This window comes from Eschrichtius robustus, chromosome 1 (genome assembly GCF_028021215.1).
Source record: "Eschrichtius robustus isolate mEscRob2 chromosome 1, mEscRob2.pri, whole genome shotgun sequence".
In the NCBI taxonomy this organism is placed as follows: Eukaryota; Metazoa; Chordata; class Mammalia; order Artiodactyla; family Eschrichtiidae; genus Eschrichtius; species Eschrichtius robustus.
The window spans coordinates 4,757,360-5,041,358 of NC_090824.1; the positions used below are offsets into that span (position 1 = coordinate 4,757,360).

The window sequence follows — 283,999 nt, forward strand, 5'->3', positions numbered from 1 at the left end:
GCAGGTGCAAAGGCCCTGAGGCAAGGCCGTGCTGAATGCGGCTGGAAGGTGAGGTCCAGGGGGCAATGGGAAGGCCACCTGCCATCAGGTGATCAGCGTGAACCCGTTGGGCTTGACCCTAGCGATGTAGGAGCTGTGGAGGTGAGGGGGGGGGGTGGATTGGACTTAGCCTTCAACAGGACCCCTCTGGCTGAGAGCAGGTGAGGGCAGGAGCCGGTTAGGAGGCTGTGCAGCAATCCCGCGCAAGAGAAGTCGGACTCAGGGTGGCGGGCGGCGCTGGAAAGAGAGAAAGAGTCAAGGGTGCCTCCAGGCTCAGGGAGGAGCGCTGGTCCTGCTGGGTCGGGGCAGGGATTGGGGAGCGCTGGCCTTGCTGGGGTGGGGCGGGGCAGGGATTGGGGAGCGCTGGCCTTGCTGGGGCGGGGCGGGGTGGGGCGGGGCAGGGATTGGGGAGCGCTGGTCCTGCTGGGGCGGGGCAGGGATTGGGGAGCGCCGGCCTTGCTGGGGCGGGGCGGGGCGGGGCAGGGATTGGGGAGGGAAGGCTGTGGATTTGGGGAGGGCGAGCGGAGTGGAATACAGTGGGCCCTGCAGGTCAGTGCCCGCCTGCGAGATATCCAAGCAGAGACGGAGGCAGCAGAGGGTATGCACGCCTGGAGTCGGGGAGACACAAACTGGGGGGCCCTCAGTGGAGCGATGGTATTTGTGGCTGGGGTCACCATGGGGTGAGTGTACCCAGGGAAGGAGAGAGATTGGAGGCACTGTTCCTGGGTCCTGCTGGTTAGGAGGTCAGGGAGAGGAGGACCACCCGCAGAGGAGGCCGAGAAGGACGGCCAAGTGAGGATGGTGTTTGCAGGAGGAGGGAGGGGTCGACCGTGCCGTTGGCCGCTGAGGGCTCAGGTCACGTGAGCACTGAGATCAGGGACCGGCAAGAGCTGGTTCGGCAGCGTGGAGGGGACGCGAGCCAGGTTGGGTATCGGTCCTGGCAGGACGGGTGCAAGGACAGGCAACGTTTCTTGGAGCAGAGATTGAGGACAGGTCCTGGAGGGTCAGCAGAGGGTTGTTCTCAATATGGCAAGCGTACTTGCATGTTCTTGTGCCGGAGACAATGATCCAGAAAAGAGGGAAAAATTGGTGGTCTGGGAGTGAGGGGAGAGTAGCCGGAGCCGCGCCTGGAGTGGGCGGAGGGGCTGCCTGGCGGGTTGTCTATAGTAACAGGCGGGCAGATGCTGGTGGGTGGGGAGACCTGGCGGTGGCATCTGCGGAAGTTCCCTTGGGGTGGCTTCTTTTTTCCCATGGAAGAGGAAGCGAGGTCATCAGCTGTGAGTGGCGGTGCGGGAGGAGGCGTTGGGAGGTTGAACAGAGAGGAGAACGTGAAGGAACGGAACAGGGGATGTGGTAAGGTTCCTGGGCCAGTCTGCCGGATGAGCAGAAAGGGAGGCCTGTCAGCTCGGCCGTGTGACTTCCTGCCATCTGTACACGTGCAGGCGCCGAGTCTATGGAGAGCTGGCCCTAACCAGAGTGGGCTTTGGGAGGTCAGGGAGGGCTTCTTGGAGGAGGTAAATAGAGTGAACTAAAGAACAGGGGAGGGGATGTTCTGAGCAGGAGGGGCAGCACGTGCAAAGGCCCAGCGGTGACTCTGCAGCTGCTCCGCCCACTTGCCCAGGTTGCCCTGCTTTGTCCTGGCCCCGAGCACCCCTGGGTCCACCCACCCACTGAGGGCTCACAGGCTGCAGTGCTGCCAGCTCCCAGCACGTGGTTCTGCCTTGATGGGGGTTGGGGGAGGGGGGCGGTGGGAGCAGGGCTGCAGCCGCCTGATAAGATGAGGCGGAGGCGAGATGAAATGTTCCCTGCGGCGTCTCCCGTCTCCTGTCCCTGGGCAGGAGAGCAGCAGAGCGGCCATGTCACCGGGCCACGAGGAGGGAAGAGGGACTGGTTCCACTGGATGACCTCGGCCAGCAAACCAGGAGAGAGCAGGGCCTGAGCAGGCGTAGAGTTTGAGATCACCCCCTGTCTGGCTTGAGCGGGTGACCCCTCCTGGCTGTGGGCCCCCAGGCCAGCCCTGATGACAGTCCCCTGCCCCAGTACACACGCACACCCATGCACGCACCTGCACGCTGTTGCACAATGGCCTGGCGTGTCCAGAGTCCCCTTCTCCATGCACGCGGTGTTGCTGGTGAAACTGCTGCAGAGTCAGCCGAGGGGCTGCCCAGGGGCTGGGCAGGCGTGTCTGAGCCACAGACCAGTGCCAGCCAGATGCCCAGAACCGTTTTCCTCCAAGGAGAAGCTCACGGCCCACCAGGAAGCAGGATGATGTGTGGGAGACAGTTCAAGGGAGAGTCTAAAGGGCTGCAATTTGCACTAAAATCTGGCATCTCAACGTGAGGGGAGGAACAGCTGGCCCAGTGTCGAACCCCAGGAGGGCTGTGTGACGTCATCGCCATGAACCTCAGTTTACTCATCTGTCATATGGGTGTGGTGCACGCCTCCCTCACAGGGTGGCCTGAGACTAGATGAGTAGGTATGTGTGGGCACCTGGGGCAGGGCAGGCCCTCGGCAGGTGCTGGGGGTGTTGGTTAACCATTCATGCCCACCTGCCCCTCGAGAAAGGTCCTGAGTAGGTTCCCAGTGGGGACACAGGATGGAATCAGTGCGGCAGTGATCAAGTTCAAGGGGAATAGAGAAAGACTGTTTTGTTCTGAGACACAGAAAAGTGGTGGCCACCAAGCATGGGGGCACAGCCCAGGGCACGGGGGGCCTCGGCAGGGACGAGGGGGCTCTGAGACCCTGCAGGGGTTGTCTCTGGCTCCTTTTGTGGAAGGATGGTGGCACCAGACCTTCTACAGGGAGACTCAGAGATGATGCCAGCATGGGGCAGGGACAGAGGCTCTTCTGCAGGGACCCGCCCCCGGGCCCACGCAGGGCATCCCAAGAGTCTGATGCGGTGGTCCCAAGGTGCCCACTGGAGGCCCAGCTGGGAGAGGACCAGCTGGGTCTGAGCAGCTCTGGGGGCAAAGACCTTCTCCCAGGGCTGGGGTCACCTTGGCCAAGGTGGCCCGTCAGCGGTAGCTCTGAGGGTGGTTCCATGGTGTCTGCCTCTGCCGGGCATTGCCCTTGACACTGGGAGCTGGCACGAGTCCCTGTGCCATGAGTTCCAAGGTGTCGGCCCCTGCGGGAGGGTGAGAGGCCAGTGAGGGAGGGGCCGGGTGCTCTGCTCCACACCAGCGCCTCAGGGGAGCAAGGAGGACTTGGGGGGGCTCACCCCCACCCATTTATCCAACCCCAGAGTAGGCCCCGGGGATATAAAAATGCACCGGACCTTGCAGCCCCGGAGAGAAGATCGGCTTCTCTCCTGCAGATGTTTCTGCAGCCGTTCACGCAACACGTGTTGCTGGTCACTGGCTCCACGTGGGCACAGCACGGGGCACTGGGACGAGTAGGTGAAGGAGGGAGGTGGTCCCAGGGGAGGGCAGGCAGGTCCCCAGGTGGTTGTCCCTGCAGGAATGAGAGAGAGTGGAGGAGGGAAGGCTGTCCCTGGCGGCAGGGGCCTGAGAGGGAAGGTACCTGGCTGAGAGGACGGCGAGGACAAAGGCCCTGAGGTGGAAAGGAAGGGGCTCAGGGTAACTCAGGCACAGCCTGGAGCCAGCGTGCGGGAAGGGAGCCAGCGCAGGGCGAGGTGGGGGATGTGGGGGGGTCTGAGGGGACGGGGACTTGTGGGAGGAATCTTGGGGAATTTTGCCCAGAGGCGGGAGTGGTCTGGCTGGGTTTCATGACCTGCCGTCTGGCGGATGGCGGAGACCGGACTGGGGGCCAGCATGGAGCAGGAGACCGGGCCCCGGTCGCTCAGAGATGAACAGGACAGGGACTCAGCCCCATTGATGCTCCCTGGCGGGCAGGCCGGGGCGGGATGGGTGTCAGGGTCCCACCAGCAAGCCCTGGGTGGGGAGGAGTTAACCTGAGCGGGAAGGAGTGAGTGCCATCCTGGCAGAGGGGACACAGGGACAAAGTCACCAAGATGAGAAGCTGCCTGCAGCACGTGAAGAATGACAAGCAATTTGGTGTCACTGGAGCATGACTGGGGGCCGGAGCCTGAGCGCGGAGAGTGGGTGCGGAGACAGGCAGTGCCATGGGGGTACCGCAGGGACCGGCTCCTGGTACCCGGGAGCCGGAGGGCGGACACTCCTTCAGCCCCACCCCGCCCCATCACCACAGCCCACCAGGGAGCACCTCTGCCCCCAGGAACCTTGTTCACACCGCGGAGCAGGGAAGGGTGGCCCCCGGACCCCACAGCTCACATGTCCTTCCTCCCCGTGCCCAGCACAGCATCACAGGCATCGGGGGATTTCGGCCGCATCCCAGGCTTGCTGTGTGATCTTGCTTAACCTCTCTGGGCCCTAGTTTTCTCATCTCTAGGAAGAGTCGCTCCCCATGCCACAGGCTGGAAATGAGAATTTGCGTCAGAACAAGAGTGGTTGTCAGGGATAAATGCCTTGTGTTGTGACCAGCGGCGGAGTCTGGGTCAAGTCACAGTCATGCCCCGCCCCCCTCCGTTCTCTGTGCTTCCAGGCAAGCCCCACCCCTTCCCTGGGCCTCAGTTTCCCAGGGGCCCAGCCTCCCTTCTACTCTTCTGAGAACTCACCTGCCAGGAGTCCCCCGAGGAAGGGCCTTCTGGGATGGGGCCGCCCCCAGGGATTGCTGGCCTCAGCCGAGCCACCGAGGGGAGACTGGGTCTCTGGCTGCTCCCACGGGAACCGGCCAGTCCTGCCCCTCCTCTCCGTTCACTCAGCAGCATTGGGGTCATGGGCCAAGAGTGAACCCTGGGCCTGGAATTCCAAAGTCCAGTTCAAATGGAGATCAAACCGCTGCCTCTCCCCCCACCCCTCCCCCAGCCCGGCCTGCAGAAGATCAGCCCAGGAGACCAGGGCCGAGGGCAGCCCATTTCACAGATGAGCAGATGGGGGCTTACGGAAGTGGTGATAGATGTGCAGCTCACGGCCCAGGTTGAGAGCTTCCCTACCCGCCCCACCCCCCAGCCTATCAAATCAACACTTTCAACCTTTTCTGGGGGGAGGGGCAAAATTTCATCCTTAGTAAATTTTTTTTTCGATCTTAGTTCCCTGACCAGGGATCAAACCCGCGACCCCTGCAGTGGAATCGCGGAGTCTTAACCACTGGACCGCCAGTGAGGATTCTTCATCCTCACTGTAGGAAGTATGACAAATCCAGAAAAATATAAACGAAAATTTTTTAATGGCCCAGAATCCCACCACCCACCCAAAACAACATTAACATTCCTCCCCCTCCGTTATCTTGTGTGGCCGTCTGTACGCAGTTACTCTGTAAATGGGATTGTGCTGCCCTCTCTCTTAACACGCACACTTGCCCGTGACTCTAAGCCTTGTCTGGACGCCTGATGTCTGGGGCAGCGTTCTCCCGTCAGATTTCTGCTCTGGCTCCGGGGCCAGCCAGGCCACCGGGAGCCCTCCCTGGAGAGACTACAGGAAGGGGGCGACCAAGCCGACTCGCGCCTAAAGCTCTGACGTACATCCCGTTGCCCCCAAGCAGGGTGGCACCATGGGGCTGGGGTGGGTCATCCACCCCGCTCTGTCCCACCCCCCACCCAGCCCAGACAGGCCACAGGCAGGGTGAGTGAGAAGGGGTCCCAGGAGGGGTGAAGTGGGTCCTGTCCTGGACCCCTAACATCCACTAGGTCCCACAGCCTCCAGAATACCCCACTGGTGTCCGTCAGCAGAGGTCGGGGGTCACGCTCCCTCCATCCTCCTTGCCTCCCAGGCTCTCTGACCCACGGGTCCTGCAAGGAAGGAGCAGTAGCCGGACAGAAACCCGGAGCTGGGGGGAGCCTGCCCGCCGTGACTCCCCTCTGAGGCTGAGATGGGGATGCAGGCCTGGGGTGGGGACCCTGCCGCCGGTGGGACTCGGTGCCAGCAATGCACTCAGGCAGCCAGGGCTGGCAAGCGCCCACCCCCCGGCTCCTACGCTCCTACCCTGCCATCGTGCTGATGACAAGGAGCTCTCCTGCCGGTGGGGGACGATCCCCCATCTCTCTGTGACTGCGTGCCCATGGCGGGCCCGGCGTGGCCCCCCGGTCCCCGTTCTGAGCAGCTCTGTCCTCTTCACCCACAGGCTGCGCAGCCCCTGGGTGCCCTCGTGCCTCGGGCAACCCCGCGTCCTGCAGGGCCGACTGGCCAGGTCCTCGCCCTCGCTCTGGGACAGGTAACACACCTGTTGTCTCCCCGGCTCCTCGGTGTCTCTGCGTCCGTCCCCAGACGTCCGTCCCGCCTCTGCATCAACTCCCCCGAGAAGGCCCAGAGGGGCAGGGTGTCGGCTGCCAGCACACCCTCGCCATTGCTTCCCGGCCGTCCGGTCTTGGAGGCGAGGCCCCGGTGTCCCCACAGACCAGCCCCGGGCTCGGTCCTCGGGCTCAGGCCTCCGCTGAGCGGCCAGAGGGGCTCCTGGTGGGAGGCAGGCGGGGTCCCACTCTGCGCCGAGGGAGCTCATCTTTCTTCCCTGTGAGGTGGGAAAGCCTTGCTTCCCGCGGGCAAGGAGGGAACCACGAAGCACGCAGCCACCTGCACACACCCTGCCGGGTTAGGCCAGATACTGATCAATTCACCAGGACCCAGGTCAAAGCGAGGTGACCCCCCACCCCCCGGGCAGCTGTCTGAGCAGGGCTTCCCGAGCCCCCTGGCCGGGAGGGTGGCCCTGATCTGGAGGGTGGGGCATGAGGGATTTCCAGGCCCTCCCTGTGCATCTGTTGAGGGGCCCCCTGAGCCAACTCCACACCAGGGGGGAGGCAGAGGCACTGAGCATTCCCCCCATGGTGCCTGCCCCCGGCATCATCTCTTGGCGGTTCCGATGACCCGGGGAGTGCAGGGACCACAGTGACAGCCCTGCTCCCTGAGGGTGGGTGCTCCAGTGTGTGGGTGCACACATCCCCGTTTTACAGATGTGGAGACTGAGGCTGAGGTCAGGCAGGGCTCGGGCAAATGCCCTGGGAGGGAAAGGCAGGAGAGAATGGTGGTACCACACAGGTGACCGAAGACCTCAGGGTGCCCAGCCCAGGGCCCTCCCTGGACCAGGCAGGGGAGGGAACATGTCCAGAGGCCTGGAGTAGTTGATTGCCAGGACTTGGTGACGGGCTGTGAAGGGTGGCCACAGGCAGGAGGGGTCACCGCGGCCTCTCAGGGTCTGACTGGGGACGGATGGCAGCTGTGACCTTCCCGGGGGTGGGGAGCACAGGGGGCAGAGAAGAGTCAGCACTGGCACACTGGGTGTGAGGTGCCTGTAGGCCTTCTGGGAGGAGAGGCCAGTGGGCGGCTGGACATGGAGGGCAGTAGAGCCCTAGAGAGAGGTTGGGGCTGCAGATGGAGGCCCAGGAGGGGTTCGTGTGTGGCTGGGCACAGAGGACCTTCGGCCTGAGATGTGTGGGGAGGCCCTGCAGATGTCAACCAGGGCCCTGAGGATCAGCCTGGGCGACGGAGCTGGAGTGGCAGAGGTGGGGAAGGCGTGGTGGGGCACCGGGGTTGGCGCTGCCGTGACCGAGGGACCAGGGAGGCGCGTCCAGGGCCGGGGCCCAGGTGCCTCCAGCAAGCGGGCAGGGGGACGAGGAGGAGGCGGCGCGGGCTGGGGGCTGTGCCAGCCCAGGGCTGGACGGGCTGCGGCTGAGGGGTGGGTGTGAGGGGCTCAGGAGGTGAGAGCAGTACTTGAAGGGTGGTGGGACGGAGCCGCCCAGTATGTCTGGAAGGCCGTCCGGAGGCCAAGGGTAAACCGAGGCTCGAGTGGGCCGGCTCAGTGAAGCTGGCTGCCGCGTGAGCGGGAGGTCACAGCTCAGATGCCCGTCTGGCGGGTCCCGGCTCTGCTCGGAGCCCACCCCACGGCCCTGTCATGTTTCCTCCTACACTTGCCTTGTTGGTGAACCTGCTTCCTTGTTCACTGTCTGTCTCCCCTCGAGACTATAAGCTCCGCGGGGCGGGGACCACTTTTTCCTCGTTCGTGCTGTGAGGCGCAGGGAACAGGGCGGGACAGGGCAGGAAAGGAAGGAAGGAGGGTGACGGGTGGATGCATCGTAGGGGGATACGGCTGGGTCACGTCAGGGCTGGACAGTCTTGACGGCAGGGTCCGAGCTGTGGCTGCAGGCGGGTGACCAAGGTGGGGGAGGGCGGGGGCTCAAGTGGCCCCACGGGTGCTCTCACCTCTTCCCGAGGGTGCGGACCCCGCCTGTACCCTGTGACCGAGGGCTGTGGGTGACCGGCAGCCCCTGCAGGATGACTGACCTCAGGGGCCGCCGCCCCACTCCCACGCCTGATCCCGTGTGTGCAGGGGGCCCTGGGTGACATGGGAGAGCCCCCAGGAAGCTCACCAGCCCCCTGGGGAGAAAGGCCTGGGCCGGCGGCAGTCTGGGACCCGTAGCTGCAGGGGGCTTGGGGTGAGTCAGTCAGGCGTGCTGCCTGGAGGAAGCGGCAGGGCCTGCTTGGCAGCCATGGGCGGGCACTCTGCCACTGGTCTCCCTCCTTGCTTGTCACTCTGCATCTTCCTTGGGGACCAAGTCTTGGGAGGACCCACCCCGCCCTTCTCTGAGGTTCTCAAAACATAGGCAACTCTTTATTTTTATTTATTGTTAAGAATGTAGACCTGGGCAGGAATCCAGGAAGGCTTAATCGGGTGTGCGCCTATGGTAACACGTGTGGTTCACAGACAGGGCCCGAGACTGAAGCTCACTCTACCCCGGGCTCTGGAGGAAGCCTCCTGCTCGCCCACAGCAAACCCACCAGAAGTTACCACCCAAAGGGTCTTACTTAGCTCCAAATGGTCCCGAGGAGGGTTGGGCTTCCTCCGGCAAACAGTTGGCCCAGTCGGGCCCATACTCTGACCTGGACACCTCTCTGAAGCCAGGGCTTTGTGTCCCCAGGGCAAGATGGGGACAGTCGCAGGTGGATGGGCGGGGTGCATGGCGGGGACCAGCAGCCAGGTCTGTGTGATGGCAGGGCCCCTGCCCACCCCGTGACACCATGGAGTTCACCCTCAGGCTGCACCATTCTGGGCTTTGTTGTGACTGTAGTGTAGGGGGTGACGGGGGCAAAGTGCAGGGGGTGACAGGGGAAAAGTGCAGGGAGTGACAGAGCAAAGCGCACACCCAGGGCACTGAACGGCAGCTTGAACCTTAGCCTCACTCGTGGCTAACGGCCAGCAGAACTCCCCTGGTGCCCCTCACCCACCGGGCCGCTGTCCCTTCCCTGCAGAAATCAGCCCTCCCGGCTGTTAAAGGTGAGTCCTTCCCCCTTGGCCCCTTCTGCGTGCTCAGCCAGTCAAGGGAAAGGTGCCTCAGGTCAGCCCATGGTTAGGTGCTCTCTGGGAGCTGGGTGGCTGCCGACAGGAGGGTGTGGCCCCTGCCCTGGTGGAGTTCACGGCCAGTCCCCTGGGTGTGGCCACACCTGTCCCTCCTGCCTTGTGCCCAGCGGTAGCTGATGTGAATTGATGGCATATGGCTCAGAGGGTGAATCATCCCGTTTCTGTTTCCTGAGCATGGGAACTCAGCGGCCCGGGGTCCCAGAGGAGCCCTCAGTCTGTGGGGAAAATGGAGCCTCAAGAGCCAAGCCTGGCTCTGGAAGGCTTCCTGGAGGAAGGCAGACATGTGCAGGCCAGTGGTTTTCTGAGTGTCTGATGCTCTGCGCAGCCAGCTGGCCACTGTGGCGGACGCTGCCTGGGCGTGCGGCATCCAGGCTCATCCTCTCCCTGGCCCAGAGGTCACACAGCCTGCTGGGACCACACAGTCGATTTGGGGAAGAGAGTCCTGGTCTAGGGTGTGGCACTACTGCCTCTGGGCCTCAGCGTCCCCAGCCAGCGCTGTGGAGGAGCAAAAGTCGGGGACCCTGTAAGCGGTGCCATCTGGAGGTCGGCTCCCAGACCGAGAGACTGGGTGCCGATGGGCGCTCTTTAAACCAGGGTCCTTTAAGCCGCCCCAAGCACTTGCCCCCCACCCAGTGCCAGACTGGCTCAGGGTCAGAGACCCTGAGCCCCGGGGCGGGGGCGGGGCGGTGTGCGTGCGTGTGGTGCGTGTGCGCGTGCACTGGTGCGGCCGGGCGCACCCGTGCGCACCCACCGGCGCCTGGAGCTCAGCGCCGCGGCCCGGCCCGCCGCCGCGTGTCGTTGCAGCGCGCTGCAGGAGCAGAAGGGCGAGCTGCGCAAGCGGCTGTCCTACACCACGCACAAGCTCGAGAAGCTCGAGACCGAGTTCGACTCTACCCGCCACTACCTGGAGATCGAGCTGCGCCGGGCGCAGGAGGAGCTGGAGAAGGTCACCGAGAAGCTGCGCAGGTAAGGGGGCGGGGCCAGGGAGGGGCGGGGCCTGCGGGGCGCGGGGCCGGCGACCTGCCGCTAGGAGAGCCCTGCCTCCCACCCGAGCTGGTGACCCCATTCGTACACGGGGAGTCCCAGGCTCAGCGAGGGCAAGCGGCTCTGACAGAGTCGCGCTCTGTGCCAAGAGCTGCCAAACCAGGATCTGAACTGGCGCTGGCTACTGCGGGGTACAGGCTCTTCCCAGGCACCTCTGCGTCCCCTGCTCATTCCTTCTCGTATTTATGTGGTGGGGCAGCAGCATGACACAGAAGCAGCCATCTCCAGACCCAGACCCCAGCCACTGTCGCCTGGGTCTCTGACCGGAAAACGATGTCCAGCCTTGGAAGTGAACCGGCATTTAGAGACGGTTCCCTTGAGCAGCACAGCAGCCAGTGACAGCAGGCTAGGTGTGCGGGACCCTGAGCAATGGCTCCCTTAAAAACAAAACTTCTGTAAACATCGTTCTGCACGTGTAAGATGGATATTCTTCTAAAAAATATTAACACACTTTCCAGGCTTCTTGCAGGAAGAATGTAAAGAAAACGCAGACTTTGCTGTTGGCTTGATTTATTTTAAATGTTTGTAGAGCATTAGATTTGCAGTGAGGCTGTTTGTCCCTTACTACTTAAGCACCTCCAGCCTCAGTTCCCCCACTCGCAAGACAGGGGCAATAACACTACACATAGGTTGTCAAGAGGATGGACACTGCCCCTTCCACCGTCACACCGCATGGCGGCAATGGCTTCCCACCCGACACTTGCCTCCATCTCAGCCTCTTCCAGGGGGAACCGTATCCTATTCACTGTGTGTCCCCAGCACTCACCCCAGGGCACATCACACAGTCTTAAGGTTAGACCCCTGCTAACCTGCTATTGAACTGTAAACCCTTTCGCCAGCCTTGTCAGGACTGTGTGTAAACTGTGAGTTAACCGACTCTGAGTGAGGACCCGACAGAGTCCCTTGTGAATAACAGGCCTTCCCTTCTCATCTACAGGGGTCCTCGGCCCTGGCCCAGGAAATGTTGCAACAAGTTAGCTTCAATCAGATGCTTTCTAGCACAGGAGCAGTTGGAGCAGGGTGGGGCCTGTGTTCAGCCCTCAGCGGGCTGTATGGCTACAGGGGCCGTGGGAGGGTCGGGCCTGGCACAGCAGTGACCTCAAGGCCTCCATTCCAGGATTCAGAGCAACTACCTGGCGCTGCAAAGGATCAACCAGGAGCTGGAGGACAAGCTGTACCGCATGGTGAGGGCACGCCACATCCCCCCTCACCCCAGCACTCCCAGCCCTGGGCCCCCAGCTCTGGAACCATGGTGAGGACCTCGGGCCTGGCGGTCATGCCCTTGCCCGTGAGGAGCTGGGCCAAAGGCCTCGTTTCCACCCCGCCCGCTCCCTGCTCCCCGGGGTTGGGCTGGTCCCACGTGTCTCTGCTCCGATTGGGTGCTCTCCAGCACTCACCTGTCACTGTGCCCACGGTGCAGAGCAGAGACTGAGGCTCAGAGGGGCAGTGACTTGCCCAAGGCCGTCTGGCTCCTCCCTGGCAGAGCGGGACTGGAACACGGGCCGCTCTGTGCTCTGACCCTCGCGTGCCTTGGCCTCCAAGCTCCTCCTCATTATCGGCTGCGAGGGGGGACCCAGGAGGCCCCAGGCCTTGGCCGACTGCTGAGCACCTCCCTCTTCTGCCGTCCCCCACCTCCAGGGCCAGCACTATGAGGAAGAGAAGCGAGCGCTTAGCCACGAGATCGTCGCCCTCAACAGCCACCTGCTGGAGGCCAAGGTGACCATCGACAAGCTATCGGAGGACAATGTGAGTGTCGGGCCCTTCTGACCCTGAGGGGCTGGCACAGGGCCGGGTGGACAGACGGGATGGTCAGGACCTCACGGAGTACCTGGGCAGTCGAGGAAGGACGGGGGCTGCCTCACAAACTGCATCCCGCGAGACCCTCCCCTGAAAGGAGATGGGACTTGAGATAGGGAGCATGGGGCCACGGTGTCCCGGTCAAGGCAGGGCTTCCTGACCCCAAGGTTGGGGCGTGGCCACTCAGGACTCCTGCCTTCGGCCCCTCGCAGTGGACATCAGAGTCCCGTGGCTACCCGTGGGTCCCGATTTCCAGGGTCCCGCGAGAAGGGCCCCGCTGCCCTCCACAGACCCGTCAGCTGAGCACACGCTCACTGATTAGCATCTGCTCCTCGCCGGGCCAGACCCTACGAGGCTCTGAGAATACGTGTGAACAACACAGGCAAGCAAGTGCCCTGCCCACGTGGAGTTTACATCTGAGCAGGGGAGTGCGGAGGGCGGACAGTAAACAGGATAGATATGTCAACTGTGTAGTGACTTGGAAGTGCTAAATGCTGCAGAGAAAAATAAAGCAGGGGATGGTGCTGGGAGCTGCCAGTTGCAGGGTTAGGGAACCTCAGTCGGGTGCTTCTGGAAGAGGCTGCTGGAGCTGAGACCTGAAAGCGATGAGGGAGCTGGCCATGGGACAGCGGGGGAGGGCGCTTCTTCCAGGCAGAAAGAGCCACAGCGGCAAAGGTGGGTCTGAGTAACTTGAAGACCAGCAAAGAGACCAGAGGGGGCTCTTGTGGGGAGGAGAGGCCGAGGGTCTGAGATCAGAAGGATAACAGGAGACTGCATCGTACAGGCTCCTGTAGGAATCTGGGGGGTTTTTCTGAGTGAAGTAGGGAGCCATTGAAGGTTCTTGAACAGAGGGGTAGCCTGACTGAACTTACTCTTACTGGGCTCCGGTGGCTTCTCTGCTGAGGACAGACCGTAGAGGACAAAGCCATGAGTGGGAAGGTCAAGGAGACAGCAATCTGGGAGAAAGACCATGGTGGCTTGGCCAGGATGGCAGCCAGGGAGGTGGGAAGCGGGGGGGCTTGGATTCTGGTTATATTTTGAAGCTGGAACCAAAGTGATTGACCGATTTGGGATGTGGGTTATGAGAAGAAAAAATGGGTCCAGCCCGACTGCAGGGGTCAGAGTCTGCAGGAAGGGAGCCACCTGCCGTCTCCTGGGCTGGGACCTTCTGGGGGAGACGTGGGAGGGGGCGGCAGGCGTGGGGCTGGAGCCGGGCCCTGGACAGCCAGGTGGAGATGCCACAGGTAGGAGATGGCGGAAGAGTGCACAGAGGTGAGGGGCGGCGCTCAGAATACGGTTAACAACTTGGTGGCAGGTCTGGGCTGGCCAGACAGTGCCTGCAGCCCTCTGATGCCAGCGGCGGCCAGCCTGGGGCCTCACAGGAGCCCAGTTCTCAGCTCTCAATCATCTATACCCTTTCAGGGATGCATTGAAGGAGCGGGGGACCCGAGTTCCCTCCACTGTGCAGGCCAAGCCGGGGCACCAGCCTCAGTACAGAAGGTGGAGGGGCGGGAGCCTCCAGGACCAGGGTCGGGGGAAGGCAGGGGTGCCCACGCCTTCAGCAGCTCACCTGAGCTGCAGGACGCCTGGGCCTGGTTGACTTGAGACTATGGGAGCAGGTGGACCTCAGGGCCCATCGGTGGACCCCAGACCCCCCGCCCCCGTCAGAGCCCTGGCTGCAGAGGGTCCCTGGGCGGCAGTGGGAACCAAGGCCCAGCGGCAGGCACATATGCAACAGAGATTTTCCAAAGATGAAACCAAATCCCCTCGATTCCTACTGTTTGCATCTGTTTTCAGCTCAGGAGGCTGAGCTGGTCCCCGCCCGGACCTGGGGTCACACAGGCCCTCTGCCCCCGACTCGCCCTGACCCTTGCCTGTCCCCGCAGCCACGCCCGTGTCCAGGCCTCACTCCGAGACGTGGGAGCGGCAGGCCCGTTCGTAGCCCCTCACCGCTGCCGGCGCTCTCCACTGCGTTCCCTTGGGAGGGACTCAGAGGCCGAGGGCAGGGAGACCGGGCCTGGTGTCCATGCCTGGGGCCTCCGGGACTTTAGGGCACATTGCGGGCCCTTCTTCTCCCACTGCCCCCCACCCTGTGGGAGCTTCCCACCCGGGTCAGTGGTGGGACCGCCTGGGAGGGCGCCCTCCACGCACTAGCGGCTCCAGGTCAGAGCAGGGGCCCCCGTTCTGCAGGCAAGAGTGTGAGGCCCAGAGAGGGTCCTCGTGCTGCCCACTGCACAGCCGGCTCTGCCCGCCGGTTTCCGCGTTGGCCACTGGGCACCGGTCAGGGTGGCAGCGACCTTGGCGAGGGGCGAGCCTCTGCAAAACAGCTTCTCTTGTCTTTTAGGAGCTCTATAGGAAGGACTGCAATCTAGCGGCCCAGCTGCTGCAGTGCAGCCAGACCTACGGCAGGGGCCATAAGGTGTCCGAGGTAACGTGAGCTCCGCCCCGGCCAGGCCCACCGCGGCCCCCCGCCACCACTCGGGGCTCCTTCCTCGCAGGTCCCACCCTTGAGGGCGAAGGGGCTGGCTGCGCCCGAGTGCCCCGGCCCTGCTCGATCCTGCCGTGCCCTGGCCTCTCTGAGTACGTGGTGGAGGGACCGCCCCATACACACCCCCCCACCAGCCCGGACGGCCGGCACACTCCCCTCGTTTCCTCCGGGGACTGCTCCCGGCCCCCACCCGCTGTGTGAGCCTCCCCGAAACCCTGTGGTTTGGTTTGGGTACAATTCCTGACGGTGCTCATTTCAGAGATAAGAAACTGGCTTCACCCGGGAGTCACTGGGCCGAGGCCACAGGGCCCAGCCTCGGACCCGGGGCTCCCACCCCAGCCAGGCCGCCCCTCCCCTCACCCAGGCCTTTCCACCTTCCGTCTCCCCGAGCCTGGGCCACGCCTAAGACACTCACAAAATAGATCAAACAGTAGCGGGACGTCCCCCGCAGGGCACCAGGCGCTCCTGCGGGAACCGCTGGGCACCTGGCCCTCAGTCTTTGTCGCATCTGTTTCTGAGTCTGTCTGGTTTGGGAGCACCCAGGCCACATGAGCGGGCCGGGGGTGCCCTCCCAGAGACCCTGGGGCTGGGAGAGCAAGTCAGCCCCTCAGGGGAAGGCCCGAGAGAGGCCCAAGTCAGACCCGGGTTCCAGCCTCCAGGCTCTGCGGTGCCCCACTGGAGTGGGCCGGGGTGGGTGGCGGTGACCAGGGGTTCTCAGGCACATCCCAGGAGCTTGTGAAATAGAGCCTCCCGGGCGCCGGCTCCAGCTGGTGGGATTCGAGAGGCCCTGGGCAGGTCCCCGGTCGGTCAGTCTCGGCTGCCACTCCTGGGCTGACCGTGACCCCCGTCCCCTCCTCCTCCTCGCGGCGTCCCATTCTAGCTGCCCTCAGAGTTCCAGGAGCACGTGAGTCTGCACATGGAGAAGCAAGGCTGCAGCCTGCCCTCCCCGCTCTGCCGCCCGGCCTACGCTGACAGTGTCCCCCCCTGCGTCCTCGCCAAGGTGCTGGAGAAGCCAGACCCCGGCAGCCTGTCCTCCCACCTGTCGGATGCCTCAGCCCGTGACCTGGCCTTCCGCGACAGGCTGGAGAAGCCGGGCCCCCGGCCCCCCTACAAGGGGGACATCTACTGCAGCGACACAGCGCTCTACTGCCCCGAGGAGCGGCGCCGGGACCGGCGGCCCAGTGTGGACGGGCCCGTGACCGACGTGGGCTTCCTGCGGGCCCAGAATTCCACTGACAGCGCGGCCGAGGAGGAGGAGGAGGCCGCGGCGGCGGCCTACCCCGCGGGCTACCGGCACGAGGCCTTCGCGGGCTACGCGGCCTCGCTGCCCACGTCCAGCTCCTACTCGAGCTTCAGCGCCACGTCGGAGGAGAAGGAGCACGCCCAGGCCAGCACGCTCACCGCCTCGCAGCAGGCCATCTACCTGAACAGCCGCGACGAGCTCTTCGGCCGCAAGCCGCCTGCGGCCTACGGGAGCAGCCCACGCTACGCCTCGGCCGCGGCCGCAGTGGCCGCCCCGCTCGAGGCCGAGGCGGCCCCGGGCTTCGCGAGGACTGTGTCGCCGTACCCCACCGAGCCCTACCGCTTCCCGGTCTCCCCCGGCCCCCAGCCCGCCCTGATGCCCCCCAACCTGTGGAACCTGCGGGCCAAGCCGGGGTCGGCCCGGCTGGCTGCAGAGGACGTGCGCGGCCAGTGGCGGCCGCTGAGCGTGGAGGACATCGGCGCCTACCCCTTCCCGGCCGCCGCTGCCGCCGCCGCCGCCCCCCCTCCCGGCCGCGCCTCGCCCAGCGGCTTCAGCGACCGCTACTTTGGGGCCGGAGGCGGCCCGGGCGAGAAGGCCGAGGGCCGCGCCAGCCCCCTCTATGCCAGCTACAAGGCTGACAGCTTCTCGGAGGGCGATGACCTCTCCCAGGGCCACCTGGCCGAGCCCCGCTACCTCCGGGCGGCCGGTGACCTGAGCCTCAGCCCCGGCCGCTCGGCTGAGCCCCTGTCCAGCTACGCGGCCAGCGAGGGGGAGCGGGAGAGGCTCGGGGTGCAGCTGTGTGGCGCGGGCGGCAGCCCCGAGCCCGAGCACAGCCCCCGGAGCTCCAGGGAGTCCCTGGAGCCCAGCTCCATGGAGGCCTCCCCGGAGATGCACCCCGGCGCCCGCCTCAGCCCCCAGCCCGCCTTCCCTCGGACTGGCGGCTCGGGGCTCAGCCGCAAGGACAGTCTCACGAAAGCCCAGCTCTACGGGACCCTGCTCAACTGAGCGCCCACGTGCAGGCCTCGGCCGTGGCCACCCCGCACACCGGGTCCCGAGGGGCGCTGCCTCGCCTCCCCGATACCCATCCTCCCGGCCCCGCAGACGAGGACCCCGTCGAGCCTGGGGGGGGGGGACCCCACCCACGTGTCTCGTCCGCCCCCGCACCGCCACGGTGGACCGTTTCTCACACAGCAACCTCCTTCCCCACCGGAGATGAGCAGCCCCCCTTTTATAAAGTGCAACTATTTTTATAGAGCAAAAGGGTCTTTCTTAACGCACTCAGCCTCCAGCTCCCTGGATGGCAGCCTAGGCGTTTTCGACGCAACGCTCCTTGATTTTCGGGTGAGGGCGAGTGGGGCCTGCCCCTCAGAGGGAAGGACGGTGTCCTGCGGAGACCCCCCCCCCGCCAGCCAGTGACAAGGGAACCCTGACGCTCTGTCCACAAAGAGGGGAACTGGAACGGGTGGAGGGATGTGTAACGTTTTCAGCTGTTCTCGCCGTGTGGCCGACGACCACCCCCCAGCTCCCCCGTGGTCCGTAGTCCCGAGTGGGGCCGGTGCTCGTCCCCCAGTGTCCCGCTCCCCGGCACCACCTCGCTCTACCTCAGATGTAATGAGGCCCTCCGACCCCGGGTTCTGTAGCTTGCTTTCCTGTCGTCTGTGATGCATGCCCTGTCTCAGTACTGTATTTTGCATTCATTAATAAAAGACGTCGGTGGAAAGAATTTGGGTTTGGGTAGTTTCTTCTCCCCCCTGCCTTTTGATCTCAGGACCTGTGGCCCTGGGTGTCTCCCCCTGTCCTCCCCTCTCTGAGGCCAGGGCAGCCTGATAATAACACTCCTCCCCGGCCCTGGCACCGTGTTGTCCAGTGTTTGAATTCTTCCATTGTCTCAACCCGCTAAACGTTATTATTGCCATTTCATACAATGTTCCTTACAGACTTTGCTTCTGCCTCAAGATTCCTTAGGATTTCCTTTAGTTCGGCTCTGCTGGTGACAAACTCTCCTGGGGTTTTTTTTCCTCTGAAGATGTCTTTGCTCCATTTCTGAAGGATATTCTCACTGGGGAGAATGTCAGCGGGGGTCTCTTTCCCTCAGTGCACAGAGATGTCCCCTGGCTTCCTGCTGGGGTGGGACTCGCCATCAGTCCCCCCCCTCCCCAGGAGCTGTTCCTTTGGCGCTAATCTGTCTTTTTCTCTCCAGCTGCGTAAGATCTTCCCTTTGACTTTGGTTTTCTGCAGTTTCCCTGAGGTGTGTCTCGCTGTGGATTTCTCCTTGTTGGGAATTCACAGGGAGTCTTGTATCTGTGGATTGGTGTATTTCATTGGTGTGTCTGTGGATTGGTGTATTTCAGTAGTTGAGGAAAATCCTCAGCTACTTAAACTATTTCTCCACCCTTCCCTCCTCCTGGGACTGCCATCAGAACCTCTGTGTCCTCTACCTCTGTGTCCCTGCCTCCTTAAGACCCACACCTCGGTGTCACCGTGCTCAACCTGCATTCTTCCAGGTCACTAATTCTCCTCTGCTGCGTCCATTCAGCTGCCAAACACAGCCACCAAGTTTTTAGTTTTAGTTATTAATGTTTTCCATTTCTAGAAGTTCTGTCTGGTTATTCTACAAACCCACTATGCCACTTTCTAATAGTTTCCTATTCCCTGGAGATATTTCCAAGCTTGTCTTTTGTTTCCTTAGAGCGGGCACAGCTGGCTCACTGTCTGGGTCTGACACGTCCATCAGGTGGGGTCTGTGTAGACCTGTTTATCTTGGTTCCTGCCCATGTCGCCTTGTTTCTTTGTGTGCCTGGTTTGAGCATGCTCGTTGATGCCCTTGAGAAAGTACTTGTGAACGTTCTGCAAGGCCTAGGATGGAGGGCCCCTCCTCCAGGGGGCTTTACGTCTGCTTCTTCCAGGGGCTGGGCACTTCCCACTGGGAGGGGACCACCTTGGCCCAGGTGCATGCCTGAAGTTCTCCGGCCCACCCAGCTTCGTGTAGCTCCAGGGTGCCTGCACCTGACCTGCCCCTGCAGGCCCCACTGCCCACCCCCAGGAGCAGATGCGCCCCAGGAAGCAGCCTCCGGGCGGGGGAGGGGCTGTGGAGAGGCTCGGCAGTCAGCTCCCCTGTCTGGGGCCCAGTTTCCCTGTGGGCAGGTGGGGAAGCAACCCTCACCGAACTGGGGGGCAAATGGGAGGGTGGAGGGGAAAACACATGGGCCCTGGCACCCAGCAGGCTCTCGCTCAGAGACGCTCCCAGAGGGGCCCTGGCCTCGTCAGCACCACGTGGGTTGTGAGACTGGACCACAGGGCTGGGAACCCCAAGGACTTTGCAGTCTGGGCCCAGAAGGCCAGGCCCCGACATGGTCACTTCAGAGTCTGAGTGCTCTTCCCCGCAGACGGCCAACAGGCCTCACAGAGCTGCCCTGCCATGGCCTCTGAAGCCAGCCACAGCCGGGGTGGGCTTCCCTCCTTCACCAAGCACCCCCCTCGCTCCACTCCGGTCCTGCCTCACTCCCAACAGGACCCTGGCTGTGCACCCACCGTCCACCGACCCTTCTGTCCATGTTTCTTCTCAACCCACAGCGGGCAGTGCAGGGCTGCGTGACCTTGGGCAAGTCCTGGGCCCTCTGGGCCAGGTTCCCCTTCTGGAGCCTGAGGACGCTGACTCGTGAGCTCCCCAGGGGCCCTCGAGACCGGTGGCTGTCCCACTGCATGGAGAGCCCCGGGCTGGGCCAGAGGTGGGTCCCCAGGGAGGGGAGGAGCACAGACTTCCCGGGCCTGTCCCTCTGCCCTCCGAGCATCGGTCTCCTCGGCGGGACGGTGGGGCTCACGGCCACCTCGCGGGGGCTGCAAGCGTCAGCCTCACTCAGCAAAGTCACGGCCGCGCTCAGCAGGAGACACAGCCACGCTGGCATCTCCACATGAAACCGTTCTTCTCCCACGACGGCTTCAGATCTGTATTTCAGATTTATGGGTGAGGCGAAGGTAGGCACTCAGCCCCGGGAAGGTGGGTGGAGGGGAGAGCCCACACTCCTTTTTCATTCCTGCTCCATACTTTCTAAATTTAGCTCTCTTATTTTAAAATTGCAAATGGTGAACTCCTAGACACCTTGCAGAGGATCAGGAGTCTTGAATGCTCTTTGGAAGACAGCACTTGGAAAAAAAAACAGATAAAGGGTACGGAGAGCACCTGCCATTCTTCCCAGTAAAATAACCTAAGAAGGGGGTAGGGCTTGCAGGGCGCGTAGTTAAGAAATCAAATCCACAGGGGAGGGGTGCTAAGAAACAGCCGCAGTGGTGTCTGGGGATACCTGGATATCCCTGTCCCAGGAGGGTCAGAGCTTTGGCTGGTTCAAGGTGACCAGTGTGGTAAAGAAACGGCCTCCAAGGACAGAGATTTGGCTGGTGTTTGCCCCAAGAGAAGTCGAAAGCGTACCAGCCCACAAAGGCCCCGTGCAAGCAGGTGATGGGTCTGGGACCCGTGTTGTCCTGGCCCCAAATCCCACAGGGCTGCAGGTAGCCAGGGTGTGGACTCAGCACAGGGGAGGGGCCGGGCAGCTCGGTGGGCAGGGAGGTCGTCCCCTGGCCACACCCCAGCGCCCACGCCAAAGCCACTTGAGTACAGTCTGTAACTGATGCTCATTAAACAAATGAGTGGTCATATTAACACATTACAGTGGAGAGAGCAGTCAGCAAACCACGTGATGAAATTCTCACTCAGAAGACATTCCACATCAAGGAAGGCAGAAAAACGCCCGCTTCGGGCTGGGCTAGAGAGCAGGATGTCTGGACCCCAGGATCTGGGGCTGGATGCAAGGTGGGGGCAGGAGAGGCGGGCGAGAGGCACCTGGGAAGGCCAGGCCCCCCTAGCCCCAGACGAGCACAGCCTCCCCTCCTGGCCTGTGTCTGGGTTCATTCACACGTCGTCAATCCATCCGACAAATGCCTGCCAAGGGACTGTTCAGGCTGGCCCTGGGGGGACACACCCTCATGACAATACTGTGGGGGTCCCATCACTCTCCCCTCCAGCTGCATAGTGGCAGCTATGCCTGGCCAGGGGCCCCTGGTCTGGGGCGGGCATGTGACACAAGCCAGCCAATCAGAGGCCTTCCCTGAGACTTGTCAACTGGGAGTAGCTCACTGGGGGCTTCTGCCGTGAGAGTGAGCCAGAGCTGGCCGGAGAGGGTCTCGCCAGACCAGGTCTGAGGATGAACCCAACTGCGCCCTCTGGCCTGAACTGGCTCAATTCCTGCACCAGTGGCTGGGCTGACACTGACGCTGATATTATCACTAATACTGATACTCCCACTGCTGGCTCCTGAGCGCCTGCTGCATACACGTCCTGCCGAGAGCTATCGCACCCAATCTCGTGAATCCCCACAAGCTGGGTACTATGAGTTCTCATTTACAGCAGGGGACGCTGAGGCACAGGGCAGCTCAGCACTGGCTGTGACCGCACAATAGCGAAAGGGGGTGACGGGGTTGAAGTCCACGGCCGTCTGATCCCAAAGCCCACATCCTGTAGGCAGGTCTTACCTGCAGTTATTCACAGAATGCCTCCCGCACGCAGTGGCCAGGGATGCAGCCGGGAGCAGGGCCCTGCGAGCCCGGGAAGTTTGCACTGCACTGAGCACGCACGCTGGGAGGCAGCATCAGGAGGGGACGGGGCTCAGGGCGCCTGTTACACTCGGAGCCCTGAAGGAGCAGGGCGGGGGGTGCTGGGGGAAGAGGGGCCCAGCACAGGGGGCAGCGGGAGGCAGCTGTAACCTGGGAAGGCTTCACAGAGGAAGTGACCCCAGGGCGGGCTTCACAGGTCACAGAGCTCCCCACTCAGAGCAGGCGAAGACACTTGGGGGCGTGAGGGGTGAGGCAGGAGTGTCCACTGCCTGCCCAGGCTCTGAGTGGATGCACACTGAGCCTCCCCTCTGCTCAGGCTGGGGCAGCCCCCCGTGCGGGCCTCCACTTCCGCCAGGGCTGAGCGTGCGGTGCGGTTATCTTTCCCTCCACCAAAGAAGCCATTCTTGAGCCTTCTTGAGCCTTGAGCCTTGAGCCATTCTTGAGCCTTCCACCCTGAAGTGATTCCACCCTGAGCTTCCAGCACACCCAGCCCAGGGGACACAGGGTCACTGGGACCCTGCATCCTGCCCAGGCCTGGGGAGTTCCCTTCCTTCACCCTCCGAGGGGCATGGTGTGAGGGACACCCAGGATCCTGTGCTCGCCACCCACCCACACGCTTGGCTCTGGTCTCTCCAGCCCAGCTCGGGGACACAGCATGCCAACACCCACTGCAGGCCAGGCTTCGTGCTGACTGCAGGGGACGAGGACGAAGGACAGACAAGGAGTCGGCCCTCAGGATGAGTCCCACCTCAGGGCCTTTGCACTGCCCTTCCCTCTGCTTGGGATGCCCTGCCTGTGGACCCCAAGATTCCCAAGGGCCCGGGGGTGAGTTAGACACACTGAAATAAATGTTTACCACCAGCCCCAGCAAGCCCCAGAGCCCCTCCCAATCTGCCCAGTCCCCCTCCCCAGACTGGAGCTCCCAGGGTGCTGACACCCACCACACACTTGACCTTCTTGGACCCTCACAGCAAGCCTGCAGGCTGGGGATTCTGACACCACTTTACAGAGGGGGGAACTGAGGCTCCGAGAGGAAATATGACTTGGTCTCAGCTACTCTGACAGCAGAGCCGGGCCTGGAGCCCAGGTTCTGGAGAGGCCAGGCTGGGCACCACCTGCTCCTGTGGCCTCTCCTCACGTCCCCTGTGTTTTCTCACTGACCCCCTGCCGGGGACACCCTCCTCACAGGCTCATGGTCTGCCCCCTCCAGGGAGACTTCCAAGGCTTCAGGGATGCCCCTGTCCTGAGACGTGCACCTTTGGTCCCCACCCTCACCCGTCGGTGGATCTTTGGGCTCCTGGGGCTTAGGGCTCCTCAAGGGCCCTTTGCTTCTCCACATTGCTCCCTCCCCCGGGGCAGACGCACTCCCGTGGGCAGCGCACACACCTGACAGGCAGTGGGCAAGGAGGAGCGCAGATGGCCCAGGGCTCGGGCAAACCCGGGGACCCCGCTGGCCACGCTTCGGGGGAGAGAGAGGGCGGCCCGCACCTGAGCAGGCCCTGTGAGACTGGGGGGCGGGCAGACCTGGACCCAGAGCCCCCGGGGGCTGCCCCCCTCCAGCTCCCACCCCAGTTTTTGTCTCCAAGCTCCAGCAGGCCTGCGAGTGGGGAGCCGATACATATTTGTCGCTGAAATAACCTAAGAAATAGCAAAACACTCACGTTTATTGAGCATCACCAGCAGCATGCCAGGTGCTTTTGCTAATGTAGCCCTCGGAACCCCGAGACACAGGGATTTTGTCCCCATTTTACAGATGAGGACGCTGAGGCTCAGAGGGCGGAGAAGGCGGCATCCACCCGAGCCCGACCCCGAAGCCAACCTCAGGTCCTCGTCATCACACACACCGACCACCCACCCCGGCCGGTGTCTGGAAGGTTCCACGCTGGGAGGCTCAGTGCCAGATCTTAACGTCGCCCTCCCAGGAGCAGGTGGCGAGGACGGAGGGCAGCACGGGGTGGAAGGTGGTGCCCACACAGGCCTGCGTGTGCCCGTGCAGCGTGCGGGCGCGGCTGGCGGTGCGGAAGCTGTACACCAGGACCCGGCCGTCGGCACTGCCCGTCAGCAGCAGGTCACCGTCTGGAGAGCACTCGCAGCCCACCGAGTAGCCTTCCACCTGCAGAGGGTGATCCGGGGTGAGCAGGCCACGCGGCACAGGGCGCACGGCCTCCCTGCCCCTCCCGCAGGGGAGCGCGCTGGGGCCCAGAGCCGGCCAGGAGCAGGGCTGGGCCTCACACCCAGCGGCCGAGCTCCTGCCGTGAGCCCGGGGCCCCGGCACGGGCCTGTGTCACAAGGCTGGTTCAGTGTAATCCAGGGAGCCCAGCTCTAGCCCAGCTGATGGCGTCTGGCCTCAGCGCCAGGCGCTGGGGCCCCACTGGCTCTGCCCCGTGAGGCAGCCCTCAGCAGGGAAAGGGGGCAGATGGAGAAACAGCCCCACCCCCGTTCCGTCCTGCGCCCCTCCCCAAGCCCCGTGACCTGTCCCCGTGAGCCGACAGACAGATCAAGGAAACCGTCCCTGCCCAGCAGCTGGGGCCCGGGGCCTAGAGTGGACACCAGGCCACGTGGCATGGGGTCACCTGGGAAACAGGAAACACACATTGCCTGGACAGAGGGTCCATGCCCTCAGGGGCCGCAAGCCCCTTGCTGGCGTTGTCAGTGGGACAACCTTCCACCTGGGGGACGGGGCCGAGGTACCTTGTGCCCCTCGTAGCGCCGTCGTCTGCTCATCCGGTAGGGCCACACGGCGGAGAAGAGGGCCAGGTAGTTGCCGTTGGTCTGCGCCAGGAACACAGGCTCCCTCGGGTGCAAGGTGAGGCTGGGGCAGGTGTACCTCTCCTGAGAAAGAGCAGGGCCACAGAGAGGGTGGAGGGGGCTCCCACCTGGGCTTCTGCCTCTGATGGACTCACCCCCCAAACTCTGCCCGTGGGGCCTCGGGCCCTCTGCCCAGACCTTGGCTTAGGGGTCTGTGTGAATTTCCTGCTGCTGCTGTAACAAAATGCCTCCAATTTCATGGCTTAAAGCAACACACATTTATTATCTTACAGTTCTGGAGGTCAGAAGTCCGAAACGGTCTCTCTGGGCTAACTAAACTCAAGATGCCAGCAGGGCTTTGTTCCCTCCGGAGTCTTTAGGGGGGAATCTGCTACCTTGTCCTTTCCGGCTTCTAGGGGCCCCCTGCACTCCTTGGCTCATGGCCTTTGGAGTAGACTGAAAAATGTCCCACCAAATACTTCCATGTCCTAATTCCTGGGACCTGTGAATGTCACCTTATATGTCCAAAAAAAAAAAAAAAAAAGGCGGTGGGAACTTGCAGATATAATTAACTTAAGGATCTTGAGATGAGGAGATTATCGTGTATTACTGCCCTAAATGCAATCACATGAACCCTTATAAAAGGGAAGCAGAGGAGATCAGACACACAGAGGAGGCGATGTGAAGACGGAGCAGAGAGAGACCTGAAGATGCTGGCATGGAGACCGGAGTGATGCAGCCACGAGCCGAGTATCACCAGCGGCCACCAGAAGCTGGAAGAAGCAAGGGACAGATGCTCCCCCGAGCCTCCAAGGGGAGCGGGCCCTGACAACATCTTGATTTCAGCCCCGTGATAGTTTTTACAAACTTCTGGCCTCCGTCACTGAAAGAATACACTTCTATTGATTTAAGCCACCAGGTTTATGGTAATTTGTAATTTATTACACAGCGATAGAAAATGAATTCACACGCCCATCTCCCCACCTCCACAGTGAGCCGTCGAGGGTCCCCAACCCAGCCCAGGGTCCCTCGCAGCCAGAACGCATAGTAAGTGAGAAGGTGACTGGCCAAGCGGGGAGGTAAACGCCTGCACAAGGGGTTCCAAACAGGAGGGGAAATCTCACTGTTTAACAGGCTCGGTCACACAGAAACACCCCTAAAAGCTCCCTTCTCCATTGTACCTGTTCCGTGTTCTAAGTGATGTCCTGAAGCCACAGCCTCTAAATGAGGCTAAATTCAGAGGGTGACGTCAGGAGCAGTTGGAACCATGGCTGCAGACTAATGTGCTGTCAGAGGCACATGGTAACCTGATAACGAGCTCCCGATGTGACGCTACCAGGCAGAGTGCCTGCTCGCCTGCACAGAAGGTGAGGAGGTGTGACCCTAGGAGGGCTGGTGCCTCAGGCACACAGCACTTTCTCTACCTCACTTGCTTCCCTGGTCTCTGCAGGGCCGTCAGAGGCAGGACGCCCTGCTGGCTAGACATGCCCCGCCGGGCCCTCCCAGGGCTCATCTTTCTCAGGGGGTTGCACTAGAACCCTGAAGTGACGGTCTAGAGGCAGGTTGGCTCAGGGTCACTTAGAATCCTCTAAGAACAAGGGAAAAAGCAGGGAGAGGAAGATGGTGTATATATACACCTGACATATATTTTTAAATTCAGGGTGGCAGCACCAAAGAGATTAGCCATAGCTAATTTGAAATCTTAAAAGACGATGGTGGGTGGTGATAGTGATGTTGGTGATGGCGCTGATGATAATGATGGTGGTGATGGTGATGGTGATGATTGAGGATGGTGGTGATGATGGTGATGGTAGTGATGATGATGATAGTGGTGATGGTAATAGAGGTGATGGTGATGATGATGGCGGTGATGGTGGTGATATAGTGGTGATGGTGATGGATATGGTAATAGAGGTGCTGGTGATGATAGGTAGTGCATTTTATGGAGAACTCCCTGTGCCTGGCACTGTGCTAGATTCTTTATAAGTATTTATGTCTTTTAATTCTCAAAGCCATTCTATGAGGCAAGAAACATTCTCACCCTCAGTTTACGAGGAGAAAAATGAGAATCAAAGAGGGTAAATAATGGGCCCAGGCCCTCTGCTTGTAAGTGGTGAATGCAGGATTTTAATGCAGGTGGTCTACCTTCGGGGTCCCTGCTTGAACCCTTGAGTCACAGCCCCTGCCAAAACCACTGAGCAAGGGCAAGGTGGAACCCTGCAGGCTGGCTGGGGTGGCAGAGGGAGGGTAGGGGTGTCTCAGGTGTGCATCCACGTTCCCGTGGATCTGGACCGGGCCGCCCCTCCACACCCTTACCCCGGGGCCAGGCTGTGCTGGGCGGAGGACGAGTGAGAGGACCGTTAGGGAGTCACTCCAATCTGGGAGCCAGTGGAAGGTTCTCTGGGCAGGCCTGGACCTGCATTTTGCCTTCCCCGACCCTACAGATTTCAGGCAGCCCATCTGTCTCCAAAGGTCCTGTCTGCTGAACCATCTCCTTAAAAGTGACCTGGGACCCCAGACAGCCCGGGACTACACAGATGCACCCTGAAACTGAAAGCAATGCCAAACAGGGTTTCTCACGTGGAAAATCTGGTTGGAGATTTTGGCGGAGCTCCGGAAATCCCAGGCAATAATGGTGCGGTCGGCAGAGTCCCGGCTCGAAGCATCTGTGCTGCTCAGAAACTCAGAGCCTTCCCGGAGGAAGAGGATGTCCAAGGTCTGCTGGATGGTGGCCTTGTAGCTTCTCACCACCTGCAAGAGCGGGCACCCGTCATGCCGGTGGGCCCCAGGGGTACAGGGCGGGTGCCCACACACAGGGACAAGGAGGGCCACTGAGTGCCCTGAGGGCTGGAGAGTTTTGAGAGGCTGGTGCTGGAAAACGCGCCCCCAGGCTGAGGAGACCAAGCGTGGAGGTGGGGCTGCTGCGGGGTGACCTCAGGACCTGCCCCGTGATACCTCCACAGCCTTGCCTCCCCCCACGGACAGTCCTCCGCGTCCCACGCCCTCCCCACACCCACTGGCGCGTGGGCCCAGGGAGGCATGAAGATCTCCCCAGTCAGACTGGTCCCCTGGAGAGCAGCGGGGGCCCAACGAAGGAGAGCTTAGGGAAGGGCCCACGCCTAGCCAAGGGCACCTAAGGGCACCAATGACGCCCATCAATACCAGGGCCATACTCTGTGCGAGGGCCTTGCTTCTGAAGAGGTCGCGTAATTCACAGCTTTCAAAGCCTCAGCCTAACGTCCCTGGAGTGGTAAGTGCATCGTGGGAGGCAGTGTCCTCGAGCCCACGGAGCCAGAACCACAGCATGTAAGTTAGCTTTAAAGACACTCTTTCTTTCTTATGTCATCACCAACATTCCACAGCCTCCTGTCTCTAAACTAACGTAATTAAGCGTCAAGCTGTTGTTCTGCTTTCTTCAGGGCGTTTTCTCACATGAACCTTCCAGCCTACAGCAACTGGGCTGGGCAGGGGCAGGGTGGGGGTCCCAGCACCCGGACTAACACGTACCTCCATGCAGTAAACTCCTGGGCGACACAACTTTAAATTGCAATAGTGAGCACCCGGCCGCGGGCACAGTGCCTCGGGCCCGCCTGCCGGGCCTGGCGGCCTGTTTACCAGCTCCCAGGGCGCCACCATGTGGCCACAGCATAAACACAGCTCTCCGGCACCTCGGCAGCCGGCCGTGAAACGAGCTGTCTTCATACTTATTTAAAAACTGGAGTTTAGGGGCTTCCCTGGTGGTGCAGTGGTTAAGAATCCGCCTGCCAAGGCAGCGGACACGGGTTCGAGCCCTGGTCCCGGAAGATCGCATGTGCCGCAGAGCAACTAAGCCTGTGCGCCACAACTACTGAAGCCTGTGCGCCTAGAGCCCGTGCTCTGCAGCAAGAGAAGCCACCGCAGTGAGAAGCCCGCGCACCACAAGGAAGAGTAGCCCCCGCTCACCGCAACTAGAGAAAGCCCGCACGCAGCAACGAAGACCCAACGCAGCCAAAAATAAATAAATAAATATAATTTAAAATAGTAAATAAATACAAAATAAATAAAAAACTGGAGTTTACAAACTTTCAAATGTTTCAGACCTAGATTTTCTATCATCCTCTTTCTAATATACATAAGTCAAATTCACATTAAATGCAGCACTCCATAAATCCAATTTAGACAGAGGGGTATTTTGAGACCCATTCTCCAGATGCGGAACACTGAGGCTCAGAGAGATGCAAGGGTTTGCTCCAGGGTGCAGGGCCAGGGTGTGGTGCTTCTCTGGGGCCCACATCCCCGTCTCCTGCTGGCCAAGTCCTGCCTCAGTAAACGCTGGGACAAATTCCTGGGGGAGGGTGGGGAACAAACCATTACCTTCTCTGAGCCTCTTCAGAAGCAGCCCTCAGCTAGGGCGATTTCAGGGTGGGCCCCCTGGAGCCTGAGGAATAGTCCAGGGGTAGAAAAGTGAGGGCAGCCCTGCAGGCCTCTGAACACTGGCCAGCCTGTGTAGCTGCTCCCCAGGCAGCGTGGAACTGCCCACCTCCCTCCCTCCCTTCCTCTCCCACTCTGTGCACCAGGATCCCACATGCCCGCTTTGCCCTCCCAGGTAGCCATGAGTCTCCTGGAGTGTGGACTGTAAGGAAAGCTCCAGACCCCTGGCCAGGAGGGGCATAGGAGCTGTGCTGCTGGCAGATGCTCTGGCCTGCCCAGTCTGGAGCTGGGGCAGCGGTCTAGGGCCTGGGAGGGGACGTGGACCACCAGAGTCCCCAACATGTGCTCTGATAAGTGCACAACATCCCGACTCAAAGAACAGCGCTGTCCCAAGGCAGGGTTTGGAATCTTCTCTGGTGGGAAGAGAAGGGAGGGGATGGAGCAAGGCCCGCCCGTCATCATGGCTCCAGATCCATTCCCTCCTCCCATCCCCAGCGCCACAGTCACCTCTGACTTAAACCACTCTCCCCACCAGCCATCCCAGGCCTCCATCTGCCAAGGCCACATGGGGCCTGAAGGCCTTCCTGCCGCCTTTCCTGAAGCCCTCCCCATCACCACAGGCCAGGCGAGGAGCAGGGAATCAAGGATGGCAGGGGCAGCAAGTGCCAGGAGAGGAATAAGTCCGGCCCAACTCACGTCCGTAGATGTGGCCTGTGCACTGAGGAGCGTCTCCTCCCGGGCGGTGGGGACACAGCCCCAAGAGCCCATAGGGAATGGCTGCCGATGGGCAGGACTGTGACATCCATGGGCACCTGAGCCCCTCTCCAGTGGTGGCACCTGGATCCCCACACGCACTCGGGAAACACACTGACCCAGGAAAGCCTGGAGGAAGAGGAGGGCCTGTTGACTTCCAGCCACTGGCCGGGGGTTTCACAGAAATCATCTCCTGATGGCAGCAGGAGGAAGCTGCCCCCAGAGGGCGGTGTGAAGGCCCAGAGAAGCAATGTGCCAGGGGTCCTCGGCCTGTCCCCGGCAGAACTACCCACGTGCCCACCAACACACCACCTGCCTTTTCCAGGAGAACGAAAACCCTTGTTGTGTACACTTCCTGAGAATGGATGGAAATGGCCCAATTCATTAGGGCGTCGTAAAATCGAATGGCCGGGAAACAAGCCGTGTTACGGGCGATCCCTGCCAATAACGCTGCTGTAAGTAGAAGGCTGACCTTTGAAGTGATTGCCGCTGAACATGATTTACTTGCCTTCACAACTGCTGCTGCCCCGGGAAAGAGCAGAGGAGCCATTTGTGTGTCTAGCTGGTGGGTTTTATGGCAACCTTAATTACACCGACAGCTGGTACGTCCCATCCCAGGGGCGTGGGACAGCGCTACACGGGCTTAACTAGCTGGATCCAGAGGGAACTTCACTCAGACTCTTCTGGCAACCAGGGCCTCTGTCGGCAGACAGTTGTAGACACTTGGCCAAAAGTCTACAGCTATGGGAAAAATGGAAGACGTGATCAAGACACATTCAGGTGTGACGAAAATCACTGAATATCCTTAAAATCTTGTCTGCTTGGCCCACCAAACAGACCTGGGTAACTCTGGGCTGCTCTGGATTCATCCGAAGGCTCACCTATCCCTCCCCGGGGCCGTGCCACTTCCGAGGTGCGTGGGGTTGGGGGGCAGGCTCTGGTCCTGGCCAGCTGCCGACTCACCGTGTGCCCGGGGCATCCCTGCCCGCTCCGCGGCTGGTTTTGAGTCATCACCACCAGGGGCCTGGACCGGACAACAAGCCAGCCTCTCGCGTCTATGCGCTGCTGGACCCCAGAAAGAGGGAGGGCTGGGGGCCCCAGCGCCCCCTCCCCTCCACCCCGGCCAGTCCTCTGCACCCAAGCCTGGAGGGAAAGTGAGGGAGACACTGCTCTGGGCCCCCCCGGATGGCCGAGGCCACCTGCCCGCCCCACAGGACTGTGAGTTCCTGGGGACAGACGCCTGTCACATTTCTGGGGCACCCTTGGCCAGGACTGGGTCTGCACACTGCAGGCATCAGTAAGTTGTGCTGAATTAAGGGCTGGATCAGTGAATGAGCAGATAAACAAATGGACGGACGAACGAAAGGACAACTTGAAAGGTCTCTGGCTGCCAGTAACAGGCGGGCCCTTGGGGCTGAGGCAATGCACGTGGACCTGCTGCCACCGGCTCCAGCAGGCGCCCTGGGAGACGATGTTCATTCACAGTCCCTCCGTGGCCCTCGGCGTGGAGACAAGGACCTCCAAGACCGTGGAGGGGGGAGGGGAGGGAAGGGCGCAGTGCATGCATACCACCGCCAGACATCCGGAGGCGGGAGGGCCAAGCTCTCAGGCGGACACCCGGGTATCTGAGCCTGATGGCCTATCACTGGCTGCGCGCCGCTGGGCAGGCAGCTCACCTCTCAGCGCTTCAGTCTCCACACCTATAAGGTGGGGCTGATAGCAGGACCTACAGCTTGGGCGTGAAGGACGGTGACAGGCCTGGCCAAGCGGCCAACACACAGCAGATGCTCATAAACCTCTTCCCAGGCCGGCCAGAGCTAGTCCCTGGGATGGGGCTGGGAGTCCTTGGGCAAGTCCCTTCTCCCCAAATTTCAATTCCTTCCCCTTGAATATATTGGTCTCTTCAAATTCTAAGATGCGAGGAGTCTCTGCACAATGGCAAACTGGAGAGGTGAGTAAAGAGCCCCTTTCTACGGTTTAAAATCACACGAGTAAAAGTAGCCAATCACATGGGATAGTGTACACCAAAAGTGCTCTGTGGATAATTTTTTAAAAAAAAAACAGAGGGGCTTCCCTGGTGGTGCAGTGGTTGAGAGTCTACCTGCCAATGCAGGGGACACGGGTTCGAGCCCTGGTCTGGGAAGATCCCACATGCCACGGAGCAACTGGGCCCGTGAGCCACAATTACTGAGCCTGCACGTCTGGAGCCTGTGCTCCGCAACAAGAGAGGCCGCGATGGTGAGAGGCCCGCGCACCGCGATGAAGAGTGGTCCCCACTTGCCGCAATTGGAGAAAGCCCTCGCACAGAAACGAAGACTCAACACAGTCATAAATAAATAAATAAATAAATAAATAAATAAAAGACCGTGAATTTCTTAAAAAAAAAAAAAACAAAACAGAAATTTATATTAAAAAAAACGAAACTATACAAATATGAAAAGAGAGTATGATTGAATTTTTCTACAATCTGAGAGTAGGGGAAACTTCCCTGGTTATCACTCCAAGGCCAGAGCAATAAGAGAAAAGATGCATAAATCTGGCTACATGAAAATAATAGTAGTAGTAGTAATAATAATAAACATTATTGCACGGCATAAAAAACAGGTAAATAATTAAGAAAAATAAAAAAGACAAATGGGAGAGAGATTTGCAACTTATATTAGAGGCAAAGGTCACTGTCCCTAATACACAGACAGTGTCTAAAAATTGATGAAAAAGACCAAGAGCTCTACAGAAAAATGGGCAAGAGAAGTGAACAGAGAGTTCATATGAGAGGGCATGTAACTGGTCCTTCAGTCTTGCTCATAAGAAACGAAATTTTAAATTACATGGAGATATCATTTCTTACTTATCAGATTAGAAAAGCCAGAAGTTTGACAACACACTCCGTTAGGTGGCTGTTGGGCATTACTTACTTTGCACACTGCTGACAGAAATGCAAAATGGTACAGAGCCTATGGAGAGAATTCGGGCGACACCAAGCAAAACAGCATGTGCCTTGTTACTCGGCAATATACATAACCCAGCAACCCGACTTGTAGGAACTGATCCCAAAGTTACAGCAGCAAACACCAGAAAACATAAGCACAAGGCCGCTGAAAGCAGCACTACTTGTAAAATTAAAAAAGCAGAAATAACCCAAATGTACAAGAAGGGACCAGTTAAACAGACATCAGTCCAGACACACTCTGGAATACCATGTGTGCTGCTGTAAAGAGGGAGGCCCATCTCCCCGCCTGCTGTGGGCTGGCTTCCAGGAGGCACTGCTCAGTGCAAAAGCAAGGTGGAGAGAAAAAGGGCGTACAGTAAATACGAGAGGTTTGTGTTTGCTTCCATAAAAACAGTAGAAAGATGAACCAGAAACTAAATAAATAAATCAGTCAGACTGCCTCTAGAGGGGAGAGGACAGAATGAGGGAGACAGGGCTAGAGGCAGAAAGTAGAGGATTTCTATAGAGGGGCAGACAGTAAATATTTTAGGGTTTGGAAGCTACATTTAGTCACTGTTGCATACTCTTCTGTGTGTGTGTGTGCGCGCGTGCGCATGTGTGTGTGTGTGTGTGTGTGTGTGTGTTACAGCCATTTAAAAATGTAAAAACCATTCTTAACTCAAGGACCATACAAAAACAGGTCGTGCCAGATTGGGCCCATGGGTTGTAGTTTTCCAATCCCTTCTCCAGAACCATGTACGTATTTTATAAAATTATACAACAAAATTAACTTAAAAAGCAGGCTCTAAAATGTGAAAGCAAAATTAAGCAAATGAAACTAAACATGTATTGAGTTGGTAGCTTAATCACACAAATGGGATTTATTTTAAGAGACAGTAAAGCATAGTAGTTTAAGGCAGATCCTCAGTTGAATATACATTATGAACAGAAAACCAGTAATCTGATGGTAAACCCTAATTGGATATACCTTGTGGACAAAAATAACTGTGAGAAATCTGCAGTTGTTTTCAGTCATTACATTGCTAGTGTCCACATATACCCAAAAAATTGTGGTAAGGAAGACAGAAATAAAATTTTTTCAGTTTAAAAGAGATCAAAAACATATAAAAACAAAGAAGCTAAAGAAAAATTCTGTAATGCTAAATTTGAATTGGACAAGTCAGCATAAACAATGATATGTTTTTTTCTTAACAAGAAAAACATTTCTTAGCTCTGTCCACAGAAGAAGTCTAGAAACAATGACCAACATGCAACACTCAGATTCTGGTCTCTAAACCCAACTAAACCCACAAGTGACACAGATGACAGAGCAAGGCATTACAATGGTCATTACAACTATACATAACATATGTTTAAGAAGGTAGAGGGAAGACTGACCAAGGTTAGTAGAGACATGGAGGATGTATGAGCTCCTCATAGAACTTCTAGAGGTGAAATGCACAATGTTTGAGGAAAAGATATATTAGATGGGATTAACATCAGATGAGACACTGCAAAAGAGAACATTACTGAACTAGAAGACATAGCAATTGAAAATTTCAAAACATACTGGAGAGAAAAAAGAATGAATTTTTAAAATGAACAAAATCTAGTTTTAAACCAAAATGGAGCAAACCCACTATGGTCTCTCACTCTCTTTCATAAATTACAACTAAAAACTCTGGATGAAATTCAAGAAGCAACTACCTGAAGATTTTGAAAAGTAAATAACAGCTGATAGGTTGAAGAGGGAAGTCAAAATTTGAAGAAAGACCCATATGACAGGTAAGGTTCTAGTTTTTTGTTTGTTTGTTTTAGTTTTTACTTTTGGGGTTTGGGGGAGTTTTTCTGTCTTTTAACTCCTGACGTTGACCCACAGACAGACTGAATCAAGGAATTACATAGTAGACATGGACAGCAAAAATTCTGAAATAAATCCATCATCCTGGCCAGAGGAACAAGAAAATGGGTCCTTGTAAGCCAGAGAGTATCGGGTGAAATCTTTTAAATATCTCCTTGCTCTCCTAGCCCTGCCCTGACGCCAATCCCAACAGCTCTGGCAGTGCAGCACAAATACCTAAAAACCAGAAGGGAAAAAAACCTGAATAGAAGAACTGGGAAAAGGGAGGGAAATTCATGTTATTTTTTCCTCTATTTTCTCTGGCCAATTTGCTTTGAAAGGGATCCCGGTTATGCACATTGTGTGACAAGCGAGAAGGCTAACATTCTGAAAGAACTCCATTGCTCTGGGCAGAAGAACCAGGAAAGGAGGCCCAGGGAGCCAGGCAGCGTGGGAGAAATTCCAAAGAGGAGATAGCTGAGAGGGGAATCCTCTACTTCTGTATATGAACTGACACACATCCCAGGACAATCCCTAAGCTACACGTGCATGGAACATGGCCAAAGGGGCACAGCTAAAGCTTTGAGAAGTGGAGTACCATATAACCGCTGCCCCCGTCTGAAACCAACCCTTTAGTGGCTCCGCATAACAAAGGTTTTGAATACAGAACTGAAAATGGAGCCACTGCCCACAGGAGAGAAGGAACTTGCAATACGAATCTAACAGGCTTGGTTGCCTGTTAAGACAAACAAATCACTATTCTCTACAGGATTTTAATAGGACCTAGGATCTTACAACATAATGTTCAAAATATGCAGGATATATTCTGAAATTACTTGACACACAAAAACCAAGAAAATGTAAACAGTACCCATGAGAAAAGAGAAACCATATATGCCAACCCTGAAGTGACACAGATGTTTGACCCATATTATCAGACACATTTAAACAGCTATTAAATAATAATCCTCAATGAGATAAACACCCTTGAAATAAATAGAGAGATGATTTCAACAGAGAAACAGAAATTATTTATATACTTTTAAGTAGAAATTTTAGAACTGAAAAGAAAATTTTTTAATCATGGGATAAGCACAATAACAAAATGGAAGTGACAAAAGAAAGACTTAGTGAACTTGAAAAAGGATCAATAGAAATAATTCAATCTAAAGAAAAAATAAGCAAAGACTTAGGAACCTGTGAGATAATATCAGAAGCTTAAATATTTTTGTCAATGGAGTTCCTGAAGGAGAGGGAAAAGAGAGCAGTGCAGAAAAGAAATACTGACTGAACATGCCCAAATTTGGTGAAAGGCATAAATTTAGAGTCAAGAGATTCAGCAAGCCACAAAGAGGGTAAAAATCAAAGAAATCCAAGCCCTGACACACCACAATCCAACTGCTGAAAACCTCAAAGAAAAAAATCTTGAAAGCACCCAGGGGAAAAAATGAAACATTATATGAACAACAATTTAAATGCTGTGGATTTCTCATCAGAAATCATGGAGGTTAAAAGGCAGTGGGACATACTGAAAATGGTGAAAGAAAAGAGTGTCAACCCAGAATTTTATAGACAGTAAAAATATCCTTCAGGAATGAAGGTGAAATAAAGACCTTGACAGATGAAGAAAAACTAAGAGAATTTGTCATCAGCAGACCTGCTCTATTTAAAACAAGCACTAAAGGAAGTTCTTCAAGTTGAAGAGAAATAATAGCAGAGGAAAACTTGGAACTCCGGGAATGAAGGAAGAACAACAGAAATGGCATACGATTGGGCAAATATAAAATGTCATTTTTCTCCAGTTAAATTCTTTAAAATATGCATGACTGTTGAAAACAAAAATTATAGGACATCAAACAAATTTCAATAAATTTAAAAGGATTCAAACATACAATGTATGTTTTGTGACCACAATGGATTTAAATTAGAAATCACTAACAGATATGTGGAAATTTCCCAAGTATTTGTAATCTAAACACTCCTAAATAATCCATGGATCAAGAAGAAATACAAAACGTAATTAGAAAGTATTTTTAACTGAATGAAAACAAAAAACAATATATCAACAGTCGTGTAATGCAGCTGCAAAACCTAGAGGAAAATTAAAAGCACTGAATATCTATAATAGAAAAGAATAAAAATCCCAAAATAATGACCTCAACTTCCACTTTATGGTGGAAAAAAAAAAGATAAACCTAAGTTTTAAGCAGAAAAAAAAATGTTTAAAAGCAAAATTGATCATTTTTTAAAATAAAAGATATAGAGAAAAATCAGGGCATCCTTGGTGGTCCAGTGGTTAAGAATCCGCCTGCTAATGCAGGAGACACAGGTTCAATCCCTGGTCCGGGAAGATCCCACATGCCGCAGAGCAACAAAGCCCATGCGTCACAACTACTGAGCCTGTGCTCTAGAGCCTGCGAGCCACAACTACTGAAGCCCATGCTCCTAGAGCCCGTGCTCCGCAACAAGAGAAGCCACCCAATGACAAGCCCACGCACCACAACGAAGAGTAGCCCCCTCTCCCCTCAACTAGAGAAAGCCCACGTGTAGCAACAAAGACCCAACACAGCCAAAAATAAATAAATAAATTTATTTTTTAAAAAAAGAAATAGAGAAAAATCAATGATACAAAAATGTATATTTAAAAAAGATCAACAAAATTGATAAATCTCTATCCAGACTGATCAGAGGAAAAAGAGAAAAGACTCAAATTACCAATATCAGGAATGAGAGAAATGAGGTGACATCACTACAGATTATACAGATATTTTTTAAATAATTAAAATAGTATGAAAAACTTTATGCCAAAAAGATAACTTTGATGAAATGGATAAATTTCTTGATGGATACTAACTACTAAAGGTCACTCAAAGAGAAACAGAAAATTGGAATAACCTTATATTTACTAAATAAATTTTATTTGAGGTTTCAAATCTTCCCACAAGGAAAATTTCAGGCCAAGCCAGTCTCATCACTAGTCAATTCTAGCAAATATTTATGGAATAAATAATATCAATTATACACAAATTCTTCCAGAAAACTGAAGAGAAAGGAACACTTCCCGAATTACTTATGAGGCCAGAATTACTCTGATACCAAAACCAGACAAAGATATTATAAGAAAAATATAGATCAATACCCCTCATGAACATACATTAAAAATTCTTAACACATTTTACCTAACGGAATCCCATAAAGATACAAAGAAGATAATGTATCATAATAAAGTGAGATTTATCCCAGTAATATAACGTTGTTTTAATACTTGAAAATCTATCAAGAAGATCCACCATATTAACAAAATAAAAGAGAAAAACCACACTATCCCTTCAACAGATGTGAGAAAGGCATTTGACAAAATCTAACGTTTATTCATGATAAAAACTCTCAACAAACTAGGAATAAAAGGGGATGTCCTCAAACTGGTAGAGGCATCTACCAAAAAAACCTACAGTTAACATCATATGTAACTATGAAAAAGAATGAACTTTTTTTTTTCTAAGATTGGAAAGGCAAGTATGTCCATTCTCACCACTTCTAAGTCAACATTCTTCTAGAGGTTTGAGCCAGTGCAATAAGGTAACAGGAGGAAGGAGGAAAGAAGAAATTACATCCAAATTAGAAAAGAATTAAAGCTGCCTTCATTCACAGATGACATAATCATCTTTGCAAAAATAGAACCTACAAAGAAGCAACTAGAACTAATAAATGAGCTTAGCACAGTTGCAGAATTCAAGGTAAATATACAAATATCCACTATATTTCTATATTCTAACAATGTATAACCAGAAATTGAAATTGAAAACTATTATTTACAATAGCATAAAAATATATAAATACTTAGGGGTAAATCTAACCCAAAAAAATGTGATGGAGTTGTACAATAAAAACTATAAAACACTGGTGAGAAAAAATAAAGGTTTAAATATATGGAGAAATATACTATGATTATGGATTGGAAGACTTGAAGTTGTTAAGAATTCAGTGCTGACATTCACAGAAAGATAGACAAGATGAAAAGGCAGAGGGCTATGTACCAGATGAAGGAACAAGATAAAACCCCAGAAAAACAACTAAATGAAGTGGAGATAGGCAAACTTCCAGAAAAAGAATTCAGAATAATGATAGTGAAGATGATCCAGGACCTCGGAAAAAGAATGGAGGCAAAGATCGAGAAGATGCAAGAAATGTTTGACCTAGAAGAATTAAAGAACAAACAAACAGAGATGAACAATACAGTAATTGAAATGAAAAACTACACTAGAACGGATCAATAGCAGAATAACTGAGGCAGAAGAACGGATAAGTGACCTGGAAAACAGAATGGTGGAATTCACTGCTGCAGAACAGAATAAAGAAAAAAGAATGAAAAGAAATGAAGACAGCCTAAAAGACCTCTGGGACAACATTAAATGCAACAACATTCGCATTACAGGGGTCCCAGAAGGAAAAGAGAGAGAGAAAGGACCAGAGAAAATATTTGAAGAGATTACAGTCAAAAACTTCCCTAACATGGGAAAGGAAATAGCCATCCAAGTCCAGAAAGCGCAGCGAGTCCGATACAGGATAAACCCAAGGAGAAACACACCGATACACATAGAAATCAAACTGGCAAAAACTAAAGACAAAGAAAAATTACTGAAAGTAGCAAGGGAAAAACGACAAATAACATACAAGGGAACTCCCATAAGGTTAACAGCTGATTTCTCAGCAGAAACTCTACAAGTCAGAAGGGAGTGGCATGATATACTTAAAGTGATGAAAGGGAAGAACCTACAACCAAGATTACTTTACCCGGCAAGGATCTCATTCAGATTCGATGGAAAAATCAAAAGCTTTACAGACAAGCAAAAGCTAAGAGAATTCAGCACCACCAAACCAGCTATACAACAAATGCTAAAGGAACTTCTCTAAGTGGGAAACACAGGAGAAGAAAAGGACCTACAAAAACAAACCCAAACCAATTAAGAAAATGGTCATAGGAACATACATATCAATAATTACCTTAAACGTGAATGGATTAAATGCTCCAACCAAAAGACACAGGCTTACTGAATGGATACAAAAACAAGACCCATATATATGCTGCCTACAAGAGACCCACTTTAGACCTAGGGACACATACAGACTGAAAGTGAGGGGATGGAAAAAGATATTCCATGCAAATGGAAATCAAAAGAAAGCTGGAGTAGCTATACTCATATCAGAGAAAATAGACTTTAAAATAAAGAATGTTACAAGAGACAAGGAAGGACACTACATAATGATCCAGGGATCAATCCAAGAAGAAGATATAACAATTATAAATATATATGCACCCAACATAGGAGCACCTCAATACATAAGGCAACTGCTAACAGCTATAAAAGAGGAAATCGACAGTAACACAATCATAGTGGGGGACTTTAACACCTCACTTACACCAATGGACAGGTCATCCAAAATGAAAATAAATAAGGAAACAGAAGCTTTAAATGACACAATAGACCAGATAGATTTAATTGATATTTATAGGACATTCCATCCAAAAACAGTAGATTACACTTTCTTCTCAAGTGCACACGGAACATTCTCCAGGATAGATCACATCTTGGGTCACAAATCAAGCCTCAGTAAATTTAAGAAAATTGAAATCATATCAAGCATCTTTTCTGACGACAACGCTATGAGATTAGAAATGAATTACAGGGAAAAAAACCTAAAAAACACAAACACATGGAGGCTAAACAATACGTTACTAAATAACCAAGAGATCACTGAAGAAATCAAAGAGGAAATCAAAAAATACCTAGAGACAAATGACAATGAAAACACGATGATCCAAAACCTATGGGATGCAGCAAAAGCAGTTCTAAGAGGGAAGTTTATAGCTATACAAGCCTACCTCAAGAAACAAGAAAAATCTCAAATAAACAATCTAACCTCACACCTAAAGGAACTAGAGAAAAAAGAACAATCAAAATCCAAAGTTAGCAGAAGGAAAGAAATCATAAAGATCAGGGCAGAAATAAATGAAATAGAAACAAAGAAAACAATAGCAAAGATCAATAAAACTAAAAGCTGGTTCTTTGAGAAGATAAACAAAACTGATAAACCATTAGCCAGACTCATCAAGAAAAAGAGGGAGAGGACTCAAATCAATAAAATTAGCAATGAAAAAGGACAAGTTACAACAGACACCGCAGAAATACAAAGCATCCTAAGAGACTACTACAAGCAACTCTATGCCAATAAAATGGACAACCTGGAAGAAATGGACAAATTCTTAGAAAGGTATAACCTTCCAAGACTGAACCAGGAAGAAATAGAAAATATGAACAGACCAATCACAAGTAATGAAATTGAAACTGTGATTAAAAATCTTCCAACAAACAAAAGTCCAGGACCAGATGGCTTCACAGGTGAATTCTATCAAACACTTAGAGAAGAGCTAACACCCATCCTTCTCAAACTCTTCCAAAAAATTGCAGAGGAAGGAACACTCCCAAACTCATTCTATGAGGCCACCATCACCCTGATACCAAAACCAGACAAAGATATTACAAAAAAAGAAAATTACAGACCAATATCACTGATGAATATAGATGCAAAAATCCTCAACAAAATACTAGCAAACAGAATCCAACAACACATTAAAAGGATCATACACCACGATCAAGTGGGATTTATCCCAGCTATGCAAGGATCCTTCAATATATGCAAATCAATCAATGTGATACACCATATTAACAAATTGAAGAATAAAAACCATATGATCATCTCAATAGATGCAGAAAAAGCTTTTGACAAAATTCAGCACCCATTTATGATAAAAACTCTCCAGAAAGTGGGCATAGAGGGAACCTACCTCAACATAATAAAGGCCATATAAAACAAACCCACAGCAGACATCATTCTCAATGGTGAAAAACTGAAAGCATTTCCTCTAAGATCAGGAATGAGACAAGGATGTCCACTCTCACTACTATTATTCAACATAGTTTTGGAAGTCCTCGCCACGGCAATCAGAGAAGAAAAAGAAATAAAAGGAATACAAATTGGAAAGAAGAAGTAAAACTGTCACTGTTTGCAGATAACATGATACTATACATAGAGAATCCTAAAAATGCCACCAGAAAACTACTAGAGCTAATCAATGAATTTGGTAAAGTTGCAGGATACAAAATTAATGCACAGAAATCTTCTTGCATTCCTATACACTAATGATGAAAAATCTGAAAGAGAAATTAAGGAAACACTCAGCTTTACCATTGCAACAAAAAGAATAAAATACCTAGGAATAAACCTACCTAGGGAGACAAAAGACCTGTATGCAGAAAACTATAAGACACTGATGAAAGAAATTAAAGATGACACCAACAGATGGAGAGATATACCATGTTCTTGGATTGGAAGAATCAATATTGTGAAAATGACTATACTACCCAAAGCAATCTACAGATTCAGTGCAATCCCTATCAAATTACCAATGGCATTTTTTACAGAACTAGAACAAAAAGTCTTAAAATTTGTATGGAGACACAAAAGACCCCGAATAGCCAAAGCAGTCTTGAGGGAAAAAAACGGAGCTGGAGGAATCAGACTCCCTGACTTCAGACTATACGACAAAGCTACAGTAATGAAGACAATATGGTACTGGCACAAAAACAGAAACATAGATCAATGGAACAAGATAGAAAGCCCAGAGATTAACCCACGCACCTATGGTCAAGTAATCTATGACAAAGGAGGAAAGGATATACAATGGAGAAAAGACAGTCTCTTCAATAAGTGGTGCTGGGAAAACTGGACAGCTACATGTAAAAGAATGAAATTAGAACACTCCCTAACACCATACACAAAAATAACCTAAAAATGGATTCGAGACCTAAATGTAAGACCGGACACTATAAAACTCTTAGAGGAAAACATAGGAAGAACACTCTTTGACATAAATCACAGCAAGATCTTTTTTGATCCACCTCCTAGAGTAATGGAAATAAAAACAAAAATAAACAAATGGGACCTAATGAAACTTCAAAGCTTTTGCACAGCAAAGGAAACCATAAACAAGACGAAAAGACAACCCTCCGAATGGGAGAAAATATTTGCAAATGAATCAACAGACAAAGGATTAATCTCCAAAATATATAAACAGCTCATGCAGCTCAATATCAAAGAAACAAACAACCCAATCCAAAAATGGGCAGAAGACCTAAATAGACATTTCTCCAAAGAAGACATACAGATGGCCAAGATGCACATGAAAAGCTGCTCAACATCACTAATTATTAGAGAAATGCAAATCAAAACTACAATGAGGTATCACCTCACACCAGTTAGAATGGGCATCATCAGAAAATCTACAAACAACAATTGCTGGAGAGGGTGTGGAGAGAAGGGAACCCTCTTGCGCTGTTGGTGGGAATGTAAATTGATACAGCCACTATGGAGAACAGTATGGAGGTTCCTTAAAAAACTAAAAATAGAATTACCATATGATCCAGCAATCCCACTACTGGGCATATACCCAGAGAAAACCATAATTCAAAAAGACACATGTATCCCAATGTTCATTGCAGCACTATTTACAATAGCCAGGTCATGGAAGCAACCTAAATGCCCATCGACAGACAAATGGATAAAGAAGATGTGGTACATATATACAATGGAATATTACTCAGCCATAGAGAAGAAAGAAATTGGGTCATTTGTTGAGATGTGGATGGATCTAGAGAGTGTCATACAGAGTGAAGTAAGTCAGAAAGAGAAAAACAAATATCGTATATTAACACATGTATGGGGAACCTAGAAAAATGGTACAAATGAACTGGTTTGCAGGGCAGAAGTTGAGACACAGATGTAGAGAACAAACGTATGCACACCAAGGGGGGAAAGTTGCGGGGGGGTGGGGATGGTGGTGTGCTGAATTGGGCGATTGGGATTGACATGTATACACTGATGTGTATAAAATTGATGACTAATAAGAACCTGCTATATAAAAAAATAAATAAAATTAAATTAAAAATTTAAAAAATATATATGTATATTATGTCCCTTTAGATAGCAATAAGAAGTGCTGGTTGGGTGGTTTGTTGGTTAGTTGGTTGGTTAGTTTTTGGAGGAATGGTAATTAAGTTATAAATAAAACTAGGGTAGAGTCCTCCCTCATAAAGCTCACATAAGCTCACATAAGAACACTGAAACGAAACTGTAAGTCAATATAAAAAAATAAAAAAAAAAGAATTCAGTCCTCCTCCAAATTGATCTGTAGATTAAATGCAATATCATTCAAAGTTCAAGCAGGCTTTTCTTGTAGAAACTGACAAAGTGATTGTAAAATTGAAATGTAAGTGCAAAGAACCTAGAATAGTCAAAACAATTTTGAGAAAGAAAAAAATTGGAAGACTTACACTACCTGATTACAAGACCCATTATAAGATTACAATAATGGAAACAATGGGGTATTGGTGTAAAGATAGACAAAGAAAACAATGGAATTGAAGAGAGAGTACAAAAAAGACCTACACCTATTTAGTCATCTGATTTTCCACAGAGGCATAAAGGCATAGATATTGTTTTCAACAAATGTTACAGGAATATTGAATATCTATATGCAAAACCATTAACTTCCATCCATACCTTGCACCAAAAACAAAAATTAATACAAAACCGACCACAGACTAATATAAAGCCCAAAACTATACAACTTCTGGAAGTAAACAGGAGCAAATCTTTGTGGCCTTAGGCTAGGCAAAGTTCACTCAGATTGTACACCAATAAGAAATGCTGATAAATCGGACTTTACCAAAAAATTTTTAATTTGCTCTTTAAAAAAAAAACTGTTATGAGAATGAAAATACAACCTATAGACTGTGAGGAAGTATCTGCATATCACATATGTGATAAACGTCTTATATTCTAAATATAAAGAACTCTCAAAACTCAGTATTACAAAAACAAACAATCCGATTTTTAAAATGAGCAAAAAATCTGAACAAACACTTCATCAAAAAAATCAACAGATGGCAAATAAGTTCATGAAAACATCCTCAACATTGTTAGTCATTAGGGAAATGCAAATCAAAACCACAGTGAGATACCACACTATATATCAATACATTTTAGAATGTCTAAAGTTAGAAAGATTGACCATACCAAATGTCCAAATGTTGGCTAAGACAGAGAGCAATGGAATCCTCACAAAATGTTGGTGGGAATGTAAAATAGTGCAATCATTTGGAAAACTGGCAGTTTCTCTAAAAGTTACACGTACACCAGCATATGACCCAGACATTCCAATCTTAGGTATTTATCCAATGTCTCAGTCAGCTCAGGCTGCCATAACAAAGTTCCATAGACTTGGTGGCTTAACACAACAGACATTTATTTTCCCACAGTTCTGGAGGCTGGAAGTCTGAAGATCAAGGTGCCAACAGGGTTGGTCTCTGGTGAGGCCTCTCTCCTTGGCTTGAAGATGGTGCCTTCTTGCTGTGTTCCAACGTGGCCTTTTCTCTACGCAGTGCACAGAGAAAGCTCTGGTGATTCTTCCGCTTCTTATAAGGACACCAGTCCTATTGGTTTAGGGCCTCACTCTTATGACCTCCTTTAATCTTCATTATGTCTTTAAAGTCCTGCTTTCAAAATATAGTTACATTAGGGGTTAGGTCTTCAACATACCAGTTTAGTTTGGGGGAAGGGGGCCGGAGGCCGGGGACACAATTCAGTCCATAACACCTAAAGAAATGAAAACATGTGTCCACACAAAGGCATGTACATGAATGGTCATTGTAACTTTGTTTGTAATAACTAAACACTGGAAACAACCCAATGTCCATCAATGTGTAAAAAGATACACTGTGGTATATCCTTACAATGGAATACTATTGAATACTCAGCAATATGAAGGAATGAACTATTACTGATACACAACAACATGGATCAATCTCAAAATAATTATGTTGAATGGGAAAAAAAAATCACGCAAAATCAAAAATCACCTGCCATATGACCATATTTACACAAAAATTCTAGAAAATGGACACCAACTTACAATGACAGGGAACAAACCAGTGGAGGGGTAGGAGGAAAGCGTTATGAAGGGGCACAGAAACAGCTGAAGGTTATGGATGTATCAATACTTACCTTGGTTGTGGCTATGGTTTCATGGACATATGTGCATGTCGACACTTATCAAACTGTATACTTCAAATATGTGCTGTTTATTATATGTCATTTATACTTCTATAAAGGTATTTTTTAAAGGGCTGACATGGAAAAAATGAAGGCAAAATAAAGACTTTTTTGATAAACAAAAACTGAGAGAATTCATAACCCACAAACCTGTACTACAAGAAACGTTAAAGGAAGTTCTTCAGGCTGAAGGGTAATGACAGCAGATTGGTACTCAGATCAACAGGAAGAAATGAAGACATTACAGCCAATTAAAAAATAAATTGTAAGAAATAATGATAAGAGCAATTTTAGGCCAACAAATCTGACAACTTAGATGAAATGGACAAATTCCTTGAAAGAAATAAATTACAAAAATGAGGAAGAAATAGTATACCTGAATAGCCCTATATATACTTTTTATTAAATTTACTTTTTATATTATGTTGGGGTATAGTTGATTTACAATGTTGTGTTAGTTTCAGGTGTACAGCAAAGTGATTCAGTTATCCATATACACATATCCATTCTTTTTCAGATTCTTTTTATTTTTTTAAGAAAAAAATTTTAATTAATTTATTTATTCATTTATTTTCGGCTGCGTTGGGTCTTTGCTGTTGTGCATGATCTTTCTCTAGCTGCAGTGAGAGGGGGCTACTCTTCGTTGCGGTGCGCAGGCTTCTCATTGTGGTGGCTTCTCTTGCTGCGGAGCATGGGCTCTAGGCACCTGGGCTTCAGTAGTTGTGGCACACGGGCTCAGTAGTTGTGGTTCATGGGCTTAGTTGCTCCGTGGCATGTGGGATCTTCCTGGACCAGGGCTCGAACCCGTGTCCCCTGCGTTGGCAGGCGGGTTCCTAACTACTGCGCCACTATGGAAGCCCCCCACCCCCACCTTTCCCCTTTGGTAACCATAAGTTTGTTTTTGAAGTCTGTGAGTCTGTTTTGTAAATAAGTTCATTTGTATCATTTTTTAAAAATTCCACATATAAGTGATATCATATGATATTTGTCTTTCTCTGTCTGACTTACTTCACTCAGTATGATAATCTCTAGTCCATCCATATTGCTGCAAATGGCACTGTTTCGTTCTTTTTTACAGCTGAGTAATATTCCATTGTATATAGGTACCACATCTTCTTTATCCATTCATCTGTTGATGGACATTTAGGTTGCTTCCACGTCTTGGCTATTGTAAATAGTGTTGCAATGAACACTGGGGCGCATGTATCTTTTTGAATTATGGTTTTCTCTGGATATATGGCCAAGAGTGGGATTGCTGGATTATATGGTACTTTTACTTTTAGTTTTTTAAGGAACCTCCATACTGTTTGTTCCCCACAGTAGTTGTACCAATTTACATTCCCACCAACGGTGTAGGAGGGTTCCCTTTACTTTACACCCTCTCTGCATTTATTTTTTGTAGACTTTTTGATGATGGCCATTCTGACCGGTGTGGGGTAATACCTCACTGTAGTTTAGATTTGCATTTCTCTAATAATTAGCAATGTTGAGCATCTTTTCATGTGCCTATTCCATCTGTATGTCTTCTTTGGAGAAACGTCTATTTAGATCTTCAGCCCATTTTTTGATTGGGTGTTTGTTTTTTTGATATTGAGCTACATGAGCTGTTTGTATATTTTGGAGATAATCCCTCATCAGTGGCTTCATTTGCAAATATTTTCTCCCATTCTGTGGGCTGTCTTTTCATTTTGTTTATGGTTTCCTTATTTATACTTTAAAAAAAATTCTTTTGTAAGTAAAAGCCTTCCAACAAAGAAAACCCTGGGTTCAGGTATCCTCATTGGTGAATTCTATCAAACATTAAGAAAGAAATAACACCAATCCTACACAAACATTCAGAAAGTATACGAGGAGAGAACCTTTCTCAATTCATTTTTGTGAGGAAAATATTAACCTCACATCAAAACCAGACAAAGACAACATAAGAAAAAAGTATAAGCCAATAATCATCATGAATATAGATATAAAATCCTTAACAAATTATTAGCAACTAGAATTAAACTGTATATAAAAAGGATAATATATCACAACCAAGTAGGGTTTATCCCAGAAATGCATAAATATTGATTTAACATTTTTTTTAAAAGTCAATGTAATCCACCATATTAACTGAATCTAGGAAAAAATGATTTGACAAAATTCAACGCCAATATATGATAAAAACTTTCAGAAAACTAAGACTAGAAGGTAACTCCCTTAAACCAGTTTAAGATATCTAGAAAACCCCACATTTAACATCATTCTTAATGGTAAAACCCCATAAGATCAGGAACAAGACAAGGATGTTCACTCTCACCACTTTTATCCAACACTGTACTGGAGGTGCTAGCCATTGCAACATAGCAAGAAAAAGATAGAAATGCATATACATTGGAAAGGAAGCTATGAAACTGTATTATTTGCAGACAACATGATCATGTACATGAAAGTTCCTAAGTAATCTATGAAAAAACTACTAGGACTAAGAAGTTAATTTAGTAAGGTCACAGGATACAAGGTCAAATGAGGAAGTAAATAGTATTTCTATATACAAGCAACAAACATTGGAAAATGAAATTTAAAAAAAAATTCATTCACAATAGTATCCAAAACCATGAAATATAGTTTATACCAAGGAATAAATGTCATACAATATGTGAAACATCTGAACACTGGAAACTACAAAACACTGCTAAGAGAAATTAAAGATCTAAATAAACAGAAAGATATAACGCTCATGAGTCAGAAGACTCAACATTGTTAAGATGTCAGTTCTCCTGAAATCAATCTATAAACTAAACATAATCCTAATCAAAATATCAGGAGGTACTTTTTTGTAGAAATTGACAAGGTGATTATAAAACTGAAATGGGATGATAAAGAACCTAAAATAGCCAGAAAAATGTTGAAAAAGAAAAACAAAATTGGAGGGCTTGTACTATCCAATTTCAAGAACTACTGTAAAGCTACAGTAACCAAGAGAGTATGGTATTGGTAAAAGGATAGCTATATCAATCAATGAACAGAACTGAGAACCCAGAAAGAGATCATGCTTACATGGCCAATTGATTTTCAAACAGAGGTCCTAAAACAATCTAATGGGGAAAGGAATGTCTTTTCAACAAATGGTGCTAAAACAACTGAGTATCCTACATGACAAAAATAAAAAACCTTACCTCATACCATACACAAAAATTAACTCAAAATGGATCATAGACTTAAAAATACAAGGAACAACTACTGAGCCTGCGCTCGAGAGCTCGCAAGCCACAACTACTGAGCCCATCGCAACTACTGAGCCCACGCGCCGCAACTACTGAAGCCTGCACGCTGCAACTACTGAAGCCCGTGAGCCTAGAGCCCGTGTTCTGCAACAAGAGAAGCCACCGCAGTGAGAAGCCCGTGCACCGCAACAAAGAGTAGCCCCCACTCGCCGCAACTAGAGAAGCCTCGCATGCAGCAACGAAGACCCAAAGCAGCCAAAAAAAACCAAGGAAAAACTATAAAACTTCTATAAGAAAACATAGGAGAAAATCTTTGCAACCTTACAGTGGGCAAAGATTTCTTAGCTAGGACACAAAAAGCCATGGAATGGGAGAAGAAAATATACAAAGAATTCCTAGAACTTTATCATCATCTTAAATAGGCAAAAGATTTGAACAGACCTTCACAGAAGAAGATATTCAAATGGTTGGTTTACAAACCCATGAAAAGATGAGCAGCATCATTAGTCATCAGGAAAATGAAATGAAAGCCACAATCAGATACCACTACACACCCACTACAGCAGCTAAAATGGAAAAGATTGACAACGCCAAGTGTTGGTCAGAGTGGGGGGGGAACCGAAACTCTCCTGCACTGTTGATGGGAATGCAAAATGGTGCAACCACTTAGCAAACAGCTTAGCAGTTTATTATAAATTTAAACTTACACATACTATACCACTTAACACCTACACTCCCAGTTACATACCCCAGAGAAATGAAAATATCAATACATATCCACACAAAGACCTGTTCACGAACAGTCACAGCAGCTTCATTTATAATAGCCAAAAACTGGAGACAACCCAAAATGTCCATCAGCAGGTAAATGGATAAACAATGTGCGATATATTCATACAATGGAATACTACTCCGCAATAAAAAGGAATACTGCTACAAACAACAATATGGATGAACCCAAAAAAAATTATGCTAAAAGAAGCCAGATACAAAAGATTACCTACCGTATGATTCCATTTATATAAAAGTCCAGAAAAATGCAAACTGCTCTTTAGTGACAGAAAGTAGATCAGTAGTTGCCAAGGGGCTGAAGTGGAGGAATGGATTTATTGCAAAGGGGCAAGAGGGAATTTTGGGGTGATGGAAATGTTCTGTATCTTGATTGTAGTGGTGGCTCCACAAATGTATACATCTGTCAAAACTCATTGATTTGTGTACTCTAATGGGTGGCAGTTAACTGTACTAAGTTATACTTCAGTAAAGCTGAGTTTAAAAAAAAGATTCAGAAGTCTATTTAAAGAGGCTCACTCACCAAATACAGGGCAATTTGACAACTGGAGTAATAAGGGCCACAACTGATTGAGACATATCAAATATTTTATAAAGCCAAAAGTTCATAATGATACTAAAAAAAAACAACACCCATGAAAACCCAATTAGGTACCTTTGGAGATGCTAGGGAAGCAACCCATTATTCTGAAAACTTGTAAATAAAGGAAAAGACTCAAGCCTTTCTCCTGCCTTTCCCGTCCTCAGGGTAGCTAAGTTTGAAAGCAAAGCTTTCTCTATAGAGGTAGTCCAGTACTTTGCAACTTCTAATGAATTCATAGACCTAGACAATGATCATTAGTAACTACTGAGACCATTAGGTGCAAAGCTGATGAGGATTTTATAAATGAGGTACCAGGCAGACAACCCCTGAACTCCTTGATCAATCACATCATCATCAAAAATGGTTCAACCAGACATTAGTTGCCTCCTGATGGAAGTATGTACCACTACCTATGACCTCTTCTTCAAAAAACTGAGCCTGAATCTGATCAAATGTTCTTGAAAAAAAGAAAAGAGGGCTTCCCTGGTGGCGCAGTGGTTAAGAATCCGCATGCCAATGCAGGGGACACGGGTTCGAGCCCTGGTCCAAGAAGATCTCACATGCCGCAGAGCAACTAAGCCCGTGCGCCACAACTACTGAGCCTGTGCTCTAGAGCCCATGAGCCACAGCTACTGAGCCCGCACACCACAACTACTGAAGCCCACACGCCTAGAGCCTGTGCTCCGCAACAAGAGAAGCCACCACAATGAGAAGCCCCGCGCACCACAAAGAGTAGCCCCCACTCGCCACCACTAGAGAAAGCCCGCGCGCAGCAACGAAGACCCAACGTAGCCAAAGATAAAATAAATAAATAAATAAATTTATAATAAAAAAATTTTTTAAAAAAGGAAAGAGAAAAAAAATCCCTGAATCTTATCAAGCCTCTATCATAGGTATTACCTGGGAGCTTATTAGAAATGTATCTTCTCTGGACCCACTCCAGACCCACAGAGTCAATTAGAATTGGAGTAACAAGCTTCCCAGGTGATCTGCGTGCACACCACAGCATGAGAAGCCCTGTCAAGCCTTAACTGCCGGTTTATAAGACATACAGGGAACAGAGGAATGTGCTAAATCACACCACAGGGGATGCAGTGAGGAAAATGAAGGACAAACAACCAATTTATTCCCCAGTAAATAAGTTACAAGGAAAACAAAGAAGGAGAGAAACCCAGAGATTAAACCAGGCTTAAGAGATTTATCAACCAAATGTTCAGATTCCCATTTGAACAAGGCAACTGTTTCAAAATGCTTAAAATTATGAGGCAATCAGGGAAACTTAAATATGTATTGAATATCTGATGATATTAAGGAATTATTGCTAAATTGTTAGAAGGGACAACAGTATTATAATCATCTTTTTCAGTCCTTATCTTTTAAAGAAACAGGAGTGTGTACAAATGAAATACTAGCATGTTTCTGGGATTTGCTTCAAAATAATTCAGCAGCGGGGGCAAGGAGGGAGAGACTGTTGGGAAAATGGGTAGGATTATAGCTAAAAGAAGCTTGGCCATATGTTTATAATTGTTTAAACAGGGTGCTGGAGGTTCATCAAACAGTTTCTCTACTTTGGTATATATTTAAATGCTTCAATAATAAAAAGTTTCTTTAAAGTGCTCTGTGGGGAGGAACGAGCTCCACAAATGTTAATTCTTCTTATCGTCAGTGGGGCCTGAAATAATAAGCAGAGTGGGGACCAGCCGAAATCAAGCAGCAGGTATAGAACAGACATAATTAAAGCAAAATTACAGCTGCGGCAACACACATCTGTCCCGTTTTGTCCAGAACCCAGTCCCAACCTGCCAACAGGACTCCGGTGGTCTTCAGAGGCTGGGGCCGAGGTGCTGAGGCTGCAGGCAACGCTGTGTTGCGTAAATGAGACTCTGGAGCCCGGCAATTCTCCTACCTAGGTGCCAGTGGTTTCTATAGAAACCACCAGAGGATGATATTTCAGAGAGCGCAGAGCATCTCCACTGGCCTCCACCGGCTTTGTTCACACTCACCCATCAGCATCTGAGATCCAGCCTATCAAAGCGGGCCTCGTGGATCACTTTTAAAATAGGTACAGCTCATTATAAAGCACCTGCTCTCAAATGTTTCCTAGGAAACAGAGGCCCCCAAGACGCCCTTCTCTAAATTCATTAGCATTTAACACTCCTTAATAAGGTTTAAAGATGGCGCGCTTTAATAACCATATGCTGGGGGAGGACCCCTTTCCCTTTTACATTTAGGTATACCTGAGGGGCTGGCTCGGGCTCCCAGAGGACCAGCCTCTGCTCTGAGCCTTCCTTAAAGGCAATGTCGTGAGCACTGGGGGTGTCTGAGGGCTCCCTGTCTCTAAAGCCTCCCTCGAGGTGTTCGGCCCTGGGCCACAACCTAAACATGGCTGGGGTGGAGGCCCTGCCCTGACAGCCACCTTGATTCCTAACCCTCCTGTACACACACACACAAACATACCCACACCGACTTACACACACACCCTGTGTGCACTCCAGCCACACAGACCCCTCACCATTCCCCCACTTGTCAAGCCCTTTCACGCCTCTGTACCTTTGTGCATTCCTTATGCCTAGAATTCCTTACCCAGACTTGCTGCCTAGAACACTCCTATGCATCCTTCAAAACCCTCTGCCAACCAAGCCTCCCAAAGTGCCAGGCAGACTCATCAGTTCCTTCCTCTGTGGGCCTCTCGTCATCCCCTCCACGGCAGCTACCATCACACCACACTCTGCCTGATTCCGTCTCTTCCCCTTGACTGTGAGCTCAGGGCTCGGGGCAGGGATGAGCCCCATTTCCCTCCATCCCGTGGCCACGTGCCACCCGGCAGGTATTCGGTGAGTGTCTGAAGGAGCCCCTGATGAATGGATCAAGCACTCCAGGACCCTGAGGAGTCAGCAGGTGGGGAGCAGCCCCGTCTGGGCCGCCAGCTCCCCTGACCGCGGGAGAGGGGGCTGACTCCTCGCAGCATGAAGCCTCGGCTGAGCCCTTCGCAGCTACACACTGTGCGGAGGGGGCTCTGCTCGGTGCGGACCCCATCACAGAGTCCAGCCCCTTCCTGACACAAGGGAGGACTACGGCCAGGAGGACAGGCACCAAATGTGGGCCTCACAAGGGCCCCTCGGGCCTTTTCCCCAAGAGGGTGGAGGAGCGGAGGGGAAGATTGTCCCTGAGACCACGTGGAGAAGGAAGCCACCACCCGTCTGGAGCTGGTTGGGAGGCCAAGGGCACCGCACCTCTCCCCACACCGCACCTCCCGAAACTGCCTCAGCCTCCTCCACCGGGTCCAAGCAGAAACAGGATATGCCCCCCAAGGACCGCCTTCCTAGGTGTGACCCTCCACAATGTAGCCCGAGGAGCTGGCCAGGGAGTAGCAGGGCAGGTCATGGGCCTCGGGCCTGGAGGAGGGGGACATGAGGGGACACCTGGAGAGAAGCAGCCAACTGCATCTCACTCTCCAGGAGCCCCAGGGAATCCAGGACACCCACACCCACACCGTCACCCCTGGATAGGGCCTGAGTTGCCACCTTCCTCTGTCTCTGAGCGTGTTCACTGGCCAGTTTTCTGGGACTTCACAGGACCTGGGACAACTCCTGGGCGCCTGGGGCTGGGTTCCTGACGAGGCGTCTCCTAAGGGCCCGCTGTCTGCTCTTCCCCTATATTCTGAGCGTCCATCCTCACTAGGCAATAATTAATTCATTTCTCTCTTTTAAAAATTAATCAAAGACACAGGGGAATGTATATCTGAGCCTCTGATCAGCTTGAGAGGACCCATGTTATCACACCGGGTCAGAACATCTTCAGCCGAAAGCAGGCACTTGACATTTCGGTCAGGCGCACTGCCTGGCTGGGGGAAAAGTATGATCTCCACTCAGCTTTTAGCAAAACCGAAGGCAGCTCCTGACTGCCAATTATCACAAGCTCGTGGAAAGCACAACCCTGTGGTGATCATCGGAGATGGCAGGGTGCATTAACTGAACACCTACTGTGTGCCACGCACCTTGCTAGGGGCTTCACGTGTGACCTCACTTAATCCTCATGACCACCTTGCGGGGTGGAGATTACCAGCCCCACGGTGCAGATGAGGACGCCCAGGCTCAGAAACGGGAAGGGCCTGCCGGTCATCACACAGCTGAGTAGAGGCAGAGCCGGCGTGACATGCGATCTGCGGCCGACACCGGAGCCCGTCCCCACCCCCCACTGCACCCCACAGGCTGCCCAGCCAGAGGCAGAGAGTAGCTGCTCAATTAGTGCCTGCTGAATCTGAGGTGGATCTGAACATGCCCACAGAGAAGCCGTCACGTTGGAGACCGTGAAATTTTAAATTACGGCTACAGAACACAAGAGAAAGGAAGAAAAGCAGAAATAGACAATTACACATGTAGCCACGTTGCTGATCCTCTCAAGTGAAAAATTGGTTTTCCTCACTTTACAATGGAGGCATGAATTAAAATAGGGTTCTAACAATGCAGCCACCCCCAAGGGCAGCGCAGCTCGGCGGAGTCTGGGCCCCTGCGCCGTGCACGGTATGCACCCATCTCTTCCAGGCGTCTCGGACCCTCAAGAAGCAACAGGGGGCAACGCACAGAGGCTCAGGCCTACTCTGGACAGGACAGATGGAGAGTGTGGGGCTGTCCTGCCTGGGCCGGAGAGAAGGAAACCAGAGCACAAGGGACTCTGCACCCTGAGACTTAGTCCATGGCCAAGACAGGGGCCCTGGAAGGAAGCAGGCCCCCCTGGCCTGGCTGCCCTGGCCCCCCCGCCCCACTTCCTTCCACCTCCGGTCGCCCCACCCACCCCAACCTTCAGCCCCTCCCCCTGACCAGCTCTTCCCCGGATGGTGGTGAGCCCCTGCATACGCCTTGCCTATGCCCAAAACAAGCAAGCTAACCCACCAACCCCGTTCTCAGGGTGAACAGGTAATCCCTTCTGGAAGGAAGTGGCCAGTGGGATCCAGAACCTAAAACCACACATACCCTTTGATCAAGTCTGCATCTGGGAATTTACACACAGAGATGTTCGCCTTAGTGTTGTAATAAAGGAAACACTGGGAATATGATAAATACCCAATCAGAGAGGGCTGGTTAAATACATTATAGTATATTGGGTAACTATTAAAAATTACATCATCCAAAAACTTTTTAACGATACAGAAACACTAAGGATACATTCAGTTGGGGGGAAATTACTTAAAAATGTAAATATATGCATTGAAAAACTGGAAGGAAGGACCCCAGCTGTCAATGGTGGTTCTGGCTGTGTTGAAATTGAATGCGTTATCTTCCTCATTACAGTTTTCCATTTTCCAAGTAGCCTGCAAAAAGCACAGATTACTTCTGTAATCTGAATGTCTGGAGAACAGCCTCCCTTTCTGCTCTCATGTCACGGGCACATCACGTCTCCAGGTCCCTGACATCCTTTTACACCTCTACCTCTGCACGCTGCCGGCACCCTGAGTCCACAGCCCCGCCCCCAATCCCCCAGCAGCTCGCAGCCCTGGACCCAGCTCTCCTCCCAGGTCTCTGGCTGCTCCTTTGCAAGCTCCCCTTCCTCTATCTTCTCTGGAAAATAATTTATCTACTCTTTTATTCTGAAGAGTAAATCCCACTCGTGGCAGACAAGTCAAACAGTCTGGAAAGGTGTGGAGTCCCCCAGTCCTGTGAGGTAGTGGCTTGGGGCAGGCTGGGCACTCAGAGCCAAGCCTGGTGAGGGAGGCTGGGCTGGGCGGTGTGGAGCTGTCCTCACCAGGAAGGAAGGCCTGGACCTGCTCTCATGGGCACTGCAGGGTGCAGGGCCGGGAAGAGCTCTGAGCCCAAGGGCGATGTGTTCGGATTTGCGTTTCCAAATGATGATACTTGCCGTGGTGTGGAAGACGTAAGGGGGTGGGCAGTGAGCAGCGCTGGCGTCCCGGGGGGAGAGGGTGAGGAGCAGACCTGGTGAGGCTGCGGGGATGGAGAGGGAGTGGCCGTAGCAGACAGAAGGGGAAGGGATGGGGCCACGGCTGGCCCACCTGGCCCCTTGGTGCATATCGGGAAAACACCCTCCTTCAGGTGGAGATCACCCCATGCTAGGGGCGTCGCTTGGCCAGCGGAGCATAGGCTGGATTCCAGCACCCAGCCGCCCCCCTGGCCAGGTGCCTGTGTGCAGTGGACAACCTGCACGACCCCAGAAGAGGGAAGCACAGGGTATGGGGGTGGTGAGGGGAGGGCAATCCTAAAGCCGCCAGGGAGGTTTCCCACATGGTCTAGCAACTTGGTGGATAACGGTGCCAACAGCAGGCGTGAGGCGTTTCCTGTAGCTTCTTTGAGTCTTGCAAACTAGGAAGATGTCCTACACATGGCAGGTGCTCGGCAAATGTTCAATGAATAAATGAATGAGGCAAACCAGGTAACCAGATCTTTTTAAAAAAAATTTTAAGTGAAATACTAGAATTAAAAACTGAGAAATTCACTTGATATAAAAAGGGCATGCAGGGGGTGAGGAGAGATATCCACCCTTCATCTCCTCTCCGAATCCAGCATGATGAGTGGACCGCTCGGCACAGCCTAATTACAGGATGCGCCACGAGGTTTCCTCTCACACATCCCGTCATCCTTCTCAGCTTGAGCACTACATCTGTGAAAGGCACCAGGCAGTCTTCCCTCGGGGTAGGTAGGGAAGGCTGTGGCCACCGGGAGAGTCTGCCCACTGGTGGGGTACACAGAACATCCATGTGCTGAAAACAGCACAGCTGTCAACACCGCCCTATAACTGGGGAGCTCTTGGTTGGGGCACGAATTTGGATTGCACAAACTTTCCTAAAGTCATAGAATCTTTGCAGAGTTAGGCTGCAGATTCACGGAGGTTGCTGTGACCATTTATTCGAGAAACACTGATTGAGCTGCTGACCCCATGCCAGCAATACAGAGTCTGGGGACACAATGCCAGGTTGGACAAGACCGTCGTGTCCCCCAGCCCTCATGCGGCTCACATTCCAGTGCGGGGGTGACACTTGCCAAGCAGTTACAACCCAGACTGAGAGAAGGAGGGGGGCACCCGACCCAGGGGGGCTTGGGAAAAGCCCCTGGAGAGGAGACAGCAGTGGAGGCCCACTGACAGGTGGCATCCAGCCAACAGAAGAGGGGAAACTCAAGGCCAGGAAAAAAATACATTCAAAGTCCACCTGGGGCCACGTGGGATCCAGTAAGCCCACCAGAGCCTCTCTCCCCACTGATTACAACAGGCTCTGGACAAAATGCAAAAAGCAGTTCCCCGAGAACGCTGCAAGTAAACAAAAGCAGACAGACCCCGGAGAGAGGGCAAAACCTGGAGAAGTGAGCAGCATGAAGACGAGCTGCTATTTTCTTTTCTTGTTCTTTTTTTTTTTTTTTTCTTCTTCTTATTTTGTCTAACAGCTTTGACCAGCGAGCAGGCCCCCAGTGGAGCTGTGGTGGCAGCTTCAAAATACATAAGGGAGAAAAGACAGAACTGAATAGAGAAATACACAAATCCACAATTATAGTTGGCGACCTCAACACTCCTCTCTCAATAATTGAAAGAACAAGTAGACAAAAAATCAGCAAGGATCTAGAAGAACTAACTGAACAATACCATCATCTAACTTGACCAACCTGTCATTTATAGAACACTCCACCGAACAACAGTGAAATACACATTCTTGCCAAGAGCGCATGGAACATTCAACAAAACAGACCATATTCTGGGCCATAAAAGTACTTAAATCATATAAAGTATGTTTTCTGAGCATAACAGAATTAATAACAAGGAAATTAACAACAGAAAGATATCAGGAAAATCCCTACAAATTTTGGAGCTGAGTAATAAGTTCTAAATATCCCATAGGTCAAAGAGGAGGTAAAAATAAAATTAGAAAATATGTTTTAATTGAATGAAAATGTAAATACTGCACAAGATTTGTGGGATGCATTCTTAGAGGAAAATGCATAGCATTAAAATGCTTATATTAAAAAGGATTTCGAATCAATGATGTAAATTGCTGCCTTAAGAAATGAGAAAAAGAAGAGCTAACTAAACCCAAAGCAAGTAGAAGAAAATAAATCTCTAGCCACACTGACTAAGGAAAAAAAAGAAGGCATAAATATCAATATCAGGAATGAAACAGAAGATAGAACCTAAAGACATCAAAAAGGATAATAAAGGAATATTATGAACAAGTTTATGTATATAAATTTGATAACTTAGATGAACAAATTCTTTGAGAGACACAAACTATCAAAGCTCATTCATGAAGAAATATACAGTCTGCACAGTCCTATATCAAACCTTAAGGAGACCACAATGAGACACCACCTCACACCCACTGGGATGGGGATAAGCAAAAAGACCCATAACAAGTGAGGTGAGGACAGGGGAAAATCGGACCCTTCCTACGTTGCAAAATGGTGCAACCACTCTGGAAGACAGTCTGGCAGTTTCTCAAAAGGTTACCCAGAGAGCGACCATGACTCAGTATTCTCACTCCTAGGTGGAGCCCAAGAGGAATGAAAACACAAGTCCACACAAAAACTTGTAAATGAATATTTATAATAGTATTATTATAAGAGCCAAAAAATGGAAAGAACACAAATGCCTATCAACTGATGAATAAACAAAATGCAGTCTATCTATACAATGGATTATTTGTCCATAAAAAGGAATGGAGTACTGACACACGCTACAACATGGGTGAACCTTGAAAACATTATGTTAAGTGATATACTGTATGATTCTGTTTATATAAAATGTACAGAATAGGCGAATCTACAGAGACAGAAGGTAGATCAGTGGTTGCCAGGGGCTGGGGGTAGGGGACAGAAGTAGGGGAGTTGGGGTGACTGCTAAAGGGTAAAAGGTTTCTTTCTGAGGTGATGAAAATGTTCTAAACTGACAGTGATGATGGTTGTATAACTCTGTAAATATACTAAAAACGAATGAATTGTGTACTTTATATGAGTGCATTGTATGGTATATGAATTACATCTCAACAAAGCTGCTATTGGGACTTCCCTGGTGGTCCAGTGGTTAAAACTCCACACTCCCAGTGCAGGGAGGCCGGGTTCGATCCCTGGTCAGGGAACTTGATCCCACATGCTGCAACTAAGAGCCCGCATGCTGCAACTAAAAGAGCCTGCATGCTGCAACTAAAGATCCCACACACCGCAACCAAGATCCCGCATGCCGCAACTAAGACATGAAGCAGCCAAATAAATAAATTAATTAATTAAAAGAAAAAAAAAGCTGCTACCAAAAAAATTTAATAAGTATTTAAAGTATATTAAGACAAAAAATAACTAGGGCATCAAACCCATGATTTTTTTTGGATACTATTAGTTATGGCAAACTAAAATAAGTTTTTAGGTAAAACAAAAACTTGTGAATCTATTTCATAAAAATGTTAAATTTTTAAAAATCTCAAGGAGGAAAAAAAAACTCAACGACAGATGTTCAGTGTATGTAACACAGCTTATTTTAGTGGCAAAACGAATTACAAAGGTCACATACATTAGCATTACATGAATATTTTATTTATATAATCATTACGGGTCCAGAGTCTGCTTTGTATTTTCTGATACACCCTACTGCATCTTTAAGAGCCCAAGTGATCACACGGGGACGTGGCCCTCCTGAGTGCCACGCTCTCCCATTGTCACACACTGAGCTCCAGGTGGCAGCTCACATTTCAGGTTTTTAACTGGAGTCCGCTTGACGCCCCAAGAAAAGTGCTGCCGAGTCAAGGTGAAGAGAAGGACTGGGCTGGGGGCAGGAATCTGAGGTTCTGGATTCCAGGGACCCCTTCCCCAGCTTTGCCCAAGATTTTGGATGACCCAGGAGACACATGGGGACCCCCTGGCCACTTGTGAAGGCAGCCGGTGAGGCCGACAGATGCACCAAACATCAAAGAAATGCGCGTTCCCCGTCCCTTCTTCCAGATCGTGAGCTCCTAGAGGGCCCTGGGACAGTGCCTGGTGTCTGGCGGGCGCTCAGTAAATGAGGTGTGTCCTCTTCCTACCACAGGGAGAGGGAGACCTGGGGTCAGATCCAAGCCCCACAGAGGCTGTCCACCCCTGCGCTGAAAGCTGAGCCTTTCAGGACTGGTTTCCATGTCTACCTGTGGAGGCAGAAGGGCCGCCCTCACAGAGGTGCCGGGGTTATGACTTCAGGCCTGAGGCCGCAGGGCCCACCACTGTCACGTTCACAGTGGGGTCCCTGACACCGGGCATCGAGCTGCAAGCGGCGGGACCGAGCAGGCACCTGCACTCAAGGGCTGCCCCATGCAGGCTTCTCCAAGAAGAAAGCACGCGGCTCTCACTGCCAAAGCTTTATTCACACCCAAGACCAACGCTTCCTTCGCCCTGTGAACGGGAGGGCCTGCAAGGGCGCGGGAGTCAAGGCACCGGGTCAAGGTCTTACCCCACTACCAACCAGCCGTGTGCTGGCTGCTGGAACCTTTCTGAACCTCGGGCACCCCGCCAGGGGGATGGGGTGACAGCAGCGCCTGGTACACCTCCCAGGACCGCTGTGTCGCGGTAGGTGACACACAGGGAGGGTCCAGTACAGAGCCCGGCAGGTGATGGCTGCCCAGGCCACGCACCCGAGAGCACCCCACCGCCACCTGACAGATGCGGCACCGGGCGCCCGGAAGGGACAAGGACCCACGGCGCGTCACACGGAGCGGCGACCACGCTGCCCTCGGCACCAGGCTGCCCGCGCCCTTCCCCGTCTCCACCTCCCTTAGGCTCCTGCTCTCATCTCATAAAGAGTCTGGCTGAAGGCAAAACTTAGCCAGAACTGCAGAAGTACGAAGAGGCCAAACAAAAGGCTTTTTAATATAAAGTTGACGAAAGAGACAAATGGAGAGTAATCAGAACCTCATTAGGGCAAACAAGCAACCTGCCTACGACGCCACGAAGACTGATGGCGCCCGGGAACCAGGAGGTGAAGGTGCTGAGCCTTCCAGACAGCTGCCACTGCAGGAACGGACATTTCAGGACACCCTCACCCACACCAGCAGAGACCCTGCAAAACACCATTTGGGACTCTCACTGACGCTCCCAAACCCTGGCCCCCAGGGCTGTGGTTCGCCACTCGGGCTCTTCATCAGAATCACCTGGAGAGTTTTCACAACGCTGGAGGCCGAGACCGCCTGCAGGCGCGGGTGGGTATCCTCTAAGGCTCCGGGGGCTCTGACAACTGCACCAGGGCGGCCAGTCCAGACCAGCAACCACTGGCTGCATGGCCAGCTGGCTCATTCCCCCTCGGGGCAGGACGCCCACGGTAGGTGCCGGAGAAGAGCGTGTTGACAGATGCTGACTCAGCTTCCACTTCACCTGGGTGGGCTTATCACTTGGGATTTCTTTTTACTTGGCCTGGATTAGGGCCGTTAGTTATTCCTGCAACAGTCCCATCCCATCCACCCAGCACTTCGCTAGGCTCAGGGAAAACAGCAGGAAAGGAGCAAATCCCTGCCCTCAGGGAGCTTACATTCTGTGGGGAAACTGCAGCAGAGTGAGGGGCTGTGACAACAGGCAGAGATGAGAACCCAAGCAGGTGGGAAGGACGAGCCAGAGGCCTCGCCCACTGTCACCTGCATGATAGGACACACACCTGCAGCGGCTTTGGGACAAAGCTCCAAAAGGAGGTCAAGGAATGGACTCAAGATCTGGAAGTCAAGACGGCACTTTACAAACTTAAAAAGAAAGAAAGCTGTAGAACAAGCATGGACTATTGATGATTCAGGTCAAACCAACACTAGAGCAAAAAAAAGTGAGCTGGTCTGTCAGAGTAGATCTCATCCTGAGAACTACCTGAGCGGGTGGGGGTCGGTGTTTCAAGGCCCAGTGGGGACCTGAGGGCACCTGAGACTCCCTTCTCGGGAGCAGAGTAGAGCTATGCATCGGAAGTCGCGCTCGGCCCCAGCCTGCCCAGTGTCGGCCCTGCCCACGGAAGGGAAGAGAACTGGAGCAGAGGCCAGGCTCCCAGTGTCGGGAGCCCCATGTCCCAGATTTTCCAGGGCTGCTCCAATTTGCGGTGTTCGGTCCTGCTTGGCTGAGAGGGAATTTGCTGAGGTTGGGGTTCCAGAATTTAGTCTCGCGAAAAGGGTGATTCACTAAATATGCAATATGATTTTTAAGCCTCTGTAGGAGTTTTTCTACAACTTTAATTCATGATACAAGGGAGAAATTTTATTACCTATCCTAACTTTTGGCTCAAACTACATAGTCATCTTAAAGCAAACCTAAAAGTAACTACCTTGGAGCCTTTCCCACAGTGCTGGTGGGCCCTGCAGATCTGGAACTCTCCAGGTCCCATTCCCTGCCAGGCAAAGAGCCAGGGCCCTGCAAGGCTGGAAACTCCGTCATCTACGAGACACTGGGGCACACGAGAGCTCAGACTTGGCTGAGAGCTGCAGTGTTAGAACCACTGCACCAGCCTTCATCTGGCCCAGGATCTCCCAAGTCCTTGGCCTCTGTCTACACTTCTGGAATGACCAGTTACAGCTGAATTGCAGCTAGCCTTTATTTCCCATTTGTTGGAGGGCCCACTGCCTCTGCAGAAATCCCAGGGAGGCCACTGCCCCCCGAAATGTGGGCAGGTGGGTGCTCCTGCAGGGCTCCATCATGATTGGAGGGGCGGCTGACCCCAGCAGCTCACTCCAAGTTACCCCCTGAGCACCTGCTCTGGTCCAGGTCCTGTGGGAGATGCCGGGGCACAGACATGACTGGACTGAGCCCCCCTCACAGGCAGTTGTAAATGAACAGCTGTCAGGTGAAGGTGCCCACAGCCTATTTATCACTGAGATAGGCCACAGGTGGTGCAGGTCAATCGAGGACGAAGACAAAGGGTGCTCACGTGAGAGAAGCATGGGACCTCTATGTTCAGAGGCCCTTTGAGACCTGGCTTCTCAAAGTGTGGTCCATGGCCCGTCTGCCTCTGCATCTCCTGGGAGCTTGCTGAAATGCAGGATCTCACCTGCAAAGGACTGAATGGTTGTGTTCCCCCTCAAAATCTATATTTTGAAGCCCTAATCCCCAATGTGACGATATCTGGAGATGGGGCCTTTGTGAGGTAATTAGGTTTGGATGAGGTCATGAGGGTGGAGGTCCCATGATGGGAGTGGTCGCCTTAAAAAGGGATGAAGAGCCCAGAGCTTGCTCGCTCTCCATCATGTGAGGACACAGCAAGAGGCAGCTATCTGCAAACCAGGGGGAGCCCCCTCACCGGAACCTGACCACCCTGGCACCCTGATCTCGGACTTCCAGCCTCCAGAACAATGAGAAATAAATGTCTGTTGTTTAAGCCTCCCAGGCTGTGGTATTTCATTACAGCAGCCTAAGCTGACTAAGACATCATCTTGCTGAAACAGAGTCTGCATCCTAACAAGAGTCCCAGGTGCTCTCCTACGCACAGGAGAGTTAAGAGGCCCCGCTTTAAAGATGACCTCATCCTGCCCCTTTACTATACCACAGGGGAAACCCTTGACTGAGAGAGGCTTCAGTTTAGAGATTTGCCTAAAATCAGCCAGCTAAGCAAGTAGGAGAGGGAGGATGGGAACCCAGGTCTGCTGGATCTCAGGCCAATAAGCACTGGCGGCCCAGAGGGGCTTGGACCCCCATGGTAACATGAAGGTCAGACCACAGACATCTTGGGTTCCAGACCATACCCACGTTCGAGCAGACTGTCCGGAGACAGAAGAGTCAGAAAATCCTGTACTGGCAGCACGGAGCCAGCACGAGTAAGCAGGCTCGGAGGGCTCGTGCGGAACACATCCTGCTGACCTGCTGGAAATGAAGCCAGGCACTGTGCAGTGACGAGGGATGTGATCCAATCATCAGACCAGAGCAGAGAGAGATGGGCCAAGAAAAGACAGGGGAGCCAAACAGCCCATTTGCAGTAACGCACTGGGTTGGACCAGAGCAGTCCAGAATCCCAACATTCATCATGTGGCGAAGCTTAAGGAATAAAAGTCTATGACTGGAAAGTAGCTTTAAAGTTATCTCTTCCAACTACTCCTCAGACCCGGCGAGAGGCTGTCTGGCCACACCGTCCTGCTCCAGTGGTGGGCTCAGCTCCATCGTCGGAAACCTACCCCTTACCTTCAAAATGCTGACTCACTTTAACCCAGCAATTTGAGTTCTGGGGCACAAGCTGCAGGAAATAAACTGCAAATGTGGAAAACACTAGATGCACAAATGTGTCTCACAGTGGAATGTACAACAAAGTAGACTGGGATGGCTTGTCTGGAGATTATAACAAGGGAGGGAAGCAACCCACATACCCCCGACTGAAGCACGGTTCTCTGGAAAAGACATTCTCTGAGCGCACGGTTTCCACAGGGTGCCCATAATAGGGTGAGGTGCAGGGGCACCCACCTTGTCAGCCAGATCAGGAGGATCAGTCCCGACAAGCCATAGCGTGACACACACCACAGCCAGATACGTCTTAGCAGGGATCGGCCAGATCATAAATATTTTTGGCTTTGCGGGCCATGTGGTCTCCGGTGCAATTACTCAACTCTACCACTGTGGTGTGAAAGCAGCTGCAGCCGATACACACATGAATGACAGGAACTGCATGCCGATAAAACTTTATTTACAAAAACAGGCAGCAAGTCAGACTGAGCCCCAAGCTGCAGCTTGCCGATCCCTGATCTCTACCTTCACGTCTATTAACTTTAAATGGCAAACCAAACCAAACAAAAGGAAATGTCCTAAAATCCAACCTCAGGAAATGGTTTAATAAGCTAAACCATTTGAAATTGACTCATTCCATCCATATTTATCGAGTGCCTGCTGTGTCAGACACGGCTCTGAGTACTGAGGATAAGGCATGGAGCAAATTAGCCAAGCATACTGCATCAGAGGAATGTACTAAAAATCTACAAGAATTCATTTCACTGTAAGGAAAACCCTTACAATGCTGTGTGAAAAGCAAAATACAAAACTGTATAAACATAAGACCAAGCAATGTTTTAAAAAACACACAGTGGAAAAGAACAATGAAATAAAAATATTTAAATGTTACTAATGTTTACCTTTGGCTGGCTCGACTACCCCTTCTCTCTGTTTCTATTTTCTAGTTTTTTCATATAATCACATATTACTTTTATAATAATAACAGTCCTTCCGTTGTTTTTAAAAGAGGAAACCTGTCTTGATTTTAAGCTAAGGTCTGTGTCCCTCCTGCAGTTTCCACGGCTGCCCCTGAAGGCAGTCAGAAGAAGACAAGCCGTTCTGCCCTAGGTGTTCCTACACTCACCAGGGAGGGCTGGAGAGTTCAGCACCTGGGACAGAGCCCCAGGCCCCACGGGAGCCCAGCAGGAGGGCAGAGAGCCACCCCAGGTGGCCGTCCACGCCTTTCCTCTCTGGCCCTCCTGCTGGGTCCATACAAGGCACTTGGGCCACACCTATCAGAGGAAAGAGAACTGAAGCAGGAAAGAGACTGGTCCCCTGAGTCTGGCTGATACAAATGGAAACAGTCCTTGTGACCCAGCAAGGGAGGACAGGCAGTCAGATTGTTGGTAAAAAGGAAGTAAAAACAAATATTGCACAGATCCCTTTACCCACATTACTAGCTGGGGAGAGACTGGCAAACATGCCAATACCAGTCACAGCAACATCTGCTCCTAATTGCTTCTCCCCCAGCAGTCTCAGAACGCGTCAGCTGGCGTCTGCCCTAGGAGAAAATCCGATATTTTTAACAAAGTCTTAAATCCGATGGCGTCCTTGATGAGTAATTTCTTACGTGTTTGGTCTTTGAGGCTAAAAACAGCATACCTCTAAGGGACGTGGCCGTCACCAGGGGCTGGTTGATCAGGTGGCCCCGCTTCAAACAGCATGACTAAGAGTTTCCAACTCCAGCAGCACTTTCCAATGTCTTCTTTCATTTATCATGTATTTATATCCCATATACTAGTGTTCTAGTGCTTTTAAAAGTCCACACATCCACTTCTTTATGGGTAATTTTTCTCTCTTTTCCAAATATCCTTGTTTTAAAAAACAGTCTCTTGTAAAAGAAAAATGTGTGTTTTTTAAAAAAAGAGTACATCTCTCTATGCTGTAATTCTCCCACTTGTGAAGTACTTTAGGCAAAATACCTATGGATAAAACATCCTGTTCTCTTTAAGGAAACTGTCTCTGGTTTTAGGTTCTCCTGCAAACACCAGCGGCCCCTTCCCACAGCCGGGGGGGGGGGGGGGGGGGGGGGGGGGGGGAGAAGTGCCTTCCTGCCGCGGCCGGTCTGACGCACCAACTCGCCTTTCAAATCCGGCACTGGAGGTCTCCTCCCACCTCCTTCCATCCTGGCCATGCAGAACGGCCTCTGCTCAGTGAAGACCTGCTGGGGGGCTGCACCTGCCCAGGATGGGGCAGGAGGCGGCCCTGGAGGGGGATGCCTTTAGGTAGAGGCTTTGGCGCTGCAGATGCAGCAGGCTAGAGCCGTTCGGCGTGGGACCACTGACTCCCCTGAATCCCTAATGGAGGAGGACACTCTCTGACGTCCCACACCCTCTTCTTTCAAGGTCAAGATCAAAGCAGGCATCATCATGAACTACCCTGTAGCATTCTGGTGGCTGTCTGCCTCCTTCAGACCAGGGCGGTGCTTCTCAGAGCTTGAAACAGCCATCCTGAAATCACTGAGCCCCCCAGAGGCAGGAGGCAGTCAGGCTCTTCCCCACTGCCCCTCCCTGAGCCCCTCTGCACCCCTCAACCCAGCCCCCCTGCTCACAAACCTCCCATGGCTCCCCGCTGCTGATCCAAACCCAGACTCACGGCATTGAAAGCCTCTCTGCCCGGCCTGTCCCACTGCCTGGGGCCCACGCCTGGCCAAGTTGAGCAGGCCACTGGCCATGTACACACCTTGTATCCCCCAAGTCGAGCAGGCCACTGGCCCTGTACACATCTTGTGTCCCCCAAGTCGAGCAGGTCACTGGCCCTGCACACACCTTGTATCCCCCATCCCGTGTGACTGCCCTCTGCCTCCAACCACTCATTCAGTCACCCACGGTCTGCTGAGTGCCTACTATGTGCCAGGCACTGTTCTAGGAGCTAGAAGTCAGCAGCAAACAAAACAGACAAAAATCCCTGCCCTGGAAGAGCTTACATTCGAGGGGATGGAGACAAGGCAAATAGACAAGTAAAATCCATAGCGTGCCGGGTGATGATAAATGCTATGGAGAGAAAAGAGGTGGCAGGGGGACTAGTGAATGCCAGGGGTGGCTGGCACGGCGGTCCGGGAAGGTGGCATTTGAGCAGAACCCTGTAGGAGGGAGGGAGCCTCTCCAGAGAAAACTGGGAGGAGAGCATTCCAGGCAGAAAGAGCAAAGTGCAAAGGCCCTGAGGCAGGACTGTGCTGGTGTGTTCTAGGAAAGGCAAGGAGGCGGGTGGGGCTGAGGCTGAGCGGAGATCATGAGGCCTGGTGGGCCGCCGTAGGGACACAGCTTTTCCTGTGAGTGAGACCTGAGCCTGGAGGGTTCTGACCAGAAGAGCGGCACATCTGACTTCCACTGTCACAGGCCACTCCGGCTACTGTGTTGAGAACAAACCGTAAGGGGTCGGTGGGGTGGGGAAGACAGATACTGGAGAGGAAACTACTGCAATTATCCGAGCAAGAGACAAGGGCAGCTTAAACCCGAGTTACCACTGGATTTGCTGATGGTTTGGGTGTTGGGGGGATGACAGGAAGAGCGGAGAAAGGGATGATTCTGATGGTTTGGGCCAGAACAACCAGAAGGATGGAGTTGCCACTTCTTTTTTTTTTTTTGGCCACGCTGTGTGGCATGCGGGATCTTAGTTCCCTGACCAGGGATCGAACCCATGCCCCCTGCATTGGGAACGTGGAGTCTTAACCGCTGGACCGCCAGGGAAGTCCTGGAGTTGCCGTTTCTTAAGTTAGGGAAGCAACAGGAGCGGCAGGCTGTGGTGAAGGATGGGAGTGGACATCGCTTCTCTATGGGACTGACGGTGACCAGCCTTTAAGCCCCAGCGGGAACACGGTCTCCTCCGAGAAGCCTTCCTTACACTGAGCTGAGCTGAAAGCTCACCCACTCTGAATGCCGGCCCCTCCCTCCCCACCACCCCTCCTCTCACTCACACATACACACACACACACACACAGAGCACTTCTCCACCCCACTTATTTGTAGCCACATATTATTCTCTTGAGTAATCTGAGGCTGATTCATTTTATAACATCTGGAAGCATTTGCACACAGTAGGTACTCAACAAATATTTTTAGTAATACGCTGTATAGAATTGCACCTATGATGCTTTAATAATCTAACAACTCAAGGATGTTCTTTCAAAACATCTAAAAATTATGCTTCCCACTGATTAAATATTAAGTGGTAATTATTCCACCTCAAGGGTCCTATATATAGATCCTGACCCACCCCCAATCATTCAAAATGTCCAGGCAAGCTCTCCTGGAAAGGCCATGTGAGGAAGAGGGGTGTTACCTTGCTGGTCCTTATGTCCCAAGCTTTCATTTCAGAGCTGAAGCCGCCGCATACGAAAACGTTGTGGTCTCTTGGATGAAATTTCAAGGTAGTGATTCTAAAGTCACTTTGACCACTGAATAGCTGGGTTCCTACAACACGAAAAGAGAAGAGAGGGTTAGAAAATACCCAGATCACAAACTAAATACCTTAACACTAAGATGCCATCTGATATGGAGCCATGGGAAAGCGCAGCCCACCTGGGCCTGAGGCGGCCAATGGAGACTTTCTGGAAACACAACAGCAGCGGCATTTGCCCTCACTCTCTGGCCACCCGGTCCTCAATTAGCTGAATCCCCCCACCCCCAGGGATAAACAAGATGCCTAAATCCACCTTTTAGGTGCTCTGTAAACATTATGCACATCAACTCATTTCAAGCACATAATCGCCCTAAATCCAGTTTGCAGTTGAAAAAACCAAGGCTCAAGGAGACTGAATAACATTTCCAGAGCTACACAATTAATTTTGTTAGATTATTTACTGGGAGTCTAAAAACCAAAAGCAGGTTACTCCAAAATGATTCTTTTTAGGATCAGCGCCTTACAATCACACCCTCATGATAACCCATCACCGGTTTGCCATAGAGCGTGGCGCGTGGGGTGGCATCAGACTCTGGGCGATAAATGAGAGTGTGACGTCACAGTGGCTCAGGCCACAGGTTGGAGGGGGTGCGTGGACCACCTTTTCTATCTGCCATGAAACTGCTGTCAAGTGCTCCTGGATGTTGTGCAAACGTCTGCGTGCACACACATACCTCTGCTGTGGAAACTGTCTTCCTATCACTGAGCTCTCTTAGAGGTAAGCCATAAAAACGCCAGAAATGTCGATCATTTAGAACAGGTCAGACTTGGGGAACAGATCTTTTGTGCTGAGCCCAGGTCTCGAAAGCCAGCAGGCCTTCCTCTACATGGTGCCACAGCCCAGGAGGGACAACCTAGAAACCCTTCCCCTGGACTGAGGCAGTGGGCAGTTAGGGACATAAGAAGCTGGATACCAATGCAACGCCAAGATCTCAAGCATCATCTCCTCTTACGGGAACCCAGGAAGTACACTTGGTCCTTCAATTCAGAGAGCGCTTCCGGAAGGCTGCCCTGCTCTGTGTTTAGGACCACACTTTAGTTAAGTGCTCCAGCAGCTCACCAGGTAAGGAAATGAAAGTCATCAATTGGTCCTCTTGAGAGTTAGAGCAGAAGCCTTGATAAGTCCAATTTGCCTAGATCCTTGGTCTCCAAACTTGTCTGACAGTACATCCCAGCCATGAGAAACCCTTAGGCACATACCGCCAACACATGTATATTTATTTATAAGTTACACAGTGTGCTACTGTACCAATATATTATGAACATGAAAGCAATTACCAAAAAAAGAACATTTTGAAGGATGAGACAAGGATAAAGTAAACAATATTTTTAAAATATATCTTAATATGCCATTTACTAAGAGTATCAACAAACCTCTTGGAAATTATTAAATCAAATGAGTTATAATAATTTTAGTAAGAGCAACAGGACTGAATATGCTTCCATTTTTTTTAAATGTAGGGACCTTTTTGTGACTCAGTGATTTGACAGTAGCCCGGTTACAGCTTGAGTTTACACACTGAAGTCTGTCAGAGCCCCAAAGCCTCCTTCCAGAGATGTGAGGACCCAGAATGGAAGACATTTACCACTAGCAACAGGGAAGACATCTTCCACTTCCATCTACCACTGATGCAAAGGATTTTGTGAACAATTTGCTAATAAAGCTCCATTTCCCCTAATGTCAAATAATGGCTCCTGCAACTAATCAGTGGTTATTACTGTATTCTCATATTTTTAACAATCTAATTCAAAATCCACTGAAATTTTCATTTACAGGATTTTAAAGCAGGATTAGAAAAACACTGTTCCCAGGTTAAGAGTGCTGACACTGAAGTTTTTAATAGGTGACACATTCACATCGTTTTTGGCAACAAAAATTACAGAATGATATAAACAATTAAAAACATCTGTTTTCAAAGTGTTCTCTCCATAGTACAGATTTCTTGGAAAGAGGCTACTCTCTTGTTCTTTGTTCAAGCATCACCTTTACCTTGATGGATGATTAAGTGTGTTGATTTTTTTCTAATATCTTCTAAGGGCCTACAATTGGCAGTCAGTTGCCATCAGAGAAAACTCTGGAAACACTTGGCTTTTTGTAAATGAAGACTCTATACCCCTTTAAGCTCAACAAACCCCTTAACTATTTTGCTGCAAAATGCAATGCACAAAGATTTCAATGGTCATGCTATGTCATTGCAATGCTGTCACGAGCTGGCCAATTTGGGTCGTTCCACTGATTACGGTGAAGGGACCCTAACGAGCAGCCTAGCTGTCCCAGCTGAGAGAGCAGTTAAGGCAGATGTGGTTCTCTGCCTGGTGGAAGGTTGAAAAGCCATTTACAACTGGAATTATAAATAGCACTCTGTGGCAAGAGGGACAAAGCTTGATACCTGTTCTTGAATTACAGGAGTATTAAAGAAGGACTAACGTGAACAAAAGATAGGGAAGACGTGATTCACCAACAGGAAATGAGTTGTTCTAGGGGTAGTAAGATAACTTCTTAAATTATACTAATATTGCTGTCATAATACTGTTCTTCTAATAAGTAAAGAACTCTTCTATAAAAGCACGAGGAAGATGAGCAGACTTGTAGTATTCTGTGTGCTGTGTCCCTCTCATTAGGTCAAGAGACAAGCAACACTCTCGAGTAGACCAAAAAATTCACTTCCCGAGGAATTAGTCTAATTGGAAACCTGGTATTGCTTGTTCTTATTCTTCTTTTCCTTTCCTGAAACTTGTCTGGGACCCAAACTCTTCCTCCCCTTTTCTGCTACACTTTGGGGTCAGGAAGCAAGCGTGACATGCCCGGTTAGCAAGCCCCCCTCTTGGGGAGGATGGAGCAGGGGGCCGCCCGCCCGTGCGGTACTGTGTGCCCTGGGGATGGGCTTCGCGCCTGCAGCGCTGGCTTCAGGAGCTTTGCTCCAGCCAAGGGGCTGGGGGAGCCACGTGGGGGCCAAGGGTGAGGGACTATCATCACATCCCCGCGATGGAAAAGGAGCACAGATGTCGCTGCGACCCTCACACCGGCGCGAGAAGGCCCCTGTAGGCCAGAAGTCTTCTCTCCAGACAGATACAGCTGCGCCTAATGCCGACCTCTTGCTCATTTGGAACTCACTGCCAACCCTCAAGTCCAAAAGGAAAAACAAACTCTATATGCTTGGAAAAAAAATTCTCCCTGTTTCTTGGATCATAGCATATACCATATGCTTATTTCAGGAAAAGCAGTGAATTAGCCATGTTTTTTTTCAAAAAGTGCCGTGACAGTCTTGCCAATAATGGGGGAAAAAGATGAGAGGAAAAGTGAAAGTTGAGTTGCTAAAAGATAATGACTGAACTTTTTTGCTGAAAAAATGTATTCCTGACTACATTATTCATCCTCAATCCCCTAAAGAGATTGAGAGAGAATCTATGTCTTTTAAGTACTAAAATTTTCCAGTTCGAAGACAAGCTGTAATTTGTATTTTTTCCTACTTTTACTTGTAATAACTAGGCCTTTACTGTATTTCTTTGTTAAAAGGGACCAAAACGAAATTTTTCCATTTTTGAATAATAATTACAGATACCTATTGGGAAACACGAGGTAAGCAGGTCTGGGGCAAGACTGTAGCTCAGAAATCAGGACCCCAGCCATTGGCACCCAGCAACCTGTTCAAAGTGGGAGGTGATACGGCAGAGGGGTGGAGAGTCACACACACCCGGGTCCCACCCCAGCTCTGTCACCTCCAGTGGAGCGACCTTGGGCAGGGCCCTTCACTGCTGTATCACACGCCCTCATAAACACACGTCTGTCGGGAGGGCTGTAAGGAAAGCATTCTAGAGGGCCTGGCAGACAGCGAACAACGAAGGGGAGAACTCTTACAGTTTGAAAAAAACTAAACCTCAAATTATTGAATTAGTTAAACTGAAAGCTAAAACCAAGGGATATGAGTTTTTAACAGCAGGGAACTTGAGAGATTATTGACGTTGAGTTTTTGTTCTGAGGCTATGAGAATACAATGCCCTGGGCTGGCCTTTACGTTTAGTTAAAGAGATACAGACAAAGGCTGGTAAATATTTACCAGAAACTGTCTTGAAGGTGATAGCCATACTGGAGGTGAAGGTCCTTTGCTGTCAGATGTGTTCCTACTCTGCAACTTCTCATCAATGGAGTAGCTTTTTTTGGTTTTTTTAAAATTTTCTTTATTTATTTTCTTTCTTTTTTTTTTAGAAATTCACGTTCTTTTATTTATTTATTTATTTATTTATTTATGACTGTGTTGAGTCTTCGTTTCTGTGCGAGGGCTTTCTCTAGTTGCGGCAAGTGGGGACCACTCTTCATCGCGGTGCGCTGGCCTCTCACCATCGCGGCCTCTCTTGTTGCGGAGCACAGGCTCCAGACGTGCAGGCTCAGTAATTGTGGCTCACGGGCCCAGTTGCTCCATGGCACGTGGGATCTTCCCAGACCAGGGCTCAAACCCGTGTCCCCTGCATTGGCAGGCAGATTCTCAACCACTGCGCCACCGGGGAAGCCCTATTTTCTTTATTTATTTTTATTTTTATTTTTGGCTGCGTTGGGTGTTCGTTCCTGCACGTGGGCTTTCTCTAGTTGCGGCGAGTGGGGGCTACTCTTCCTTGCCATGCGCGGGCTTCTCATTGCGGTGGCTTCTCTTGTTGCGGAGCACGGGCTCTAGGCGTGCGGGCTTCAGTAGTTGTGGGTCGCAGGCTCTAGAGCGCAGGCTCAGTAGCTGTGGCACACAGGCTTAGCTGCTCCGCGGCATGTGGGATCTTCCCGGACCAGGGCTCGAACCCGTGTCCCCTGCATTGGCAGGAGGATTCTTAACCACTGCGCCACCAGGGAAGCCGGCAGTAGCTTGTTTATCGCATCCCCTCCTGGGCAATGCTACTTTGAGCACAATGGTTAGTTGTATATAACCTTTAACCGTGAGACTTATCTGGCTTGTTTACATGTTTGTTATGGAAAATTCCATTTATTCAATGCATGCTGCTTATGAGAAACCGAGTTTGAAAATATTTAGTCCACTAACACTGACTTTACTGATCTTGTTCTAATGAACTCAACCAGTATAAAAGAACTGTTCAGACTCTCTTGGAGTTAGGAAAAATCACTTCTTTTCCTCCTTGAATCCATAATGATAGAAATAAACTATAAATCGCCATTAAAGCAGAAACATGTTTAGGACAGAATGCAGAAACTCAGCTGGTTCTCTTGACACTACTAGTGCTGCCAATGCACCGTCACCAGTTTTGCTATGACAAGGCAGCTGGTAAGGCTGGCCGGGCTCCTCCTCGGGGGGGGGGGGGGGCCCTCTTTCTCAGGTGGAGACACCGAGCTTCCCAAGGTGGCCACCTGCGTGGCCAGGCAACACTGCCTGTCAACCCTAACGCCTGCCCTGTGGGACCCTATCGTCACGAGGGCTCCAGGGCCCTGAGGGGCCTCCTCTGCCCCTCAGCACGTCTGGCCCCCGGCCCAGTTCCTGGCCCGTAAGAAGCACTTGACACAGGTCAGGTGAAACCCAAGTACGGGGCCCCAAGAAAGAGCAGGGAAGCTCATGCCCTCCCCTCCAGAGAGATGGCGCCTATCGCCCCCAGGCCTGCCTGGGGCTTGCACGTGTCATGCCACAACCCTGCGTGGGAGGCGTAATTACCCCATTTCTCAGCGTTGGGGGGATGGGGGATGGAAGCCCAGAGAGGTGAGGCCTCGTCCAGGGCCGTGCGAGTCGGCCACCCTGGGACAGAGGCTGGACCCGTGTGACCCCGGAGCCCGCCCGCGAGCGATCCGTGACCTTTCCTTCTGCTCAGCTCTGCGTGCACACCACAGGCTCGGGAGCCGGTAGGGGAGATGCTGACGGGGGACTGGCTGCCGCTGTCGGCTGGTGGTGATTGAGCTCGTGTTCCCAGGCAGGCGGCGTATGACTCATTCCGCGAAAATCAATATCGTTACACTCATCCTCTGGGAAGTATTCAGCCAGCTGTAAATTTAACCCTCCTGACTCAAAGTTAACGAAAAAAGGAGCTTACTAAGTTTCAAATCAAACTCTGTGAATCAGGAACAAGGGCCATCTTGGCACGCCGGGCAGAGTCCCGGGGAGGGTCCAGGCCGGAGTCAGATGGGCCCGTGTCTGCACGCTCCCTGTAGATAAGCTAGCAGCCCCAGGATCAGCCGGCAAGCCTCTCAGATCCGTGGGCTCCTAATACGTGAAATCAGGATAATAAATCTTACCTTCAGGGCTTGTTGTGAGAATTAGAAATAATGCATGTAAGACAGCAAGCCCCAGACAAATGACAGGCCCGACAGACATTAGCTGCAGCAGCAGTAGTGGTCACAGAAGAAACAGCAGTAGCTGTTGTAGAAATTTCTTTCATATCAAGTTTGGCCACTGCACTTAATTAACTGGACAAGACTGAATTTTCCAAAATTAAAAAAAAAAAAAAAAAGTTCTCCACTTGCAAACAGGTCCCAAAGGTACAACTTAAGTTGGTTTTCTGGGACTCGGAGGTCACCACCAGGACAAGGAACAAGCCGTGACTGTGCTTAGGCTCCGGGGTCAGTCAACAGAGGTCGTCCTACCTACAAAGGGAGCCAAACCGCAGTGCAATCGCAATTAAACACACACAGAGATAAAAGCATCACCGCTGTGCAATAATGGTAATGAATGAAATAGTGCCGTTGATTAAAAACCACCTTTGATTTATCCAGAGGGCTGGCACGAGCTTAACTAGAGGCAGATGACAAGTCAGACGTTTGGGGAGGCATGGAAGGACCTCGAAGGCAGGTTCTAAAGTGTGAGATACGGGGCTGGCAGGGGCTTGACTCAAGCTTGGTAACATCTGATTTAATATCCACAACTAGGTCAGCTTCTTACCCCAAAGCTGTATGCAAAGAGGGGGAGAAATCGAGGTTGGGACTGGAGGGAAATACTCCTCGGAGCGGAGGAGAAGAGCGTGGGTGGGAATGGGGACCGGTGCCCGGGATCAAGAGGGCACAGCCCTGAGAACAGACTCGTTTAAAGGAGGGCTGGGAAAGGGATGCCAGTGAAGGAGCGAGCTTAGGAGAAAGTGGGACTCCTTCGTGTAGAGGAGTCTGGAGGGTCCCGCCTGTACCTGTGGGACGGAGGACAGGAGAGCAGGCAGCTGCCCCCGGGGCAAGAGGGCACCGGCGGCAGCTCAGGCCTCACTGGGCACAGAGCTCTGCACAGCCTCCGTGTCTGGATCTAGTAGTAAAACCCCGAGGACCAAAGGAGCAGTGACACGAGACGTGCCCACACCCTCGGGAGCGCCAAATCCATGCCCGCTGGCAGGAGACCATCCTGCTGTCCGCGGGCGCATGAAGGACACCTGACCGGGTTCCTCTGAGATGTTCCAGCAAACACTCATGGTGCTCGAAAGCCTAAAGGCTGGAGAAGCCCAGGCCCCTCTCACCAGCGCCTTCCAGGAGACCCGGGGTCGGGGGGCGGCACTGCTCTGCAGGCTTTAGCCCAACAAGGAGTCCCCCTGCAGCCACTTCTCCAACGCCGAGTGAGCCCCTGACACTCTTCTCCGGGCTTTTAATATGGACGCTTCTCACCCTTCCTCTGACAAGTGTTTTTAAATCGTCAGGGCAAACGTTTCTCCTGCTGGAACGGCGGCTGTCGATAGCCAGAGAAGCACCCTTCAGCCGGTCACTTCATCAGAGGGATCAGTCAAGATCAGTCTGGGCGCTTTCTTCCCAGAGGCCCCGAGTTATCCTCAGCAGGTGGTGAGCCGGCTGCCTGGGTGAGAGCCAAGCGGGCTCCCCCGGAGTCGGCTTAAGCAAACTGTTTGGTCACAGCCCAGAAACACACGTGGTTGAGGGCACCCACTCTTGTCCTTCAACAGCCAAAGCCTCTGCCAGTCACATGGGCCGGAGCTGAACCCCAGCTCTGTCACTGCAAGTCATCAAATGCTCCAAGCCTCAGTTTCTGAGCCCATGAAATGGGGATAAAAACACTTCCCTCATAGGTTAGCATGAGGACTAAATAAGCAGAGGACCTAACATCCACTTATTCATTTTGGCTTGATACAGGCCAGGCAGGGTGCCAGGAACCAGGGCTACACGGCCCACAGTGAGCACCCAGCCAATGTGTCATTCCCCTTTCCCTTGGAGCATTCCTGTGATGGAGGCCCCAGTCGTGATGCAAAAACAAGGGAGACACCAGAAGACACTTCTTGGAAAAGAAAAGTAATGATCATTTATGGGTCCAGTCCCCGTCGGCCACTCATGCCCATGCACCATGACCCCCACGGAAAGACACAGGGACCCCAGAGCAGGAGGAGCCAGGCAGGGGCTGGGGGCAGCAAGGACGCGGGAAGCGGGGTCTGAGTGAAGAGGACACCCACTCAAATAAAAGGCACGTGCGACCCATCACGAGGAGGAAGCTGCTACCCCACTCAGGCCATTTTGTCACGGAGCAGCGAAAGATGGAGGAGAGGCTGGGAGACCCTGCAAGGCGGGCTTCCTGCCCGTCTGCCCCCAGACCCACACGTGCGGTCAAGAGCCACCTAGTAAGCTGGCTCGGGGGGGATCTTCGGGGGCTTTTGGAACTGAGCCACCAAAGCTGCCCCCTTTGGGGAAATGGTCCAGCCGCTGGGGCTCTCTGGATGCTCAGAGGAACAAGGCCATGATTTCCTACCTTCTGAAGGGCCTTGTGGGGCAGGGACGGGGAAGAGAAGGGCAGCCTTTGCTGAGTGCTCGCCGTGCGGCAGGCACTCTGGATACGTTATCTCAGCTGTTCCCCTCCACGACCCCAGCCGCTGGCCATTGCTACCCGTCTCACAGATGCGGAAACGGAAGTAAAGGAAGCTTCCCCAAGGACGCCCGGCTTGGGTAGGTGGAAGAGCCGTGTCTGCACCCCATCCCAGCTCCTCCTACCACGCTGGGCTGCCTCCAGCATCCGGTAGCTGGGACCAGGTGGCACGGCTTGGGTGCCCCGGATGGGCTGGACACACGTCAGGAGAGCTGACTGGGCAGAGGAAGGAGGACAGGGTGCCCTGCCCATCCAGGGCCCTGGGGGCTCCAGGGAAAGGACCATCTCCTGTGCAGCCAACAAATGCAAAGTTCGAGGCCCCACATGCCTCTGAGGCCTTAACAGCCAGGCTGGGGGCAATGGTCTAAGGGGTGGAATCTGCAAGAACCAGTACCACTTAGAACTGAACGAACCATTGTAAAGCAATTATACTCCAATAAAGATGTTAAAAAAAAAAAAAAAGAACTGAACGAGCTCAAGCTCTTCGGGGGCTTTTGAGGAGACTGGCTGATTTGGTTTGCCGGACAGCTGACTCATAAAGCAGGCGACACTCGGGCCCTGGTGGAGTCGAAGACCAGCGCTCCCCGAGGCCGCCTCAGCCTAATGCACCCGACACGTTTTGTTAGGAAGATTACAGACTGAAATGATAGCACCAAAAATAATTAATCTGTGAGCAGATTTTATTTAAGTGTTGATTCATGGTTGTTCTATAAGCCAACAGCCCGTCAGAACTATAAATTAACGAGATAAAATGTTACTGGCCCTCCATATTTCAGGCCGGGTATTGACGTTTTAGAATCCACAGATTTTTAACTGTATTGACTGAGGACACCAGGATAAATGGCCTTGGCGCCAAATACCCATTAACGACAATGGGCACGGAGTGACTAATTCCCAGAGCGCTGCGGTGAGAACGCCCTGCATTGCTTTCTCCTGGCAGGGAGTTCTAATTAGATTGAAATGAAAAAGCCAAATCACCAAGGGCGGAAGGAGGCAGAGCAAGTGAAAAGGAAGATCAGACTCAGGGACGAGAAAGGACAGGAGAAGTCAAACGAGGCCAAGAGCCACGGAGGCTGTACACAGAGAGAGCCCCCCTCACACCCTGGGCCAGGCGGGGTGCCGGAATGAGGCATGGGCGTGCATGCAGACCCCACTCCGGCGGCCCCTGATGAACCCACCCCCGCCTGGCAAGGGCCTCCTCAACTCTGCCTCATCCGCACGCACGCTGAGCAGCTGCTCCGAGCCAGGCCTGGCCAGGTGACAGAGACATGAAGACCACCTGGATGGGCCCCATCCTCAAGGAGCTCCCACACTAGCCATGGGGATGGACACAGAAACCAACAACCCCTCAGTGGGAGAGGCCCCACCCAGGGGCTGGAGGGCTTCCCCAAGGGCAAGGCCAGACCCCTGGACCCTACCCACCAAGCAACAAAGGACATCCAGCACGCTGACCACGGTAGCCCCAGCCCAGACCCTGTACAAGTAGCTGCTGAATGAAAGTGGGCCTTCAATGGGCAAACCAGGTGGTGAGCCCATTCCCAGCGGAGGGGTGGAGGGGAAAAGTGCCCCCTCACCTCCCCGGGGGGACGGCAAAGCCCTGAGGGCAGGGCCATGCTTTCCCCGTCCCACCCAACACACCACAGCTGGAGGAGCAGCTGGGCCCGGGCCAGACAATGTTCCCTCCAGCGAGTTCTACCACCAGCTGGGCAGGGCTGCCACATCCCCTCCTGCAGCTCCCCACCCAGCCTCAGGTCACACCCAACCCGCTAGAGCCACCAGGGAGACCTGCCCAGGGTGCACTGGAGCCATGATTCTCTCCTGCTTCAAACTCAGCAATGGCCCCCTACTGCCACCTGCTGTGGCAGTGCCTAACTGGCCAGGTGAGAGGACTCTCTGTGAACGTCTGAAAATGTCAGAGCCTCCCCCCCCACTCACTCACTCACACACACACACACACACACACACACACACAATGGCAATGTCTGCTTAACATCTGTTGATTGAGAAGATAGATCATGACAAAGGGCCGCTAGGAATCCATTAATGTTATCAAATGAACTTGTATTTGATTAACACGGCAGCATCACCAGCATGTGAGAAGCATCCCTTCTCCACTCTTGGGCAGGCAGCGCAGGTACCCATGGGTGCTCAGTGACACTGGACTGGGGAGCGGCATCTGGGGAATGCGCACCCCACAGGCCAGGAAGCGCATGGAGCCCGAGCTCCCACTCCTGCACCCCCAGACTCACCTCCCCCAGCTCCCTGCACCCCACACTTCCACACACACCACGTGGTTCATGTTCCTGAACTCCGTCCTCATTCCATCTGCTGAGAACCCACTTCCCTCCCCCTCCCCAGCGCCCCCCATCCTGATTCTCTGTCCCCCAGTTCCTGCCTCAGCTTGGGTCCCACTTCCTCCAGGAAGCCTTCCTTGATCTCCCAGGCTAGATGTCCCTGTGGTTCCTATATCTCTCTCCATCACTGTACCCTGGGACTCTCTGCAATTCTGTCTCCCCCAGCGGATGTGAGCTTCTCCAGGGTGGATCCTGGGACTTATTCACCTCTGTGTCTCCAGTACCGAGCACGGCTCATTGGACACACAGGTAACAAAGTATAACAGTCAGGCAGCCGGCTTCGGAGCCTGGCAGACCTGTGTGCATCCTGCCTCAGCCGCTCCCTGGTTGTGCCCCGGGCCTGTGTGTGACGCGGGGATGCCGGTGGTGCCAGTCTCAAGGGGTGAATGGGGCCTCACCCCATATGTTAAGCTGCAGAGGAAGGCCTTGCACACAGTAGGTGCTCAGTGACAGCACCTGCTGCTGTCATCAACGACCCAACTGTCACCGTCACCCAGTGGCACCAAACCCCCGAGCCTCGGCTCCCTCTCAGAGGGGCTCACAGGAAGATCACGGTCTTTGTTGCGAAAAAGAACACCGTACACTCAGCACTGTGGAAGGGGCACGGGGTTTGCAGCTGCACGGACGTGGCTCCAAATCCCCGCCTGCCTTGCACCACTGGGAGGCCCTGAGCCAGTCACTCGCCCCTTGGAGCCTCAGTCTCGTCACCTGTGAAATGGGGAAAACAATGGCTGGCAGGATTGAAATGTGCACAAAGCCTGTGGCACAGTACCAGCCGCCGACACAGCCAACAGCCTGGCCAACACCCCTACTGACAGCACACGGGGCCCAGTCAAAGGAGCTGCACGGCCTCAACAGGGCCGTCCCCCGGTGACCCAGCAAGAGAGGAGGACACTCCAGGTGAGGAACAAACCCGCTGCATCCAAGCTGCGGGGCGGAGCTGGGCGGCTGGACCCCGGAGTGATCATCCCCTGTTTGTCAGGCTCTGGGAGAGGCGCAGACCCCAGCGCCACCACAGCTGGGCCAGGCAGGCAGGGGCTGCCTGAGGGCTCAAGGGACGCCCCGGGCAGTGGTGCGAACCCAGGCCTCCCCTCCTGGTGCTGGCAGTGACGCCCAGCAGAAAAGTGACCCAGGAGGAACCCAGGGAGGAAAAGGCAACGTGGGCGCTGAGGGCAGCCAGCCTGGGGGTCAGGGGCAAGGTTGGAACCCAGGTCTGCGCTCGCTGGCTCTGTCCTCGCCCGAAGCACAGACAGGCCCCCGCTCCGGGGCTGTGGCCGGATTCATGCTCAACGTGCCGGCTGCATCGGAACGCTGGGGAATGGAAAGTTCCTTCCGCTGACTCCTCTCTCCTTCTCGCCCTGCTTGTCAAGAGCCCCCTTAGGATTTAGCCAGCACGAATCCATCTCACCCAAATGCCTTTTCAGTGTGGGCATGAAAGCAGAACTCGTTTGCAGGCTTTCCTTATGAGCTGGAATCATCCCTGACAGCCTTTCAGCGATAATGAATTGACAGGAATTCTAAACTGATTCCAACCAAAGGACACTGTGATAAAGCTAAATCTATTTCAGTACAAATTGCATGTCAGAAGTTGATTAAAAAGCCACCTCTTTATCCAGCTCCACAGCTTGGGGCTGGGACAACCTTGGGGCTCTGTCCTCTGGGCAGGTTGGCAGAGGTCCACTGTGAACCCTACGGGACAGTCTCGGTTTCAGGCAAACAGCCTGGAAACACACTTGCCGAGCGTGAGTCTACCCTCATCCCGTCTGCCCCTGCCCTGAAACCGTTTGCAGCTTGTGGCTGCAGAATCCCCCTCCCAGAAGCCTCCCCAGTGAGAAAGCTGACTCGGCTGCCAGCTCAGAGGAGGGGGCGCCTCGGGGTAATGAAACAGAGAAACACACCTGTTTCGAGGTCTGTTAGGTGCAGGGCGAAGTCGAAGCCACCACTGAGGATGCGCTGGCCACAGGGGGACCACCGGGCGGCCCGCACCGCCTCACTGTGCAGGCAGTAGGTCTGCAAGCAGCTTCCCGAGTCCACGGCGTTCCACACCTACGAGGCAAACACAGCACCAGATGTCATGAGCGGGGGGCCTGATCTTGGGGGCTCAGCTCAGCCCCTGTGCACGGGGAAAAGGCTCTCACAGCGGAACTAGACTCCCAATATTTTACCATCAAAACAATATCTAAATGTTAAACTTCTCTTTGTGGAAACGTAATAAGGCCTTGGGACTCGCAAGTCAAGGGGGAGACTTTCACAAAATTTTTTTCTGGGGGTTAAGGGAGCTCACAAGGAAACAGCATGTCCTGTGTTCTGCCTCTCACCTGCCCAGCCGTTCACACCTGCTTCACACCTGCTCACCACCAGAAAGTTCCAGCCCAGCCTCGCCTGCACCTCTGACATGTGTCCTCCGAGACAGGACTTTCTGAGACCCGTAGTGGATGAGGCACCAGGCCAGGCTACCTGCACGGGTCCTGCTTTAAGACTAAGATCCAAAATAAGAGTCTGCCACACCTGTGTTTGCAGCCAGGCAAAGAGCAGATCTCTGCCCGAGGGGCAAGTTGTCCTTTTTTTCTGGGAGAGACAGTACTGCCTCTCACTCCCCCCTGCTTTCCCTGGGGAGCGAGGCTTGCGGCGGAAAGCCCTATGTACACTTAATGACCTCTGAAATGTGTTTTTAAGCCCTCAAGTATAGAACTGTACATTCCAAGGGCCAGGGCCACTGGTGCATGAAAGAGCTGCGTTCGGCTTCCCACCAGCTCTCCCAGGAAACTCCGCCGACCACCACACGCCCCAGGGCAAGGCCGGCAAGCGAGGAGCCCAACCAGGCTGGCCCAGGGCCTGGCACGCGGAGGTGTTCAGCAGTGCTAGTGTCCTCCCCTGGTGTCCCTGCAGGAAGAAAGGGACGCTCTCACCTACCATCCAAGGTGGGTCAGAGGACTGAACACAAGAAGCAGGAAGGCAGCTACAGGGCCTCCTGTGTGATGCTGCTGCTTGCCAGCCTTGGCCTCTTCAGGCCTCAGTCTCCTCCTCCATATAATGGGGATAAGAAGAGCCCCGTCCCAAGCGCAGCGGTGAGGAATGAGTGAGGGCTGGGCACACCGCACCGTGGCCGGCGCACAGCAGGAGCCGCGGCGCCGGAGGCTGTGCTTCTTGAGGCATGCAGTGCACGCGGTTCTTAACAGCAGGATTCCCTGACCCTCTCTTATTTCCTTAATAAGAGTAAACCCAAAGCGTGCCCACGCAGATCCACAAACTGGATGTGAGAGATAACCTCCCCTTTCAAAATGAGAACATTCACCCTGCCACATCCTGAAGGTTCTCAAGATGCATAGGACCAGAGTCCTGAAAGCGTATTTCCCAGGCAGCATATGGAAATGTCTAAGATTAAGAAAACAAGAGTTCAAGAGTAGCCTTGAAAGAATGGTAAGAGAGCTCAGTTCCTTTCTTCCTTATTAGGGGTCAACAGCTGGGGTTTCAGACTGAAAAGCAAAAAATAGCAACGTTTACATTTAGAAATATGAACAGAAATAACAGAGGAAACAGCCAGAAGACTTCAAAGCGAAGTGGGAATTCATGGCAGAAAGGCAGAGCACAGGGAACTGCTGTTTTTTCAAAACTATGTACAAGTATGACTTTAAAGGAAAAAATAAAGTAAAATTAATGAACTAGATCTACAGGGTTAACTTGGCTAAACAGTGAAAAGATAACACTGAATACATAAGACAAGCTGCATATATGCAGCATGATGCCATCTAAGTTTTAAAAACTCATGGAACACCACCCCACACCCAGTAGAATGGCTTCTATCAAAAAAAAAAAAAAAAGAAGAAGACATGTGTTGGCGAGGAGGTGGAGAAATCAGAACATTTGTACATTGTTAGTGGGAAGGCAGAATGGTCCAGCCACTAGAGAAAACAGCACAGCAGAACCTTAAAACATTAAACATAGACTTACAGTATGATCCAGCAATTCCACTTGTGTGTATATGCTCAAAAAATTAAAACCAGGATCTCAAAGAGATATTTGTATCCCAATGTTCACAGCTGCATTAGTCACAACAGCGAAAATGTGGAAGCAACCCAAGTGTCCACTGATGGATAGATGGATAAACAAAATGTGATACATATATACATATATATACAATGGAATATTACTGTCTTAAGAAGAAATGAAATTCTGACACAACCCACCACATGGATAAACCTTGAAGACAACACGCTAAGTGAAATAAGCCAGTCACAAAAAGACAGAAAGTATAATTCCACATATGTGGTTTCCCTAGAGTAGTCAAAATCATAGACGTAGAAAGTAGAACGGTGGTTACCAGGGGCTGCGGGGAGGGGGAAATGGAGACTTTTTAACGGGGACAGAGTTTCAGTTTTGCAAGATGAAGAGTTCTGCAGATGGATGGTGATGACGGCTGCACAACAATGTGAATGTACTTAATGCCGCTGAACCTACACTTAAAAATGGCTACGCTGGTAAATCTTACGTGTATTTCACCGCAATTTTAAAAACACACATGAAGCAAAACTCTATCATGTTTCTTTGTGTACTTGTAGTCAGACTATAAAAAACATGCTTGGAGAGGGTAGAGGGAGAGGGGCAGCGTTGGGGGATGGGAGCTGTGAACACTACACTGTATTTCCCCTAAAGAGAGGCAAAGAGAGCGTGAGAAAATGAATGTGCTCTAAAGCAAATATGCCCAAGTGTCCCCATCTATTAAACTCATTCATTTAATCATTCATTCAACAAACATTTCCTGGGTACCTGCTATCAGCCAGGTGTTGGGGAAGGGGGAGAAGGAGGTGGTGGAGGAGGAGGAGGGGGTAGATCATAACCCCAATCAAAGACAGAAGAAAAAAGAGACCTTAAGCCCTGTGGCACCAAGGCCAAAAGCAGCAACCAGAGAGGTCTGAATTCTTGGCCACGGCCTCCTAAATCAGCCGTGGAAACGTGTTTAAGGAAATCCATCAATCCGTAAATTATCCAATAAATCCCCTCTGAAATGAAAAATGCGTACTTGGCTCTCCCGGTTGATATATACACAACGATAGCATCAGAATCAATGCACCCCAGTCAGCCACTTCTCAAAGTACCCAGGGTGAGGGAGAGAAGAATCTTTGCTAATCGCTCTCCCTAATTGAATTTAATGTTTGCTGTCAGGTTTTAAAGATTAATTCCCAAACACCGCGCAGCCTGGAGTGTGTACCTTTTTTCAATTAAGTAATTAGAGAGCCCAATCTGCCTTCATGGAATTAAGGAGTTAAGTCTTCTGTCACATGTGCTAAGATGACTTGATGTATTAACTGGAGACATTCTACATGTCGAACAAAAGTCAGATTTAGAAAGAACATGACAAGTGAAATGTGGTGCAGGTGCACGTTCACTGCAGTTTCCGTGTTCTGGTTACTGAGACATGGCCCCGCCAGGAGTTCCTAACAGTCTCTCAAGACCTATAGCTTTAGCCACTGGTCACCTTCTCTCTGCCTACCTGCCTGACTTTTGTTTTTTATTGGGTTGGCCAAAAGGTTTGTTCAGTTTTTTCCATAAGATGGCTGTAGTAGCATTTAGTTGTTTTTAACTTCATTCAAAACGATTTTGTTAGATTGTATGCGACAGCTGTCATATCAGCATGCATTTAAAAAAAAGACTTATCGACACATGCACCCCAACGTTCACTGCAGCACTATTTACAATAGCCAGGTCATGGAAGCAACCTAAATGCCCACTGACAGACGAATGGATAAAGAAGATGTGGTACAATGAAATATTATTCAGCCACAAAAAGGAATGAAATTGGGTCATTTGTAGAGACGTGGATGGACCTAGAGACTGTCGTACAGAGTGAAGTAAGTCAGAAAGAGAAAAAGAAATATTGTATATTAACACATATATGTGGAATCTAGAAAAACGGTACAGATGAACCGGTTTGCCAGACAGAAACAGAGACACAGACATAGAGAACAAACGTATGGACACCAAGGGGGGAAAGGGGGATGAACTGGGAGAATGGGATTGACATATATACACTAATATGTATAAAATAAATAACTGATGAGAACCTGCTGTATAGCGCAGGGAACTCGACTTCACTTCGCTGTACAGTAGAAACTAACACAACATTGTAAAACAGCTATACCCCAATAAAAATAAATAAACAAATAAAGACATCAAAATTGGTGAATTTTTGTGTTGCCATTTTAATGTTGAAGAGGGAAGAAAGAAAGCAACATTTTCGGCATACTATGCTTTATTATTTTAAGAAAGGTACAAACGCAACTGAAACGCAAAGAAAGGTTTGTGTAGCGTATGGAGAAGGTGCTACGACAGATCGAACGTGTCAAAAGCGGTTTGCGAAGTTTCGTGCTGGAGATTTCCCGCTGGACGATGCTCCTCGGTCAGGTAGACCAGTTGACGTTGACGGCGATCAAATCGCGACATTAATTGAGAAGCACTCAGGAGACAGCTGACAGACTCAAAATATCCAACTCATGCGTTGAAAATCATTTGCAACAGCTTGGTTATGTTCATCGCTTTGACGTTTGGGTTCCACGTAAGTTAAGTGAAAAAAACCTTCTTGACCGTATTTCCGCATGTGATTCTCTACTGAAACATAACGAAAATGTTCCGTTTTAAAACAAACTGTGATGGGCGATGAAAAGTGGATACTGTGCAACGATGTGGAACAGAAGAGATCGTGGGGCAAGTGAAATGAACCACCACCAACCACACCAAAGGCCAGTCTTCATCCAAAGAAGGTGATGTTGTGTACATGGTGGGGTCAGAAGGGAGCCCTCTCTTATGAGCTGCTTCCAGAAAACCAAACGATTAATTCCAACAAGTACTGCTCCCAGTTAGACCACCTGAAAGCAGCACCTGACGAAAAGCGTCCAGGATCAGTCAACAGAAAACGCATAATCTTCCATCCGGATAACGCAAGACCACATGTTTTTTGATGACCAGGCAAAAACTGTTACAGCTTGGTTGGGAAGTTCTGATTCATCCGCCATACTCACCAGATATTGCACCTTCGGATTTCCATTTATTTCAGTCTTTACAAAATTCTCTTAAGGGAAAAAATTTCAATTCCCTAGAAAACTGTAAAAGGCACCTGGAACAGTTCTTTGCTCAAAAAGATAAAAAGTTTTGGGAAGATGGAATCATGAAGTTGCCTGAAAAATGGCAGAAGGTAGTGGAACAAAAGGGTGAATATGTTGCTCAATAAAGTTCTTGGTGAAAATGAAAAATGTGTCTTTTATTTTTCCTTAAAAACCGAAGGCACTTTTTGGCCAACCCAATATTATAAAACAAATACAATCTCTGTAAAAAATACTCAAATTATACAAAAGTGCAAAAAGTAAAACCCCATAGGAATCAACAACAGGATTGCTGTTTCTCTGATTACATTGTAAATAAGTGTTCTGCAAAAAATTTTTCAAAACAAAACAAAAGAACCAGAGAAACACAAAGAAGAAAATAAGAGGCGGCTATCATCTCACTACCTGGAGATAATAGCTGTCAGACTTCTGGGTGAACCTTTGCCTCCCGTTTGGCCCTGTCCTGCCAGCTCCTGCCTCACGGACCCTCCTAGTTCAGTCCCAGCTCCTGGACTCCTGTTTATCCTCGACAGTCTCTGCTGTCCCAGGATATCATTCTAGAGACCGCTGTCAGGCTCGCACAGCTTAGCACAAGCCTGTGCAGCCAGTGCCCAAGCCTTCACCAGGCCATTTACCTGCAAAAGCTTTGGGAATCCTTCAGGGTGTGTGTGTATTCAAGGGCTGGAATTGCGTTGAATCCACAGACCAATTTGGGGAGATGTCCTAACAATACTGAGTCTTCTGATGCATGAACAGGACATATCTCTCTTTTTATCAATATTTAGGTCTTTAATTTCTCTAAGCAATGGCTTATAGTTTTTTGATGAAAAAATCTTGCACACCTTTTGTCAAATGTATCCCTAATTTTTTCATGTTGTGATGATATTGTAAATAGTATTTAAAATTTTTAAATTTCAGGTTCTTTTCTAATGTAGAAATACAATTAATTTTCTATATTGACCTTGAATTCTGCAAACTTGCTGAACTATTAGTTCTAGAAGGGTTTTTTTTTTTGTAGATTCAGAAGAGTTTTCTACATAGACAATCACATATGTGAACAAAAACAATTTCACTTCCTCCTTTCCAATCCAGATACCTTTTATTTCTTTTTCTTGCCTTATTGCACAGGCTATAATCCCCAGAACAATGCTGAATAGACACGGTGTGAGTGAACACCCCTGCCTTGCTCCGGACCTCATGGGGAAAGCAGTCAGTCTTTTACACAGTTAAGTAAGATGCTAGAGGTTATGTTTTCATAAATGCTCCTTAACAGTTTGAGAAAATTATCTTCTATTTCCAGTTTGCTGAAAGTTTTTATCAGGAATGAAAGCTGGATATTGTCAAAAGCTCTTTCTATATCTCTTGAGATGATCATCATATGGTTCTTCTTTTATAGTTCATCAATAGGCTGTATTATATTAATTGATTTTCAAATATTAAGCTAAACTTGAATTCCTGGGACAGATCCTACTTAGTCATGACGTATAAATAAATAAATAAATAGATAGATAGATAAGTAAATAAATAAATAAATGTTGGCTTGATTTGCTAAATCTTATTTCTTCTCTTGGTTTGGTACCACAGTAATGGTGGCCTCACAGAACAAGTTGGGAAGTGCTTCCTCCTCTGTGATTTTTCTGGAAGAGTTTGAAAAGAATTGTGTATTAATTTTCTAGGGCTGCCATAACAAAATACCACAAACTGGCTGGTTTAAACAATAGATATGTATTGTCTCGTGGTTCTGGAAGTCAAAAGTCAGACATCAAGGCAGGATTGGTTCCTTCTGAGGGCTGTGAGGAAAGGATCTGTTCCAGACCTCTCTTCTTGACTTGTAGATGGCTGTCTTCATGTTCACATGGTGTTCTCCTTCTATGCCTGTCTGTCTCCATATCCCCTTTTTATGAAAACATAGGGACTTCCCTGGTGGTGCAGTGGTTAAGAATCTGCCTGTCAATGCAGGGGACACGGGTTCAAGCCCTGGTCCGGGAAGATCCCACATGCCACAGAGCAGCTAAGCCCATGCGCCACAACTGCTGAGCCTGCATTATAGAGCCCGAGAGCCACAACTACTGAAGCCCACGCACCTGGAGCTTGTGCTCTGCAAGAGGAGAGGCCACTGAAATGAGAACCCTGCTCACCACAACGAAGAGTGGTGAGCAGTCTTCTGCTCACCTGGTTGCTGCAACTACAGAAAACCCACACACAGCAACGAAGACCCAAGGCAGCCAAAAATAAATTTTTTAAAAACATTATTAAAAAAAAAAAAAAAGAAAAGAAAACGAAAGTCATACTGGATTAGGGTCCATGCTAAAGACTTCATTTTAACTTGATTATCTCTGTAAAGATCCCATCTCCAAATAAAGACATATTCTGAGGCACTGGGGGTTAGGACTTAGAAATACTAATTTTGAGAGAGACACGATTCAACCCATAACAAATTGGTACTATTTCTTACTTAAATGTTCGGTAAAATTCACTACTGAAGTTTTGGGGCATGCAGTTTTCTTTATGGGAAGGCTTTTAACTATGAATTCAATTTCTTTAATAGAGACAAGGCTTTGGAGTTATCTAATTTTGTCAGTGAGCTTTTATTGCTTGAGTCTCTCAAGGGATTTATCCAGGTAATCTAAGTTGTAGAATTCATTGACAGAATGTTGATCATAACATTACCTTAGCACTCTCTTAATATCTTTAGAATTTGTAATTAAGTCACTTCTCTTATTCCTAATATTGGTAATTTGTATCTTTTCTCTTTACTCCTGATGAGTGGCTAAAGGTTTATCACTTTCACTGGTCTCAAAGAACCAGCGTTTGGCGTCACTGACTTTACTGTTTATCTGTTTTCTATTTCAATTATTTCTGCTCTTATCTTTATCTCCTTTCTTTTGCTTACTTTGGGTTGAATTTGCTTTTCTTTCTTTTGTATGTCTTAAAGTGGAAGCTAAGATCATTGATTTGAAATTTTCTTCTTTAATATAGGCATTAATGCTATAAATTACCATCTGAGAACTGCTCTAGCTACATTCCACAAAATTTTATATGTTGTGTTTTCATTTGCATTTGGTTCAAAATATTTTCTAATATCCCTATCAGTTTCTCCCTAGACCCAGAGGTTAATTACAAGTGTGCTGTTTAGTTTCCAAATATTTGGGATATCTGTTATTGATTTTTAATTTAATCTTATCATCATTAGAGAATATACTTCGAATAATTTCAATCCTTTTAAATTTACTGAGCCTTGTTTTATGGCCTAGAATATGGTCTATCTTGGTAAACATTCCATGTACACTTGAAAAGAATGTGTGTTCTGCTGTTGTTACATGGAGTGTTCTATCAATGCCAATTAGGCCAAGTTGGTGATAGTGCTGTTCAAGTCTTCTATACCTTTACTGATTTTCTGTCTACTTGATCTATTGATTATTGAAAAAATGGTGTTGAAAGCTCCAACTATAATTGTATATATGATTATTTCTCCATGCAGTTCTATCAGCTTTGCTTCATGTATTTTAAAGCTCTCTTATTAGGTGTATACATATTTATGCCCTTAATGTTTATGTTCCCAATGTTAAGTATCTAGTGTTGTGTCCTTTGATGAATTGACCCCTTTATCATTATAAGATGTCTCTCTTTATCCCTGCTAATATTCTTTGCTCTGAAATCTACTTTGTCTAATATTAATATGGCCACTCTTTTTTTTAATTACTATTAGTACGGTATATCTTCTTCCATCCTTTTACATTTAACCTTTGGTGTCTTTTCATTTAAAGTTTCTTGCAGGTATTGTATAATTGGGTCTTGCCTTTTTATCCAGCCTAACAAACTTTGTCTTTTTTTTTTTAATTTATTTATTTATGGCTGCATTGGGTCTTCGTTGCTGTGCAAGGGCTTTCTCTAGTTGAGGCGAGCAGGGGCTACTCTTCATTGCAGTGCACGGGCTTCTCATTGCGATGGCTTCTCTTGTTGTGGAGCATGGGCTCTAGGCACGCGGGCTTCAGCAGTTGCAGCATGTGGGTTCAGGAGTTGCAGCTCGCAGGCTCCAGAGCACAGGCTCAGTAGTTGTGGCACACAGGCTTAGTTGCTCCGCAGCATGTGGGATCTTCCCGGACCAGGGATCGAACCCATGTCCCCTGCACTGGCAGATGGACTCTTAACCACTGAGCCACCAGGGAAGTCCCTTTCTGGCTACTTTTAAGATTGTTCTCTTTAGCTTTGGTTTCCAGAAGTTTGACTATGATATGCCACAGTGTGGTTTCCTTTATATTTGTCCTGTTTGGGGTCTGCACGGTTTTTTTTTTCCTTTTGAATCTGTAAATGTACATATTTCACCAAATTTGGGGAGTTTTTAGGCATTATTTCTTTGAAAAGTTTTTTCTTCTCCATTGTCTCTCATCTTCTCTGAGACTCCAATTATACATATACTATTATATATTAGACAAATATCTCTGAATTGTCCAGAGGTCCCTGAGTATCTCTTTCTTTTTCCCTCTATTCTTTTTCTCTGCTTTCAAGTTGAATAATTTCTATTGCTCTACCTCCAAGTTCACTGCCTCTTTCTGCTCTCATCTCCATTCTGCAATGGAGTCCAAAGCACAAACTCTTTATTTCAGACACTACATTTTTCAGTTCTAGGCTTTCCTCTTTTTTTTTCTTTACAGTTTCTATTTCTGTACAGAGATTTCCTATCTTTTTATTCATTGTGTGTATATTTTCCTTTGTGTCCCTGAGCATTTTTATAACTGTTTTAAAATACTTGTCTGCTAATCTCAACATCTGGATAATCTTGGAGAGAAACTCTTTCTCTTGAATATGGGTTTCTTTCTTTCTTTCCTGTTGCTTTCTATATTGAGTAATTTTGGGTGAAATATTAGCTATTACAAAATTTACATTGTATAAACTCTGGATTCTGTTATGTTTCTCTGAAGAACATCAACTTTTTTTAAAACAGGAAGCTAACTTGACTCTATTCACATTTCAAACTTTGTCTCCTCTGTTGTGTGCAGCAGCAGAAATTCTATTCAGTTGTATTAGTCTGAGCTGACCTGCTTAGAATCTGCCCCATGCATGGGTTCAGGAGTCATCAGAGATTTGGGCAGAGTCTATACACAGAATTTGTGGCTCCCCCCCTCTGACTCTTTCCTGTCTGAGATTTCCCTCGTCACTCTCCAGCTGCTGTAGTTGCCCCAAATTATGGTTCTTCAAGCCAGTAACACTGCAGGTTTTCTATCTGACTTTTAGCTGCTCTGCCTGGCACAGACTGGAGCTTACCCTCAGGCAGAAAAACACAGAAGTAGGAAATTCATCCAGTGCTATTTCCTTCTTCTAAGGGAAGACTCTCTTCTATGTCTGCCTGCTTTTTCTTGTGCTCCAATACCTTCGGGCAGTTTGTTGTTGCTTTTGTTCAGAGTTTATAATTGTCAGCTGTGGGAAGCTTAGTCTGATGGGAACCGCTCCTTCATTACTGGAAATTAAATCTAATATCTAATTTTAAGCATCTGGTTTGCAGTAATGGAGAGTAATACGCCACCCTATCTCCTCACCTCCACCCCAGTGCTTCGGTAAAAAGTACTGAATATCTCTTTACCCCAGCACTTCAGTAAAAATCTCCCCACATCCTGAATCGTGGTAGGAATATTTAGAAAAGTGAGGGGAGTGGAGCATTCATTGTGTGGGTGGGTCACTGTGTCACAGAGATGACAAGAAGGCCAGTGTGATCTACAAACTGATGCCATTTACTGCAGGCATGAATGAGGAGCCAGGAATGATTTAAGGAAATAATCCCACGCACAACACCCTCCCCACACCCGTCAGCTTCAGGAAAACTTGTAGAGAGCCTGGGAAGCCTGCAGCATTCCTAGCATACACGGTATAGGAGTTTGAACCAATTTCACTTCAATCTCTAAGAGCAGGGTACCTCAGCTGGTATCTGCAAAAATAGTGAGAGCTAAGGCAGCATTTTCATCTTACACCATCCTCCTAAGTGCTTCCTAAAATGTTTTCTATACCAAATGATGCAAGTTCCCTCAAAGTAAAGGTTGAGGAGAAACTTGATCAGAATCTGTAAGTACATGAGCATTCATTATACAGAGAATTCCAAGAAATTATTCTCTCTGTTCAATAAGGTCAGAACAAAGGGAAGGAGTTTTAAATGCCAGCAGAAGACGTAAAGGAGCAAAAAAGAGTTTTCTTTGCGTAAAAAGGATTAAGAGCAAGATGTCTCACAGAGGTTGCTGAAGAATGCATGGAGAGTGGAGGCGGGGGCTCTAGAGGTCATCACTCCACTCTCCTTGTGGAGTGGGGAGCAGCCCTCGGCGGCCTGCAGGGTCCCCAGCAGGTGGTACAGCCTGTCCAGCGGTGGGGAGTGCAGGACTCCAGGAGGAGCTGGAGCCCCTTCTGAGAGCACTGCAATCTTGGACATTATTCTGAGACAAAATACCACCTCACCTCATACCTCCAGGTAACAGTAATCATGCATTCAGCCATACTACACATAAGGCGTGCTTTTAAGCACTTCACAAGAATTAACTCAACCCTTACCGCACAGTATGAGGTGGGTATTATTATAAACATCATTTGACAGTTGAGATAACTGAAGCACAGAGAGGTTATCTGCCCCAGGTCACACGGTGAGAGGTGGAGCAGAGAATCAGACGCAGGCAGACTGGTTGGAGAGCCTTCAGGCTTAACCATCAACGCTCACCCACCTCCCACCTGCAATGTGCTCTGCGGTCCCATACACGGCTCCTAATCCAGTTCTCTGGACTAATACAACACAAAGTCAGACTGAGCCCTCTTCCCACTGACAGCCCTTTAGGGACGGATGAATAGACAAATGGACAGATGAACAGATGTATGGACAAATGTACAGAGGAACCAAAGGACGGCTATCCTAGTTTTGAGTTCTCTATAGCTTGGACAAGCAGACCTCCCTTCTGAAATGCTACCCAATTTGTTTACTATTAAGCTGTGGGACAGAAGAATGCTGAGTATCATGCCCTTTGGTCATGAGAAACCTCCACCACTCTAGAAGTAAATCATTAATTCTTTAGGTTGGGTGCTATTTTTTCAACAAGCCACGGTCATCTAGTTGGACTATATCGCATGGTAGACACCACCACCGCCACCCCGCCATGTTCACAAGAACAGCCTGAGATTCTCTGGCACCAGGAGGACCTGGGGTTCCAGCTCTTCTGCAAAATAAGGATGAGATGGAATCATCAAGATTCTAAAGACCTGGGCCCCATGAGTGTCAGGTGCCTTTCCAGATCAAGATACACTTGGTCTCTGGCCTCAGTATACACAGATCCTATGAGTCTAAGATCTCAAGAAAGAATCAATGATTTTGGTGAATGAATGCTGGCTCCCAGCAAGCACATCTATCTTTTAGTCCTGCAGTGCCATGGATTCTACTGCTTGCCCAGTGTCCATTCGCCCACCTTCCTTGGAGAACCACCCATGTCCCACTCGGTTAGTGTGTTACACGAGGCACTGGCTCAAAGTTTCTACAAAGGACACGTAACCCAGGCCTGGACAATCCGAGGCAGTGGGGTACAAGCCCAGGGCTGCAGCAGGCAGTAGAGGGGAAGAGGCATTTCCTCTCCATTGGGGTTGCAAAGCAGTAGCCCTGAAACTGAAAGGGAGCCACCACAGGGGTGGCGTGTCCCTGGGACCAGGGCACACCTAGAGACCGAGAAGGTGAGACAAAGACATGAGAACATCTGACCCCTGAGTGTAGCCACGCCTGCAGCTAAACAGCCCTCGGCATTGTCACCCTTGAACCAACAGATGCACTTTTTTGCTTTAAGCTACTAGGAATTGAGTGTTCTATCACTTGGAACCAAGAGTTCTAACACAAATCCATTGCAGAATTTTTCCAGAAGTCAATGTTAGTTTTATTGATAGTTAGCTTCTAACACCACCTTTTTTCTCTCTTGGAAAGCCCATCCAGTCTCCTCAAATTTCCCCCCTTCTCCACAACTCCTGAGCACTACCGCAGCCCACCAGCATAGGTGGGATGCTCTAGGTCTCAGTGCCGGAGCTCACTTAAACGCTGCCAGGTGCTCTTCCAGACCAGCCCACCTGAGGGGGACCAGGAAGGGCAGTTAGGGACTCTTCCAGGCTGAGTGCCACATCTGCCCTCGAGCCGCATGCCTCTCTCCTCCGTGGTGCGCCTACGCTGAACCCAGATCATCAAAAGGGGCTTCGTACTGCTCCCTACTCTTTTATACTAAGAAGTACTCTTTCTCAAAAAATGCAGGGGGAAAGAGGAGGGTGTGACCTGGTTAGAAGGAGTCATAATATTATACTTTAACTTCTGTGCATCACTTTCCACAGTACTTTTCCAAATTACGGAATCATGTGATCCTCACAGAGACCCATGAGGTCAGCAGGGAAGTTATCTCCATTTTACAGATGTGCAAACAGAGGCTTTGAAAATTGGGCAACTCTCATTCATTCACTGGGTTTATTACACAGATATTTATTTATTCAGGGTCCACTATGTGCCAAGAACACTGCTCACTGCTACAATCTCCAGGGAACAAAACAGCTCACAAGAGTCTAATGAAAGAGAAGGATATTAAGCAAATGTACAAACAGGTATTACAAGTGGGGACAGTGCTAAGAGAAAAGAGCTGGCCTCCAAGAGATAATAATAGCAGGTGAAGCTTAATTTTGACTGGGGAGGTGGGCGGGCTGCTGAGGAAGGTGGGAGGTGGGAGGGCGGGGAGAGCCAGCCTGCAGAGGGGCCAGGGGCCCCATGTGGATGGGAGCCCGGCAGGGGCGGGCAAAACAGATCGGAGAACTTTGGAAGTGTCTCCCTCCACGAAAGATGGGGAGCTGTTGAAGGGTTAAACATAGGAGAGGAAAGCAATAGTCAGCTTTTCCTTTTGAAAGAACAGTCCGGCTGCTGCACAGGAGGCCAGAATCCTGCGGGGAGACCAGTGAAGAGGACGACCAGAGGGGAGCGAGCAGGCCGGGGCTAAGGACACCCTGGACGTCGTTTTGGAGAAGTGTCACCAGGACCTGGGGGTGGATCTGAGTGGCAGTGAGGCGGAAGGAGAGAAGCTGAGAAGGTGGGGTGCTGCAGGCAGAGGGGGCACCACTGGAGGAGTGGCAGGCAGGACAGACCCGGGACAAGGGACAGCAGTGGCAGGGAGGGGGGACATCTGCCACCTGAGCCGGGGGAGGAGCCAGCTCACGATCAGGGTGTCTGCTTCACCCACGGGCAGGGACGGGCTGCCTGCTTCACCCACGGGCAGGGACGGGCTGCCTGCTTCACCCACGTGCAGGGATGGGCTGCCCGCAGCAGTCACTGAGTGCGGGCCCCTGAGAGCACGGCCTGACTTATTTCCAGTGGCCTCCAACTGAATCCTTGTGCAGGCCCAGGCTGGGGGACCCCGGTGTCCTGGCTGTCACACACAGCCTCGTCCCCGGGGAGCACCTCCTGACAGCTTTTCCAGAGACCCAGCTAAGTCCCCCACCCCACCTGACGCCAGCCAGGGCAGGGCCCCCCAGCAGGGGTGACCACTCTCAGAAAGTGCGGCCACTCAGGTCCTGCTGCCACGGCAACCGCCACGGGCCTGCGCCAGGCTGTCTCTGCTCCCCAAAGAGGCCTTCCAGGGCAGCCCTGAGGGCAGTCTCCGTCAGGCCCACACTGCCCGCCAAAGCCACGGTTCTCACCAGCCCTCCATGAGGGGGTTTGGATGGGGGTGGTCATTTTCATTATGAATTCTCAATATGCATTAAAAAACAAAACAGACAAACAAACAAAAAAATGCGGGCCCCTCACCCTAAAACGCATGCAGACACCCAGCAAGGAGGTACGCTCAGAGCCTTCTGGCCTCAAGGTCTTATCTGGCTGTGGGCTTCTGCTGGACATGCTCAGGGACTCCATGGGGGTTGTAAATGGACCCAGTCTAGCGGGAAAGCCTCCAGTTGACCTGAGAGCCACGCACTCACCTGCCCAGCCTCACCTCTGACCACCACCTCACCTGCGCATCGCCCTCTAGCTAGGCTTCCCAAACTCACCTTGCTCTTTGCGACCTGTGGCTTTACACATGCCCTTCCCTGTACTGGAAGCAAATTCCTCCCTCTCCACCACATTGGCCCCTACTCTTCCCTCCAGTCTCAGCCAAGATGTTCCTTCCTCCAGGAAGCCCTCCTGACTCCCTGGGGTATAATCCCAGTGGATGTTCCCATCGCGCTCCGTGCTTTCCCTCTGGGAGGGCAGGATGCACCATGTGGCACCGGTTGCCATCTGACCTCCTCTTTCCTGAAGACAAGTAAAGCGTGGTCGTTGTGGTCGGGACAGAGTGGTCGGTGGCACTGTGCAGCTAGATGGGCTGCTTTGTTCTTCCATTTTCAGTCATTACTCCTTTCTCCCATTATTTATTTATAATGTTTTTAAGATTATGAAAGAAACACACGCACTTTTATAATAACCCCCACAAGGGCTATCATTTCTTTTTTTTTTTAATTTATTTTACTTTATTTATTTTTTTATTTTTGGCTGCGTTGGGTCTTTGATGTTGAGTGCAGGCTTTCCTCTAGTTGCGGCAAGCGGGGGCTACTCTTCGTTATGGTGCGCGGGCTTCTCATTGCAGTGGCTTCTCTTGTTGCGGAGCACATGCTCTAGCCATGCGGGCTTCAGTAGTTGTGGCATGTGGGCTCAGTAGTTGTGGCTTGCGGGCTCTAGAGCGCAGGTTCAGTAGTTGTGGTGCACGGGCTTAGTTGCTCCGCGGCGTGTGGGATCTTCCCGGACCAGGGATCGAACCCGTGTCCCCTGCACTGGCAGGCGGATTCTTAACCACTGCGCCACCAGGGAAGCCCGGGGCTATCATTTCTTTAGACTCCCACCTGCCCCACACTGCCAGGTGCTGAGCCGAGTGATGGAATCTTCACAGCACCCCCCTGAGGTAGATGTAACTGGGCCATTTGATAGATGAAGAGAGTTGCCCAAGGTTATACAATGTGCAAGTAACAGGCCCAGGATTCACAGCCAGTGTCCAAATCTGTGTGCTTCTCCCTGGGGTGCTCCTCGCCGGTGTGCCAGGTGTTGCCCCTCTAGGCAGTGGGAAGTGGGTAAGGGACTGAAAAAGTGCGGAAGGGGACACTGAATCTAATCCTTGCGCTCAGACGAAGGAGCTACTGTGACCCTGCCGGCAGCATCCGCCCAGTATTTTTCTCTGCATGCTTGGTTTTTCCTGAGATCTTACTGAATACACAATTTGGCATCCTGCTTTCCTCACTTAACATTTTCCAGTGTTCTTAAAAACTTCATTTTCAAAAGTGCAGTTACTCATCAATTCCAGAAGAGCCAAGCATGGCTATGGCAGGGGCCGTGAACTTGACCATTTTCCCCTGGTGCCGACAGCTATATGCACAAAGCAAGAGGATTTAACAGCCTGATTCAGCACGGTGGGAAGGAGTAAATTGCTTGAGTCTGGGAAATACATTACCTCAATCTCACAAATGGTTTTTGAAAATCATTAGGCCACAGAAATGTCATTCTGCAGGCCCGGCATCTGCCACCTCCCCGACCCGCCCAGTGGTGCCCCACGGCGCTGCATTAGGCGTGGACAAACTCAGAGCACTCGTACCTGGGGTGGTAGCAGGCTGAGCCCCTCGGCCCAGATCACCCCCAAATCCCTCCTGAAAGACAAGGAGATGGTTCTGATCTGCTCAATTCACAGACAGTAAAAGAGCTGCTGACACTTGACAAGGAACAAGTCCCATCTCCCCCCGGAAAGCTCGCATGCCCACCATGCCCACCGGCAGCAGAAGTTCCTGCTCTGCTGCCGGCACTGCTGTTAACGCCCCAGAAATTATCTTTGTGATATCTCCAGGCTGGTGCCCAAAAATAAAATCATAGTACATTTATGCGTCTCAAGTCCATTTCTCAGAAACAACCCCTAAGTCTAATGGCTTCTAAAAGGGCCAGCTAAGGACTAACTAACCAGTTTCCAGTAGCTTTCAGTTAACTCAGACCTCCTCAGCGCCCAAGCTCATGCCCAGGCCTGGGGTTCTTGGGGGTTGAATATTCATTATTCCCTAACAAACTGTACTTGGAATGCATTCGGTGGTATTATAAATGGTGTCCCCAAAATTTCTAATAGTCTTGAATTAGTCTGTATAATTACATTACTTCAACGAGTACAAAATTATGTTACCTATAAAAGTCTAACAAGTGATTCTAAAGGATTAAGAAGAGTTATATAATAGGATAAAAATAAGTCTATAGCACTTAAGTCAATGATTTTTGTGGTCACACAGCCTGTAATTTACAGAAGCTGCTTGGCTGTGAGTTTAGCAGCCGGAAATCCCTTTACCTGTACCTGTGCTGACAGCAACAAGGATTCACACATCAGAGAACAGCAGTTCCCCCAAGAGCCAGGTGTGATCAGCAATACCTGTAGTGATTACAGAAGGCCCATCTGGCCATTAGTCAATCTGTCTGTCCTACACTCTTGCTCACAAGCTTTCAGATATGGCACGTGGCTTCCAACTTTTTTTTGAAAGAGGAAAGCAGAACAACTGCTGCTCAGCTTTCAAGCTGTTCTTTTTTAAGTGAGTTATTACCAGTACTGCATTGTGTGTACCATGTGTTGTAATTTATATATTTTTACTGATGCCGACCATCAACATCGGCAGTGTACCTGTTGTGGCTCCACATCATTTGTGAAGACCCCTGGGGACCCCAGGAGCAGGTGCGCAACGCCAGCCCGCTTCTGCTCTGGACTCTGGGCCTCGGTCGATCCTTCCCACCCTGCCAGCCGGAAGGTGGGCCCAGGGCTGAAACACCAGGGGGGTCACAGTGCTGGGGAAGTGCCAGACGTAGCAGTTAACTGAAGGCTTGGGGTCATCGTGGACTGAGCCTCCTTTTCCTTGGCCGACCTAAAGTCCTTCCCCCTAAGGCTGGCATCACCCAGGCAGCCCCGTCGCCAAGTCAGAAGCGCAGGGTTCTAAACTCCAAGGCGTGGTAACGGCTCCCCAGCACCACCTCCGACACCCGGGTTAGGATGGAACGGAGTGTCTTTCTTTTTTTTTTTTTAATTTTTTTTTTCTTTAATTTATTTATGGCTGTGTTGGGCCTTCGTTTCTGTGCGAGGGCTTTCTCTAGTTGCGGCAAGTGGGGGCCACTCTGCATCGTGGTGCGCGGGCCTCTCACTGTCGCGGCCTCTCTTGTTGCGGAGCACAGGCTCCAGACGCACAGGCTCAGTAATTGTGGCTCACGGGCCTAGTTGCTCCGCGGCATGTGGGATCTTCCCAGACCAGGGCTCGAACCTGTGTCCCCTGCATTGGCAGGCAGATTCTCAACCACTGCGCCACTAGGGAAGCCCAGAGTGTCTTTCTACACCAGCCCTTCTCCGCCCAGACGCTCCCAAACAGGCTCCGTGCCCACTTCTTCCCAGAGAGAAGTCAGAAGCTCAACAAGGCAACCCAAGGGCTTGAGAACGAAGGTGGAGGAAAGCTTCCTGTTAATCCAAAAATGAGAAGCCTGCCACCCAGCAGGTCTCCTTTCAGCTCTGGCGACCAGGAAGCTTCCGGCAATTTCGGGGCCCAGGTCAGCCAGCTACAGCATGTGCTGCCGCCTCCACCCCCTCCCCCGAGCTACATGGCTTCCAGGCTTTCTTTTCATCTCTACAACAGTAAGCCTTAAAATCCTCTTGTTGTGCTGCAAGTTTTTATGATAAACTAGTCTAAAACCTCTTTTGGAAGTTGTCGTGGCATAAATTATAAATAAAGACCAACAAAGCGAAAGCTCTGAGGCACAATCTTATTACCACCTTGAAGGCGCTTGGTGTCATTTTTCTTGCAGTAAACATGTAAATCTGGTGTCCAAAACAATACAAGTTGCTTTATTCTGTGTCTTATTTGCATGATTTTTAATGGCAAGCAATAATAAAGTGTAACTGAATCCTCTAATCCTAAATTCATCTAGACGTTGCTGCAGAGAACGCATTAATAATAAAATCCCAAGTTCACAGGGGAACTGTAGTGCGGGGCTCTGAGAGCCCCGGGGGTCGGGAACCGTGAGAGCAAGCAGGCAGCCTGGGGGACACCGGGTGAAAGCAACAAGGACATCAAGGTCCGATTCCACAGGGCATTTCAGACACAGCGAATCCTAACCCCGCTGTGCCCCTTCTATTGACATGGCCTGAGCAGACGACCACGTCTCTGAGCTGCCATGTCCACAGCTAGAAAATGGGGCCAGGCCTACCGCTTCCCAGAGCTGCAGGGAGGCTCAAAGGGAATTACGGTAAAGTAGAAGGCGCAAAGGAAGGCGCCACTAGCCGTCTGCTCTCTTCCCTGTCTTTTACCACCTGCTGCCGAAATGACCCTCTGTTGGAGCAAACGGGACTCGAGACCCTACAAAGTAAGGCCCTGCTTGAGTGCCTCCCTTCGGGATGCTGGCTGGGCCAGATGGCTCAGCTGCACAAGTGAAGGTACCAAGTGTCCACCCTCAGTTCGGTCCCAGAAGCCCAGTACCAAAGCCCCAGCCCAGGGCCAATGCAGACATGACGGGGACATCCGAAGCCTGCGCAGAAGGGTCCAAAGGTCTGGCGGGCCCTGAGGCCAGTGTGAGGAGGAGGATGCCTGGGCCACGTGTGTCCGTGGAGAGGCAGCTGCCCCGATGATTGCCATCTTGGCTTCAGCAGCTGCCCTGGCCTTGGCCTCAGCTGGAGATGAGACCCGTCCTAAGCCGGAGCAGAGCTGCACCGGGCCCTGGACAGAGTAGAGCCCAGGAGCCCAGGCCTGACAGAGCCCCCACACCTGGGTGCCACCTTGAACCACAGGCTTCAGAGAGACATAGGTCCTGCGGTTCTCTGGGGCAGCTTTCCTGACCCACAACTAAATGGAATGGGCCGTGCTTGCAAGCACGCCTCTCTGCATCCCCATGGCTACTTTCAAAGTAGAAAAACCACCAGCAGCCTCGGTGAAGCATCAGCCCCCTCCTGCCCAGCTTTCCTTTCATTTCCATGGGTTCAACCTCAGCATTCAGCCAGGCACGGGTGCGTGTTTCTCAGGCACACCCCAGGAGGCTGTGCCTGTCTTCCTGTGGGCAGCTCCTTGTAGAACTGAGACCACTGCTGGGGCCTGAGGACCGAGTGGTGCTGCGGACAGGACAGGGGCTCGGCGGCCCGACCTGGTGTGCGGGCACCCGGGCGGACTTCGCCCTGTCATTCCTCTCTTGGCCTCCAGATCTAATCTGCAGGACAGAGAAGCATGACCCCCTCCTCAAGGTGGCTAGGAGGATAAACTGAGAATATGCATTAAGAGCACCTTGCCCAGTGCCAGGCGTTAAACGACAGCGATTATTATTACCATGCTCCAATCACTCAACGCACATTCCTCATGCTTTCCAAATGCATTCATTTCACATCAGCCCGGAGCGGTCCCAATTAATGAAAGAACAAATTAAACTGTCATTACTTTGGTTTAATTCTGTAATTAAAGAACTTCAGGAAGCGACAGGCTCTAAATAATGCATGCTTTTGTCAAAAAAAATGTTGAGCTCTGGGCAAAGAGAAAAAAATTAAGGGGGGAAAACCTTTGGGGAAAAGGAGAGAGAAGAGATACGAGGTAGGAGCAATGATATTTATCCCCAAAGATCGGAGGGAACAATCAAGTGACAGCTGAAGGACTTAATTTGTTTTTGAATTAAGGCTTCAGCTATCACCGAAAACAGGAAAATATACGGCCCCCACCCCGAGCTCCGGCTCCGCATCTGCCATAAACAGAAAAATGGTGTCGGGAGTAATTCAGTCGGTGGCTTTTCCAGTTGATGAGGCAAAGCACGGCAGTCATTTTGACATCTGCTTGTGTGTGACTCTCCTTTTTATGTCAGTTCAGGGGAAAGCGAAATAAAGAAAGGAAAAGCACGTGGCACGTAAATTTTTTTAAATGTGTGTCTCTTAACCAGCAGATCATGCAGCTGCCACATGTTACAAACCTAACGAGGTTGCCCGTGCAGGGGTGGGGAGCGAGGGGTGGGCTCGGAATCAGATGGATGGGATTCAAACCCAGCTCCGCCTTGCCCTGCCCCACCCCTGCTCCTGGGCGAGCCAGAGGGCAGTGAGCGCCTGTGGGCTGGCAGCAGAGCGCGAGGTCTGAATTAGGAACCAGCAGCCAGGCCTGCAACTTCAAATTAAATAACTTACCGAGATGTTTTCTTCTCGTTAGACATTAATGTTTTCATAAATCTCATACACGGGGTAATTGCAGCGTCCTAATTCTCTGAATCACAAAAAAAAAAAATGGCTTTCAGACATGGCTCCCATTTACGCTTCTATTAGCTGCAGAACCCAAAGGATGAAATGTTATTAAATATAACTTTTTTTTTCCTGCAATATCGCCAAGTTCCTAGAACAGCTTGGAGGTTTCCCTGAAAAGGTTGGCAAATGTGCTTACTACAAAGAATAGCAGCTGCTTTACAAACTGCATACTTTTATTAAATTACTGCCCCTGCAACATCCTGCCAGCCGCAGGATTAAAAGGGAGAAGAGATTAAACTGATGGGAAAGGCTCCCAAGCAACAGGCCTAAGTCACAAGTGATAAATCTCCTTCTAAGTCTGTACTGTGGGGGGAAGGGGGGGAGGGCAACAGAGGGGGCTTTATCTGGGGCTGTAAGGGGGCTAGTATATAAAATTTTAATGACACGTACCCACTATTTCAAGGCTGAAATGGCAATTATCCACGTTGCTGGACATGTCATAATTTTCTTTTCTTTCCTTCTTTCCCCACCAGGTACCCATTAGGGTACTCTGGATCTGGTAGAACACCTGGAATGCAGTCGGTGCCTACTAAATACTGCTTAGTGACTGAGTGAATGTGTGTACCCCCAGCTGAGAGCTGGCCGCAAAGCAGGTGCTCAGGAAACGTCCGAGTTAACCCCCTTGCTACACAAGCCCGCTCCTCTTACAGGAGCCCCCGTGCACCCTCCCAGCCCCTGCACTGCCGTGTACGACCTTGGGCAGCTGCTTGACCCTCTTATGAGGAGGTTTCTCCGCTATAAAATGGGAATAAAAATACCTAACAGAGAGTCGGAGTGAGGACTCGGCATCGCCGCAAACCTCCCTCCTCCTCCGTCACCGTGCCTGCAGGATGCCCGGCCCTCTGCCAGGCTCTGGCTGGTCGGGAGCTTTACCCCCAGGGTCATTCCATCCTCACAGCAGCCCTGACAGACGTGAGACTGTGACTGCTTCTGCTTCACAGATGAGGAAACTGAGCACAGAGCGCTTCAGTAACTTCGGCGGCAGGAGAGGAAGCAGCAAGCCCACGCTGCTCTCCACCGAGCCCCCAGTCCATCTGCAGCGACGCTCTTGCCAGCGGCCCTATGTGCCCTCCCCCCTCCCCCCTCACGCCCCTCCACGTGCCCGCTCACCCCCGGCACGGCTGCTTCCACCTCTGCCTGGAAAGCCCCTGAGGTGAGTCCTGCCCGGTGAGGAGACCCTCTCCCTTTGAGACCCAAATCACCCCTGTGCCACCTTCCCCACTCCCCTGGCAATGAGGGCAACCCTGGTCGCGGTCCCAACAGCTCAGGTCACGCAATTAGTGAGGGACATTTATCCATCCCCGCTCTGTAGTGACAGCTCCCTCGAGAGGAGGGCCCCCAACCCACACCTCTGTACACCTCGGCACCCAGCACACAGTAGGAGCTCAGCTAACGCTTGATGCCTAAGTGGGTCAATGAACAGAGTGCCTTCTAAGTGTCCATCATGACGCTCGTACCAGAATGTTCTGAGAACCTAAGCCAGGAAGCAGAGCCTTGGCTCCCTGGCTTGGTTTCAAGACCAAATCAGGCAGAGCTCTGTGTGCCTTGTTTGATTAAAGCGATGAGCGGGAAGTAAACACAAGGCTGTTTACTGGCTCCAACATAGAGCCCTTGTTCAAAATGCCAGGGACCGGGCACTTTGACACAAATTCAGCAGTGGCATCTTTAATCATTTCAGGGTTAATAAAAAATGTCAATTACATTTGTCATCATGGCTCTCCTGGGGGAACAACCCCAGCGCTGACAATCTCTGGCCAAATGACAGCTTGGTCTGTTTGTCACACATCCTTCCAGCTGCCTCGCTGACAAATTAATCGAGTTGGTTACCTCCCCCTGGCCTGTCCCTTCGTAAATAATCAGTGGTAATATGGGTCTTCCAAATAATCTGACCTGAGAATTGCTGCTCCGACTCTCCGTACATAAGAAAAGGGAACAAAAACAAGGAACGAGCCTCTGAATACCCCAGGAGGTAGAGGTCGCCGGGAAAGGTGGGTGTTGCGCAGCCCTGGACACACGAGCTTCTGCCACCTCAGCGGGCCGGGGCCTGTCTTTCCGCCCCACTGTCCCTCAGCGCCCAGCGCGGCCCCCGCAGAGCTAACACACCGCATCACACTAGCCGGCCTCCGTGTCCCCCAGAACCTTCCGAGGGGTCCCATCCTAGCCCCATTTTACAAGCGAGCAACTGGCAGCTGAGAACAGCTAAGCAGCGTGCCCCAACAGGGCTCAAACCCAGGTGTCTGGCACCAGCCCGCTGCCCGTGGCCAAGGGGCTCCTGAGTACGGCTGCCTGTCTGCATTTTGAGAGCAGCTATTTTGCAATCAAGGAATTCCTGCACAGATTGCCAGGTGCAAATGCAGCCAAGAGGAAAATGCTCCCCTGGTATAACTGACACTCAACACACAAAGAGGAATGAAGTCAGGTTGAAACGGAATAAGGAAAACATTGCTTTCTACCCCGGGACTACTCCAAATGCCCTGAAACCATTAAATTTGCCTAAATTAAGCATTCTATCTTTATCAGAGAATGACTTGAAAATGACTATTCAGGGACTGTTACTCACATTTGTTTCTATAAAGAATGAATCCTCTCCTTGACATAGATCTGGACATGGACCAAAAGTCGGGGTCCTTGTTTCCCCCCCGAACAGAAGTGGGGCTTGGACGAATCTCTCAGCCTCCCCTACAGCACAGAACACGCTGCGCTGGTTTTGTTCCCAACCACTGCAACATGCTTTACGAAGGAGAGGGACCTTTGTCACCAAAACCTCAAACGTTCAAAATCGCTTTCATTTTCAGAGAAAACATGGCGGGGTATGAAGAATATACAACTATTTCCAGGATCCATTTTAAAGCTTTTGCCATTCAAAGGGTTAAGCTGAGCACGGCTCCTCAGAGACCACTGTTAATTTCTCCAACTCACTGTCACAGAAAAAGCACCGCCCCCGCGCAGCAATCAGGGGCTGCCCGACTGCCCTTCCAGAGAGTTCCATCTCCAGTGAGAAACCCAGATGACACTTTTTCGACAGCCCAACAGTCATTAGGTTTGCAAGTTAACTTTCACAAGACAGGCAAGGGCTCTCATTTTGATGGCTTCCCTCCATCTCAGCAATTTTAACACCTTCATAAACACTAATGGCTCTTGAATACCTGCTGTGGGTGTGGCGTGCTGTGCCAGGCTGAACTGCACAATGCCACACAAAATGCCATCGAATGAATCACCCGTCTCCACTGGCAATCAGCTCCATGATGCACAGGAGTCCGGGGGCTGAAGCAATGGCAGCTTCTCAGCCGTGGCAGCAAGCAGGTCTCCAAAGGGCAGGGCTCCTCACTGCAGGGCCCGCCACATGCCAGACACACCGCCAGGTGCCTAACACATACTATTTGTAATCCTACCAACAACCCAGGATGTGTCATGATGGCCATTCATTCACCGGTGGGAAAAGTGAGGGTCAGAGAGGACAGATGGCCCTGGCTGGGGCACAGACTTAGAAAGTGCCCAGGAAACTGAAGGCCAGCCCCGCCTCCATACCTCCCCTTGCCTCGGTTTACAGGAAGGTGCCCCAGTCACTAGTGCTAGGCCACTTTCACAGCAGGCGGTCAGTCACATGCTGGAGGAAACGCAGACACTCCTCCCCCCTCCTCCCTCCCCCCAGGAGTTCTAGAAGGAATGTTGGCTTTGGAGCCAGAGGGTTCTGAGTTCAAATCCCAGTTCCATCTCTCACCAGCTCTGTGACCTGGCATATCACCACACCATTCCGAGCCTTAGTGTCCTCAGATGTAAAGTAAAGGAAATGTAACAAACTTGAACTTCACAGGGTGGTTGAGATTAAACAAGATTAAACGAGGTAACATATGCAAAGCCACTCAACCTGTCTCTTCTCCCTAATCAGCTCTGCCTGTAATCAGCTGGGGATGAAAGAGCACAAGCCTCATCCCTAATTTCAAATCCCACCTCCCAGATTCGCCAGCTGGATGTGCGTGAGCACGGGGCAGAACCTCGCTGGGCCTCCGCTAGCTCGCTCCCCGTTGCCACCGTACAGGCGGTGCACGGGTTAAGGAGACTGTGTCTAGCAGGCAGTGGGCGCTCAGTAAAAGCTCATTCGATTCAATTTAACTTAATGAAAAAACCCTACTCATAGCCTCGAGAATGGCAGGAGCACAGAGGGCTAAAACTACAAACTCAAATCCATTTGAAGCCCATAAATTTTATATCCTGCTGATGAATGCATTTTCTTATTAAGCAACAAAATTATAAACCTCTTCTGAATTCCTGGCAATGTTTAAGAGTCATATCTTCATCAGGCTAAAAGCGGTTGTCAAATCACGAAGAACTTGAAGGGGTTCTACAACAACTGATGAAAAGGAATAGCTGAAACCAAGTTTACTGAACAAATCAAATTATTTCACTGCTGTGCCTGTCTTTGCAAAGCTTCTCCAAATTACACTTCATTATGAGACTCAGAAATTAGACACCAGTAACAAAATGAGAAAGCCAGAACACATAAATATTTACATAATCGTCAGAATAATATTCCTCTGTGCAAATCCACCTACTACTTTGTTTATTCTTATTAACTCAAGTTTAGAAATGGGACAATTGTGTGAAACAGGGCCCTGGGGATTTCTCTCCCTGACTCAAACCATTTCTTTTTTTCTTTTGAGAAAAGTGTGGTGCGTCAGGAGAGAAGAGAGAGAGAAGGCGAGGAAGAAGGGAGGGCGGCCGCCCCCTTCAAGCCCCTCCCATCCTCGACCCTCAGTCATCGGCTGGGGCCTCTGAGCCGCTTAGCAGACATACACACTGACGCCAGCGTCTCTCGTCTCACTGAGGGAGAGTTAACACGCCAGGGCTGCGGGTGAACACGCAGCAGGGGGGTGTGCTAGTGGGGGACAGCAGATAATCGCATTGGGGTGGCACAGTAATAGTAATGACAATAATGACAGTAGCAACTAATGTCCGCGTGTCTGGGTGCTGGGCAGGACACACAGCATCCCAAGTCCCCACAGCCACTCTCTGCAAACGGGGACATACTGTCCCCACTTCGAGACAAGGGAACTGAGGTGCCAGAGCCCGGCCACCACCACCCCGTCCAAGGCCACACAGCTAGTGCGCACCAGAGCGGGAGGACGCGCCCAGCTTTGGGTGGCTTTTCCCAGCGCTCGAGCACCACGTACTGGGTGCCAACACCACCACGACAGCAAGGTTCGGCCCTCGACAAGCACCGGCTGGTACCTCGGAGGTGGGTCTTGCTGAAGCCAAGAAGAAGGTAGGGCTGAGGCTGGATGGCGGTAGAGATGGAGGGACCTGCTCTCCGTAGCTGGACACTGTCCCAGGAGCAAGGCCAACGAGTGGGCTCATCCTGAACAGAAGTCCCCGGGACTGGGTTTCACCTCCTCCTTTCTTATCATCGTCTTCAGCATTCGGTCATAGGAATCAGCCTTCATTCATTCATTCATTCATTCATTCAATGAGCAAGCACTGAGCCCCTGCTCCACGCCAAGCACTGGGGGGACCCAAAAGGCTGAGGCCCGGCCGCAGCCCTAACGGGCCTTCTGTGCTCCACCAGGCAAGACGCTAACTGTTGTGTCACGTTTTCCAAAACAGAAAGGCAGAACAGATGGTTCAGCATATGGTGTGGCACACGGACAACCGCAAGCAGGGCACCCTAGCAAACCGAGGCCCTGTGGGGTCAGCGTCCTGGCTTCCAGGGTGGGTGCACGCCCTCCACATCCCCAGGGACTTGGGGGCAGAGACTCGGACTTTCTCTTCTACGTAGATGATGCCCGGTCAGGTGCTGTTAGGTGGAAAACAACCCCAGGAGCGACCCAATGACGTGGCAAAGTGAAACCCAGGCGCACGGGGGACCGACGTCCCCTTCTCCTCTCCCCAGTGCACAGAGGCCTCTTCGCCCTGAGACACGCAGAGAGCTGTCCAACAGGCCTGGAGGGGCGCTCAGGCCGCGAGGAAGTTAGGATAACAAAAGTATCTGACTGCAAATCCATGGAGACACCATTAAGAGGCCATTAAAACACCATTAAAACATGTAAGCTCAATGTAAAACTATTTTATTGCAAATTATACTGCTGTAAAATAAACAAAGGAAATGGATTCCAAAAAGCATTAAAGTAACGTTAAAGCAAACAGAAGCCCTTTCTCCAGTGCAAGAGAATTCTAAGTAAAAAGCACGCAGTCTGTGGTGAAAAGCTGAGCCCAGACTTGGCAATCAGCCCTGCGTTCCCGCCTGGCCTCAATCCCCAACTAGCTGTGTGACCCTCCACAAGCATTTCACCTCCCTGAGCCTCAAGATCCCGTATGCAAAAAATGCTATGTTGATGGGAGGGTTAAATGAGATGAGTGGAGCGGGAGAAAGTTACATGCTCAGACACTACACATCTCAAGCTCACGTGGCTGGTCAGCAGAAGAGTCTGGAAGGGAGACGCCTGAGTCTGGGCTCGGAGCATCTCCACTCATCTGAGAATACTCGCCCTTGGGCTGGTGGTGCACAGCAGTCAACTGAAGCCCCGGGGAGATTAAAGATCTGTGCACGGTGAACTCCACCCGCAGCTGCGCTCTCCCTCCTCCAGGCCCCTCTTCAGCTGAAGGCTCGCAGGTGTCTCCTGCGCCGTCACTCGTTTCTCCCTGGAAGACGTGTCCAACCACCAAATCTCGCTTAGGCGCCTCTCCTAGGTGAGCCGCAGCACCGTGTTCTTCCCTGAGAGGCCTGGGAGTTCCCATCCGGACTGGAGCCACTAGATGAGGTCTGGGCAATGCACTCCTGCTCACCGCATTAACCTCGCCACCCAGCAGGACTGAGTAAATGAATCAATGAATGCCCAGCTCCTCACCCCGCCTGGCAGGGGCAGGTCGGGTCACAAGAGTCACCTCTGGACCAAAGGCCCAGCCAGGCTCTTTCCACTCCAGGACAGCTTAGAGAACAACTCTTTCAGTAGCCTCCAAACCTTTTTGATCACTTATCACTAGCATTAAAAAAAAATTTTTTTTTGACCACACAACTTTGAGTACATAAATACTATTCTACCGATACATTAGATACATTATAAATTACCGATACATTAGATACATTATAAAACACGTACACACACAAACAGAAATTTTAGAATGATGACATGAAAAGTAGCTCTAAATGGAATGCACAACAATTTCTCCTGGGTTACCCTCCCTCCCCCAGGATCATGGCACCCAGGGATGTGAGCCTTGCTTTTAGGAGCACCCTCTGGATGATCCCCGTCTCCTGACAGAGGATGGGCAACTAGGGCATGTAATGAAGCCGTCGTGCACGAGCCCGACCTCCAGCACCACACAGACTGACCTCAAACCCCAGGACCCAGCCCAGTGTGCATAACATGGGGTCAATGCTACTACTCTTAGCCTCAGTTTCCTCCTCCAAGCACACTGCCACTCTTCCACCATCAGGTGGAAATGAAGTGACATCCAGGAAGGACTGTACTATTACCAGCACCTAGATACACGCGGTATAGTTCGTTCTCATGTACCCAAATAATAGCCAAAAGGAAGGAGAATGCAATGGAATACTCTGCAGCTGTGACAAAGCTACCAGGGGAGCTCTAGGGACTGGTGTGGCCTGATTGGACACATTGTTAAGTGGGAGAAAAAAAAAAAAAAAACAAAATGTGAAAGAGGATCTATAATCTGCTAACATGTTTTCATGAAGAAAGAAGGAGAGGGACTTCCCTGGCAGTTCAGTGGTTGGGACTCCACGCTCTCACTGCCGAGGGCTCGGGTTTAATGCCTGGCCGGGGAGCTAAGATCCCACAAGCCTCATGGCACAGTCACAAAAAAAAAAAGAAGGAGAAAAAAGAAACTTCCCTGGTGGTCCAGTGGTTAAGACTTTGCCTTCTAGCGCAGGGGGTGCAGGTTCAATCCCTGGTTGGGGAGCTAAGATCCCACATGCCTCGGGGCCAAAAAACCAAAACATAAAACAGAAACAATACTGCAACAAATTCAATAAAGACTTTAAAAATGGTCCACATCAAAAAGAAAAAAGAAAGAAACTACCCATTTGAGCAAAAAGAAACAGAGAAGGAAAAGCCAAAGACTAATGAGATTGGTTACCTACAGGGCAGGGCTGGGAAGTGAGCAGATGGGATAGAGGAAATGGTGTGGGGATGGGGGATACCTCTCTAAATAGAACTTTTTTTATAGATTCGACTTGCATATATATGTGAGTGGTTCACATGGAAGATGGAAGGAAGGAAGGAAAGGGGGAAGGGAGGGAGGAAGGAAGGGAGGGAAAAGGGAAAAATAGAACACAAAGAAAAACAAATGCACCAAATGGTATTTCAAACAAACAACAAAATCACACCGAAAGGGAAAGAGAAAAAGAACTTAGCCCAAGGAATATCTGAACACACTTGGACTATATACCCTCAGGCTAAAGGCAAAAAAGAACTCAAATAATGAATTCTAATTAGTAGGCTTTTTTACAGAGGTTAACAATTCTGAAATGGCTTTTTGACATTCTAGAATTGAGCAAGTATATAAATATGCTGTGAAAATGGGAGCTAAGTTTCACATTACTAGAGAAGGAAGTCACAAATATGGAAATGGAAAAGGGCAAAATGAACCCCACAATACCAGGTAGGATTCAGAGAAACCCACATGAACTCGTGGGTTTAACAGAAAGAACTAGATAGAGGTATATATGGGTATGTGCACGTGTACATCTACTGATCTGTCTTCTGAGATGCACTGACACCGCAGCAGTGGTAAGCACACTTAAAACCCAAATCTTGGTTTCTAAATGCCTCTCTCCACTAAAAGAAGGCAGAGCTCCTTAGAGCTCCTTGGAGATAGCTCCTTGGAGATGGGACAGGGATAGAACAAGATGAGCCCGGATTATTTTGCCATGCCAAATAGTAAGTGGGTGTTCACGGAATGATGGAGACAAATGGACACAGGAGCCAGCTTGAAGGAGCTTCCACTGGTCCAATGATAAAAACAGATTAGAGGGCTTCCCTGGTGGCGCAGTGGTTAAGAATCCACCTGCCAATGCAGGGGACACGGGTTCGAGCCCTGGTCTGGGAAGATCCCACATGCCGCGGAGCAACTAAGCCCATGCGCCACAACTACTGAGCCCACGTGCCACAAATACTGAAGCCCGCACACCTAGAGCCCGTGCTCTGCAACAAGAGAAGCCACCGCAATGAGAAGCCCTCGCACCACAACGAAGAGTAGCCCCAGCTCACCGCCACTAGAGAAAGCCCGCGTGCAGCAATGAAGACCCAACACAGCCAAAAATAAATAAATTTAAAAAAAAAAACATAGGAAAAAGAATCCCAGCAATTCTATTTAAAAAAAAAAGATTAGAATTTATTAGACGGAGAGTCCATGAACCCACACTGTTATAAAATAAACAAACTTATGGGGAGTGGGGGGGTCTCTTTATAGTAGGAAGAAATGATAGAGTCAGAAATCACCATTTTCCAACCATCATCATAGGAAGTGATACAGCAAGAATCATCAGTGGATGCTAAAATTAGTGGATAAAGTTTGAGGGATAACGGGCTATTTATGTAGTCTCAAAGTTTCTCTCTACATGATACTTTTGAGTTACAAAAGGCAAAACAGTAACGGTACTGGAAAGACATCACCTGGCAGACATCACCCTAACCAAATAAAGTCAATAACTCCAACAATAGGACTAACTGACAGCATGTGCCTCCTGATACAAGGCACCGAGAAGGACACAACATCACCCCAAGGACATCCCTGCCAAAAAGTCCACAATCGGAATCTAACCATGAGGAAGCACCAGACAAACCCAAAATGGAGGATAGTCTACAAAATAACTGGCTTGTACCCTTCAAATATGTGAATGTCATGAAATACAGGAATTGTTGTAAACTAAAGGAGACTAAAGAGACATGACAATGAAGGTAACACATGATCTTGAATTTTCTTTTACTATAAAGGACATTATTAGGACATTGTTGAAAAAAATCTCAATAAGGTTTACACAGGAGATTAGATAATAATGTTGTTTCAATGTTATTTTCCTGATTTTGATAAATGCACTGTGGTTATGAAAGAGAATTTGTTGTTTTTAAGAAATACACATTGAAGTATTTAGGGGTAAAGGACATCAGTCTGCAACTTACTCTTAAATGGTTCAGAAAAAAAAATGTACCTAAGTATGTATGTATGAATGTATATACATATACATCTATATATCAAGAGAGAGATAAAGAGAGAGGATAAAATGGTATTAACATTTGTGGAATCTGGGTAAAGGGTGTCTGGAAATTCTTTGTACTACTCTCACAACTTTTCTGTAAGGCTGAAATTATGTCAAAACCTTAAAAAAGAAGAAGAAAGGAGAAAAGATTTTTTTTGAAGGCTGGTAAATTTGGTGGAATTATTTGCAAGGTCTTTTGGCAGGCTACGCTTTTGGGAGATTTTGGCGTTGTGACAGTAAGCTTTCTGAAAATAACTAATGAGAGGAGTTGACTCTTAAAAGTGGGGTAATATCCATTGACTTATTATATCCTCTTACAGTTAGTGTTTCTGAAGATACTTTCCTTTTCATTTCCTCTCTTTCTTTCTTTCTTTTCAAATTGCAGGCTTCCTAACGTGAGTGAGATGAGAATAAAACACCTGAATTCTCCTCGGCTCTCCCATTTCAAGCATTGTCTTAATTCACAACTTGCTGATGCTGAAATTGAGATGCACATGGGCTAACACATCTACTGCACAGAAGAAACTCAAAGAAGAAATGCAGTCATCCCGGAGGAAGAATCGAAAAGGGAGTTCTAAACAGAAATGCGCTTTTGCCAGGCCAAACAGCTCTCCAACTGTCAGCTTCTCCTCACATCATCCTCAAAGTTAATTCAGCTCTGATGGATTTTTCCCCCAATACATAAAGAGGGAGACTTTAATAAATAATCCTTTAACTGCTTTTATCAAATGTATATGACTTTTAATTTGTATTAAGCAAAACCAAACGAAAAACCAATTTCTTTCAGTTAACTAGGGAATTGAAGTACCTTGCCAGGCAGTCATATGAGTCTAGAAAAATCCTTTAGAAAATATAATTAAGTCTAAACGTTCTAAAACCACTAGTCTTATCAAAAGTTGTTTTATTAACTGAAGCTCCAAGGATTCAGATACCCAAATCAATCCACGTCAATATTTTAATGTCATGCACTAATTAGCCACACCAGTAAAAGAAGAATGCACCTCGGAATGAATGTCAGGGGCCAAAGAGAGTGACAGGTTAACTAGCTGAGCAGAAATGGCCTCAATTTAAAACTGCGAGGGTGGTTAACGTGTCCTTGCATTGACTCACTCACTCACTCAGGAAACCCCTGCCCCGGGCCGGCCATGGAGACCCGAGGCAGGCCAGAAGGCAGGCTTTCTCCAGCGGTTTGTCCCTGCGGGCTGAGGCCTGGAGCACCTCAGAGTGGGCTCCTCCCGGGCCCCTCCCCACCTGCCAGAAAGGCACAGGCCGCCAGGTGGGGGACCCGAGGAGCAAGCCCCTTCTGTGCAGGCCCACCCAGCCTGGTCCTCCTGGGACCTGCCCCACGTCCCCCCCTTGCATCCAGCAGGCCCAGGCTCCCTTACTGGATCACCTACACAGTCCCCGGTCCCCTCTGCGCCTCTGTGTCCTCACCTACCAGCGGGGACAGCAGCCCTGCCAGCCTCGGCCGAAGTTGCCAGCACAGGAAGCATTAAGTGGGCCATAAGGACCCTGCAACTCTTTCGATTAAGTCAACACCCATTCAACATCCATTCAGGGAGCACCTACTCTTTGCGGGGCACTGTTTAACATGTTGGTCATGAAACAGTCAAACTCCTGGCTTTCCTGGAGCTAATTACTCAGAAATAAGGTATTATGATTAACAAACAGACTAAGAATTTGGGCTTCACAGTATATGGCCCCATTAGTATCATCCCCTCACCTTGGTCAAACCTTGCAACTCTTCCATTTCCCCAGGAGGGTCAGGAAGTCAGAGACCAGGGGGTCTGGAGATGGCTCAGATTAAAGGGCACAGGTTCAGGATGTGCCTTCCTAAGAACACACACCACTCCCCAGGGCCTCTTGGTCTTCAGGATTTGGCTAGAGCCTTTGGGGCAAATTCCATCTTACCTAAGACCTTTCAGATTCAAGTGCAACAAATGTTCACTAAGCGGCACCCACCATGTGTCAGGCAATGTGCTAAACATGTTACAGACTGAATTGCGTCGTTCCCTCCCCCCCAAATTCATATGTTGAAGCCTAAAACCCCCAAGGTGGCTGTATTTGGAGACAGGGCCTCTAAGGAAGTAAATAAGATTAAATGGGGTCATAAGAGTGGGGCTCTGATCTGACAGCATTAGTGTCCTCATAAGAGACACCAGAGAACTTGCTCACTCTCTCTCCATGCAGGAGAAAAGGCCACGTGAGGATACAGCAAGAAGGTGGCCGTCTGCATGCTAAGAGGAGAGCCCTCCCCAGATACCAACCCTTTGCACCTTGATCTTGGATTTCTAGTCTCCACAACTGTGAGAAAATAAATTTCTGTTGTGTAAGCCACCCGGTCTGTGGTATTTTGTCATGGCAGCCCGGGCAGACTAAGACATGGCATTTCACATACATCACTGGGTTGAATACTTGATTTTCTGAGGCTCTTAGAAGCTGTATGTGTAGGACTGCCTAGGCCTCCCCCAAGCCACTGGGACCTTGTTTATAAAAGGCATCTTGCAGATAAACAGTGGATTCTCCTCTAAGAGGACAGGCTTGTATCCTGTACCACTCGAGCCCCTGAACCCTGAGGGGATGACTCCATCTCTTTCCTTTCACTCTGGGCCCTGCTCACCTGCTAGTAGGTAGGTCACCTGTGAGCCCCAAGCGGTGGGAGTATGCAAGGCCCCCTTTCCCTCTGCTGTGCTACCCTGCCCCCATACCTCCCTGGTCCCCAAGGAGAGGGGGAGCTGGTGACAAGCTGAAGGTCAGAGTTCTAGCAGGTGGGTGGACCACGTCCGATAGAGAAGAGGGTTGCGAGCAGAGGATGGGGACAGCCCCGCTTTGCAGCTCCAGATCAAAGCCCGAGGGAAAAAACACAAAGTGCCAAATAGAAAAACAAAATGTCCAAAAGTTTTACACATGAGCACCTGCGGCGCGGTAAAAAGCTTCCAGTGACGGCATCGTTCACTGATTCAATAAGCGCAGGGTCTGAAATGACTGAGGTGGAAGTGAAGCTGACACGCTCTGGAAAACTCTATTAGATGTCTCAGAGTGGCCTGGGGGATCATGATGACTCGGGTGCCAGAGACGCAAGAGAACGCTCAATAATACTGCTTCGTGAAAGGTGAGAAGAAAAGCAAACCAGTATCATGAAATTAATACATATGAGGTTTTAAATATAAACGTGCAACTAAATTAAACTTACATTCAAAGTAGAATAAAAACTAAGGTGCGGTACTTTTGAAAAGACGTATTACAGATTAAAAAAAACAAAATACACGTACACCCACTTGATTAAGGAGGAAGTGAGAGGGCTCCGCTCGGGGGCAGCTGCAGGAGGGCACGGCACCGGGAGGGGCCACACGCAGGGGTCTGCTCACCTCCACAGGCGCAGAGCTCAGGCGCCACCCCTCCGCAGATGAGGGGACGGAGCCCAGAGGGGCCGGGACGGGGGCTCCGCACACCCACCAGCGAGCACTCCACGCTGACCAGCCCACCCACACCGGAGCCCAGTCGTCCCGGCCCTCTGCCCGTGGGCCCCAGGCCACCCTCACCGTCCAGGGGCAGAGGGGACGCCGCCTGCCTCTAGCCGGTGTCTGGGAACCCACAGCACAGCCTCAAATCTCGCGGTGGGAGCACACAACAGGTGTTTCCCCGGGAGGGAAAAGTGGCCTTGGTGGCGCTCCCCAGGGGAACCAGGCTGGCAACGGAAAGGGAGGAGCCTCCCACCCCAGGTGGGGCATCAGCAGAGTCCCCACAAGCACCCACCTGGCCGTCGGGGCAAAGACGCCCACTCCAGCGCACAGGCCTGCCTTCTTGCCTGCTCGGCCCTTCCGCTGCCTGGAAAAACAGCAGGAAGGAGCCCTGCACCAGGAGTCAGGCGGCCAGAGCCCCAGCCCCTCCCCCTGCCCTCTGGCCCCAGTGTCCTTGTGGGTACAGCGGAGCGGGCGGCAGAAAGGAAGCCGGTCAATGCAGCCTAACGGCAGCCCCGCCCAACCCAGCACTCTTGCCAGGAGTCATTTTTCTCCCAGCGGCAGCAGCCCAGACACCCCTGAACTTGTACTTTGAAACAGGCTATTTTTCCCTCAGTGGTGAAGGATGTCAAGTGATAGGACCAGTTTAATAAAGAAAGTGATGACTGGGACCCCAGCACACATCCTTCACCTACACGCCACCTCCAGCTCCTTCCTTGAGACCTCCGCTAACACGCTGACAGCTGCTGGGCCGTCACGCTCAGCCCACGGAGCCGGCGCCACCCCCCAGGGCACCGTGTGTCACTCCACAAACACCGACAAAGCACCTACTACGCATCGCCCACCATGATCATGCTGGGGACACAGCCACGAGGAAGACCCCGCGGCCCTGCCCCCATGTTAACCAAAGGGATACGTTCCAAGAGGTGACAGACAAGTGTGGTGAGGGAAGAGATTAGGGGCAGTGGGGACACTCTGGGAGGGGCACCCGACCCAGTGGGGGGGGGGGTGGACCCTGGGAAAAGGTCCAGCGGGAATTACTCGGATGAAACCGCAGAAGGGAAGAGGAAGGCCCCAGAAGGCCTCAGAGGCACACAGGGGAATCGGGACTCTCTTCTGGAGATGGAGGGGCACCTCTGGATGGTTTGAAGCAAGACTCGGAGAGATCAAGGACGCCTGAGCCCCTCTGCCTGCAACTCTAGTAGCTGCCACTAGAGAAACGAGCAGGAAACAGGCACAGGGCCCACCTGGCAGGAGAGCTGCTCTCCGGGGCCGGGCACACCTGCGTTCTGTGTGCTCTACTGCCCAGCCCCACGCCTGGCACCCAGCAGGGTCTAGCAACCGGAAAGATGCTGTGAGCGTGGCCGACAGATGGCGTGGATCGGGCACAACCCCCAGAGGGCTGGGGCTGGAGCGGATCATGCTCTAGGATGGGCTTTGGGGCACAGGGAAGTTGCAGGGCAAGAAACGCTGGAGAACTCGCTGTAATCCGCCTTCTAATCCCGCGCAAAGTCCACACAGAATGCTTGACAAATGCTGCCTGGGTACACGCTGGCGCCTGAGGACTTTATTGACTTCTGACAGCTCTACGCGCCCGCCTGAAATATCGCGCCACAGCGCCATTGTCTAAGATTCATGCTTTCTTCAGAGAACTTGGAGCACAAATTTATAACTTGTTGTCAAATAGATGCCCACTGTTCTCTGGAAGGGCAATCCCATTTGGGAAAAATAACCAATAACTCTTCCGAGTTGGAAGATCATTCTCGGGTTGATTTCCCAAAGCACGAAAGAAGAAAAACAAAGAAAAGTGTAATTGCAGAAAACAATAACCCTATAGACATAACCCAATACAGGGCCCATTATCTTCTCCACACTGACCTTTCAATAATTTTGTGATAGATTCTCCCAGAAAGCTTAATTTGTACTTTTAACCACAGGAGTTAGTGGGCCAGAAAAAATTAATTCTAAGCATTGGCTCACAGAGAGAGAAATAAAGGCTTGTCTATTAATTTTTTAAACTACGCCATGCGAAGCCGTGGAACGCATATGTGTAGGGACACCGTGCGAGAGCAACCGGGCACTGCTTTGTGCTGATGCAAATCCACTTTGGGGTGAAAATGTTAGCACGGGGCCTTCGGCAGCCTCAAGGTCTAACCGTGGCACCACCCAGATAGCCCTGGGCTCGTGCTGAGGGCTCCTTCCCCCAGATGGCTTCTCCGGCTGCACACCGGGCCTGAAACAAGCCAAAATTGTTTTAATTCTGCCCCAAGCTCATTACGTGCAAGAGCTTTGGTAAACAGTCCACACATTTCAGCCAGGGAACACTGTTAGACTAACAAAGACCCCCGAAATGAAGCCTGTCATTTTCGAGAACTCTTTTAAAACAAAAACTTGACAAGGCCTTCATAACAGCCTGCCGAGTGTGCGTCAACACGGGACGGATCCCACCGTCGTCAGCATGGGGCAGCACTGCCTAATGGGTTTCACACAGAGGCGAGTCAGGCTGCCAGGGACGTTTCCTTCGAAACACACAAGGCAGGCTTTGGCCTGGGTATCATTCCCCATCAAACCTCGAAGTTTTGGAATCTAACAGATGTGGGTCCAAATCCTGGTCTCCCTAATTATTAGCTGTGCACCCCACGGCACCATCTGTATATTCACCCAACAACCAAGCAGGCGGTGGGATCATTCGCTGTGAGGGGCAGGCAGGAGGAGCGGGTGTGCCGGGCAAGGTATCACCTTGTTGGACCTAAGTATCCCTAACAGGGCGATGAATGGTTAAACACTTGCCCTGCATGACTGCAAGGTACCTGGCAGAGGCTGGTCCATCGCAGGTGCCCTCTAGGTGGTGACAGCATCAGCTGCTGTTGGGTGGAGCCCAAAATCAGCCCAACCCACGAATCTCACAGACTAGGAAACCAAGACCCGAGCTGGGAAGGGCTGTCCCAGAACGCAGGCCCCAGACCCCTGGGCCCAGGATGCTCCGGCCCAAATGCCAAACAACGGGGAGGGTCCTCGCCTTCAAGACCCACAGGAGGTTGGGGCCCCTTGGCAAAGCATAGTCAGGTCACACCTGGGTCATCAGATAAGGAAGCCCTGGGGTCAGTGGGTAGGTCCCCAACAGCAAAGGATATGTCCTGCTAACTCTCCTTATGCAAATGAGGTCTGAGTTTAATTAAGACAGCAGGTACTTGTATTTGCTTACGCGGGAGACAAACTGTTAGGCCGTGAACAAACTTGTCACAAAAATGGAGCTAATGCCCTGCCCTTGTTAGACTTTTGCTGGCACCTGGAACGTGGTGTGAAAACTCCACAGTCTCTGAAACTCGGCTCCCCGGGAGTGGGGTGGTCTTGGGAGTGCCTGAGCTGTGGGCACCCACCCCACCAGCCTAGGAGGCCTTGCCCAAGTAGAACCCAAATAGGACCCAGCGGCTCCACGTAGGAGCGAATGAACCACCACAAAGCCTTCCTCCCCTGAAAAAAACAGATAATGAATTCTTCATTTATACCCGCTCTGGTTGGTACAGGGCAAGCCCCGTGAGACCAGCATTGACAGTCCTGGCTGGCCGCCCTGTTCTGCGAAGCAACACCCATCACCAGCCTCCCCAGGACCAGCCTGGAGCCTGGCCAGGACAGTAGCTCCCCTGAGCTTCCTGCAGTGACCTGTGCCCCCGCTGCAAGATCTGGACAGCAAGGCAGCAGCGATGGCGTGAGGACACGCCGCAGGCACCCAACCTAGAAGCTTCAGGCAGTGGCGTGCACGGTTCACCGGGGGCCCTGGTTTGGATGCAGAGGCTGCTTCCAGAGCGTCTGCAGAGGATCTGAGCCAGCTCTCAGCACACAGACGAGGCCTCATTTCCGGCGCAGAGGCTCCGGTTCTAAGCACAGATAAGAAGCCGAGCGCCCCTTAGGAGGGAGGCGGAGAAGATAATGTTCTCCAGCAAGCCACGGAGAGAGTGTTCAGACGGAACCTGATTAAATTTAAAAGTAGCCCAAAGTTCGCTTTTCAAAGAAGGCCTAGACTCGTGATCAGATGTGGCTATTTTCCAGATGTTTTTGAGAGAAGCCAGTAGGTCGGACTGATCATTACAATAATCGAGCGTTTTGAATTATTTGGTTCAGTGAGCAGTTCCTGAACGCTCCCAGGTGCCAGGCTTTCTGAAGGCGATAGACTGCCCTCTGTGACCTCACAGCGTCATTAAGCAAGGTGTGTTTGAGTAGTGGGGTGCCAGGCGACCCAGGGAGGACCCCAACCCAGCCCGGGGGTCCCGGTGAGCCTCCCCACCTGGGGCGTGCCAACCCCACTGGCTAGCCAGTCCTGGATGCCCTTCTGCCCAGAAGCTTCACGTACACGCTGTTCTAGCAGGAGACCAGGGTGGGGGAATCGGTACCAGAAGCAATTAAATGACCAAGGAGACAGCAAGGCTCGAAGACAGACACATATTGGCATCATTTCTTATTACTATTATTGTGATAACACATAGCAAGAACAGAACTCCCAGACAAGGAGAAAGCAAGCTTCAGGGCATTTTAAAATTGGGCAAATTATAGAGAGGTGAGAGATTAAATGAAAACCTATCACATTACAAATTCAGCCTGCAGTTACTGAGATCATATTTTTTTCATAAGTGAGTCATACCAATAATAACTCCAAGGTCTTTATAATAGTTTGCAATAAACTCTGTGGGACACTCAACCACTTCTCTTTTGAAAAGTTGACATCATAAGCCCAAAAAATAGCCCTTTGACGTTTCTGTCTTCTTTAGGGCAACCAGCTGGGAAAGGGAATACAACACCATCGCAGGAGGCAGTGTGGCGCTTGGCCTCACTGGTAGACAGACAAATTAAAACAACAAGATCCTGTTTCACACCCACCAGAGGGGCAAAAATCAAAATCCCTAACAGCAAGGGTTGGAGAGGGTGTGAAGAAATGGAACTCTCGAGTACTGTGGTGGCGTCAGGAGAACAAACACCCGGGACGGCAATCTGGCAACATCAGGGTGGGCCAAAGGGGCACACGCCAAGGCCCGTCAGCCTACCCAGAGGGGTCCAAGAGCCTCTCCCAGGTGTGTACAGGAAGCATATCTAAGGCTGTCGGTTTTAAAACAGCTCTAAAAACTGTGACATTTGTCCCGTTAAGATGGAGCCTAATCCCCCGCACCCTTCATGGGAGCCAGCCTTGGCGACTTGCTTCTAGTGAAGAGAACGCAGCAAACAGGACGCTGCCTGACTTCTGAGCCAAGATCATAAAAGCAATCCCGTTTTGGCCTGGCTCTTTCGCGCACAGAACCAGATGCCATGTTGTGAGGAAGCCCAGGCCGCAGCACTCCAGGCAACAGCACAGTCAAGGACCTGGCTAGCAGCCAGAGTCACCCTCAGCCACGTGAGTGCACAGCCTTCAGATGACTCCACCCCACATGACGCCAAGTAGAGCAGAGGTGAGCTCCCCCCACCAAGCCTGGCCCAAATTGCAGATTCATAAGCAAAATAAACATTACTGTTTTAAGTTACTAAGTTTGGAGGTGCTTTATTATACAGCAGTGGATGACTGGAACACGTTCACTGAAATATTGTTTGCAAGAGATAAAAAGTGAAAAACAACCTTCCATGAGTAGCGGAATGAATAAACAAACTATAGTTTAGTCCATCCAGTGGAATAGTACACAGCAGTTAAAAATGAATAATCCAGAAAAACAGACAGGTGTGAGTGTGTGTCTGTGTGTGTGTGTGTGTGTTTGTGTGTATGGAAAAACTGCAAAAACATAATGTTTAACGTTTCACAAATTACAAAAGGATATAGCGCGTGGTAATATTTCCATAAACCTTTAAAGTACAAAGCCGACGTTACATATTGTTTATGGATAAGCACGTGTAGTAAAGTTCAAAAGCAAATCCACCAAACTCAGGAGAGCAGCCATTACCAGGGAAGGAGGCAGGGCTTTGGCTATGTCAGTAATATTTTACTCCTTACAAAACAAAAAGAGGGACCCAACACAAACATGGCAAAATGTTAGTAACAGTTAAATCTGGTGGCGGGTCCGTGGGAGCCTTTTATTATCTTTTATTTTCTGTAGGATTAGAGCAGGTCACAAATGCTCATTTCTATGCCGCTCAGCTTGGTTTACACGATGATAGGCTGGTGATGGCATTTCTGGCTGATTCCTCCACTCTCCTGGGAGCTCCCTGAGGCAAGGACTGTGCTCGAGATCGCCACTGCACGCGGTGGGTGCTTGATGGACTTCCCTTTGCCAGGTCGACCAGATAAACCAACAGGCTGCGGGAAGAATGCATTCCCTCCCCTGGTGCATGGGAGCCAAGCAGAGAGCAAAGGAGATGCGCTAATTAACCCCAGGGACTCGGCAGGCCTCAAAACGCAGGATGAAAGACAACTCCACTAAAGAGAAAGAAGAGCTTCCTTCCTCGGCCTGAGGCGCACGGCTCCCCCTTCTCTGCCTCGACACTGTTAAGATTGCAGCTTTGGCCAAACGATATGTCACAAACACAGGCAGCTGCAAATGCAGAACGTGCAGAACATAGCAGCAAATATCTCATTGTAATAACGGCCCAAATGCAGGAGACGGTCTGTCTGAGGAGCAGAAGCGGACAGAAATCAAAAGACTCATCCAGAGGAAGGGGAAGGGGTGGGGAAGGCTGCAGCCAGGCAGGGAGGAAGCTGCTACACGGGGAAGCCTAAGCAGAGGACGAGGAAGCGGGGTGTGGACCACGGCCAAGCCACCGAGGATGGGGTGGGGGGCGGAAGAGAACAGGCAGCACCTCTAACGGCTCAGCGGTACCCGGGCACCAGCCACGGGCCCCCTCGAGCATCCTGTCCCCTGAGCCACGCGCCTCCACCTGGTTGAGCTGCCCTGGGGGGGCGGGGGGGGGGGGGGCGTTCCCTGTTATTTGCAGCCTAGGGCACTCCTAGTCGACAGGGTACAAACTCCAAGTGAGGGGACAACTGGCCATCTTTATTCTCCTTTTTCTACCTTTTCCTATTTTCCAAATGCTATTACCACGATAAGACAATTTTTATGTTTTTCTTTAAGTTGATCCGAGTCTTGGCTAGTAATTCCAGCCCTAGGAACCAAGCCTAAGAAAATAACTACACAGAAGCTAAATATTATGTACATAAAGATGATCACCGCAGCCTTGCCTATAAAACAACAATAAAAAACCTGCTGGAACAAACCTCAATGTTCAGCAATAGGGACACAATTTAGTAAATTGTGGTGCAACCACATGAAAGAAGATGACTATTTGGAAGGCTATAAAAATAGGGAGAGACATTAAGCTTTAGAAACAGGATCCAAAGTGATATATGAATAATACCTACAGAACTGTAAAAAATCTGTTCACAAGGGAAAGGTGAAACACAAAACCCAGGTTATTTGCTGTGGGCAGGGATGGCCGAGCCAGCAAAAGGAGCTGAGAGGAAAGGGAGCGGCCAGGGCCTGATGCGTGGGGAGGGGAGGGGTGCAGGGGGCCGGGGGGGCGGGGAGTAACAGCCTCCTTGCCCAGAAGATGGCAGCTCCAGGCCGCCAGGTTCCCTCAGAGGTGTGGGCAACACAGCCCGGTGAGAGAGGCTCTCGTGGGACTCGGTGGGTGCTGCCCCCTCCCAGGTGCATCCTCACACAACCCCAGGGCGCGGGGCAACCTGATACAAAGAGCCCAGAAGGAATTTCAGAGCATGGGCTCGTGTACTTGAAACTCTTCAGAAAAGAAAGTTTCCCATTAACTTCAAATACCCGTGTTCTCTGAGGATTGAGTGCAGAAAGGGTTTCTGAGCATCTACATCCCTGGCCCAAAATACAAAGTCTAGTCCAGAGACGTGAACCGCCTGTGTTTGCCATATCATGCTTTTCGTGGGAGATTAGACGTGAGGCTCCAACTTCTTACCTGAGATCTCCTCCCTCATCAGATCTCCTGATGTCAGTGTCTGAAATGACCTGCTCACAATTATAATTATTATATTAATGTGGATGACTGTAAAACTCTACCTCGGCTTGCTAAATGAAAACACCAGGGGGCTTCCCTGGTGGCGCAGTGGTTGAGAGTCTGCCTGCCAATGCAGGGGACACGGGTTCGAGCCCTGGTCTGGGAGGATCCCACATGCCGCGGAGCAACTGGGCCCGTGCGCCGCAGCTACTGAGCCTGCGCATCTGGAGCCTGTGCTCCGCAACAAAGAGAGGCCGCGATAGTGAGAGGCCCGCGCACTGTGATGAAGAGTGGCCCCCGCTTGCCACAACTAGAGAAAGCCCTCGCATAGAAACGAAGACCCAACACAGCCATAAAATAAAAAATAAATTAATTAATTAATTTTTAAAAAATTTTAAAAAAAAACAAAAAAAAAAACAAACACCAGGCTGCCAGACCTTCAAGAAGAAATTAAACTGTTAATGTGTTAAAGACTATTACATCCCCAAAGACATTACCATAGAATTTTCCCCGAATTTCAACAAGGCAAGATGCTGGACTGTATTGGAAACCTCTGTGAATTGACTAATTATAGTTAGTAAGGCCATCATCTTCCCATGAAATAGCCTTTTCTGTTTTCCAACAGAGCTTTCGACAATTCTAAAAACTGTTCGTTTGAAGACTCCCTGAGAAGGAGATCACATTATAGGGCAGACAGTGAGAGGCAGGCAGCAAAGAGGCGAGGCATCAGGAAGCCAGAGAGAGGAACCCCCCACGGAGAGGGGAACAGAGCTTCCCCGGAGCGTGGCATTTCAGGGCCGGGGTCCCACGTGAGAAAACAGGAGAGGGGACGGGATTCACGTTAGCTGCGGCGTTGAGACCGCTCCCCCGCCCGCTCTGCCCGCATGGCTGATGCCGGCAGGGGGGAGACTTCCACTCAGTACGGCCTGCGGTGACCCCTAGGGCTGTCCCAGGTGTGTGTCCCCGTCACACATCCTGCCTTTTACGCACGTGGCTGAGACTACGGCACCATTGCTCAAAGTCGTCACTTTTAATAGATGCAGGGAAGTGGGAAAGTGAATGCAGGGCCGTCATTGTGTGCATAATGTACAAAATCACGGGCAGTGAAGAAGCAGGATGTGAGGAATTCAGTAGTGACCTTCATGCCAACCTAAAAGTACATGCACGGAGTTTAAGTGTCGGGGCCCAGCGCGGGGAGAAGGTCACCATCACAGAGACAATGGAAGGTAGACGGCGGGGGCCGGGAACAGCTCAGGGTCACTGCGGCCCCGGAGAAGTCGGGCGGAAAATGCGATGGCGGCTCTGTGTCTGTCACGCAGACAGACCAGGCAGCGTCGAGGTAAAGGCTCGCTCTCCCGCCTCGCAGGCAGACGCAGCCGGCACAAGGCTCGGTCTCTAGCACCCCTACCCGCAGGACGAGGTAATGCTTACAGCTCTCCTTCCTGTGGGAGGGAGATGCTCACAGCAGCCTCGGGGCAGGCGCAGGGGCAGGGCCACGGCTGGAGCCACAGCCTGGAGGCTCGGGGCCTTTCGGGGCAAGTCACCCAGGTTGTGGGAAAGAGCCTGGCCCCAAACATGGCTCCAACTCTAGCTCTGCAGGCCTGAGGTCCTCTGCCTCCCCAACTCGCTGGGTGATGGGAGACTGAGGAACTCAAAGCCCCCAGCATGTGCTAAGTGTCCTGCTAAAGCGCTCCTCCCTCAGCTGGTGTCGGCACAGGCCCGGCACAGGAGATGCCCACAGGTAATAGGTCGCACCCCTGCTCAAGATAGGTGGTTTCCTGCAAAGTTGAACATACAATGACCATACAACCCAGGAGTTCCACTCCTAGATATTTACTTGAGACACGAAAACAAATGTCCACAGACAAACGTTCATAAAAGTCCTAACTCTAATAGCCCCAGATTGGAAACAAACCAAATGCCCATCAGCAGAAGAACAGATAAACAAATTGTGGCATTTTCATGCCATGGGGTACTACTCAGCAATAAAAAGGAATGCACTACTGGTGCACACAGCAATGTGGATGAGCCTGCAAAACATTACATCGAGTGAGAGAAGCCAGACACAGAGATTGCATGCCGCATAATTCCATTTACGTGAAATTCTAGAACAGGCAAAACTAATCTATAGTAACAAAGCAGATCAATGGTTGCCTGGGGCTGGGGTTAGTAGGAAGAGGGTAACTGATAAAGGACACTGGGAACTTTCTGGGTCGTGGAAATGTTCTGTATCTTGATGGTGCGGAAGGGGTGGATGATTGCACAAGTGTACAGATCTGTCAAAACTCATCCAACAGCACACTTAAAATGGGTGCCCTTCATTACATGTAAATTGCACCTTAATAAAGATAATCCAGTTTTTTAAAAATGTAAAACCTCTCTACTTCATTATGAATAAAATCCCACCTACTGTACCGCACAGGGAACTCTGCTCAATATTATGTAACAACCTAAATGGGAAAAGAATCGAAAAAGAATAGATACATGTATATGTATAACTGAATCACTTTGCTGTACACCTAAAACTATCACAACACTGTTACTCAACTATACTCCAATAGAAAATAAAAAGTTAAAGGAAAAAAAAAAAAGGAATAAATAAATAAATAAATAAAACAGTGCCTAGCAAAAAAATAAAAATAAAAAATAAAATCCTAAGGCCCAATCATGTCCTTCAAGGCCTCTCACAATCTGGTTCCTGCCTAAATCACCACCCTCAACTCACACCACTCTCCCCTTTGCTAATATCCCAAATCTAAGGCAAACTGTAGGGAACTCCCTCATTTTCCCAATGAGAAGATTAAAAACAAAACAAAAAGGACAGAGGCCATCTTGAACATATATACTTGTAGAGATACTGAGGAAATAATCAAATATCTATATGTATATTTAATTTATTAACTTACACACATGCATATTTAGAATCACCTATTATGACAAATGCAGAAATACTGTATCCTTCCACTGCCATCCCTAGGCATCCTCAAGAACAGTGTATTCACGACTCCAAGGGGACATTTCTACACGTGTCCAAAAGGGAACCCAATGGTTACTAAGCACCTAGTATAGGGCACTGCCTTGAGCATTTGCAATGAACATTTCATTTAAACCTTCACAAAACCACAAGACGTAAATATCACTGCAGTTCCCAAACTTTGCACCAAGGCACCCCAAGGCACACCAGCAAATTCACCAGGGTGAGTGTCAAGAGATATTTTAACTTTTTAAAGGAAACACAGTACTATCTGTTGACACCATGCAGACTGCTAGCTGAGGTAGTTAACCGTTTCAACGTTAGATCGTTCTGCATTTCTCTATTCCATGGTCATATCTATGCAAAGCTGGGTTTTCATCAGAGGTTCTGGGATAAAAAGCAAGTATCACATGAAAATCAAGGTGGAACAGGACATGAGGGTGGCAGTGCCCAGCCCGCCCCTGACATTGGAGAACTTGTGCGTGTCCAACAGGTGCCGAGTTGTTAGGACACAAATACTTAAGCTGTTTGGCCCGAACTCCTTAGTAAACAGGACCACTGAGGGGCTTCCTTTGGCCTGGAGAAAGGTGGGAGACGTTACTGTGACACTAAGAGTGTTGTAAACTGAGACCCTCTGCACCATTTTCTCTATTTTACAGATGGGGAAACTGAGGCACCAAGCGATTGCTCACCCAAAACCACAGAGCTAAGAAGTTGGGGTCCAAGCCCAGCACAAAGCAATATGGCCTTCACAGATGCATTTACTGCTAACTGGTTTATCAAAGACTGTGTGTATGAGTGTGTGTGTGTGTGTGTGTGTGTGTGTGTATGAGAGAGAGACGGGCTGGAACAAATTAAGTGATAGACAAAATATCAAAAGATCTGCTTAAACTCTGTGGTCCAAAATTAAAAAGAGTGTCCTGTAACTTGAGAAACTTCAACAGACTCAACTATACAGGAAACACCTCCTCTGAGGACAACCTGAGGACGAGCCTGACCTTGCATCTGTCTCCCTTCTTGCCACACCAACCCCCAGCCCCAGCCTCCGTGCCCCACTGCCTGCTCTGCCCCCTCCAGTCTCGTTCCTGAGTCCTTCCCTCACACTTCCAAGCTCAGCCTGCATGTTGTCTTTCCATGGGTTCTCCCCTACCCACTGGCCATTTCTCTCTATTTCCCAGTGAACAGCACTTTGCTATTTATAATTACCTTGTTAATGAATTAATTTATTAGACTGCGAGCTAGGTACAGCGGCCCCACATGGTGTCTGGCACCCCGCAGGCCCTCAATGAGTATGGCTGCCATTACCAATGGCTGTCTTCCCCTGGGCCCGCAGGGTCAAGAGCCACACCTGAGCAGCATAGTGGAGGCCGTGTGCGCTGGCCTCCATCCTCCCCTGGGAGGCCCTCGAGCAGCTCCAGATGCCACGAAGCAGCTCCCTGAGGCCAGGGATTGGCCTCACATGGTTGATGGAGGGGCTCTTTTTCCTGACCTCAGTGGCTGTCATCCTCAAAATCTCTTTTAAAACAGCTTTAACTACCTCCCTCTGGAAACTCAGAAGGGCCCTGGCCCCGAGCGTTCTTATTTTAAAACACTTGTTTTCTAAAATGGTAAACTTTTTCAGCTACTGCAAACAATTAAAATCCAAAGTGATCCATGGGGAGATGGAAGGGGGGTGGGTAATTATTATCAACAAAACCAATGAGAGGGAACAAATGTATTGGGCCAAGAATCTAATAAAACAAGTAGGAGAATTCTGGCGCGGCTCTGCGGGAAGCAAATTACTCTTCTGCGTCTTCACAGACAATACACGGGAGAGGCAATTTATTAACTTGTGCCATGTTGGCCTCAACATTAACCCGTATCCCTAAAGTACTTAACTCTTACCCAGGAAACTGCTTACTTAACTTGCTTTAGGACACGCAAGGCCAATGTAGGCTTGCAATTCACAGCTTCAAATTCAATTTAAAGGGATCCCTGTTCCAATTTCCTGTAGAAAGTTACTCCGTGTTCTAATACATCAGTGTCAGGAAACACGGGCTTTACTTAATTTCTTCTCATTATTCATACAACCAGGGATCACCCAGAGCAATTTCTCCTCCTTTGTGTGCCTAACAGCAATGATGGAGCTTTTACTTTTCATCTTTTCAAGTGCCAGCTGCTCTGAGGTCTCCCCTTCCCTCCAAAGCACGCCCTTTAGGGACCCTTGCTCAGCCTACTGGGGAGCTCTGCGTGGTGACATAGCTTGGGACAACGACATTCAAGTCTGCCAATATCTCTGATGCATATTCTAAAAGGCAATGCAGAGTCAGAAAGCATGGAGACCAGCCCCAAGCCACCATGTCACCTTAGGCCAGACACATCTCCCCACGGCCTCAGATTCCTCACTTGTGAAATGACAGGCTGGGCCCGGATCACTGAGTCCCCATCCTGATAAGCCATGGAGCCATTTGCTCCAAGGCAGCCATGTGAGGAAGCCCACATGAGACAGATAATGCAGAACTATGCGGGGCGTGGGGGGGGGAGGGTGCTCGAGCCCCCCAGCTCACCCTCCCTGGAGGCAGCCCCCGAAAATTTCCATGAAGCCCTCAGAGCCCCCAAAGCACAGGTTGCAAACCAACAATCTGAGTTATCTCGACAGGACCCTCCAATAAAATAAGTCTAGTGCTCTGAGTTTCCTTTGCACAAGCAAAACGCTCTTAATAGGACTGGAATGGAAAAATAATTTATGCATTTTATTTCCTATTTAATGCATTTATGTATTTTCTACGATAAGCATACATTATTTTAATAATCGGAAGAAAACAAACATTATTAAAAAGAAAATAACTCACATAGCTTTAAAAAAAAAACAAAACAAAACACCCGAGGCACAGAAGAGACCAGCCAGGAAGGTTTTTGTACTCTTCCAGCGTCATCTGCCAGCGTTAACAGCTAATTGCTTTCGTCCCTTCAGAGCAGCAAAATACCACGGTGTCTGGAAAGGTCTGATGAGTCACCCAGTGCCCTGCGGCTCTCTGCTGCGTCACTGAGTCCTGTGCAGGCCTGCGTAAACACTCATAACCCCAGCTGCCTTAGGCTTTAGAGACTGGGGGCGGGGGCACCGGAAGGAAAAGAACCGGCACTAAGAGGATAGGGGCTCTGTGGAAGCTTCCAGAGAGACCTTGGCCTTCCCACACCTCCGGATTCTTCACCCCTAACATCCCCCACACAGGGCCAGGCAATACTGGAGCTCAATATACGTACAAGTGGGTTTTCAGTAAACGCAGGCATTTTTAAGCCCCTAAATTTTGATTACATTTATACCTAAATCTAGGGAGTCTACAATAAAGGAGGAGAGCCCTACAATAAAGGAGTGGGCAAAGCTATCTGAAGTCGGGCTTGCTACACCCGTTCCCTATCTGCTCTTAGGGGCTACATTATCACAGGAGCCTCGGAAGAGGTCTCCCCAGGCGGGTTTCCCTCCAACCGCATACACACCGGTACACGAACTCTCCATGGCTCCCACTTCTTATACGAGACACTCGAGATCCAGCCACATGCCCCACAAAGCCCCGACCCCCCACTACAGGCCACCACCATGTCCACGGCTCCCCACCCCAGACCCCTCCTCACCATCTGATGTGCAGGCATCTGTGCTCTGCACCCAAGGGCCTTCAGCCTGCAGTCTCTCTCCCACCTCAACCACCTCCCGACCCCCAGGCCCAGCTCACCTGTCCCCTCCCGCCCCCATCAGGACTGGCTCTCTTCCTCGTTGCTCCCCGACACGCGGTTTACGCCAGCCAAGGGTCCTTCCTACAGCCCACATTATTATAATTGTCTGGACATTCACCAGACACCATGAGCGCTCAGGGGAGGGCCTGGCACATCTCTGTCCCCACTCCAATCTCTGGCACCCAGACTCAACCTAGCAATACTGGGCATCGGGGCCTGTTTGGTCACCAAAGTGTGAAACTGTGGTCCCCACTCTTAATAACGTTTATGCTTCTGGGGACAGCTGCCTCCAAAGCCTCCAGAAAGGACATAGCCAGAGCTCCCAGAGCACAGGTGGCCTGGAAGGTTTCTCTGATTTGCATGTAATAAGCAGCCATCAGTAGCAGCTGCCCTGGGAATGCACCAGCTTCCAACAAGGGCGCCCTGAAGGAGGAATCGAGGGAGCCCACGACAGCCAGCCAGGAGGCCAGCCTCGCTGATCGAAGCCAAGCTGACTCTCCAATCCCCATCTCACCTGAGCTGGGAAGGTGAAGAGCGCTTGGAATTAAAAGTTTTTCCTCACTGCCTCCTGGACTATGAGAGGTACGTGGGCCTGAGAGTAAACAGGGGGCTTATTCATGTCAAAGGAGAACAAGCACCCCCCAAAATGGGAGCACATCAATAAGAATCTGAAAGCAACTTTGCAGGAATATAGGACGCAATGCAAATTAAATGTCTGAGCACTGCATATATATCAGTATATATATACCTAATCTCTGAGAAACTCTTTGGTTACTATTACGACGTTAACTGCAGGCTCTGCCCGGCATCGATCTTCTTCCCCTGCAAGGACTTCAGCAAACTTTGTCTTCTGTGCTTAACTCACTCCACTCCCAAACTGCAGCCACCATCATGCTGAATCCACACAACGCACGCCTTGGGGCTTCCCTAACAAGTTGGGCTCATCACAGGTCCCCACCTTTGGTCCTGCTCAGGGGCCCTCTGCCCAGGCAGCAATTCTGAGTCACAATGAGGAAAAAAGAAGGGAATGGAGAAAGGAGGGGACCCATCTACAGATCTAATGCAGAGTCTTTAAATCATGTTTCACATCTGCCCAACTGCCCTGAGCCTGCCCCTTCTTTCTCTATCCCCACGGTGTGCCATTCATTCACTCACGACATCAATGCCTAGCCAGCACCCACTCTGTGCAAAGCAGAGAGCACGGGAAGTGCAAACGCGGCCCCAACCTTAAAGAACCCAGTCCAAAAGGACATGAAGATGATCAGGGGACCCAGGGCTGCGCACATACGACAGGCACAAATTCTGGAGGTGCATGGGGTGGGGTGGGGATTAATGAAGCTGGGTGGCATGGATTCCTGCTCTGCCACTGGTAGCAGCCTGACCTTGGGCAAGCCGCCCAGGAGGAACCTGGTACCTGCTGCCACACATGCATTTCCCACTCAACTCCCAGCTCCTCACACTAAATACAGACACCACCAGCTTAAGTCTCAATTTCTTCAACTACAAAATGAAGACAGAACACCTAAAAGTGGCTCCTGAGAAAGCGGGGCCGATCCACATGAAGATCCACGCGCACGGTGAACAGTCAACAGCTGCTGCTTTCACTGCTCTTATTACGTCACTGAATTGTCCCACACCCCCTGCTGGGTGTATGACGACCAGGACACACACTTGCCCTGTGCTCCTCCAGCAAGCCCACTCCATCAGTACTCAGCAGCCCAACCGGCCTCCAAAGCCAGTCACTCCAGGTCTCAGTGCTGGCACACACCTATCGATGTGAGAACGAGGACTTCAGACTTCCCTTCTCCGCCCTTTGCTTTGAACTTGGGCCCCACACGTCTTGATTGAGCTGGAGCCTCAAAGCCTTGGGAGAATCCAAACATGTGACTTACTCAGCATGCGAGGGTGGAAAGAACACAGGCTTTGGAAGTAAACAGTCGTGGACCCCAGTCCCAACTCCTCCACCTGCCAGCAGCAAGCTCCTAGGCCCTCTGAGCCCTGGGGCCCTTGACTGTAGGATGGGCAGACCATCAACATCTCAGAGTTTGGGGAGGATTGATCCTGTGTGTGATGCCAAGCACTGAGCTGGGAACATGGTGGGATCTCAGCCAATGGGACTTATCATCCCACCAAAATTCAGTCTCACCTGGAGTTCTGGTGATACCAGATGCAGCCCATGGTAAAGTCTGCACCAGCATGGGCCCCTTCTCCTCAAGACACTTCATCAGGCAAGGCAGAAACCAGGCCAACGGGAATTAACTTAATGCTCCGTCTGGCAGTGCTTCCCTAGGTCCGTCATCCATTCTATTCCCTGGGAGCTGCCAGCCAAGCAAACTGGAATATTGATCGCCGCAATCATCTCGATGGAAGTCTGAGGGCCAAGCACTTTATGTGCGTTTCAATTAGAAGAGTAGGCTGGCCATTCTAATTCCACTTCATTCCAGCCAGCTTCACCCTGGGCAACAAATGGGCTCCGAAAAAGTTGAGTTAATCAGCAATCTATTAATGGAATCACACCTCCACAATGATTTTACATTATCATTTCAAAATGATGCATATTCATTCTCCATCTTGAATTTTAAGCACAGGGAAGGAACCAGGAGTTACCATGGCTGCGCGAAGCTCCGGGCACCACTCAGGGCTGCCATCTTGCTGACTGTGCAAAGCAGCCCTGCAGGTGGAGTGGTACTAGCCTCACTTCACAAGACACGGGAGAGAGAGGCCAAGGGCCTTCCCTAGGCCCCAGGTGGACCCGCCGCTCAAGGACAAGTCCGCTAGCTTCTTCCAGGAGTCCCACTGACCCCAATAATTCCGAAGGCTTCTGCCTCCAGCTCACTCTCTCAATATTTGGCCTTAAGTGCTTTGGTTGGAAAGGCAGCTAGGTCCTTCTAATTCGACTGAGCCCAAGTCAATTTGCAGTTGCGCTGGCTACTCCCCAAGATTCAGAGATGAGTGAGGAGTGGCTCTTCCAGACCCAGGACAGGGGACCTGGGGGCATGAGGGCAGAGAGGAGGAGACCCAGTTTTCTCTGTACATCCTTTGTCTCCTTTGATTTCTTTTAATAGCCTATTTTTTTTCAAGTTATTTAAACTAAAAAAATTAAAAACAGTTCACTCATTTCTTTTGAATTTTATACCAAATTCATGTATTTCTACTCTTAAAAATAAGTTTTCTAATGACATACATAAAAATGGTTTCTTCCTCCTGAGGAAGCTTACAGTCAAATAGGGGAGATGAGATTCGATCTACAGGAAAAACTTCATTCACCCCAACAGCCATTTATTGGGCTCTTGTGTTATGGAGGCCCTGAGCTCGGCCAGACAGGTCACAAATGCAGTGAAACTCAGCTGTCAGTTCCTCCGAGAGGGAAGGACCTGCACAGTGCTGCTGCCTCGGTTTCATCCCCGTGGCATTTTATTTCACGGTGGTCACAAGGTGTTAGTAACTTCCCTGCTCGCTTAATGACTTCCTCTGGAGGTTGCGTGCAGAGAAAACTGATTCAGCGTCGGGAAAGCTCATTTCGGCGACTCTGCAGGAAGAGCTGGGGTGACACCTGTAATCCTGTCATTACCTCATTTAGCTAAAGTTAGTTTGCAGATCACAAAACCACTTAAAAGGGCCCTGGAGATCCGTCGAACCTTCCTGTTCTCCCAATAAGAAACCAAAGCCAGAGCTGGCCTGACTTCTCAGGGTCTCAGCTGGTAAACGCAGACCCACACGTGGACTCCCGGCCCTGACAGCCGGCTCACCGCTCTCCCCACCCCCATGGCTCACCTGTCTTGTCCCCGTCCACAGTAATAACTGCACAAAGAAATGAGTCACTTGCTCACCCAGATCATGCCTGTAAAATCAGAAGGTTGTTTTTTTAGGAAAAAGTAATAACAAAGGCAGGGGGGGTGTCTTAAATAAAGCCTGTCCTTCCTGACATGATGGATGGAAAGCTTTTGGGCGTGAGATGGAATGGTGTGTGATTATACCGAGCTAATAATGGCTGTCACATGTCAGGAGAGCAGATGTCACTACCTTTTGACAGAGGGCACTTGGAAGAAGAAGTTACAAAGAGAAAGCTTTCCCTTTACTTTCTGAGGGGTAGAATAATAATTCACCTGAATTGTCAAGACTTGTTCAGGGTGGCATATGTGTAATAAAGGGAGGTTCCAGAGCTCCCGTGCCATCACAGGCATTCATGGCAGCAGCAGTCATCACTGGGTTTTAAAAGCCCCACACGATTGAGCACGAGTCCTTTCCAGCACTTACTACTCCTTCCCCAGCACCTACTAATGCCAGTCAGACCCCAGAAAGGTGCACCAAGGAGAGTGAGCTAGAGCCCCTCCCAGGAGTCATGCTAAAATGACACCCCGAGGGAATTCCCTGGCAGTCCACGGTCCAGCAGTTAGGCCTCGGCACTTTCACTGCCGTAGACTCGAATTTGATCCCTGGTTGGGGAACTAAGATCTCACAAGCCGCACGGTGCGGCCAAAAGTAAATAAATAAGATGACACCCCAAAATCCAGGGAGAAAATGGCAAGCGCCAGCACACAGAGGATGAGCTGAACTAAGAGGGCAGAGCGCAGCTGGGGAAGGAGGAGAGAGGCCGGGGTGTGAGTTACGGGCAATTCACCATCCGCAGTTTCTTGTCCTCGCCAGGACTTTTCAATTCCTCCATATGAACATGTTTTTCTTTTAGAATCAGAAACAAAGTGAAAAGCCAAAGAAATAAAAAAACTGTAAACAAAAAAAAAATTTTTTAACGCACCACAAGAGCCTACTGGTCCAAAGCTACGAGGAGAAAGAAATGATCGATTCCAGCAGGGGGTGAGGAGGGCCATCCAGCAGAGAGGGAACTCGTGGCAGCCCAGGAAGGCAAGGACCTGCCTCGTGAAGAACTGGGGATGCAGGGACGTGGGCCCTGGGGTCACTTCTGCCAGGGCAGAGAAGCGTAAGACGCTGCGGGGGGGAGAGGTGTCTTGCCCCCATAACACCTAGGACCCGTGGGCAGGACTGGTCTGAGACCCCCTGAAGCAACCAGAGAAAGCCATAAGCAAGGAAATGCTTAATTAGGCCGTGCAAGGGGGGGATCCACGCGGGCCCGAGGCCACCTAGGAGGCAGTGCAGATGCTCAGACGAGAAGGGACTGTGGGAGGGAGGGAGGGAGGCCCCGCCCCGGGACGGAGGGGGGCCCCGCCCCGGGACGGAGGCCCCGCCCCGCCCCGCCGGGGGGGGCCCCGCCCCCACCCCCACCCCCACCCCCGCCCCGGGAACGGGAGCAGCCGCCGATGCGCCCCAGAGGCCCAGAGGAAATATTATAGCAAGACAAAAACTGAATTATGAAATCCGCAAGCAATAATTAGTTTAAATTACTACTTCTACTTGAATAATTAAACACGCTTATTTTCACTCACTGATGTTTTATTCATTACCATACATCTTTCCTGAAAGTTGTTTTTAACGTGAATATTCTTTTATTTGCAAAGATCCCACAGAGATTTACTATGCTAATTTCAATCCTTTCTTCTAAAATAAAAACAACAATAACAAAAACACTCCAGATTATCATCCATTAGCGACTGCTGTGTGGGGTCCATTATCAACTTAAGTCATAGCAACTGGCTGGAAATACTGTGGGTTGTGATAAAGTTATTCACACACCAAAGCTTCCTTCCTTTCAAATTCACCGCTGAAAGGACGATATTTAAATAAGCTCGAAATGACTATGGAAATAAAAAGACCCGAGTGCAGGAAGACCACTTAGGCACCGGCGAGAAGAGCCTTTTGCTTTTTATTTTTATCACGCCCTCTATTAATGAAAATGTTTTTGCATTTCCACAAATAATGTTTGGATTTTATAAGTCTTATTTTTACACCCTGGAGCTAAGATACCCATAAGCACAGTAATAAAGGCTTAAGGTTTTTATTAAGTAAAGTTACCTTTGGGAATAAGTACTAACTTAAATATAATCCATGAACTAACTCTTCCCTGCTGGGCTATTAGCTGGTATTGGCTGAATGGCAAAACTCCAAATGTGAGCTAATGCCAACAAGCTGGGCCTAAGTCAGGCCCTGAACAAACAGAAAGGAGCAACGTTGCCACCACTATAAACCAGCTCCACGAAGGCCCAGAAGCCAGTAGCCCTCCGAGGGGACCACAAAGCCTACTTACTGTGCAGGCACGCGGGCTGTTCCGCAGAACTGACAACAGCTGGACTCAATGGATTACTATGACAAACATCAAGGAATGCGACTCTGCAGTAAAGTGTGTGTGTGTGTGTGTGTGTGTGTGCGTGCGCGCACACGCTCTTGCGTGCACATGCGCGCACACACACGTACCCCAGCCCTGTTACTCAAGTACGGGCTTCTCCAGAGGAGCAGCACCTGTCTTGGAACTGGCAAGTCCTCGCTGAACATTTGTTGAGTGAAACTAAGTATCTGAAGATTTTTTTTAAGGCCCCAACTATATCTCTCTTTCCCCCAACCTCCTTTAAAAGCAATCAGTCACCCATCCCAAGAATGCGACCAAGGTGCAGCACCCACCTCCCAAGCGGAACGTAAGTTACCCTCTGAACCTGGCAGCCCCACTGCCTTTCCCCTGGTGTTTTCCTTCCCTTAACATAAGTAAACGCCAATGAGTATTTTTCACACGGGTTGCAACCAGTCTTCTGGAGCCACGGGAAAGTGGATTACTCAAAAATTTGAAGTTGCCAAATCAAAAGTGACCATCTACTATACAGATTTATGAGCCGTGGCACCAGTTTGGCCTTTGGAAAATGAAGGGACTCTGAAGGCCACAGGCCGGGGCTCAGCTGATTCCAGAACGCAACATCATCTGCGTCATCATCGTTAGAAGCATCCGGAAAGCAGAGCAGAGCTTCTGCTGGGCTTCTGTTTCTGTGGCAACAGCTTCACTGGCCTGTCACAGAAAGGAATGGAAGGAGGAAACCGGAGGGGGAGAGGGAGAAGAGGCAAGGGGGGGTGGAAAGGAGGAAGAGCTAAGAAGAGGGCAAACGGGGACAGGACGTGGTGGAAGGCGGGGGAAAGTACAGAAAAAGACAGCGAAAGAAAGGATGCAGGAACGTGGGGAGGGGCGTGAGAGAAGGAAGGGCAGGGAGGGGAGGAAACATCAGAAGCTGGGGCTTCAGTCAGGCCAAATCACCTACAGATGTGCTTCTATCTGTCCGCAAAGAATGTTCTAGTTTCAGTCATTAAATGGAACGCATTTCAACTCTCAGTTAGTGCCTCAAGACACGCTCAATTATCTGATAAACCCCAGGAAAGCTGTGTAAAAACGTCAATGCAGTGAGAGGTCTGACTCCAAACCTTCACTAATGTCAACATCCGCCCAAAGGTCTGGCTGGGTTAAATCCAGAAGGAAAAAAGAAAAGGCCCCGGAGACCTGTTATCACTAACCTACAACCATTAGGACAGGGGCCCACTGGTGCCCGATAAGCGAGCGTGCTCGCTGAGCCGCATTAACGGGCAAACCTGCTGGTCCTGCTCGTGATTCCACAAGGAAACAGGTCTTGAAAACCAAGAAGTGTCCAGCTTGAGCTTGGCTGTAGGGCTCTGACAGGGGACACCAGCCAGGGACTGGGGGACAGGGGGTGGGGGGCCTCAGTGCAAGGAGCTCAGAATAAGTGGCCAGGACAAGATTCAGTCCACTCCCTGTCCCCCCAGCGCCCCCCAATAGCGGATAATTAACAAATAAAAATAACAAGCGCTCTAAATGCAACATGGGATCCTGAAAGAGAAAAGGACATTAGGGGAAAAACTGGTGAAATCCCAACAAAGTCTATAGTTTAGTTAACGGAATTATACGGATGTTAACATCTTGGTTTTGACAAACGCCACACGGTAAGCTGGGGACGGGTACACAGGAACTCTCTGGATTACAACTCTTCTATAAATCTAAGATTATTTTTAAAGTTTCCAAAGAAAAACAATGAGGTCTGTTTAAAAACAAGACTCCTGTTTTTCTCACACTGATTTATTTTTTTCATACAAAACCAATGCCCTTGATAGGGTTTAACTAACATAAAGCTTTACTGGAAGGCTGGCTGAAACATTACAGCCAAAGCTGTACTCCTGCAGGAAAAGTGAATTATTGAACTTGGAACGTGCTAGCAGTGTCCCTGCGCTTTGGACCTGGGATATAAGGAGTGACGTGTCTCCGTGCATCAAGGAGCAAGGGTTCTGTCTGACAGAAATAGAACAGCTTTGAAGAGCCTGCCTTTACAACCTCTTCACACTCCACACTCCGGATTCCCTGCCTCCTGAGCCTTCTCCAGAGAACCTCGCTCCCCTCGCTTTATGGGTCCAACCCACCAGCCCTGCCTAACAGCCCTGCCTAATCTGCACGCTCCTCCACACCTTCCAGCCTTCGCACAGTCTATTCCCTCTGCCCGAATGCTCTTCCATCCCTTTGCTGCTGAACAACGTCTACCCATCCTCTAAGACCCCCTGTGACTCTTGCTGAAACTGCGCCCCCAGGGCTATCCTTTGTGCCCCATGCCATCTTATCCTCCACCCGCCAGAGCAGTTATGATGCACTAGAAGTATACGTCCACCTGTTTCTTTCTCCCGAAGAGGCCAGGAGTCTATCAAGGAAGGGCGAGATGCTCTATTCATCTCTGCATCCCACTCCCATCCCCAGCACCCAAGTGTTGGAACAGATACTCAATGAATGAAAGCCTAGGAGTCAAGAATATGGGCAATTCTTTTAAAAGAGAAAATACCAGTATACAACCTTCCATCTTCTGTTAAAGGGTCAAAAAGGTTCTATTTGTAAGAAGTGAAGGAAGCAAGCCCTTTTAAGAGAAACAGATTTTTGTTACAGAATGATGGGTCCATTTCCACAGACAACACGAGTCCCGCACGAGTATCCTCTTCTGACCGGAGAGCTGAAAAGCTTTTCAAAGGTTTTGGTTTCCTTGACAACAGCATTGCTGGAGACAAGCAGGGAAATAATTAAAAAGTATGTTCTCTTTGCTTCGAACTCCTTAAGTGTTTATAGGCAATAATGAGCAGGCCAGGCTCAGCGTGCACGGCGTCAGTACGGACGAGCCGAGGACACGCAGGGGCACCCCGTCCTGCCACCCCCTCCAGCGGGGCCCCCTCTGAACCCGGGGGCCTGGGTGAGGACCTGCCCAGGACCACATTCATCAAGGGAATCACAGCCCACACAGGTCTGATTGGCAACAACTGCGCTTGCCAAGTGCCAGGTCTCGGGCCGCGTTTAATCCTCACAACAGTCCGCTGAGTCGGGTACGTATTCTTAGCGCCATTTGGCAGGAGAGAAACTGAGGTGCAGAAAAGTGAGGAGCAGCCCAGGCCACTCGGCCCAGGCCACTCGGCCCAGGGGTCCCGGGGAGAGCGCACGAGCTCCTCAGGCTGACTCTACACAACTGCCCCCAGCCCCCGCTCTGACCCTCAGATCTCATCGCAGGGCAGCCAAGGCCCTGGAATAAAATGCCTGTGCCCAAGCCCCGCCGTCCTGCCAGCCCACGTCCCCATGCGGGACCGCTTGCTGTGGCTACGCCCAGGCAGCAAGCCTGGGCATCCCTGCGCCCCGGCCCCGGGGCCGCGAGGACACGCACAGCCATGCCAGCCCGCCCTAGGGCGGCGCTCAGCCCTGAACTTGATTTACGTGCCTCCTTCTCCATTCGGGGTGGCTTTTCGTGGTGTGTTTTGTTTTAACAGCTTTACTGTATTCGTGTCTTTTATAGTAAGCCTCCTCAAATCTTTTCTCGATTTATGATTTATAAACAAATAATAAATAAACAAACATACAAGCTGCAAGCGTCGGCCCAAGCCCATTACCTGAGAGTGTACAGGCAAACATTTCAACAGATGGGGAACAATCATTGCTTTGATTTAGTGTCCAGCTATGATCTTCGAAGCCCTTTCCAAAGCCCAGCCACCTCTGCAGGGATGCTTCCTGCACGGATTGGAGGTGGGGGACGGCGTCAAGGCGTGTGGACAAGACCAGCCCCAAGAGCCTCCGTGCCCCTGAGGTCCAAGGAGGCCCACAAAAGTGCGGCAGACCGAGTAGGTGTTATTCATTCATTCCCAAATGTTTTTTCAGCACCTACTATGTGCTCAGCTCACCTCCCAGAAGGGAAGATACAACAAGGGAAGAAAATAAACTCCCTGCCATCATGGAATTGCTATTAGAGTTCTTCTCATTTCACAGATGAACTAGTTAAGACTCACGAAGATTAAGGGCCTCGCCAACACACACATGACTACTTTCTGGAGTTCCCAAGCAGGAAGGGGGCAGGGAACAACCCCAAAATGCAAAAGCAGAAAGAGGGGAGATCAAATACCAGCTCTGTGCTTAGGAGCTACACATCCTTCAGTGCCCCTCTCTGCTCCTCAGTTTTCTCATCTGTAAAATGGACATAAGGATGCTGCTAATGATGGTGCCAGCTTACATTAGGGAGCGCCTGCTGTATGCTCGCCAAAGAGTTTTCCATGAGTTTCTTGTTTAATCGTCAGATGACTGAGATGGATGCTATGATTACCCCTGCTTTACTGATGGAGAAGCTGAGGTCCCAAGAGTTATGTAACTTAACCAAAGCTGCACAGTTAGAAAGCACGGGGGCCAGGGTTGAGCACACACCCTCACCCACCACAGTGAGACTCGAGCTCGGCTGACTGCCCTGTGCCGCAGCTGGGGGTAAATGAGATGCAAAAGCCCAGTGTGGAGGCTGACCCAACACAGCAAGGAGCAGCTGGCCTCATGCCATTGACTGTCCAGGCCTAGAGCCCACAAGAACCCCCGCCTGGCTCCCCTCGGTGGGCCCCAGCACTGCCTTCGCCCGCCCTCCCTGGCCCCCCCTAGAGCGTGGCAGTCAGCACAGCGCAGGGCCATCCCTGTCACCCAGCCAGCTGCCCACCGCCTCATCCTCTAAGACCCGGCTCAACCTTCCCCTTCCCTGAAGCCTGGCTGGTCCTCTGCCCCTGTCTCCAACAGAGCCACCCCACTCCCCTTGTCTTCCCATCCCCAACACAGGTGGCCCCTGGAGGGCCTGTCACACTGTCAGTCTGTTTGGATGCCTGTCCCCCATTAGCTTTCTTGCCAGCAAGGGTGTCTGATCCCCTCTGAGCCTGTCCAGAGCCAGCATTTAATCAATGGCTGGACCAATGGATGCTCTATCAAAGGAAGCGCTTGGGGAAGCAGGTCTCCTGATACAGACTCTGAGGGGCAACTCATGCACTCTGGCACCTGGTGCCCCTCTGGGGCCCTCGCCGCTCACACCACAGACAGAGCCTAAAACAAGGCCCGAGCAACTCACTGGCCGTACAACAGCGAGTCCGGAAGGCCCGGCTCACACGTCCCAAGTCTACACCCCAATGACCAGCGGCCGACGTCATGCTGCTGAGCCGGAAAATAGGCAGGCGCATCCCAAGCAGCCCAGGTGCCTGGAGAGGCTGCTGGCGTCAATGGGCGCCCGCCAGATTATTCGTTCAACAAATCAGGGCAACTGGAGGCAAACCGGACTGCAAGCCTCCTGTGCTTAGGAACGCGGCTTAGCAGGCAATTACAGAATAAACCCTGGCTTGAAGTTCTCGATAATACCTTCCATTTGTAAGGGTTTAGAGTTTACAAAGTGTTTTCACACATCTAACCTCATCTGATCCTTACAGCCCTGTGAGGTAATTATTTCACAGATGAGAACACGGAAGCCCAGACAAATCAGGGGAGGACTCGCTACCTCATTCTGAACACGTGCGGGCCAGGGCTGCCTCGTGTAAAGACCATGCTTGGGGCTGGCCGTGGGCAGCAGAGCCACTGTTCCAGAAGGGGCCTTGGAGCCTCGACACACACCTGCACCCACCTCCCTGCCCACTGGCAACGTGGGCTCCAGCCTGCCCTGAACCCTTCCATCCTCAGCCCTTTTCAGAGGAATCCGCTCCCCATGGTGACCAGTTCTGAGTGCTGGAAGGTTCTCCCTCACCTGTGCTGACTCTGTCCCCTGCAATTTCCACCTTTAGTCCTGCTCCTGCCCTAGGAGCAAATCAGAGTACGTCTCGTTCCTCTTCCCCACCAAGGCCCTGCCAGCACCTGGGGACAGCCACATGCTCCCCGCCTGTCCCCTCCACCTGGCTAAGAGCATCACGACGAGACTCCCAGGAGCCAGGACATTTCAGAACACACTTGAACGAGAGCAAAAGAACATGAAAAGAAACCAGGATGAAAACAAACAACTTTTCTAACCAAAGGTTACAATGAAAATGAGTTTTAATTTGTGTTTCTGTACCTTTCAAAATAACACTTCAGCTAGTTCAGGAAGAGACCACTTCTGTTTATAAAAGCTCTTGAGTTTTCCCTCCAGTTGCCAGGGCTTGTGTAAACACACTGTGAGCAGGGAGAGAGAAATTGCTACTTGTGAAACTTTTAATGCTAGCATGTATGTGAATTAGAATCCTAAACTCAGCAGGTTAAAAATGTTCTGAAAGCAATTTTGGTGTTAGTCTAAATAATTATAGATCACATTCACTTAGATAAGAGCCTTTGCCCCCTCGGGGCTCCAAGGGAAAATTCTAGGCATGATAGTTAAGCAAAATAGTTGGTTATTACGCAGGATTTGTGGTGGCAGTGCAAATTGGTATAATCCTTTTGGAAAGCAATCTGACAGGAGATGTATCTGGACCCATGAAAATGTACAACCCTTTGACCCAGCAGTCCCACTTCTGGGAATCAATCTGAAAGAAATAATCCAACAGAAAAGGTTTCATGCATGAAGATAACCACTTCAGCATTATCTATAATAGCAAAAATTAGCAACCACCTAAGTGTCCAAGGACAGCTAAGTAAATTACAGTTAATCAACTCGATAGAGCATCATGGAACCAGTGGAAATTGACGGCCCTCCAAAGACGCAGAGGCAGCCGGTAGCGCTGCGGCAGGAGAGGCTGGGAGAGAATGTTAAGTGGGAAAAGCAGGCTGCGAAACTGTGCGCGCACCCTGTGAGAAACACAAGCCCATATGGACCAGAAATTGATGGGAGGGTGTTAAAAGGATAATCATAATTTTAGTGTATGTTGGAATTGGGAGATCTTCCCCCATCATTCTGTAATGCTGTTAAATCATCTTCGTAAAGGGCAAAATGGAGGGCAGGGAGGAGACGCGGGGGACCGAGGGAGGCTTGGACCCTGTAGCATCGTGTTTCGGTCACACAGTTTGGAAATCCAGCCAAACAGGAGGCGGCAGTGGCAGAGCTGGGGCTGACCTGCACACACGCACCAGAGCGGGGATGTGACGCCATTGTGAACAATACATACATGCCCCAAAATGGAATTACAGATGAGGATAAAACCGCAGTTCTCAAACCCTTTGGTCCCTCTGACACTCTCTGAAGTTAGGCAGGACTCCAGAGAGCTGCTGTTTGTGTGAGTTTTAATCCCTCCACATTTAGCATATTAAAAATTAAAACCGAGGACATTTTAAAATATTTACTAATTTATGTAAAAGTAACAATAATAAACTCATTCCACGTTAACATAAATAACGTATTTCTTATGAAAAATAACTGTTTTCCAAGGCAAAAAAAAAAAAAAGAGTGAGAAAGCACTGTTTACATTTTTGCCATCTCTTTAATGGCTGGCTTAATACAAGACAGCTGTGTTCTCATAGCTGCTTCTGTATTTAATCAATGGCAACAGCACACATCCCGTAGCCTCTGGAAAACTCCACGTACACTCATGAGAGAATGAGAGTGAAAAGGCAAGGAACTTCTAGGTGTTATTATGAAAATAATTTTCACCCCATAGACCCCATGAGAGGGTCTCGAGGACCCCTAGGGGTTTGCAGACACACTGAAAACCACTGCAATAAATTACAGCATTAAAAACTGCTGCTGTAGTGGGGAGGGGGCGATTTAAAATTATATGTATAGCTGGAACTCAACAAAGTGGAATTTTTTTGAAGAGTGGATGGAAATATACTAAAAAGTCTGCAGTCATTGCCTCTGGGTGGAAAGACGCTGGGCAATTTCTTTCTTTATGCCTTGCTGTTTTTTCCATAGTGTATGTGTATTTCTTTTATGGTCAAAAACAACATTTCTTTTTGGAGGAATGGCTTGGGTAGCCGTGGTGTATCCGTGCCCGATGGAAGCAGCCGATGGGAAGAAGGTCGTTTTAAATCATTAGTAGCCAGCATCCGTGTGGGGAGCACCACCAAGCGTGGCCGCTCCCGGTACACCCATCGATCGCTGGCGCCCGGAGCACATCCATCACGGCACGCACGGCCTGTCCAGACCCACGGAAAGCCGGCGAGAGATGACGAGAATTGAAACTGGCTCCAGCTAATCACTTCTAGATGAAGGTCAAATATAGGTGACTATTTATCAGCACGCGGGATGGGGGAGGACATGCTCTAAAGCCAGGGGACAATTACAAAGGGGAAGGTCCACAGACTTGACCACAAAAAATGTTAGGTTTTCTCTGCAGAAAGTAAAATAAAATAATGAAATACCAAACTCAAACACCACATGGCAGGGGGTGGGGAGGGGCGATTATTTTGACAGGTCAATAGCGTCAGTATGTAAATTGCTCTGGTAAGAGAAACACCAAGACTACAGGAGATTAATGGGCAAGAACCACCACCACAAACACTCCTTCAGCCTTAATGAGGTGCCAGGCTCGGTTCTAAAAGAGCCGCACATAAATGAACTCATTTGGTTCTCAAACAAGATACCATTAGATTAGCAAACGTTTAAAAAAGTAATAATTCGGGGCTTCCCTGGTGGCGCAGTGGTTGAGAATCTGCCTGCCAATGCAGGGGACACGGGTTCGAGCCCTGGTCTGGGAAGATCCCACATGCAGCGGAGCAACTAGGCCCGTGAGCCACAATTACTGAGCCTGCGCGTCTGGAGCCTGTGCTCTGCAACAAGAGAGGCCGCGATAGTGAGAGGCCCGTGCACCGCGATGAAGAGTGGCCCCCAATTGCTGCAACAAGAGAAAGCCCTCGCACAGAAACGAAGACCCAACACAGCCATAAATAAATAAATAAATAAATAAATAAATAAATAAATAAAGTAATAATTCTAGCGCTGTCGAGGATGAGGAGACACGATCACAGTCGTAAATGATGCTGCGTGCCATAAACAGAATTGGGAGATTGGGAATGACATATATACGCTACCATGTGTAAAACAGATAGCTAGTGGGAACCTGCTGTATAGCGCAGGGAGCTCAGCTTGGTGCTCTGTGGGGACCTAGATGGGTGGGATTGGGGAGGAGGGGTTGGAGGGAGGTCCAAGAGGGAGGGGATATATGTATACATACAGCTGATTCACTTCACTGTACAGCAGAAACTAACACAATATTGTAAAGCAACTATACCCCAATTAAAAGAAAAAAAAGAAAGAATGAAGTAGACCTGGGCACTGAGAGGGAAAGATGTGCACCACACGTGAGTGAAAAAACCAGCTGGACGACAGCACGGAGAGTGAAGTTTGCATACTAAACAAAGACCCCAGCCCTCTTTCCCACTCAGATGCCAGAATGCAAGCAGCAGGGCTGAGCGCACCCCAGGGAGTGGAAGGTTCCTCTCTGGGAAACTAACTAGGCTGAGAGAAAATAATCAGAGATGTTCACATTTGGGGGTCCAGCTTACCTCCTCACTCTGTAACAACGTCACTGTGGACAAGCCACACACACACACACACACACACGCACGCACACACACACACAGAGCCTATGGTCACATCAGCTTTTTCGTGTCTCCCTCCTCAATCAGAATGAGCAGCAGAAAATCTCTAACGTGAAACACAGACACCAAAACAAAAAGACAAAAGGAGCTGAAAAGAGACAGAAACATTTCAGAAAACATGGGAAAACTTTCAAAGAACTCAGAGAGCTAAGAAAAGACCTTGTAAATATGCAATAAAAATAATACACTATAAATATCTTTTAAAAGGAACATTCAGAAAATAAGAAACAGCTCTTGGAATGTAAAAATATGATAGAACTGAATACTTTTCTGAATATATGTTATACTTTAGTAGAAAAGTTTAAGCATAGGACATCAGAAATAACAAAATCCCAGGAAAAAAGGATTGAAAGATAAAGGAGGAAATTCCCCAGAAAAATAAAACAGAAAGGCAAAGCAACAGAAAACTAGATAAGAAAAATTAGAAGCTCAATCCAGGGACACGCAGATCATCTAACTAATCAGTCCCAGAGTCAACGCCCTTGACCGGCAATAGACGGGGGGTGTTGCCCATCTCCCTGTGGCCCCCGTTCCCTGGGAGGGGCCAAGGTCCCCACACCTCACTCCTCGTGAGGAAAGACAGCCCTGGACCGGCTCCAAGACCCCTGGCAAAGCAGAGCTACAGCCGCCCCGGTGCTAGGTTTCCAAAGCCCTCCTGCACCTCCTCCGTTTCATTCTGGGTCACAGTATCTTGTGAGGGGGGCTGAAGCATGCTCTCTTTTTTCTTGTCGAGTAAAGAAACTTCAGGAAGCTTGCCAAAGGGAAGCTATGTGAAGGCAGGCTTCCAGGGATGCTGGGCTGACACCGCGGCCTCACTCAACTGCTCTGGCCCCTGCATCCTGCTCCACCCCCCCCAGTTCGTGGGGTCTTTGCTAGAGCCGTGTCCGTCTGGGAGAGACGCCAGACTACAAACAGCAGAAGCCGGGAGAAAAGGCTAAGAAGTTGGAGAGATTTACCCACTCCTTCTTTTAAGGGATAAAAATACTCACAGTTGGGAGAGGAAATGACCACCGTGAAATTTTTTAATGCTGGTTACAAAAATAAAGTACGTAGGGTATGATTAAAATCAGTTGATGCACATGGGAAAAAAGAATGGAAGGAAACGCTCCTTGCAAAATGTTCATAGTCCGTATGTTTGAGTGGAGGGTCTATGGTAACCATCTTTAATTTTCTGCCTTTTTTTTTAAAAAAAGAAGGACAAAGCCATCACTGGGCACTAGAGAGGGGCCTTTAAGAGTCTTCTGTGTCCAAGTTTTAAAAGCAGCAAGAAGTAATTTACTAGACTGTCTCAACTCTTAAGTGTGCCAATTTTGCAATCTGCATTTTTCAATTACATTAAAAGCATTTTCCCAAATTGCTCTATTCTTCCCTTAATGACACAGGATGAGACTGGATGAGGCCGGTTCCTGGAGAACAGAGTCTGCACCTTCACACTGCACTGTTTTCTCCCCATCAGCATCTGGCACTGGGGACACTGAACTGTTTAAGTTAAACCGAATGAAGTTTTCAAAAGACAGAAAGAAAACACAGCTTGGGTTCTGCCACACTTTCCTCTCTTATCCCTCTTTCAACCAAGGGTTTTTCCTGTAAGTCACAAGCTTACAAGGCCCTTCTGGCAAGCAAGGGAGAAGTGGGAAATGTCTCATTTGTTGGCCTCAGAAACGTCGCAGCTTTCATATGGGGGAGAGGAGTGTCAAAACTTCACTTCCCACCAGGAGAAGGTTCCAACCCAGGATCTCACAGCTCCTCCCGGAGGCTTGACAGCCCTGCTGTCGACCAGCCTAAAGCCCTCACTCCCCGGTCTGTTACCATTCAGATGATCGTGAACTTTCCCTGGAAGGAAAACCCTCAAAGGATGGGAACGGAGAGGAGCAAACATAGGGTGCAGAGAGGGAAGCAGCCGAACACTTCCTACACCTGACCTCCCTGCGTGCCCTTGGGCAAGTGTCTTCCCCTCTCTGGGCTTCTGTCAAATGCAGATGGAACCAAATGATCTCTGCGTGCACACATGGAACCAGATGATCTCTGCGTGCACACACATGCGCGCACACGCGCGCGCGCACGCGCCCACACACCACCCATTCTCTCCTCGCCTTCACCTAATTACCCTCGATGCACTGTTAATCATTCACTCCCCAAATACCAAACGCCCACCACCACAACCCAACCCTCCTCCCCAGCTGTGCGGCTCTCATTTCCAATAGATTTGCCTCGTGCTTGGAATAAATTGCCAATCATCTGCATAATGCTCCACGACTCCTCACTCTACACATCACATCATTTCTCAATCTCATTTTGTAAAATCCATCACGAATAATTCTTTCAAAAATGAAATAAACCCTCACTCTGGCACTTGAATCCATAAATTCCTTGTCTTTGAATCTGAGACATATTACTTTCTACAAAGCACATCTAAGATACCCTAACATAATCTGATACGCTAACAATGATAAATCAACGGGACCCTGTAATACATAAAAATGCAAATCCAAACCACCACGGAAATCACCTCATCTCCTGATGCCCCTTACAAGAACCACAAGGCTTTGAAGCTGGGCAGTGCTTGGGCACCACCCAGGTGAGGGGATATGCTTTTCCATCCTTTATTCTCAGAGGCAGAGGAGTAGAATGGGTCTTCTAGCTTTTGTTGCTCAGGCTCTGGAGCCTGACAGCCAGTTGCCTCTACCGTTTACCAGCTGTGTCACCGTGGACAAATCCCTTAACCCTCTGTGCCTCGATTTCCTCATCTGTAAAATGGGAATAATAACAGCACTTGCCTTGTACGCCTGTTATGAAGACGAGATGGGGTGTTTTAGGGGTGTGCCTAGCAGGTGGTGGGCGCTCCGAGATGGTTGGCTCTCCCCATCCTCTCATCTATATCACAGGCAGAGGTCACAGTCTCCAGGACAACGTACATAAGAAGGGGACCCGAGGCCCACCTGGCGGCACACCTGCCCTACAGGGCACTGACTCTCCTGGGTCTCTTCCGGTGTGAAATCACTGCCCCCAGCACCGCCAGAGGCCCAGACACAAAAACACTCTGAAAACTGGCAAACGTTGCCGGGGCCATTCTCTTCCATCACAATTGAACACGATCAGTTTGGAGACATGGACCCAGCCCTCCAATATAAACTTCCAAGCGCGCAGTGCATGAAAACGGAGCGGGTAAATGGCTTGGTACAGACAATCTCAAAAACTTTCTAAATTTTAAAAGTATCCATCTCAGGAACAGTAACACTGAAACTCTTGAAAAATATATAGCTATAGACAGATTATGAAAAGATTCACAAGAACAAGAGTTACATGAAGTCGGAGGATTCTGGGTGACTTGTCTTTCATCCAGTTGTTTTTAATTAATAGATCCAGATGCAGGGGAGTCGGGAACCTGTTTCTTCAGCCCCTCCCACTGCTAGGCACTGGGCTGCATCTTCTCATTTCTTTTCCACAGCAACAACCCTAACAGGTAGCCATTATCCCCATTTTACCAGTAAGAAAAATGTGGGATCAGAGAGGCTAGGTGATTTTCCCAAAGTCACACAGCTACCAAGCAACAGATATGAAATGGCAACCCAGGAGTCTCATATAACAATGGCACTGACGGAGGTTGGCCAATCTAATCAGGTTCTACTCACCACACCCAAAGGCTTTAGCTAAAGCTTGGGTTCAAATCAAAGCGCTCCTTAACTGCATTAAAGCAGCAAAAAGACATTTATGTACAGCCATGTTCACTGCAGTACTGACTATTTGAAAAACAAAAGCAGGAAACAATAGGACACAACATGGAAATGACCAAGCAAAGTTTGGAATCTGAGAGAGTGAGAAAAATATGTTTGGGGAAAGTTTTTAATGAGGTAGAAAAATGCCCCTTACAAACAGTACAAAAGATGGGGGTGGGGAAGCGCACAATCAAAACCGCACACACTCTGCAGCGCTAGACCGATTCCGTAAATAAACGTACACGTAGAGGGATGCGCTGGTCCTGACCAGGGGAGGTCCCTGTGTTAATGAGCTGCTGGCTCGGGGTGAGGATTGTCAGTGATTTCTGTTTTCTCCTTCATTCTTCGAGTTTTCTGCACCTTCAAAGTCGGTCCCTGGCAGCAAGAAACATGCCGTATGCCTCTGGGAGCCTTCTCAGTACCTGGCAGAGGGCTCTGCACACGGGGCTGACAATCAGGGCTGCCCGTGTTTGGCCAAAGCAGGATACGTTTTGTTTGTGCTTTTTCCTTCAAAAAGGGCCTCAAAGTCTGAATTCTACCTTTACGTGGAATGGGTATTCAAGCATGTTGAGCCAAGTGAAGAAGCGGGGAAATGAAAAGAGTGTACAGCAGGGTATTCGTGCTGGGATTACAACTACGGGAACAGATGCACGGTACAGACAGGGCCAGGGAGGGACGGGCAGGAAAGAAAACAGAGCATCGATGCGGAATTATGAGTCATTGTTTTGTTTTACTTAATTTCTCTAGCTGTAAATTTTTCAAAACTAATATAACCATAATTTACTGCTCACAGAACATTTAGAACATATTAAAATAAGTATCTTTCTGCTGTAATGTGCCCAATTGAAATTTATGAATTCCAAAGCTGCATTTTAAGGAAATGAAGGAACTGGCACTCCACGTTCTTTAGATTAATCAGCTGGATTGTGTTGTTTTTCTCCTGATCAGAAAAGAAATCGTATTTCAGTAAATGTTACCTTGAATCAAGGATTCTTCCACGTTCTAGAAGCTTGGGTGAGCAGCTTATACTGTCTTACTGTGCCCCCTAGTGGCAAAGAGCATTTATGCACTTCAAAGACAATCCTTTCCCAAAGGCTGGAAGTAAAATCCAAAATAATTTTTTAATCTTTATTGATCACTTAACATGTACAAAACGTTGTGCCAGGTGCTATGGGGAATATAAAAGTGGATTTGGTACAGTTCCCATGCTCAAGAGGTTTAAAATCTACAAGCAGACGTGGTTCCATGGCAATGCAGGTAGAAAGAGATACCACCCCGTGGTTAAGGAAGGGTGAAAATTCCCAGGGAGAGCAAGAGAGGGAGCACGCAGTAAGTGCCTACTATGTGCCAGGAGCCACACCAGGTAATTCATAACTAGTATCATTTATTTTTCATGAAAACCCAGCAAGCTATGCATTACTACCTCTACTTTACATAACACAGGTTGAGGCTCAGAGAAGTGAAGTAACTTGCCTGATATCACACAGCCAGTCAGCAGCAGAGGGAGGATTCAAATTGAAGTCCTGTCACCCCAGCCCCCAAGCTCTCCCCTCCTTCCTGACCAAGGTGGGGGCAAGAAGGCACTCTGGTAGACTTTAACCGAAAGACAAGGGGAAGGTACCCTCCAAAGGGAGCACAGAATGGCCCGGGGTGGGGGGGGCATGCCCTGTCGCACCCACCTCTTCTAGCTCATTCCCTACTCACCCAGCATCTGCTCTCCACCCAGGACTGGGCTGCAGCAAGCCAGGACTCCTGCCTGCGCCCACGGTCCTGTCCCCACCCCAGACGAAGCATCCACACAATGCCTCCCAAGCAACCCTCCAGCTCCTACCAGACCACAAGGACACCCACGCGGCCCACCTTCCGACACCAGGGAGGGAAAAGCACACCATCCTGCCCAGGGCTGCCAGCTGCCCACCGGTACACACACAACCCTGAGGGCCCAGCACTTCCAAGGCCCCAGCTGGGACTTCCCTCCCCGGCTTCCAGCCCCTGGCCCCCAGCTGCTCTCCATCCATCTTCCCATCCTGGCTCCTCCAGCCCTGCCTCAAGGTCTTCACACTGAAAAGTTGCTTAACATCGATATGCCAAATAACTCTGTCACTGAAAACTGTCAAACATCATAAAGCAGAGAGGACCCTGGCCAGACTATTTGCATCTATGGATTGTAAACGCCCTGATTTTCGAGACACCCACAGTAAGAAGATGGTCAGGAGATGCGGACCCCAGCAGCCATGACGGCGGCCACACTCTGCCCCTGGGGCCACCCCCAACGCCACTCTGCAGCCCCACCATGAGAGACGGACAGCGCGGGGGGGCAGGGCTCCCTGGAGGGTGCCAGGCCAAGCAAGGAGCCAGTGCCCGCGTCATTGCCTGCAGCACACACCACCGTCCTCGGGACAGATGGGCGACGCAGCCGTGCCAGGCCCCGCCCATGGCAGCCCCAGGGCCAGGGGAGGCCTCAGGGAATTGCCCCAAGCAGGGCTGCTTTCCTGTAACAGAGAGTCCCTCTGAACGAGCAGCCGTCCCAAGGTGGACCAACTGCGCCCTCTTCTGGTCATGAGCTGTCACAGCGGGTTGGCTGCTCCCAGGTGCCCTCCGCGCGGCCTCCCCGCCTCCCCAGCACACAGCCCGCGCGCTCATCTCTACGCGAACACCCGCTACACGGCCGAACAAACACAACGCCCCGGGTCAGCGGCGTCACTCAGACGTTCTCTGTTCCAAAACTCTCATGGGATGCCCCTGCTCAGGAAATCTAAACTTCCTGGGCAAAAGTGACCGGAGCAGGGCCCGCAGAGCACCTTACTGAGGCCGGGTGCAGACCGGTCCCCACAGGGCTCCAGGCCCGCCGTTCCCCACCAGGAGACACAGCCCCGAGGGCGGGTGGGCAGCGCACACATCCCTCCACCCAGCTCTGCCCACAGCGACCCAGCCTGTCCTCTGAGGCCCCCGGCAAGCTTGCCTCCTCCTCAACAAAGATCGCATGTTAACGCATATATGTGGAGCCTAGAAAAATGGTACAGATGAACCGGATTGCAGGGCAGAAACGGAGACAGACGCAGAGAACAAACGTATGGACACCAAGGGGGGAAAGCCGCGGGGCGGCGGGGGCGGGGGGGGGGATGAATGGGGAGATTGGGATGGACACGTATACACTAATGTGTATAAAATGGATGACTAATAAGAACCTGCTGTATAAAAAAATAAATTAAATAAAATTCAAAAATTAAAAAAAAAGAAAAGAAAAAATTTAAATACCTGCATGTTCGTGCACACACACACATACCACGCCACATACTATACACACATACACACACATCACACACTACACACACACACACACACACACAAAAGCCTGGGCTGCCCGTGTCTGGCAGACTGGCCCCGCCCCCCGCGTCCTAGGAAGGGGCTGCCCACGCCCTTCAGGTGGCCCACCTGTAACCATGCCACTCTCCACAGAACTCCACCCCACCACGGGCCCGGCGTCAGACTGGGGGCTTTAGACACAGCACCTGGGCGTGTGTCCCACCTGAGAAGCCCCAGCCGTAGGTCTCACAAGCTTGTCTCATCGAGAGGAAAGAGGCTCAAAGAGGTCAAGTGCCTTGCCCAAGATCACGAAGCTGTTGGGGATGGAGCCAGCCCTTGAGCCCAGATCATTCTAACCCCAGGGGCCAGCCAGACACTGCCCACCAGGAACTCTCCAGACAGGCTCCTGACCAAAGGGACAGGTGCAGGCTCTCGGGAGGGAGGGCCAAGAAGCCCCAGGCCTGGGGGATGGGTCCAAGCACGTGACAACGCACACCAGGGACGCCAAGAGCCTCCTGAGCTGACCACAGGGCCCCCGAACTCGCGGAAAAAGCAACAAAGATGTGCATGTAAACCCTGGGGCTCCAGACTGCAGACAGGACACGACACTGTCCCCAAAGAACTCCGTCAGCCTCGCAGACAAGAACACAGACACGTCATTCCAGGACTCAAACGTGCCACCTAAAATGACACTCATTGACAGAGGTCGTGTCCAAAACTTCACTGTACTTGGGCTTCCTTTCTTAGCTTCCAAAATTGCCTCCTGGGAAAAAAAGCTCAAAATGAAACGTGCAAATACAGTGTCCTGGGCAGGCAGGATCCAGAACCATGAGGAAAACAGGCGGGGAAGCCGACATCTATTGAGCACCTATGGGGCTCCTGCCTCTGCGCCAGGGGCTTTGGGAGCGTTTTCGTCACACAGTCCCATGACCCAGGTACAACCAGGCCCTTCACAGATGAGACCCCAGACTCGGAGGGGGCAGCTTGGGCAGCTGACCAGCCACAGCAAAGCTGCATCCGAAGCCACGTCCCTGCAACTCCAAAGCTACTTTCTTTCCAGGAAGCTTTTGTTTGGCTCATGTGTATTTGGCACCAACTATGTACTGGGCTTTGCTAGGGGCCGAGGAGGTGAGGAGGGGGACAGAGGACAGTCTGGGGGGGGAGGGGGGGGGCGGGAGGGCAGGTTCCAGGCAGGTGTGACACACCTGTCACACTACCTACCTGTCCGCATGGGCACTGCTTACAAGTGTGCCTTACCTCAGGAGCTTTTACAATAAATAAATAACAACGAAAAAAGTTTCTGCGTAAACCGGAAGTCCCCAGCAGGGCATCCAAAGCCCTCCCCGCTCTGACCCTGCCTTCTTCCCCATCATGGGCGCCTCATAGCCGCCCATGCTTAGAGCCAAGAATGCCCTTCCGCCCCAGCCCACCCCCTTCACCAAGTGAAACTTCCCTCCTGGAAGCCTTCACCAAACCCTCTCCAGCCGAGCTGCTGCCCTCCCCTGGGTGCCCGCAGCCCCCATGGAACCCCCTGGGGCCCCATCCTCACAGCCCCGACGCAGGCTTGTGAGCGCCTCTCCGCTAGTCCATGGCCCCTAGCCCACTGTGCCAGCCTGGAAGCCAGGGTCAGCTCAGCGACCTTCACACCCCCTGCATCCAGCACAGCACCTGGTACAGAGCTAACGTCGTTCAGCACTCAGTGGGGGTCACAGTGGATGTCCCCAAGGTCCTGGGGCCTGGCCTGGGCCTTTCTTCCTCCTCTGCTCCCTCTCACTCAGCGACCTCATCCTCCGGGGGCGTGAGTGTGTCTGGGTGACCCTGGCGCCCCCAGGAGGGGGCAGGACTAGCCTCCTCTGGTGGCCTGGGCAAGGCCGCCTTGGGGGAGGGGGGCGGCGATGGGACAGAATGCACCAGCCGTCCAGGTGGGCCACCGAAAACCCTCTCCCAAAGGCAACGAGAACTCCAGAAATGCCCAAAAAGAAGCGCTCAGCCTGTAACCAGGCCCGACCTCACCGTTTTGAAGAACAAAACAGCCCAGCAGTTTATTCCTAAGAGCAGTTGAAAAGAGCAATTTCACTCAAGTCTTACCTTGAAGGTTTTATCCATAGACGTTGAGAGAAGCATGTGGCTCCTGGAAGAGACTGGACACCACTGAATGTTGTTGACGGGGCCCCGGTGGCCTCTCAGATGGAAGAGTACCTTCCTGGGAATCTTGGTTTCCTTATACTGACTGTCCAAATACGGCTGAATAAACTCGGACACTTGGGGCGCCACACAGAGAGGGGCTGGGGCGCGCCGGGCACAGGGACCCTGGGGCTCCATGTCTTTACTCTTGCCCGTTTCCGTGCTTAATGCCTGCAACTGTCTTAGTCTTTTCGGGGTATAGGGCACAACACCGTGAGCACACCGCTGCCTCGGAAGAGAGCTGCCGTTCTCACCTGGGGCTTCAGATCCAGTTCGGGCACAGAAAGATGGCTCAGGGGAGCCAGAAGTTCCCCAGGAGAGTTTCACCTGCTTCAGGCGGGCAGCTGCCAGGGGCACGTGGCCAGCTGGAGCATGGCTGGTCCACAGGGAAGGACGAACAGGCTGGCTGGTGGGGAAGGTGACCTCAGGCTCTGTCCTGGGCCACTGCAGCCTCTGGTTGGGGCAAGATCCTGAGTCACTGCTCCAGAGCCGAGCCAGAGGGAGACGACAGCCGGCTGCGTCTTCACAAGAGCCATGCTTTGCGGGCAGTGCTCCCCCGTCCTTCGCATCCAGGACTTCCGAGGCAAAATCCCGCCCAGGAGGTCTCACGGCATCGGAAGCGTCTTTCATCTGGCCGGCAGGATTAAAACTGCCCGCAGGCTCAGTCTCAGCCTCTGAGTCCGAGTCATCATAAGCCACCAGCGAAGCCATTGAAGACACAGTTTCTCCTTGTCCGTCAAGGGCAAACTACCTAAGGCCAAACAAAGTGTCAGAAGATGTGCATGGCAGAATGTTTCCTACCTCGTGCCAAAAGCAAACACGCCACAGAACAAATCCAAGACTGAAAAACCCATAAGAATAAACACATTAAAAATGAGGCCTTGGGACTTCCCTGGGGGTCCAGTGGTTAAGACTCCGTGCTTCCACTGCAGGGGGTGCGGGTTCGATCCCTGGTCGGGGATCCCCCCACATGCTGTGCGGCCAAAAAAAAAAAAAAAATTTAACAACAACAAAATAGTAAGACCTATACAAAGAAAACTAAAAATGTAAAGACATAAAAGAGGACCTGACTAAATGGGAGACAGGATGCCTGGACAGAAAGACTCATGGTTTTAAAGAGGCCTTTTGGAAGGGCGATTTGGGCAGGATCTATTGTAAATTTAAACACTTTTACTGCCACAACCCACTTTAGAACTCTGTCCTACACAAACACTAGCACGTGTTTGCAAAGATAGGTGTACAGAGAGCCTGCAGCACTGTTTATGAGCAGCAAACAAGAAGAGCGTACACTCATCAACGCGAATGAGGTTAGTTCTGAAAATACTGAAATGCAAAGATGATCAGGACCCACCACGTGCTAAAAGCACGCTGCCCTCACCTTTGTCCTCCCCCTATGCTCCAGTCCTTCCTTTTATTCTGCCTAGAACGCTCTTCCCCAGATATCCCATCTCAACTACAAGCCAGTCGGAGAGATAGACTGGCAACACAAGGCGGAGAGGTGCCTGAGGCATGGGGTGGATCCGCCAGTTTCACTCCAAACACACAGCCTCACACAACAGTCCATTTCCCCTTTCTAAAAAACTCTTCCTGGAATTCTGAACCATCATACACAACCAGTTGTAGCCAACTAGTCTCTACAAAGAAGTACCTCCTCCCGGAATTCAATTCTGTGCAGTTAACGTGAAGCAGGTAATCAAGAGGAAAACAACGATGCTGCACACATCCAGGACAGCAGAGGGCGTGGTGGAGCAGCACTGAGAGCTCAGGCAACGGGCCACTTCCGGGAAAGCCTGCGTCCCCTACCTTAATAAACCATCCTGAGCTCCTCTTCCCACACGTGGGGTCAGGTGAGACCTGAAGATTCCCTGGGGGTCCTCGGTTACGCCATTCCAGACAGCCTATCACCCACGTCTTCCCCTGGGCAGTGGGTTTCATGTCCCCTGGAATCAACCATCCCACCCCTTCCATGCCTTTCCCATAAAGGGTACCAAACAAGTTATGTCATCATTCAAAAAATGTCTGTTGCCTGCCTCCTCCAAAAATCCCACCCCCACCTGTAGCCCAATCCAGGCAGGTAACACCTTCCACACACAGAGCCATTACCTAAATAAAACTTCCACAACAAGCCAGCCCATCTCAAACGGAACTAATATAATATAATGGACTAATTATAAACTAAGGGAAGGGTGCACTGCGAAGGATTTGGCATTTCTTTTCTCTCACTACTTAGTCTGGTCCTGCATTCCGATCAGACACCGCATCTGTCTCAATTCCTATGCACAGGACCGCCCACCACAGCATTCCATCCTGCCAAAGGGAACCCACCAGGTTCCCATCACAAAGGCTCCTGTCTGCAGCCACTGGGATGGATTCCTACCCACCCAGTTGTCCACAGTTGTCGAATCACAGGAGAGGCCAATGACCAGAACTAAAGATGAGGTCTTCAGCAAAAGATCAGAGAGTAGTGGGGTTGGGGCCCATGAGCCCCACTTCCTACAAGGCAAGGCAGCAAGGACTGAATGAATGCAGGCAGGTGGACGATAGGGCTCCCTATCCGCTTCATGTACATTTCATTCAGTCATTCAACAAACACTGACGGAGCATGGGCTACTAGCCAAGCCCCACACGAGGCACCAGGAACACCAGGGCAAATGAGACAGTCGACGATGCCCTGCACTCACCATGCTCACATGCCAGTGGGGAGAGACAGACCAGAACCGAGTGAAACAGAGCATGTCCGGAAGTGAGAAATCCTAAGGAGAAAAGTAAAACAGAAAAGAAAAGGAGGCGTGGTAGTGGGCCTGGGATGCAGTTTCACGTTGGGAGGCCGAGGCAGGCCTAAGGCAGAAGGTGATGTTCTGCAGGTGAGGGAGCAGAGGTGATAAAAAACACTGAAGGCCGGACCAACAAAACTGATCAAATGGGGTGAGAGAGAAGGAGGCAAGGATGACTCAAGGAAAACAGGCGAAAACAGAGAAGATTGTGAGCTACTGGGAACAACATAAACTTCAGGGGGAAAGTGTTTGCTGCCTTTTATGTTTCTAAGGCAAAGGGGGAAGAAAAGGAAACTTTTTCATGGAAAGAAGGAGCGATTAAACCAGGAAGAACAGCCGGAAGAAAAAGTCAGGTCTTTGGAGAAATAAGGGTACAAAAGGGGGGAGTGGCATTGGCAGTCATCAGCATGTCTGCTCCACCAGGGCAGGACTTTTTGTGTTTTGTTCACTGTTTGATCGCCAGCATCTAGAAATATCTGTGAAATGCAACCTGGTCGGGGTGGGGGTGGGGCGGAGCACAGAGAAAGTAAAAGGAATAGGATATTCTCATTCAACAAATATCTCCTGATTACCTACTCTGTGCCAAGCCTTATGTTAGGTCTTATGGACAGAGATTAAGCACAGAACACGGATCCTGCGCCGGAGGCCACAGACTGAAGAAGGCAACAAACAAGATACGACCAGAGATGGGTTTTGAAGGATGCAAAGGAGTTAGCCGGGCTGTCAAGAGTGAGAGGTGAGGATCGTCCAGAGCACTGCGCGTTCGGAAGTAACCGGAGACACAGGACAGGCGAGCGGCAGTGAAGTGCCCGCGCGGAGGGGCGTGGAGCGCTCGGGCCACTGCCAGAGCCCAGTCCCCTCCCGCCCCCGGCCCTCCGCTCACCACACGCGCCGGAAGCTCTCGGTCCTCCCGGAGGCTGTCCCGCCTGCACCCCGCAACCCAGTCGCGTTCCGCCGGCGCCGGGGCCGCCAGCCAATCAGCGGCGGCCTCCGTTCGATCCCCGCGGCGCGAACAGCCAATGATGGCGCAGCCGGGCCGGAAGTTGTTCCGGCCGGAAGGCGTTTCCACGGACGCCCAGGAGGCCACCCTTGGCTGAGCCGGCAGCGCTGACGGGCCCGGCTGGGCGGGTAAGTGAAGGGATGAAAGAGGGAGGGAGGCCGCGGCGGCGCCAGATGACCTGGCCCTCCCGGAGCCGCCTGCACGCCAAGGCCCGGAGTATCCTCCTCAGAGCCCGGCTCGCTGCTCGCCGGGTTCTGGCACCACGGGGTGCGCGGAGGCTGCCACGGCGCCCCTCGCCCCCTTCCTCCCAGCGCCGCCGACCCGGCCTGTCACCCACTGCCACCGGCACCGACCTTTCATCGTCTCCCTCCTCTTCTCGTTCGCCAAGGGGAGAGGCCCTCACTTTTAACGAGTGTCTGCCATGTGACAGGGGCTTTGCCGGTAGTATCAGACTTAGTTCCCTCCACGATAAAGTTACGAGGCTTCTTTATGCCCATTTCACAAATGAGGAAACGCAGGATGAAGCGGAGAGGGAATGTGACTTGCGCAAGGTCTTGTAACAAGAAGACGCCCAAACTGGGATTGAAATCCGGGTCTGACCCCAGAACTCATGATCTCTCCACTGCCCTGCGCCGCCTCCGTGAACAGCAGCGGCAAGGAATTTACCATCCGCCTTCCCCCCCAACCCCCCCTCCCCGCCCCAAGACTATACACAAACACAGTTATTCATACTGATGCTGAGAATAGGGAACGGGAAGAGGGTGGGGAGGTTATATGGAGGCCAGCCGGGGATACGGGGTGGCTGATGCAATGACCAGCTAATGGCTTGCTTCCCGAGAGAGAGTTTCCCTGGTCTCCACCCGCATCCTCCCCTCCGCCCACCCCTGATTGGACAGTCTCATCGAAGAGGTTGGTCGAGAGGCTCAAGTGTTTCTGAGAAATTGGGTGATTTATAAGAAGCTCCTACATGCAAGTAGTAAAGGGTGGGGTAAACAGGAAAGAAAAAAAAAAGAGAGAGAGAAGAGTCTTTTCTAAAAAGGAAACTGAAAGAAAAAGGGAAAGACTCTTAAAGAAGCGCTCGAGCTGCACTGGGCAGTCTCAGCTTCTCAACTGCCCAGCGTGACCAGTGGCCACCTCTGCAGCATCTCCTGCAACCTGGGTATGTATTACCATCTTTGCTAGGCTTAGAGTTTATTAGTATTTTTACCAGCCTTTTCCCAAAGTACTGGAAACCTTGGCTTAGGGGATGACGAGCAGTATCTCTTAGGACCAGGGTGGTGTGCATTTTATTTCATCTCATTGTCCCAAAGTTCAGGTGACTCACAGCTTCTGTAGGGAATGGAGATACTAGAAGAGTAGCTGCCTATTTGGATTCGTAGCTTGACTTTCAGCGCTTTGATGTTGGCTATCCTATTTTTCACTGATGAGGCCTCCTTAAATAGTCGATATCTATCCACAGTATCTCCTTGTGATACTCATAAGTAGCTTATGCCTGGCTTCATATAAATTAATGTCCTCTTTGCCTTTTAAGATAATGTTCATTTTATTATTTGGAGGGGAAAGTAAGCTTTCCTCTCAGTGTTTAAAAAAGAAAAAGTGACCTCAATCTGTTCCAAGGTTTGAAGCGTTAAAGGACTCCTTGCTGGTAAGAAATCATTTTCTTGTCCTCTGGAAGCTTGACAGTCCAAGGCCATTGTCATCCACACTCAGGGGTCAGGATGTGGAAGATGGTATCCCACCTGCTGGTAATATTCCAGGCATCCAGGAACTTCTGGGTCCCCTGCTCTTCTCAGCTGCTCCAGAATCGGCTGTAGTGCATGATGCCACCCTTCCCCCAAATTGCAGAATCAGTGTATTCTGATCTTATCTGTGAGATGATTTCACTGTGGCCCAAGGAATTGTCCTGTTGTTCTGTTAAACAGTTCTGTAATTCCTCTTTCCATTCCTCATCCCAAAACTGTACCCAGTTTCTTCAGGTGCCTGTGGTACGCTCCTTGGGAACAGTGGAAGCTTTCAAAATGAGCACAAGTTTCAAGTTCCTTAAAAAGAGGAGTGGAGAGTTCATTTCTAAGAGTCTTTTCGATTTCTCCTTAACTGTGTGCTGGTCTGCTGTGGACTGTGCAGGTTTGCTCTTTTCACTCACAGTCCTTTTCTAGAGGAGATCATACATTACTTCACAGATTATAGCTTCATTTCCTTGTTTTAGATTGTAGTATTTGTGAAATAGATAAAGCAATTTTCCTTGACAAAGATTCAAAGCCCTATTTGCAGTTTGCACAGTAAACACTGAAGACAGTGGTCCTTAGTCTCTTGGCATCTCGGACCCCTTTGAGAAAGTAGTAAAACCTGGATACTCTGCTTAGAACCGCAAACGTGCCAAGGTGCAGGCAAACTGTTGATGCCATTTCAGAGGTTCTGAACTCTGGGTTAAAAACCTCTGAAGCTAAATTAAATTCTAAAAGTTAGTTAACAAAGAAATAAAGGAGAATGTTGACTAGATAGGAGGAAAAAAGGAGAATATGTGCCCGTAAATGGGCTAAATGGATGCCTGAAATGAGGGAAGTGATAGTTGTATTCTCGTTGTCTCTGATCACTGCCGAAGCACTGTACTCTCTCAGGAAGTTGCATCATGCGCACACACACGAGGTTACAGTGTGGGTGATTCCCACATGGTGAGTATATGCCTCATGATCCTGAGACCAGGGAGGCCTCACCTGCTGTCTCCTCAGTCAGGTTTCATTCCCGTGTGCCTCTTCTTACTTAAATGGGATTCTGAGAGTTAAAGATACATGTTCTTCCCTACGACAGGGACCCTAAATGCAGGCTCAGTTCATCTAGCTGATCCTCTGCAGTTATCTGCTCCGTTGCAGGGGGAGATGAGCCGTCTGGGGCTCACCGAATCATTCTACCTGGCACTTTCCCTAGGAATTTTTAAGGGTAATTTTAATCCGTGCTTGATTTTGGTCCTACTCGCAGACTTCAAAACCCACTTGTTGCCTTCCGTGCAGGACACCACATTTTTGGAAGGACAAGGGTAAACCGAAGGGAATTCCAAAAAGAGTGACCAGGATGGTGGGCAGATGTTCGCAATGGGTGAGGAAACCAGACTGGGTATGTGGGATTAACCTGGCTCTTCCCAAGTCTCGGAAGGCTCAGTGCAGTGTCAGGACGTTCTAAGAGGACTTCTAAAGTCCAGGTAGGAGAAATCTACCTTAAACTGGAATACTGCGGAGGTATTATAAGAGGATATAAACCAGAAGGGGAAAATTAAACTAGATGATCTGTGAGATTCATTCATTCAGTAAACGTCTGTTGATAAGCTACTCTGTACCAGGTACTAGAAGCACATGAAAGAATAAAGCCCAGTACTTGCATTCTGTGTGTGATGGATTTTCATAAATAACTACACGCAGTGTGAGTGCTCTGATAACCTCACTAACGAGTGCTCAGGGATCACCAAGGACAGAGCAACCAACTTGGCCCCGTGGGTGCAGGGGTCAGGAAAGGCTGCAAAGAGGAGCCGAGGTTTGAATTAGTAAGACAGCGGGCAGAGGAGGGTATGAGACATTCCGGGCAGGGGGAGCAGCTGGCATTTGAGAGAGCACATGGTCGAGGGGGGCTTTGGCATCAGATCCTGGTTGGGCTACTCTGGCATGGAACCTCAGAGGGTGGTTCTAACTTCCCTGAGCCGTCAGCCTCTGGTCGCTAATGCAGAGCAGATAGTGTACCACCCAGCTTTGAAAGTTGGGGGAATTGGGGATCATGTGTAAAGCATCTGGGCGTGATGTTTGATCATTTGTGGCTAGAAGTAATTTTCATCACTTTGGTTGTTATTTGATGTGGGCCTGAGTGTTTCTCCTCTCCAGCGCTAGTCAGAAGGTTCTTCCACATTCCCTCTCGTTTTTACGGGCCTCCCTTTCCAGGAATTGAGGCGATTCTCAGCAAGGAGGGGAAAGAAACTGGCTGCTATCCCATCCTGGTTTCAGTATTACGGTTTCATTGACTTATATAAAGATTGGTTTAAATTTTACATATTTTTTAAACAGATATTTAACAAGTGGATGAATAAAAATAAATTACCCCCTCAAATTTGTGTGTTTTGTTCATAGAGCTGCTAGAAAAAATTTTTTTAATGATTAAAGACACAAAATAGTCATTCATTAAACCTCTCCTCTGTGGCTGATGCTGTGCTACACTGTTTACTTACCCGCGTTATCACACTTATTCCGTGACCAATCCTGCAAGTTAGCGTTGTTATTGTTATTCCCATTTTACAGTTGAGAGACTGAGGCGCACGACAGTTAAGTAGCCCGTAGGATAATGTTTGAGAGCATAGGTTCTGGGGTCAAACTGTTTGAGTCTGTATCTCATCTCGACCACTCACTAGCTGCGTTATCTTGCGCAAGTGTTTTAGCCTCTCAGTTTGCTCATCTACGAAACAGAGATAACAAATCTGTCCCATAGGATTGCTGTAGGTTTAAGTGAATTAATATGTATAAGGTGCTGAGGAAAATACCAGACACTTAAGAGCTGGAGGTTAGCTGCTCTGGTGTAGCCTCACCGGCACTGTCACCCTCCTCATTCAAGGTGTAACAGCAAGTTACAGATGGAACGGGAGTTCAGCCAAGCTCTGGAACCCTAACAAATAATACTTGTAATGGGTTTGTGCCTTGCTTTACATTTTGTAAAATGCTACCATGTCGTTTTTTCTCATTTCTTCTCATAACAGCCCTTGAGGTAGGTGACAAAGTTCGTGACGGTGCTGCTTTATAGCTGAGGAAGCTGACACTCAGAAAAGGGAAGTGACCAACCCAAAAGGGGCTGATTGTGGCCAGCCGCGGCCCCAAGGCGGCCTCAGGTAGCCTGCCGTGTGCCCCACCTTTTCTAAGGTTAATAGTAAATAATGACTAATAGGAGGTGCAGGGACACCTTCTTCAAAGGTTTGCAGTTACATAAGGCAGCATGTGGAGTGGACAGGCTGTATATGATTCTTAGCTCATTTGGAACCCAAAAGGGATAAGGCCCTGCCTCCACCCAGACTTCCCTTCGTCTGAGAACGGAACAGCTGGCCAGCAAAGGAAGCCATTTGTTCAGCGGTATGTTGCTTATGACTGCAAAGGCCTGGGAATTCATCCCGAAAGCAATTAAGATAAAGAGTAAATAGCCATTTGCCAAATGTTTCTAGCTGTGGTGAACTTAGGTTTACTAGAGCACTTTGGTATTTGCTGCCTGAGCAGACACGAGTCCTTCCTGTGTCCTGGGCACTGGCTGAGGCACAGGGGCACCTCAGCAGATGCACACTTGCCCTTGGTTAGGAGGGGTCTTTCTTTGCCCTCCCTAAGTCTGTAAATCACAGCGATTCCTTTCGACCTCATCATTAGCATTTGTTCTTCCTCTTTTCCCCTGTTTCATGGCTCCAAATTTCTGCTTATATTTTTATTAATGTTATATTATCTATGCCCTTTATTGTAACTCATCTCCAACCTTTTTGGAAAGAAGAACTAGCTACGGTAAAGGAAAAACAGCTGCGATGGTTTGTTAATCTCTCTCTCTCCTCCCCCCACAGTCTTGTCTGGACCACTGAGCAAATCTGCCAACACCCTAGCCGGCTGTGAACACAGGTCCTGGAAAATGGCAGATGTGCCCAACGGTGAGCAGGGCTGTGGGTCCCCACTGGAGCTGTTCAAGAACATTGCTGCTCAAGGGGAGCTCGTGAGGGCCCTCAAAGCCAGAAACGCGGCGAAGGTATGTCATTTAGCTGGGTCCTACACGCACACACACACTCACACACACGTCCAAGCCACCTCTGTAGGGTCATGCTACCAGGATTCCGTTCCCTCACCACCTGAGGTGTTTTGGCTCTCAATTTAAATGTATTTTCTCCTTTATCGGCATCGATGCGTGTAGTCTAAAGGGAAGCCACTGGGAAACACAGCAGCCGTCCACCCCGCCTCTCTCCGTTTCCTGCTCCCAGAAACAACGATTTTCAATTCTTTTAGCTGATTCTTTTGCTGTGTAACCCCCACGTCTCTCAAAACCACACATTATATTGCTCCTGATAGATGTTCAGGTTTGGGGCTTTCACTGTGGACGACAAGGAATTAGCACTTTCACAATCACAGACAATCACAGTCTCCATGTAAACGCCGCTGACAGCTGACCCACTGGGTATAGCGTGAGTGCTTCTCCTTTCCTGCCCAACTTTTGTTTTCTCCAGAGTTGATAGTTGTCTTAATTGCTTTTTGCTTGGCTTTTCTTTGTTTCATTTTGGGGTTTTTTGGCTGCACCTTGCGGCCTGCAGGATCTCAGTTCCCCAGCCAGGGACTGAACCCAGGCCACGGCAGTGAAAGCCCAGAATCCTAACCACTAGGCCACTTGGGAACTCCCCCGCTTGGCTTTTCTTTTTTTTTTTAAATTTTTTTTATTTGGCTGCGCCCGCCAGGTCTTAGTCACAGCACATGGGACCTAGTTGCAGCATGCAGGATCTTTTAGTTTGTTCCTTTCAAATTAGAAATTCATGACTTTAATTCTCAGAAATTATATTATTTCTTTGATTTATCCTGGGTTGTTTTTTTTTTTTTTTTTCTGTTTCTTAGTGTATTTTTTTAATTCAAAGACTGGTCCTCTGAATTTCTTATTTTTTGACTTATTTTCCTCATTTATTTTTCTTTTTGTTCTTCTTTTAGGTATGTTTCGTCAACTTCTAACCCTCCTATTGTTTTTCACTTATTCTATCATTTTTGACTTCCAAGAGCTCGTTTGATCTCTGAACGTGCCTTTCCTCCTAGCTCTCTGCTCTTATTTCATAGGTACACTGTCCTTCTGTCTCTGAGATCTTGGTGATAGTTTTTCCAGTGTTCTCTACCCCCTTTATAAACTCAGTTTCTTCCAAGTTAGCTTTTTGTTCCTTCTGCCTTTTGTATTAGATGCCGTCGTCTGGTGTTTGGTGACGCCCAGCTGTGCAGTGGCGCTTTAGAGGGAGCGCTCGGAGCTGGGAGGAGCTCGTCGTGTAGCTTTCCCTTCCCTGGGTGGCAGCCACACCGCTCCCTTGCCTTGGGGAGGCTTCAGTGTCGGGGCCTTTAGAGCTCTTCTTTGAGGCTTGTAGAGTCCCCAGAGAGGACTCCTCCAGTTTGCTGTCCAGAGGGTACGGGTCCGGCCGCCAGCGTTGTGAGCTGAGTGGGGCAGAGGAGCTGGGCTGTGGGATCCCTCGCTGAAGGCCCCGTTCTCCGTGCGCTGCCCCTGCCCCTGCCCCCGCCCCCTCTGGATGGGAGGGGGGGATGTACCGGCTAGGGGGAGATCTCAATAACTGCTTCTGAGACAGACTTTCAGCCAGTGCTCCTAGTTTTATAGCCCGCTTTCACCCTCACTTCTTTGCATATCTAGGGCCGCCAATGCCCAAACCTCTCTGGGATTCCACAGCAATGTAAGTCCAGTCACTGCCCAGGTTCCCCGTGTTGTCTTAGCGTTTGTTCTTCTCCCGTGTTCAGTGAGGTACCACTCATCCCTCCGCTTTCCAGCTTCTGAATCTTGTTGCTGTCATCCTCTTCCTGTTCCCTTGGTCCTCGTGGGTTGTGCCTTTTTTAAAGATCTCTTTGCTGTTGCTGCAGTGGGTTTTAGAAGTGCAAACCATTCGGTCTGCGTCTGTAACCATCACCTGAGCACTTCCTTTCACTCTCGGTCACCCAGCTTCTTCATGTCCATGACTTCTTCGTCTGTCACTTCCAATCCCTGTCGTCATCTTTTCAAAAATCTCTTCCTAGGTTCTCACCAGATGGTATCAACCGTCTCACAGTCACTCCAGTAGTTTACTTTGACTGTTTGGACCCTAAATAATCCATTACATTTTAAAAGAAAGAAATAGTGATATCCAAAAAAAGGAGTTGATTATTCACAGAAAGGGGTTTACAACACCAGGTAGGGCTCAATAGATGAGGCTAAGTTGTTTAAAAAAAAAAAAAAAATCTGAAAACCTAAAATAAATAAAGGACCGAAATGTTGATCATTTACTCTATAAACCCATTTTAGGAACCTGACAGTGATATTTTTGTCATTTAACGTTAAATTCGAATAATGTTAATAAATGCTTTTAATTTTCTTAAATTTACTGAGGCTTGATTTGTGACCCAAGGTGTGATCTATCCTGGAGAATGTTCCGTGCGCACTTGAGAAGAACGTGTAATCTGCTGTTTTTGGATGGAATGTCCTATATATATCAATTAAATCTATCTGGTCTATTGTGTCATTTAAAGCTTCTGTTTCCTTATTTATTTTCATTTTGGATGGTCTGTCCATTGGTGTAAGTGAGGTGTTAAAGTCCCCCACTATGATTGTGTTACTGTCAACTTCCTCTTTTATAGCTGTTAGCAGTTGCCTTATGTATTGAGGTGCTCCTATGTTGGGTGCATATATATTTATAATTGTTATATCTTCTTCTTGGATTGATCCCTTGATCATTATGTAGTGTCCTTCCTTGTCTCTTGTAACATTCTTTATTTTAAAGTCTATTTTCTCTGATATGAGTATAGCTACTCCAGCTTTCTTTTGATTTCCATTTGCATGGAATATCTTTTTCCATCCCCTCACTTTCAGTCTGTATGTGTCCCTAGGTCTAAAGTGGGTCTCTTGTAGGCAGCATATATATGGGTCTTGTTTTTGTATCCATTCAGCCAGTCTATGTCTTTTGGTTGGGGCATTTAATCCATTCACGTTTAAGGTAATTATCGATATGTATGTTCCTATGACCATTTTCTTAATTGTTTTGGGTTTGTTTTTGTAGGTTCTTTTCTTCTCTTGTGTTTCCCACTTAGAGAAGTTCCTTTAGCGTTTGTTGTAGAGCTGGTTTGGTGGTGCTGAATTCTCTTAGCTTTTGCTTGTCTGTAAAGCTTTTGATTTCTCCATCAAATCTAAATGAGATCCTTGCCGGGTAGAGTAATCTTGGTTGTAGGTTCTTCCCTTTCATCACTTTAAGTATATCATGCCACTCCCTTCTGGCTTGCAGAGTTTCTGCTGAGAAATCAGCTGTTAACCTTATGGGAGTTCCCTTGTATGTTATTTGTCGTTTTTCCCTTGCTGCTTTCAATAATTTTTCTTTGTCTTTAATTTTTGCCACTTTGATTACTATGTGTCTCGGTGTGTTTCTCCTTGGGTTTATCCTGTATGGGACTCTCTGCGCTTCCTGGACTTGGGTGGCTATTTCCTTTCCCATGTTAGGGAAGTTTTCAACTATAATCTCTTCAAATATTTTCTCTGGTCCTTTCTCTCTCTCTTCTCCTTCTGGGACCCCTATAATGCGAATGTTGTTGCGTTTAATGTTGTCCCAGAGGTCTCTTAGGCTGTCTTCATTTCTTCTCATTCTTTTTTCTTTAGTCTGTTCCGCAGCAGTGAATTCCACCATTCTGTCTTCCAGGTCACTTATCCGTTCTTCTGACTCAGTTACTCTGCTATTGATTCCTTCTAGTGTAGTTTTCATTTCAGTTATTGTATTGGTCATCTCTGTTTGTTTGTTCTTTAATTCTTCTAGGTCTTTGTTAATCATTTCTTGCATCTTCTCAATCTTTGCCTCCATTCTTATTCCGAGGTCCTGGATCATCTTCACTATCATTATTCTGAATTCTTTTTCTGGAAGGTTGCCTATCTCCACTTCATTTAGTTGTTTTTCTGGGGTTTTTTCTTGTTCCTTCATCTGGTACATAGCCCTCTGCCTTTTCATCTTGTCTATCTTTCTGTAGCTGTGGTTTTTGGTCCACAGGCTGCAGGATTGTAGTTTTTCTTGCTTCTGCTGTCTGCCTTCTGATGCTATCTAAGAGGCTTGATGGGAGGCTCTGGTGGTGGGTAGAGCTGACTGTTGCTGTGGCGGTCAGAGCTCAGTAAAACTTTAATCCACTTGACTGTTGATGGGTGGGGCTGGGTTCCCTCCCTGTTGGTTGTTTTGCCTGAGGCAACCCAACACTGGAGCCTACCTGGGCTCTTTGGTGGGGTTAATGGCAGACTCTGGGAGGGCTCACGCCAAGGAGCACTTCCCAGAACCTCCGCTGCCAGAGTCCTTGTCCCCACAGTGAAACAGAGCCACCCCCCGCCTCTGCAAGAGACCCCCCAACACCAGCAGGTAGGTCTGGTTCAGTCTCCCCCAGGGTCACTGCTCCTTCCCCTGGGTCCCGATGCGCACACTACTTTGTGTGTGCCCTCCAAGAGTGGGGTCTCTGTTTTCCCCAGTCCTGTCGAAGTCCTGCAGTCAATTCCCACTAGGCTTCAAAGTCTGATTCTCTAGGAATTCCTCCTCCCGTTGCCAGACCCCCAGGTTGGGAAGCCTGACGTGGGACTCAGAAGCTTCACTCCAGTGGGTGGACTTCTGTGGTATAAGTGTTCGCCAGTCTGTGAGTCACCCACCCAGCAGTTATGGGATTAGATTTTACTCTGATTGCGCCCCTCCTACCGTCTCACTGTGGCTTCTCCTCTGTCCTTGGACGTGGGGTATCCTCCTTGGTGAAGTCCAGGGTCTTCCTGTCAATGATCGTCCAGCAGCCAGTTGTGATTCTGGTGCTCTCGCAAGAGGGAGTGAGAGCACGTCCTTCTACTCCGCCATCTTGGTTAATCCTCCCAAAACTAAATGCTTTTAGTTAGTAACTCTTAGTGACTCCAGTTATGTTCAGCATTTTAGCAAACAATACTTAACATGGTTTTTTTTTTTAACATCTTGATTGGAGTATAATTGCTTTTCAATGGTGTGTTAGTTTCTGCTGTATAACAGAGTGAATCAGCTATACATGTACATATATCCCCATATCTCCTCCCTCTTGCATCTCCCTCCCACCCTCCCTATCCCACCCCTCTAGGTGGTCACAAAGCACCGAGCTGATCTCCCTGTGCCACGCGGCAGCTTCCCAATAGCTAGCCATTTTGCATTTAGTAGTGTATATATGTCAATGCTACTCTCTCACTTCGTCCCAGCTTCCCCTTCCCCCCCACCACCGTGTCCTCAAGTCCATTCTCTACGTCTGCATCTTTATTCCTGCCCTGCCACTAGGTTCATCAGTACCATTTTTTTTAGATTCCATACATGTGCGTTATCATACGGTATTTGTTCTTCTCTTTCTGACTTACTTCACTCTGTATGACGGACTCTAGATCCATCCACCTCATTACAAATAACTCAGTTTCGTTCCTTTTTATGTCTGAGTAATATTCCATTGTATATATGTGCCACATCTTCTTTATCCATTCATCTGTCAGTGGATACTTAGGTTGCTTCCATGTCCTGGCTCTTGTAAATAGTGCTGCAATGAACATTGTTAACACAGTTTAGAATAACTCTTTCGAGGGTGGTCTTTGACTAATGCGTAGTCAGCTGACACAGCAAGAGAGCTCAGAGGTTACATGATGAAACCAGAGTTAAACAGAGTAAATTTGTATCTGACCCTGAAATGTGTCACACTAGAAGCCCCTGATGTTTTGGAAATTCACGTTAAGTGAAATAGCTGAGCCCCTCGGGGATCACTGGTCCAGTGAGGGTGCCGCAGGCTCTTCCTCCACGCTGTCTGCCGTCTGTCCAGGTCATGGTCCTCGGCGTTCTTTCTGCTTCGTGTACCAAGAGAATAACACCCACTGCTTTCAGAAACAGTAGCTCACAAAGCTTCTCCTGGCGGGTAGGTCGGAATCCGGGGGATCTGACGGGAGACAGTTTGAGCAGGATTCAGGAGGTGACACTGCATCATAGGAGTTAAGATAGAGAACAGAGCCTTTCTTCTCCTTTTAGTTTAAGTAAACTTTTTAAATTGAAATACACCATTCGTTCAGAAAAATACGGAGATCACAAACAGGCAGCTCACTGAATTTTCACAAAATGACCACACCTGTGTAACCAGCATCCAGATGGAGAAACGGCACAGAAGCCACCCTCGGGCCGCTTCAGGCCCTGCCTCTACCCTCCCAAGAGAGGCCTCCACCCTGCCTCCCCCACCATGGATAGTTCCTCCTGTGTTGGAACTTTATTTAATCAGGTAGTGTATATAGAGTCTTTCGTGTCTGGCTTTTTTCAGAACATCAGCTTTTAAAATCTGTTTCAATGTCCTGGTCCATGTTAGATTGAGAACAAGAAAACGGACAAGACGAGCCTGCTTGTCTGTTTCGGTCCCATTCCAGTGAACAGGTGGTCCTTGAACTGGGACCCCGTTAGATGTTTGACTTTCGAAGAGCCACCTAGTTGGAAGCTGAGTTAGGCCACATAGAGTATGAATGTCACACAGCTGGTGATTGAAGAGTAGTGACTGCAGGGCGCTTCAAAGCAAGGTAGTTAATTCTCCCATAGATAACTCGATAGATCATGCTTGCTAAGCCTTTATTCTGCTGCAAGCACAGCCTAGGCACTGCCGTAATGAGGTGAGGAAAACATGCTTGCCTGTCTAAGGTAGGCCAACATCCTGTCTCTTGCATGAGGTCTATCCATGGGGCCATTGATGCCACAACTCTGACTCGTTTTAAACAACAAATTCCAGATGGTTTCGGAGTTTGAAACACAAATCTGTGCTTGCGAAATCACCCTACAGTAACAGTCCTCTGTGGACCGGTGCCGTACCTGACGGAGGAGCTCTCTCTGAATGGAGTTTGGTGCTGTGATGTTTCTCCACTGGGAAGCCCAGTTTATAGCACATTATGTATAAACTCTAAATGGAAGTGTTTGTATTTCCCTTGGCAAGCAAATTGGACTGTGTATATTCTTTGTGATCTAATCCAGCAAGGCCAATTATGGGAATAGAGCTTTAGGGCATAGCATGACTAATCTGCTTAATTAGGTTTGCTTTTTTAAATGCCAGGCTTCCAGGGGTGGCTAGTGTGGGCTCCTGGAAGAGGAGGTCTTTAATAGGTTTCCAGCTTACCCAAGGATACATTTTACATTTGTTTCTCTTATGCTTATTTTAAAACACTAAATGTGCAGACACTTTGGACAGCTTGATAAGACTCCAAAATGCTGTAGTATAACTGTTTCCCAGTGAATCCCTCCTTAATTTATGACCTGAAAGTCTATATTTTTTCCTTGCCTTTATCTGTTTTCACAATGTCTACTTGAGTTGCTGTTGCTGTCCTTGGTGGCATCGTTGTTTAAGTTTCCATAAATATTCATCTCAACCTGTGTGGATTGTAAAAACAAGTTCCAATGCAGAGCTCAGTGTAATTGATTAGTGGAGCTTGTCCCATATGTTCACTGGCATTGGTGGTGTTTAACATTTAGCACGTTAACTCTGTCATAAACAATGGTGTAAATTGTGTCGCTACACGTATCCTATAGTGTTTGTGGTAGTAATCCGTAGCACTAGACCAACAGATAAAAAAATAAAGGGGCTTCCCTGGTGACGCAGTGGTTAAGAACCCGCCTGCCAATGCAGGGGACACGGGTTCGAGCCCTGGTCCGGGAAGATCCCACATGCCACAGAGCAACTAAGCCCGCGCGCCACAACTACTGAGCCCGTGTGCCACAACTACTGAAGCCCACGCGCCTAGAGCCCGTGCTCCACAACAAGAGAAGCCACCACAATGAGAAGCCCGTGCTCCGCAACTAGAGAAAGCCCGCGCGCAGCAATGAAGACCCAACGCAGCCAAAAATAAATAAATAAAATAAATAAATTTTTTTTTAATTATAAAAGAAATAAAAATAAAATACGCTCGGGCCCATGACTTGCTGTGTGTCCATGGGCAAGCTCCTTCACCTCTCTGAGTCTCACATTCTTCAACTGGAAAAGGACAGTGACAATGACGCCTTCCTCGTAGGGTTGTTGTAAGGCTAAAGGAAGTCATGTGTGTGAAAGCAGTTAGCACAACGCCTGCCACACAGCAGTAACATTCAGCAAATGTTAGCCGTTGTTAATACGTTCAGCCTTCACCCTTATTCCTTCCTTTGTACAGGATGAAATTGATTCCGCAGTGAAGATGTTGTTATCCTTGAAAATGAGCTACAAAGCTGCCACGGGGGAGGATTACAAGGCTGACTACCCTCCAGGGGACCCGGCACCTGGGAGTGATAGTGGCCTGGATGCCACAGAAGCGGGCGAGGACTTTGTGGACCCGTGGACAGTACAGACAAGCAGTGCAAAAGGCATTGACTATGACAAGCTCATCGGTACGTTATGGGAAAAGCCGCAGCTTTTAGGAGTGATTCCATTGAGTTGATTCCACTGATGTTTTCTAATTTGAATTAATCATACATCCAGTCAAGCTTCAATGCCAAGGGGAAAATAGATCCTAAAATCTTTTAGTGGTACATTATATTCCCAGAGGATTATTTTTAATTAACATAACAATATAAAATATATCTCAAAATAATGATTTATAGTAGATAGCTTAGTAGAAGCTTTTTCCTTTTTTTGAGCAATTCAGAACCTGGGGAAGGTCCATTGAACTGGGCATCTTTGCAGTCATTTAAATTGTCTTTAACTCAGTGGGTACAAGTCAGTCATAGATTACTTAAGGTTTCTCCTCCAGTGATACTGAGTGTGGAGCTAAACAGCTGGAAGTCAGCTTAAGAAAGATGACTCCTCATAGGTGGCAGGTCCTCACTGCCAAGCCCTTCATTGGAGGGCTTCCTGCTCAGGAAAATCCTTACTCTGAGATCATTGATGGCTGTCAAAAAAGCAACGGAACTAAAATGTTCTTACCTAAGTCTAAGCCATTTTCCATGATTCATGTGTAGACTGTCAATGAGGGAGAATTCTCTTGAAGACAGCCGTTAATTTGGTTAAAGACTATTTAAATTTATGGTTGTGAGTGAATATAAATTATACCTTAATAAACAGTAAGCAGCAGGGGCCTGTGTGTGTGTGTGTGTGTGTGTGTGGTTGCCTAGAGTTGCTAGCTAAACTGCATTCTGGATCTGTTTCCTGTCAGAATCCAGTCCCAGACAAAAGAGCATTTTGTTCTGTAATTTATTTTCTGTTCTGCTGGCTGTGACCTCCACTCTGGGCTGGTGGAAGGGACCAGAGCCTAAGGCCTAAAGAGGCCTGGGTCTGTTGAGACTGTGCGTGGATCACAAGTCTTTCCCTCTCGTTTCAGCAATATCACCAAACCTCCCACCACCTAAGATCGGCATCTCTTCTTTTCTTTCCAGTTCGCTTCGGAAGCAGTAAAATTGACGAGGAGCTGATAAACCGAATAGAGAGAGCCACGGGTCAGAGGCCGCACCACTTCCTGCGCAGGGGAATCTTCTTCTCACACAGGTCAGGGTCTTCTCACTGCAGGACCTCCCACCCCTCCTCTTCTTTCAGTGAAGGAAACTATCAGGATGCTGTTCCCTCACACTGCCAGGCCCCTGGGGGGAGTGGTTCCACCTCCTGTCCTGTCAGTAGCGGGCTGTGGGATGGCGCCCGTCCCTGCACCTCTGGCCCTTAGTTTATTCATCTGTAAACTGCCCACCTCACAAGGTGGAGGTCAGGTACACAGCAGATGAGATTCATGCCAGGTTACGTGCTATAAACTATAAAATGTCACAAAACAAAAGAGATTAACGTGTCCAAGTTCAGCATTTCCCATGAGATAAGCAGGAGGCTTCCTGAAGTTACATACTTCTTCCTCCTATTGTACTGGCCTACTCATAAATAATAGCCAAAGAGAAACTAATAGTATGGCTGAGTTGCTTTGCCGTGCACCTGAAACTATCACAGCATTGTTAATCGGCTATACACCAATATAAAATTAAAAGTTAAAAAAAAAATTTTTTTTTAAAAAGAGAGAGAAACTAATAGAGCGAACATGCACAGAATATCCCTACCTGAGATCATAAATTTCACGCAGATAACATCAGAGAACAGGCGGCTTCTGAGCGAGGTCTTGCCTCTCCCACCCCACACATCGCCTCGGGTCGGGTTCAAGGCCATGTTCGTGGAGTTTATAGTCCGGGGTAGGGTTGTTCTGTTCTGCCCGCACATCAGGGTTACGGAGAGCACGTGCAGGACAGAACTCGGCAGTCTGCCGAACACTTTAAATTCTACACGCAGAGAACTCCAAGCCCCGCTCAGCCTTCCTTCTGGGCAGAATACAATCAAAGCTTTTTCCTTAATTGAGATTTAATTCACATGCCATAAAATTCACCTTTTGAAAGTACATAATTCAGTGGTTTTTTTGGTATATTCACAAGGTTGTGCAACCATCACCACTATCTAATTCCAGAACATTTTCCTCACTCCAAAAAATAACCCTCTACCCATTAGCAATCACTCCCCATTCCTCCCTCCCCACCAGCACCACTGGCAACCACTAACCTACTTTCTGTGTCCGTGGATTTGCCTGTTCTGCACATTTCATATAAATAGAATCATACCACATGTGGCCTTTTGTGTCTGGCTTCATTCACTTAGCATCATGTTTTCAAAGTTCCTCCATGATGTATCATATGTCAGTACTTCATTCCTTTTCATACCTGAAAAATATTTTATTGAATGGACATACCCCCCCCCCATTCGACAGTTGATGGACATTTGGGGTATTTTCACTTTTGGGTTATCAATAATGCTGCTCTGAACACTTGTATACAGGCTTTTTTTTTTTTATAAATTTATTTATTTTATTTATTTATTTTTGGCTGTGTTGGGTCTTTGTTGCTGTGTGTGGGCTTTCTCTAGTTGCGGCGAGCTGGGGCTACTCTTCGTTGCGGTGGGCGGACTTCTCACTGCAGTGGCTTCTCTTGTTGAGGAGCACGGGCTCTAGGCGCTCAGGCTTCAGTAGTTGTGGCTCACGGGCTCTAGAGCGCAGGCTCAGTAGTTGTGGCACACAGGCTTAGTTGCTCCACGGCATGTGGGATCTTCCCAGACCAGGGCTCGAACCCGTGTCCCCAGCATTGGCCCGAGTATTCTTAACCACTGTGCCACCAGGGAAGTCCTGTATACAGGCTTTTATGTGGACATATATTTTAAGTTCTCTTGAGTGTGTACGTGGGAGTGGAACTGCTGGGTCATAAGTTAACCATTTAACTTTTTGAGGAACTTCCAAACTGTTTTCCACAGCGACTGCATCATTTTGCATTCCACCAGCAAAGTGCAAACAAAGGTCCCAATTTCTCCACATCCTCGCCAACATTGATTATTTTCCATTTTATGTTTTTCCATAACCATTCTAGTAAGTGTGAGGTGGTATTTCATTGTGATTTTGATTTGTATTTCCATAATGACTAATGATGTTGAGCACCTTTTCATGTGCTTATTGGCTGTTTTTATATATTCTTTAGAGAACTGTCTCTTCTGATCCTTTGCCAACTTTTTAATTGGGTTATTTATCTTTTTATTATTGAGTTATAATAGTTCTTTATATATTCTGGATACTAGTTTCTTATCAAATACTTGATTTGCAAATATTAGCTCTTTACAGTGTCCTTAGAAGCACAGTTTTTAATTTTGATGAAATCCAGTTTTGTTTTGTTTGTTTTTCGTTGCTTGGTGTCATATCTAAGAAACCATTGCCTAATTCAAGGTCATGAAGATTTACACCTGTTTTTTCTTCTAAGAGTTTTATTCTTTTAGCCCTTACATTTAGGTCTCTGTTCCATTTTGAGTTAAGTTTTGTATATATGTGAGGGAAGATTCAACTTCATTCTTTTGCATGTGAATATCCAGTTGTCCCAGTGCCATTTTTTGAAGACTGTTGTTGAATTTTCTTGACACCCTTGTTGATAATCAATTGACCATATATTTAAGGGTTTATTAAATATACTACATAGTCTTGATTATGTAGCTTTATAGTAAGTTTTGACACTGGAAAGTGTGAGTCCTCCAACTTTGTTCTTCTCAAGGTTATTTTGGCTGTTCTAGGTCCCTTGCACTTCCAAGTGAATTTTAGGATCAACTTGCTAATTTCTGTAAAAAAAAAAAAAAAAAAAGGCAGCTAGGATTTTGATAGAGGTTGCACTGAATCTATAGATCAATTTGGGGAGTGTTGCCATCTTAAAATATCAAGTCTTCCTATCCATGCACAAAGAACGTCTTTCCATTCACCAGGTCTTTAGTTTCTTCCAGCAGTGTTTTGTTTTTTTTTTTTTTTTTTAAGAATTTTGGTAGGAACTTTATAAATTTATTTATTTATTTATTTTTGCTGTGTTGGGTCTTCGTTTCTGTGCGAGGGCTTTCTCTAGTTGTGGCGAGCGGGGGCCACTCTTCATCGCGGTGCACGGGCCTCTCACTATCGCAGCCTCTGTTGTTGCGAACAGGCTCCAGACGTGCAGGCTCAGTAGTTGTGGCTCACGGGCCCAGTCGCTCCGCGGCATGTGGGATCTTCCCAGACCAGGGCTCGAACCCGTGTCCCCTGCATTGGCAGGCAGACTCCCAACCACTGCGCCACCAGGGAAGCCCCCAGCAGTGTTTTATAGTTTTCAGTGTGCAAGTCTTGCACTTCTTTTTTTTTTAATAAGTTTATTTATTTATTTATTTATTTATTTTTGGCTGCGTTGGGTCTTCGTTGCTGCGCGCAGGTTTTCTCTAGTTGCGGCGAGCGGGGTTACTCTTCGTGGCAGTGCGCAGGCTTCTCATTGTGTTGGCTTCTCTTGTTGCAGAGCACGGGCTCTAGGCATGCAGGCTTCAGTAGTTGTGGCACATGGGCTCTAGAGCGCAGCCTCAGTAGTTGTGGCGCACGGGCTTAGTTGCTCCGTGGCATGTGGGATCTTCCCAGACCAGGGCTCAAACCCTGCATTGACAGGCGGATTCTTAACCACTGCGCCACCAGGGAAGCCCGAAGCCTTGTACTTCTTTTGTTAGGTTTATTCCTAAGGTTTTGTTTGTTTTCATGCTGTTGAAAATAGTGTTTTCTTCGTTTCCTTTTTGGATTGTTCATTGCTGTTTCTGAAAGGAAAGTGCACTCCTGTGTGTTTCCTCTGGCTCAGCGCTCACTGCAGGTCTGCTTCACTTCTGACACCGGATATGTGGGGTTTCCACACGTCAGGAGGTTCTGCAGCACAAGCTGGTGTCTTACAATTTAACCCAATTCTGACGCTGTCTACCTGGAGATAGCGTCTCATCCCACAGGTTAAGGGCTCAGTCCCACAAGACTGCCCCCCACCTCCCTACTTCACACAGGAATCGCAAGTCCAGACTGTTACCCGTGCCATAAATCAGAGGGCCCCACGACTGCTTCGTGGAGTGAATTTGCCAGAGCGTCTCACATAAGTCAGGAAAACATTTTACTTACTAGATTACCAGTTTATTACAAAAGGGTATAATTCAAGAACAGCCAGCTGGAAGAGATGCACAAGGCAAGGTGTGTGGGAGCACAGCGCTTCCATGGTCTCCCTGGGCACCTCTCTCCCCACTTCTCCATGTGTTCACCAACCCGGAAGCTCTCTGAAGCTGTCCTTTGGGTTTTTATAGAGGCTTCACTACATAGACGTGATTATTTAAATCACTGGCCACTGGTAATTAAACTCAATATCCAGCCCCTCCGCCCTCCCCAGGAAGTGGGGCGAAGGCAGGGGGGACTGAAAGTTCCAATCCTCTAATCGGAGTTGGTTCCTGGGGACCAGCCCGCCTCCTTAGGTTATCTAGGGGCTTTCCAAAAGTCACTTAAGTAACATAAATTTTGGTATGGTTGAAAGGAGCTTATTATATGAATAACACTCCTTCTATCTTTATCATTCTTATCACTTAGGAAATTCCCACAATGGTTTAGGGAGCTCTGTGCTTGAAACAGGATAGAACGAAGACCAAATATATATTTCTTATAATCAATCACAATATTGCACTACTGTATAGAAATACAACAACTGATTTTTGTTTGTTGATCTTACATGCTGCAACTTTGCTGAGTTCGTTTATTAGTTCTCATTAAAAAAAACAAAGTTCAGCCACATAAATTTGAAGATCGAATTATCTTTATTCAGTGATTCATAAATCAGGCAGCATCCCATCTAGCGACTAGAAAGGCGCTCCACGGGGTTTACAAAGTGGAAGGTTTTTACAGGGAGAAGGGTGGGGCCAGGGAGGAATTAGCAAAAGGAAAAAAAGGATGATTTTTAGGCCAGGACATCTTTTTGTGGAAGGGAATGGCAAGGGTTTTACCACGCAGATTGATTCTTCAGGGAGCGAAGGTGTAGGGCGGGGGACAGTTTACCTCATAGGTGCTGAGCAGAAAATTCCAGACTGGTTGATTAATATTACATTTCTGGGGAAGGTGGAAACTGCAGTTAAATCAGATATTAAGTCTAGGTTTAGTATCATGGGCTTTAACATGATACCATTTGGGGCCTGTGGTTTTCTTTTTAACATTTTTTTTTTTCTTTTTTTGTGGATTCTATAGCATTTTTGATATATAGAATTATTCCACCTGCGAGTAAGGATAATTTTACTTCTTCCTTTCCAATTTGGATTCCTTTTTCTTGCCTAATTGCTCTGGCTAGAACTTCTAGTACAGTCCTTGTGAAAGTGATTCCTGACCTTAGGGGGAAATCTTTCAGTCGTTTACCATTGAGTAGCTGTGGGTTTTCCATAAATGCCCTTCATCGTTTTAAGGATGTTCCCTTCTATTCTGAGTTTGTTGAGTATTTTTATCATGAAAGAATGTTGGGTTTTATCAAATCTTTTTTCTTCCTCTGTTGAGATGATCAGGTGGCTTTTGTCATGTTTCCTATTAATACCTTGTATCACATTGATGGATTTTTGTATGTTGAACCAAGTTTGCATTCCTGGAACAAATTCCAGTTGATTACGGTGTGTAATCCTTTTTATATGTTGCTGGATTTGGTCTGTGAGTTGCTGAAGATTTTTTCATCTGTATTCATAAGGGACATTGGTCTGTAGTTTTCTTTTGATGTCTTTGCTTTGGGTATCAGAATAATACTGGCTTCATAGCATGAGTTGAGAAGTATTCCCTCTTCCATTTTTCTGGAAGTTTGTGAAGGATTGTTGTTAATTCTCTTTTGAAAATTTGAGAGAATTCACTAGTGAAGCCATCTGGCCCGAGGCTTTTCTTTGTGTGACTTTTTTTTTTATTCCTAGTTCAATTTCTTTTCTTGCTATAGATCTGTTCAGATTTTCTATTTCTTCTTGAGTCAGTTTTGGTAGATTTGTCTATTACATCAGGGCTGTCTAACTTGCTGGCATACAGTTGTTCCTAGTATTATTCCCTTATAATCCTTTTTACTCCTATAAAGTGTTTAGTACTGTTGATTTTGGTAATTTGAGTCTTTTGTTTTGTTTTTTTTAGCTCAAGGTTTATCAATTTTGTTGATCTTAAGTCAAAATTTTTTATCTTGGCATCTTACAGTTCTCACCGCCCTGTGACCTATTTGCTTCAGCATAATAATGCTGTAGGCTCTTGGTTTAGGGAGGTGTGGGACTTGAAGCTTTGGCCGTGCTCAAATTCGAGAGTGCCTCTCAGACCTGTCAAGTAGGTATTTGATGAGGTCTGCCGCGCGCGCTGTCAGGCTCCCTCTGCAGCTGCGGGGTCCCTGCTGGAAGCCGTCCTCACAGAGCTGAGCTGAGCATGGGAGCCTCGTCAGCGCCCTGCCCTCGGGACAGCACGTGGTGAGTGCTCAGAGACTTCCTACAAAGCCATAAGGAGCAGCTCAACCGGGACTCCCCTGGCGGTCCAGTGGTTAGGTCTCTGTGCTTCCACGGCAGGTGGCACAGGTTCAGTCCCTGGTCGGGGAACTAAGATCCCACGTGCCACACGGTGCGGCAAAAAAATAAAAAGAGCAGCTCATGTGACGGCTTGTACTCTTCTTCTTTTCTGTAAGCCGATAAAAGTCTGATTTGGTTGCTTGTGAGAACCAAAGAAGGACTCTTTTTCTTCCAAAATCAAGTGTTTCATTCTTTCCTGATTTCAGAAGCACTGTGTGATCGTTCCTTGGGGAAAAATCAAAACTATGCACAAAAACCAGAATCCCCCTAATCCTATCAGCCCAGAGATGAGCACTGTTAACCCCTGGTCTGGGGTGTAAGGAGAAGTCGCTTTCAGAATACTCTTGTCTGGGTTCTCCTACCCAGACCTCTGGAAAAGGCAGCTATTCCTCTTTTATGTGGGCATACTTTGCCCAGAAACAAAGAACATTCACACCCTGGAAGGGTGGTTTCATACTCTGCCAAACGTTGCAGTCACTGGCAGGGTTTTGTTTTGTTTTGTTTTGTTTTTTTGGGGTTTTTTTAACATCTTTATTGGAGTATAATTGCTTTACAATGGTGTGTTAATTTCTGCTGTATAACAAAGTGAACCAGCTATACATATACATATATCCTCATATCTCCTCCCTCTTGCATCTCCCTCCCACCCTCCCTACCCCACCCCCCTAGGTGGACACGAAGCACCGAGCTGATCTCCCTGTGCTATGCGGCTGCTTCCCACTAGCTATCTGTTTTACATTTGGTAGTGTATATATGTCCATGCCACTCTCTCACTTCGTCCCAGCTTACCCTTCCCCCTCCCCGTGTCCTCAGGTCCATTCTCTACGTCTGCGTCTTTATTCCTGTCCTGCCCCTGGGTTCTTCAGAACCATTTTTTTTTCTTTTTAGATTCCATATATATGTGTTAGCATACGGTATTTGTTTTTCTCTGACTTACTTCACTCTGTATGACAGTCTCCAGGTCCATCCACCTCACTACAAATAACTCAATTTCTTTTTTTTTACGGCTGAGTAATATTCCATTGTACATATATGCCACATCTTCCTTATCCATTCACCTGTCAGTGGACACTTAGGTTGCTTCCATGTCCTGGCTATTGTAAATAGAGCTGCAGTGAACATTGTGGTACATGACTCTTTTTGAATTATGGTTTTCTCTGGGTATATGCCCAGTAGTGGGATTGCTGGGTCATATGGTAGCTCTATGTTTAGTTTTTTAAGGAACCTCCATACTGTTCTCCATAGTGGCTGTATCAATTTACATTCCCACCAACAGTGCAAGAGGGTTCCCTTTTCTCCACACCCTCTCCAGCATTTATTGTTTGTAGATTTTTTGATGATGGCCATTCTGAACCAGCAGGGGTTTTAAAAATACAGATTCCCAGACGTCACCCCAGACCCACTGGACCAGAGTCTGTGGAGGCAGACCTCAGGCAGATGTGGTGTGGAAACAGCCGGCCAGGTGATTCTCATGTACCGCCAGGGAGGAGGCCTCTTCGTGTGCACTGTCGGTGGACCCCAGTCCTTGGGGAGGGTGGATGATTCCAGAATAACTCCCAGGTGAAGACACCTGGTCCCAGTGTAGCTGAGGGAGCCCAAAGCAGACCTCCACCTGGGGACATCCCTTACCTCCCTCCTTAAGTCAGGACTGTGGGAGCCCTGCGATTTCCCCCGTCTGGGCCAGCAGAGTGTCGGCGCTGCGTGGTTCTCAGCGAGGACTGGGTGGTGTCGGCCTGGGGTCACTCCCAGGAAAGTGTGTGAAGCGGGCGGCATGTCAACATCGATACTTGCAGGAATTCCAAGAGAGATCCAGCGGCTGACCAACATTTACGTTCATTATTCCCAACCTGCATGTCTTACACTTTTAAAACGATCACAGGAGAACCAGCTCAGAAGAAGTTTCCTGTCGTTTTTACAGCATAAGCACCAAGGATAACAAGCTCTTGTGATTATCCGGGTTGTTTTGTCTCTTTATCATTTCCAAATGAGCATTCGCACCGCGATTTTTTTCTCAGAACATCACACTATTTTTTCTCCTTTTTCCTTTAGAGACATGCATCAAATTCTTGATGCCTATGAAAATAAGAAACCATTTTATCTGTATACGGGCAGGGGCCCCTCTTCTGAAGCAATGCACGTAGGTCACCTCATCCCGTTTATCTTCACAAAGTAAGTATTGCATCGTATGACTGTTCTCACTTGTATTAGTGAATCAGAAATGTTAGTCACATTACTGATCGAGTATGGTATATAAAATTATTTTGTTATTTTGAAATTCTTTTGAACCATGGAGAGACTAAATCAGCAGTATATCTGCCAATCATAGATAATAAATGTATTATTTTGCCAAAAAAAAAAAAAAGAAAAGAAAAGAAATGTTAGTCACAAACCTTGTCTAGAACTGACAAGACAGTACTAGTTCACGTCTGCTTGAACAACCAAGGTCTTGGGGAGTTGCTGCCTTTGTGGCTTCTCTTCACCCTGTTCCTGGTGTCGCTTTAGCGGGTTGTGGGTGGTAGAGAGAGCATTGCTTTGGAGTCAGTGGACCTGCGTCCTCCTCTTCCCCTGTCCATGTGACCATAGAAGAGTTACTTTTCTGGGCCTTAGTTTCCACATCTGCCACAGGGAGTAATAATACCTACCGCCTACAGTTCTCGTAAGGCTTCAAAATAAAGTGTGCAGAGCAGCCAGCACAGAACTGACATGGTAATAAACAGTGGTAGCCCTTATTAACAGGAGTCAAATTCACAGTGTGATCAGAGCATGTGATTTTGTGGGCAGGGACGTTTTGACATACATTGTTAGCAGGAACCGTGTTTTCAGAGGCACAGTGGCGTTTTTCTGCAGGGAAATGAGATGACGGCCTTCCTCCCCCGGTCTCTTAGGTGGCTGCAGGACGTGTTCAACGTGCCCTTGGTCATCCAGATGACCGACGACGAGAAGTACCTGTGGAAGGACCTGACCCTGGACCAGGCCTATGGCTACGCTGTGGAGAACGCCAAGGACATCATCGCCTGCGGCTTTGACATCAAGAAGACTTTCATCTTCTCTGACCTTGACTACATGGGGTAAGGAGAGAACGCCTGGCTGCCTTTTAAATAAGTAGATGCAGATTGTAGACAAGTCATCACGGCCACGGCAGCTGAAACACCTGAAGCATCTCGAGGTCTGGAAGATGTTTTTCTTCCTTTATTAAATGTTATGGTCTGGTTTATTGGTTTATTGACAAATAAGGTTTCCATCCTCAGCTTGCGACAGATGTGCATCTGTGTCGCAGTTTCTCTCCACGGATGGTCAGCTGTGCCAATTTGGGTGTCTTTCTCTTTCTCAGTGTACCTTTTTCCCTACAGAGAAAAGACTCACTGGTGACACAGTTCCCTCACAGTCTAGTTAAACCAGACACTTAATAGTCCAAAAGATTTCCTTCTGGAAGTCCTCAAATTGTAACTTCTGCGGTTTTGAACTTCATTCCAGACGACTACCAAGAAGTGTGTTAGAAAAGTAAGACTCTGTCCACCGTCCCAAGAAGAATGCTCTTCAGGTCACCAAATATTGCATGAGCCTCTAAGATGAGGTGCTCCCTGCACGGCTCTGGCCGTCCATGGGCGACAGTGACTGAGGGCCCAGCTTGCTGGTGGAGTGCAGCCCCTGTTAGGAGATTCGTGAGAGGCCCAGACAGGGCGTGGTGGAAACACCGAAGGGCTGCGCGGGCAGTAAGTGCAGGGGAGCTTGCTGGTGAACATCGCCCCACAGGGGTCCCTTTTGTTACTGCTGAAATCTGAGGGGTAGCTTCATAGCCATTGAGAGAAATAGGTGCCTTGGTATGAAATCTGGCCTTTCTAGCAGCCAGTAAATGAATGAATTTTCCAATTTTACCTATTACATTTTTTTAATCGCTCTCTTGTGGGCACAGAGGCATTGTGGGGTCCATGAAGAAACATGACCTTCCAAGGGAGGAAAATAGACCTGGGTTCGAGTCCCAGGTCTCCTCTGTTCAGGGTCTGTGAGTCAGCAAGTCTGGTCCATGAAATAGGGTTAGATGAGACCTTAGCTGTCACCGTTACTATCGTTTTCATGACACTTAGTTTTATTTCTCTCCCCCTATTCCTTAAAAGGACCTGATTCAGCTGCTTGAACCCATAGACACACCACGGGTTCTGCTGCTCTTTTTAGGACAAGGCAGTGCTGGCATCACACAATCACTGGCGTCCTTTTGTGCAGCCTCTTCCCACCCACCGTGGCCCCTCTCGGCCTCTGGTCCCCCACCAGCCAGCGCTCTTTCTAAAAGGCAGGTGTGGCTCAGTCCCCTGCTCACAGCTTTCCTGGTTCTCCATCATCATCGGGATAAAGTTCTCGCTTTCCCCTCTGCACACCAGCCCCTTGTGATTTGGCCTGTGTTCCTCTCTGGTCACCGCCCCCTCCAGCTAGACAGAACAATTGGCTGTTCCACACCCTCGCCTTTGTCCCTGCTCTTCTCTGCCCTGGCCCCGGGACTCCCAGCTCCGCGGATTCCTATGCTGTCTTCCAAGCACGTGGTCAAGCACCGCCTTCTCCTGGGAGCTGTCTCTCCTGCAGCCAGATTTAGGTACCCCTCTCTGGTCCCCCCTGCTCCCTGGGCCCCCCTCTGGTGCAGCGTGAGGGGTTGTCCTCTCCCACTAGACCAGTAAAGCAGCGGTCACGGGGCGCTCGCTGTGGCCGGTGCCCCCCGAGGCCCCGAGAACACAGCACTGAGCAAAACGAAGTCCCCCGTTGTGGTGCTGAGATGTTGGTGGGACAGAAACAAACGCCTCTGACGAGTCCGTGAGAACGTCGGGGCGGGGGCGTGAACTTCCGAACAGTCCGCGTGAGGAGACCGCCATGGCCCACCATGCTTTCAGCTCGTTCTGAGAGACTGTGGCGTCTGTGGCGACTGGTTTCCACCCTGTCTCTGTGGCACCTGCAGCTTCAATTCTGCCGCCTTTGCTCCCTAAGAACTTCCTTTCTCTTTGTGAGCATGGAGTAAAGATGAAAACCCAGACAAAGGGCCTGTCCTAGCTCTTCTTACGTATTTTATGTTGAACCTAAAGTTAGGAGGGACATTTAAATGTTAAGGTCTGTTTTCAAGTGTCTTTTTCCCTTAAAGAGTTTCTTCTAAACACTCGAGCATTTTACTTTTTTTCTTGAAGTTTAACTCAAAATCTAAGTCTCTGACTTCATAAAGCTCCTTCCCAAGCCAGTCTTCCTTAGGAGCACGAAATACAACAAAGCCTCCTCCACCCTCTCAGGGGGCTCCATGGGGGAAGGAGTCGGTGCTGGGGCTGAGGCTTCCCGCCACCGTGTCCCCCCACACGTTTGGGCCCAGCGGGGCCTTCCTGCCGGGACCCCCGAGGGGTGGAAGGACACTGCCCCGGGAATCTGAAAGCCAGCGCTCCAGACCCAGCTCTGTTCCGGGTTTGGTTTGGTTCCTGTGGGCAAGTCCTTCAGTTCTCTGAGCCCCCGTTTTCCTATGCAGTTGGGGCTTAGTACTAGTGAGGGGTGGTCTAGCCGAGGGGTTCAGAGTGCCCTGCCTGGGCTCGCGCCCTGACCGCCACCTCCTGTGTGACTCGGGCAGTGAGTGTTGGACAGGTGTTTATCGAGCATCTACTACATGTCAGACTGATGCTGGGGGTCCAGCAGCCAAGACAGTTATCCAGCCGCTCCGTCAGGTTCTCTCTAACGGGGGTTCACAGGTGGTAAACCAGGTGAGAATGAGTGTTGTGAGGACAAAGGAAGAGCAGGAAGGACAGGACGGTCAGCTCAGTGGACGGGGGCACCTGGGCCGCAGGCTCACGAGGCCTGACCACTGAGCCGCTGCATGTGGACTGCTTCCAGCAGAGCCCGGCCCTGGGGAGCGCTCAGTGTCACTCTTGAAAATCTCTTCCAACTTAGAACCCCGTCGCTCATTTGCCTGCCTGTGTGAGGAAATCCAGGCCATGTTCTCCAAGCTATGGGAGTGTGAAGGCAGGTGTTCCTGGGGGGGGCAAACTGGTACCCAGCCCTCATTTACAGGATGCAGCTGGGTCTGTTCCTGGTCCCCAAGGCGAACCCTCGGGGTGCGTCATGCTGCATCGGCACAGGGCCGAGCCCGGGGGACAGACATCCCTGGGGGGTTGGCGGGGTGTGGCCATGCTCTCGGTGCAGCCAGAAAGCGACCCGGCCTCCAAGAACGGTCAAGGCTGTCTTCTTCAGAAGTACTGCTTCTGATACTAGGGATGCTGTAGACTTTCCCTCCTTGTGGGGCTTGGAGGCCATCTTATACAGCACGACCCCAGATAGAAGAGGATGGGCCTACCGGCTGATCTGCCCAGGGGACTAGCATTGACGGTCGCCTCAACCCCAGGATGCACGGAGTTCTTGCTCATCCCCGCCTGGTGGCGGGCAGCCCTGGTCCTCGCCAGGCGTAGGCAGCATGAGGCCTGCTGCTGTCCCCCAGGAGACCCCTGGCACGGGCGGTAGCTCCTGCTGCGGCAGGATGAACGAGCGGGCGTCTCTCCAGGTGGTTATCCCGCCCTGCTCTCTGGTGTGTTCAGTGTACCTCGGGGGGTGTCGGGGGGGGTGACGTGTGCCGGGAGCGCTTTGCTTGCTGCCGTTGCCCCTGGCGCGTCCTCCGCAGCACCGTTCCCACCCTGGCCGGCGCCCCCAGGGCTGAAGCGGAAGCCACCATCCCTCCCCCGCCTTGCTCCCTGTCTGAGTGGGACGCTGCTCAACTCAAACAGACCCTGCTGCGGTGGCCTTGGCCTTTACCGGCCTCCCTGCCTTGTGGCTGCCCTAGACCCAGGCAGCCGGCATCCCTGCACTTCTGACGCTCGCCCCCTGCCTGCCCAGAGGCGTTCGGTGGCCCTCCGTCAGGGCCAGAGCCTTAAACTCTTCAACTGCTGTGAGATGTGGTGAGAAAAGCACAGGCCTTGGGGCCAGACGAGCCTAGGTTTGGATCCCAGGTCCTGGATTCACTAGGTCTATGACCGTAACCTCTCTGAGCCTCTGTGAAAGTGGAGGCGAAGTTGCCGCCTCACAGGGGAGCTGGGCCGTGGCCGTGGATCTCCCGCACTCAGCACAGCTCCTGCCCCATGAGAGTGAACAGCAGCTTTCCCGCCTTCTCCCTTTTCATCTTTATGGTGCCTGACACGTAGTAGGGCCTGGAGGAGAAGCTACTGAATATGTTCGTCAAAAGATGCAGTGTAAGAAGCCCCTCTGGGTTCTGCCCCTTCAGCCTAGTTCCTTCTAATAGCAGAATGGCTGCCACAGATCCAGGCCTCGTATTCACACCCCTCACCCCCCAGGAGAGTTCGCCCTGTCCAGACAGCCTGGCTGCCCCACGGTGGAGGGGACAGTGGTGGCCGGATGCAGGGAGGACCAGCTGCACTGAGACAGACCCTCCTTCCTGGGCCCGTCAGTTGCTATCCGGACACTCCATCCAGCAACAAGTTGCAAATACCCTTGCACAATGAGGAGGGTAATCCACGTAGAACTAACTCACAGTCGGCCCTCCACAGCCTAGGTTCCCCACATCCGTGTGGATTCAACCAGCCAAGACCATGTAGCACTGCAGTGTTAACTATTGAAAAGTACCATGTGTAAGCGGACCCGGGTTGTTCCAGGGTCAACGGTAATCTCCCACAAGAAAGCACACAGTCCGTCTCAACAGAAAAGCTGCACTGGGGCCCCCAAACTTAAAGCCCCATATGCTCAGCCAGTGACCCTGGCAGAATTTAAATATCTCATGTTAGCCGTTGAGTTAACCGCTGAATCCGGTGTGTTCTTGCCTTATCTGCTTCTCAGCTTCATGTTGATTTCCTTCCACAGGTAGAGGTGTGTTCGCCTCGCCTGCCGCAGGCATCTTTGTGTACAGGGGGCGTCACAGCGCCTTCCTCCCCAGTGTGTCCCGGCCTGTGTCTGGCCTGCCATGTTGTACCATCTGCTGCTTTGCCCTCAGTGGACGCCACCCTCTGGGTCCGGGGTTTGATTCTGATTGTCTTTGCAGGATGAGCCCAGGCTTCTACAAGAACGTGGTGAAGATACAGAAGCACGTCACCTTCAACCAAGTGAAAGGCATTTTCGGCTTCACTGACAGCGACTGCATCGGTAAGGAGCCCGCGGTCCCCGCCCAGCTGCCCTCGGAAAGGAGCCGAGCTCAGCAGGAGGCAGCTTGACGTGCTTGGTGCCTGCCCGGGGCTGAGCTGTCTCTGAGATGGTAGCATTTGCAGTTTGTCTCTTTAAATAGGTGGGTTTTCCCTGGAACATAAAGAGCTGGTGTGATGCATTTGGCCCCTTTTCTGGGCCATGTGGAGCCATCCCTCGGGACACCCTCTGTCCCTCTCCTTAGTCATCCGTTTTAAGGTTTAGAAGGGAGAGAAGGGTACGGATGACTTCTGTCCTCCGCCTGCTCCTGGGACCCCAGTCAGCGTGGGAGGCCTTGGTGGGGGCCCAGGGGGTGCAGGAGGGCCTGCTCTATGGCCGGAACCTGCCGTCTTTGTCTCCCTGGACCTCTCCCTTCCCCACCTGCAAAAGGAAGGTCCTGACCGGAGGCCCTGGGAAGCCCACCCTGCCTGCCCTCCCTCGCTCTCCTTCCAGGCTTGTCCCCAGCGGATAGGCCCCCTTTGCCCACGTTTACGTCCCTTTCCCTGTATCTCCCTCCATGCCCCTTTCAGATGCATTGGCTTTCTCTCCTTTGAGACGCTTAGGTCCTTGAGCTGCGAATCAATCCTGAGACTAGTGGCTTCGTCTCCGGACCCCCTCCCCTTTATTTTGGGTGCACAGCCCCAGGCCTAGTAGCTGCCAACCTGGGCAGCTCCCAGGATGTGCCTGCAGGCGCTCTGTGCCGGGTGTGCCTGGTGGGAGGGAGCACATTCCAGGGCCCACCGTGAGGGGCCTGTAAGGAAGAGTGCAGAGAGAAACACGCAGAGGCCTCACTGGGAGGCTTTTCACATAAGCAGAACCCTTTGATGTTTCGGTTGGATCCATTCCTGACAACTGGGGCATAAACCCTGTGCTTTTGAAAGGGTTTTTTAACCCTGGGAATCCCGGCATCGAGTGGACAGACGTCTCCCTGAAGGCTGCCCCAAGTGAGTAAGGAGACAGCAGGCGTAACGAGGAGCTGCACACACTTTGCTGCCGAGAGACCTGGGCTCGAACCCTGGCTCAGCCACTTACTGACTGCGCACTAGTTCCGGGAAACCACAGAGGCAGTCTGAGCCTGGTGTCCGCGTGCATAAAATGGGGACGACAGTGACATCTTCTCCATAGAGTCGTGGGGCGTAGACGAGCCCAGGGGAGGCCCTGAGCCAGAGCCGGGGATGCTCAGTGCTGTAAAGGGGGTGCTGGCGCCCATGGCAGCTGCCACGTGGACACCCAGAGGCAGAAAGGAACCCAGAAATGAGGTGTGTCTTTCTGCAGAGGGGAGAGAACAGCTGCCGGGAAAGAGCATCACAGAGACAGCATTCCAGGGCTGGAGCCACGTGGGCTATCTGGGAAATGCCTGAGCAGCGCAGAGGGGTAGACTGGCCCAGCCCCACTTATCAAGGGTCACGCCAAGATCCATGCCCCTTGACCCCAGAGTTCCGCTTCTGCAGGTCTAAGCAAATAGCAGTAGCAGCGTTAACAACAGCAGCATCCAAGATACTGAGAACAGTTTTCTGTACCAAGATGTCATAATTTATAATGATTAAAGCTGAGGAACAACCCAGACGCCCAGTGGGTAGAGAATGGCTGACTCTCTAGGGTACGTGTACGGGATAGAGTGTGGGTGAATGTTACAAAGTGGAACCTGTAAAGAACAGACCAGAGGAGAATCACAACTGAAATGCCGAGTGTGAAAGGGAGAGAAAATGGGTGAAAAGAGACACAAACTGGGACTACAGGTTTTTTTTTCTTCCTTCTACTCTTGTGTAGTTTTCAGGTTTTCTTTAATGACTGTTACTTTTCCAGTGGGGAGAAAGCCGATTTTTGTTCACCCCTTTCACAGTTCCAGCAGGAAGCGGTCTCGTGTATAAAGATGTTTTGTCCTCCCTTCCAGGGAAGATCAGTTTTCCTGCCATCCAGGCCGCTCCCTCCTTCAGCAACTCGTTCCCCCAGATCTTCCGAGACCGGACAGATGTCCAGTGCCTCATCCCATGTGCCATCGACCAGGTCAGGAGGCAGGGCCAGGGTTGTGTCATGCTGGGTGTGGCAGGCGGTTCTTTGCCCTCTTCGGTGGGAAAGGAGGGTCTAAAAGGTGTTTCGGGGCGGAGCTGATTCTTTGAACTCCCTGGAAGCTTGGGGGTTGCTGTGAGGCCCGCTCGGGGGTTGCTCACGGGCTAGCAGCTGGCCCACTTGTCCCACTGTCCCCTCCCTCCCCACAGGACCCATACTTCAGGATGACCAGAGACGTGGCCCCCAGGATTGGCTACCCTAAGCCAGCCCTGCTGCACTCGACCTTCTTCCCCGCCCTGCAGGGGGCCCAGACCAAGATGAGCGCCAGCGACCCCAACTCCTCCATCTTCCTCACGGACACGGCCAAGCAGATCAAGACCAAGGTGAGCGCTGCCCGGGGCGCGGGCAGCCTCTGCGCAGGGCCACACCACGGGGAGACACACATGCAGGGTGCTGCTCTGTCCTTTGGCCTCCGCTGCCACGGGGGCCCTGAATTCCAGGGTCCAGGCAGCCTGTCCCCGTTTCCAGATAACAGGGGGATTTTTCCTATTTGTGTCTTTTCGTGTGGGCAAGACTTTGGAATTTTTTTCTTTTTTTTTCCTTCTCTGATGTCCTCACCAACACCGTTCGGGAAGCAAAATCACGGCAATTTTCTTTAGTTACAGTTAAACAATAGAAAAAATGTCAGGTATTTCTGGGCATCAGCCATATTCCAGGAGCTGGGCCAGGTGCTTTCTTTATGTTTCTCGGTTTTAATGCGCACTGGGAGATAGTGGTGTGTTGCCTTTAAAGACAAGAAGGATGAGGCCCAGAGAGGATGGCCAGCTTGACCAGGTTTCCACCGGAAACCAGGAGACGCCCTCCCGGCCCACGAGCTGCCGTTACCAAGCTGGTAGGGGCTGGTTTTCTCCAGAGCCTTCTCGCTGAGACTCAGGACTGATGAGCCTCCGTCCACAGCCGGGTCCCGCCCAGGAGTGCTGCGCCCGGCCCGGCACGCAGCAGGAGCTCAGTGAATAGTTTCCGGGTCACCAGAGAAACTGGAAATCGGAATTAGTTTGAACTTCCTTACTTTTCAGGGCCGCACTTGTGTTGCTCAGTTCTGAACTGCCAGTACGTGTTCAGCCCCCTCACTGCTCCACAGAGCTGCTGACATTTTATTTGGAAGCACGTGCACGTTTGCAGGTTGGACGATTACGACAGGAGTGACAGAAACTGTATTTGAGGCATGTAGTGCGTCCATCGGAGTTACTGCCGGGCCCCTACCCCTTCTGGAAAGTCCCACATTCTGGTTGACAACGGGGAACCCTTAGTCTCAGAACTGTCTTCCAGGAAGTGGTAGCCGCCAGCTCTCCCAGCCTCGGCAGGGCTTTCCTTTCTCTTTCACTTCTGGCGGAAAATGAGCTCCAGGGCACGGAGTGCAGAAGAGGGGAAGGGAAGCTCCTGTTCCCTCTAGCAGAGAAGTCATTTTGTTTTGTTTTTGGAAGTCGTTTTAAAGAAGTCGTTTTGGCTCTGGGACGTTTTTCATTCGCTCAGGACCAGCAAAGACCCGAGGGCTGGGTGAGCAGTGAGCGGAGGGTCGGGAACCACCCAGGCTGCCAGGGTCGCGAGCACCCTGTGGGGCAGGACAGGGTCAGGCCAGGCCCTTGTTCCCAATCCCCAAGCCCACCTTCAACTCCAGAAGCAGAGTCTCCACGCCAGCCAGGAGAGGGGGCATCCGCTCCAGGCCCCTCCCACGAATAACAACAGTAGAGTGCTGGGGACACGGCAGCTTGGCTGCGTGATCACCTGCCGTGTGCTCACCTGTGTGAGCTCACTGAGTCCTGACAACCACCCCGGGGGGCTGCGTCCATTTCGTAAGCAAGGAAATAGGGCTCAGAGGGGTCCGGCAGCTTCCCTGCGTTCACACAGCTGGGAAGCAGTGGGGCAGGGCCATAACCCGGGTCCTGCACGGCTTGGGCCCTCCGGTGGCCTGGAGGCAGGAGCCCTGGGTTGTCTGGGCCCCGCCACTTAACCTGCCATTGGTGAGTGACCATGGCTGTCCAGGTGTCACTGTCAAGTGGGAGCAGCTGTACAAAACTGCAGACGAGGGGCAAGGCTTCCATGAGATCACATATAAAAGTGGTTGCAAACCGTAGAGTGCCACCCAAATTTAAGATTTCAGTTCCAACGTGGATCGTTGGACCGCTCCTTTGTCACGCGGGCCAAAACACGCCTCCCGCCTCCCTGGGACGTCACGGCCGGGGACAGGTCGGAGCTTCCGCTGTCCCTCAGAGCTGCTGGCACTCCCACCAGAAAGTCCAGCTTTCTCTGGCCTCACTCGTGGCCGCCAGCCTCTGCGCCTGATGTTAGTCTGCGATTCTGGATGATCCGGTTAGGAATCTGCTCTGGAGTCCTGCTGGGAGGCTTACCAAACGTCTCCACTGAGACTGTTGACGCACCCTTTTCTGGAGGAAAATGAGGGTGACGTTTGTACGTGATAGGTTTCTCAGATAGTCATTGAAAGAACATTGAAGGAACTTTGTCTCCCCTTTTTGGCTTTTCTTCTCCCACCTCTTGACCCTGATTTCTCTAAGATTATCTTCAATCCTACAAACCATTTTGTTAGTTTCTGAGTCTTTCTTTCTTCAGCTTCTAGAAGTGCCTGTCTTCAGGTGGGGCACCGCCTGCGGGCCTGTCCACCTCGGCGCTCCGCACGGGTTCTGCTCTCCCGGGAGCCCTGTCCTGTGCCTCGCGTCCTCCCGTCCATGGTGGGGGGCAGGGGGGCGCTCTGCTCTCCTGTCCTCCGCCAACAGCACGCCCTCCCAGGCAGCAGCCGCCCTTCCCTGCTCGTCCCTTTTATTCTGAAGATGGCTCATATCTGTCCTCTTACTGAACCCGAGGACACTTTAGGACATTTTCCCCAAATTTCAGCACAGGTGGTGCTTTGGCTTTCCCGATTCTATTCTGTGTCTCTGGGGAGTGGGGGGGGGGTGGTCAGAGCTCATCCGCCCTCCGGTCCCCCCTTCTCTTCAGTGAGCCCCGCGGCGGCCCGTCCCGGGCTCGGTGGGAAGGAGCAGTCTGAGGGCTCCTCCCACTGCTTGGGCCGGCTTCCACGCGCAGGGTGGCGGCCCGACGAGCATCTGTGTGTCCTCTCGCTGGCGCAGGTCAACAAGCACGCGTTCTCCGGAGGCAGAGACACCATTGAGGAGCACCGGCAGTTTGGGGGCAACTGCGACGTGGACGTGTCCTTCATGTACCTGACCTTCTTCCTGGAGGACGACGACCGGCTGGAGCAGATCAGGAAGGTGAGGCGGGGGCCCAGTGGCCACACGGGGCCTGGAAGGCCTGGCAGCCACGCTGGGGGCAGCCAGCGTCCCCGGTGCCTGAGGGGCAGGCGCTCAGCTGAGACCACATTAAGAGTTGAGTAGGTCGGTTGTGTTCTGACCACGTGCCCAGAGACCTCATGAACAGATAGTTCCCAGAGGAGAAGATACAGACTGCTCGTGAGCAGGCACACGGAAAGGTTTAACCCTACCAGTCATCGAGAAGTAGAAGTTAAACCAAGACGCCTTCAGTGTTGAAACGATTCCACTACCGATTTAGCGGGTTTGTGCCATATTTGCACTGATTGTAATCCAGACGCTTTGGGGCTCACCGGGGTAAGTCGAGTGTTCCCGGCGTGCCTCTCAGCGAGCCAAAGAGCCCGAAGAATGTTCATAGCCCCTGCTTCAGGTTTTCCAATTCTTGGCATCTTTTCCAAGAAACTAATCCTGAATAAGAAAGAGCTCTCTATGCAAAGATGTTAAAAATGATAGTAGCAAAAAGTTCAGAAGAGACTCTGTACAACAGAGGAAACCTTAACTGAGAATAGTCAGGAGGGATTGTTACGCAGGTGTGAGGTTTATGGTCACACAGGAGAATACGCCAGTGATAGTGATAAAAGGACACCAAATTGGACGTGCAGTGAGATCCACTATGTTTAAACGCAGTGCACCAGAAAAAAATCTAAAAGAAAACATGCCAGGATATTAGCAGTGGCCCTTAGCCTCTGGGCACTGGCTTTGCAGGGGATTTTTTTCTTTACTTTGCTGCTGCTTTGTGGTTTGGGTACCTTATTAAGTTTGTTCAGTAAGTACATGTTACCATCACAATCAGAAAATGAAAAAAGATTCGGCAGAGATTTTAGAGAAGCCAGTAAGGCTGAAGGGAGCAGTCATGGGTTCAGGGCTTGGAGCCCCCTGGCCCCGCAGGAGGGTGGGTGAGGTGGGGTGGCCGGCCCCGTTGTTCCCCTCGCTGTGCCAGCGTGAGTCACGGCTGCTCACCAGGGCCCAGAGTCATTTTAAGAAAGGCATGGTTAAAGGTTCTCGTTTTTCTGTGCCACCCGTGTGCCAGGCTCTGCATGGGTGGTGCCCGGGGAAGGGAGGTACCCAGGGCGTGCGCAGCCGTTTCTCACATGGCCTGTCTCCCCCCCGGCAGGATTATACCAGCGGGGCCATGCTCACCGGCGAGCTCAAGAAGGAGCTCATAGAAGTTCTGCAGCCCTTGATCGCCGAGCACCAGGCCCGGCGCAAGGAGGTCACAGACGAGATAGTGAAAGAGTTCATGACTCCCCGGAAGCTGTCCTACGACTTTGAGTAACGCTCACTTTCTATGCACTTACTAAGAGATGTAATTTTCCAAGAATCCCAGCCCAGTCGAATCACCACTTCCCTTAGGCTGTGTCACACGGTAATTACTGGCCTGGTGTCTATAAGCCCTCTGTGTGTATCAGTGCTGTTTCTTCTGCTGAATGTCATTCCCTGTCTCCTGTGAGCATAACCCTGTGGGGTGATTGGGTGCCGGGTAATACTGAGTGGTCACACAGACAAGTCCAGCTGGAGTCTCTCCCACAAAACAGCCCCAAGGATGTGCAGCCTTGGGCTGGATGTCCACTGGCCAGCCTGTTCTGGTCCACAGGACAGCTCCTGTTTGAAAGCATCCTACGTCCAAACATACTCTTAAACGTGCTCTATCAAAGAGTATGTAGTCTATGTATGCATACCTGGAATCAAGATGTTATTATCATAAAACCGAAAAGAAGTGCTTCGAAAAGTTGATGTGGGGAAGCTTAATGGGCACAAGAGGCATTTCAGCACATGCCCCCCCCAGAATTAAAAAAGAAGTGCTGGCCAAAAGCTTTGCTAAACATTTAACCAAGAGATCTCTCAGCTTGAAAGCTGCCTTAAACGTTTCTGAATATTGGCCAGAGTGGGCCAGTTTTTACTAAATTGAGTCTTTTGTGGGTGAAACTTCCCAGTTTACGTACTAAACTCCAGACCATGCATGTACTGTACTCCAGAAATCACGCTGTTTTCCCTGAATGTACTAATATTTTGTTTGCACCAAGTAATCCTAGACACTCCATCCTGAGAACTGATGGCTGCTTTACTCTGATTGTGCCAGACGCTGAGGGCAGTCTGTTGCCTTTGCAGGTGCTTTTGTTTTGACACTTGACTGGCGTGGAAGTCTGTCTGCACAGAGCAGTGCCCTGCCTGTGCCCCAGACGGGTGGGCGCAGCTAGGCAGCGTGCAGCAGCCCTCGAGGCCCTCGGCTGTGGGTCCATGGGAGGCCCGTTTAACCGAGCGCCCTGTGTAGTTTCGGAAAAGCAACAGCCCGTCTCGGGGAAGCCCCGGGTCCAAGAGCCTGCCCTTGCTGGAGGTGCAGGGTCCACTCCTGGGTGCCCCACTCTGGTCTCACTCGTGACACATAAACTTCCTTTGGTCCCGCCTGTGTCACTGTGCTCCGTCTGGGCTTTGCGGGGTGAGCGGGGGCCTTGCTCCAGCCCGGGGCCGTGCCGCGCCTGACCCTCCGCGGATGCCCTTGCTCCTGCACGGGTCTTACCGGGATGCGTGTGGGATGGAAGCACAGTCCCGGGAGCCCCACGGTGTGGAGGTGCAGGCTTCGGGAATCGGCTGGAAGCGGCCCCTTCCTGGCGCTCAGCGGTCTCCCCGTGCTGGCTTCCACCCTCCCTGGAGGTTCCCAGCAGCTGCTGGAGAATGCAAGCAGATGTCCTCGTTTCGCGGACAGCACAGGGGCGTCAGAGCGGCGCCGTGTAGCGACAGGGCCCAGGCCAGGGGCCCAGCCGGAATGGAGCCCTGGGCTCGCTCTGCCCGCCCACCCTGTACTGCAGGTGGGCAAACTGAGGCTCAGGAGAGGAATGTGACTTGTCCGAGGCCACACAGTGAGTTGTGACCGAACGGGCCCGTCCTGTCTCGTGTGCCGTCTCCCCGCACAGGCTGTTTTACACGTGACGGCCCTGAGGTTTCCACCTGGGTGGCTGGGTGCCGTGTGCGGCACGAGCTCATCCCGTCTCCTGTCCCGGCCTCAGCTCCCGCGGGACCGGATGTGGCCCGTGGAGGTGAGCCCAGAGGATGGCGAGGCTGTGTGGCCTGGGCAGCGGAGACAACCTCTCTCTGCTCCATTGTGTCCACGTCACAGGAGTGACATCACATTGTGTCCACCACAGCAAAGTCCCCGGGGTGGCAGAGCTGCCCCTTCACCCGGCCGGAGCCTCCAGAAGGAGTGGGCGTCATCCTGGGGCCACAGAAGGGCGGGGCTGAGGCCCCACACAGGCCAGTGACTTTGGGCGGGGACCCCCCCCCCCCGCTTCCCCGTAAAACAAGAGCACTGACACCTCATGTTTGGGTCAGCTGGGCCCTGGGCCAGAGGTCAGGTGACTTGCCCAAGGTCACTGCTGGTAAGGGCCACAGACCCTCCCACCCGCCACATCTTGCTACAAACCAGTAGATTCCTAAAGTTCCCCGAGAGATGCCCTGGATTAGGGTGGGCAGGTGTGCGGGCCGGCGGTGTTTGGGGGCTGAGGCGGGAGGTCGGTCCCCAGCCCCCGTGACTGTTACTATCCACCCCTCAGACCTTGCTCCGCCTCTGTCCCCGGTCTGGGGGAGCCAGTGGGGCTGCATCTGAGGGGCAGTGAGGAGCCTGCTGACGGTGGTGGAGAGCTGGGCCAGGCCCTGCGCGGACCGCGGCAGATGCGGCTCGGAGGCCCCGTGGTCCCCAGTCAGCACAGGCTCTGGGAGCCCTTGGGTGACCACCCTTTATCTCCCATCTGAAACTTCAGGTGCAGCCTGGACTTGGTTAGGGTGGCCCCGTTTAGTAGGAGAACCCAGCTCTGGCCCACTGACTCCGGGCCCAGCCCTCCTCTTCCCCATCCCTTCACGTCCGCCCTCCGAAGGGCCTTGCTTCCCAGAGGCTGTAGCCAGAGCGAGGCCAGAGCGAGGCCCGGGCCTTCCTGCAGAGCCACTTCCCCAGCACAGCAGAGCCGGTGCTCAGTGACCGCCGGTCCCCACCCTCCCCATGAGGAAGGAGTAACTCTCCTTCCAGGGCCGAAGCGAGTGGGCACACTAGTGGTCTTCTTGCCAAAAGTGGACACAGGGTTTGACGAATGTTGAAACCTTTTGTTAGGAGACGCCCTTCTCCCAGCACCTGGCCAAAGCATCTCAGCATCTTTAGCTGCAAGCCCAATGAGCTTCCAGGAATCCAGTGCGGGACTTCCTTCACTCACTCCTGCATTCATGCATTCCACACTCCCTGAGCACCTGCTGCGTGCCAGGCCCTGACCTGGAAATAGTCCACATCAGGCACGTGCGGCCTGTGCGCGGCTTATCGTCTCGGGGCGGGGCGGGGCGGGGCGGGGCGGGGCGGGGGGTGGGGGGCAGGAGGTGGATAAGTGACCAGACGACGAACCAGGCCCCATGGAGCAGAGCAGGAGACACCTAAAAGCAGCTGAGTTTCCTGGGGGAAGTGACGCCTGGGATTAGTGATGCCTGGAGTTAGCCAGGCAGAGAGGAGGGAAGGGCGTCCCTGGCAGAGAGCGCAGGGTGTAAGCAAATGCTTGGGTCCGTACGACCGGAGAGGCCGGAGGAGAGGGTCCACCCACGTGTTCTGGGAACAGGAAAGAGTTTTGTTCAGCCGGAACACTGGAGGTGGACCAGTGAACACTGGACTTCAGTCCAAAGTCACGGTCAAGGCTAGTGTCTGAGTGCGTGTCGAGGCAGGTGTTTCTGGCTTTACCGGAGGGCTGCTGTGGTGGGCACCCGGAAGGTTCGTGCTGGACCGTCACTGGAAGCCACGTGGTGCCAGAGAGAGGGCTGGGGCCTCAGAAGTGCTGGTGTGAGACCCCCATTCTCCCTGCTGGGTGGCCTTGGGTAGGCCCGGTCCTCTCTGAGCCATCGTGATAACCTATGTACGGACCCAGCGGTGTTGAGGATACACGGAGCCTCCCTCCTCCAGGCCCCGTGGAAAGGCAGCTCACATCCTGGTGTCTGGAACTGGCTGGAGATCAGTTTCACTCAGAAAGGGGGTGGGTTTGGGATGCGGGGGTGGTGAGGAGAGCAGGCATCATGCTGAACGCCGAGCGGCCCCCGGGGGCAGGTTCAGCACACAGGCGTGGCCCCCGGCCCCAAAGGCCGAGGGGGCGGGGCCTCAGCGTGCCGGCGGTGCAGTGGGAGCCCTGGTCACACAGGTTTGGGGGGCTTGGCCCCTGAGGACAAGCTGCAGGTGGGGGCCCCGTCCCCAGCCCCACAGACCACAGAGCAGCACCACTGAACCGCCCGAGAAGCGTTTTATTGGCAACAGCTGGCGGCTGAGCCTCGGGTCCGCAGGCGGGGCGGGGGTGGGTGAGCGGACCGGGCGACTCCTCCCTGAGCAGCCCGGCGTGGGGACCGAGCGCGCCGGGAGCCAGGCGGCTGCCCCTGGGTTCCGTGTGGTGGGGAGACCAGTTGGCTGCGTCTGAGGACCAGGAATGAAGAGCACGGTGCACAGCAGGGAGAGCTGCGTGGGGAGAGAAGGATGGGGAGCCGAGGGGACGCAGGGGCGCTCTGCAGACGGGGGGGGGGGGGGTGGCGGCGGGGAGAGGTGGGAGGGGAGCCGGGCTGAGCCACTGGCCAAGTGCACAGACGGCTCCAGGCGACCACATCCCCATCCCAGAGGCCCGCTTCTCCCTGGCTCCTGTGACCCTCAGGCCAGCCCTGGGCCCCTTGACCTCCTTGTGGTCAGTCGCTGGGCGGGAGGCCCCAGCTGTCCTGGGCGATGGCCCCCTGGGGCCCAGACCCCGACACTCCCCTCCGCCTCCTTCAGCTCCTGCGGCCTCTGGAAGCTGCTGGCGGGTTGGCCCCTGGGGATGGGCACCAGCTAGGAGAGCAGGCCCCGCATGAGCCTCAGCACGGCCTCGTAGGTGACAAAGACCACCATGTTGACGGGGAAGGCGCGACAGCAGTTGAGCGACAGCCCCTTGAAGAGCACCCTCGGCCCCTCCTCCCGAACGCTGGTCACCACGCAGTGCAGGAGGCCCCGGTAGCGGCGCTGGCCCTGCCCATCCGCCTGCAGGCGCGACTTGATCACGTCCATGGGGGTGGCCACGGCCCAGGCCAGCACCCCTGCACAGCCACCGGCCACCAGCACGCCCAAGACATCTGCGGGGAGGGTCCCACGGGCACGTTGGTTGGAAGGCGCACTGGGGCCCCCGAGGAGAGCTGGTGGGCACCCAGGGCGGGGCCTGGCCATGAGGGAGCCCTGGGCTCTCGCCACAGACATGACTGTCCAGGGCCACCCAGAGCAAGCCTGTCCTGACTCTCATGTTGAGGGCAACGAGCTTCCCCCCTGGGAGGCACTGGGTGCCAGTGTGACCTCAGCCCGTCTCCTCCCCCCACGTCAACTCCCACCAGGCTGAGCCTCACCACCACCACCACCACCGCCACCCCAGGCCCCGGCCCCCGCTCACCTGGCCGGCTGCGGCCAGCGGGAGTCAGCTGCTCACAGAGGATGGCGTACGAGAGGAAGTAGGTGGCAAAGGAGTGACCGTCGCGGAAGAGCAGGGCCGAGCTGCCCTTGTAGAGGCCGCGCAGCCCCTCCTCCCGGGCCACCGAGGCCAGGCAGTGCAGCGGCCCGCGGTACTTGGGCCCTGGCGCCCGACCCACAGGGGGTGCGGGCCACGTGGGGGGAGCAGCCGAGGGCCCCGAGGCCGAGGGGCGCCGCTGCTGCGTCTGCGTCTGCGTCTGCAGGCGGACCTTGGCCACCTCGGTGGGCGAGGTCAGGAACACCTGGAACAGGGGTGGGGGCCGACAGGGGTGAGGAGGCAGCGCTGCCCGCACCCCCTGCCCCTGGCCTCCCTCTGCCACTGTGGCCCGTGGTGACCGCCAGGGAGCCTGGGCCCCAAGAAGCTCCGGGCTGGCCCACGGGCCGTGGTGGAGCGGGGTTCAAAGCCGGCTGCGCCCACCCAGCCGGAGCCAGGGCTTCCTTTAGCTACACACTCTCTGCTGGCAGAGCGGCCTGACACACGGTAGGTGTCGAGTAAATGTGACTCCAGCTCACGAAAGTGCTTAATCACATCATTAATCTGTTAATGACATATTAATGTATTATTTAATTAATGTAAGTATTTAGTGTAAGAATAATGTAACACTTAATGTAAGCATTGATAACGTTAATAGATAACACAGGATAATTTTACTAATAACATTGGCTGCATGTCGCGGTCGCTCATACCTGTCAGACCCCACGCTGGGGGCTTCACACGCGTGGCCTCACCACGCCTCTTACAGATGAAGAGACAGAAGCTCAGAGAGGCTCCCTAGCCTGCCCTCAGTTACCGAGTCAGCTGTGTCCTCAGCCACAGTCCCCTAGGCTCCATCCAGCCTCTCCCCACCCCTGCGGTCCCGGGACCCCCGTCACCCCGCCCCACTCACGCGGACAAGGCCGGAGGCGAATCCCGAGAGCGTGATGTCGGTCTTGGCGGGCTTGGCGTCGGCGCTGCCATACCGGAACCGGCAGATGTGCGCGAGGCAGTGGCGATAGGTGCCGAAAGACACGGACGAGACCAGGGACACAGTGCACACGGGCAGCGAGAGGCCCCTGTAGAAGCCCCACACCTGGCGGCAGGTGGAGGGGACCCGAGGGCTTGAGTCAGGCCAGAGGCCCAGCTGGGAGGAGTGGCTGCCCGAGGGGGTCCTGAGCCCCTGCCCCGCCCTCCCTCAGGCAAGTCACGTAGGCTGCCTCGGGCCTCAGTTCCCTCGGCTGTAAAATGGGGATTGTAACCCCCGACTCGTGAGGTTGTGCTGAGGGATTGAAGGGCCGGGGGCCAGGCCTGACCTAGGGCAGCTGTTTGATGACGATGATGTTGAACTAGCAGCTTGGTCGTTGCTGTTTCTCTTTTGCTCACCCCTGGTCGGCACTGATTCCCAAGTTCACTTTAGTAAGTGTCCCTGAGACCCTCCTCTGGACGGGGCTCCCAGCTGGACCCTGGGACCCCTGATGACTCCACCCAGCGTTCTTTCAAGGGGTGCCCGCCCAGGCTGGAGGGGACAGAAATGCAAACAGGTTCCTCCCCAGACCTTTCCAAGTCCCCAGATGTCCCCTCTAGACCCTCTTCTGGAGGCAGGACCTCATTCTGAGCACCTCCTGTGTGCCAGACACCCCGGCTCTTGTTCTCAGAGGAATCCAGGAGGTTGGTACAGCTTTTCCCATTTGGAAGGTGAGAGAACAGGCTCAGAGAGAAGCTCAGTATCGCCAGGCTGGTTGGTGAGTGGCAGCCCTGGCGTCCGAGGCCCCAACATCCCGCTGCCCGTGACCCTCTCCCCAGGCCTACCCGCTCTCGGCGATACGTGTCCCGGATGCAGTGCCAGATGCCTGTGTACTTGGGCTCTGTCTGGATCCTGACCTGTGGGAGAAGTGGGCTTCAGGAAGGGGTGGCTCCAGGCCAGGGGCAAGGTCGGCAGGCCCTGGGGGAGGGAGAGCCAACACCTGATTGTCGCAGCCTTGCTGACTTGTGGGCAGAGCAGGACAGTGAGCCCCTTCTAAGATGAGAAATTTGAGGCACGGAGGGAGAAAGGGGCACTACGGTCCCGAGGACCATGGGGCGACTGGCTCTGAATAGCAGGCTAGAAAGGTCTTCTGGCCGTGAATGGGGGGCTGAAGCCCAGGCAGGGGCCTTGGGGCGGGTGGCAGGGGCCTGGTGATGACCGCACCTTCACCGTGTCCAGGGGGTAGCCCACAGCAACACCGCAGATGCCTGGAAGGAAACCAGAGGAACCGGTGAGAAGAGCAGGAGCCTGAGCCGTCTCGGGGAGAGGCGGAGGGTGAACCCTGATGGTGCTCCCGCTGAGAAAGACCACACCTGGCTCTTCTCTTCCACACCGTGTCTCATAGTGAGGGAGAGTGACCCCCATTTTACAGATGAGGAAACTGAGGCTCAGAGAGGTAAAGTAACGTCTGCCAGGCTGCTAGTGGTTTCTCCTTCCCGAGTCTTAGCCCACTGGATCCTCGTTCTGAAAGCCAAGGGCACTCCTTGGCCTCCCCTCTGGCGTCATGTTTTGGGAGACTTGGTCCAAAATATGCTGGGCCCTGTCTCCAAGCCAGGCCGAGCTCGCCCTCAAGCCTCCGTCTGTGAAGGGTTTGTCTGCAAGCCAGGAGGCAGCTGCACCTCACAGCTCTGGGGGTGATGGCGGGGAGACACAGCCCAAGCAGAGGCTAGGGGCTGGGAAAGCCCGGGTCACCCCAGGCCTCCGTGAGGGACAGCCTGGAAGCACAAGTTTGCATGGGACAGAGTAGGACTCAAGGCTTCCTGGACCAGGGCCCTCTGCCTCCTGCAAAGAGGGCCAGGTGCCACCCGCCTGTCTCTTTCTCCTTTCCTGACACCAGGGTCTCAGCGTCCAAGCCCCCAGCACTGCCGTGAGAAAGACAGAGAGCGAGTGGGCAGGTCCCTGGGATTTCATCCCTGGCGGGTGGGCGGGGGGGGGGGGGGGGGCCATTTGAGGACAATAAGGCATGTGGGGGCTGTGCCCTATTTACTGTGTATCCCAGGACTCGCTAAATATGCATGAGTGAAAGAATAAAGTGAATGAATGAATGAGTGAAGGAACAAAGAGAGTGAAGCAAAAGACTGACTGACTTGCATAGAATTACCCCTCCTTGACCCTTACATAGACCTCACCGAACTCCTACTTATCCATCAAAGCCCTGCCATAGCATCACCTCCTCTCAGGAGCCCTCCCTGACCCCTATACTCTGGGGCTGCCTCTGTGCCAGAAAACACGATAGTCACAGCCCCTGTCATATGGCTTTGCTGCTGTCCCACCGCCTGCCATCTCTGACTCCAGAACTAGAGTTTCTCAAGGAAAAGGCCCAGGTCTGATCCCCGTGACCCTGAGCCAGGCACAGAGCAGGAGCCCTTGCCACCCAGGCCTTCCCTGGGCTCTGGAGAAAAGATGCAGGACTCGGGAGCCCTTCCTGCCGTGTGATCTTGGGCAAGTCAAGCCCCTTCTCTGAGCCTCCTCCTCAGGGGCCTAATGTCCAGGGAAGCAGCTGGCCTCAGGCCCGGCCCACAGTGGGACCTCAGGAAACCCACTGATGAGGCCAGAGCCCTGGTCCTTCCTGGCTCGGCACTGCCCTCCCCTCCTGAAGAGAACCCCACACCATTCCCAGCAGTACTGACGGGCAGCCGCTGCTGTTTCACAAGAGGAGCAAGGCCAAGGGTGCCTCACCCAAAACAGCCTGTGTGCGTGATCGATGCTGGGAGGGGCCCGTCCCCGGTGGGCCGGCTCTCTCTGGGTCGGGCTTTCACAATAGCCCTTCCCCCAAAAGTGAAAACAGCCTGGGGGGTCAGCAAGGCCGGGATTGGCCGTGTGTGTGCACACAGCCAGCGGAGGGGGGTGCCGGGCTCGGCTGGGACCCTCCCTTTCCGCGCCCACCCTTGCAGTCAGTGTGGCAGGCCCCAGGCCCCGTCTGTCCTCACTCTCCACCCTCTCCTGGAGCCCCCCCTCCCCTCCCATGACTCCGCCATCCCGCTCCATGCTTACAGCTCCCGGGCTCCCCCTGGCCAGGCAGAGACCACCCTCTGCTCCCACCCAGCAGCCCCTCGGCCTCCCAGGCTGAGCCCCCCAGGCCAGTGCAGACTCCCCCCACCCCCGGCCCCCCAAAATCTCCTCCTGGGCCCTGTGTCGCCTGGCCCGAGCCTCCGGGAAAACTGCTCTCTCTTCCCAGCACCTGTGGCCCACACCAGGTGCCGGCCACTTCCGGGGGGCTTCAAACCCCACTGCTGCCCGGGCAGAGCACCCCGTCCAGCCCCTCCTGCTGGCCCCAGGAGCAGCGGTCGCCCCCGAGACCCCTCTGTCCCCACTGTTACCTCCGATGGCTCCAGCAGCAAACTCCATGGACGGCGTGGCTGGTGGGGAAGGCCCTGGGGTCAGCGTGCCTGAGAGAGGTCCGGTGCCACCACCAGGGTGGCCTCAACAGCTCCCGCTGGCTCCTCTCAGACCTTAAATACCTGCGGTGCGGGGCGGAGCCTGCTGACCAGCGGCCCCGAAGGCAGAGGCCGTGCTGGGCAGCAGGCGGGTCAGTGCCCACCTGGACTCCCTCCCGCCCTACCCCAAAGGACCCGTGTTCCAGTGTGCTCAGGACCCAGGTGTCGGGAAGTGTGTGAGAGGCCACGGGAGGCGTCAAGCTCAGGAAGCGGGATCACTGTCTGCGCCGCCTGCAGGCCTGGCCCCAGGCCACGTCCAGACAGCTCCTGGGGAGGCTGTGATGCCCCCATCCCTCCCAGCCCAAGCTCAGACTCCATCCGCGTCCTGGGGCCTCCTCGACTCCCCTGGAATTGCTCCTGCCCGGGGAACCCTCAAAGCTCCCTCGCTGATTCATTCAACAAACACTATCTGAGTTGAGGCTGCACCGAGGCAAATAAGACCCCGGCCGTGTCCCCGAGGAGCTCCAGTTAGCAGGGAGGGAGTTGGGGGGCGACAGGCCACCGATGACTAAGCGTCCAGGAGGCCGGCCAGAGCCCTTCTGTGAGCGAGCAGCCCCAGCAGAGGTCACGGGCGGCCCACCCTCTGCTCCACGCCCTTCACACCACCCTGGGCCCACACTCCCCCTGCCGCTTCCACACCTCTCTCCCCGCGCCCAGGGCCCCTGCCAGGTCTACCTCTGTTCTGAGTCCCCAGCGCCCAACACGGACCCCGCTCTGAGCAGGGCTCACTGAACCAAAGGACGGGGGCAGGGGCTGCTGATTTGGCCTCTAACCAAACCGGGGCACTCCTGGAGGGGAAGCCGCTCCAATAAGAGGCCACAGAAGTGGCCTGCTGGGCACTGGAAACCACTGTAAAGAACGGTGACCCCCATCCCCGGCAGTTGCACCCCGCTTTAGTTAACCAAGCGCTCCTCCTTCACCAGCTCAGGGGGTCCTCGTCACAGCCCCGGGAGGGAGGCAGGGCTGATGGTCCCATTTTACAGATGGAGCCACTGAGGCCCGGAAAAGGGACTCGTCCAGGGCCATGCAGAGTGGATTGCTGGACACTTGCACAACCAGCCCCTCTCTGATGCCGAGGGCCAGGCCCTGATGCCCGTGAGCCCTGCGCTCATGGCCATCAACCCAGTGGTGCGCTCAACACGCCCCCATGTGACCCCACACAGCCCTTCGAGGACACTGAGTCTCAGGGAGGCTGTGCACTTGCCAAGGGTCACAGCCGGTGGGGAGAGGTGTTGACATGGCAGTGTCTGTCCAGGCGGCCCTGGGGCAGGGGCCATGTGTCCGCCCATTTCCTGTCCTCTGACAGAAGGACCTGCAGGCTGGCCTTGACAGAGGGGGAGCCCCGCCTCCACCTGCCCAGCTGTTTGTGGAGCAAGGAGCGGGGCGGGGGGGGGGGGGGACACAACACAGGTTGGCAGTGGCCGCTGCCACGACAGAGGACAAAGGGCAAAAGGCGGCCTTTCCAAGGCCAGTCCTGATGTCCATCCTGGCCTTTAGAGAGGTGCAGGTTAGCATCTGGCTAGGAGCCAGGCTGTCTGCCTTCAAATCCCAGCTCTGAGACCTTGGGCAAGCCCTTGACCTCTCTGTACCTCCGCTTCTGCATCCGTGAAATGAGGACAGTACCTGCCTCTCGTCTGTGAGCACTCAGGGCAAACCCCGGGTGTGTCTCTGTGGGAGTGGCCGGCCAAACGCTAAGGCTGCATTAGCAGGAGCATAGGTTCTAGAAGGAGGGAGGTGACGACAGGACCGTTCTGAGCAGGGCAAATCCAGTTGGGACGTGGGTTCAACTGCAGATGTTACACTTGAGAGGCCGGTACCTTGGATGATGAGGGAGCTTGAGGCATGTTGTCTAACAGGGAAAGGACAGGGAACTGTCTAGTCTCATGTTTCCTGCAGTGCCTAATGTAGTAAGTGCCACCCAGCCCCAGGCACCTGAGCCAGAGCCCAGGAATTGCCCTGGCCACCTTTCCCCCTGCACCCCACATCCTGTGAGGCACCCAGTCCTGAGGTCAACCCTCCGAAGTTCACGTTCGGATCCACTCCCGCTACCCATGTGCACAGCCCCCAGCTGCATGGTCTCCCCCCGGACAACAGCCCACCCCGCCCATGCCCCCCACCCGGGCAACAAACACTGCATGCCTACTACATGCCACGTTCTAGGCACTGGGCCACTGCAATCAACACAGGCAAAGGTCCTTTCCTGGATCTTATGCTCCAGGGGAGGAGACAGAAAACCAACACAATAAATAACCAAAATAAAGAGTCTGCCAGAGGGCGGTAAGTGCCAGTGAGAGTCAGAGTAGGGAGGGGACAGGGGGTGTTGGGGGGGGCGGGGACAGTGTTAGAAAGGGCAACCCAAGAGGTGGCATTTGAGACAGGCGTGTTTTCTTGGTCACTGCAGCCAAGTTTCACCTGCCCTTTGTCTCCTGAACAAGCATGCCCAACCTTTAGCCTTCTCCACAGCAGAAACAGAAAACATGCCACCTCACTGTTTAGGCTGCTTTGTGCAGGTCTAAACGTTTCCCCAGCCAGCTGTGAGCTTCTGGCAGGCAGGGTCGTACTGGATTTGTCCCTGAGCCCACAGCGCCCAGCCCAGGGTGAGCACCCTGGGGAGACTGGATGAGTGAATGCGTGAAAAAAATGAGTCAGTGAACGGATGGGTGGATAGATGGATAGATGGATGGATGGATAGACGGAAGAAGAGAAGGACTGATAGATGGAAGGACAGACAGAGAGATGGAAAGGTGGGTGATGGGTAGATAGATGAGGGATGGTTGGATGGATGGATAGTGGATGGACAGATGGATGAACCCAGGGCAGGGTCATGTGCTCACCCCTGACACAGGAGATGGCAAAGAGGCCGTCTGGTGGCAGGGTGGGCAGGGGTTTTGGCTCAGGAGAACCCCACGTGGTTTGGGGGAGACCTCAGCCTAGACTCAGCTCCTGGCTCCACCTCTCCCAGCTGTGTGAACTCGGACAGTGGTGTGACCTCTCTGAGTCTTGCATGGCTGGCAGGAGACAGAGCCCATGGGCAGCTGCTGAGGCCACGCCTCCCAGTGGGAAGGGTTACCATTACTAGCAGCAAGGTCGGCTGTAGGCCTCCTCCACCAACTGCAGAGCCCCACCACGTGCGGCCCTACAAAGCCCGAGTGAGGAGTTCCGAGCCACCCTCTAGGGGGAGACAGACATGGCACAAACCACTGTGGCCCCGCCAACGCAAAGGGCTCCGAGAAAGGGGGAGGCGCAGACCCCCCTGGGCATGGCGGGGCTGTTTGCTGGCCAAGGTGCCATGGAGGAGCTTGACACACCCTAAAATGCATTCTTACACTTCATAACGAAAGGAATGACTACAAGTTATTAACAAAAAATCCAAAGAGATGCAGCCAGCACAGAAGTGAAAGCCCCGCCACCCAGGCGTGGGTCCCGCCTCCCAGCAGGATGCAGGCAAATACAACTTCTTTTTTACTATCGTTTTGCGACTTGCTTCCTTTCCTTATCAATACACCTGGGACGCCTTGCCACCGTGGCACCTGGGGACTCACTTCCCTCTCAAGCATGAACACAGTGCCCGTGGGGTGGCCGCGGGGCCTGGGTGAACAGGAGGCTGAGCCAGGCTGCCCGGGCGTGGCCTTCACCCTGCACTTCTCACTGTGTGATCCGCTGGGGCCTCAGTGTCTTTGTAAAAGAGCAGTTCTGTTGCTTCCCACCGCATGGCTTTGAGAGGGCTAAAGCGTCAGCAGCCAAAGGCTCCTGGAGCCATGCCTTCAGCCAGTAGATGCTCTAAATATCACCCTTATGATTCAACTTGCTAGTGATGTCCTTTGAGCTAGTGATGTCCTTTGGATTGTACTTGGACAGACAAGTGTAATACTCTGGTCTATTACAGAAAGTGCTCCAATAATCACGCTTCGGAGCCTCTGGTGTTTTAGTGGGCACGTTCCCAGAGGGGAGTTTGTCGGGTCATGGATACCTGAACTATTTTTATCTATCACGTACGTTGCCATTTTGGCAGGATTTAGAGGGGCGGGGGTGAGGGGGACAGTGGGATTTCCAGGCAATGAGTCCAGGATGGGCACTAGAGCGCTGGGCTGGCTCCAGAGATTGGCATTTCCAGAAAATGGGGCTCCTTGGCGAGACTGGACGAGGTCAGGAGAGCCCGGGTGCTCTCCTGGCTCACTCTGTGACTCTCCGAGCCTCAGTTTCTTCATCTGTAAAATGGGACAGAAGACAAGTCTGTACACTCTGGCTTGGCCCCTGCCGTGCTCTGCCCGGATTGCACAACGCCCAGCTGGGTGCTGCAGACCACACAGCCACGGGCAGGAGGCGAGGCTGCACCCACCTCTGGTGGGGGGGCGGGGGGGTGGTATCTCTAGCGTGTGACTGGTTCGGGGGGAAGGGGGTGGAAGAGTCCCCCACCTCAGTTCTCCCAGACACCCTAGCCCCCCTCTGAGGGGTTAGGGCGCTGGCTCCCAGGGCTGCAAAGCATATGACAGGACGTCCCCTGCTGTCTCCTGTGCCCCCACCTCCACCCTGGCAACGGGGTGAACAGGAAGGGCTGCCCCCAGCTCCCACTCCTCCCAGCGGAGGTGCCAGATGCTGCTGCCTTTATGTCTGAGCTCAGCTCAGAGCTCCAGGCCCCCTGGAGCCACCCCTGTGTTACAGATAAGGACACCATGGGCCAGGGAGAAACCACCAGTGACAATTAGGGGAAGACCTGGAATTTGAGCCCCGCTCTGCCACCGGTGACACCGATGAACTTGACCCCGTGACTCAGTTTCCCTATCTGCGAACAGGGACGACAGCTACCTGGGGCAGGGTTAATGCAGATAAGGACTTTTTAAATTCTTCTTTTCTTATTTTTTTGGCCTCGCCACACGGCATGTAGGATCTTAGCTCCCCGACCAGGGGTCGAACCCGCACCCCCTGCAGTGGAAGGGCAGAGTCTTAACCACTGGACGGCCAGGGAAGTCCCGACGCAGGTAAGGACTTTGAAGGCTCCAGGCACCGGTTGTCAGACGGAGCAGAAGAGACCCTCGAAGGGCCAGCCAGCAGCCTCAGGCCCGGCTCCGCTGCTGGCTCGCTCCCGGGCCAGCGGTCAGGCTCCTCCCGTCCTGCCCTGCCTCCACCCACACGCCGGCCTTGTCTCTTCAGTTCCCCGGCACCCAGGCCACAGCCAAAACCCTCCGGTCACTTCTTGCAGCGTCTCCTGTTTCCAGTCCCCTGTGACCCCTTCACGACCTGCCCAGGAGGCACCTTCAACCCTGGGGTCCACTGGCTGGAAGGGCTGAGAGGATCATACCCTCTGGGCCTCAGGCTTCTCGCCTGGACAAGATGACCTCTGACACCACCCAGATCTAAGACCCAGGGGGTTGGATTGAGGAATGAGGCTCTGTCCCAAGCAGGGCCTGAGGCCTATCATATCTGATGATGTGGGGAGAGCAAGCTATTGACGTCTGTCGATCATTCATTCATTCCAGCGCACACCTTCTTGCGCAGGCCTCACGTTGGGTGCTGGGATTCAAAAATGACTCAGATGCTACCCGGCAGCCCCGGCCTGGCTGGGGAGTGTATTCATTATCTATTACTGCATGAGAAGTTATCCCCAAATTCCTCAGAAGCTTGATACCAAAACTTTATTATCTCGCCATTTCTGAGGATCAGGGATCTGGTAATACCTTAGTTTCGTGGCTCTGGCTCACGGTCTCTCACGAGGCTGCAGTCAAGCTGTGAGCCAGGGCTGTGCCATCTGACCCCTGCCGGGGGCCGGAGGACCCCGTTCCGGGCTGACTCGCTCACACGGCTGTCGGCTGGGGGCCTCAGTTCCTGGCCAAATGGACCTGTCCACAGGACCGCCTGAGCACGCTCAAAGCACGGTGCCTAGCTTCCCACACAGCCGGGGTCCGGCCACAATGCCTTTATGCAGTCGTGGCCCTCTTGAAGGGGGTGGGGACCCACGCACAGGCAACAACAGGGGGACCTGCCTGGTGGTCCAGCGGTTAAGATTCCACACTTCCACTGCAGGGTGCTTGGGTTTGATGCCCGGCCGGGGAAGTTCCGCAGGCCACGCGGTGCAGCCAAAAAAAAAAAACAGACAGATTGCTCACAGGCAGCAATAGGAGCGCTTGCCTGGATGGGCGTCCTCAGCTCGGATGAGACCTGGACGAGACCGGCAGGGAGCGCTGGGGGAAGGCTGAAGGCAGGCCAGGACTGGGAGGGGCTTGGACCACCCTGGCTGGAGCGTGCGGACACATCTCATTGGTTGTGGGCACGGCACATCCAGGGGAAGTGGCGGGCCTGGGGGGGCAGTGGCCAGTGAAGGAGGGGAGGCTGGGACAAAGTGCCAGGGAGGAGGAGACATCTGAGCCAGCTGGGAAGGAGAAAGGCACACTTTGACAGGAAGCCCCTGAGGGCAGGCTCACCTGGACCCCCGCTGGCACAACAGATGCTCAAAGGCGGTTGACAGAAGCCGGCCTGCCACCCTCCATTTGGACAGCAAGGCCCCGAGAGGGGTTCACCTGGGAGGTGAGCCTGGCCCCTGGCCGAGTGGCACAGGAGCCAAGTGTCAGGCACCCAAGGGGCCCAAGGACGGGCCTGTGGCAGGGGCTCCAGAGGGCAGAGCCCAAAGCAGCGGGGCAGGTGGCAGAGGGGGGATTCTGGCTCGGGCAGAGGGGACCGTTCTCCCTGCTCGGTTGCCCCAGTCGGGCGCTGGCTCATGTCTGGCTGGGTGACTGCCCCAGGCTGGGCAGGCAGGACAGAGGAAGCCACAGGAGGGAGGAGGGACACAGAGCTGACAAAGGCCCCTCCCACCCAGACAGGTTCTGGAAAAGGGGGGCTTGGACCCTGGGTCCAACAACCACAGCAGGGCTCCTGGGTTCCAGGGTGCCGAGGCCTTTCTCTCAGCCCCTTTCTCCGTGGCTTCCGGCGCTCGCGAGGAGCCTGCCTGCCACCCTGCCATCCAAACACGCCCCTGGGCTCAGTACCCAGTACCCCTGCCCGGGGGCACCACCCTCCCACCGACTCCGCCTGGGTGGGGTCACACGGCCCTCCTCCGGCCACTGCGCTGGGTGCCTGCTCACACCTCCCATCAGCCGGGGATGGTCCGCTCACCCAGCCATCCCCCACCATGACAGTGGAGCCCCCAGAGGGCACCGATCAGGCCCGGCCCCAGGAGGCCCGTGGGCAGCAAGCACACGCCATGTCCACGCTTGGCCACGCTCCCCCCAGCCCAGCCCCTCTGTCCTGGCCAGTTAGCCCAGCCCAAGCCGGGGTCCACCCCTTTGGCCTTCCGGGTCGGGGCGCCCCAGGCAGATCCCCTTAGCTCTATTTTTACACCAGAAGCACTTGCCGTGTCTATTTATATCACTCCCCAGCTTGAGTTTCTGGTCATCTCATAATCTGGCCAGAGCCTCCCTCGATCCTGCCTCTCGGTCCACTCGCCCCAAGGCCAAGTGGGTGCGGAGCACAGCGGAGGCCACAGCTCACTTGGAGAGGTAGCCCTGGGGAAAACTGTGCCTGTTTGCAGCCGAAGGAAGATGCAAGAAACCCACACACACAGCACGGTGGCCGCTTTGGGGATGACTAAATTCAACTGAGAGAGGTGAATTCCGCACGATCTACCCAACAGGAGAACTCTGGGCGCCGTGGACTTGGGAGGGGCCACCAGGACACTGGCTGACCGTCCCTAAGGGGTCCCAGGCCCTCCACCCTTTGAGGCCCAGAGCAGACACCCTCACTGGGGTGGCTGAGTCGCTCCCAGTGCAGACGGGACCAGAGACCAGAGGAACACGCACACGGCAGACGTTTGTCCACCGGGAGGAAGACACCCCGTGGGCAGAGCCCGTTCATCGGCACCAAGTGCTGGGTCTCCAGGCCCCCAGCACAAAGCCACCCCGCCTGTTCACTGCAGCATCTTCAGCAGCCATTAGAGGGCCTTCCTGAGCCGGGGCCTGGAGCCCAGCTGTGGGGTCAGGGTTTAAGAAGACCTTAGGAAAAAAAAAAAAAGAAGCCCTTAGGAAACCCTTCAGCACCTCAGCTGATTAATTAAATTAATTCTGATCTTCCATGTTTCCTGCAAAGCTGTCAATGGATAAAGGCAGAGAGCCGGGCATTTTGCTCTGGAGGAACGACAGCAAGGCTGGGTCTGCCCCTGCTCTGTGCCCACTCTGCGTGAGCTCCTTCACTTGCTCTGGCCCCTAGAATCCTCCTGAACCCATCTCACAGATGACGAACCTGAGGCAAAGATGGCTCACAGGGCCACACAGCCAGGAGGGGTCCAAGCTGAGCCAGAAAAGCAAAAACTGAGCCAGAGCTTCCTGAACCTGTCCTTGGAGACGGTCTCAACCCCTGAAGAGGTCAGTTTCAACGCAGGTTTTGCCCCTGCCTGCTCCGAGGGCCCAGGTGGGGCCCTAGAATCTGCATTTTAGCTGTCTCTCTGGGAGACTCCGATCCCAGAGGTCTGGGGTGGGAGACCCGTGGCCACAGGGCAGGACAGCCCAGAGCCCAGACTCACTCACCCAGGGCAGTCTCCTCGGCTGCCTGCTCACCCCCTGCTGCGTGCCAGGCCCTGTTTAGTGTTAGTAAAGAGGGGCAAAGTCCCAGCCCTGGTGGAGCTAACATGCCAGAGGAAGGGAGGTGATAAACACACAGAGGAACATACAGTGTCACTCTAGGAACTGGACGAAAGCAGGGCATGGGGATGGCGTGGGGGGGGCTCCCCAGCCAAGCCCCTTTTGAGGAGCTGAGAGTTGAGCAGGGACCTGGGTTCTGGAGATGACCTGTGCCAGGCTGGGAGGAGGAGCTCCCACCCAGGGGAAGCAGTCAGTGCAAAGGCCCTGAGGTGGGAATGAGCTTGGAGTTGTGAGGGTGCAGCCAGGCCCCCTTGGGCTCTGAGGCACTGAGCTTGGGTTTTATTCCAAGTGAGAGGGGGGCCAGTTGACAGCCCTGTTCTCCCCACCAGTCTTTGCCCAGGAGCTTTGGAACCTGTTCCGGTGGCTTCCATCCTAGAACCACGCCTGCCCTGGCCCCCAGCCTCGCCCTGCGCACCCTCTGGCACGGCCTAACACCCCAGAAGGTCTACACAGCAGGTGCCTCGGCCCACCCTCACTCCACTCACCCTGTGACACCTTGAGCTCCAGCCTTGCTCCCCACCCCACCCGGGGTCCAAATAGCCTCCCGTCACTGAATTCATCAGATTCCAGAGTGAGAACATTTACGACCCCTTTTTTTTTTTTAACTGCTGGTGTTTCTAAATTTTCCAAACCCGACCTGTCTTGTGTAAGAAATTATAAAAGCTGTGCAAAATAAAAACTCTACCATGCACTTGCAGTGACCTGGCTTGATCCCTGGTCCCCTGTGGCACTTCTCCCCTCCTAGCTGTCCTCCTACTGCTCTGGCCTTGGGCCCCTCCCACCTCTTAAAGGCTGGGGTCTGAGCCCGGCAAGGTGGCCTCCCCTGGGAGGGGGAAAGGTCCTGGGGCCCCGTGGAACGTGAGAAGTTTGAAAAAGCACATTCTGTGCTGTAATTTTATCCTCAGGAAGTGAAGAAGAACAGACATGGACCCCAGTGGCTGATGTAATAATGCAGGCCTGTCAGTACGTACTCATTTAATCTTGGCCATGACTTCTTCGCTTCTGGGTCTCTCCCCAGCTGCCGTGGAAGGCCCGGGAGGTCAGGGAGGAGGGTCTGCCCTGTCCCGGCTCCAGGCCCAGAGCACCACCCGAGGGAGTGATTCCTGGGCAGCAGGGACATGCATGTTTCTCAGGGAGAGATGGCTTTCAGGAGCAATGTGGTCTTAGGGTTTAGTAAGCCAGCAGCACACCCGAGTGACCCCAGCCCCGCGCAGTGCTTGCTTTTACCCCTTCCTCACCGCCTTGAAAATGCTGCTTCAAGCACACCCTGGGACGAACGGGACAGACCCTGGACTTGCCCTTGGGGTGCTCCCGGTTGGAGGTCACTGCCCAGCACCCGCAGCCTAGGCCTCTCTAACAGGCCACTGCGGGCAAACCTGCCCCAGAGCCCACCCCTCTACTGCTCACCTCATACTGGACCTTTGTCCCCAAATCCAACAAGCCTCAGCCTGAACACTGGCTCCCCCCCAGTCCAGCCCCACTTCCAAGCCCTCCCTGCAGGATGCACAGCTAGAGGCCTCACACCTCACACCTCCTCCCTGGCCTGCAGGATCCCACTCTACAGCTACCAGCCCTCCCACCTGGATCCCCGTAGGGTCGGCCCGAACAGGTCTTCCCTCCAAGGAGCTTTCTGAAGCTCAAATATTGAGTGCCTACTGTGCACCAGGCTGCTGGACCCCTTCCCAAGGACCCCCCCCCCCCCCCACAAGGAGTCAGGGCTCATGCCACCTGCCCCAGGCATGACATTAACTTAAAGGCACTTGTGTTCTCTTAAAAACAAAACAAAGCGGGTCCTTTTTGTCTCCTTATTAATTGGCCCATAATAATTTTCTGACTTACTGCCCTGTTAAGGCACTTGACTCTCCTCTCAAACCTCCAAAAACAGGGATGGATGCTGCAGGCATTTGTGCTTTACCTCCTGAGGCCTCAGTCACCCAGGGATCCCCTGTTCCTAGAGGTGAGTCACCTGGATGTAGGTTGTCCAGTTTAATCGCCATGGCCTCAGAGGCCTCCAGCCAACTCCTGCCCCTGTTTTGAGTCTGGGCTGCTCCTGGGGCCCACATGCTTTTCTGGCTCATGGGCCTTGCTGAGGCCTGAGCTGGGTCAGAGGCTGGCGATATTCAAACCCAGGCCTCCAGACCCCTAGCTCAGGGCCCACCAGCCATCACAAGCACTGGACTAGGAGTCAGCAGACCTGGGTTTGGGTCTCTGCTTACGGAATGTTCTATTTAGATTCTAAGAAGAATAAAAGGAAACCGTACATAATCGTTGGATTCCTAGTGGCCTCTGTATCACCAGGGCTCACTACTCATTGTACATACTCCTGACATATACCCCCTAGTACCAAGTATATATAATCTTTAAAACCTGTCCCTGAGATACATATCCATGGTAACCCCCGTGTCGATTTCAGAAACAATAAAATGCAAATAAAAGAACAACTGTGTGATCTGCCACACCGCAAGGTGTGGTCCTGACCACAGGAGCACGAAGAAGGAAGTTGGGCGCAGGCCTGAAGGCCTGAAGGTGTCATCTGACTCCCATTGTGAGGGAGAAAGCGTCCAGCCAAGCCCAGTCCCAACCGGCCAATCAGGACTTCGTGAGGCGCTGGGGAAGGAGGGCAGGGGCAAGTCTCTGACCCGGACCCTCCCCAGGGAGTAGGGAGGGGGTCCCTTGCCACTGCCAATCTCGGGGACTGGGGGGGAGGGGCGGGGAGCGGCGTCGGATTCGGCTCCTACTTAACCCCCCCCGGACCCCCCGCCGCCCAGCCACCCGCGTAGACCGGAGCCCAGCGCCCTCCCACTTCGCCTTCGCACCCTCCCTCCCCTCCGCCTGGCTCTCCAGGCCCGCAGGCCTCCCAGAGCCGCGGCTCGAGGACCGTCCCCTCCGGCCACACAGCGCCTGGCCGCCGATATGGACGCGCCGCGATCTGGCCTCTCCCGCCTCGCGGCTCTCGGACCGGCCCAGGAACCTCCCCCGCCTCAGCCTCACAACCTTCCGCGGCTCCCGCAGCTCGCGCTCAGGTGCGGGCCCGCGAGGGCCTGACCGCGCCCCTCGCCCCTCCCGAGGGGAGCCAGGCGGCCGGAAGCCCCAGGCCCACCGCCAGGGGGGCGCACAGACGGGAGGGGCGAACACTCCCCGAGGGGGTGTTTCGCCGCTCGAGGAGTGTGACAATTAGTGTCCGAGCCTGCAGGCCTTGGAGGGTCCTGGCGCTTCCACGTTCGTTACCGCGGCGTGTCCCCATTATACAGGCGAGGACCCTGAGGCTGGGCGGCGGAGTCGGGATCTAAACCCAGACCCCAGGATCCCAGGCCCAGTCCGGAGCGAGCGCACGCCACCTCCCGCCCCGCTGACCCGCATCGCGCACGCCGGGAAGCTCCCGGGCCGCGCCGGCCGTTAACTCCCCGGCCGGGCCGGGCCCCACCTTCCCGCAGCAGCTCACACCCGGCTTCCTCTCCCGCCCGGGGCGGCGCGGGCGGGCGCACGAAGCACATTCTTTGTCTGCAGCGCCTCCGCACCTCCCCCGCCCGCCTGCGTGTTACGTGCCTCCCGCCCCGCCCGCCCCAGGTCCGCCCAGCCAATGAAGCGCGGCGGCGGCGCGCAGGGCCCGGGGTGTTGTCCGCGCCTCCCCCGCCCGTTGGCTGAGCTCTGCGCCCCGCCCGAGCCCGGCCGGCAGGTCCGAGGGGCCGGACACGCCGCCCGAGGTGAGGGACCACGGGCGGTGCGCGGACGACAGCAAGGGCGTGCGCCCGGCGAGGAGTCGCGCGCTGAGCCGCCGCCGCCGCCGCCAGACCCCAGCCTGCGCGGTGCTCCGTGCCAGGAGGCGGCGGCCAGGCCGGGTCCCGGCCAAGCAGGGCAGGGGGAGCCCTCGACGGCGACCAGCCCGGCGAGGGGCCAGAGAAAGAGGACAAGGAGGAAGGGCGGCCTCACCGAGGACCCGGCAATGGCGCTCGACTTTCTGGCTGGATGCGCTGGGGGTAAGGAGGCGGGCGGGTCCCGCCCGGGCGCGTGCGGGGGCCGGGAACGCCGGGCCGCCGGGGCGAGGCGTCCGGGCTGGGAGGCCAGCGCACCTGCGAGCTCTCGGCCCAGTGGCTTACCCTGGGGCTGGGGATTCCTCGTCTGTAAAATGGGTTAGCAGTGCTCTTGTCTCACGGGATTCTCGTGGGCGTGAATTGACGACAAGCCGGGAGGGCGCCTAGCGCGCTGTCCGCGAGGGCAGGTGTCTTTTAAGTCCTTCAGGGCACGTTCGGACGAGAGGTCTGGCGCTCCGGCGCAGTACCGTGGCTGCCAGGGGACTGCCAGAAGGATGCCCCACCGCCCTCCTCGCCCGAGGCCAGCAGACGGCGAGGCCCCGAGCCCATGTCCCTCTCCCCCTCCCCCCGCCCGCGCCCACTTGGAGCAGGTCCCCTCCCTCGACCCAAGAAGTTTGAAGCTGGCTCCACCCCCTCTCCCGTAGCCGTGTGGGTGGGGCCGGGGCCACTGGACGACGCCCTAGGGAGATGGCCTAAAAGGCGCCGGCACGAACCCAGGCACCGAGTCACGCTTTGGCGCCCCGCCCCCTTCCTCCGTGGTTCTCTTGGGGGGGAGACTCCACCCGGCTGGCAGAGTGGGCCTGACACGCCGCGCGAGCGAGGCCTTGGTCTCACGCGTGCGTGTCACCGGCATCGGGCACCGTCAGCGAAGCCGGGGCGCGGCGCTGGGGTCCTGTGTCCCCGGGAGGACCTGAGTCAGTGTGCCGTACGGGCTCTGCTGTGGCCTGACCGTTGGGCGTCGGGCTCTGCACTTGCCTCTTTGGCCTTTAGTTTCTCTGCTTTTACTTGTAGAGTTAATGTATTCAACAGGTATTCACTGGGAGCCAGGTTTAGCCGTCAGGAACTCAGCGGAGTGGACAGAAGTGGCAGGGCTCTGCCTCACGGGGAGAGGGCTGGCTGGGTGTCCCCAGGCCCCGTCCAGTCTCTGACATCAGGTGCTTCTCTTCTCCAGCACCTGCCCCTGTTGGCTTTAATAGAGCTCTCAGCTACCTGCCAGCCGTGGGCACCCTGGAGGAAGAGGAGCGTCTAGTATGTAAACCAGTGCGGTGCTAGCTTCCTGTGCTGCACGAGAGGAGGCTGGTGGAGAAGGGGGTGTGCCCAGGAAGTGTCCCAGACGGTTAACCCAATCAGGCCTCCAGGCCCCAGAGCCTTCAGTAATTTGGGGAGCATTTCTCCCAAGCCCAGGGTGCCAGAGGAGACAGGAGGGGTTGGCCTCTGTGGACCCAGCTCTCAATTCCCCCCATCCCCATTCCACTCTCTGCTCTTCCCATCCCCCTCGAGGGACCTCCCCTAGTGTCCTGCCACCAGGCCGCCGGCTCCTCCTGGGCCCCAGACCCTTCTCTACCCACCCCCAATGGTGGCTCAGTCCCAGGGCCAACACCGCTTTCCAGCCCCTTTCCGCTGGGCGGAGTGTGTGTTCTTTCCCCAGACGGGCAGGATTCCTTCTGTATTCACGCAGGCGTTCTGGGATCCACGGGGATTGGGGTGGGAACACTCATCCTAAGGCCAGGCCCATCCCCCCAGACACACTTGTTAAGTCACTCTGGGCTCTTGCTCACCCAGGACCCTGCCTGGAATGCCTTCTGCCCATCCTCACCACGCCCACCTGGGAGAGAGCCTGTCCAGGCCCCAGGGTTGGGGCAAGGCCAGGGCCCAGCACCCTGGAGAGCTGTAGGTACTCCACGGCCCCCGAACCGACTGCCCTACCTGGATCCAGGTGGAAGCCTGGGGCTGGTGGTGCCCACCTACTCCCGCACTGTGTGAGCGGAGACGGGAGAGGGTAGAAGAGACCCTCTCCTGGTATACAGGACCCAGGAGAAACCTAGGCCCTCGGAAGTGGAGAGAGGCTGCCGTGCTCTTCCCTTCCCCCAGCCTCACGGGCGCTAGGGGCCGGCCCACAGGACAGTGACCTGACTGTGTCCCAGGCCTGCCTTCCGGGCCCCTGGCACGGCCTGGCCAGAGCAGAGGGGGCCGCCCAGGAACTTTGCGCGGGCGGCGCCCCTACCTTGGGGCCTGGCCCCCAGAGGTTGCCTGGCTCCTTGGGGTTTGAGCTCCTCAAGGCCTGGAGGTTCAGGGCAGACGAAGGCTGCCTTTCCGCAGCTGGGGTGCCTCTTGATTCAGATTCCCCGGAGGAAGGACAGTACATCATCTCTGATTGGCTGGGTGTGGGCCATGTGTTCAACTTCGCCTTCCGGGAGGTGCGGGTGGGACCTTGATTGACAGCTTCCCCGAAGTCTCCTGGGGTGGAAGGGTCCCAATGCCCACCTGCACTCCTCCACCGCGGGTCAGTTCCTGGTCTGACCTTGGGCTCTGAATGAGGGTCCCCTTGCCCCAGGCATGGATGGGAGGAGAGAAATTCAACCACAGGCAGTGGGACCCTGCATATGGGGGACAGGTCAGTCATCCTGTTGTCCCTTCCCACCACTTCTTCTGCCAGGCGCCTCCAGGATAGTGGTCCCGCCACCTGCCCTTGAGGGTCATGGGATGGGGGTTGCCCCTAAAAGGCCAGCTTAACGTTAAGGCAGTGGGCACCGGCTTTGGAGTTGGGAGACACGGTCCACTTTGGCTGCTGTGATGTAGGCCCCTCTCAGGGAGATGGCCCTCAGGCTTCCTGGCTCTCAGGGTGACTGGGAGGTTAAAAGGATAAGGATCTGGGGGGCTGGGGGCCCTGAGGGAGGCAGGCCCATAGCCAACTCTTGTTTCTGTGGATGGAGATGTTTGGGGTGAGGGGGGCCAGCCCCTCGCCTGAGGGCACTCAAATCAAGGGAGAAAATGGGAATGCAGCTGCCTGCTCTCGGAGCCCTTGGTGGGGTGAGGGGCGCCTCTCCCACCCCAGAGGCTGATGAAGGCTGTTGCTGGCACCTGGGCAAGTCTGGGACCAGAGGCGGGGGCATCCACCCACAGGAAGGGGACCCCCCCCCCCCCCCCCGCCCCAGCTGGGCCTGGCTGCAGGGGGCACGGCTGGAGAGAGAAGGAAGGCCAGGCAACACACCTCAGGCGGTGTTAGGTTTCCAGAGCCCGAGGAGATCCAGTTACAGCCCACGAAAGGAGGTTCTAGAACTAGGATTTTCAAATTCAGAAAATTCAAAACATGAAATGAAAAAGAAGGTAGATCTCAAGTGATAAAAACAAAGTGTGTCTCGAAGACCAGAAACACAGAGGTGGAAGTCTCGAGGGGAAAGACAGGCTTGGGGTGTCTTTTCACCCACCTGTGAATGTTAGGGGTCCCAGAGGGAGAAAAAGGTCTGGAGATGATGAATATGATGAATAGATGATAGTGGAAATTTTCTCTGATCAGGAAAAGGCTGGTCTGCGCTGGGGGAGCTCTAGGCTGGGTTCCTTTAAAGAAAAAAGACACACCCTTGGTGTCTCCTGGTGACATTCCCAAAATCTACAGATAAAAATCTCAGTGGCTTCTTCATAGAATAAATAAATGATTGACAAAGGAGAACAGACAAGCTGGCTTCTTCATAGAAGAAATAAATTATTGACAAAGGAGAACAGACACGCTGACAACAGATTTCTCATCTGCAGCACTGGAAACCAGAAGATTCTGGGACATTGCCGCCCTTAATGGCCTGGGCCCGGAATCCTCACCGGAGCACAGGACTGTTTTGCCCTAATGGCGTTAAAGAAACAGATTTTGCAGATGAGCAGGAGTTCAGAGGGCATGTCTCCCGTGTGTTACAACTGAGGGCCATAGTCAAGAAAGGCTCCAACGATCGGAGTAGAGACCCGAGATGGCGGGAGAGGTGACGAGAAGGAATAGCCCTGAGTCTCGTGGGGTTTGTAGGTGAAAATCAGTGGAAGCTGGCAGGGTGGGAACCCTCTTGGGGGTAGGGTGGGGCAGTAGAGGGCAGAGAGAGCCTCCTACTCTCACCCCATGGCGGGGACGGTTCTTACCCTGTTTCTACATAAGCGTTATGAGTGTTCAAAAGCAGAAGTAACTCTTAGCTGAACTTACAAATTAACAAGCAGAAAGGGGATAAATGGTAGTTTGCCTGAACCAGCAAAAATGTGGAAAGGAAAGGAAGTACTTAGATCATGCCCATAAAATAAGACGGAATCATGTCAGATCTCTTGTCTTGGCAAAATCTGAGACTGCTGCAGGCCGGAGTAGAAACCAAAACCCAGCTGTAAATTGTTTGTGGAACAACTAAAACAAAGCAGTAAGACAAGGTTGAAAATTAGGAACTGGACAAAACTATACCAGACACACCTGACCAAAAACAAAGCAGGATCGGCGAAGCTAACATCAAACAAAGTGGATTTTAAGGTCCGAAGCATTAAACAAGATGAGGACATTATACAAGGATTAAAAATACAATTTATGGGGGAATTCCCTGGCAGTCCAGTGGTTAAGACTCCATGCTTCCGGTGCAGGGAGCACGGGTTCGATCCCTGGTCGGGGAACTAAGATCCCACATGCTGTGCGGTGCGGCCAAAAAGTAATAATAATAATAGTAATAAATAAATTTTTAAAAAAATACAATTTATGAAGAAGCGTAATAACTCCCGTTGATTTCTGGGCATCCACGAACATGGTAACCAGCTCTGACAGGGAGCTCTGAGTTATTAAGGAGGGCGGCTCCAGGGCCAGAAGGTTTGGGTCCAGACCTCGGCTCCACCACTTACCTAGCTGTGTGGCGTGGACATATTACTTTTCTATGCCTCAGTTTCTTCATCTGTAAAACGGGCTAATGGTCCTTTCTTTACATATATCAGAAAGAGAGTTGGTACACGGACAAAACTAAGAACGGTAACCAGAAGGTAGAAACGTTACTGTTTGTTACTCAACAAATGTTAGCCTGTTTAATTGCTATATTTAATTATACATTTAAATATAGCCAAAAAAAAAGAAGAACTGTAAGATGTACACACATGAAATTCTAGGGAGGAAAGCATGGGAGTCAGTGCAGCAGTTTACCCGACCTCACTGAGCCTCACTTCTTCCATGAAGCAGAGTAACAAGACTGCCCGATTCACAGGGATGTTTGTAACCCACACAGCACGCAGGACTCTCTCAGGTGCTTGTGGGCCATTTGGAGGGGGAGCCTTTGTCCTCTGAGGGGGGCTGGATTCGGACAGGTCCTGGACTGGTACATAACCAAGCATGAACGCCTCAGGTCCTGGGTCAGCACTTCGGGGGCCAGGGGCGGCCCTGGGGAGGTTGGTCCTCACACCTGTACAGGCGAGGAGAGTGATTCCCAGACACCGAGTTCTTTGTGAGCTCGACCAGCTGGTGTAAATGGCAGAGGGAAAATTCACATCTGGGCGAGGGGCCGGCCCCAAGTCCAGAGCCCCTGGAGCCCCCAACCGTGCCAGGTATTTGCAGTGATGTGAGCATCTTAGAAATGGCACGTGCAGCCTCCCAAGGGGGAACTTCTTTTGTCACCTGCGGTGAGCAGCAGGGCGGAGGGAGAGTCACCAGCTTTGAGCTGGACAGGTCCTGGCCTGACCTTGAGGCGGTCACCCTCACTTACCCTCACGCGGAGGATTAAGGGGCTCCTGGGATGTGCCAGGCACGTCCTTGCCAGAACCGTGCCCCACGCTGCGGTTTCCGAGGCACCTGGGTCACACGTCCTCCTTTCTCCCTCCAGGTGTGGCAGGTGTGCTGGTGGGACACCCCTTTGACACGGTCAAGGTGAGTCTCTCGTTGAGGTTTTATTCTGAGGCCCTCGTGGAGGCTCAGACATTGGAGGGAGGCCTGCAGCGTCCTGGTGGCTGGACCCCCCTTTCCGGGCACCACCTCAGGAGCCCTTCCAAGGTCCTCCCACAGGTTCTAGAATGAAGGTAGAGTCAGGGTTCTTCTCCCTGCTGCCCAGGTGAGAGGCAGCTTGTCCACCGGGCCGAGTTGGCCTTTCCTCCCAGGTTTGTCCCTACAGTCTCCCAGCTGGGGCTGAACTTGGAGGTCCATCCTGGGGCTTGGCCAGCTGGGACCGAGGGGGGCCGAAGGGCAGGTTTCCTCCCACCCAGAGCAAGGGACACCCACCCTGTCTTTACGCAGAACTCCTCCAGACAGCTTCCTGAAAAAGTTCAGAGAGAAAATACAGAAATACAGAAAAATCAAACCTTGTCAGCCTTTCCCGTGACCGTGATCTTCACAGAGCGGTGGTGATCAGGGCTGAGAAACTGAGCAGTCGTTTCCCGAGGGCTGGTGTGCACCTGTAGGGTGCTGGTGGCTCCAGAGCATGGCCCCGGGGCTGGCGCCCAGTTCCCCCTCCGCCAGCCCGCACCTTGGCACACCGTCGGGCCCCAGGTTCTCCGACGCCTCAGCGGAAACCAAGGAAGTCCGCATACCCAGTTGGAAATTCCCAAATAAGATTTCCCCCGTTTCTGGGGTTTCTTGGTCCTTCAGCTATAGGCAAGTCAGGACCCTTCCTTGCCGGCTTCCCCTGGGAGCCCGGTGAGCTGCCAGCAGCAGGCACTAGGCCCGACCTGGTGTCCCGCTGTGAACACTGAACCTGGCGTCTCTTCCCAGGGGGGCGAGGGCAGAGCACAGGCAAGGACGGCATCCCTAGGTGGGTTTGAGAGGACTCTCGGTCTCCCCTTTTTTCGGGAACCCAGGTGTTCCTGGGCTGAGAACAGGTCTTGTGAACTAGGGCAGGGACCTTCTCCAGCACAGGCGTGAGGGCCCTGCCTTATGCACTGGCTCTGACTTTAAAAAGGTCTGTCCCGGGAATTCTCTGGTGGTCCAGTGGTTAGGACTCCCCGCTTTCACTGCTGAGGGCCCAGGTTCAATCCCTGGTCGGGGAACTCAGATCCCGCAAGCCACTCAGCGAAGTCCCCCCCACTGCAAAAAAAAAATGTCTGTCCCTGGGCCTTGTGCAGCTCCGGGCCCTCTGCCGGCTGATGTGCCATGGGACTGTGGGCCAGTCACTTTACCTCTGGGCCAGCTGTTCTGACCTGCACAGTGAGGGGTTGGCAAGATTACTGAGGCCTTTGGGCCCGGTGCTCAACAGTGTAGTTTGTGCTGGATGAAATGCTAGTTCCGAAGGGCATGGAATTCCTTCCAAGCCACTCTGAGCGAATCTGGGGAGGAGTTAGAAAGGCCAGGCTTTCTGGCCACTCAGCAGCCCCTGAGCCCTCATACGGGCCTGCGGAGAGTGAGGCGCTGGGGGAGCCTGCCCAGCTGCCCCCCGCCCCCCCCCGCCCGGAGCCTGCCCACGGGCCAGAGCAGCCCAGGACAGCCAGGCGGGGTCCACGTCATGCTGTGTTTCTATCGCGTGTTCATGTGTCGTGAGTGCCTGTCAGAGCTGCATCCAGCCAGGAAGTGTCTCCAATTCACTTCTTCAGCCCAGCTTTGCAGAGGCCTCTTTGAGCTAGGACTCAGCCAGGCCTGGCCAGGCCTTCTGCAGCTCCCCGCCCCCGGCCCCTCAGTCAGGCCCCCCAGGCTGGGGGGCACTTTGCTCTGGCGTCTCGAGCTCCCTCGGATCTCCTAAGCCATGACCAGCACCCCCGGCAGTAATTTGAGCACGGGAACCTCTGCCCCACTGGGTTCCTGCCCCCGGGACATCCCTGTCCCCCCCCACCTTACCTGGCACCTGGAGGGTGGGCTTTGAGGAGATCCATTTGGAACTGTGTTTTTGCCACCGTGGCCCAGCGGCATCACATCTGGGCAAAGCTGTCTTTAAAAAGCCAAGCTTTTGGTGTGCGGGATAGTGTGGCCTTTGTGAGCTTCCACCATGGCGTACCAGGGCCAGGGCCAGAAGGTGCAGAAGGTGATGGTGCAGCCCATCGATCTCATCTTCAGATGCTTGCAAAATAGATCTCGGATTCAGGTGTGACTTTATGAGCAAGTGAATATGCGGATAGAGGGCTGTATCATCGGTTTTGATGAGTATATGAACCTCGTATTAGATGATGCAGAAGAGATTCGTTCTAAAACAAAGTCAAGAAAACAACTGAGTCGGATCACGCTAAAAGGAGATAACATTACTGTGCTTGAAAGTGTCTCCAACCAGAAATGATCAATGAAGTGAGAAATTGTAGAGAAGGCAATGCAGTTTTTTTAGGTGTCCTTTGTTAGAAGTGTAGTTCTAAAGCATTTGTTCATATTGTTTTGCTCACCTTTATGTTACTACCAGATGACAATAAATGCTGTGGGATTGTTTTTATTAAAATATTTACACTGTTTCCTTCTAAAAAAAAAAAAAAAGCCAAGCTTTTTATTCTGAAGGGGGAGAAAACCCACCCCCAGCAATCACCACGGACACTCTTGTCCCATCCATGGGCTCAGATACTATTAAATTGTGCTGATTCTAGAGACACTCATTTGGTTTGATTTAATGCTATATCACCAATGGCCTTTTTTTTTTTTTTTTTTTTTTTACTGACTGTTTTCCATTATAAAAGTTTAAGCATTCTCAGTCAAAGAAAATTGGGAAATGTGATTTTTTTTTTTAATGTCTTTTAATCATCGGCTACATACACATTTTTTTGGTCGGCTTTCTATTACAAAAGTAATGTAGGTCATAAAAAATGTTCACCGTAACAGAGATATATAAACTAAAAAGAAAACAAAAACAAAAAACAACAGTCCTTAACGTAACCTTTCCCCCAAACCTTGTTAATGATTTCTACCAAAAAACAGACATGTACCCAGGCCCATATATATTGCTTGCTTCTGGCAAAGGTGGGATTTACTTCATAGCTCTGCGGTGGTTATTTTAATTGAAGTGTCACACACGGAGAAATGTGCACACGCGCTCCGTGTACGAATCTATGAATCACCGTGAAGCACACACCTGGGAGAAGAAACGAGGCCGGTCCCCCCGAAGCCCCCCCTCCTCTCCTAACACCTCCGCCCTCCGCTTTTCCAGGCGGCCACCATCCTAACTTCTCATCCGTGGTCTGTTTTACCTCTTCTTGAACCTCATGAACTTGGACCTGGGCTCCGGAACGCGTGCAGGGACGCCCGTGTTCCATGTCTGTCCACGCTGTCTTATGGCCGCGACATTGGCAGTTTGTGCCTCCAGGTCTTTGGATCTGAAATCTGAGTCCAAAGTTTGGTTTTCCTCTGTTGCACCCAGAACCGCAGCCGCTGTCCACAGACACACCACCTTCACACATGTTTCTGTGGGAAGGCCATTTTCTGTCCTGTGTCACTGGATGTGACACTGACCAGGGACACCATGTCCGAGCCCTCTTTCACCAGGGAACAGCCGGCCCGGGCAGGGGAGGGGGTGGGGAGGCTGGGGGCTGGCCTCGGGGGTCCCTGCCTGGATGTGATGTTGAAATTTTGTGTTGCTTTAACCGCCTTTACTTTCTGAGCTAGGGGCTGTCTCCATCCATAGCAAAATGTAACTTTGTTGTAGATGAGCGTAAGCCTCACCCCGGAGAGCGCTAGTAAGTACAGACCAGGTGAACCCAACGCTTCTCTTCTCTGTCGTCCCCCCTCGCCCCCCCCCCCCCCCCCAATCAGACCCTGGGCCTGGACCCCACCCCACCACGCCCCTCCCCACCCCCCATCCCCCAGAGTTCCCTCCCCAGCTAGGGACAGGGAGGGTGTGAGGTGAGCTTGGGCCCAGCCCAGATCCTGGGGTGGGAGCCCTGGGGGCTGGCTGAGAAAAATCAGGCCCCTCTGGATCAGGGAGTCTTCATGTGGGGTCTCCCAGCCCTGTCGGGGAGCTGGGAGCCTCTGGGGCTTGTGCGAATGACCACTTTTCCCGGGGTGGGCCCGTCAGTCCTCAAATGAGATCCTGTCAAGACTTAAAAGACTCCGCCGGCGTGTCTGAAAGTCCAACCCACGGAGGGAACAGCTCCGTTTCACATCATGTCTGCTGACACAGCCCTCTTGGTGCCAGTGTCGGGGGACCACAGGAGGAAGAGACAGTCCCCCAGAGACCCCAGAACATTGAAGGGAAAATGAAGAGCCTCCCATCACAGAAACAACCTGAGACAGAGCTCGTGGTGTTAATATGTTCTCCAAGTTTACCGAGTGGTTGTGCTTTTCTCCTCTGAGCTGGCAGCCAGGGCAGGGAGGGGTGCTGGGGTGAACGTCGCAGGGTGCCCGCGGTGGTCAGCTGCCTCTCAGAGCAGTGGCTGCCAGCTGTTGGTTGAGGTCCTCGTGTGCCGAGATGGTATTCTTTTTTTCCTTACAAAACATTTCCTGTAAGTGCATTCGCCAGCACCCCTACCCCACCCTGGCCCCAACCAACACAGCCACTCGTGTCCCTGGAGTGGACAGCCTTGACCGAGTTGCAAAACATCTCTGAGCCTCAGTCTTCCCACCTTTGAGATGGGAGTGACCAAACCCACTTCGGCCAGTGATTATGCCTGTAATGGTGATAATCTCTGAGTCGGAGCTGGAGACCAGCTCCCGGAATGGGACCTAACCTAGCTCACCCCGACCCGCGTGACACGGATTTGGAGTTCAGGAAATGTGCTCCTGCTCTGCACTGTGGGGCCCGCGTATCAAGGACAGAGAGAAGCTCTCGGTCAACAAAGAACGCTTTCACAGTGAGGTTCTGGCCCGCTGGGCTCCAAGGGCAGCACAGCCTGATCCCCCAGGCCCCAGAGTCGCTGACACGGTTCCCAAGGAGGCTGTCAGCTGCTCTCCTGCCACCGCTTTACTAACTCATGACCACTGCCCTCACCGGGGGACACTGGCAGAAACCAAGCAGAAGGCCCACGAGGCCCGAGGCTCCTCACTTTCAGTGCCCATTGCGCGCTGCCGGCCCCTGGTGAAGGGAGCGTGTGGTGGGATGTTAGATCCTGAGCCCCTTTGGCATCGGCCACGATTTGCTACCGGGAGGGTGGGGAGGTCTCGAGAGATGTCTCCTGCCCCACTGTCAGTACATGGTGCAGAGATGGTGAGGCAGGGGTCTTGAGGACCCCTGCCCCTCTGCAGCTAGCTGTCTCCGTGACTGCCCACTGACAGCCTTCCCTAAAGAGGCACAGACGCCCAGCCCTGCCCCACCCTGGAACTCCTAAAGCCACAGAAAGCTCCTTGGCTCCCTGCCTTCTGGGTCTGGCCTTGGGCCTCCTGGAGAGAGCCTCCCCGGGTGTCCTGAGTGCTGGCCCCGGGGAGCTGGGTAATCTGGCTCCACTAGCCCGCCTTTCACTGGGCCCCTCCTTCCAGGTGCGGCTCCAGGTCCAGAGCATGGAGAAGCCCCAGTACCGAGGGACCTTGCACTGCTTCCAGGCCATCATCAAGCAGGAAAGCGTGAGTGGCCTGGGGCCGGTGGGGGTGTGGCGGGGAACCAGCCTCTGGGATGCTGCCGTCGCCAGACCGCAGAGCTGGAAAAAGAGGCTTCGGGGCAACTCTTGGGCAAATCCAGGCTTTGCGAATGGCAGGGTGCAAGTGCCCAGGCCTCTCAGATTGAGGGCTTCGGTTCTACTAAAATTCTGCTTGATCCTCGTGTACCGCTAGGGTGGGCCGGGGCAGCCGCCAGCTGCACGGAGGGTCCCTGGAGAGGTGGGCTTGGGCAACCCCGGACTCCAAGCGGGAGCGCCCCTGACGCGTCTCTGTGCGCCCCGCAGGTGCTGGGCCTGTACCGCGGCCTGGGCTCGCCCCTCCTGGGGCTCACCTTCATCAACGCGCTGGTGTTCGGCGTGCAGGGCAACACCCTCCGGGCCCTGGGCCGGGACTCGCCGCTGAACCAGTTCCTGGCGGGCGCGGCGGCGGGCGCCATCCAGTGCGTCATCTGCTGCCCCATGGAGCTGGCCAAGACGCGGCTGCAGCTGCAGGAGGCGGGGCCGGCCCGCACGTACCGCGGCCCCGTGGACTGCCTGGCGCAGGTCTACCGGCGGGAGGGCCTGCGCGGCGTCAACCGGGGCATGGTGTCCACGCTGCTGCGCGAGACCCCCAGCTTCGGCGTCTACTTCCTCACCTACGACGTGCTGACGCGCGCGCTGGGCTGCGAGCCGGGCGACCGCCTGCTGGTGCCCAAGCTGCTGCTGGCGGGCGGCACGTCGGGCATCGCGTCCTGGCTCTCCACCTACCCCTTGGACGTGGTCAAGTCGCGGCTGCAGGCTGACGGGCTGCGGGGCGCCCCACGCTACCGGGGCATCGTGGACTGCGTGCGCCAGAGCTACCGCGCCGAGGGCTGGCGCGTCTTCACGCGCGGGCTGGCCTCCACGCTGCTGCGCGCCTTCCCCGTCAACGCCGCCACCTTCGCCACCGTCACCGTGGTGCTCAGCTACGCGCGCGGCGAGGAGGCCCGGCCCGAGGGCGACGCCGTGCCCGCCGCTCCGGCGGGGCCCGCCTTGGCCCAGCCCTCCAGCCTGTGACGCCCGGGCCCCCGGCACCCGAGGGCCCGCGCTCTCCCGTGGCCGCTTTTCCAAAACGCAGCCTAGACATAAATCGGGCCCCCGGCACCGACCACCCTGCACCGGACGCCCAGACCCCGTGGGCTGTGGACTCCATCAGACCTGGGTTGAATTCCACGCCTCAGCTGGGTGACCCTGGCCACAAATTTGACATCCTCGGTTTTCTCCTCTGTGAAATGGGGACCCTCATACCCGCCTTGTACAGTCCGGCCGGAAGCTCAGAAATGATGCCCCTGCAGCGCCCAGCCTGGCACTGTTGCTTGGAGTCTTCCAGAAACCCAGCCAACACTCCAGCCCTTTCCTGGGATCCCAGCCACACCGCCGTGGGGTCTCTGATGACCCACCCGTGAGCTTGCCAGCGACTCGCTAACGCTGCAAATCCTCCACCTGGCAGAGCTCTCGGGACACTTCTTCACCTGTCCAGTCTGTGTTAGGGACAGAGAGGCAGCTCAGGGGCTTCTGGTGTCATAGAACTGAATCCTCTGCAAGGCTGGGAATACTCCTACTCCTGACGCTCCCACTGGAGGGTAATCTGGGGGACCACTAAGAAGCCATGAGACCTTCTGGAAGCTCCGTATTGGCCTAGGGGCTGGGGTGGGGGAGCGGGCACAGGTCAGTGGGAGGGGGCGATCTCAACAGTTAAATACAGCCATGGCAAGGAGAAGTCTTTGCACCCTCTGGGCTTCAGGCTGCCCATCTGTAAAATGGGGACGTGGGTCGGCGGATGTCTGGGGCTCTGGCCCACTACCAACGGCCAGGAACCAACACCAGGGTTCCCCAGGAAATGGTGTCTTTCCCAGGCAATCTCAATGCTTCGTGTCCCTGTGAATCCTCGCAGGGCCTGTGAGTGGGCACAGGTACCGCCAGTTTGGGCCCCTCCAGGCCGAAGGGCATCTGAGCCCGCGCTCCCGGGGCTGTCACTAGAAGCAGGGCTGTGGTGTGAGCTCAGGGCAGCCGGGCGCATCCGGTACATCGTGGCCGTGAGAATGGGCGGGGAGGAGGATTCTTTTGCACGAGCTGGAGGTGACTGTGGCCTCCTTTGCCCCGAGTGGCGCTCAGCCTCTTGGGCAAAGTGATCAGCTCTCCCGGGAGGCAGGCTGTGCTCAAGGAAGGACAGGACTCCCACCTTGTACACGTGGCATCATTGTTGTACAGAAACCGCCAAGGGAATAAAGTGTTCTGTGTTTTTTTTTAAGACGATGGGGCTCTGTGTATCATAGAGGAAGAGGTCTCAGTCCCACCCCGACACTGGAGTCAGAGGGGCCAGCATGGTGGTGGTCTGCATGACCTGGGCCAGCTACGGGGTACCTCCAGACCCTCGGTTTCCTCATCTACAAAATGGGGCTAACGGAGGCGTGAGGATTAAGGGAGTATAGCTCAGAAACATGCTGAGCACGGTCTCAGCCAGGAAGCGAGCGCTTCTCCACGTCTCTTGTGACCCGGTGATGGGAGGCCTGGTCCCCGCCCATCCTCCAGCTGGGCAGGGCAGGCGACGTGTGTGTGCTAGGAGCTCTCTGGAAGTACTGAGGTGGGCGGGCTCAGGGGACACTAGCTGAGGCCAGACTCGGCCTCCCGGAGGAGGGGAGGTCTGAGTGGAGCTCTGAAGGGCGAATGGACCTGTCCCTCTTGAGGTTAGACCTAGCCCAACCTAAGTGGTCCGAGAGGGCTTCCTGGAGGAAGCCTTGCTTGCCAAAGGAGTGTCTTCATGTCTGCTCACCCCCACTTCTGCCCAGCCTCCTGCAGTCAATCCTGGACACGCTGAGTCTCCACAGCTACCAGCCTGGACTCTCCTTCCAACTGCTGAGCCAGAAGCCCCCGCCCGCCTGCAGAGGAGGGCAGGAGAGAGGGCCCAGCTTCCGCTCCAGGAGGGGCTCAGCTCTCCTGTGCCTTCACAGCCCGTTGAATCCCCAGCATCAGCCTGTGACGTCAGGCTTGTCTGCAGCTTCCAGGGACAGGAGGGCGGGAAGGGGCTGGTGACCCCGGGCAGGGTGTCCTCAGACACGTCACAGGCTCTGTTAACCCAGCGGTGTTCCCCCTGACCCCCAGGTCCCAGGCAGCAGCTCCTTCCCCAGTGAGGTTCCTCTGGCCTCTCTCTCACTTCTCTTTCCTCTGAAAGAAACCAGGCAATTGCTAAAGCCCAGGGTCCCCCACTCCTGCCCATGCTGCGTTGGTTAAACGTTACCAAAAACTCAGGCGGGAGGAGGGGTTGGAAGAGGTGTAGGGTTTGTATGGATTTTTTGACATTTTATTTTCTCCCTGATTTGAATTTTTACTTGTTTTATTTGCAATGAATACTATATTAACATGGTACAAAGTGAAAAATGCAAACGGAACCCGGGCTATGCTGCGAAGAGAAAAACCGGGTCCCCACCTCCTGGCAGCCGTGCACCCCTCCCGGCTCCTGGAGGACCTCCCGGCGCGTCCCAGGCGAGTCCCAGCACGCGGGAACATCCACACTCCCGCAAAGCACGGCCCAGGTACTGACCGTTCTGTTCTTTGCTTTTTTCAGTTGACAATTATCTTGGAGATTGTAGCAGTTTCCCGGGGCTGCCATAACAACGGCCCACAGATTGTGTGGCTAAAACAACAGACATTTATTCTCTTAAGTTCTGGAGGCCAGAAGTGTGAAATTCAGGTGTCAACAGTGTTGCTTCCTTCTGGAGGTTCTGCGGGAGAATCTTTCCTGGCCTCTTCCAGCACCTGGTGGCCAGCAATCCTTGGCTTGTAAGCACATTGCTCCAGCGTCTGCCTCCATCTTCATGTGCCCTTTTCCCCTGTGGGTCTCCGTCTTCTCTCCCCAGCCCCACCCCGGAACCGGGCGGCTTGCAGGATCTTAATTCCCCAACCAGGGATTGAATGCGGGCCCCCGGCAGTGAAAGCGGGCATCCTAACCACTGGACGGCCAGGGAATTCCCTGTCTTCTCTTTTTATAAGGACACCAGGCGTTGGCTTAAGGGCCCACCTAACTCCTGGATGACCTAACTAATAACACCTGCAAAGACCGTTTCCAAATAAGGTCACATTCACAGGCACCTGGGGTGAGGACCTCAACATGTCTGTTCAGGGGACTCAATTCAACGTTCCTTACTTTATTCTTTCAGCTACGCTTGGAACAGTAACTAGGCGGAGACAGCTGAACAGTCGGAGGAGGGGCAACAGCTGACCAGGCCTCAGAGGGACAGTGGGGCTGGAGCTGCGGGGGCAGATTTGGCCGAGGCCTGGGAGGGTGGACGGGAAGGAAGGGCGGCATGGCAGACGCGCCCACGTGCCTAGAATCCCAGTTTGTTCTGTGCTTCGGTGTGTCCTGTCCAGAAAAAAAACCACCTTTCCAGACTCCCTTGCAGCTAGAGGTGGCCATGGGTCCCAGATCCTGCCAGTGAGATGAAAGCTGTGGCTGGGGCTTCTGAGAAAGCTTTGTGAAAGGGACACACGCGGCTGTGACACATCCCTTGCCCTCTGACCCTGCCCCCTTTTACTGATGAAATGGGGACAGGATGCCTGCAGGTGCAGTGGGGATAGAGCTGGCCCCGTGGCCTTGGTGGGCCACCGAACCAGCCTGGCCTGGGGAAGGCCAGTCACACACTCTTCCTTGGTTTCTCTGTCATTTGTAGCCAAATGCATCACGACCCGGTAAGGAGCTGGCAGGTTTTGCCTGGGGTGGGGGGTGATCTGGGTCATGCCTTAAAGACCCCCCAGGAGGCTGTGAGGTGAGTGGGCTACACTGGGCAAGAGGAGGCAAGCCTGGGTGGGGGCATCTGAGCCAAAGGGCAGTTCCAGGCTGGGAAGGGAGGGTGCCAGCGGCAGGTGGGCGGGGCCACAGGGGAATGAAGGGAGACAGGTGAAGCCCCCATGCAGTTTGAGGGAAACCCCAAGTCAACCCACCAAACCGTCTTCCCCGATTTCTGCAGCACGGGAGGCCAGCTGTGGGGAAGTGCAACCTCCTCCCCGTGCCCCCTCAACGCCTCTCTCCTTTTCCTTTTTTATCCCTTTGGGCCCCAGGCACAGGGAGTGGACAAAGCATGCCCCTCCTCCTGACATTGTCCTCACTGGCCTGACCTGGCCCGCCTTCACTTATTTAATCATTTCTCCTGGTCAAAAGCCCCTCGCCCCACACAGAGCTGGGGCCTTCATGGCTCCCCCATGGGGGGGCGGGTTCTTGTGACTGCAGGAACAACAGATCAGCCCTTTGCACACACCTCCCCCCCCTTTAATGCTCCCAAGAGCCCAACAGAGGACACCAGCGGAGGGGGGCGGCCCTGTCCAGGGTCACAAGGCCAGAGCCGCAGGTCCTATGGGCCCACAGCCCTCACGGCGACCGGCCGTCCTCCACCCACCGGCGGGAGCTTCACAAGAGCCAGGATCGACCTGGGCTCCCGCCCTACCCGCCCCACCGACTCCTGGTGGCCGACTCGTCAAGTTCTGCGGTTGGAGTGGCAGTTCAAGTAGCAGAGGAGCCTGGGACAGGCCAGCACCCACTCTGTGTGAGCCTTGGTCTCAACTCCCTTGCTGCGTTGGTGCCCAGACCCTGACCTCATGGCACCCGCCCGGGCTCCCTGGGGGAGGCAGCGTCCACCGTGACCAGGGCACACTAGCTAAGGCTGCTGGGAGCTGAGCCTATGCAGAGGGAGGGAAGGCAAGGACGCAGGAGAGAGTGAAGCCGGGACATGGGGTTGAGTGGCCGAATGGCGACAGGTGATCTGCTGGCAGCCTGCAGGCTGAGAGGCAGGAGTGGCAATCAGAGAGCAGGACGCCCAGGGACGGACTGGAGGGGGCGGGTGTCAGTGAAGACAAGGCAATTTGGGGGCAGCCACGGCAGTGGCATTCAGGGGCGGGGTCATCAGGAGGAAGAAGCCAAGGAACAGACAGGCCAGACGGGGGTGGACCATCCTAGGACAGATGCTGAGGTCACCAGGGGTGGTGGGGAGCAGGTGACCTGGCACTAGAATGGGGTGACTGCAGCAGAGCGGGGCTCAGAGTCGGGGGGGAAAGGGACGATGAGGAGCCCAGTCCCCTGGCCCACGGAAGGAGGGTGAGAGAGACAAAGCAGCGCTGGCCTGGGGGGCTCCCACACCCCCCTCACTGAAGCCTCAGTGTCTCCCGCCCTCCCGATACAGGTCCTGACTTCAGCCAAGGTGGCCAGGCCTCCTGGGGCCGCTGCTCCCCCTGCCCCACCCTCCACGGGCAGGCACCACCCTCTCCCTGGTCTGGGCGTGTGCCAGGAGCCCTCCCAACCCCCGCTCAGATGACCCCCCCAACGCGCCCCCCCCCGCCCTCCCGGCCTCTCCTGGGGGCCAGCCCAGCGCCCACTCCCCTCCTCCCTTTGGTCCCTGGTGGGCAGGCGCCTCCTCCTCCTGGACTCTCCGAGGCAGGCCCCTGGTCCCCCTGCCGCCCCCCCTCACGGTGGAGCAGGCCTCCCATCTTCCGTCGAGGAAGACGAAGCTCCCGAGGCCCAAGGTCAACAGGCCCAAGGTCATGTGCCCTTCGTGTTGGTCAAATGCCAAGGCCTTTCCAACCACCGTGTCCCCTCCCCCTGGCCTGGGTTGGGGTCCACCTGCAGGCTGCACCGAGGGGGCGCTGGAGGGTGAGTGAGCCCCCTCACCCCCGGCAGGGTGTCCGCGGCGGGCACGGGGGGCCGTGGGGTGCCGAGGCGGAGGGCCCCTAAGCTCCTCACGGCGCTCGGGCTCCCGAAACGGCCAGGCGTCTCCAGGGGAGCTGGCTTTCGGGGTCCTGGCACCTCGACGCCACGCACGTGCACACCTGTCCCCACCAGCCCAGACGCGACCCCCGCCCCACCCGCGGGGGTGGCCAGAGCCCAGCGCCCCACTCCCCCCACAGCTGGGCTGCTCCAAAGCCGGAGGCGCGAGCCAGCGTGGGACCTGGAACCAGAGCCTGAAGTCGCCATGGCAGAGCCTGGGGTGCGGGGGAGTGGTGGGCAGAGCTGGAGAGGGGCTCTGGCCACCAGCTCCGGGGACACTCGGGGGATCCGGTACATAAGCAACACGTTGCAGAAGGCGATGGAAGGCGGCTTGGACCAGGTCGCTTCCGGCCAGACAGGCACACCCTTCCTCAGGGGCCTCCTGCCCTGAGGCTGCCCTCCCTCCCCAGCCCCTTCCTCTCTTTTCTTTCACAGCACTCCCCATACTTATCTTTTATCATCTCCTGCCATCTCCTCTACTAGATGTAATCCTAGTGCGGTTCCGTCAGCACCTGAAACAGGGCGTGACACATCATTGGTGCTCAGCTGAGTGAATAAACCTGGCAATTCAAGGACAGGGAAGCTTTGGAAATGAGAAACTCCAAGAGGGAGGCGAGAGGCTGGAAAAGTAGGTCGGGGCTGGGGCTTAGGGTTTTACCGGGTACAAGCAGGGAGTCACTGGAGGTTCCGGTGCGGTGGCAACTCCCACGCTGGAGCCTGGCACGGCAGTGATGGCAGGCCGGAGAGGAGCAGCTGGGGCCAGATCTAGGAGCTGAAAAACTGCCGGCAGTGGGAGTGCCCGGAGAGCCAGATCCAAGACCAGGAGATGCTCTCTTCTAAGAGCCAGAGAGGCTGCCGAGCTGGGAGCCCAGAGGCCACGGCGTCCGCCACAGACAGGGACCAGGGCTTCTTAGAAAGGGGGTTGGAGATGAACTCAGGCTGAGGGTTCTGGGGCAAACAGAGTGCCGCTGGGAGCCAGGTAGCCTGGGTTTTGACTTGCGGCTGCCCGAACCTTCACCAGTGCCCCTCATCCATGGCATGGGGTGATCTGTGGAATTCCTCCAAGGGCAGTCTGGAGGAATAACTGAAATGGTGTTCACAATGCCAGGCACGGTCCTGGGCACAGCTCTCAACAAATGGTATTTTCGCTGGGTGGAGGTACGGGCACGTGCAAAGGAGGGACGTTGGTCTCACTGTTATCTGGGGGTACCCACAGAAAGCAACGCCAAAGCCCTCAACAATCCGAGGTCCTTCCCATCTCAAATCTGAAGACACGCGCACAGTTTTTCACCACGGCTGCTCCCCGGCTCAGCTCGACCTTGGCCCTTCACTTGGCAGTCTGGGCCGCACGCGGGCCTGGACGTGCCCCCTCAGCCACATTCTGTCAGCAGCCCTTCCATCATTAACAAAGAGGAGGTAAAGTCACATGAATTAAGGGGTAATAATAAACCTCGATCTGCAGTACATCAGTCACAGGAGCCTAGCTGGGTGAGGGTGGGGAGTATTTCGTTCCCCAGCCCCTAAATCCTATCTAGCTCTCAATATATTTACCAAGTGTTAAAGAGTCTATCCCAGTTTTAGTAAGCTTTTCTTTTTGGCACAGAAGCTTCCAGAACTAACACTGAGTGAGGGTCATGGACCCAAGTGCATGAGAATTTCATTTGGCTGTGCTTTCTAAAAAGTGGGTGAAGGGACTTCCCTGGTGGTCCAGTGGTTAAGACTCCACACTTCCACTGCAGGGGGCACAGGTTCGATCCCTGGTCTGGGAACTAGGATCCCACATGCCACATGGCCAAAAAAAACCCAAAAAAAGAAAAACGACAAATTATAATAATGTTGCTGTTTACTAAGGCCTGAAACCATGCTCTGGGTCTTAAAGGTTCTGAATTCTTTAAAAAAAAAAAAAAAAAAAAAAAAGAAAAGTGGGTGAGGTTCTCATTTAAACTCCTTCTGGCCCATTAGTCCATCTTAGAGCTGAGGTTATGTTATGAAAGCATTTCTTAACACAAGAAAGATTGAATCCTAGGAGTTCCCATTCCTGTGCCAGAAGGAAACCCACAAGGATCTGCCCTGGGCAGCTGAGGCAGCCATCAGACCAAGCGGGAGCTTACGGCCAGTTGTACTGTGTAATGAAACTCAGGAAAAGAGGTGGCTTAGAGACTGAGGAACAAACAAGAACCACAGGCATTAAAAAGCTTAACAATATTATGCGTTTATTATATTTTATAGAGCCATGTTACACATGCTTGGTGCTTCAAACTGAGTTATTGTTAAATGTTTTTCTGGATGCAAAGCCATTTGATGCTTGATGCGGATGCCTTAAATACTATAATATTTCTGCATCTATGACCTATGAGCTAAGGAAAAACCAAGGACAATTCCAGAAATGGCAAAGAACATTTAAGAAAAAGATGTACATGAGACGCAATGCTAAGTCCTTGAACCAGGGCCTACAGAAGTTACCAGAAAGTGAATAAAAACAGAATTGTTCTATGAAAATAGTTTAACCAATCACCATCTGTAGATAACAGAGCCTCATACCAGTTTTGGATGTTGTAGAAAAAAGGTTATTGTTTGGTACTGATGCCCTTTCCCCCCTCCATACTGTATGCAGACATCGTGCAGCGCCCAGATAAAGCAGCAAACAGAATACAGCACAGCAACTGGCCCCCTCCCTATGACATCCCAAGGCTGTTTCTTACGGCGTCTGAGCGCCTTTAACGAAAAGCAGTCAATTTGATCAAACCTGCCACTTTGTGGAAAACCAATCATCGCGCTTTAGATGAATGTGATGCCACCACACTCACCTTCCTCTGCAGACTCCCCGAATGCTGGCTGAAGACCTGGGGGCCCGGGTGACCAACCTGTGGGAATTTTGATTTGCCTGCTGACCTAACGCCAACGTTCTATTTCAACATTCCCTTCCGGTTTTTCTAATGGGAGCGCATGAAGTGTGCCAACCGCACGCCGCACGCCCCTCCCATCAGGTCTCCGTCCAGCCCCAGCTCCAGCAAACATCCTCTCCGGCCCTCCGGAGACCGCTCCGACATGAGCACAGACACCGGAAGCCCTTCGCAGGACACGCCCACTCGTGGAGGGCCCGCCCCTCCTGCCTGAGGCCGCGGCTCTGAAGGGCACTTACAGGCCTTCAAGCAACCGGGGAACCCGAGCACAGTCCGCACAGTCCGGGCAGTGACAGTCAAGGCCCATAAAGGTCAGGAAGCTGGGGTGCAGGAGACCTGGCCAGCCACGCAGTCAAGTGCTTCTGCGCAGGCGCGAGGGACCCCGAGGGCACCCTCTGTAAAGTGGAAGAGCGGACTGTGGAGCGCGTGCCCTCGGCTGCTGCGAGGGAGCACAGCTCGGGGGGCCGCGCCTCCTCCTCAACCTCTTGGGGGTCAAAGTTAGGGTGGAACACACCTGCCTGGACCTGCCGCGTCTGAGCTCTGACGAGGTGCTGCGCTTGCACCGATGCCAACGGGAGCCAGGACAAGGGGCTCTGCAGTCAGACAGGTGCCCGGGAGGCCAGGGTCGAGGCCATCCAGTGGCAGGCACGGGGCAGCGGGGGGCAGGGGGAGGAAGCCTCGCGGCGCGGCCCCGGCGTCCCGCGGACGCCCACGAACCGCTTCAGCTCTCGCCACTGCTGACCTCTGGGGTCCTTGCTTTTGCTGGTCAGATGTCAAGAATGTAGAAGGAACTGAGGATTAATAACGTGGCCTTACTAAGAATGCTGATCCCAAATCAGAGGAATCAGACACAAGAAGTGATCCATGTTTTCTGCCTGTAGTTGTGCGGGTGGATTATCAGGGTTCCAACTCAAAAACGTAGAGAGGCCAGGGCTTCCTGCGCCACAGACACCGATCCTGAGGTTAAGTACAGTAGGTTAAGTCTGGCTAAGCAGCGCCGGCAGCAGTAAACCTCCTTAAAGCGCTTCAACAGCTGCTCAGGCAGAGCCGCGGGTCTCTCTAGGCGCCCTTCTGAATGAAGGGTCTCATAGATCGTGAAGAAACAAACCAGAACTCGGCAGCACCATCAGGCGTCCAGGGTACTATCCAACGGGTCTCACTTTACTCAAATTTAGCAAAATAATCGACATTTAAAAGAATGTACGTGAAAACCAAATTAAAAAAAAAAACCCACAAAAACAACTTTGATTTTCCTCAAATCCGCAGGCCTTGAATCTAGGCACACAGCACACAAACACCATATGAAACCAACAGAGAGCTCAATGTCACCTTGGAAAATAAATGTCACTCTGGGGTGACAGTTCTTTATACAAATATTATGCTTCCCCCTAAACCCCTAACACCAAAAAAAGGGGAAAATAATAAGAAATCCAAAAATAGAAAACAACATCTTGTTAAATGTAAACTTATCCTCTGGAGTTTTTATATTACATATGCTAGAAACATGCATTTATTTCAGCTCAGATGTAAGAAAATATGTCTATCAGTATTACTTATAAATCAGATTAATCCTCAAGACAACTGACTCACTGTGAGAACATGATTTTAAATTTTAGTAAATTACATCTTTAGCAAAATTATAAATTCTAACCACGAGCAAAATGGGTATGTTATACCCAAGGAGAACTACCTCTACTCTGTAAGCTGTCGCTCATTTATCAGTTTCCTACACTACGGGTGTAAGCTGAGAGTGCTATGTCAGTGAGGAGCTTGGGCATTAAATTTGCCTCAAATGCCCAATGAAATGCCTTTCACAAATTAACTCTGCAGATTGAGAGCAAACACGTGAACAGAGAAAAGAGTCAAGGGGAGCAATGGCTATTCCACTCAGAGACAGTAAGGGACAGAAGAGATGACCAAAGGTATCCCCCAAGGGGTCAAGGCACAGAGGAAGAGGGACCTCCCTCCAACTCAGGAGCCTGGCTTCTGTAGGTCATGACATGGCTCTCGGGGCTGCCGGGGAGACTTCCCCACAGCCTAAGTCTGTCTTGCCGTGGGGCCCTTGGGCGGGAGTCCTGAGGACGGTGCCAGGACCAGGCTCCAGTGTGGCACAATGCTGGGTGAGGGTGGCGCAGCTCCAGACCCCTAACACAGCCACCCGGGGACTGCTCACCCGATGGCGGGGTGGGGAGGGAAGCACGGGCGCTGACACCACGGGTGGCGGTGGAGGCCTCTGCCCCAGGTCTAGTCAAAGAACCACAGGCTCGCACGGGGACGCTCAGCTTTGAAGGGGACCTCCGCCACGGGCTTACCTCTCTCCTGACTGCCAGATACAGCAAAGCCTGGCTTATCCAGAGAACAGCTGGGGTCTTCTGATTAACTCAGTTCCATCAAACTACTCAATGGATAACAGATTCTGAACAAATAGAAAAAAGTGTCTCAAGTTAAATTTTTCATCTATGATTCAGAAGGCACTTCAAAATTCCGGAGGGCCACAGGGTCACTGTCATTGGGTCACCAATCCTCCTGTATAGGACCAATGGAGAAGCTGTAAGAGACAGGGCTATGTTTTTGACCTGATGATGTCCTGGACGTCTTGTACCTGAATCTCTGGTATTAGCTAGTCCGTCAATTACTTTGCAGAGTCAAGCATACAGCACAAAGACACACAGTATGTTTGCATTTTGAATAAATGGGATTTTGCTGTATCATGGCAGTTTATAAAATAGTCTCATGAGTCTGATATTTGACTCTAAGTAAAATCCAAAAATTATAATCGTACATTTAAGAGGTCACAATGTGAGAGGTAAAGTACTCATTGAGTACAGTTTTCTTAATAACCGAATCACCTTGCCAATCTGCACTCAGTATCCGTCTAGAAGCACAAAAGTAAGCTACCGGTGCTCAACTGCTACAATGTGCTAGCGTTTAAAGATTCCACTAGATGGAGGAACCAAGGCTCTCAAACCAAACAGCCAATAACCATAAGCGTCTCCTGTTAGACAAGCCAGGACCTGCGGGAGTTGCCCTGAAGGCGGCCTGAGCAATGGAAATGCCTGGTCTCCCCTCTGCTCGCGCCCCCTGCCAGGTAACACCTTACCTTGAGAACACACACAGGCCAGGGCACACACTGCTTCGGTCACACGTTTGCTGGGGGAGCTAAAACCAAAATCCTATTACCAACGGGCCTGGTGTGGGGTACTCTGAGGTAGTTCCTTAACTCGGGATGCCTGTTAACCTACTCTCTCTTTCAGAATTCAGTACACATGGGAAGTATTAAAATATCCATGCATCGCTTTAATCACAAGTCACTGTAATTGAGTGCAAAATAAAGGAAACTTGAGTTGCTTTATTTAACTTCCAATTTCTGGGAGGCTCAAGAATTATAATTATTCTGGACAACAAAAGGAAATAAGACTGTGCTTACAGATCTTTTTCTGCCATATTCTTTCTGTAGGATTGCTATTTTATTGTTGCCCTTTCTGTTACACGGGATGTACACATCAGGTGTTAAAAGGTACAATACATTCTACGACTGAGCACCACTTTCTGTAACTGAACAGGCAAAGAAATTACACTGAACATCAGCATCTGGCAGTATTTTTCGGAAAAAAAAAGTGACTAAAATGGGTTTAAATTGATTAACACTATTAAATCACATCTAATATTTTGATACTACATGATTCAATACAGCTATACGATACAATTATACAAAATGTGTTAACATCAAAGAATACAACCAAAATTAAGATAGCAAACAAAACCTATATAACTTTTTTTTTTTACAGGAAAATACTTTTGAAGTATGCATGTAACTGCCCATTCTTTTAAAGAAAATCTACTGCAAGCAAAGTTATCAACCTCCAGAAAAATCACACATAGCATTACTAAGCATATCCCCAAAAAGTGTACAATATGCACACTTGGAAAATACAAAATTAAAAAAATTGTAAGCAACAGGTGAGCTTCATATTTATAAGAGTGTGAAAAGAAGTCCCATTTTTAGCACTGTTGTATAAAGAATTGTCTTTTGATGCGAAGTTCATGAATTGTCCTCCTGTTGGGACCACACTTTACAAAAACACCGTGTTTTTGAAACGAGATTACAGAGCAAGATAGAGCATCTTAGCAATGTCATCTTATTAAAGTTTTTTTTTTTTAATTTTTACTACTTTATCAAAACATGTCCCTTGGGTATGTAGGATTCATTTTTAAAATTCTTTTCTAGAAACAATATACAAAGGAGAGGCATATTTATTCCCAATCACACTCCTGGAAGATGCTTCCCGAGGCTGAGAAGGGTCTTCTCTCTCTTCTTCTCACTGGTTGTTTTTGGCCTTAGCATGTGTTAAGATGTGAGATTTCAGGTTAGTCGACTGAGCAAACTTCTTATTACAACCGTCGAAGGGGCACACATAGGGCCTGTCTCCGGTATGGATTCGCACATGTGTGCGCAAATTGAAGTCCAGTGAAAAGCGTTTCCCGCAGCCTTCGAACGTGCACTGTCGAGGAGAGACCAGAGACAACCCGCTCAGACTCCAACCAGGCCCGGGAGGGGGCAGCGCACTGCTGGGGGGAGAGCAGCCTACCTCTTCTACCTCACTCGGCTCCTCCCTGCCCCTCCTTGCCCCTCCCTGCCCTGGGGGGAAGCTTTTGAGATACAGTCTAAATTAGGGGGCAGGGAGCTGTAACTCTGCGCCGACAACTCCTAGGACCCATGCGTAGCCCTCATGAATTTTTTAAACACAAAGTAAGAGAAACATTCAGCAAAACAGCAAGAATCTTCCTAAATCTCATGTTAGGGTCCTAACATTTGTGTAAATATTTCAAATAATAAGAGACAAACGGTTAGGAAGGTTTATGGTGTCAAGTATCAAAAAGAACCATGTTAGATTTACCAGCTGCCCTGCTAATTCGTTCACTTGTTCATGGGCTTCTAAAAACAAGGCAAAATACTATTTTCACAGTTACTCTCCTACAGCAAAAATTTTAGAAGTTCCCTGTCAATTAGTTCAATATACTATAAAAAATAAGTTAAGTACAGCAAGTAAACTGCTTTAATCCCACAGTGAACGCATGAGAACTTCTGTTTTAGGCTTGCTCTCGAGCAATCCCGTGTTTCTCCTGACGTCAAGTACACTCCAGAAACACCTCGACACATCCCGTCTCTGGTACCAGACAGATCACACGCGGCGGAGTCGAGAGCTGGGGCAGCCCCCCAAGTGAGTCACCAGGACCCCACTGTGGCCTCTCTGGGCGGCGTCTCTCCAGCACGGCTGCCGCCCTGCCTACACCTGCGGGGACAGCGGAGGGAGGAGGGGCTGGCTCTACCTGAAAGGGCTTCTCTCCAGTATGAACCAGTTGGTGTCGTTTTAGTTTTGAGCTCTCAACAAAAGCTTTGCCACACTCTGCACAGACGTGGACTCTGGGGCCGTGGGTGTGCAGATGTTTCCTCATGGCAGAGTTATCCCTGAACATCTTTGTGCAGCCCTTCGAACAGAGAGAGAAGCTTAGTGGTTCACACTGCAAACTGTTACAAACGATTCTACCGCTTAACAGCCTTCACTGACACAATAAAACGACCCTCCCAACCTCCCCACATACATTTTACTTCATGTTACAGTAGAAATATTGAATTATTTACAACAAAAAAAACCCCAAAAACAAAAAAACAGCTGAAAAAGGCCTTAACATGTAATGCAAACTTCTGTTTTACAGTGAGGAAACTGAGGCTTAGAGATGTCTTTAAGTAGACTTGCCCAAGGTCACGCTACTAGTAGGAGCCAGGCTGGGAGTAGAACCCGACACCCTGGCTGCCGGCTACGCCCCCAGATGAAGTAACAGAAGCCCTGAGAGAAACGGAGTTAAGATGACGGCCGTCCACCACTACCTTTGGTGGGCCCCGTATTCTGTGCTGCAAGAATGGGCTGTCATTCTCCATCGCCTACTGTTCCCTCTTCTCTCTTTGCCTCTTTCCCCTTCTTGACAGAGAAAGAAGCAAGAGGGTCTCCAAGGAATGGCAACTACAGAAGAAATTTATTTTGTGAGACACTAGGATAAGAAGCAGGTAAACTGATACCAGAGCGGGGGGGGGGGTGGGGGGGGGGTGGGGAGGGGAGGCAGATGGGTAGGCAGTGCTCGGGAGAAGCATGTCCTGCACCATTTCTTCTGCAGTTGTTGCCCAATAATGGAGTGAATGGGGAAATGATCAGACAGCAGGACAGAAGGACAGCACGAGTCAACACTGCACAGCTTCACAGGCAAGGGGGGCGGGGGGGGGGGGAAGGGGACGGGGCGCCACAGTTTTTTCACCTTGACCCCTAGGCTGAGTTTCCATTCAGAAAATGGAATTGGAAAAAAAAAAAATCTTATTGGAAAAGAAGTACGGAGAGAAGCTAGAGAGAAGATGAGCACTTAAGGCCTAACTGTTTTCAAATGCTTATTAGTATTTGGCCTCAACGGAAATGCTTTTACATTATCAAAATTTCCACAGCAAGAACATTAAAAAAAGAGACAGAAAGAATTTGTGGGTGCACAGTCATCAGAGGTGAGACCACGAAAGTAAATTTATCCTTCTCCAACTGTTGTTGTTGTTTTTTTAAATTTTTTATTCCATTCAAAATCTCTCCCCTCCTGTTTTTCTGTACCACCTACTTGATACTTTATTTTCACCTCCAATTAAGTTTAAAACAGACCCAATCAATATCTCAAAGTACTTTTTAGGCTATCATTAAAGACTAATAAATCGCCACATTTGAAAGCAATTAAGTACTCCCTAGGAACACACAGTTAACAGGGTAAATTAAAATTGTGAAGGAAATGATGAAGTCTTATTAGGGTCACTTCAGCAACATCCCAAATGATTTCCAAATTTCCATAAGGAGCCCACAGTCCCATAGAAGTCCATGGGTGAGACACAACCCAATGCCTTAAGATTGACTTGTTAACAATCCAAAAAGAATAAAACCCTAACAGAGTATAGTCAGTAGACCACAGTGATAATAAAAACACTGGCACCCTACAGTAACCCCATTTAATGGTATTTGAATTTACGTGGCCTTTATGGAACAACAAAGCTTACATCACAAAATACAGTCTCTTGAGTTCAGAAGCCAGATTATAGCTCCTCACTGAATCTCAATTATGAAGATGGAAATAAAACGTGCGGTTTCCTGTAAGCTCTCTGAACCTTCCTTCGCGGTAATGAACACCTTCCCCCCGCGTTACTTACTTTATGAGGGCAAGCTATCGTTCTTGGAGCATCGTCTTCTTTAATTTTTCTTGGCTTCATTCTTACCAAACGGGGGGAAAAAAAGAGAGAGAGATTTGTAGGGATGGGTAGACTCATCTGGCGTAAATCGTATAGTCCCTAAAATGCTTTCCCTATGGGTGCAAAAACTAAGATTACGACATGCTTCCGTGAAGGGGGAGGGATGAGAAAACTCACATTCTCCGAGGACCTGCGACTGTGAAGGAGCACTCTTCCACCTACAGGTACGTATGCTCAAGCACAAGCACGACCGAGTGGCTGCCCACGGCCTCGCAGCTAATAAGCTGGTGCAGCTTAGGATGGCACTGTGAGCTGTGTGACTTAAGTATCTGCTCTTTTTCCCAAACTCTTTAAAAAATAAAAAAGACCAACAGCCCCAAAATCACAGATGAAACTCCTAGTGGGAACAAAGTGAGGTAAGCAAAGTGAGGTATCCAAAAGCAGCTGCTGTGATAATAAGGGTGCTTTAGAAAAAGAAGATATGGGAGGGTCTTAAAACTATACATCCTATACAACTGCTTAAAAAAGGGGGGGTTGTCCGTCTTATACTGGCAGAAATGATCTCTAAAATAGACTATTTTTTAAAAAGGGTACAGAAAAGTCCTTTTACAAAGAGAATTATTTATATACATACACGTATAATAGCTCAAGGAAACACAGCAAACTGTGAGCGTTGGTTACTCTCGGGAGGAGCCCCTAGGGACTGGCGGGAACACCCCCAAACCTTTTCACACTGTTTAATTTTTATCATACTATTAGTTTTGGTGTTGGTGGTGATGGGAGGGAGATTATAGTTTCGACCACTTGGGCGGTCAGGGAGAGCCCTGCTTGTGGAGTTACTACCCAGAGCTTGCTTATTTGGTAACTTACCTACCTGCTATTTTCACTGAACCAACCTTTGGTCTTTTGGCAAAACTTTCTCTCCAAAACTACCTAAAGATCTGTGCGTGGTAGAGGGTGAGAAATTAAGAGTTCCTAGAAAAACTAGAAAAAAAGATTTAAAATCTCTGAAACCGATGTCCTTGTCCCTAGTTTTGCCATCTCACTCTCCTGTATGAGGACGCATATTTAATACACAACTAAGCCGATGCTCCCTGAGAGTAGGCTAATTCACCACCACTCTTTTACTGTGAAAGATCGCTGCTGTCATCTTTAAGGGAGCCAAGGCCCTAAGAGTATCATCCTCCTTCACTCTTGGTCTGAGAAAAGGATTCCCTGATGCTCCTTACTTTATAAAACCTGAACTCATGAAATCACCTCCTTAAACTTTCCACACCCTGGATGAGCAGAGGTGAAACAATTCATCTGGTAGCTATAACTTATCTCTAAGGAGTTTGTTCAAGACAGTACAAATTTCCTACTTGGAATTCTAAGAGAACGTTTTCAGTCTGGTATCCTCCCCAGTCCAACCCGGTAGATACTTGTTCTTTCTTGTACTTGGAAGATTACCACATCAGTTAGCAAACATTTTCTAAGTGCCTGCTGTGTACAGGGCTCTGAACTAGCCTATGTTACCTTAAATACAGTTTGGGTCTGAGTTCACAAAACCAGGTACAACAAAAATTTGGTGCCACTGCGCCACCTGGAGGTTATAATAACAGAGTCTGAAAAATAATAGTGATTCATACGACAGGGTTCTACTCCAATCAAATGTTAATAATAAGAACTGTATATTAAGAACCAAGCTTCAATCTTCCCAATTAAGATGTTTACTCTTTGATGATTCCACTCAAATGCTGTCTTGGCTGTGAAGATAACTACATGATTGTCTTTGTCCAAATTCATAGAATGGTACTAACCTAAAAGAGGGTGAATTTTACTGTATGCAAATTATCTCAAAAACAAAAAACTCTGACTTTAAAAACACATTCACTGGGTTGACAAATACGTCATACTGACAACCTTTCCCCTTTTCCACCCGCCTTAGGGCTCGAACATGGGGACAATGGCAGTGAAATGCCTATGCCCGTAGGATAGGTGTGGCCCAGTTACCTACGAGGGTCCCCAGACCTCACAAATTTTCTTAAATTCATTCCTAGGAACTTAAATTTTTTTTATCATGGAAAATTTCACATATACACAAAAGTAAAGAGAACAGTCCTATGTGCCATTCACCCAACTCTTGATTTATTTTTTGAATGTTATTAAGTGGTATTTCTTCTTAAAATGTCGTTTTTAAAATGTGTGCTAATATTTAGCAATATAATTAATTTTAGAATGAGAGTTTAAAACGCATCTGGGCAAACACCCTTGGACTCAAGGAGGAAGTGGAGGTATTTAATTGCAGCCACTCTTAAGCGCCTGAGCAAATCACTCTTCTTCACTTCAGAGTGGCAAGTGAGGCAGTATATGCAGGTACCTTTTACATTATATTCGAATGCAAACACTAAAAAGGTCATTTTCCAAACAAGCGTGCCTAGATTGAAAGTGTTCTGTTTTGTGAGTAAAGACTAAAAATCTTTGTGGCAACAATTGGTACATAAACCTACAAAATAAAAAATATATATATATTTGAAATCCTAAAAAAGAGAGTAATTTTTTAAAAAGACTAAAATTATATCCTACTACTTAGAATACCTTCTTGACCCACCCAAACTAGTCAGTCACAAGTAACCAAGATATGTTTCTCACTGACTGAGAAACGTACAAAGCTCCTGGACCTGGAGATGGTGACAAGAGCATTAGCATCATGAACGAGGCGGAGTGGGATGTGTGACTGGGTGCTGGCTTCAACCAGCTGCACGACCTTGAGCAAATCACTTAACTTCTCAGCCTCAGTTTCTTATTCTGTAAAAAGGTATTAATGCTACCTATTTAGAGCTGTGAAAATTAAGAGATGATGTGCCTTAAGCTCTTGAGAAATGACGGCTATTATTACCGCCAACCTGTGCTAAATGCACCTAGGCAAAACTGAGTTCATTCCTTAAAAAAATGCCAGTTGTATTTAACAACCCAGAAGGTACTGGTGGCTCCAAACCACCACTGTCAACTAAAGGACTGAGAGACTGAGAAAGAACAGCACAGGTAAAGCGGAAAGGCCCCCTCCACGTATTAGAAATTATATGGAGGAGCCAGGTAGGCAACAAAAGTTTCCTGTTCAGTTAAAAATAGAGACTATGTGCCCTATGACGTGACTGCTGATTTTACACTCTGCCATTCTGCATACATTGTAAAGGCTGGACACCAGTACCACAAACTGCAGGAATTTCCTGGACAATTTTCAGCAGGGCATTATGTAAACCAGAAGTTCTGACTAAGTTAAATCTGTAAATGTCCCAGAAGCCAAGATGAAACATTTCTGAAGAAGTGATTCTTGAATGAAAATAAGCAGCTTAGCTGACTCCAGACTGGAACCAGCTGTGCTGACGGGACAGAAGGCCCTGTGTAACAGCGCTACCATCTGCAAGCACTGTTCACCTCCCTTCTTTGTGTCGCCTAAGACAAACGAGCCCAAGTTTGTTCAACGGGTTCTCTCTTAGTGTACGTTCACATGGTATTGAGGGGTTTTACGGCATTTCAGCTCCACCATCACACTTCATCTTTATATCAAACCAGTGAAAAAGTCTCAGGGTGGGTAGTGAACCACAACAAACCACCACCAACTTGGGACTGACCTAACCACTTGTTATTCTCATCTTCCTGCACAGAAGTTTTCCAAAGGGCTAAGTTTAGTTAATGAAAAATGCACACAATTTAATCAGGGAACAGAATTCTCCAGGTCCCACCCACTGACCAATTTTTGAAGTATTTACTAAAAAGACATTTCAAGAAAGAACAAAATCACCATAGTCCCACCTCCGCAATACCGTGACTTTCAAATAAGTCATCATTTCTTATACTTGTTCACACACACTAAGTGATTTACTAAGCGGTCTAGGCTCAGTACAGCAGGAACCTGAACATTCTTTGGTCAGTTCCAAGTCCAGTCCAGAATCCTACCACCCCAGTATATGGAGGGGAGGGGAAAGCAACTAACATGCCACCTTAAGCCGAGAACTGAGTCACAGGGTGGGGGTGGATGAAAAGAGGAGGCCAGGAGAACAAGTTCTGTGCATTATTATAAGCCAAGAAGATAAGATATGGCCCCCAACAGTTTGAAACTTGGTGCTTCTTTGTCAACAGCTTTGAGACCCAGTCACCATTCTGGGGTCTCTGGAAAGTCCTATTCACAGCTGTTACATTGTCAGAATGTGAAGCCCTAACAGAATAGGGCATTCCGGGCTCAACTATTTCTCACCACCACTGCCCAATTAGAGAGATTTATTTGGTTTTACATCATCTTTTCAAGAGATACTATGGAAAATGGGGACGAGAATGAGCCCAACCTCACAACTGCCCAAATCCTGTACCTTTACTTTGTACATGTTGTCAAGGGGAGCAAGATTACATTCTATTCTGTATACAAAATGAAATCTTTAACAGGCTGATTATAAAAGAAAATAAACACACACTATATTCAGGTAATTACATAAGTAATGCTTACTAAAGAATTTGACTGTGTGCTAGGATCATATTTCATGCTCTCCAAGTCCAATACAGTAGAGCTTCAGTTACCAAGGAGAGAATTTTCCTAGAGTCAAGTCAAATGAGTGTTCTCTCTTTAAATATTGTCAAAATTATGCCCCATTTTTAGGCCATGGTTTTCTTAACCCTGCCACCCTTGTCACGGAGTTTCTGACTATCTTCTCTTCTTTAGAAGGCTCTTTCCCATACCACCAAGATCTTCTAGCTTCTTGCTCATTCTATCCACTACTGAATGAAATGGACTTTTCTTGAAGAAATTCTTACAACCCACTGACTTCCTATTCTAAACTGAACAAGTTTTCCAGCCTGTTGCACAGCAGTCTTCTTGATTTTCTGTTCACTGTATTCTCTAGGAAGTCTTCCCTTTGATGTTCATCCTCATTGTACTGGAGCACACCCTCAAGTAACCTCTTCAGAAAGGAGGCATGCAACATAAAATGAATCCTTAGGTGTCTAAAATTGCCATTGTTTTGCCCTTGTGTTGGACTGATAGCTTTGCTGGATCAAGAATTCTATGTTTACAATAATTTTCCTCAGAAATCTCAGAACATTGCTCCTTTGTCTTCTAACTATCTATTGCTGTTGAAGAAAATTCTCATTCAGGTTTAATTATCATCCTTTTGTAGACCTATCTTTTCTCTCCGGAAGCTTTTAGCAACCTGTGCCTGAGTTTAGAGCTGAAACATCCTGGAGTTTCTGTTCAGAGAACTGGGGGCAAGCTTTAAGATTGCTGACCCAATTCTCCAGCAAGGGGAACAACGCTAAGGGCCACCAACACCTCATCACTTCTACTGCCCACTACCCATGGGCCCCACACCTCTCGGCAAAACCTTGCCTCAGCCCTCTGCTCCTCCACCAGAATTACTTCACAATATATTATTTAGAGAAATACTTATTCTTCCCTCTCTTGGCCCTTCTGAAAACTCTACTGGCTCTTGGAATGCTGTACTTACCTTTTTCTTTTCTCTTCTTTTCCTTTTTAGCCGCACCCCACGGCATGTGGGATCTTATTAGCTCCCTAACCAGGGAGGTGCAGTGGAACCCGTGCCCCCTGCGGTGCAAGCACGGAGTCTTAACCACTACACTGCCAGGGGAAGTCCCCTGTACTTACTTTCTTCAGTCTTCTACCTGTCTGAATGATCCTTTGGCTCTGTCACTGGTTCTGAATACAAGGGCCTTCCCAAGACTTTACTCTTTTCTCTCCAAAACCTCCTACTGCCCCCGCCAAGAGCTTATTTACAGAACACTCTCATGCTCTAAGCCACTCCCCATCAGATGGCTCTGGCCCTAACTTACTTCCTGAATCCACCTCAAGTCCAGCACGGATGTCTCTTCAGCATCTAAAACCAAACACTGCATACTCTGAACCCCAAACCAGCACCCTCTCCCAATTTCCCTGTCACCTATGGAGCAAAGCTTTTAATGTGCATTTAAAAAAAACTAATGTGCATTTGCCCCTCCCTGTAGACATACAGCCAACCTGTCTCTTGTCTTCCACTGTCTCCTGTCATCTCTGTCACATTTACTCACATTTACATAGTCGGACCGCCACCCGCCACAATTCTGGCTCAGGCCTTCATGAGCTCTTGTTCAACTGGTTTCTCCCACTTCCTGGGTGTCCCTGCACCCATCCAGCCTGGATACAGCTGAAAAGTAATTCTCTCAAATTAAATCTCTGATCATACAACCCCTTCTCTACTGCTCAAAAAAACCTTCACCAGCTGTCTACTACATACTAAAGAGCCCGTATCTTGGCCCAGTATTCACAGGCTCTAATGATCTGGTTTACGTTTACCTAAACCCAGTCATTTCCTTGTAAGCACCCTAATTCACAGCCAAACTTGACTACTTCTGTTTTCTGAATATATACTGGATAGTGAGTATGTATTCTGTGTTCATGTTGTTCTGGCATGGAGGCCCCACCATGAAAACCCCATCCACCGTCAGAACTCCATGTTCTTCAAGGCCCAAATCAAACGCTGCCCCCTCCACAAAGCTCTCCTTGATTCCCGTGTTCCATCTCTCTATCCCTGGAATAGCAGCCCATACCCCAATACATCTGAGTACCATAAGGAAGATGTGACTAACTTTAGGAACACATGACATTAAACACAGGTATATTTGGCTCAATCTGTCCAAAAACTCTTGACCTCACTGCTAACTATGTATCCTACAGATTCCATTTTTATTTGTACTTTTGGTGGGGAGGGGAGCAGGGCAGTTAATATTTAATTCACATATCTGTATTTAAAATACAAACAGCAATAAAAGCTGGAACACGGTGTCATTAACAAAAGGATAGGGCCTTCAGTTTTTTAAAGCCATGATAAATCAGAAATAAATTAATGTTTATATTCCCTATAACTACAGTTTCACTGGAAAGGAGAAAAGGGTACAGATCCTTTTATCGAAGCACAATGGTTTTCTTATACCCACATGACATGTGGAGAAACTGAGGTTCCAAATGGCCAGAGGCTGCCCAGCTTGTTTTTGGCGGGCTGGGAGAAACCAGGACACCCCAGGGTCTCCAGCTCTTCCCTACTCTGCTCTCAAGAGACGGGGTGGGGGGTGGGGGTGGGTGGGAAAGGTGCTCCACTCTGTCAGACAGGACAGGAGAGCACAAAGATTTCTTTCTTACTGATTCTGTCTTTGCCTCCATTTCCTGGGCTGTTCCAGGTTCCATTCAACCTCAAGTAGGGAAAAGGAGTATACTTCCTACTCTAGATTTTATTAGTTCATTTCATTTTATTTAAAATTTTACATCTGTGTGGGTTTTCTCACGTCCTTATAAAAACTGCCAAACTATACTAGAAAATAATGTAAAAAGGGGCCAAGGTTTCTATAGGAATCTGGCTGGTTTCAGGCAAAACAAATAAACAACCATTGGGTTCAGACCTTCCTTCCTGCTCCTCACCTTGGATAGTCAGGCACAGGGTCCTGGCCCTAAATATTTGATCTCTTCCTGTCATGCCAGCTTAAATCAACAAAACACCGGGAGCCTAACTGATGACATGCTGAAATCGGAACTGATGAAGTCCTTTCCAGCGGTCAGCTGTACAAATCCAGTACAGACCCAGGCCTCCAGCAGCTTCAGACCAGGACAATACACGCAAATTTAAAATGTATACAAAGAGGCCAGGAGGCAGTGTAAAGATCCATTTCCAAACAAATTATGTGCAATTTTATTTATTCACAGCAACATCAATTACAGAATGAAAGAGTAGGTATTTGCTTCATCTTATTCAAATCTAAAATGTTGCCACTTACATACATAGCATAGTTACTACTGAAAATAAAAACCAACTGCTTTTGTTTTCAGAAGCTTCCCTAGAGCAAGAATACAAACCACTATTGTAACTTAGGCACCAAAAAACACAGCTGGCAACACTCAAGTACTTTCTTTAACTAAAAGAAAGGAAAAGTTCTTATAACTTACCTAGCAAATTCTGCTAGTTGTTTGGGATCTGAGAGATCAATGCCAGGTATTCCTCCAGGAGGAAGTTTCTTTCCTGTCATATACTCTGAATAATCGGGAGGTGAGTTCTCTCCAATGATCTGTTCTTCAACCACCGTCTCATGGTCAATATCTTTTTTTTCATCTGAAAAACATCATAAGATGGATCGTCTTAGCTGAGTAAAGAAGTATATGTAAGCAAACACATTTTTAAAACTATAAAAAACGCTTTCGGGCTTCCCTGGTGGCGCAGTGGTTGAGAATCCGCCTGCCAATGCAGGGGACACGGGTTCGAGCCCTGGTCTGGGAAGATCCCACATGCCACGGAGCAACTGGGCCCGTGAGCCACAACTACTGAGCCTGCGCGTCTGGAGCCTGTGCTCCGCAACAGAGAGGCCGCGACGGTGAGAGGCCTGTGCACCGCGATGAAGAGTGGTCCCCGCTCGCCGCAACTAGAGAAAGCCCTCGCACAGAAACGAAGACTCAACACGGTCATAAATAAATAAATAAATAAATAAATAAAAGAACGTGAATGTCTTTAAAAAAAAAAAAGCTTTCCTTAGCAGCTTCTTAAACGGGGGATTTACAGCCGTTACCTCTTACCCACCCAGTCTTTCTCCTCAATCTCTTAAAACCCTGTTTCTGCTTGAAGGTCACCAAAATCCTCAATGCCAAAGTCAACAACCTTTCCCTCAGTGTTCCTTCTTTGCCTAGTGGGAAGCGTTGGCCATTACTGTCCTCAGCACCCACTTTTCCGGGTTCTACGCCCACTTCTCTAACCGGCAGCTTATCTTCGGCTTCCTTGCTTCTCCTCCTACCACTTCTCAGAGTTCTGCTTTCTGTCCGCCACACACACTTCCTGTTAACCACCAACTCTGCAACGCTGACTCAGGTCTGATTTTCTAGCCTTCAACTCTTAGCTAGCCTCTTGCCTACCGCTCCAGCCTCCTCATTCTTCACTCTTCTCCCCTCACTCTTAGCTCCAGCTATATTGGCCTTTTAAGTTCCTCCAATGTACCATGGCCCATCCACTCTAACCTCATGGCCTTTACCTGTGCAATTTTTATTGACTACAATGTGTACTCATAGCTGTGTGATTTCTGTCACCCACTCCCACTAGACTGTAAACTCCACGAGGACAGGGATATTTGTCCGTTTTCATCCCCATGTATCCCTAGAGCCTTGCTCTGAGTCAGCATGTAGGTTGGTCCTCAATAAATATGGGTTCAGGGACTTCCCTGGTGGTCCAGTGGTAAAGAATCCACTTTCCAATGCAGGGGACATGGGTTCAATCCCTGGTTGGGGAACTAAGATCCCACATGCCTCGGGGCAACTGAGCCCACGGACCTCTCAACTACTGACCTTGTGTGCCTCAATGAGAGAGCCCGTGTGCCACAACTAGAGAGAGAAAATCCGCACGCCACAACTAGAGAGAAGCCCCCGCGCGGCGGCAGAAGATCCCACATGCCTCAACAAAGACCCCGTGTGCCACAACTGAGACCCGACGCAGCCAAAGAAATAAAGAAAAATAAATAAAATTAATTAAAAATGTATTCAAAGAATGTAGGAGAGCTCTACTTAAATGTTCTAATACCATCACAAATCCAACAGGTTAAAAAAAAAAGAAAAAAGAAAAAAGAAAAAAAAGGAATACTGACCCCCACAATGAGTCCCCTATATTCTAGACACCAAATCCTATTGACCATTCTGGGTCCTATGCTGTCTGGTCTCATTTTACCATATCTAGTATTTTATTTCTACTTTGCACATGCCCTCTATATTCCAACCAGCCTGTTTTTCACACAGGTTAATTCAGAAGTGCTTGGCAGGAAATATTCAGTAAGAATAAGGAGTTTCTCCCTTTCCTCTTTCTCATCACCTCTCTCCAAACCCAGCCTACCCTCTGGAGTCTAGCTCAAATTCTCTAAGGGCTGGCTGATTTCATCGCTCCAACCTCAGATTCTTACCTTTGAATTCCTGGATTATTTCTGAATAATAACATTGATGAACTCTAAATCATGCTGTTTTGAACTTCTGTTGGCCTTGTCTCTCAAACTAGAGTGAAGCGCCCAGAGACCAAAACCAGTCTTCTACTACTTTGGTGACTAAAGCAGAAAATAGAATGCTTCAAAACTCTCAATGCTAACTGAAAATTTCTGCTTCTCCATCAAATTGCTTCACAATGCAAAGCACAGACTACAACAGTTTTAAACTTTAAATGCTTCTCCTTTCCCACCGCTCTTCACTTTAGGGAACATTATAGGTCATTACAAGGAACCACAGAATATAATAGCAGCTGACATGTTATTGAATGTTTCTGGGAAGGCACTATTTTAATCACTGCACATATTACCCTATGAAGTGGGCAAATTAGCAAGTTCATTTTACAGAAGAGAAAGCAGAGGCACAGAGAGGTTAAGTAACTTGCTCAGGGTTAACCAGTTAGTGAGTAACAGGGGTGAACTCTAAGACCTGCACGCTTTACAGTTAGGCTCAGCGGCCTCTTGTTTGGAACTAGAAAGAACCTGATAATATAACCCAGGTTACCCATTTACATATGAAGAAGCCAAAGAAAACCCAGCTGGATGCATTACTAAAAAAGAACAGGAAATGTGGTTATCGATCACAAGTTACAAAGCTGGGACTCCGCACTGTGACCAGGTTCTCTCATTTCTTTTCTCAGGGCTGTGATAATTCCTTTACCCTCTGATCGCTCCAGCCTAGGCACAACTACTACCACATCAACTTTCTAGTGGTATCGAAATAAACTGGTGGGTAGGGGGGCTATTTTTCTTCACTGAAACGATTTTTCTTCTCACAGTGAAGACACATTCTTGTTTGTATCTTTCTAATAAATACAAGAATGAGGGCAAGGTTGAGAATCACTGCTGCTCTGAGCAAGCCACTGATAAGGATGATGTCTCAAGTGCGCTGGGGCAGAAAGAAAGCTGAACTCTTGGCATAAAGGAATCACAGGCTCAACCATTCCTTGTATTAGTTCAACACGTAATACTGAGGGCCTCCTGTGAGCCTGGCACTGTTCTAGGCAGCAGAAACAAAACCAGGTCTCTGCCCTCATGGGACTTACATTCTGGTGAGGGAAGCTGTCTCAGTCGGTTCCGGCTGCTATAGCAAAAATACTCTAGACTGGGTGGCCTAAACAGAAATGGATTCCTTACAGTTCGGGAGATCAAGGTGCCAGCCCGTTGAATCCCTTCTTCCTGGTTCCCAGACATCAGATGTCTTCTTGTTGTATCCTTACATACACACCATTTCTCATCACATTACATAATTTCTGTCTCTTACTATAAGAGCACTAACCCCATCCATGAGGGCTTTATAACCTAATAACTTTCCAAAGGCCCCACCCTCCAAATACCATTGCATCAGGGATTAGGGCTTCAACATATGAATTTTGGGGTGACACAAACTGAAGTCTAATGAGGAAATACTTCTTGAGGATCAGTTCTTAGTTCCAACATTCAAGAATATAAAGTACCGGCCTTCCCTGGTGGCGCAGTGGTTAGGAATCCGCCTGCCAATGCAGGGGACACGGGTTCGAGCCCTGGTCTGGGAAGATCCCACATGCCGCGGAGCAACTAGGCCCGTGAGCCACAACTACTGAGCCTGTGCGTCTGGAGCCTGTGCTCCGCAACAGGAGAGACCGCGACAGTGAGAGGCCCGCGCACCGCGATGAAGAGTGGCCCCCGCTCGCTGCAACGAGAGAAAGCCCTCGCACAGAAACGAAGACCCAACACAGCCAAAAATAAACATATAAATAAATAAATTTATACATATATAAAAAAAGAATATAAAGTACCCAGAAAACAATCAAATGATTAAGAATTAGAATACATGGGACTTCCCTGGTGGCACAGTGGTTAAGAACCCGCCTGCCAATGCAGGGGACAAGGGTTCAAGCCCTGGTCCGGGAAGATCCCACATGCCACGGAGCAAATAAGCCCACGTGCCACAACTACAGAAGCCCGTGCGCCTAGAGCCCGTGCTCCGCGACAAGAGAAGCCACCGCAATGAGAAGCCCGCGCACCGCACTGAAGAGTAGCCCCCGCTCGCTGTAACTAGAGAAAGCCCGCGTGCAGCAATGAATACCCAACGCAGCCAAAAATAAATAAATAAAATAAATAAATTTATTTTTTAAAAAAACAAAACAAAACAGGTTAGATTCAAGTTTTATTGTGGAGGAGGAATGAACATGGCTGGGTGATGAATCAGACCGGTGGGGGCGTGGAAGAGGGATGTCAAGTATGCCATCTCAGTTTCTTGTTTGTGTTTCGTGGAGGACAGTGGTGTCATTAGCTAAGATGGAAAATGGGGGAAGAGACAACCTGCAGGAGAGGATCTGGAATCCCACTTTGGTTTGGTTCCACCAGCTAACTGTGCGACACCTAGTGGACAGACCTCAAGGAGGTTAAAAAATAGCTACGTACTGGCGATAAGAAGAAATTAGGTTGGAGAGAAATATAATGGGAATCACTGGTATACAAACTGCATTTAAAGCTGCAGAAATATATCTTATCTATAAAAAAAATATAGAAAGAGAACAGGCTCAGAACCAAAAGCTGTGTAATTCCAATATTGAGAGAATGAGGAGGACTTTGCAAAGGAGACTGAAGAGATATGTTCAGATGGAGAGAGAAAACCACCTTTGTCTAATGAGAATCTTAATCAGTGACACACCAAGTGAAAGTGGCACACAGTGAAAGCAATCTGTCCTGAAGTACACACAATAAGTGCATGATCTGTACATCGTTTTAAAAACCGTAATTAAACTGATTAAACGTCAGTCTGCTTTTGATTATCACTATATACTTGCACTTCAAAAACAATGTCAATGATATTCTTTCCTTAAAAACAAAACAAAACAAAAAAAACTTTTGTTGGTCTAAGTTCTAAATAATTGCTGTGGTTACTGTACGCTTTCATAATATATACTTAAAACTTCATATTATCATCACATTTCTTACTTATTCCTTAACAAACACTGTATTTCATGGAAGTTAATTTGGAGAACTCCTTGAAGACCAGTGCACAGAAACTGTAAAACAGAGGGTTGTTAACTATTCAACAGCAAAATTTAAGAAAATAAACTATTTATATAGGGGGAAAAAATCACATTTCAAAGAAGACTACTAGAGAAATGACAAAAGATGCTAGGATCTATTGCCAGAAGAAATCAAAGATGTCTGCCTCATTTCCACCAAGAACTGGACACATATTAAAGCAACAGATCAAATTATGTCACTATTTATAATTTGGCCATTTTATCTGATTTTTGCAAAGAAAATCTTCAGAAGTTTTTGCCAAATAGAAATTTATGATGCACTAAAAGACAAATACTGCATTTACAGACCATATGTACATAAGCTTCCCTCTTTGTTCAAAAAATGTAAGTGAGAAGTATTAATTCATTTTTTCTTTTTGTACAATTTTATTTTAAAATGTTTTACTATTATAATATGTATTCAAATACAGATTTTCACTGCCTGCAGTGGCCATTATTATATTCCTTCCATTTCAGAATTACTACTGAAATAGATTCGCTGTATAGAGGAGGATGAAGGTGTTAACTGATCAGCTCTGATTATCAATTTTCTTATATGTGTTACTGAGTTCTAGTGACTGGCAATGGAGTAATTATCAAATACACATCAAGGGACTTCCCTGGTGGCGCAGTGGTTAAGAATCCGCCTGCCAATGCAGGGGACACGGGTTCAAGCCCTGGTCTGGGAAGATCCCACATGCCACGGAGCAACTAAGCTCGTGCGCCACAACTACTGAGCCTGCGCTCTAGAGCCCTCGAGCCACAACTACTGAAGCCCGAGCGCCTAGAGCCCATGCTCCACAACAAAAGAAGCCATGGCAATGAGAAGCCCGCGCATGGCAACAAAGAGTAGCCCCCCGCTCACCGCAACTAGAGAAAGCCCGCGGGCAGCAACGAAGACCCGACGCAGCCAAAAATAAATAAAATAAAATAAATTAAAAACAAACAAACAAACAAATACACATCAAAGTAAAGCATGTTCATGAAACAAAGTATCTAAATTTGCTTTAAAATCTGTTTTGTATATTCTCCTCTGGAGTTTTCCTTGAGGGTAGGACTTAGTTAATTATCTCATTGTTTCAAGGGGACAGGGTTAATCCACATTAGAAGTGTCACCAAAATCAGTTTCTATAGACCTGAAACTAACATAACATAGTAAATCAACTATACTCCAAAACAAACAAAAAAATCGGTTTCTATAATCAACGTGACTTAAACTTATAATTGTGATTATACAACGCAACTGGGCAGAGCAAATGAAAACGAAATCTCAGAATTCCTGTTTGGAAAAAGCTGAGAAAACAAGTCATTGATTCAAAGAAGTAGGGTGGTAGGAAAAATGTAATATTGAGAAAACTTCTAGTCAAAAGTGTGGATTAGATGATTCCCATGCTCACTAACACTACGGCTAGAGGCAAATGACCTACAACAACCAGGCCTAAGATGGAAGGTGTTGGAAAAACAAACTCTAGCCAATATCATCCAGGAATGGGGTGGCACACTTTGAATTGTTTCCGCAGGGCAATCTATTCATTCACATTTTAAAAACATTCTTTTTTCTGTACATGGACCTATTCAAAAGGTTAAAAGGTACATAAATAAGTTCCTGTCTCTTAGCTATTCAGTTTCTAAGTTACCAAAGCTATAGCCACTCTCAGTCGTTTGAGAGGCAAAGCAAAGAGACTCAAACCATTTACAGTCAAAAAAAAATGACTAAGGAACTAAATGTAAAGGCTGGGAGCACTCTACAGGCCTAGAAAACAGGTTCAAAAGTGGAGCTTCACATGCCCTCCATGCTCCCACCAAACTGGTTTGCTTGCAATGTTATTCAATGTCTGATAAAAGGTATGTGAACAAACACAACGCTCCTTCCCTTCTTGCCCACCTCTCATCCCCCATCTGGGCTTTCCAAAGCCCAGATCAAGATCTCTTTCCTTCAAGAGGCCTCTCATTGCTATCACTGAGCCTTCTTTGGTTTCCTTATTTATTAAAGGGTAGACCACCTATCATATATAAGGCTGAAACAAGGTAACACATTAAATGGGAACCATGGTGTCTGGAAAAGAGGTGTGCAAAAACAACTTTATTCCAAAAAACAAACAAACAAAAAACCTTTATTCCACTTTGCCCTCCCTCCTGGGCCTAAGGGGAAGAGTAGGTCCTATGCTTATGGTTTTTAAAGAATGTTAAACTTTTAAAAACTATAGTAAGCAAGTAAAGAATCACCTTCAATTAGGTTACATGTAAGTCTTTTGGCTGCTCCAAGACACCACATGAAATCTGACACTATACTAGCTGGAATCTGTGCATTGCTATCACTCAGTGGGCCCCTTCATATAGAAAACAGTTTATTTTACAATTCAGTCCTAAGAAAAGTTTGATTCCCTTAGAAGTTTTTCTATCTTAGAATCAGCTAACAGTAGTATAGTTTCCTTATTTATCTTGATTGCCAGGAAGCTCATTAGGGTTGACCCTAATGCTTCCTTTTTTCCTGTGATCCTGATTTTCACCAATTTACATATTTCTTTACCTACTTCCCTATTTATTTATTTATTTGTGGGTTGGCTAGATTTTGTTTCTCCACACCTTCCATCTTAGGCCATTAACTTTGGTCTGACCATTCTAGGTAACTTTTGACCAAAATGACATTATCTACTCACCACCGCCATCAAACCAAACCTTCACCGAAATGGGGGAGAGCTAATACTTGAGATTCATTGCTAAGCAACAAAAAATCAGACATAGGCTGTTTCCACTTTTCCCCACTAGCAGAGACCTTAGGCAGGGATACTATCATTTACTGAGTACCTGTTTCATGCCAGCAACTGTCACATTCCTCAATTCAAACAAAACCTTTATGGTATTAACCTCAAGTTTTTGGTTGAAGAAATCAAGCCTCAGAAATGCCAAGTAGTGGGACTTCCCTGGTGGTCCAGTGGTTAAGACTCCGCGCTTCCACTGCAGGGGGTGCGGGTTCGACCTCTGGTGGGGAAATAAGATCCCACATGCTGCATGGCGTGGCCGGGGCGGGGGAGAAATGCCAAGTAGTGTATCTAAAGAGGCACAGTAAGTGGTAGATCCAGGATTTGAATCTAGAACTGACTAAAGTCCATGCTTTTTCTAAAAAAGGAATGCTTCTCTACCCTCTCCTCACACTTACTACTCCTTTTCTGAAAGTAGTAATAGGTAAGAGTGGTATTTTGGACTCTAGGCTAGGATCTGCCTTATAGCACAATTCCATGTACTCATTCACTCAGTTATTTACTGAGAATCTTCTATGTGCCTTGTACCACCGTTAAGGCTGCAGGATTACAGCCCAGGACTTACACTCTAGAGGAAGTAGACAAGCAGCAAGTTAAAAGATAAAAGCAAGACAATTTCAGGCGGTGCTACAAAGAAAATAAAACAGGGTTGAGAGAGAATGATGGCGAGGGGGGTGCTAATTTGAAAGGATGAAAGGGTAGGCCTCTGAGAGCTGAGACTTGAAAAACAGATGGCACTAAGAAGGTGAACATCTGGGGTCAGAGCACTGGAAGCAGAGGTAAGAGTAAGTGCAAAGCAACAAGTTCAAGAAACTGAAAGAAGGCTGGGAAGGTTGGAGCATAATGGGAGCATAGGGACAAGGAAGGAAGTCAGGAAGGAAAGCAGGGGCCAAATCATGTGTGGCCTGGCAGGTTACGAGAAGTTTGGATTTTACTGAATGCAATAGTATGTCTCTGGGATGATGATGATGGTGATGTGTGTGTGGAGATATAAAACATAAAATGTACCATTCTAATAACCATTTTTAAATTTACAGTTCAGTGGTTATCAAGTATATCCACACTGTTGTGCTTGAGGGATTTTTAGGCAAGGGAGTGAATTCACATAATTTAAGCCTTAGACTCTAATTCAGAAAGGAATAGTGTGTGTGTGATCCAGTCAGATCCCCAGAAGTAAAATCCAGCAGTCTGTATTCAGTCCTTGTCAAGAATCTATAAAAACGTAGTTAGTATAATAACCATATGTATTACTACAAATTACAAGTGAGTTATCAACAAAATTAAAAATTAAAAACCAACTCTCAATTCGGAGTCATGGCAGCAGCTTCTATTTTTTTGGGGTGCTTAAAATCTAGAAGACAAAAAGGGGAAAGAAGGGAGCAGAGCTGAGAACTGGAAAAGGAGAAAGACACTTCGGAGTGTTTTTAAGAGTGTGATACTCTGAGACGCTAGAAATTCTACCTGAAGTTTACGGCTCTCCTAGGAGAGGAGACAGGGTCCGGACACCACAGAACAGCCCCTAGCACAACAGTGCCTCTTTCCCTGCCCCTCAGCTCTTATATTTGAGGGGAATAACTTACACAAGAAAGAAAAGAGCCCATCACAACCATTTACATTAGCTTAATGTTTATTCATATCTGAAACCACACTGTAAGACTAAAGTAACTGAATAGTTACTATGAATTTTACTCAAGAGAGTTCCTATTATCTCACCAGATCATGTTAAAATTGGGTGGTTTTCTTTAAGAAATTGAGTGTACTGCTTCCTTTTGTCACATAAGAATTCAGAAAGGAGTAGAATTTCTTTGCTGTAAAGGAAATGAAAAATGCCTTTTGGGGTCCCCCTACTCCAACAAGTCATTTTACAAAGATCCCAAGGTCAGAAGTTAAGATATGCCAAGGTCAGATCTCTGGTCAGTGCCCTCTAAAGGGAAATTTGATGCTGCTACTAATAAGATTCCCAGAAACCACTGGGCTTGCTGTTACTGATAATTAATCACAAAGCTAAACAGAATGGGACCTACTAACACAAGACACCTAGGACTAGGCAATGGCTCCTCTCCTGACCTGTGAAGTCCACCATAAATAGGAAGGCACAACCTTACACAACAGAGTCAACTAACTTCCAAGAGCTGCCCACATCTTCCTAAGAGTCTGCTAACAGTAATGACATGAATGTTTTCTTCAACATCCAGGTAGTGTTTCTGATGCCACATTTTGAAAATACAACGTTTGTGTGTTTATCCAATAATACGATAGGACACAACTCACTGGTAAATGTTCAGATTTAAAAACTGTAAAAAGTTTTCACTTTTGTTCACTCTTCCCATGGGAAGTAGTGAGAGCAGTTTATAAATTGGTCACCTAGAAAGAGAAGGTCATGAGATGACAAAAGAACGTAGATCTTAGGAAATGTTCGTTCTTGATAATTGTTTTTGCTAATAACCTGTTGTGGGCCCTGAATTTCCCAGCCTTAAAACAAACTGATCAGACTTCCCTGGTGGCGCAGTGGTTTAGAATCCGCCTGCCAATGCAGGGGACACAGGTTCAATCCCTGGTCAGGGAAGATCCCACATGCCGCGGAGCAACTAGGCCCGTGCGCCACAACTACTGAGCCCGCGTACCACAACTACTGAAGCCCGAGCGTCTAGAGCCCGTGCTCCGCAACAAGAAAAGCCACCGCGATGAGAAGCCCGCGCTCACTGCAACTAGAGAAAGCCCGCGCGCAGCAATGAAGACCCAACGCAGCCAAAATAATTTTTTAAATAAATAAAACTGATCTTACTAAAGCAGGCATCAAAACAAATAGAAAGGCTTTTTGTAAATATCAACCCAGGAGTCTGGCATACTTTAAAAAATTATTATTCATTCTCTTCCAAAAGCCTAAAATGCTAGTTGTAGGGAGGTCAGGAGCCGTGGCCTCTTCTGACACGGATTTTTCTTTTCCTGCTGGGGGAGACAGCTGTTGACTGGAGGTGGTGGGGAGGGAGGGTTAATAATCGGGAGACGCAACCTGACAGCACCGAGGCTTATCAGTAAGCCAGGCTGCCAGAGCTACCAGGTTAGGCATTGGGCTCTATGACTTAGGCTGCCCTTTGCAGGTCATGGGGTTGACATGATTACTTTGGAGGGTTTCTTGAGCTTGGCTCCATGGGAATTTACATTTATGGCATCTCTCCTTAGTGATAAAGAGCATGGTAAAAAAGGCAAAATAGCGAATGGAATGGTTAGGATTAGTAATTTTTGGCAAACCTGAACTTTCTGAATATATAAAAGTGAGAAAAAATTTAATACTTTTTGACTTTCTTTCAATTTGCTGATTCTAATGTCAATGGTTTTCTGCTCTGAGATGTTTTACTCGATCTAGCACAAAGCACTTCTATATTTGGTCTAACCGAAGATAGTTAAAATACCAACAGCCTCGAGTGAAGGTCACAAATTCTAACTACCTGAAACCTCAAGATTTGAAAGCCTTCTTAGGTTTCTCTCAAAACTAAATGTTTTAAATACTCAGCTCTTATTGTTAGCTTTCCTACTCGACCCAGTGATTTAGTTAAGTGGTTTAGTTTTTAATAAGTTCTACAAATGAGGATGTCGCTCCCAAATTATAGTGATGAACATCTAGGGAAAAAAAAAATACATAATACTATGCCCTATATCTGGCAACAATGAAATGTTCATTAATTACATGCCAGGGAAAAAAACAAACATGGGCCTTAAAGCAAAGGATTAAAACTATTCAAAACACAGTTAAACCGTGATTAAATATTAAAACATATTCAGCCTTAACTAGACCTTACTTTTCTCATCTGCAAAAATAAGCAGCTCCTGCTGTTTTGTCTCTACAATGGCGTATTACTCAGCCGTAAAAAGGAAAGAAGCACGTTCTACAACTTGGATGAAATCTTGAAAACAGACTAAGCCAGACACAAAAGGCAACATATTATATGATTCCATGCAAACAAAATGTCCACAACAGGCAAATCCAGGGAAAAAGTAAGATTCGTGGTTGCCAAGGGCTTGGGGGGGTGGGGGTGGGGAATAACAGTTATGGGGTTTCTTTCTGGGATGATAAAAATGTTCTGGCATTAGATAGTGGTGATGATTGCACCAACTGCTGAATACAGTAAAAACAACCCAACTGTGCACGTGGGAATGATGTCAATAAAAAGAAAAGAAAAAGAGCAGATCTCTAGGAATTCTTTCAGATCTGTAACTACTCTACTACAGAACTACTAGATTCCCTTTCTGCTGTTCCATTCAAAAGATACCAACCATACATGCCAGACAAGTAACTCTTTAAAGAAATGGACATTAAAATACCCCTAAACTGTACAACCCTGTATCAACCACTTGCAGAGAGAAAATAATGACTTTTAAGCTAACCTGATATGTACCACTTCAAGTAAAGCCTACATCACCGAGTTTTCTGAGTATGGAGAAGTGGGTTAACAATTTGGTAAGCTCAAATGCAGAATATATAAAATACCCTGGTTTTCTTAATTACTATAAAGCCAACATGACCATACCGTGAGAAAAAGTAAATATAGCTTTATGTGGTTAATGTATCTTTACCCAAGTATCTAATTTCAAACGATATCCCGAATTCAGCAAACTCATCAATAACCAACACCCCTCCCTTATTCCATTCCGATTAATAATGGGAAAACATGGCTTTTAGTTCCAACACGATCACTGTGCAATCACTCTGCGCTACCAGAATGCATACAGAAGGGATCTTTTGATAACCTTTTAAGTACTCAAATATATGTTTCATTGAAACCTACAGCCCCTGCTAAACTCAAAGTACTGGCAGTTCTACCAGGCCCTCCGAAATCCAGAACAGCAGCGCTGTTAGCACTTGCTATTACATTTTGACAGAACCTCCGCTCCTTCGCTCAGTCCTGAGTCACAGATCCATCCAGCTTTAGTTACCTCCGCCTGGGGCTTTCGGTCGATACAATACAACCAGACCAGCTTCTCAGTCCAGACTTTTCGCCTATTTCATTCGTTCCTGAGAATGTTAACAACGCTTCAATACTCAACGTTCACCACATTTTGAGGCCCCATCCAGTTGTGAGAATTTATTAGACAGCGCTGGAATAACTATGGCGTAAAGTATTCTACCACTTAAATCTAATTATCACAGGTACTAGGTTAACTAGTTAGCGCAGGATTATTCTCAGTCTATTTACTATTCCAACAATTTAACAAGATAGCCTGTGGATAAGATGACAGGATAACGACTTGAAAACACCAGTTACGAAGTAAAAACAAAAAGATTTACATATGCAGCTAAGGCTCTTCTGCCCCAGATATTTTTTCTGGCCCTCGTTCAAAGCAGTACTAAAACAGTAGAAAGACCCTTTCCAGAATCCTTCTTTTCACGGGAAAAATAAGGAGTTTTCTATCAAGTAAAAAGCATCTGGCAACTTTACTTGATTTGATCAATTTAGTGGCGAACGTTCCTAGCTGTGTAACTAACCAGCCTTCCTGCAAAAAGCCAAATACTTAAGAAAAGAAAGAAAACTCCCCCAAACGCCCAGGACTGAGAGCAATCTGCAAAAACCCGCAACCCCTCTCACTAGGCGCCGCGGGGGGAGCAGAGGCGAGGCCCTCGCCGCAGCGCGGTGACAGGCCCCGCCGACGCCGAGCCCGCACACACGCGAGCTCGACGTGCCGCCCAAGTCCCGCCCCGCCGAGGCGAGGCGAGGCGAGGCGAGGCGAGGCGAGCGCGGGGAGCGCGGCCGCGGGCAGGATCCGGCCTGCGCGCGGGGCGGGCGAAAGGAGGGCCGGGCGGGCGCCCCCGCCCCCCTCGGAAGGCGCCTCCCGGGACCAGTTGAGGCTCCGGGAAGGGGCGGGGGCGGAGCCCGGGCAGCGACGCCCCCCAGAGGAAGGCCGGGGAAAGACGGCGGCCCGGGCGCGAGGTCCAGGCCGCGCAGCCCCGCCAACGCCCTCCCGCGCCCCCGGGCCTCGCGGGGAGACGACCTCGCGGCCGGCCGGCCGGGTTCCGCGGACAACGGGCCCCGGGCCGACTGTTGGCCGAGCACGCCCCGCCCCTCCGCGCCCCGCCCGAGGAAACTACGCCATTGCGGCCTAGCGGGCGGCGCCGCGCCTCCGCCGCCATCTTCGCCGCGCCGCCGCCCGCCGCCCCCGCCGCGGCCCGCCATCTTTTGGGGCCGCCATACTTGCCCCGCGAAGAAGATGGCGGCGCCCATCACACACATAAAACATGGCTTCCCTTCAAAACAAAAACATCCCGGGGGCCGGCGCGCGCCGGCGCTCACCTGAGGACCACATGGTGACCGAGAACTCGCCCTCCAGGGTCTTGATCTGCACCTGCTTCTGCTCCCACTTCTTGTTGCCCGCGTCCGCGCCGCCCGCCGCCCCGGCCCCGCCGCCGAGGTAGCCCTTCTTGCCGCTCTTCTTGCCGCCGCCCTTCTTGACGCGGCCGCCGCCCGACGACGACGAGCCACCGCCGCCGCTCTTGCCCGCCGCCGCCACGGTGACCAGCGTCTGCTCAATGTAATCGTCGTCGCCGCCGGCCGGCGCGGGCACAGGGATGAGGATCTGGTCCTCGAAGCCGTCCTCGGCGCGCAGCCCGTCCGAGTCGTCGCCGCCCACCACCTCCTCGCGTGTCTGCACCAGGATCACCTCCTGGTGGTGGTGCACCTGGGTCGGGTCGTCGGTGACGAGCGGCTGCAGCGCGATCATGGGCGGGTGGTGATGGTGGTGGTGGTGGTGGTGGTGGCCGCCCGCGTGCCCATGGCCGCCCCCGCCGCCGTGGTCGCCGCCGCCACCGTCCTCGTCGTCGTCGTCCTCCTCCTCCTCCTCGCCCACCACCGTGGTCTCGATGGTCTCCACCGGGATGGTCTCCACCTCGATCTCGTGCAGCTCCACGATCTCGGCCGGCATCTCCGAGCCGTCCGTGGCGATGTAGAGGGTGTCGCCCGAGGCCATGACTGAGGGCTCGGCCGCCACGGCCGCGGCGGCCTCAGCTCCGGGGCTGCGGGCAGGCGGGCGAGGAGGCAGCCGGCCGTGGGGAAGGAAGGCAGAGGGAGGAAGGCGGCGGGCGGGCGGGGGGAGAGGGGGCGGGCGGCGGGGGGAAGGGGCGGGCGCGGCGGCGGCGGCGGCGGGCTTCCCCGCCTCCTCGCCTCGGTGCGCCCCGCGCTCGCTCGGCCGCTGCTCGCCCCGGCGCCCCGCCGCGCCTCGGCCGCCCGCTTTGGCCGCGCCTCCTCCCGCCCTCCGGGCCGGCGCTCCGCTTTCCCCTTCCTCCTGCGCCTCCGCCTCCTTCCACACAAATACCAACTCCTCACCCCGAGCCCAGATCTCGCCGCCGCCGCCGCCGCCACACTCCGCTCAGGCTCGGCCTCGCGAGACTTCCGTGCAGCCTCGGCCCGCCCCGCCTCGCTCCTACTTGCCTGCTCGCCCTCTCGCTCCTCCTCCTCTGCCAATCGATCTGCCCGTTCGCCGCCGCGGCCCCGCCCACTCAACCCGGGCTCCTCCCGGATTGGGGCCGCGGGGACGGCCTCCGCGCGCGCTGGCTGCCGCTGCGCGTGACGTCAGCGCGCCGCAGCCGCCGCCGCCGCCGCGAGTCGCGCGGCCCCCGCCCTTCGCGGTGCCACAGCTGCGGAGCCCGCCGCCCCGGGCCCGGGCCGCACTCGGGAGCGGGGCGTCGACGCTGCAGCCGCCGCCTTGGAGCCGGTGAGCCGTACGCGCGGCCCCCGGCGCCGCGGGGGAGGGGGCCTGTGGGGCAGGTCGGGGCCGGCCGAACGCAGGGTCCCGGCCGGTGGGCGGCCCGGGGGCCGCGAGGGGGAGCGGGCGGCGGGCGCGGGGCGGTCCCGGCGCCCCAATAAAGTCTGCTTTGACGAGAAACGCTTGTGCCTCCTTTTTCGTGTCGGGCGGCGTTCGCTCTTGACGCCTAGCTTCGGGCGGCGATGGCGGCCGAGTGAGGGAGGAGGGCCAGGCGAACAAAGGAGGGTGGGCGGGCGGGCAGCGGAGGGAAACGTCCGCCGGCGCCCGCGGGTCTGCATATATCGCCGCGAGCACCTGGTCCCCGTTCCCCGCTGGGTCCGGGACCGAGCGCAGGTGGGTTGCACGCGGGGCGGGGCGGGGCGGGCGGAAGCGGCGCGCGGAGCCCCCAGGTCCACCGTTGGGAGGATGTCCGTTATCCTTTTGTGACCCGCGGAAACCTGAGACGAAGCCGTTGGGTGCCTGCTTCCCCATAGGTCTTAGAACTGCAGGGCCCCGGCCGCTGGTCCGGTAGCTTGGCTTTTTGTGGCTTTCGAAAATTTCCTTCTGAGCTTCCCTTTCTTTGCTCTCCAGCCAATCATTGTTTCCCTCGACCACCGTCTTCACCTCTTTCCTACTTGCATAGACGCTCCTCCTAATGCCCACCAGGCTTTGCATGTGTTTCCTCGTTGAAAATTCCACAGTTTTCCCGGACTGTTCTCCTTTATACCTGCAGCAGAGCCTATATTTTTCCTGGTACGAATTAGCGGCAATTAACCCTTCCTGAATAGTTAGCTATGTTGCAGCGAAGTGGTTTTTCCCTTATTCATTGTTTTGGTCGACCTGACTTTGAGTTTGAAGCAATAGAAATAAAAACTGGTTTTTAAGAAAGAAAGTCATGTGAAAGTGAGAAGCTGGGAAGGTGTGTCTTTGTTGTACCCGTTTGGCCAATTTAACGGCTGAGTGAATTTCTCAAACGTGTATATTCACAACGTTTAGTCTTGTCTTTTGGAACAGTGTTCTTGCAGGTGAACACCGTGATTATTCTGAACTGTAATATATACATTAATCTTAGATCCAACTTGTTAAAGCAAGCAGGTGTCTTTCTTGAGAACCTTTAGAGAAAGAGGTTTGTGTGTTCTGATTAAAAAGTGATTTTGTCAATCTCATTTAGTCCCTACTTATTTTTCAACGGCACTGGACTTGATATTTGAGGATGTTGGTATAGGGAGTGAAAAATTAGATCATTGTCTCTCTGAATTTGAGTTTTAAATCCTGAGTAATTCCCATTGGAGTGCTGCACCCACACAGTTTGACAAAGTCAAGTCTGTTGAAATAAGTCATTTCTGGCTTCGTAGCTTATAAGTTCTGCATAAATATTTCACAAATGAAAACGAGTTGTGGGAGAATTTTTATGTGGCTTAATTAATTTCACTTTCCCCACTCTCTAGTAATTGATGGGAGGTTGTCTTTGCAAGTAGTTGATACTTCCCCATAGATACAAGAGAAATGGGGGAAGCACCCAGTTAGGCAGCCTAGCTTCTGAGTCATAGGTCTACAGACTTCACAGTCAAGTGGAGAAAGCTGAAAAGGGTTTTTCTGTCAGGAAGGGTGGTAGGTGGGAGAAAGCACTGAGACGTTCCAGCTATTCACCTGCTGCATGAAGAGCTTTTAAAAATTGCCCCAGAGCAGGTGACCTGCTAGATAGGTCTTGAGTTTTCCATGGTGGGAGAGATTCTTGTCTTCTGTTCTTTAGCTATGGAGTACCTTATGAATAGGCATGCAAAGACACGATGCTGTATTTGCTCTTGCTTGCTTGCATTTGCTGCTAAAAGTGAAAATCCATTTAAAAGGACAGGTTAAAGTGCAGTTCCAGAGCCCTGGGCCTCTAAAGGTAGGGATAATTTCACTGCTTTTATCTTGTTCTGTTTGGGCAGAGTAAAGTGGGCCAATGAACCTTCCCTCTGAACTTCTAGAGTCCTTTTGTCTTGGCAGCAAGAAAATTGACTGACCCCACTTAATTAAACTGGGTATTTTTGCCATGTTTGCGTGCTTTTACCCTTCCAACGGTGAGGGCAAAGACCACGGCTGGGTCCGTCTACAGCTTAATGCCTTGTACATGGAATGATTGTTTGTTGGTTCATCAAAAAATGAAGGCACCGTGACAGAGAGGACTTCTGTGAAAGTGCTCGGCCATTTTAGGTGTCTCAAAAGCTCCAACAAGACTTTCAGTCCACCGTGGAAATGAATGTCAACAACTACAGAAGAAAGTAGAAGATTGGAAGAATCCTAAGAGTTGTGTAAAGTTTCTAGAATCTTTGAGAAGTCAAGAGCTCACTAATGGCTGAGGAGGTGTGACACGTATCCTGCAAGGAGTGTGTCCCTTGACAGGACAGCACAGGACAAAGGTGTGGACTGTTCCGCACAGCTCTTTGGATGGCTTCTCTCCTCCCTCATTCCTAATGGTTCCGTTCCGGAAACCTCCATTAGATTTCCAACTCAGCTTTAAGACCATGTGGTTTAGGAAGGGGGACATGTGTGGAGAGGAGGGGAGAGGGTGGGAGTGGGTGGAAGAATGAGGGATGTGAATTGAGAGGCACCTAGTATCTCTTTCTCTCCTTTTTTCAGAGGATCTTCTCATTTATTAATTATAGGGAGGCTAGCGATGAAATCTGATTCTACCTTATTTTTATTTCTAACAGATCGGAAACGATTCAGGCAGCGAACTCATGCTAAGTAATTTCCCTTACCGCAAACTAGTTTGGCTGTCTCATGAAATTGCTTTTTGGTTAGTTCTAATGTCTAGTTCTTTTGGAGTTACTTCTAGCAGGTAGTTGGTGCTGTGCATCGGTTACTGTATGGAGAATATTAGCCCAGTCTCTGTTTTGCAGTTAAGGAAACCAGCTGAGAGGGGAGCTGTTGAAGGTCACGTTGCAGCGTAGTGATGGGGCTGCAGCTAGAGCTTTGCCTTTTGTTAGGCTAAAAACCTTTTTACGTTTGCTGGTCGGACCCTGTTCCAGATCCATGCTGAGTTTCCAATAGAACATGTAGAAAAATCAGGATGAAAATTTGTTTCTGCATCTAAATTAGTTACCCCTAGTTTGGATCAATACAAGTTAATTGAAAAACCATAGGTGTGTACACATTTTCCTAATCATCTGAACTATAGTGTGTTCTTGATTGTGGAATTCTTGAAACCTGGGCTATTCAGGGAATACTCCTCCCTTCCCCCAAAATCAATACATACATTAGATTTGGAGCTTAAACTGTGGTGAAATACCTTAACCATACAGGTCTATAAAGCTAACACCATTTCTGCAACGTTTTATGTCCTTCGCTTTTAGGGTCTTAGTCAAACTCTTTTTCTGAGGCTAAGTGGTTTAGTACAGTAGATAAATCTGGTTATTGCCCATAAATCTAAGGAAAGTTGAGCTCTCTAGTGGTAAATTCGCCTTGTTTTTCTCTACTTTGCTCGTTGTGTGCCCCTCCAAAGTAGAAGCTAAATCAACTTCTTTGTACTTCAGTTGCTCCTGCCACCTGCCCATCCAAATGAATGTCACCCGTGTGATTGAACAGAATGAATGGAAAGTTCTGTCTCAATCCGCGGTACCTTGTTTCACGGCATACTTACTGCAGCGCAGAAATACAGGAAGCCAAGCCACTCCTGCATCGGTGTGTGAGGCAGGTCAGTGCCGGAACAGGAGGAGCTCTGTGAGAGTGGGCTGGACACGCAGCCTCTGTTAGGGATTTTCTCTGTTTGGTAAAGAGGAGTGACGGGCGGATTAGGTGAGCCCAGCTGTTCATCCCTGTTTGTCAAGCACCTGCTCTGCGAGGCTGGAGAATACGGCCCTGAACGAGACAAAGCGCCCAGACGGGAGACAGGCCGTGACCAGAGAGCTCAGAGATACCGGTCTCACTTCCACTTGGCGGTCCTGACAAGAAGTGGAGAGTCTGGGGACAAGTGGACCTAGACCAAGCTAGTCAGATAAAGCCCTTCCTGAGGAGGGGACATTTCACCTGGGACTTGAGAGTTAAATAAACCACCAAGTGCCAAGGCCAGTGCTTGGCTGCAAACCAGCTTTTTTTTTTTTTTTTCTGAAATGTTAATTTCTATGTGAAAAGGAAGTAGATAAAATAAATTGATGCATTTATAAATATTTGCTATAAGCCCATAACACTCAGTGCAAAAGGGCTATTTTTGCCTCGGAAACTCATCAAATTAGCAAATTAATCCACAAAACTGCTATTGAGATGCCTGAGGTTGTCTCAGTACTTGGTTACTGACATCATGTCCTTTTTTTTTTTTTTTTCTTCTTTTTCGTGTTTTATGAGCCATTCCTTGTTCAAAGTTCCCACTTGAACTTGGGGATTAATAATGGGAATGGTCTTGGAGTTCCAGGCCTTGGAAGGTAGACCAGCTACAAAGGTACTTAGGGAGGCAAAACTGATGAGTGACAGGAGCAGACCAGTGTCATCCAAACAGGTCAGGGCCTGGCTGTGCCCTTTGTCATCCAGGTGACATCCACAAGGTCCTGTAGCCTCTCAGCTCTTCATTTCCTCGGCTTTAAAACAGGCCTAACGGTGCCAGTCTTCAGGCTTATAGGAATCAGCTGTGGTGGTAAGTAAACCGTGTGAAGGGTTGACGCTCCGCAGGACTGATTATATTTCCTTCTTACCATCTCGTTCCAGGTGAGCTAGCCTCTGCCACTCACCTCTCAGTCTCTGTGCTGGTTTTAGGGCTCATCCTTATAGGCCGGACCCAGCGCTTACTTGGTTTCTTAGAGCAGATAAGAATTCATTTGCTAGCCAGAGTTTTCTTAAAGAGATTTGTCATATCAGTGATAAGTTTTCAATCTCCCCGAGCTAGGTGGATTACTGTCTACTAAAAGTAGGATAAACAACTGCTTTTGTGTTTTCTGTGTCAATCAGAACTCAGCTTCTCAACACTGGAGCTCTTTTTGGAAGTGGGTCGACATTGGGCTCCAGCTGCTCGTGTCTTACTGGTCACTTTTCCCCTTGTGACACAAGGGTGCTTTGGCCGGAAAGGGTAGACCCAGGAAGACTTGGCAAGGGTGTCATTGTCACGGTGGGGTCAACAGCTGCCACTCTGGGAAACAGCAGCCCAGAGGTGGCAGACAGAAGAGGGTGAGCATTGGTCTCCTGTCTCCACGTCCCAGTACAGGGTTGCCAGCAAACTTCCTTAGCACTCGTGTACAGTTTTAATTTGGGGATTTAAAGGGTGGGTGCAAAGGAAGAACTATCATATTCTAAACCGAGCCATCCTCTTATTCCCCGAGGGATGGATTGGGAGTGTCCTTGCACTGTTTTGCGTAAACAGTGGTGCCATTGCAGCAAGAATGCGATCGTGGATCGCCTGGATCTTCTCCTAGTGACTGTCTGACCAAATCATACCAAAGGCAGAGCTGACTGACATGGTTGGAGGCTAAAGCCATCACCTCACAATGCCCCTCTCTACCATCTCCTCACTGTCTCCCGTGCTCATCGAAGACCTGGCACTTAAGCTTACGTAATGTCTTTCTCTCAGACCTAAGCCATACCAGCCCCTGAGTCACCGCAGCCTCTTTATATTTGGCTTCGGAAACTCCAGCTACCTTCATTCCCACCTCTTCGGCTGCCATTTCCTGGTCCTTGTCATTCCTAGGAGCAGTGCCATATTTGGAATCTTTTTTGTTTGTTTGTTTTTGGCTGTGCTGTGCAACACGCGGGATCTTAGTTCCCTAACCAGGGATCGAACCCACGCCCCCTGCATTGGGAGCACAGAGTCTTAGCCACTGGACCGCCAGGGAAGTCCCACATTTGGAACATTAAACTCCCAATCTCCTATCCTTTCCAATTCTCACACCGTCTTTCCTGTTATCCCTTTATTTCAGCCTCAAACCTTCAATTTTCTAATCCCTCTTTGCTTCCCAGACCAGAACTCCACAATTGATTACCAGCATCCTCAGCTTCCCGTACTGCTTATGGCTGATAAAACGTCACCCTTGGGTTGACTCACTTTTGTCTGTATACTTCTGAGATCCTGGGATCTACTGGAAGAAACGCCACTTGTGTATGTAGATTTCTGCAGGGACTTATGGTCCCCGGCATCACCTGAGTTATGTCACTTGACCTTTCTTTTTACTTGTCCCGACTCAGCCCCCCTCCACCACTTTGCTCAGCAGATTCTTTAAATTACTTGCCTCAAAGTTCATAATCTGCTTGTGTCCTTCTCCCCATCCCCACTGCAGTAGCCCAATTCCAATGCCTCCTACTTCAAGAAAGTTGGAGGGGTCAGAATTCACTCCCTTAGACACCAGCTGTCCCTTTGTGGCCGCTCCTGGATGAGCCTGTGTCCTGCCTCTACCTGTGTTCCCTCCTCCCCTTCCTCTCGGGCTCTGTGCCATCACTTGTCATCTCTCATCTGTCCCTGGCTCTTTTCTTGTCCCTGGCTCTTCTGCCGTTTGTCCCTGGCTCTTTTTCTTTGGATTAAGTCTCTCCTGGTCTTTATTTTTTATTATTATTATTTTTTAAATATATTTATTTTTGGCTGCGTCGGGTCTTCGTTGCTGCGCGCGGGCTTTCTCTAGTTGCAGCGAGCGGGGGCTACTCTTCATTGCGGTGTGCGGGCTTCTCATTGCGGTGGCTTCTCTTGTTGCAGAGCGCAGACTCTAGGTGCTCGGGCTTCAGTAGTTGTGGCATGTGGGCTCAGTAGTTGTGGCTGGCGGGCTCTAGAGCACAGGCTCAATAGTTGTGGCACACGGGCTTAGTTTGCTCCGCGGCACGTGGGATCCTCCCGGACCAGGGCTCATTCTTAACCACTGCGCCACCAGGGAAGTCCCTCTCCTGGTCTTCAGAAACAAGGCTCTCTCTTGACCCTGGGTCTCCTTGTAGCCATTGCCCATCTCCTTCCATTCCCAGCTAAGCCTCCTGAGACCAGGTCTGTGTTGAGAGTCTCTGCTCCATCTGTTAAGCCGCAGGTACCGTGTCCTCACCTGCTGTGGTGCCCTGCCCAGGTGAGGCTCTTCTGACCTCGTTTTCTCGTCCTCTCTTGCACTTGATGTGGCCGGCTGCTCGGTCCCCGGATCCCTTCCTTAGCTCTGCTGTCCATCTTCTCGCTTCTGACTCTTCCTCCTCTTGCCCCTCTTCTGCATGCTGTCCTGCGTCACCTGATCCATCCCTGTGGCCTTAACAGCCACCCACCTGCGTGCTGAGCAGTCTTAGCTTCTGTCTCTAGTCTGGATTCTCCACAGAGCTCTAGACCCACATCCACTGCCCCTACTCAGTGTCCCACGGGGTCTCCCTAACAACCTCCTTGCCCTCTCCCTCTCACCAGTCACACCCAGTTGCCCGGGGCCGAAATCTGGAAATCATCTTTAATAATCCCCTGTGTGTAGCCACCAACCTCCTAAATATTTTTCAAACCAAGTTTTCTCCATTCCTGCTATTACTGTCTTGGTGCAGGCCTCGGCTCTCTCTCACCCAAACCTTTGGCAACCAGCTGCTCTACCTGCCTCCAGCCCTATCTGTTCCCAAGGCTCTCCTGAGTTTTTCTAACATGCAGATGGGACCACATTACTCCAGTTCAAACTCAGGATGGAGCTGCTCCTCAGCCAGGCATTCCTAAACCTGCCGGCCTCGTTTTCTGTCCTTCCCGCTACTCCCGGATGCATGCACCACAATAGTTCACACCTTTGTTTTCAGACTGTTCGTTTTCCTCTAGGAAATCCTTTCTCACCTCCTTCAACCTTATTCCTCTTCCAAAACAGCTCAGATGACCTCTCTAGGAAGCCTTCCTTGGAAGGGAATTTGCATAGCATTCTGCCCAAATTGCTGGCATTGTCCTCACATTATAATGAAAATGGCTGTTAATGTTCCTGCTCATCCACAAAACTGCACATGCTTTGAGGGCAGGGAGTTTCTCCTCTGCCCAATGCAGGGCATGTGACCCGCCCTATCAGAGCAGAAGTACCCGGTGATGCTTCTCCCTGTGTCCTCCACCCCTGCTGCTTGTGGAATAAAGTCCCGAATCCTTGGCTGGGCTTTAAGGAAGCATGGCATAGCAGAAAAAAAATAGTTTTTATCAGACAGACCCGGTTTTGAATATTTGCTCCACTATTTATCAGCTAAGTGATCTCAGGTGAGTTTGTTGACCTCTTTGGACCAGTTTCTTTCTATTTTTTGGTTTTTCAAATAAACAAGTCTTCCTTGTTTATTTGAAATTCAGATTTAACTGGCTGTCCTGTGTTTTGTCTGGCAACCTCACCTTGGAATAATGCCCCAATTTTCAGTCCTCTTCTTTTGCCTCCCTCTACTCACATTTCTTTCTCTTTTTTTTTTTTTTTTGGCCAGGCCACGTGGCTGGTGGGATCTCAGTTCCCCGACCAGGGACTGAACCTGGGCCCCGGCAGTGAAAGCCTGGAATCCTAACCACTAGGCCACCAGGAAACCCACTCTGGGCCAGTTTCTTGATCTGTAAAATCAGAATATTACTATTCAAGATTGTTGTAACGTTTGATCGAAATAACACGTACAATGCTCCTGGCATGTAATTGGTACGAAATAAATTCCCTCACCTCTTCCTGGTTTTCACTCTCCCTCCTGCTCCTTCCCGGCACCACCCCACCCCCGCAGTTCCGCCTCACAGAAGCGTCATTGTTGGTGAATCTGCCCCTTCATTTTCCGCCTTTGTTCATACTCCGTTCTTTAAGGAATGCCTTCCTCACGTGTACCAGCCTCCCTGCTCAGTTCCAAGCCTGCCTCAAGGCATCCCAGACCCTCCAGTTGCAAATAACGCCCTCCCTGGTCTTCCGTAAAATTCCCAACTTGCTAAGCAGTTAGCTGTCTTTTACTTTAATTACTTGTAGATAGTTCCTGAGTTGGAAGCTTCTGGAAGGTAGGGATGTTTCTTCTGCTTTCTCGTAGCTGTTCATGCACCTGAGTTACTCAGGGCCTGGAACACCCTAAGTGTTAAATAAATGGTGGTGTACTTTGATGGGGGTTGGTGTGGACAGGAAAATGCCTCTTCATGGGCTAAGCAGCGTGGCAGAGTCTTAAAGTAATCAGACTCTGGGAACCCTGAATTTAGCTTACTCGTCCTTAAGATTTTTTGAGTAGTATAAATTTCCACGTGTGCGAGCAAATAAACAAGTGTCTGGAAATTAGACATAATTCTTGGAAATTCAAACAGTGAAAACTGGTTTATAATGTGAAACAAGTAAAGAATATTGCTTGTCCCAAACTACATGAAAGTGTATATTTCTAATTATTTCTCAAAAGCGTCTTCAAAAATGAAACCCTTTAAGGAGACTGTGCTTTGGAAAAACGGTCTTATTTTGACCTGTACAAAGCCCACACAGTCTTTCCTCCAGCCCTCTCAAAGCAAACGTTTTACTACAAGCAAACCCCCAGTGCAACTGCCACAACAAAGAGGGAGTCCACATAGAAAGACCATTTCCTGTCGAAGTAAATGCCTTATTGATTCATGTATTAATCCAGTGGTAAGCAGGTAACAATGCTGCTTGTGTTACAGGCAGGTAGAGGTGTTTTATAGATCAGCTCACACACATCTCTCCAGCCGTGAAATGGTAGTTTCCCTTGGACGCTTACTCATCCCTTTTTTTTTTTTTTTTTTTCCCCAAACCATTGAATTCTAGATGCAAAGCCTACTCGATGAAAGACTACAGTCTGTCCGCTTCTGGCTTCCACCTGTAGCGGGCCTGGCCATGTTCAGCTGTGACTTCATGGTGTCAAGGTTCACTAGAACTCATCCCTTTCAGTGTTCAGAGCTGCAAACCAGCCACTGCTTGCTTTCACATGTATGTAGCTTTTAAATCGCCTTTCCCCATGCTCTATTCACACCGTTGCTTTTTTTAGGATCCAAATTTAGTGACTTACCTGTTACATACCAAATGTAATATGTGCATCTTCATCTTACTGGCTGTGTCTGTCGTAAGAGCCTATGGAGATGGGAGGCGTCTTGACTGTCGTCCATCACGTTATTCCACCAGCTCGATGTTAGCTGCTGACTCTCACATAGCCTTTATGTAAGCTGGGGTTGTACATCAGAAATCCCTTCTAGAAACAGCCTTGAGGAGTGGTTGAACACGTTACTGTATGTCACGCGGATGTACGTGTGTGCATTTGTTTAGCAGAATACATCAGGTCCCTGTGGCGTCCACTCTGGTGTCTAGCCAGCGACCACTCTTCTCCCAGCACCCAGCGCTCCCTCCTTACAGAGCCCCAGTTTTTTCTTCGGGTAGCAGGTAGAAATCTGCTCCTTCGGGAAGAGGGTGGAACTGTCTTAGCTCGGGGGATTAATCATGATTGGCTAAACAGCGAAGGCAGTCCTTTTTAAAAATTTTTTAAATTTTTATTTATTTATTTTTGGGCCACGCCACGTGGCTTGCGGGATGTGCGTTCCCCAACCAGGGATCAAACCCAGTTCCCCAGCAGTGGAAGCGCAGTGTCCTAACTGCTGGACCACCAGGAAGTCCCTTTTTTCTTCCCCCCAAGGCAGTCTTACTTCCTTTAGCCAGTGATGGATGTGAAAAGGAGTTGGGAAGAATGTGACCCAGTTCTGGCCAGTGAAATATTAAGGAAAACATATGTTACTATAAAGGCTTCCCTTCCCTAATAAAAAGGTAAAGCCCCAAGCGAAGACAGCCCCTCTTCTTCGTTCCTGCCCAGAAACCGGCATGATGACGAGGACTGTGGCGTTATCTCGTGACTGGGTGGAAAAGGCGAAGGGAATTGCGGAGTCAGGGGTCAGGCCCCGTGGAGCCGTGAACCCGCTGCTCCCACTGGGCTTCTCGTGTAAACCCTTGTCCTGGGGTGTGAGGAACTTGCAGGGGCCCATTCTTGACCTACTGCCACAGGGGAGACTGTAAGTTGTTCCCTTGGGGAACGGGATGGAGGGGAAGGGACATTGAAGGGGGTTTTACCGTTCTGCGTGTCTAAAGTGTTGTCTCGGTAATTTTATGGTCCATCCATATGGAATCCACGGGATAGATTTTATATGTAAACGTTTTTAATATGAAAAAATGCTACGATACAATAATAAGCGAAAATGTAGCACATTTATGTATATATTATAATCCCAACTCTTTTGAGGGAAAGGTATAGGAGAAGTGGAAAGTAAACATGTCAAAACAGTGTCGTTTGCTTCCGGGAACTAGGATTTTGAGCAGTTGGGGTTTTTGTGGTGGTTTTGTGTTTGTTTGTTTGTTTGTATTTGCGTGCAGTTATCACACATGTATTTTTACTTTTAGATTTTTTTATTGTGGTAAAAGACATAAAATTTACCATCATAATCATGTTTAAGTGTGCAGTTCGTTGGTGTTAAGTATGTTTGTATTGTTGTACATCCATCACCACCGTCCATCCCCAGAACTCTTTTCATCTTGTCAAACTGAAACTCTGTTCCTGTTGAACAGTAACTCCCCACTTGCCACTCCCTGCAGCCTCTGGCACCCACCGTTCACTTTCTGTCTCTGTGAATTTGACTCTTCTAGGTACCTCACTCGCATAAGTAAATCATGCAGTGTTTGTCCTTTTATGTCTGGCTTATTTCACTTAACAAAATATCCTCAATATTCATCCATGTCATAAGGTATGTCAGAATTTCCTTCCTTGTTAAGGCCAAATAATGGTCCTTCGTATGTATATATCACATTTTGCTAATCCACTCATCCCTCAGTGGACACTTGGGTTGTTTCCACATTTTAGGTGTTGTGAATAATGCTGCTGTGAACATGGGTGTACAAATAAACAAGTATTTTATAATTTTTTTTTTTTAAGTAACAAATGAAGAAAAGCTTGTGGAAGCCAAATTATCTATATTAAACTTGTGTTTTTTTCCCATCATTTCCCATTTTGCATCAGATCTTTTGGATACTTTGGCCAACTGTACCATTTCCCTATCAGAAGGAAGAATGGTGGCTGGGAGCCTTCTCCCCATTTAAAAACCTGAGAGTAGTGAAGCGGTTAACCATTTTCAAGCGTTCTGCCCACCTCCCCCCTTCCCTCGCAGTTAAAGAGCAGGTTATGTGACTTCTTACCCCCTGAGAATGCTCCCCTAGTGCCTGTCGGCCCCCCACCTCTGAGACCGTCCCTGGAGAGCCGCTCACTGTGCCCACAGCCCGGGGTGTTCCTCCAGCACTCCGAGGGTGTAGTGGCGTCATCAGGTTCCCCAGCGAACTACACAGAAAGCGAGAGAGCAGCGAGTTCAAGTCACTAGATGAGGTGCTCCCACGTGGCAGCCGCCCCGCTAGGCACCCAGGGATCAGCGAAGAACAGGCCCACCGGGTACCAGACGGCCTTCGGGGAACCTGTCGCTTCAGGTGGAAGAGGCAGTGTTAGAATCCACTAACTTGGTGGGCGTCCCTAACTTGGTGGGCGTTGTGGAATTTGAGCCCAGAGGGGAGATCCCTGGTGGCCTAGTGGTTAGGATTTGATGTTTTCACTGCCGTGGCCTGGGTTCAGTCCCTGGTTGGGGAACTGAGATCCTGCAAGCTGCGCGGCATGGCCTAAACAAAAAAAAAAAGAATTTGAGTCCAGAGCCCCTAGACCTGATTTCGTCCAGCCACGTGAGACACTTAGGTGAGGCATTCAGGCGGTAGGTTGAGCTGAAAGGGCCTTTCCCGCGCTCATCCCGGCTGATGGCCATCGTCTGTGAGCTCTGATCATCCAGGCAGACCCAAGTCAGCTCTTTGGCCCTAACCTCCTCTTACAAGCCTCCTGTCAGCCCCGCTCCTTCCTCCTTTGCAAGATGTCACTCTGCGGTCACACCGGGTGTGCCATGTCCCTCCCTGCCTTTCCTTCCTTGTGGAAGGTCTTCCTCCCCAGGCTCCACCTCTGCCCGCTGGATCCTTCAACTTCCGCCTCAAAGGCCACCTCCTCAGCATTCCAGCCGGACAGGACGGAAGCCCTCCCTGTTTGAGCAACCTCTGTTCTCTGATCCGTGCACTGTTTCTGTTCCGTGTGGCAGCAGGCTTGGGGCTGTGCTTGTGTGTATATGTTGGCGGCTCCTCTCTCCCCTGCGTCCTCATCCTCTCCCCCCCCCACAGATATAGATATACAGATCATCTTTATGTTATACGAGCATGAAGAAAGGAACGGGAATGTACCCACTCTTTAGTTAGTAATGGTCACCTTAGGCGAGGCAAGGGAGAATGTAAAGAATTGAAAACAAGCTTATCTACTGAACTCTGAGCAAGTGCGGGGAATACGCCGGAAGGAGCCGGGCAGCGCACGTCTGGGTCACTGGGGAGCAGGTTGAGGACGCATCAAGTCTCCTCCCGCTGGTCGTGGGTTACGTCAGCGACTCGGTTGTGGGTTACGTCAGCGACTCGGAGCGGAGGAGCTGGAGCCCGCTTCCAGAAGCGTGGCATATTTTTATATTCCTGGGGAACTAAATAGAGCTCTTATTTATGGGAGAGCAGGCACAGTCGCCCTCTCGTCACCCGGGCCTCTCGCTGCCTGTGTGGGGCTGCGGCCCTGTCGCCCGCCGCTTCCCCCTCTGCACCCAGCTCTCCCTCCTCTTGATTCTCTCCTTTCTGCACCTTGTCTCCCTGGCTTCTTCCCGGGCTCTCCTCTCCTCCTCTGTTGTTTTCCCTTTTCCTGTCCCCATACGTCATCCTTCCCTCCCTGGCTTCACTGG

At 51.0% G+C, this 283,999-nt stretch overlaps 6 protein-coding genes and 1 pseudogene across 16 annotated transcripts; 4 read left to right on the forward strand and 3 right to left on the reverse strand.

Annotated features, from left to right (window-relative positions):
• Window positions 1-5,568: 5,568 nt before the first annotated feature.
• BEGAIN (brain enriched guanylate kinase associated) lies at window positions 5,569-16,940 on the forward strand. Its single transcript, XM_068538811.1, has 7 exons — window positions 5,569-5,639; window positions 6,118-6,228; window positions 10,168-10,329; window positions 11,525-11,591; window positions 12,046-12,153; window positions 14,549-14,632; window positions 15,573-16,940. Exons 1-7 carry the CDS (start codon window positions 5,569-5,571, stop codon window positions 16,938-16,940), a joined length of 1,971 nt encoding a protein of 656 aa, XP_068394912.1.
• A 6,263-nt stretch (window positions 16,941-23,203) lies between these two features.
• Window positions 23,204-160,699, reverse strand: WDR25 (WD repeat domain 25). 3 transcript variants are annotated; one of them, XM_068540486.1, is made up of 7 exons: window positions 160,365-160,699; window positions 156,142-156,988; window positions 81,553-81,700; window positions 68,419-68,549; window positions 26,871-27,041; window positions 24,234-24,374; window positions 23,204-23,655 (listed from the first exon to the last, which is right to left on the reverse strand). In XM_068540486.1, exons 2-7 carry the CDS (start codon window positions 156,946-156,948, stop codon window positions 23,434-23,436), a joined length of 1,620 nt encoding a protein of 539 aa, XP_068396587.1. In that variant the 5' UTR covers window positions 156,949-156,988; window positions 160,365-160,699; the 3' UTR covers window positions 23,204-23,433. The 3 variants fall into 3 exon arrangements, with proteins under 3 accessions (XP_068396587.1, XP_068396606.1, XP_068396596.1); XM_068540505.1 differs by lacking the exon at window positions 160,365-160,699 and adding an exon at window positions 159,895-160,096 and having other exon boundaries at window positions 156,142-156,984; XM_068540495.1 differs by lacking the exon at window positions 160,365-160,699 and adding an exon at window positions 159,895-159,970.
• WARS1 (tryptophanyl-tRNA synthetase 1) lies at window positions 160,037-197,484 on the forward strand. Of its 2 annotated transcripts, none has more exons than XM_068540526.1 (11): window positions 160,037-160,139; window positions 165,578-165,756; window positions 173,908-174,121; window positions 175,106-175,214; window positions 183,642-183,761; window positions 184,478-184,660; window positions 189,592-189,692; window positions 191,623-191,735; window positions 191,948-192,121; window positions 194,882-195,022; window positions 196,194-197,484. In XM_068540526.1, exons 2-11 carry the CDS (start codon window positions 165,643-165,645, stop codon window positions 196,353-196,355), a joined length of 1,431 nt encoding a protein of 476 aa, XP_068396627.1. In that variant the 5' UTR covers window positions 160,037-160,139; window positions 165,578-165,642; the 3' UTR covers window positions 196,356-197,484. The 2 variants fall into 2 exon arrangements, with proteins under 2 accessions (XP_068396627.1, XP_068396617.1); XM_068540516.1 differs by lacking the exon at window positions 160,037-160,139 and adding an exon at window positions 160,927-161,170.
• A 2,864-nt stretch (window positions 197,485-200,348) lies between these two features.
• On the reverse strand, window positions 200,349-218,991 carry SLC25A47 (solute carrier family 25 member 47). 6 transcript variants are annotated; one of them, XM_068540556.1, is made up of 8 exons: window positions 218,062-218,130; window positions 213,801-213,992; window positions 205,894-206,034; window positions 203,738-203,781; window positions 203,359-203,430; window positions 202,460-202,642; window positions 201,496-201,814; window positions 200,349-201,187 (listed from the first exon to the last, which is right to left on the reverse strand). In XM_068540556.1, exons 3-8 carry the CDS (start codon window positions 205,919-205,921, stop codon window positions 200,907-200,909), a joined length of 927 nt encoding a protein of 308 aa, XP_068396657.1. In that variant the 5' UTR covers window positions 205,922-206,034; window positions 213,801-213,992; window positions 218,062-218,130; the 3' UTR covers window positions 200,349-200,906. The 6 variants fall into 6 exon arrangements, with proteins under 6 accessions (XP_068396657.1, XP_068396641.1, XP_068396674.1 ...); XM_068540540.1 differs by lacking the exons at window positions 213,801-213,992; window positions 218,062-218,130 and adding an exon at window positions 218,735-218,991; XM_068540573.1 differs by lacking the exons at window positions 213,801-213,992; window positions 218,062-218,130 and adding an exon at window positions 218,708-218,991.
• SLC25A29 (solute carrier family 25 member 29) lies at window positions 218,475-232,136 on the forward strand. 3 transcript variants are annotated; one of them, XM_068540589.1, is made up of 4 exons: window positions 218,475-218,614; window positions 224,269-224,312; window positions 229,752-229,835; window positions 230,153-232,136. In XM_068540589.1, exons 1-4 carry the CDS (start codon window positions 218,581-218,583, stop codon window positions 230,900-230,902), a joined length of 912 nt encoding a protein of 303 aa, XP_068396690.1. In that variant the 5' UTR covers window positions 218,475-218,580; the 3' UTR covers window positions 230,903-232,136. The 3 variants fall into 3 exon arrangements, with proteins under 3 accessions (XP_068396690.1, XP_068396708.1, XP_068396698.1); XM_068540607.1 differs by lacking the exon at window positions 218,475-218,614 and adding an exon at window positions 227,986-228,016; XM_068540597.1 differs by lacking the exon at window positions 218,475-218,614 and adding an exon at window positions 227,946-228,016 and having other exon boundaries at window positions 224,271-224,312.
• Window positions 226,354-226,638, forward strand: LOC137762553 (small nuclear ribonucleoprotein E-like; annotated as a pseudogene).
• Window positions 232,137-242,868: 10,732 nt separating the features above from the next.
• Window positions 242,869-269,963, reverse strand: YY1 (YY1 transcription factor). Its single transcript, XM_068540632.1, has 5 exons — window positions 268,899-269,963; window positions 254,770-254,932; window positions 246,771-246,831; window positions 244,871-245,029; window positions 242,869-244,041 (listed from the first exon to the last, which is right to left on the reverse strand). Exons 1-5 carry the CDS (start codon window positions 269,569-269,571, stop codon window positions 243,859-243,861), a joined length of 1,239 nt encoding a protein of 412 aa, XP_068396733.1. The 5' UTR covers window positions 269,572-269,963; the 3' UTR covers window positions 242,869-243,858.
• Between the last annotated feature and the right edge of the window lie 14,036 nt (window positions 269,964-283,999).

Coding starts and splice junctions, on each gene's coding strand:
- YY1 (XM_068540632.1), bottom strand. CDS start 269,571: ATGGCCTCGGGCGACACCCTCTACATCGCCACGGACGGCTCGGAGATG. Junction 246,832..254,769: donor CAACTAGCAGAATTTGCTAG/GTAAGTTATAAG, acceptor CCGTTTGGTAAG/AATGAAGCCAAGAAAAATTA. Junction 244,042..244,870: donor CTGGAGAGAAGCCCTTTCAG/GTAGAGCCAGCC, acceptor TCTCCTCGACAG/TGCACGTTCGAAGGCTGCGG.
- WARS1 (XM_068540526.1), top strand. CDS start 165,643: ATGGCAGATGTGCCCAACGGTGAGCAGGGCTGTGGGTCCCCACTGGAG. Junction 175,215..183,641: donor GGAATCTTCTTCTCACACAG/GTCAGGGTCTTC, acceptor TTTTTCCTTTAG/AGACATGCATCAAATTCTTG. Junction 191,736..191,947: donor TCCCATGTGCCATCGACCAG/GTCAGGAGGCAG, acceptor CCCTCCCCACAG/GACCCATACTTCAGGATGAC.
- SLC25A47 (XM_068540540.1), bottom strand. CDS start 205,921: ATGGAGTTTGCTGCTGGAGCCATCGGAG. Junction 202,643..203,358: donor ACACGTATCGCCGAGAGCGG/GTAGGCCTGGGG, acceptor ACCTGCCGCCAG/GTGTGGGGCTTCTACAGGGG. Junction 201,188..201,495: donor CGCTGGCCGCAGCCGGCCAG/GTGAGCGGGGGC, acceptor CCCTCCCCGCAG/ATGTCTTGGGCGTGCTGGTG.
- BEGAIN (XM_068538811.1), top strand. CDS start 5,569: ATGGGGCTGGGGTGGGTCATCCACCCCGCTCTGTCCCACCCCCCACCC. Junction 5,640..6,117: donor CCAGACAGGCCACAGGCAGG/GTGAGTGAGAAG, acceptor CGTTCTGAGCAG/CTCTGTCCTCTTCACCCACA. Junction 6,229..10,167: donor TCGCCCTCGCTCTGGGACAG/GTAACACACCTG, acceptor GTGTCGTTGCAG/CGCGCTGCAGGAGCAGAAGG.
- WDR25 (XM_068540486.1), bottom strand. CDS start 156,948: ATGGCTTCGCTGGTGGCTTATGATGACTCGGACTCAGAGGCTGAGACT. Junction 68,550..81,552: donor CCTAACAGACCTCGAAACAG/GTGTGTTTCTCT, acceptor TTCGTGTTGTAG/GAACCCAGCTATTCAGTGGT. Junction 24,375..26,870: donor TCTCCAACCAGATTTTCCAC/GTGAGAAACCCT, acceptor GCTCTTTCTCAG/GAGAGGTACACCTGCCCCAG.
- SLC25A29 (XM_068540589.1), top strand. CDS start 218,581: ATGGCGCTCGACTTTCTGGCTGGATGCGCTGGGG. Junction 224,313..229,751: donor ACCCCTTTGACACGGTCAAG/GTGAGTCTCTCG, acceptor CCCTCCTTCCAG/GTGCGGCTCCAGGTCCAGAG. Junction 229,836..230,152: donor CCATCATCAAGCAGGAAAGC/GTGAGTGGCCTG, acceptor TGCGCCCCGCAG/GTGCTGGGCCTGTACCGCGG.